The sequence below is a fragment of the Nipponia nippon genome, unplaced genomic scaffold (genome assembly GCF_047370975.1).
Source record: "Nipponia nippon isolate SJK-2023a ecotype South Korea unplaced genomic scaffold, ASM4737097v1 scaffold_1, whole genome shotgun sequence".
Lineage (NCBI taxonomy): Eukaryota > Metazoa > Chordata > Aves > Pelecaniformes > Threskiornithidae > Nipponia > Nipponia nippon.
Window position 1 is genome coordinate 119,553,950 of NW_028262290.1, and position 211,990 is coordinate 119,765,939.

General features: G+C 39.2%; 7 protein-coding genes and 2 long non-coding RNA genes across 19 annotated transcripts; 4 read left to right on the top strand and 5 right to left on the bottom strand.

Moving 5' to 3' along the window:
- Positions 1 to 16,649: 16,649 nt before the first annotated feature.
- Positions 16,650 to 46,759, top strand: NPHP3 (nephrocystin 3). Its single transcript, XM_009464523.2, has 27 exons — positions 16,650 to 17,362; positions 17,753 to 17,878; positions 19,128 to 19,278; positions 20,834 to 20,986; positions 22,339 to 22,472; positions 22,724 to 22,884; positions 24,790 to 24,937; positions 25,530 to 25,604; positions 26,205 to 26,384; positions 27,799 to 27,902; positions 28,593 to 28,707; positions 29,569 to 29,712; positions 30,262 to 30,359; positions 30,843 to 30,945; positions 31,555 to 31,637; positions 32,678 to 32,816; positions 33,623 to 33,787; positions 34,277 to 34,374; positions 35,240 to 35,362; positions 35,711 to 35,900; positions 36,043 to 36,284; positions 36,704 to 36,779; positions 37,947 to 38,074; positions 40,269 to 40,509; positions 42,468 to 42,593; positions 43,495 to 43,610; positions 43,814 to 46,759. Exons 1-27 carry the CDS (start codon positions 17,009 to 17,011, stop codon positions 43,992 to 43,994), a joined length of 3,954 nt encoding a protein of 1,317 aa, XP_009462798.2. The 5' UTR covers positions 16,650 to 17,008; the 3' UTR covers positions 43,995 to 46,759.
- On the bottom strand, positions 46,291 to 58,202 carry UBA5 (ubiquitin like modifier activating enzyme 5). Of its 3 annotated transcripts, XM_087769746.1 has the most exons (12): positions 57,794 to 58,202; positions 56,593 to 56,638; positions 56,411 to 56,500; positions 55,126 to 55,235; positions 54,628 to 54,714; positions 53,883 to 53,967; positions 52,872 to 52,976; positions 52,566 to 52,693; positions 51,212 to 51,347; positions 50,633 to 50,708; positions 49,122 to 49,228; positions 46,291 to 48,543 (listed from the first exon to the last, which is right to left on the bottom strand). In XM_087769746.1, exons 1-12 carry the CDS (start codon positions 57,937 to 57,939, stop codon positions 48,460 to 48,462), a joined length of 1,200 nt encoding a protein of 399 aa, XP_087625872.1. In that variant the 5' UTR covers positions 57,940 to 58,202; the 3' UTR covers positions 46,291 to 48,459. The 3 variants fall into 3 exon arrangements, with proteins under 3 accessions (XP_087625872.1, XP_087625884.1, XP_087625892.1); XM_087769758.1 differs by lacking the exon at positions 56,593 to 56,638 and having other exon boundaries at positions 57,794 to 57,920; XM_087769766.1 differs by lacking the exon at positions 57,794 to 58,202 and having other exon boundaries at positions 56,416 to 56,500; positions 56,593 to 56,636.
- Positions 58,203 to 58,312: 110 nt separating this feature from the next.
- Positions 58,313 to 87,842, top strand: ACAD11 (acyl-CoA dehydrogenase family member 11). 2 transcript variants are annotated; one of them, XM_009464524.2, is made up of 20 exons: positions 58,313 to 58,490; positions 60,503 to 60,602; positions 60,838 to 60,963; positions 62,619 to 62,780; positions 63,240 to 63,404; positions 65,010 to 65,157; positions 65,728 to 65,849; positions 66,918 to 67,024; positions 67,147 to 67,270; positions 68,966 to 69,043; positions 69,440 to 69,578; positions 69,691 to 69,798; positions 71,009 to 71,107; positions 81,412 to 81,478; positions 83,015 to 83,100; positions 83,292 to 83,363; positions 84,244 to 84,398; positions 86,305 to 86,421; positions 86,886 to 86,995; positions 87,499 to 87,842. In XM_009464524.2, the coding sequence occupies exons 1-20, from the start codon at positions 58,354 to 58,356 to the stop codon at positions 87,611 to 87,613; spliced, it is 2,337 nt and encodes a 778-aa protein (XP_009462799.2). In that variant the 5' UTR covers positions 58,313 to 58,353; the 3' UTR covers positions 87,614 to 87,842. The 2 variants fall into 2 exon arrangements, with proteins under 2 accessions (XP_009462799.2, XP_087626003.1); XM_087769877.1 differs by lacking the exons at positions 81,412 to 81,478; positions 83,015 to 83,100.
- Positions 73,117 to 78,125, bottom strand: ACKR4 (atypical chemokine receptor 4). Its single transcript, XM_009464483.2, has 2 exons — positions 78,017 to 78,125; positions 73,117 to 75,141 (listed from the first exon to the last, which is right to left on the bottom strand). Exon 2 carries the CDS (start codon positions 75,132 to 75,134, stop codon positions 74,061 to 74,063), a length of 1,074 nt encoding a protein of 357 aa, XP_009462758.1. The 5' UTR covers positions 75,135 to 75,141; positions 78,017 to 78,125; the 3' UTR covers positions 73,117 to 74,060.
- A 1,358-nt stretch (positions 87,843 to 89,200) lies between the features above and the next one.
- On the bottom strand, positions 89,201 to 146,897 carry DNAJC13 (DnaJ heat shock protein family (Hsp40) member C13). Of its 6 annotated transcripts, XM_087769852.1 has the most exons (58): positions 146,523 to 146,742; positions 139,652 to 139,732; positions 135,221 to 135,296; positions 134,567 to 134,716; positions 134,170 to 134,211; positions 132,860 to 133,060; positions 131,575 to 131,781; positions 131,393 to 131,488; positions 131,147 to 131,238; positions 130,176 to 130,342; positions 129,997 to 130,076; positions 129,751 to 129,920; positions 128,795 to 128,894; positions 128,432 to 128,539; positions 127,714 to 127,869; positions 126,901 to 126,957; positions 125,473 to 125,594; positions 124,193 to 124,268; positions 123,077 to 123,172; positions 122,781 to 122,924; positions 121,580 to 121,594; positions 120,994 to 121,076; positions 119,596 to 119,749; positions 117,286 to 117,389; positions 117,049 to 117,208; positions 115,932 to 115,994; positions 115,495 to 115,596; positions 115,218 to 115,322; positions 114,618 to 114,820; positions 114,052 to 114,136; positions 113,409 to 113,563; positions 112,396 to 112,441; positions 112,022 to 112,176; positions 111,153 to 111,354; positions 110,374 to 110,489; positions 109,430 to 109,508; positions 108,692 to 108,827; positions 106,644 to 106,828; positions 105,999 to 106,073; positions 105,677 to 105,796; positions 104,625 to 104,804; positions 103,550 to 103,717; positions 102,810 to 102,923; positions 102,353 to 102,469; positions 101,611 to 101,788; positions 100,419 to 100,510; positions 99,949 to 100,048; positions 99,404 to 99,478; positions 99,131 to 99,243; positions 98,550 to 98,719; positions 98,128 to 98,170; positions 97,045 to 97,218; positions 95,823 to 96,002; positions 95,423 to 95,563; positions 94,800 to 94,943; positions 93,875 to 93,974; positions 90,236 to 90,304; positions 89,201 to 89,326 (listed from the first exon to the last, which is right to left on the bottom strand). In XM_087769852.1, exons 2-57 carry the CDS (start codon positions 139,717 to 139,719, stop codon positions 90,270 to 90,272), a joined length of 6,675 nt encoding a protein of 2,224 aa, XP_087625978.1. In that variant the 5' UTR covers positions 139,720 to 139,732; positions 146,523 to 146,742; the 3' UTR covers positions 89,201 to 89,326; positions 90,236 to 90,269. The 6 variants fall into 6 exon arrangements, 5 of the variants coding, with proteins under 5 accessions (XP_087625978.1, XP_087625970.1, XP_087625943.1 ...); XM_087769844.1 differs by lacking the exon at positions 89,201 to 89,326 and having other exon boundaries at positions 89,346 to 90,304; XM_087769817.1 differs by lacking the exons at positions 89,201 to 89,326; positions 90,236 to 90,304 and adding an exon at positions 90,420 to 90,558 and having other exon boundaries at positions 146,523 to 146,739.
- Positions 146,645 to 150,466, top strand: LOC148057589 (uncharacterized). Of its 3 annotated transcripts, none has more exons than XR_015707423.1 (4): positions 146,645 to 146,758; positions 147,229 to 147,387; positions 150,095 to 150,145; positions 150,243 to 150,466. It is a non-coding gene; the product is annotated as an uncharacterized LOC148057589 (long non-coding RNA). The 3 variants fall into 3 exon arrangements; XR_015707417.1 differs by lacking the exon at positions 146,645 to 146,758 and adding an exon at positions 146,780 to 146,905; XR_015707416.1 differs by lacking the exon at positions 146,645 to 146,758 and adding an exon at positions 146,833 to 146,954.
- Positions 150,467 to 158,060: 7,594 nt separating this feature from the next.
- Positions 158,061 to 169,970, top strand: LOC148057590 (uncharacterized). The gene is made up of 4 exons (XR_015708712.1): positions 158,061 to 158,266; positions 168,456 to 168,519; positions 168,635 to 168,921; positions 169,884 to 169,970. It is a non-coding gene; the product is annotated as an uncharacterized LOC148057590 (long non-coding RNA).
- Positions 166,993 to 186,672, bottom strand: ACP3 (acid phosphatase 3). Its single transcript, XM_009464486.2, has 11 exons — positions 186,559 to 186,672; positions 180,498 to 180,593; positions 179,110 to 179,196; positions 178,022 to 178,174; positions 175,349 to 175,447; positions 173,724 to 173,828; positions 172,586 to 172,718; positions 171,086 to 171,168; positions 169,157 to 169,263; positions 168,402 to 168,571; positions 166,993 to 167,466 (listed from the first exon to the last, which is right to left on the bottom strand). Exons 1-11 carry the CDS (start codon positions 186,670 to 186,672, stop codon positions 167,348 to 167,350), a joined length of 1,266 nt encoding a protein of 421 aa, XP_009462761.1. The 3' UTR covers positions 166,993 to 167,347.
- An 8,104-nt stretch (positions 186,673 to 194,776) lies between these two features.
- Positions 194,777 to 211,591, bottom strand: LOC104012134 (prostatic acid phosphatase-like). Its single transcript, XM_009464487.2, has 11 exons — positions 211,478 to 211,591; positions 210,064 to 210,159; positions 207,430 to 207,516; positions 206,633 to 206,785; positions 204,532 to 204,630; positions 203,315 to 203,410; positions 200,727 to 200,859; positions 199,387 to 199,469; positions 198,400 to 198,506; positions 197,758 to 197,927; positions 194,777 to 194,874 (listed from the first exon to the last, which is right to left on the bottom strand). Exons 1-10 carry the CDS (start codon positions 211,589 to 211,591, stop codon positions 197,771 to 197,773), a joined length of 1,125 nt encoding a protein of 374 aa, XP_009462762.1. The 3' UTR covers positions 194,777 to 194,874; positions 197,758 to 197,770.
- Positions 211,592 to 211,990: the final 399 nt, after the last annotated feature.

A 211,990-nucleotide genomic window follows, 5' to 3' on the forward strand; every position in this document is an offset into this window, starting at 1 on the left:
CAGTTCTCAAAAAGGATAAAATCAGCAGAGGAAAAATGCAACTGTCAAAACTCTAATATGGTTAACCAGAGATATAAATTAGAATCTATGGAAGTACTTGACAATATTCCTTTAAGTAATACTAGAAAGGTTTGAAAATCACACTGTCCTTGACTGTGGTCAAACACAATTAATCTTAAATTTGAAAAGAAGAAAAAGAAGATGTCCAAATATATGATATAAACTTTTTTTATTGCTGGCACTTGGTTCTGTATCATTAATTTTTAAAGTCAATGCAAATCAGGGAACTTCATTTTTATCTACTTCATCAACAAAGAAAAGCTCTCAGTATTCAAGCAATTTTAGGACTTTGAGCTATTCTTCTTAACCAATGTAGTAACACAGTTATTTGGTGTCAATTAGCCTATGCAGTTAAGGTAAGCTGTTTCTTCAGTAGTGGACATTGTTGCAAACTGGGGCAGAGTGGGGCTGCTGACATGGTCTTCCCTGGGTTGAAACGATGGTCTATATGCTTACTTGACTGCAAGTCCTTGGCACTCTAGAAAACAGTGGGACAGGTATACGCGTAAGAAACTCACTCCTTAGACACCCACACTTGAACCCTTTGGAAGTAGAAAGAGTTTTAAAGAAACTCTTCATGGTCTGGTTCATCTGCCCCTTAAAGAACCAGCAGTATGACAGTTTCTTGTTGTTGCCAGTGCCTTCAAAGAACTTTTTTTTTTAAGCTCTGTTCATCTTTGGGTACCCATTCTAGGGCTGATATAACTTGTAGCTCTTTTACTCATTGCAATTCATTATTTCTCATATGATCAGTGACTGTTCATAGGTCCTATCGCAGGTGGATTTGATTCAAAACTCAGAAATGTCTGGAGAAATTCATAACCAGCTGCTACCCAAATTATCAAATAGCCTTTCCATACTACCTAGAAATCATAGAAACTCCAAATTCCAATTCACTGGAAACTTTGGGAAAAAACGGGAGTTGATACGGATCCAAAACCAGAAGTTCAAATAATATATCTCTATTCAATTAATATATCTTTGTTAATACAGGATGGGAAACAGAGTAATTGAACTATTTTGTTGTCATTGTGAAATTACTATTACTACAAAACAAGCCAGCAGATTGTTTTTCTGATTCACTGGACAACTAAATTAATTGCCATTCCTTGACATAAAGCAAAACAAAAAAGCATTTGAAAGATTTTCCCTCAGTAGAATTAAGGTATGTAATCATATATTACCTTTACAGGACTCTGTGGTCAGCGTACATAAAAGTAAATGAGCTACTCAATAAGACAGGAGCGTGCGTCTATCATTTCATAACTTTTTCACTCAGAAATCAGATGAGTGTTTTGTAAAACCAAGATCACTCACTCATTCACTCTTTTTTTCCCACACTACTGTTCCTCTTCTTGGCATCATCTATCAAACACTTTGGCTAAACCCCCAACTTAAACTGAGACATAGCTGGATTTAAGTCAGTGGAATAATGACATTTTATATCAGCTAGAAATACCTTTATAGAAATCAGTCTGGTACTATGAGGTAGCAGTGTTCACCTTCAGAAGAAGCAAAATAAATCATATGAAATATACAGCTGTTATGTTATCTAATGACAATATCTATTTATAGCTACTTGGCATAGTAACAAAGCTGATAAATTTCATTTTGCATTGTAGAAGTAGCTGCATTATTCAAAATGCATTTCATAGCCTGTCGGCCCTCAGAAATTTCTTTGTTTTCCTGTCTTTTGATCAGTATCGGACAAAAGAAAGACAGAACGAATCCAGCTACGCTGGATGGAATCAGCATAACTGAGAAGTTGAAGGCTTGGCCACTTAAGTGCAGAGCTTGGTTCTGATGAAAATGTGCAATGTAACAAATTGTTCTTCAATCAGTTCTGCCCCTTATGCTTGCTTTTGTGGTCTGTCAGTTACACTTTTCTGGCTTTCTGAAACTGCATGCTCATCTATGTCCTCCTTTATCTCGTTTATTTTATACTTTTCTCCTTTCATGCCATTCTGTCCTCTCCCTTCATTTAGTGGTTTCTAACTTCCATGCCCATGCCACCCCCCAACCCCCTCCCCTCTTTTTCAAGATCCAGTGTCCATGCAGAGAACAATGAAACATTCCAAGATCTGAAAAGAATTTACAATCATGTAACCTGACACTGAGATTAAAAAAAAATTCTCATAGTTATTACAGAGCAGTCCTTGAATCTAGCCCAAAATTTGTGGTTGAAAGAAATTAAGTGATTAAAAGAAATCTAATGCTGATTGAAAAATTTCGAGTGATGCAGAATTTGCCATCCTAGGAAATGCAGTTCTGATGTATTTACATTCCTGCTTGCAGGAATAGGGTCCAAGTTTATCGTTAGTCACTCTAAAAGAGATTTATAAGCAAACATGCTCAAGGTGATAAAAAAGAAAGATATACTCACAAGTCTGGGCTTTTCTAAACACAAAAAACCCCTGATGTATGAAACTTCCAAAAGCTCCTTTTGGAAGGCTTAAAATGACTGGTGCAGTCTCCTTTGCAGAACCTCCCTTTTTTTCTGAGCTTATTCAGGGAGATATTAAAACTCCAGAAGAGGTTTTGGGGTTCAAACCAAACCTTGTACTATCAAGTTAAAGAAGCTGCATTAACACAGGATTACACTTTCTTTAGAAAACTTATGATGTGAACTATGTAATTGAAATAATCCTACTTTTTCTTTTTGAAGATTTTTATAGGAGAGAATTTACTTCTGTTTTCAAAGAAAAGCAGTTCTCTTTGTTTACATCTTTTATTATATTCAGTGATATTTCTAGTGGTTCTTGGTATTTTTGCAAAAAGTTCTAGAGTTCTTCACAAGTACCTTTTATTTTTTTAATCTGCTTTGTTATGAAACACACATTTGTTTGCAAAGTGAGTACATAGCCTAGTGGAACATTTAGCAGTCACTTCTTTAAGACTCAACTTCTCCTTTCGGGTATAATCTATACAGCTCTATGAATAGTGGGTTTAGAAATGTGATGCAGTACAACATTTTTCCACAAACATCAGGTTGTTTGAGTCAAAATATGACTAAGCAAAATGGACATTCAGCTATGCTTTTTATCTTAATTCAAGTATTTTAACACAGTTTTTCTTCAAAGAAGAGGATAAACAGAAGTATTTTCTAAGTAAGTTCCTAAAGAATTTTGAAATGTGATGAAAATGGTGCCATGTGTGATACTATACTTATTTTCATCCCTCCCCCAGAATATGTAGGAGACATATTTACAGCCAGATTGTGCCTTTCCTCTGCAAAAGTGGAAACATAAACAGTAGAAAGTCCTTTCGGGTCACAGGCACATTCCAAGGTGAGATGTCATTTCTGGTACTGTTTCGGTTCGGTTCTCTCCTCACAGATTTCAGGCTAATTGGGATCCACAGGAATTACTCCTGCATGAAGAAGACAGGAAGGCCTAAAGAGTGAAGGCTGTGGATTGCCAGCACTGCTAACTGTACCATCTTTGCAGAAAAGACATGGATGGGTGATTCTTACCTATATGTGTACACAGACGCTTCAGTATTGTTTGTACTAGATGCAAATGGAGAAAAACAAGAGCCGTTGAAATTACATCCAAAGGGGATGTATTTTATCTCAGGACCAAAAGCCCAGAAGAGCAGCTCAAATCCAAATATTACATAATCTCATAATCCTTTGTAACTTTCTTATCCAGTATATTCCGTTACCCAGTAAAGGCATGTGTCAGCAAACATCTCTTAGCTGCATTTAAAATTTCACCATTTTCCTAAAATCTTCCAAATTTATTCCATGTTTCAATTTCAAATCTGTTTAATATGTATTATTTTAAAATCCTTAGCTAAAGCATTATAGCAAAGTAAAGCAAGAGTGACTGAAGAGAAAGAAGAAAACCAAGTAGCACACACAAAAAAATTATTTCTTTCATCAAAAGCAAACACAGTATTTACAACATACAAGTGAAGTTTTAAAAGGTAAGGTTCTGCAGTCTGAGTAGCATAAATTATCATGTAGATTTTTAAGATACAAAAATGAAGAATAGAATAGTCTGCTCAGTGGTGGTGTTATGAGTCTAGGAAAGAATCATGTATTATGAAAAATAATTTTTCAGGGCACTTAATATCTTTCCCCTTTGGTTTCTCCTTTACACTTTTCATTAATTTCCTACTCTCTTCTGCCAATACTACTGCTTACTATTCAGCTTCACAAGCCAGCTTGAGTGATTTAAGGGAAGAGCGTAAGACTAATATTTCTCATTTTCTACCTTTCCTAACAAACACAAGGATTCTTTAAAATAAAGAAATATGGGCACAGATTAGATACAGGTGTTTAGGCCCCATTTTCAAACACTGGCTCAAATAGAGTTTAAGACCAATTCAACATTGTTCTAAGAAATCTGATGAAAAAGTAAGTTAGACTTCTAAGTCACCTAAAAGCTTTTTTAATATTTTACCTGGTGTTTAATTAAAATATCACAACCCAAGTAGAAAGCAAGGCTTTGCTTCATTATCCTATGGCCTGGAGTGCATCTCTGAATGAACCAGGTCCAAGTTGTAATAGGAAAATGTGTTTTTGAGAGGAGCAAGCACACAGCTGCTTAACCATATGGAAGTGTAGCTGCATGAAGCTCTGTTAATATCCACTTCTCACCTCCTCACTTACATCCAAACGCGTTGCCCTGGAGCAGGCTCCTACTTCCACCTTTGCTCCCCTGCAGCCTCCTGCTCTTACCATCCTTTTGTCCTCCTGTAATACCGCAGCTGTTCTGAGAGCCCTAGCAGGTCACCCAGCCACCTGACCTTGAACACTGACAAGCATCCTGCCAAACATACCGAGTCTTGCACAGCTTATTTTAGATGAACATTAGATGTCTCTGGTAACCAAATACATATGCATCACTTTTACTGGAAAAATCAATCAAACAATCTCACGTTCTTTCCACACAGCTGGAATCCCACCAAGTGATGACACTGGTTTGCAGGGGATATATACTGCTTTTCAGTCACTCGCTATGTGTAGGTTTATACATTAATATGATTTGATCCTCTTTGTTCTAAAGTTTTCTGTAGCAAAAGTTAAAGGGAAGATAGATGGGGCCCAAGGTACAGAATTCTATGCTTTGAAAAACTAGATCATAAATTATGCATATGACAGCTAATGAAGAGCAAACCTATAAAAGGAGTTAAACAGCTAGATTAATATCAGAAGCATGAACATGTCTAAACCAATTATCTTTACCTGATAAACTTACTGATAGGTTTCAAGTTGACAAAGAAATAATTTATGTACCACACACATGGGCCGATTACTTTCTCTATTGAATTTGTCATGGATATGAGTAAATACCCCATTTATTAGCACAGAATTGGAGGCGGGAACTGTTTAGCACAGTCCTGGTTGCTTACTATACCCATTTTTCACCAGTTTGTTTTAAATAACTGACAAAAGAAGACTCCAGTTCTTCTCCCACAGTGACAACAGAAACATGCTATAAGAGAGCAAGATACTCAAACACCTAGCATATGAAAATTTCCCTAAGGTGTGACTAACTAAATAGGTAGCTCCTTGAACCTCATCAAAATTCACATGACGGCACTGAAATAGAAAATCAGAACCCGCTACCAAGCACACAGTCTCTATCCAACCATCATTGAAGAAAATGCATGCTCAGTTCTGTTGCTCATTCCCTGTGGGCTTCAGGCACTGCATCCCATCTGTGCTCTCATCATTTGTCTGCGAGCTGCGTTCTTAGGCTGGTGTTCTGCTTTCACACCCTTCTGAAAGTGCCTGGTGCCTAAGAAGACACTTCAAATGGAACATACAATTGCCTAATCTCAGAAAAACAAACCATGCCATTTAAAGACCATTCTACGTTGCAGGCTGACCAAAGATATGGTGGCCTTTGAAAAGATGAATCCATACACTGCAGCATCCCATCCAGAGTACCAAGTTATTCTGGTTAATACCATGCCCTGAACTGCAACAGGAGGAGGAGAGAGACACAGCCTCATTTCCTTAGCACATCCTGCAAAGAACATGGCTAAGGACCCTGGAATGCAGTTCCCAGAAGGCGTTGCCATGTTGCCAACAGAAGGAATTTGGAGAGATTTGTTTCTGAAACCAAGCACCTGAGTTTGCTGTTTACTAGATATGAATACCCACCTCAGTGCTCCTGATGCATTGAGGAAGCACTATCATGAAACCTCAAAGCAAAGATGCTTCACTTGTGCCCAGTTCATTTGCAAGCTATGCAGGTATTGTGGGGGAAAAGAAAAGCTTATTGCTACCTGAGCTCCTGACACAAGCTGGCCCTTAACCCAGAAACCACAATTAGTTTCTTCCATCATCTGTGTACACCATATAAGCGTAGCAGGAAGAATAGGGGTTGCCCTTACTCTCAATTTCTCTTCCATGTGAATTAATTTTCAAAGAAAACTCTGAATGTTTCAAGTAGCCTTGGGCTTTTCTTTAACAGGTGCATGAGAATGAAGTGACAGGCTTTAGGGAGGATGGGGAAATAAAGTAATATTTTGAATGCTTCCTTTACCGTTAGATATCAGTAGTGTTTATTCTAACGTATCACCTAATCTAAAGTCATGTCAATGGAAAAGCTTCACCAGAGACTGCAACAAATTGTTTACTCAATAAAGGTCATTCAGTTGGTGGTGTTCATCATTTAGCTCCATTGTGAACATAAGCCCAGCTCTGACATTTAACAATTTAAAGCTAGGTAGGGTTACTGTTTCCAAGACTAGTCTCATTGCCAGACAGAATTCTAGTAAAATTGTTTTGAAGATGAAGTGTGAAATGTTTCTTCTGATTTAAAGGCAGTATATTTTTTGACAGGTTTGGGCTATGCATTTCATGGCTTTATTTACCTTGTTTAAGAATAAAGTGACGATTTTCTGTTTATAAATAAGTTGAAAAAGTGTTTTATAGCATATTTTCCCTTTGAAGTCAATATAAAAGGTCTTTAAAAAATGAGTAGAAAAATGCAGAAAAGAGTTTTCCTGCTTTGTTTTTGTTAGAAACTGCTCTGGGGAGTTAGATCTCTCTTCTCAGTGCAGCTTGCTTTCTTTGTGCAGAACAGAAGCTTTATAAAAGGATTTTAGCCCTTATGACTGCAAAGACAGCTTTCTAAAGTACTTGAGATACCAGCAGGTATTAAAGATTGTACCTCACACCAAGCACTTTGCATTGTCTTTTCCCAGTAATCTGTAGCACCTGTGCTCTGCTTCCTACCACAGAGAAGATAATAAGAGAAACTGCAGTCTTCCATTTGCCAGAAGATACTTTCATCTATGTTGACCTCAAGCCAAAAAGATATCTCTTATTTTTTCCCCCTTCCTTTACCATACGTGATGTCTCTTCACACAGCACAGTTTTGTGTTTTTTTTTTAAAAAAAAGGACACAGAAGACTGAATTAGGAGCTAAGGGGATGAAGCACAGACAGCAGTCAGACTTGTGGTGCAGAGCAATACCTAAAGGAATGGAGAGAAATGTCTGGCTGCTGCAATGCCTATACTTGAGTAGCAGGAGTGAAGAGGCCTTGCTAGTAACTATCTGGTTGTCTTACTATTCCTTTGGCATGCACTGAAACATGGTGAAAGGTGGAATGGGATGGGAATGAAGCCTGGGAGGGAGAAAAAATGAGTTTGTGGACAGGTAAGGACAGCACAGCAAACAGCTTTTCAGAAATGAAGTAACGGTTACACAGCATGTACCTTCTTTTGAAGTCTTCAAGACATTTTCAGTAATGTCTACTTGTAATATCTTATGCAGTTGTGAAATGCCTCTGTGTACCACAGAGAAGCTGTGTCTCCAGGTATAGAGCACATACAAATAGAATTGCTGTGTAAAAATGGAGTTGTCATGTTTCCCAGACACAAGTGCTATGGACACACTGCAGCTTGTAGAGCATTCTCTGTAAACCCAGTAGATCTCAAATGGATCAGAGTCACTGTATTTGAACAGATAATCTGTACAACAGATGTATGTTGAGCTGACACTTCCTACAACATTAAACTCAGTGCACAGGCCCAGTGGAGATGGTTAGCATGTGCACAGTGGGCAATCTTCAGCATATCTCGCTATACAACAACCAGTCAGACCTACCTGATAAGAACTCGTAGCCCTTGACACTATGGAGATACTCCCTGGTCCCAGACTTCCAGAAGCTCACAAGATCACAACCACATTTCCTATCCAATAATGAATATGCTCTGTTTCCAGATACATATTCACAACTCATAAACTGAAGCCACTCCAAATGTGGAGACACAAGGTACCAATTAACATACCACAAAAACTCCACAAATGCACATTTCTGCTGTATGCACTACAGACAAGTCTTTTTTCTTTCCTCCCATTCTCTCTGGTCACAGTTCATTGCTACAAAACTTCTGAGGTAAGGTGAGTTGTGGCATCAACCTGGAATGTAATCACAGACCTTTACACCTTCAATCTAAAGTACTCCCAGAAGAGTTACTGTAATGGCATGCCTCACAAGTTTCAGAGAAAAATTAACTAGACCTTTTGCCATATTATAGCCCATTGTTCTAATTTCAGCAATGTCACAACATAGCTCCAGTGTGTTTAAATAACCTGTAACTTAATTTAAGATATATCTGACCACAAAGCCTTTCTTCATTTCAGTCACATTTTTTAAATGACATATGTTTAAAGGAGTATATGCAACTTCACTGTTCTCCAGCCATTCCTATTATGCAACGGTTATCTAATCTCTCTGTGTGCCAGTCAGTTATAGCCTCAGGACATTCAGAATCTGCTGCAGTTATAAAAAGAGAAACATCATTTGGTTTCAATACACGTCTCGTATATAGAATTTAAACACTATAAACAATGAAGTGCTAAAAAAACCTGCTAGCCCAACAGCCCAAGAAATTTTTTAGGAAACTATACAAACTGACTCCACAAATATGCCACATAATGGTTTAGAGATAAAATTCTACATCATGCGGTTGTCAGATTCAGCTCATACATGCAGAATTAATGTAGCACACAAGTAACTACATGCTCTTTCTAATAACATGAACTCCTTGGAAAATACCTAAGATTCTTCATTCATTTCAGCGATTTTCACACTGTCCAGAGTAATTTCTTGAAATGATATCCTGTTCAGCAGGACAAATAATAAAATACAGCAGCATCCCTCAATAGTGAGCACTTCTAGCTACACAATTAAAACTGGAGGAATCAATGGAAAACTAAAGGAACTCAGTATTTAATTTTCAGCTAGATGAAAAGGACCTTCCTCTGGAAGGCAGGAGTTCAGAGCATCTAAGCCCACTCAGACTCCATTCAGAGCTGAAATGGGAGGTTCAAATGTACATGCTAAGAACTTCTGGGTAGCTTTCTAGTCTTTATCTTCTTAAAGCTGGGATTCAACATCCCACATGCCACACCTCTGTTGGCACTTCTGCCACTAGCCTAGTAACACAGGGATTTCTAAACCACCTTCTTCTCACATGATATGAACATAATTTCTTCTGCATTTGATCAAATCAGAAAAAAATCTATGTGACTGTCCTTAAAACTCCTAAGAGCAAAATTGCTTGTGCATGAAAATAAAAGAGTGACACCAACCACAAGAAAAAATGGCAGGAAGGGATTAGACCCTTGGATATCAAAGTAAATACTGACGTGATTACAGATTAGGCACGATTAAGGACATTGTTAATTTGATACCTTAGTGAACTGCAGCCATTGACATCGTTGAATAAAGGTTGCTCTAGAAAGAGACTTAGGTATGGCATCTTCTAATATTGTCACACCAGACTCTTAAGCCTTTTGCCCTGATGGTGCAATCCATGACTTTAAAAGTCTGACTTGTCAAGACACTACAGGGGGAGAGTCACACCTGATCACAGGCAGAATACTGAAGGACAGACATGTAGCTTCCTAAAGGAATGATGAAGAATGGGTGTGTTTCATACCTGATCACTCTTGAGATCTCAGGTGCCTCCCTGAATCAGACATCTAAAATTAAATAAGAGTTCATTTCAACCTCATCTGGGTACAGCTGAGTACATTTGGAGACAGAAGACTTTTTTTAGCGTGCTAGAAGAGAGGAGGAATCCTAATCACTGAACTAGAGAATCATGATCCTTATAGTTCTTTCTCTCTGGCCCCATAAACCATGCACTCTCTGCTGTATGACATTCTAGTTCTCCCCAGACAGTTGCGGAAGGTCTGAGCCCAGCCCTCCCTACAGCCTCTTGGTCATGGCACCCTTCTGGGAAACAAAAGATGCAGGATCTAATTGCTGTAGGCTAAAGAAGCCAGTGAAGCCACTCAGGTATCAACCTTTCAGACTGGGTGGGAGCACCATTTGCACATGTGTTTTTAAAGAAAATTTTGTTCAGATTTAGGATGCCTAATTTGCAAATCCAGATCAGGATAAGCTATTGGGACACTTGGCTCTGCCAAGAAGGCAGATGTTCTGGGTATGAACAATACAACATGAAAGTACTCAGGAAATTTCACTTGGGTCCTATTGAATTTCAGATTCCCACTAACACAGGCAGGTTTTGTTAAGAGCACTCTTAAGTGATCTTAAAAATTATTAGGTGCAATCTTCAGCGTATTTTGTCTATATTCATCCCTTGTTATGCACCATTGTAATTTTGTGGCTCTAGGCTGAAGCAATAAAGAGCACGGCAACAGCAATTGCTTGTCATTAATATTTCTCAGTTTTGCTGTTTATTTGGACATTTTCCTCCCTTTCACCCCACTTTCCTGGTGAACAAGATCAGTTGTTCCTCAACATCATGACCACACACAATATTAATCCAATTGGCCTGGGATTAAATGACCATGAGGCTGCAAAATCTGAGATGTCCTTCTCAGTTCAGTGATGATTCAGTGATGATAAAATGGATGTTCAAGAGCTCTATTTTTGCTAGGATTACAACTCATTGTGGAATTTTCAGTTAAAACCCAATTCAGACTTATGACAAACGAAGGTCACTTCAAAGCCTCTTGTGAACTTTTAATGGAAAAATGTCACCAAGTGACTTGCCATAAAGATTAAAGAAGTTCATCTTGTCTGACATCCTGAAGCCATGAAGGTGAAAAGTTTGGTTCTGATTATGAACTGCATTGTTCTGAATCCATTTCCTATAGCTTATGTCAAAACATTTAATGACTCCTTGCATTACAAGTTACAAACATATATATGGTTAAAGTAATAGATAGGTGTGAAGCAGAAGATTCCTTTCCAGTGGTTTCAGACTATTATTTCCGTTCTAAATAACGGACTGTAAGAACCTTCCTATATAAGGGCATCTAAGTCCTTCATCAAAAATCAAAACACCTACTAGTTATTTAAGATTACGAAGCAAAGCCCTATTCTTACTGAAATCAATACAAAACTATCTATGAATTTAATGGAAACAGTATATGGCTCTCAAAACTAGTTACTACTGTGCTTTTCAAATAACGTTATCTATGACTGATAGGCAAACGACTACATTAAAACTTCAGCTTTTATTTATTTGTCTCCTCTGTATTTTGTCTTGAAACATCTTCCAAACCTGTCTCAATTCTTTAAGAAGCTTGATTATGGCTAGAAGCACATACCTTCTGAACTAACACTTTCTTAACTCTGTGTGAGTAAGTTCTCTCCTTTTTTCACACCTCCTCACACAACCCCATTTGCCTGAAGTCTTGCTGTCCTCTAGTGGTGAAGGGCTATGACATGTACAGTTATGGGAGCATTTAAAAGTACATGTCCTCTGCTTCACTGTGATTTTCATCATCTCTGCTCCAGGTAATTTTCAGGTCTCTCAGCAAATGGATTCGTGCAAGAAGCTGATGATCTCAACTTGACAGACTGTAATAAAGTTACTGAGTGAAGCATAGTAAGTGCAATAGCTATTTGAACTTAGAACTATGCCCCAAGGTCGAATTTGTTAGGCAGTTTACAATTAACCACCTGTATGTTGTATTATTTTTAGCTTGAAAAGAAAAAACAGATGCGTTAGAGACTCCCATAAACATGCCTATAAAAACAAATTATCTTAAGAGTTTAGATGGGGTTTTCAACACATTTCTTCAGACTTCAATTGTACAGTCTTACTTCTAAAACTTAGGACAAAGTCTTGCTTATGAATGTAAACTTCTAACTTGTTGACCTAATGATGAACTGTAATCAGTTTCTGAGTTACCCTGTCTCCTATACGCACTAACAAGACCTTAAATTACAAAACCCAGGTATGCAATTTCATGTTGGGTCACAGAAAGACTGTGTATGGTGTCAGTCAGCCATAACGATGGATAAAGCCTCAGCCATGCTGTCACATAAAAAAGGGAAGAAGACCTCTACTTCCCCACCAACTAGCAGACATTCCGTCAGCTGCATACAGCTCCAGAACCCTACACACCAGTCATAGCGGCTGGTGAATCATGGAACTGCCACTTCGCATGAAGGTCTCAGAGGAGGACAGAAGCAGATGCCTTTCATGCAGATGAATGAAATGCAGTTATCGCAGCAGGGCAAAGACAACAAAGTAATTCTCATGCTCAGAGCTAAGATCTAGCAGTTTCAGGATTTCTGGAAAAAACAGAGTGACAGATCCAAAACAGATCATCTCATTTGAAACATTCACCCTGACTTCATTGTGTTTTACATCAGGCCTCATGTTATACAAAAGTAAGAAGCCAAGTAAGTAGATCAGTCATTTAGCTTATTCAGGCTTGCACTTACTGCACAGGGTAGAGTACTGGTGAAAGCCAACCAGTTAACAAAGAACAGCCCAATAGCAAGCAATCTTTTAGAGCAAGGTCTTTATCGTCACTAAAAAGAGGGAAGTAGAATCATATAAAATCCAGGACAGAACTAATCTTTTAAAAATTACCATACTACATCTTTTTACTCCATGTCCTCAATAGAACTCTCTTAACCATGTTCCATCAGACACAGGTATTTTTGAATAATGAATGAGATAATGAAAAATTATCAACTTGATTCAGTGCAGGCACAAACAATTTAATAATGATTTATGAAGGGCTTCTAACCCACTTTGCTTATGCCTGTGGTATATAGCCTTAAAAATCACTCCAGCATCTGAGTTAACAAAAAGGATGTTGTGTAGGAGTTTGCTTAGCTGCCTTTCATTTAAAGCATCTACTTTCAGGTCATTATAACATTCACTCTAATCATAACAACTCTTATTTTTAATGGGGAGTCAATCTGTGGCAACCTATCATCTTCAAATCTTTCTCAGCTTCCTCTTATCTTGCCATACCCTGTCCTTGTACACTAAATTTTACAGGAATACATAGATAATAACATATCAGATATATTATTTTGTAAAATGAACATCTGCTAACTTGGAGATGAACCTAATAATGCATGTAAAAAACGAACCTTCTTTCAGAAGGCCAGTTCCTGCAGCTGTACTTTTCTCTATGGGACAGGTCCTCAGGTCCATAGATTTTGTTTGTTAACAGTCACCAACAACTCCTAAAATGAAATAAAGAGTAAGAAACTTCAACAATAAAACATGTAGTAATATAGTGGATATATCAAAGACAAAAGCAATACCCCTACAGATGCTACACAAATGTTTTTAAACTGTAGCGCAGCAGATTTTATGTAACAACAAATAAAGTATTTAGAATGTTTGCAGAAAATTGCCAAAACCAGCACAACCATAAAGCACAGAAGTCCATGGGCTTTTAAGTAACACATACACCAAAAAAAATAATAGTCTCAGTAGGAGGAAAACATTTGCAGAGTAGTTGTTCCATTGTGGATCAGGAGGGTAGATTGCATGCTGACCCCAAAGGGGTAGTTAGAAGAGTAAATTTGTCAGAGGACCAGCCGATGTACTGTATTCCCCATGATGTGGATTCAGGGATGGAAAGCAGTCTGGTTCTGTAACAGTTGAAGTCATGAAGGAGCTTTACAAAGTACAGGTCCTCATCTGACAAATACATCTGTACTGTATCTGGCTGAGACAGAGCTAATTTTCTTCATAGCAGCCCATAAGGTGCTGTGTTCTAGATTTGTGACTAAAACAGTGTTGATAACACACCAATGTTTTAGCTATTGCAGAGCGGTGCTTGCACAGTGTCAAGGCCCTCTCTGCTTCTCACTCTGCCCACCAACAAGTAGGCTGGGGGTGGGCAAAAGTTTGGGAGGAGGCACAGCCAGGACAGTTGATCCAAACTGAGAAAAGGCATATTCTGTGACATATAACGTGATGCTGAGCAATAAAACTCGGGGGTAGTCTTTCCAAAGTAGCTGTTCCTTAGAGACTGGCTGGGCATGGGTCTGCTGGTAGGAGATGGTGAGTGACGGCCTCTGCATCACTTGTTTTTTTTTTTTTTTCCCTTTTCTCTCTTTCCTTCACTTAATTAAACTGTCTTTATTTTGACCCACAAGCTTTTCTCACTTTTCCTCTTCCAATTCTCTTCCCCATCCTGCTGGGCTGGGGTAGTGAGTGAACAACTGGTGGGTGCTTAGTTGCTAGCCAGGGTTAACCCACCACATCTCACACATCTTAATAACCTTTCTAAATTAGGTAAATAATAGCAATATTAAACATGAAGCTGCTCAAGTGTCCCAAATGTCTTCACTGACTGGTGAAGAACTTTATGGCACAATTCACCCAGCATCAATGTCCTCAAAGGACTAAGGATTGGGCTGCTCCAGTTGAAGCTTAAAAAAGGTAATATAACATGACAAGGCAATTTTTAAAGAACTTGATATGACATTTTCTCCAGCGATTGATTTTCTGGGCCAATTAATTTTTGAAAGTTAAGACAGCTCATTCTCAGATATTCTGAGACACTGCTGCCAACATCTGTGCAATGAACAGTTGGATTTCTTTCTGAATTGTCCTAATGGGTGATTTAAAGCAATCTTTGTTATTTTACAAATTAGATGTTGAAGCAAGCTATTCTAATCTCTAAACATTAGGAAAATCAATCCATGAAGCAACAGGGAAGCAGTGTAATTTTTCTGTTTAGAAAGGATTGTGTTAATATGGTCTCTACTATCCATAAAAATTCTGTAATGCACCCAGAGGCAGCGTTAGAGAAACAGCATCTTCTTCTTCCAATCTATTTGTTAATGTCAAGTGGATTATTAGAAGGAATGCAGGAGCTCTTACAATACTACACTTTTTAATCTAGGCTTAAAGCTTGGAGATTTTGACTTTCACGAACTCAGAATATGAGAACAATTCAGTTCAAACACCAGCATGAATGTATTTTTAATTATTCCCAGAGCTCAAACAGCAGTGAAGTGGAGAGACAGCCTGATACCAACATGCAAATGAAGAAACCAAGAGCCTTGCTTTGTTACAGCATTAGAGGCTTATTTGCTGAATCACCAAATGCTATGCAGGCTGTGTTATTGTCAATATTAGGGAAGACATAGTAGCACACTTCCCGCAATTGTCGCATATTCTGTATCCATCTTTTTCACTGAAATGGGGTTTACCTGGAATAGATCGCCAACGTAACCATAAATGATATTCAGACAAGAAATTATTTTTTCCTCATGAAAACAAAGGGGTAAAGTTAGGGTAAACAGCACATATTCCCCAAACCCAGAGTTTTTACTTGGGGAAATAAAAAACCACCTTTTCTCTGTTGTACACAAAAGTAATTTTTCCCTCCAATAGATTTTGAAATTCAGGGATGTATCACGGGAAACACATTTCTAAGATTTTTTTTTTCCTTCCTGTTAAGAGGAAATGGTTCCCCCAGTCATGGCTAACAAACCTGGCACACATGTGAGGTAAAATCTGCTTTAAAGTAGAGACATTTTTGTTTTTCATGCCGATGGTAGGGCAGGTTCTGGGATTTGGGAACAAATGGGCATTCTCCTCAGCCTCGGGGATCTGTTCCTCCAAAATCCCCAGGATGGGTGAAGGAACCAGATGGGGTTTTCTGAAGGGGCAGAGAGGGAAATGGCATAAAGATAATTTAAGGGGCGGATAATCTAGGACTGCCTTATTCCTGAAAAGGAAGGTCTTCAAACAGAGCACTGAGAAGTTTCAGACGAGGCCAGGAGGGAGCAGGAGGCGCAGGCACTGAACTCAGGCGTGACCCAGCGCCATTACCCAGCACTTACTTCTTGGCAGACCCACTATCATCTCTTCTCAGTTCTTCTTCTTTGGAGTGTGCTAACTGGTCTCAAAGGTCACTACTTTAGGCTGGTGAGAAGTAATTCCCCCACAGGATCTCTACCACACAAAAGCTTCTGGCACAACCTGCATGCCCCGCTTTGGCCAAGGAGAACCGAGCGTTAAAAACGTGTAGACCAGCCCGGGGTGCGCACAGCCTGCGGGCTTCGGGGCAGGTGATGGACCCTATCAGGCCCTGCTCTCTGTGGAGAAAATGGACGCTTTTCTGGCTGGCACTGCCCAGCCAAGCAGCAGAGCCTGGCGGGGGTGAGGCTTCCCTGGCGCACGCTGAGGTTGTGCCAGGGGGAACGGGAGGCTCTGCCATGCCCTCACGGTAGCTCCTGTTTATAAAAGCAAAAGCCTAAAAAAACTCCGCTTCTCCTCAAAGGAGCAGATTCCCGCCCTGCCGCCGCCGCCGAGCCCCTCCCGCTTACCACCGCCGCGGCTCCGCCTTTCCCCGGCCTTGAGGGGCGGCTTGTGCTCCCCCTCCCGGGCCGCTCCAGCAGCGCTCCCCGGGCCGGAGCCGCCGTGGGACGGGGCGGGAGGGGGAGAGGGAGGGAGGCGGCCCGCGGGGCGGCTTCCTCCCGCCCTCCCTTCCTCGTCCTGCCGCCGCAAGGAGCGGAGCATGGCCCGCGGGCTCGGAGGGCCCTCTGGCTCGGCCGGGCTGGGGGAGCGGTGAGGGGCGCTGGCCGGGGCGAGGAGGGGAGCAGCCGCCTCCGGGAACGCTCCGTCTCGGGCATGTCCCCGCCGTCAGGGTCCGCCGGAGGCACCGGCTCCTCCCCTCGGTGTTAAAGCCTCCCCCGGCAGCGGGCGCGGCTGCGGCGTCCCCCAGCCATGGGGACGGCGTCGTCCCTGGTGAGCCCGGCGGGCGGGGTAGGGGAGGTGATCGAGGACACCTACGGCGGCGGCGGCGGCGAGGCCTGCGAGATCCCGGTGGAGGTGAAGCCCAAGGCCCGGCTGCTCCGCGGCTCCCTGCGGCGCGTCGGGGCCTCGCGGCCCGGCGGCCTCATCGGGGCCAGCTTCAAGTCGACGGCCTCGGTGCAGGAGCTGGAGTGCGTGGCCGAGTACGAGCGCCTGAAGAAGGAGTACGAGATCTTCCGCGTCAGCAAGAACAACGAGGTGGCCTCCATGGTGAAGAAGGAGGCCAAACTGGACAGGGAGAACAAGCGGCTGCGAGCCGAGCTGCAGGTAGCTCCCGCCGCCCTGTTGGACCAGAGGGCTGAGCGGCGAAGCGGGGCCCTCGCGCGTGAGGCTGCGAAGGACTCGTCCCGCTTCCCAGGAAAGCTGTGGCAGGGAGGTGACGGGTGCGATGAGTTTTCCTTCCCGAGGAAGGCATGGTGCTGGGGAAATGACACGCGCCCCAGCGCCGTCCTGGCGAGCTGTTGGGATGCCGTCAAGGCGTGCCTCTGGGGATGGGTACCACACGTGTGTGGCTGCCATCCTTAGAGCAAGGAGAGAGATGTAGGGTGCTGGGATAACGTTGTATTCAGACCTGAATTGCACTAGCTGAAAAGTAATCTAAAACCTTTTACCAGGGATTGCTTTCACTCAGAAAAATTGTATATTAAATGTTTTCAGGCACTTCAGAAAACTTACCAGAAAATTCTTAGAGAGAAGGAAAGTGCGTTAGAAGCTAAATATCAAGCCATGGAGAGAGCTGCTACTTTTGAACATGATCGAGACAAGGTCAAAAGGCAATTCAAGGTATGGCTTGGCTTTTCTTTTCCTGGGCAAATGACCAAAAAAAGATAGATGTCACTTGGTCACATTCCCCCAATGAACTCTTCTCCAATAGCTTTCATGAGGACTTCTCTTTCTTAAGAAAAAAAATTGCGGTATTGTAGCTGTAGCTGCTTATTTCCTTCAAGGTAATCCTGCCAAAACTTCTCTGTAAAACTAAGAGGAAAAAATAGAAAATAACTTCTTAAATATTACAAGAACAATATGCAGTGATGCATCTGAAGACAGAAGTATATTCATATTTGAGAGCGACGAAAACATGGGCTGCAAACTGACGCATGCTGAAGGAATGTATAAACACAGAGTTCCATTATTTCTGAATAAATTCTATATATAGCATTGTAATGTTTAACACTTCTAGCTTACATTAAAGAAAAGTGTGTATTGATGCATCTCTTTTGGCTGCTAAAATATGATAGCCAGTTAAAGACAAAAAGCCTTTGCACTTTCTGGAGGGATGACTTGAAAGGCCAAGCTGATGCTTCTGCTTTTTCCTTGCTGCAGATGATGATACTTCTGCCACCCAAAACAGAGCAATAGGTCCTGGGTTTGCACTGTTTTCATGATTCTTGGTATCTTTAACTGTAACAGGTGTTAATGTTTGGCAGATATATAGAAAAAGAGTATTGGTTTTGACCTTATTTAAGAAAATGAGACTTGAAGATTTTATCTCTTTGTATTTAAATCTAGGTTCATGTTTTCTTCCCCTTATGACAGTAATATTTTACGAACAGGACAGCTGGAGATGCTTGATCACTTTCTGTCTTGGGTAATTTAAATTTCAGCAACAATCAAAATTAAATACAAGATTGTATGTAAATGTGAAAAAATACATGGAAGAATAAAAGGGAACCTTTAAAAAAATTATTACATGTAGTGATTTTAGAAGACAATAAACTTTGAAAGGTGAAGAAAGTTACTTGCTATTTTTAATGAACTTGCCATACTAGTGCAGACTTCTAACTTTCAGAACAGTACAATAACGTTTATAACAGTAAAATGTTAAAAATAGATCATTTTAAACTATGTTTCCCTGCTCATTTACAGGCTCGTGATGGCTTCTTGTTCACATTTTCGTGCCTTTGCCTGCTAAATGAATGCCAGAAACTTGTTTTTCCAATTGAAAGAGGATAAATTAATTCAGGAACTGATATTGATTTTCAGAAGATTTATGGTTTGTATTTCTTGGGTTTTTTTCCTTTCCGGCTCATAGATTTTTAGAGAAACTAAAGAAAATGAGATTCAGGACTTACTGAGGGCCAAACGAGAGCTAGAAGCAAAACTTCAGAGACTCCAGGCCCAAGGAATCCAAGTGTTTGATCCCGAAGAGTCTGATTCTGACGACAATTGTACAGATGTTACAGGTGAGAATTTCATCCTCAGAGTTCTGTGTTGGAATGTGACTGAAGTCTCTAAATAGTAAAGCACAAGACAAAGGTTTATATTCTTTTGAAAAAAACTTTTATTAATCCAGGTTGAAAAGCAACATAAAACAGTTTAAAGGGTAAAAGCAGCTGATGTTACAAACTTGGTTTAGATTGTGGGAACCCCACGTTTCTGGTCTTATGAGCGAATAAATGAAGAAAATAGAGCACTGTCTAGACATAGTGACTTGGAACTTTTTTTAAATTGTTCCATGAACAACTCTGAGTTTTCTAGTCTTTTCTGAGTTTTCTGATTCTATAATGAGAGATCATGTTCCATAAGATCCAAAAAGCACACCTGGAACTAGAGGGAATCTTAGATAGACTTACCGTCTATGGATGGTGAAGTATGTCAGTCTCAGCTGCTGTACTTTTCAGAATAGCAGAGTTAGATATTTAACAAACATGAACTGACCAAGAGAGTAATTTTCTTGAAGACTTTTTTTGAAAGGGAAGCCCTAGCAATCTTAATGGCATAAAAGGCAAAACCTTATATATGCTGTAAGAGGTATTTGGTAACACGGGAGGATTCAGGTAGGTACGTGATCAGTCCTCTGACTTTGGTTCAAAATAGAGCAATAATTTTAGCAGACAGTTAGCACCTTAACACTGTTAAGGATGGCCGCCGTTACTTGTTGCACCATGAAGGGTTAGTGAGGAAAAACTGCATGCAAGTGGTGTTGCTTAACCTTTGTTTGGCTTATTGAGATATATCAGCTGTCACATCTTGGCAGGAGTAGAAATATGCAATCTTTAAAAGAAATATTTCAAAATGCAGTGACTGGCTTTTTGCATAGTAATTATGCATTTGATGAACTTTAGTGGTACAGATAGTCCTGTTTTCTTTTATGTATTTTTTTTTCCTGTCTTCTGTTGTGTTCAATTAATTTTTGAATTCATTCTTGCCTTCTTACCTTTTCCTAAGTCTTTTTCAATTTCCTGATTTTCTCCGTGGAAGATTTATTTAGTGTCTTGAAAGTTGTGTATTGATTGGCAGAAGTGTAATCCAAGCATATTACGAAGAGATACTGTGAAACCTCTTTCACACAGCACAGAGAATATTTTTCAATCCTGGCCTGCAGCCCCTTTATGCTTTTTCGGTGCTGGAACATTCCTGAACAAAAGTTGTTAATTTTGTGATGCACACAAATGACTGCAGCAATACTGTGAACTGTTTTTCTGATTTGTAATGCAAGTCAGCTTTGGAACCCAACAGATGTGAGCAATCCATATAATAACAAATATTAGCAAATAACCTTATCCCATTAGCAGCATGGCTTCTCATTAACTTTGGACAAGTGCCCGTTTAGAACTACAGCACACAAAGGTGTGAGCAACTCTGCTAAAGGAGAAAAAATTATGATCAGTGGCATGTGGCAGTAGGTTTCAGCTGGAGTATTTAAGACTGATAATATACCTTGTTTAGTGACAATGAAGAGGTTTTGTTTTGTTTTGTTTTGTTTTGTTTTGTTTTGTTTTGTTTTCCAATTCTTAGCTACTGGGGCACAATCTGAATACTGGAATGGAGGAGCTTTGGGAAGTGAGCCATCCATGGGTAGTATGATGCAACTTCAGCAGTCTTTCAGAGGGCCTGAATTTGCTCATAGCTCTATAGACGTTGAGGGACCATTTGCAAATATAAACAGAGGTAAGTAATGGCGGTTTGTTTTGCTGGGATTATATATGTCTATGTCATTTTTCCACCCATTCTTAAAGAATTCTCTTCTTTCTTAGCTCCTTTTCTGTCCATTCTTGTGTAATTTGACTACAGGGTTATTTGGAATTCTTTGTAAAAGTAAAAGGAATCTGTAGCTGTACGTGCCAAGCTGTGTTTAATATATTTGGTGACTATGGTATGTGCAGCAGTGATTTTAGCAAACAGCAGTGAATAGTGCTTCAATGTAAGTAAACCAGATACCCTTTTGTTGTTTATGTTGACTAAGATAGTGATCTCTCTTTCAATATCTGCTGGCATTCTTTGTCCATTTTTATTCAAATTCTCTGCTTCTTGAGTATGAATATTACGTTCATATTAGAATAAAGTATATCCCTGCTTTTTTCATTGGATTTGCATGGGGTTTGACTCTGCTTAGGGGCCCATTCATGGAAATCTGATTGCAAGACCAGGATGTATGCAATGTTATGTGAATCAGTGTTAGATATTTTGTTATCAGTAATGGTTACTTTTGAACTTTGTTTCCCAGATGGCCTCTGGTAAATTGTCTACCAGTGCTTTGGTTTCCCTCACTGTTGTCCTGGCCCTGGAACCCCTCCTGCATGTGGTTGACTTTGCTGGCAGTTTCTCCCTTTTTTTCTTCAGTCCTTCAGGCTCTGATTCAGAAGTCTGTGCCTGCAAAGTGGGAGGGGAAGGTCTACTCTGTGATGGCTCCAGCTTCACATGCTAAGCCTTTCATCGTGCCGTGTGGTACTGAAAGGGGAACCTATTCCTAGCTTGAAAGAATGACCAGCCACAAAATCAAGGACCTAAGAAACTTTTAAAATTCATTGCTTCTATAGGGAATTGACGTACAGTACAACAGAAAGCAATAGACTTCATGTCAAGAAAAGGAAGTTCCCATAATGTTTTGCTATCATTTATTTGCATGGTCTAATTGAAATACATGTAGATCTGGAGGAAAAAAACTAATGTTCAATTATGAGTGATTTTATTATTCCTGCATATTTTTACTTATTTTACAACTATCATCTTGATTTTTTGGGTACATTTAATCAATCCTTTTTAAAGGAAATACCATTGTAATGATAATATGAATATATTTAACACTGTTGTTTTGCCACGTTATCAAATTATATGACATTATCAGATGATATGGGTTCTCTAAATTCAAATTTTAAAAATTAAAATAGTTACTGCTATTTTAAATAAAACGTAGTATTCATAATGTTAAGAGGGATGACTTATCTGTTATGCAGTGTAATCAGATGTGAAGATCTCTAGACTTCATTTTGTTGTTTTGTTTTTTTTTTTTTCATTGGCAGATGATTGGGATGCTGCTGTCGCCAGTTTATTACAGGTTACTCCTCTGTTTTCCCACTCTCTGTGGAGTAACACAGTAAGATGTTTTATTATTAGTACTGATGAGACTCGACCAGAAGTGGACATCTTCATTAGAGTGAGTACCTCACAGACTTATGCTAACTTATATGCTGTTTTGTTTCCACTGTGATACTTATTCAGAAATTTGTCTAATATTGCTTGAAAGCTCTAGTAGATGTAGCCTGATTTCAGTGAAGTCAGTGAAAGTATTGTCAAGGACTTCAGGGGAAGAAACTGCACAGAGAAAAGAAACTGAGATGTATCTAGTAGCTTCTTAGTGCTATGCAGATTTAGTAGTAAAGCACCGTTATTCAAATTTGCTTTCAGAACTACTCACCAAAACTTCAAAGAATCTGTGAAACAATGGGGTACTTCTTTCAAGTTGTTCATTTTCCAGCAGAAAATGAAAGGCCTCTTAAGGATGTAAGAAAATGGGAAATTGAAAAAAGTTCGTTAGTCATTTTGCTCCTGCATTTAACTTTGCCAAGGTAAGTATTTTCCAGACTGGTAAAGCAAATGGAAACTGGTAATTTATGCAGAGTGCATAGCTTATTAAAATGTATGGGATGCTTTGCTCAGTACATTTCCTAAGCTAGTATCTTCTAAGTGATACTCCTTCAAACTTTGGATTTGCTAGTGCAGACAGTTAAAAGAATATATCAGCTTTGTATCATTTCCTTTTTCTTGTAGCTACGGATTCTCTTAAAATACAGCATGAAAGATGTCTTCATCATGCAGAAATGTTTTGCTTTCCAAGAGCAGCTCTCTGTCATGTGTATTGCTGGAGTCTTAGGAGTTCAAGATGGCTGGTGTGAACGTCCTCAGTGTTTTTCATTTGCTTATCTAGCCTTACACCTGTCTGTAGTATTTTGATTTTATTCTGTCACATATTATTTTCTATCTTTGGCTATTTTTCAAACTGATTTCATGGCTCTCCTCATGTGGTACCTCATGCTACCTTTCTACAGCTTAATTTGCTGAAGTCATGATGTTTTATGACAAATGGTGATGCAATGTGTTCTGTTTGTTCAGTGAGTAATTTCCTGACCTTCTAGAAGAAGAAATATGACTTACTAAATGGAAAACACTGAACTAGGGATGCTTTTAGAATCGTGTTAGGACTGTTATGCATTAGGGAATTTTGGGCAGGGTTTGGTTTCGATGTTTGGGGGAGGGAGGGGTGTCCTTCTGCTGAAGAAGAGAGAAGAAGGAATTAGAACAGATAATATTAAGGATCACAGAGTACTCATTCCAAAACATCTGTATGAATGCAAAAATCTGAAAATACTGTTATGCATAAAGTTTCATATTAAGGGTAGATTCGGAACTCTAGGGACTTCAAATACTGTTGTATTATTAGAGCTCTTCTATTAACTAGACCTCCTGTTTCTGTAAATAAAGCATCTGTCCGCAGAGAATTAAAGGCTGGTTTAAGACACTAGTAGCTAAGATTTACAACAGTGGAGTGCTTCAGGGAACCGCCAGGTACCACAGACGATGTTGATCTGTTTTCTTGGAGGAATCAGACTAGAGCTGCCATGCTTTTATGCTCTTAGAAAGATAATGTCAGCTACTGAGGGTATATTGACACTCCAAGGGGATACTGTTGCCAAACAACCCAGTTTTATTTATGTGGGTCACACCTGTTAAAGAACGAAATACACAAGAAGAAAACCCACAAAGCAGTATTCCTGCCAACGGTATTCACTTAGAGAGTTTCTCTTAGAAAAACTGTGATGAAAATTGTAGTGCTCATATAAAGAACATAATATTTGAGAGATCCTGTCTGCTATTACCAGCATCCCCAAGTTGTATAGTTTCTTCTGTGGAACAGCAATAGGTTGCTGGGAATGATATCTCTGGATATCATTCACATATATAAATACAAAGTGTTTTTCAGTTTAGAGGGGTGTAATTCTCCTTTTCAACTACTATAAATTAAAAGACTATCCTACATCTGACAAATACTGAAGGACTTTTCCGAAAAAGGTCAAGGAATAGAACAGACCCTTCAAATAAGTGATGGCAGAGCATGTATATGATGCTTGTTTATCATGTGTGAATCTATGTTCTTTCCATGCAAGGCAATTACCTTTCACTCTGTATATTGGTATGACAGGAAGTTCAACCTTTAATTTACAAAGCAATAATTGTAAAAATTAATAAATGGTTTTAATGTTTTTGGTACAAGTACCATAAATTTCTCTCTTAGCTGTTTCTTGCCTCAGAGCTTATCTTAAATTCTCTGCTGAAATATTTGCTTGCCCTTTGTTGTAAATAGATATGACTTTTGAATTAGATTTTGCAGTGAAACCCATCTTCGGAGCTTGTGCTGATTGAACTGTTTGCTACAGCAGTGTAATATAGCACAAGAATGCTGATTTCCAATCTAGTTGTTTGTTGGAGGACTGTGAAGAAGCCTTCTTGAGAAATCCAGAAGAAAAACCCCGGCTAATTTACCACAGAAAGGAAGATGGCAAAGTCAGTTCAGTCTCAGTGCAACAGTTAATTGAGCAAATTTCTTACGTGAACAAAGCAAAGGTATGGCCTTTTAAAGACTGTTGAATTTTAAAAGACTTACTTCCCTGCTATAAACAGCATCGAGTGCTAGTAGTCCCAGATTTTAGGAGTAACTGCATTACACTCATTGCTCTGGATGCTCATTATATGAGCAGATTGATGAAACTGAAATTTATGAATGTTATGAAATATTCATTAGCAGGGGAGGAAAAAAAGCCACTGCATTTTCACTGAAAAAAATTCTCTGTGCTATAGGGATAGAATTTCTCACCTGTGTTTAGCCATTTAAATGACATAGTTATTTATCTAAGGTCCCTCTGTAGCCACTGAAGAGAAAGAAGTGTACCTCTGAAGAGAAAGAAGTGTACCTCCAAAGAGATTCCTCCCACCTGAAAACAGATCAGTTGCCATTTATTTCCCTCTAGAGGGAGAACTGTTGAGAATAGCTGAAACGAGATGCCCAACTTTTAAAAGCTTAGACGAAGTGAATCCTACCTAAGGAAGGCAACAGAATGGAATTTAAATGTGTTCCAGAATGGTTTTGTTGAAAGTCCTAAATACAGTTCCCAGTTGGATTCAGAGCTGCATCATGCTTTGCCATTTACTTTTTCAGATGATTGACCATATTGGAGGTTTGGAGGAAGGAGCATATGAAATCTATAATTGTGTGGAAAAGATAATTAAACAGGTAGAATACATGATGCATTTCAGCTTTTTCTGTTCCTACTCTGATTTATGATCTTAAATGATGTCAGTGTGATTACTGTATGCTACTTAGATGTAATTCAAAGGATCTTTCTGTTTTTTATTGTTAATATCTGGCAAGCAAAGAAATCTGCAGGTGGAAAATAAATCCCAAAACTGAGCAGTGCTTTTATGGACAGAAGCAAAAATAACAGGGGAGAGGGATCTATTCGTCGCCTAAATTGTGTTTTAATTTCTCTTTATCCATATCATAGGATTAAATTCTCTTTTAGTTTCTCTTTATCCATATCATAGGATAAGGAAAGATTGCATAGTCCATTCTGTCCTTATCCTTCCTTGTGGGGGGTTGCTTCCACTATGAGAAGACTAAAACCAATGTCTTGAAACCTGTGCATTCGGAGTTAACTTCGTTTCATCTGATTGCTCATTTATTTATGTTCTCTGCTAGCCTAAAAGGAAATGAGCATATTAAAGTTAGGAGAGCTGCACTCGTATACAGTGGAATTGAGAATAACGCCAAATGTGTCTGCACTGTTAAGAATTATAGTTGCAGTTTTCTCCATGTAATTTTCTTTTTACTTAGGATATATTGGGGTGTGAAATGACAGAACTAGAAGGCAAGGATTTGGGTAATAAAGAAGAGTCCACTGTTCCTGAAGAAGAAGTTTTTGGTGATGTATTGTGGGATGCACATGATGAACAAGAACAGATGGAAGCTTTTCAGCAGGCCTCTAATTCAACATGTGAGCTGGGATTTGAGAAAGTAAGTACATTGGAAATGTATGTGGATGAAGAGGAAGTCATTGCTCGTTTCCATCTCTTGTTAGGCAAGCGATTCTGTACTTCTACAGAAGAAGCTGTGTCTGAGAGCATTCTTGAGGCTGTTACTCCTTAGGCTAGAAGAAGCCATATGTCTTATATAGATGGCATATTTATTTTCTGGGAGAGATGCCAGTTTGTGTCGTTTTGAATGGCATTGATGAAGAAGCGGTTGTTGTTCCTGCACTGGGAGAAAAGCACTGTAGCGGTGTGCCAGAATTAGGGTGTCCTCCTAGACTTTGGTTGTCAACAGAAAAGGCTCTGTCTTTTTTTTTTATTATTTATTTTTATTTGAGGAAATCCGAGCTCTATCTTGACACCTGGAGTTAGGTCTTATGGAGATGACTAATGAAAAGATTTCATCTCATCATGCAGCCATACAAATGTGACAAGAACATAGGAAAGTTAAAAGTAGAGAGCTGCTGAATAGCTCAGTACTAACTCATTACTTGAAATAAAATTTTTAAAACATTTTGAATTGGGGGTATCAGGAACAGTTATATGTAGGGAAGGTACATTGAATGTAGAAAGAAAAAATATTAAAGTGGTCATGGAAAGTGATGCAACAGCTTATTTGGGCAACATTCCTTGATGTTATAATGTACCATAAGCATGCAGTTTCTGTGTTATTGTATTTAAATTGTTAGTAACCTTATTTTACTGGCACAATTTATTCTTTTACTTCACTACTCATATATTGGCAATGGGTTGGAGGATTGTGCCATCTTTACTACATTCTAGAACAGTAAAGTAATAGAACATTAATAGAAAAAATACCTATGTGTATCTTAATGCGCCTCCACTTCTTTTTTGTCAGACAAAATATTTCTCCCAAGTGGATGAAGGGTGGTTTTTGGTTTTGTTTTTGTCATCCTGAACTCTACAACATTCTTGAGCATTCACATGGTGAAAGAAAGCCTTTCTTTTGCGTCCTTAGTGCCTCAAAATATCATTCATGGCAGATGCCAACTTTGAAGGCTTTGTCCTGGCAACCATATCCAATGCAGTGGCGTAGCTGGGGGAAATGGGGGGCAGGGAAGCCTGAACAAACATAGTACCCAATTGCTTTACTGTAGTAACACTAATTCAGTTTATTAGCACTGAAAGTTCCGTTTTAAATAGTTTTCTAAAAAATGGGTATTTATTTTACACTTTCTTTAAAAGACATAATAAATTCTGTGGTTTGAGTGTTTCATTACAAAGTTTATTTCCATTTGTATTATATTCCATTTCAGTAGTTATTCCCTTGCCTTAATAAATCTGTAATTGCATTTTGTATCTAGGTGGCTTACAATACCAACCACTATATTTCTCCCCTACCCAGTGGAATATTTGTAATGATTGTTTCTTTTTTATAGTATTTTGAACGTCTAAATGACCTGGTAGCAGCACCAGCACCAATTCCACCTCTGCTTGTATCAGGAGGACCAGGCTCTGGGAAATCTCTCCTTCTGTCGAAATGGTAGTTTAAACTAATTTTTTTTTTTTTGTATGAATGAAATTTAAGAAAAAAGTTTCCATTACATTTCAAACATCCTATCAGTTTAATTAGTGGTAAAATGGGAGCATTTACAAAGCACTGAAGTTATTAAAGCATCCTGGAAAGATTTGTAATAATTGAGTAGCTAATTCCATCTGGACTGCCTTTAACATCTCCCTGACTCCAACTGCAACACCCTACAGATCTGTCTTTACACGGCATTAATAAGTGGTTTCAGTAGCTCAATAGTGTTGCCCTTCTCTAATATACAAGAGGGGTCCTTAGGAGTCTTTTTAACTGAAATATAGGAAAGATCAGACCTAATAATTTGCCATAGAAATGCATTGTAGGCTATGACAAAATTTGCTGACATGAAAATAAATTGATAGTGTCATTACTTCTTAAAAGGTTAGTGACATGTGGCTATCCAGTGCCAGGAAGGGCACTTGTTAATGGCTATCAGTACTGGGGAGAGCAAAAATGGAATCTGACATAAAAAGTTCAGTTATAGCTCAGGAAATGTCTTTCATATTTTGTAAGATAAACATGGAACACCTCTAGCTCAGACACTCTTACCTCCTTTGGCAAAACTGATAGCTTTTATTTGAGATATATTTGCAAAATTATAGTCTGTTAAGTGCCTTTTTTTTTTTTTTTCACTTTTCTCGTTAGGATTCAATTGCAACAGAAGCATTCACCAAACACTCTAATTCTTTATCACTTTGTTGGGAGGCCCATGTCTACAAGTTCAGAATCTGCATTGATAATTAAACGACTTACTTTAAAGGTATTTATTACATACACTGCATTGCATGATTCTTTGGAAAGTGCCAGTGTGTGTATGTCAGAAGATAAAATTTTCTACAGGTTATTCTACATCAGTTAAGAGTAATAGAAATGTAAGGCCTTATAGAATGGGGGGAATCTGATCCTATACATTGAATGCAGATCAATTAAATAGCATCTCTGGGATATTCATACTGGATTGGCATTAGCAATGATGCTTCCAGTGACCTATATTGATGGCTTATAAAACTGTATAAGCTTCTTCCAAAATTTCCTGCCATCTGGCCAATGAGAGAGGCAGGTGGTACCTCTTCTGTCTATGTGGTTAGAAACCTGAGGCTGTATTCACCAGTTGGCACCATATTGTTCCTAGACTAGCCTCTCTCCTATGTTAATTTATTTTTTAACTGTGTGTTAGATATGTGGGGAATAAGTGAGGAGTATTTTTGTGCCAGGGTCTGAGCTTGCTTTTTCCTTCACAGGGTGGCACTAAGGATCTCACAGGACTAAAACCTTTAGAAAAATGAAATCAGTTGTGCTCTCGTTGCAGTTTTCTCATATAGTTTAGAAGTCTGCCTATTTAACCTGTGCAACTTTTAAGCCCCTTTAAGTATCCAAATTCCTTGTCCATTGTGTAAACTCAGGTGATCTCTCTAGAACTTTTACAATGAGTTCAATAAACGCCAGCTTTCCACATATGCTAGAAGGAAAGAATTCTGTGTGAACTTGACTAGAAAATTTGCCCCAAAATTGTATGTTCGTGTTTGTTTTTTTTTTTCCCTCTGGTGTCTATAGGACCTCTTTCAAGTATCCAAGTTGATTTTTAAGGTAGAATTTGTTATGTATGTTTGTAATTCTGCAGCTTATGCAACACTCTTGGTTAGTGTCACCTCTGACTCTGGATCCAGCTAAACTTCTGGAAGAGTTTCCCCGCTGGCTAGAAAAACTTTCTGCGCGTCATCAAGGCAGCATTATTATAATTATTGATTCGATTGACCAAATACAGGTATGTTTTCAAAATACTTGCCATTTGTCAGTCTAAAAGGAACTTTGACCATTTTAAGAGGTTCAGCTGAATCTACGTTACAGAAATAGTAATGTTTGCTTTTCTCTAAAGAGTACATATAGAAAATAGTTTTGCAAGAAGTGCAGATGAGTTAAAATAATCTTTCATTTCTATAGATAAAATGAGTGTTGGGTTGGTTTTTTTCCTTCTAAATTTATCTTAACACCTTAATTTTTGAGCAGTCTAGTTACGTTATTTATCCAAAGACTCAAGGCTGTGAGCTGATTTATTGGGCATGTAAATAGCCTAGTCTTTATGAGGTGAACATTTGAACAATAGTATTCTATCTGCTTTATTTAATGTACAGTCATGCTGATGCATATCAGTGGATCATTTAGTACTGTTTCAAGAATCAGATCGTGAACAATTTTTAAAGACACTGGAGAATTTAAGACTCCTTTCACTGAGCTGTGCAGTTAATGAAATGTATCAACTTCTGGCATTGTTTTGAACAACCTTTGTATTAAGTAACCAAAATTTGTTTTTAAGCAAGCTGAGAAGCATATGAAGTGGCTGATAGATCCACTGCCGGTCAATGTGAGAGTGATTGTATCAGTGAATGTAGAAACATGTCCACAGGCTTGGAGGTATGTTATATTTCTGAGATGTTTCAAAGTAGCCTGGGTTAGAATTATTGTTTTAAATTCCAGTTATTGTTGAAGAGCAAGCAGACAGATTTGTCAAGACCTGGAGATTTAATAGGATAAGGTTTTGCAACCATTGAGGACAATGAAAGCTTCTGTATTGTAACTGCAATGAGGAGAGGTTTTAGCTGTTGGGAAACCAGATTTTTGTTTTGCTGTGATGGATCTATCCACATGGCTATATGAAAGAGGATATTAAATGCAATCAGATGCACATCAAGAACTGCAATACCATGATGTAGATCCAGGGTAAGGCTAAAAGTGGAAGTTTGACTTGTGATGACTAGAATTTCTTAGTAGCAGGGAATAGCTTCAATTACTGCTTTGATATCAATCTTTAAACGCTCTGGAACTTTGAAGTCTTTTTTTTCCTTTTGTGTGCTATTTAATAAGGTCTGAATATGACTTTGTTCTCTCTTACCAAAGGTTGTGGCCCACTCTTCATCTTGATCCACTGAATTCCAAAGATGTTAAATCTCTCATTAGTGCAGAATGTAACTCTGCAAATGTTAAATTGACTAAAGAGCAGGTATGCCCGTTGCAGTTCTTCTAAAGTACCTTACTCTAGTATAAGTTTTAATGAAAACATGGAAAGATGAAATAAGCCCAGCTGCCAAAAGAAAGTATTATACTTGGCTAACTAAATACTGCTGCTCAAGATAGCATGCAGTTTGGGTGTTTTTACCCCATGGCTCATAACACGGAAACACAGATGGAACAGCATAAATTATTAACACAAAAACAGTGCAGTTGCACATTTTGCTGTAAACATGTTCCTTTATTTTAGAATAATAGAAAGTTTAGTATTGCATAATACTGTAACAATGATTGGCAGAGTGGGGAAAAAAGTATTTTACCTCTTTGCCTTGGAGACCTATTCTGTAAGGTAATCATCATCTTGAGAGATGTAATGGTTAGATCCTAACTCTTTTCATCTTAAATTCAAAAGGAAAATCACTTGTATGCTTCTATAGCTAGAAAAACATGCAGTATTTTGTGCACTAGTTATCATGCCATAGTCTTCAGATGTTACAGGTAGAAGCATATCTAGAACTTTTATTTTCTTCTTAAACAGTGAGCATTTTATTGGTATGGTTAATTTCATCTTGGCTCACAGATTTTGTTTAAAATGTTGTAGGAGAAGAAGCTTGAGAGACATTGTCGTTCTGCCGCAACTTGCAACGCTTTGTATGTCACTCTCTTGGGAAAAACCATTGCTTGGTAAGTTGAGATGATCTTGAAATTACTATGCTCGTCACTAGATTAGAAGACTTCAAGTAGGTTTGCTAGCATTTTGAAATACATTCATTTAACATGGAATGAATCTTGTTAAGAAAAGACAGTGGAGCAGTATACAAAGTTTTCCCCCTTCACTGACTGTGAATGCAATGGGAAGAAAAATTGGAGAGTATACAATTGCCATTTTGATACTAAGTGAATCCAAATAGTTGTCTCTGTTTTCAGCTCTTCTGTTTTTATTTTATTTTTCTGTTGTTCTGCTTTCTGGGTATGGCAGTTGCTTCAATACTTTTTAAAGGTATTTGGAGAATGTTGGTATTGTTTTGTTAAACAGTTTAAGTCAGGTCTGTTGTATTTACTGATGTACCGGAGAGTTTGCCTCTTGGATTTTTAAGGCTAAAAGGAAGTTCAACAACTGTTTGGTTTAACATCCTGTGTATGGTACTTTGCCCTATAATTCCTGCTGTGGAGAAAATTAATCTTTCCTCTTGTGCAAGAGAATACTTAATAAGTGCATTGGCTTATTATTAACCTAGACTTTATCTTGTTGAGAAAGACACATTTTTAGCTTAAAGACTCCCAGAAGATGATACACTGATTGATAATTTACTCTGGGTGACTGATTTTCATTACTTTTTGGTTCTGTTTTATGTTCTAGAATGCTTAATTGCTCCTGAAAACATGCTTTGTAAATGCATTAAATGAAACAGCAGCATGTGGTTTTATCTTTATCCAACCTGATGTTCTTATTCTGTACTCCTGCTGGAGGAAAGAACGCTGCAGTGTAGTTGGTTTTTGGTTTTGGGTTTTTTTTTTAATAAAAATGTTGCAGTTATTTAGAAAAATCAGACAATATGACAGAAGGTGGCTTCAGGAATTCACTTCTTCTGTGTTTAATCTCACCTTTTAAACCCAGTAGGAATTCAGAAGACTTTTGAGATAGAGCTCTTCAGTGGTTTCAATTCATCTTACTTGGCCAAATTTAATATGTTAAATCATGCCCTTTTTGTCCTTCTGCTCAGTGTTGGAAATACAGGAAATATTGACAAAACCCTTCAACAGTGTTTCCAATGTCAAGACACAGTGTCACTGTACAGGCTTGTTCTGAGATCAATTCAAGAATCATTGCAGAGTGATAAAGAGAAAGGTCTTTTGAGAGAGGTAAGCAAAGAATGTGTCACTATGTCTACAGGTAATGCATATTCTTTCCTGTAAAGAGTTCTTGTTAAGTTAAAAGTAAATACAAATTTATGTTTGTTCATATCTATGATTCGGAGATTACTTTATTATTAGTATAGAAGGGACAATTTTATTAATGTATCTATTGCATAACTGTAGAACATGTGACTGCTTTGTGTTAAATTTCAACTAAGTCATTATCTCACAAAACAAACCAGAACTTTTCCACTATGATGTGATGTAGAATCAGCACTTCCTTTGGTACCCTGATCCAATGATTAACTACATTGAGCATTGTAAATGTAATCAAAACATGGTATCTAATGAATACAGGGCGCCACTTATTAGATTTCTTCTCTTCCTACCTTTGCAGAATTTCCCTGTTGTGTGGAACTTTTTTTTGAGTAGGACATGATACTCGATAATTGCTAGAAGTTCTTTAGTGCTGGCAGCATAAGACCTTCAGCATGTTTTACTTAGATGGAAGTTCCTTATGATAATGGAGTTACTTTCTCCCAGTGTTTTAGAGGAAAGTCTAAGGAGCCATTTGTTTGTCCCAGAGTGTCCCATTCGATGCTTTATCTATTAGAATATTAATCCATTAGCACTGTTTTTTGAGGATGGAAGAGGGAAAGGGCTTGTGTAGGCAGGGTTGTTTGTTTTTTTTTTTTTTTCCCTTGATGTATAAAATTATACACAGTGATACACAGTATTTTTCTTGGAATTTCATTGTAACAGCTCTGCAGCAAATACTGCTAACTGTAAAATAATCTTTCTGCTTAATGTAGATACTGTGTGTCATCGGTGTTAGCCACAATGGTGTGAGTGAGTCAGAGCTGATGGAACTTTATCCTGAACTGTCTTCTGCAGTGTTAGCCTCGCTTGTTCACAGCCTGCACAAAATGTGTTTGCTGACATATGGCTGTGGTTTGCTGAAGTTCCAGCACCTCCAGGTAAATTTTGTAATTCTAAACATGTGTAAGTGAAACTCCACCCCCTAAGCCCCTGCTGCTTTTTAGATATGTTCTGTTGTTAACTAGGTAGCTTGTGATATGTTTGTGTTTGCTCATCTATTTTCCTTAACATCTAGTCTGATACTAGAATCGCCTTGAAAACTACTAGAGCTGGGATACCAGTATTGGTCAGTATTGTTCAGCAGTTGAAAACCTGGTATTTCAAACCATCAGAAATTTCTGATTGATTAGTTATTAACTCCATGTGTCCTAGAAAACACTGGTTCCACAAAAAACAAGCAGAATTGAAGGAGAAGGGAATATTATCTGAACAATCAGAGCTTTGGTCTAATATAAGACAATGTTTGTAGTGCTTTTGTCATCGAAAGATTTTCAGTTCTACAACACAAGACAGGTTTCATAAAGAAATCTTGCATGGCGCCCTGTGTATCAGCACTTAATAAACAAAATAAATGCATTCTCTTTCAGGCTTGGGAGATGGCGAGATTAGAGTATATGGAAGAAGGTGAAAATGTTATTTCTGCCTATAGACAAAAACTAGTGGAGTATTTCACCATGCAGCTAAGGTAGGTCAGAATTCCTCAAGATGTGCTTGCTAAATTACAGGCTTTATGCCTGATGGATATTTTTGCTTTTTTCATATAGCTTCTCTGACTCAGTTTAGTAAAGTATTATGGTAAAGTAACTCTGCAAAACCCTAGTTGCCAGTTTAGCAGTTTATTATTGATATTGATATATTTATTATTGAAAAGATTGAGGACTATGGAGGGGAATGAGCATATAATAAAGCTATCATATGAAAAGGTAGGGCACAAATTTATACAGTATCAGTTACTTGGTGGTAACTGACCCCATATGGATTTTTAGCTCCCAGTAAATGCTAGGAAATTTAAGGTTGCTTGGAACTTGAAGAAGAAACAGAAGACTGCTTGCGTTCAGCAAGCAATTAGCACATACACAAGAGGAGGTCCAGTAGACCAGCTGAACAGCTACAAGTTTATATCCAGCTTGAAAATTGATTTGCATTTACAGTCCTGAGTTAGTGTGTCCCAGCTGTGGGCTGGTGCTTTCTGCATCTCAGAGCATGCACTGTTGGGTAGCAGAAAGCCAAGAGGGCCACAGTGTGCCAGGAGAAGGAGGCACAAAGGGACAGTGGGCTGCTGCAGGGCTGCAATTCTGCTAGCAGGCACAGATTAGCCCGTATAGAGGGAGGAACAGCTTCCTGGGGGGTACCTGGGGGTTCCAGCACCCTCTGAGGTGAAATTAAAATGAAGATGTGAGAAAACGGAGTACATAGGTCTTATATTAGTCTGTCTGCTTGTTCAGACATTCAGGTGTGGCAGTTGTATGCTTTCCTAGTTTTCATATCAAATTGACAAGTTCTGTTAGGCCTCTCAGAGTTTTAATTTTGATTTGCTTTTCTTTCAATAGTCGAGACCGAGTGACTTGGAGAAGTGCAGACGAACTTCCCTGGCTCTTCCAACAGCAGGGTGATAAGCAAAAGCTACACAAGTGTCTTTTGAATCTCTTTGTATCCCAGAACCTTTACAAAAGGTACAAAGGTAGCCACTGCTTTGGTGGTTATGAAGATTTCAAAGTAATTTTTTTGTCAATATAAATCAGAAAAATACAGATATAGATTAAAGGAACGTAAATAGTAGAGGCTGAAATGCTAAATGCTGTTGTCATAATTTTTTTTTTTCTATTCTATTATACCTTGGGGGTTGGTAAAAGGATAAACACTGCTATTGAACAGCATTAGTCTCCATGGATTGTCTCTGTAGACACTCTGTAGCATAAAGACAAAATTCATGCATGTGGCCCTTTTCTTCTAAGCTAGCATCAGTCTGAATAGAGAGGTGTCAGAGATAAGATGAGCTTCTTGTTTCCTTGTTAAAACAGGGGACATTTTGCAGAATTGCTGAGTTACTGGCAGCTGGTTGGGAAAGATAAGAGCTCTATGGCAGCTGAGTATTTTGACTCTCTGAAAGAATACGAAAAAAGCTGTGAGGGAGAGGAAAGTATGATCTGCCTGGCTGATCTTTATGAGACCCTGGGACGGTTTCTTAAGGACCTAGGTCTTCTCAGTCAGGTGAGTACATTTAGAGATTGTTGTAACAGCAAGGAGGCAAATTAAGCAGAGCTCAGTGTGTGCTTTCTGTTGCAGTTGTTAAATTATTGTAGCATACAGGATGCTGCCTGCTGCCATCATATTCTGAGCTTCGTTGTTACAGGCTGTAGCTCCTCTGCAGCGGTCTCTGGAGATTCGAGAGACTGCGCTGGATCCAGACCACCCAAGGGTGGCGCAATCACTCCACCAGCTAGCAGGAGTTTATGTTCAGTGGAAGAAGTTTGGAAATGCTGAACAGCTGTATAAACAGGCACTGGAAATCTCTGAAAATGCTTATGGAGCTGAACATCCTCGGGTAGCCCGTGAACTTGATGCACTTGCGACCTTATACCAAAAGCAGAACAAGTAAGATTAACTACACTGATGTTTTCCTTCATGTGGAGGTGGTACAAAAAGTAACAGCTGAGATTTTCTTCCTGAAGCTGGAATGTTTCTTTGGTTCTTTTTTGGAGTTTCATAACTTCCAATGCAACCATGAGCACCCGTTCTCTCTACTTGTTGCAGGCCACCCGGTAGGGGACAACTTTAGTGCTTAGTTTAACTACAAACTTCTAACAAGTTAGAGATAAAGGAGGAGCATTGTCTGGGCCTAAGGTTTTTGAATATTTTTCTTTGACAAAAAGTGTGGGTTTGTTTTGTTTTTTTTTTTTCAAGATTCTTAAATTCTCCTCAAATTTGTACACTCAAGTAACTTAGAAGCTTTCCAGAATACTCAGTGATGCTACATTTGGCATTCTTCTAACACTGTAAATAACTGTTTTCAGATATGAACAAGCTGAGCAACTGAGGAAAAAGTCCTTCAAAATACGCCAAAAAGCAGCAAGGCGGAAAGGCAGTCTGGTAAGGAAATGTTTGATATTTAATAAAAGTGCAGGGTATGTTGTGGCTCTGATAAATAGATGATAAAGTGTGTCCGCAGAGCTGACAAAGCTCCAGTGCTTTTGAGAATTGAAGGCATAAGTAGTGAAGCTGCTTAGCAGCAGCTTTGGTAACTGCCCTTTCAACTCTGCTGGAAGTGGAGATGCATCAGTACAACTGGTATGGAGTTGAGAGAGGTGGAAAAGAAATAAGTGAATATATACGTTTCGGGGGTGTAGAATTACTGCTGATACAATTGGCTGTCAAAGTGGCAATGGAAAAAGTGTTCTGCAGAATAAGGGAGGCATTTATCCTACAAATACTAGTGAACATAGTGCTTACTGCAATGGATAGTCCCAGTAATATTAGGTGCCATACTGAGTTATTCCTTTTTTTTTTTTTTTCTTCTGTGTTTTTCAGCTACAAAGTTCCTCTTGTCATTCTTGAGCTAAGGGTTTGTTTGTCATGCGGTGCCTGTACTATAAGAGTTCAGCTAGTAACTCCAGAGCTCTACTTGTAGCTCTAATGAAAGTAGTGAAAAGCCATAAAATGTTGCTATTTCCACAGTGCTTAAATACAAATTAATTTGGATCATGAAGATTTTGTCCATGTTTGTAATGAGTTCTGCTGCACAAATCTTTTTATGAAGACTGCAAACATCAAGAATAGGTGGAGCGTGTAACAATGGCTGCACTTTTTACTTGTAATTCACTTTGCATGTAAGCATTAGCTTGGCAGCCCATTTTGCAAAGATCTGCATAAAGCCTTGAGTAATACTTTATGTGTATTTGTATATGGCATTTAGGATAGAAGATTAACTTAATTTTAAGTTTTGAGCTTATAAACCTAAGAATTTGATGTGAATTGGTTATTTGAACTGTGGAGTTTAAGCAAATTAGCATGTATGATACAGGGAAAACAGCTGTGCAACAGCACAGTAACTTAAATTTCCTGGAAGCATGTTTGGTGAAATTCACTGTTAGATTGTAAATAAGCAGAATGCCTATGTGCCATTTAGCTTGAAAACAGAACTTAGGTAGGATTATTGTGCTCCTTTGGCACGAAACCAAGTCTTTTGATTTTCTGTCTTCAGTTGTACATTTTAAATGTAATGGTGATTGGCTTACATGACCTTGTGCTTTGCTGTAGTGTGGCTTTGCTCTTCTGCGTCAAAGGGCCCTGCAACTGGAAGAGCTCACATTAGGCAAGGATACACCAGATAATGCTCGAACCCTCAATGAGCTTGGAGTCCTCTATTACCTGCAGAATAATCTTGAGTAAGTTGTATTAATTGTGACACATCCATTGAGTGTTCTCATAGATCTAAATGGAAGCAAAGCATTCAGGACTAGCATTAAATGTAGACACACTCATTATGGTGCCATCCCTGATTCATTCTGCTGGTTTTTGTTTACTGTGAAATTCACTCCTCTTATTTTCTAGAGTTGATGCTGTTAGCTTGTGAGTATTTACCAAGTCAATGCATTTCCTGCATTCAGAATTGATGTTCCACCATTAAATTTAACTAGCTTTCGTTACAAATACCAGTTTTCTCTCGAAATTTATGCCCTCTTTACTCAGCTTCACTATTTTCTGACCCCCCTTTGTAGTGTTTATCCTTGAACAGCAGGATTGTTGTTTTTCTATGAAAAACACTCAAAATGCCAGTATTACAAGAAATCATGAGTTAAATATTCACTGTGCCCTGTAATCCTCAGACTGTTACCCTGCTGGCCTTTTTAAGAGCAAAAGAGGACAGAGCACAACAAAGGTGTTCTGAAATCAGGCAGAGATAAGCAGGGGTGTTGAAGAAGGGCAATAAAAGGTGCAGAGCAGTTCTGATTGCATGGTTAGCCACTCCTCACATCAACTTCTTCAGTCCACGGAGTAGTCTAAAACTGTGTGTTGTGAGGGAATTGTAAAGTCACCTTTAGAAGAAAGTAAGTGCACAGCAAAAAAGCACAGAGTCAATTCTGGATGTATTTTTATATCTGATGTTTATGTCACCCGTAGTTGTTGGATAACTACAGAAGGACATCGTAATTTAAGATCTGCACACAGAATCTCTGTTAAATGCAGGACCTTTACAATGAAGGAATTGTTTTTTAACAGTTGTTGGAAATGTGGGGGTTTTCGTCAGTTTACCCTCATGAAGTCACGCCGAAGTGACTGATTATAGAGGAGAGATATTTATCTAATCTCACACAAGATCATTTTATATTCCACATTATCCATATGTAGTTCCTGTCCAACACAAGCTACTTCTAGAGTAACCGTATCTCCACTATTTCATAGGTGACCAAAGTATAAACTTTGTTCTGGTGAAGGTTTAAGTAATTTTTTTTTAATGGATATCGTGTCTCTGAATCAGCAAGTCCAAGATTGAATTTTTTGATCATGTGATGCAGTTAGAATGAAATCAAGGGCAGAAGGTATGTCACTTTATTAGTTTTTATATGTTATATCACACATCATCCTCTAGCCCTTACATAGAGTGAACACCTTTTGACACTTGTCTAAGAGCTCCAGAATTGAACCTACAGTTCTGTGTATAAATGGTCTTTTTTTTTTTTTTTTTTTCTAATGCAAAATGGATTTTTCCAATTTACTCAGCTGACCTCTTGGGAATAGTGCCATGCAGAATTTGTGTGTATGTCAGGATGACAAACTGCCTGGTTATAATGGGTGCTGCCAGTATTAGGTGGGGATCACCCATTGTTTGTGATAGAATAACTGCTGTAACTCTGTAATGGAACAGTAGTACGCTACTCTAGTGAGACAGAATATGCCCTTTTGATAGGGAAACGCTTGAATGGTGGCATTACACAGAGTCTTTTCTACTTTGTCACTTCTGGACAGATTCTACTAAGACAATCTAGCTCATGACATATATAAAACCCATTCCAGTCTCTCCCCCTTTGGTATGAAAGCTGTCTGCTGAACCCTGTAATATGTTCTATATTTTTGAAAGTTACTTGAAAAATGTGTGGTGTGTTCTGAACCTTTACCTCGCATTCCACTCCTGCTTTATCCGTGGGTGTACATGGCTGCTATGAGGAGTTGCCCAGAAGCCAGTAGAATGTTTGGAATAAGGAAGGATTACTTGCATAACTGAAGATGTAGGTTAAATTAAAGAAATGAGCAGCTGCTGGGGTAGTGTAATGTTTGCAGAAATCTGCTAGACTGGCATTTCAGTCCTTTACAGGGGGACTCCAAGTTTGCACAGGAATATATTAACTAGCTCTGTATCTACATTCTTATGGTCAGCTTGCACGGCAGGACTATGTCTGGGATGTACAGCTCCTCACTGCGTAAATGAACTGCTGATCCTGGCATTTGCTTATTCCAGGGAAAGTCCACTACCAGATGTCAGTATCTGTGCAGTTTCCAAGGCTGAGTTTGTTCTGTTTCAAACAGCCACTTCAGCCTGTTACCAGCTTTAAAATATTGCTGAACGAATGTGTTCTGTAGGACAGCAGAGCTTTTCCTGAAGCGCTCCTTGGAAATGAGAGAGAGAGTCCTGGGACCCAACCACCCAGACTGCGCGCAGTCTTTGAACAATCTGGCGGCCTTGTACAACGAGAAGAAGCACTATGACAAGGCAGAGGAACTCTATGAAAAAGCTTTAGACATCAGGAGGAGAGCACTGGCTCCAGATCATCCCTCCTTGGCTTACACTGTGAAACACCTGGCAGTGCTATACAAAAAGATGGTAAGCACAAGCCTGTTACCTTCTCTCATCACCTAAATTAACTGTAATGCCTTGCATTGTTACAGTCTTCAATCCAAAAGGAGTGGGGCACGGGCATTTTGTCAGCTATTGGTGTTCTACACACATGCGTAAAAGGTGTAGTCAAGCAGCCTCAGTCTGTTTCCAAAAAGCCCAGCAGCTTTTTCAAAACACACTTTGCTTAAAGAAAAGCTATTTATGAATAATGTCTTCAGTGTCCTGCATGCTCAGTATTCACCATGAAGAATTTCTGATATGGTTAAAAGCTAGTGTTTTAGCTGCAGAGAGGGAAGCTCTTCCCTGCTGTATTTGAGTTCTCTACTGTCTGCGATGTGACATCCACATACAAGAGTTTGGTCAGATGTGTCTTAATGGAAAAATCATGTTTTAGGGTGTAGGAATAGTTCTTTTTACACAATGACCTTGAACTTTACAGTCAAATCAAGAGTAACTTGAATGCTCAGGCAGGATATAGTACTTTACAAATAAAGTGTCTGGCTGAGCCATCTCCAGCTTATGTTGATTCAGTGAAAGATGAGAGTTACTCCCCTGCGAAATGCACTACAAGGAATAACATTAACAGTAGTATAAACTTATGCGTTTCATCATTTCAGAATGTTTCATGAACATTTGTGTTTGCAGATGGTTGTTCTAACCATTTGATATCATCAGTGCAAGAGTGATGTAAGGTTTCCAGCTGTTGAACCAAGATCAAATTCAGAGAATGACAATTTTTTTCTTTTATATTTTCACATTTTACCATTCTTCAAAGAGGAAAGAGTCCTTGAAGATAATCCCTTCGATCAAATGCTCCTCTGTTTTTGCTCAATAATTGTTACCTGCTATTATGTGCATGAAATTGTTTTGGGTCATATATTCTCCCCTCACTTCAGCTTCTAATTTTCATGCTGCTAGAAACTGAAAAGCACTCGATATTTGCATCAAAGAGCTCTTTGCTAGTTTGAAGGAGCACAAATTAAAATTCATGGTGCCCCAGTGACGCAGGGAAGACTGGAGGAAGAGAAGGGACAGGAATCAGGTGTAGAAAATGACAATTATTTATAAGTAAGTATTCATTCCAGATGAATTACTGATCATCTTCAAACTGTGGCATGGAGATGCTTTGAAAAAATGAAAAAAATTAATTTGAATTTTGCAATTACAGTGAACCATTATACAATGGACATTTGCAGGATTTAATTTCTAATTGCTATTAAATGTACATTCTAATAGTAGAAGCCTAAGCATACTTCTGAAGTATATCCAGTTAATGTGTGTGCAGATTCAAATTTGGAGGAAAACAGATTTGCTGGAAAAATAGCCTACGGTAAATCTAGTTGGAGTATGAGAGGGGCATTTTAGAAAAACCAGTCAAGAAGCCAAAGCCTCAGTATGGTAAATGGGAAGCAACAAGTACTTGAAATGGCATTGGACCCTGTGGCTGTTCCAAAGAAGATGGTGCAAACACCGCTTCAGTAAGCAGAAAATGGCTCAAAAGTTAAGGCAGCTACATTCCCATTCCCGTATCACCAGTAAAATTTAGGCCCTTTAGGGCAAAAAATAAACTCTGCTCTCATGTATAGCAGGATGAGGAAATAAAAATGGAAAAAAAATTTTGGATAAAAGTACAACTGAAAAGTCTTTTTAACAGCCTTCTCAATGAGACACTTGGGGGAAAAATTAAATTAAAAAAGAAAGAATTAGACATAGCTGAGAAACACATTAACTGGGAGTTGAATATGCTCAGTATTTTGGAAAATTAGGTCCTAATAAATATTCATGATAAACCATCTGTGCAGAATATAACTATGAATTAACTAAAGTTAAGCCCTTGTTCTGGAAACAGTTACATCTTCTCCAAGGCTTTTTGTTTAAAATAGATTTTACTGTTACCATTCTGACACAAGACAACTGAATCATTTTTTCCCCGTTATTTCTAGGGAAAACTTGACAAGGCTGTTCCTCTGTATGAGCTAGCGGTTGAAATTCGACAGAAGTCATTTGGCCCAAAACACCCTAGTGTAGCAACTGCTTTGGTAAATCTGGCTGTCCTTTATTGTCAGATGGTAAGTTTTTCATGTCTTACATGTTTATTATTCCTGTCTTAGTTGTTTGGTTTTTTTTTTATGATTTGTACCTACATGATACCAAAGAAACTTGATCACATTTAAAAGGGAAATTCCTTATAAGACTTGCAGATTCTTAGGTTCCATTTTAAAAATTGAAAGGATATTTGGCAAGGAAGACGCATGCAGGGAACAGATAATTGCTGTGACTGATATTTCATAAGGACACTTGGGCTAATGCTCTTTAGATTAATCAAAATGCCCACATGCTTTATAAGACTAGAGCTAGAGTACAGCATTTTCAGCAATATGGCGGTTATCACAGTATGATGGAACACAGCTGTACCACTGACTTGGCGGGAAACATAATCCTTTGAAATTTATGAAGGGTGCCCCCCCTTGATGAACTGCAACTCTGTATAAGTAAAAATCTGAGAAGGCTGTAGACTTTCTAGTCTACAACTAATATGAGATTCAAAGGAGATGCAATCATCTTACCGAATTGCTTACTTAGCATCAATAGGAGCGAGCTGTAGGTTGTTTTCTTGTTTTCTGTATTTCTGCAATCTGCAGATTCTGATTTTAAACGGGGATTAAAACTGCCCCAGGTAAAATCAAAGCACATTTGGTAACTCAAAACTTTTAGGACTGAGATTTTCAAAACTGCCTAGGAAGTCCAGACCCTAATTATTATATTAGTGGGAATTGCATTTGCAAGTGCAAGCCAATTGCTTTGACAATCTGAATTATCATCCTCATCTGTCAACGGTATCGAGACCTCAAAAGATCTTTTTGGTTAAATATGCATGACTTGGCATCTAGGATGTGTTGATACTGTCTTGGAAAAAGGAATAGCAAATGTAATATACGTCTGTAACAAACACCTTTCTACTACCCAAAGAAAAAGCAGATTGAAGCTTTACCTCTTTATGAACGTGCATTAAAGATTTATGAAGACAGCTTTGGTCACATGCATCCGCGTGTGGGGGAAACTCTGAAAAACTTGGCTGTGCTAAGGTAAGATTATATGCTTTAGCTCTATAAAAGCGAATTACTATAAAAATTACTGGATGAAACAAAACATCCTGGACTTTTGTACTTATTAGGAAAGTAGAGAGCCTTAAGTACACTTTGATAGCATGGTGTGCATTCCAATTTAAATGAATTGAGAGACTTGCTTTATTTGCTTGTTTCAACTTTGTTTTTACTCTTCTTCAAAGCTATGAAGGGGGAGACTTTGAGAAGGCAGCTGAACTTTACAAGAGAGCTATGGAAATAAAAGAAGCAGAGACTTTGTTGATCGGTGGAAAAGCAACTTCTCGACACTCACTGAGCGGAGATACATTCAGCTTAAAAAGTGCATTATCACCAAATATTTTCCTGGAACACGGACAAAGGTGATATAAATCTGCTTAAAGAAAGGGCAGTCTCTATTGCTGTTTTAAAGCGGACATAAAATTATTAAAACAAATCCATTTTTCCTAGGATAACATACTATTTTGGGACTGACACCTGTCTTCATGAATGACAGGGAGACAAATGTTTAAGCTTGAAATCCTCACATGTTAACTTTGCAGACTGCATGGTACGAAGTGAGCTTCTTTCATTATGTAGAGATAAGCCTGTTAGTTACTAGCTCAAGTTATAGCTAATACCAAAAACGTGGATTTGAGACCTCTTAGCCTAAGTGCCAGGATTATAACAAGTTAAGCTGAACCAATTGTATATACTCTATGGGGTAGTTCTTGTTTTTATGTTGTGATAGCCTGGCTTAGAGGATTTGTGTATTTTTGTTTCACCAACCCTTTCTGCCTTTTCAGAAGCTTTTCAAGTTGTTTCTAAAGAGAGAGTAATTTTGAAAAAGTCAAAATACTGTCCCACCCAAAGTTTTACCTGCAGGGTGATTTCAGCTTTAAGCAAACTTACATTCAAGGGACTTGTGCAACAATAATTGGTTTCCTTGGGAGGCGAATATATCTAAATACATCATCATCTACAGTTAAAGCTGTTGTCAGATTCAACTGTGTTCAGTAAAAATACTTCCAGTGAGGAATCGGAAAGTGGATGATTATGACCCGATTCCCTGTTGTTAACCCTTTAGCGATACTTTCACTATTTAATCTCATTGAATCCCTTAAAATACAAGAATGTTTGTATTAGCTGGAAAAACCTAGCGATACAAAATAGTTTGCCATCAGATAAAGAGATGCTACTCAAATCTACCTGCCTGTTGTATTTCTTAATACCCATGTCATCTGGAAGAATCAGTTTGAAGTCTGTTCTCATTCAGTGCATAAATCCATGAATCAATTTAAATACATACTAAAAAAAGACCTTTTATAAAAAAATTGAATGTAACTGCAAAATTAATTGAAACCTCACTGTAATGTTTCAGAGGCAACCGATGTAAAGATTTATTTGATCCAGTCTGAAAAATGCAAATGACCTTTACCTCAAAGGGATACTTACCTTCCACAGTATTTTTTCCCTTTTAGAGTAGGGTTAGTAAAATATAACCCATTTCAGCCGTTGCTCTGCTTAGAAGGAATTTAATATTTTGATAAGGCTGTAACTTGGCAAAAGAAACAGTATATAAAACTGATAGAATAAATATACAACCCAAATTTGATTTTTAAGATTAATATTTAGTTGAAAAAAACCTCAAAAATAGCTCTTGAAGGTATTACAATACAGCAACAAGAGCTGATAGTTTGTAATGGTTCTCTGAATATTTTCCTCTTACTTCAGAAAATGGTTTTTTAACCAAAGCAAGAGTTTTTGCAGTGTATTCCAGCCACCTTGAAAAGTTTTGAAAATTGGAAAGTTCTTTGCAGGATTGTTACCAAGTAAGGAGAGGGGCAAAACGAAAACACCCCACACTCCCCCACCCCCCCAAAAAATCCCCCCAAAAAACCAAAACCAACCTCAACCTGCTCAGCTTGCATGTGTTTCTGTTGCCTACTCTTCTCAGGCCTGGTAATTCCCTCCTCTAAAGCCAGTGTTATGAATTATCAGATGTCTGGTCTAGCTTGTCACCTCTGTTCTGACTTTAACATGTATGATGTATCTTGCTCTCCTAAATAGTTTTCCTTAATGTTGCTAGCTTAAATAAGAAGCTACTTTCTAGACCTTCAGTGTTAGACCAGACTTTCCCCATTTAGTCATTTCCAGTTCTGAACCGTTACTATTCTTCCATTGCGTGACTTCTCTCCAACTTATTCATAGGTTGCAGGGTTGCTTTTGGAAGAAAAATCAGTCCCTAAAAGCAGCAGATCCCAGCCATCCATGCCCCATTAGCAAAGACGGTAAGGAAACAATACGCTTACCTGGTCAACCCAAAGAAAGAAAACTTCCTACAGAAAGTAAAACAGGGTCACGAGTAATAGTGGAGGGTCTTGCAGGCCACGTGCTGGCCATAAGCTTATGCAGCTATAGTCATAGCGCTCTTAAGACAGTTGTTCATGTGTTTGTAGTTGTACCTCATGGACGTTAAAAAAAAAAAAAGTAATTTACATATCATCTGGTGTATGCCAAATAATACTTCTATGTAGGAGAACTCCACCTCAGATCAGAGTGTCACCAGTTTCAGTGGAGATTTAACCATACAGTCAGAATATCAACATCTCAATAACATTTATGGTACACTGTAAAAACTGAAAGCTTCTTTTATAAGATTGCCAAATAAACAAAGCTGGACTAAACCACTGCAATATGCTTTAATTTGTTAGTTCATAACAAAAGAAGTCGTAAATTTTCCATTGTGTTTTATAGTTGGACTAGATTATACTTGTAAATGTCTTCTTAATTAAAAAAAAAAAAATCCTTAAAAGTAAACAGCATCAAAGAAAAGCAGCTTTAAATAATTTTAACCACTGGCACATACAATCACCTTAATGTATTTTCTAATTATTTCAGATTCTTCTTGTATATACAAGTTGAAAGTCTGAAAGTAATACGAGAACCACTTTGCATACTCTGTAAGTGGGCATACAAAAGTGTATTAATTTGCTCATAAAACTGTACACGAAGTAAAATGGTAAACAGTTGCCTCTTGTAAAGCTGTCGATCATGTGATAGCAGTAATGTCAGCCAAATAGTTCAGTCAAGATTAACTGAGCTCTTGTAGAAATGAGTCAACCATTTGCCTCAGGATCTCCAGAGCCAGGTGCGTGCCTCACTTTTATTGTTCCCAACAGAAAGGTAAAGTCACAAAGAAACGCATGTAACACTTAAACTGACGCTTGGATCAAGCTAACGTGGACATAGTGACAGAGATTCAAGTATGTACCTTTTTAATGATCTCATTATTCTCTTTCCCATCCCTCTTTACAGTTCATTTCTAAAATCTGGTTTCTCCAAAACTGAACTCAATCTAAAAAAAACCACTTCCATTTTACAGTACAACGCACCATGCCCAAAACCTCCCTCACTAGCTTCAGAGATTATTTTTATGTATATAATATAATCTAATGTCAGCTGTGGAGGAGACAGATTTTGAAGTTTGTAACTGTTGCTTAGAAATCAAACATTTTTTAACTAAGTATTCATTCAGCTGCCCTAAGAAACAGAAACACCTCCACAATATTACTCTCTTTTTACATGTTGGTTGGATACCGCTACTACCGTTACTAGCTGGTTCCCTGCTAGGTTTTTTGAACAGCCCAGTTGGAAATACTTGTATTGTACTGCAGAGGCTGAAATTTATGTTCTTGTAAGCCAAATCTAAACAGTGATCAAGTTCTGGATCAGACACCCACAGCAGTTAAAATATTCGAAATTGATCCTTCTGGTTCTGCAGGGTACTGGCACTACAGGATGTGTACAGTTACAGGTCAGTTCAACACCTGATAACATAAAAGGTAATACGACCGTGCTAACATTATTTACAAGACAAATACAATAGCTAAGTTACTCCACTGAAGATATTTGCAACACTAAACAAAGTTTAGAGCATCTAATTTTAGAAGCTTTCCTATGCAAACTCAGATTAAGTATATTCCTTAATATAGCCCATATGATGGGGATAGATCAGAATTACAGCTAAACTTCTAATAACCGACAGAATATAATATTTAGATTTTCAAAGAGGTAGACAAAATCTCCTATTCTTTCCAGTGTTGCTGGTAATTCTTACTGATTTTGTCATGAAAAGCATCTGCCAGCTGAAATAGTGGCATGCTAATACCCAGTCTGCTGGTACAATTATCTGCTAACAAAAGACTTTGCCTTGTTGCAGCATACTCAAACCATTATCGCATACAAAACACAGACATATTTAAGAGCAAGGAGTAGTAAAACATTGATAAAACCAGGGAAGTTTAAAAAAAAAAAAATCCATCCCGGAGATATTTAAGGCGGACGAGAAGGCTGAAATGTTCTGTTCACTCAGAAAAACCAACCACAGCATGATCTGTGCCAAGGATTTACAGAGACCAGTGACCAAGAGCAAGTACAAGTGCCTGGAAAATTAGGAGCAGCAATATGAGTGAGGCATGATCATCTGCCCTTGACCTATTCAATCCACTCCAGCAGATTTCATCTTATCCTATACTATGTACTGTTCTTATCACGTGATATTGCATATAACGTGCTATGCCTGCTTTTGTTAGTTTGTCAACCTCCTTTTGTTTTCTACTGAGTATCTGGACACTAGCAATGCTGAGAAATTAAAATTTACAGTAGCACAACTCCCCATCTTAAAGATGTTAATAGACAACAGAATATAAACAAAGTAAGTCTGTTTCCTTCCTGCCCCTGTAACAGTTCCATTTCATCAGAAATGTAAAGTGGGGGTGAAAAAAGTCTGGTCTTCTCAAAATCCAATGTCAATCCAAACTCCCAAAAGTTGTACTTAATGTGTGTTTTGCTACATGTTTCTCATTTTGGCCATAAGTTCTTCTAGGCTTTCTTCAGACTCCACTACTGTTTCCTCAGTTGTCAAATTCTCTTCCTATTAGGGACAGGAAGAAAAAGATGGCAACAAAAATAGCAAACAAAAAACCACACACAAATAAGCTTTATTGCCGATATACCACGCCATTTTCCTAGAACTAAGCACTCAATTCCATGATTAGGCCTTAATGATTATGAGCTTAAACTGTAAACTGTTCTGACTAGGAGTTGGAATGTTCTGGCTGCAGGACATACAGATTCTGTGTTCCCCAGGTATACTAATTGCTCTCTGACTACATACAGCTTTTACAAGATCAATACGGTAAAAATTAATTAGTCACCAAAATATCAACTGAGAAATTCACATTCGTTTTCCTTCCCCCACCCCCCAAATACGTTCATTCCTGTCACCCCAAAACTCCATTCACGCTAGCACCTATACTTAAAGAAATGTACTTCATAGAAACACAAAACTGGACCACAGAAGGCACAAATCGGATGTACTGAGGTACAGTTTCACTGGAATTGTTCAAGATCGAATTTTATTCAAGGTTTAAAGGGTAACCAAACTGGCTAGTATTATAAATTTAATCTACAACATTTATTTCAAAAATTCATAAAGAATAAATATATTACCTTGTTTGGGATAGTGTATGCTACAGTAATTCCCTCAGGAAGATCAGGTACTGGGCCAGATGCAGCCTTCAGCTCATCTTCTGAAGTTTCTGATACTAATTCGATGCCTTTGCATTAAAAGGAATTGAGAACTCCATTAAAAATTAGAAGAAACAGTTCTTTAATCACTATATTATCACAGTAAGAGGAAAACAGCAGCTACTTTTCCAATACAGAAAAAATTAAAAGCAGAAAGCCCTTTGATTTCAACTACTTCATTCCATTATCAATAATCTAAGGAGAGTCTTCATCCTTTATTGGATGTGGGGGGAAACATAGTGACAAAGGATGAGGAAAAGGCTGAGGTACTTAACACCTTCTTTGCCTCAGCCTTTAATAGTTAGACCAGTTGTTCTTGGGGTACCCAGCCCCCTGAGCTGGAAGACAGGGATGGGAAGCAGAATGAAGCCCCCATAATCCAAGGGGAAATGGTTAGTGACCTGCTACACCACTTAGACACACACAGGTCTAAGGGGTCAGATAGGATCCACCCAAGGGTACTGAGGGAGCTGGTGGAAGTGCTCACCAAGCCACTTTCCATCATCTATCAGCAGTCCTGGCTAACCGGGGAGGTCCTAGCTGACTGGAATTTGGCTAATGCAATGCCCATCTACAAGAGGGGCCAGAAGGAGGATCCAGGGACCTACAGGCCTGTCAGCCTGACCTTGGTGCTGGGGAAGGTCATGGAGCAGATCATCCTGAGTGACATCACACGGCACCTACGGGACAACCAGGGGATCAGGCCCAGTCAGCATGGGTTTATGAAAGGCAGGTCCTGCTTGACCAACCTGATCTCCTTCTGTGACAAGGTGACCTGCTTAGCGAATGAGGGAGAGGCTGCAGATGTTGTCCACCTGGACTTCAGTAAAGCCTTTGACACCCTTTCCCACAGCATTCTCCTGGAGAAACTGGCTGCTCATGGCTTGGATGGGTGTACTCTTCGCTGAGTAAAAATCTGGCTGGATGGCTGGGCCCAAAGACTTGTGGTGAATCCGGCTGGTGGCCGGTCACAAGTGGTGTCCCCCAGGGCTCAGTATTGGGGCTTACCATTCCTTAAGACAGTTCCTTCTAATTTAAAGCCCTCAGGGAAATATAAAAATCCATGGGATGCCTCAGCACAGCGGTTATGGAAATGACAAATGCTCTTTAGTTACATATTTAAAAGGAACACACAGTGAATACATCTTCTCACATCTTTCATATATTCAGACCATCTTCTGAGAAAGTTTTTTATTCAAATGGCAGTTACATTTTGAGCCTGAAGCCTGCACATTACACTAAAAATACATCATCAAGTTGTGGTAACATTACTGCCAAAACCTGCGAAAAGCCAGCAGTAATTACCCAGTATAAGTTACAAAAAATAGGAACCATAAGAAGTCTATGTACCCTACAGTGTGTTCACCGAGAAGAAAGACTATAATTCAGTCTCAGTACTGGGAACATCATTTAGTCTCCAGTTGCTTACTTACCCCAGTCATTGTCTTCATGTACTACTTCTTCTTCCTGTTCAATTACTTCTTGTTTTGGTTGTGCAGCTTCTTTTTTCTTTCAGAAAAAAACCACAAAAACATAAAAATATATGTAATAGTCCAATTTTCAACAACAGCAAAGAAGATCAAATCTAATATTCACACTTCTTTGAAAATATGCAGTCACCATTTAGAACTTTGTTAGACATAAAAGGCAGAATACCTGAAAGGTAAAAAAAAAAACAAACAAACCCAACCCCCCCCCCCCCAAAACCCCAAAAAACAACAACACAAAAAACCCCACACAAATATTAACACTCAAAAATATATGACTCCCAGAAAGGTTGAGCAATTACTGTAGAAGAAAATATTATCTAACTGAATGCAAGCCATTCCGCCTACCCCATGCTTTAAGATAACTCCAGAGTACTGTATTTTTAGAAACACGTGCAACCATCTGAAGACAATGCTGCTGAAAATTGGAGTAGCAATCAAAGTTTTCTTTTACTACAGATCTGTAGCTTGCTTTGTTCTTAAGACTTTAAGAAAGGAAAAAAAAAAAAACCAAGACATTTTTACCTTATAATTTTCTTGCTGTTTTCTGCAATTTTGGTCACTACATTGTGGGTTTGGCTTCATAGACATAGTTGGAAAGAAATCCTGCATCGCATTGTAACCAAGATAATAACTCACAGTACCAAAATTTAACAGGTACCTAGAAAGACAAACAGAGAAAGCAGACCCTTATATACAGGTGCAAACCTAAAAATTCAGTTGCTCAAGGAATAATTTTTCCTCCAAGAACTTTTAGAATACACTTTCACACTAGTGAAGTTGTAAAGAGTTACTGTAAGTGTCTTAAAATAAACTGTGGTCACCTGACAACAGCATAACTGCATCAACATAGAACCCGGTCCTCCTGTGGCGTGTGTGAGAACAAGTCAGCTACAGTCTCAGAAAAAAATATATGTTTAGAGTAGTATGTAAGCAGTTTTCTCCTATGCCTTAATCCATTGCTTGAAACACCCAGGTGCCCCGTATTACAATGGGAGTTTTCAACAGCTAATGAGAACCAGTTTAATCATCTTTACTGTAGGGTCAGATTTGCAATGAAAATAGAGATTTAAATTAAGCTGCAATGTTTGCATTCTTCATTAAAGAAAAACACACATTGCTATGCAATTTTATACAATACCTCTCTCTGTACAGCTGAAAATGGAGCTTTATTGTTTGTAGGCACATTTGCCTAATAGTACTCCTATTCTTTTTAACTAGAAGTTTTTGGATAACTGACAAAACCACACTAAGGCTAAAAACAGGCTAAATAAGATCCTATTCTCAAAGATGCTTGTAAAACACAGTGCACGATATTGAAACTGAGTACAAAGTTGTTCAAATATTTTCCTTGCTGATACATGCAGTTCTTTTAGCAGCTGGAGTCATGTGACAGTGCCCTTTGAAAATATTAAAATATGTCAGATATTGCTATATAACTATTTTTAATTCCCCTCAGGTTTTTAGAATAAAAACACTGCAAGAGAAATGATTTATTCTTTGTCCATGTACAAAATTTCAAAGACAAGTCAGCACTGTAGCATTTTTTGCGTATAATTTAATGATGGGAGCATGGGAGCAAGTTTACACGGAGAACTAAGAAAAAACGTGCACGTGTGTATGCAGTAAGAGAAACTCTTAGGAAAGCTCTAAGACTTTTTCTTACCCCCTGAAAAGTTCTATTAAAAACAGCAGCTCCAAAGTAAACACACCAGTGATTCAAGCAGTGTATATTTCAGCCCTGTCCCATGATGCCAATACCTTTAGGAAACAGGCCACAAACATATAAAAAGAACCAGATCCATCATTATGAAATGTTCCTTCAGGTTTCCTTCTCTTATTGTGCTGTACATTGAATAGCAACAACTCAGTCACTTACTTCAGAACATTTTGTACAAGAATTCCTGCCACAACACCCATAGTTGTAGGAAGACTAGCTGCACAAACTCCTTCTCGTTTTAATGTTTTCTCATCAATATTTGCAGCAACTACAAGTGGAGGAGCACACTGAGGGGAAATAAAGAAATTAAGTTTAAAAAAAAGTATTAAAAAACCGCCACAGATTACACAAAATTTTAAGCTACTCCGTCAGCTGTGCCGGGATCACATTCACTAGCCAGCTAATCTTCGCATTCCCAGTCCTGCTTTAAAAGACAAACGAGCAATTCAGCAGAGCACTGCATACCGCAAAACAAGCAGATTCACCGGGTGTGATCAGCTGTATGTGTCCTGACACTGCATTTTCACTCACTCCAGATTCCATCCAGATTTGTCCAAGTTCATTGCAGGCCTTATAAACACAGAAACACATATATCAGCACTGCAGAAGTTTAATGACAAGAAAAAAAACAAAAACAAAAACGTAAATTGAGAGTGATTAAACACATTGATCCTCCTGCTTTAAGACAAAAAGGCTATGATCAGAAAAAGGAACATGAAAAGGTAGAATAGAAACTGTTTATCAGAGTCAAAAGACAAATTAGTGTTGTCCTCATGAAGCCAGCCCTTTGTGCTTCCCTGAGGACCGTAGATTTTTGAACATAGACAAACATTAGCGATCCAGTTACTAGCACACTACAGGATCTAATTGCACAAAGTACTTTCAGAGGCACAGATACAGTGTATCTGTGTACCTTCAGTGCATGCAGCTGATGGATCAAGTTAGCTGAAGGACAACAGAAAACATGCATTTGGCGTACACCCTACATTGGCTGCTACTATAAAGAAAACCAGTTTGATTAGGTACGCAGCCCTAAGACATTTTTAGTACACAAAGCGTCACATGAAGTATACAATTAGCTATACACAGTCTTTAAAAAGTTTATAAGATTTAACATAGCAGGCTTTCATAATACCTTTGTATAAACAGGATAATTTGGAAAGACAGACAGGGCTTACAACCCTTAACTCTTTTACTAACCATTAGCTGCTAGTAATTTAAAAGTTATATTATCCACATTTTATGTGGATAATATTTATAAGTTATATATAAGTTTATTTTTAAGTTATATTTGTACACATAAAATGTGTTTTATAAGAACTGGGTAAAAGCTCAGACTCTGTTTCCTTCAGCCAAGGAGGAAATTTCTTAGAAGATTCTCGATAAGTTCCTGTCTTTTCTCTATTCCCCACAATTCCTCACATTATTTATAGGAGAAAATAGACATCCACGAGCTCATGCGTTCGATGGCCTTACCGTGTTAATTGCCATGCGAGCTTCAAAGTTGTCCACGCAGCTTAGAACAAGATCGACAGGCTTCCCTTCCTCTAATGCACCGTTACTGAAAGAAGTATCAGAAGTTTGCATGAAATTGCTGGCAGAACAAAATACCAACACGGCAATCGACACGCTGCTTTAGAGCACAGAAGCACAAGGGAAGTGTATTTCTAACAAAACTTGTGCAAATGCAGAACAGGATACAACTGGCATCTTAGATCTACAGTAGAAACAGCAGCATGCTGAAGCTGGGATTTAAATATATAGACACTTTACATTAAAAGAAGTTTTATATAGTATACACTCACAATACAAAGTATTGGAGAATTGTATCTTTGTACAACATAACTGCATATGGGAAAAGTTATTTCGGAACTTCTCTGTGAGATCTGCTAATAACTATTTTCTTTCTTCATTCTATAAAGCATACCTGAAACTACTCCAGAGCAGTCAAAATATGATCTGATCTGTTTTCTGTATTGGGAAAAGCCTATAACACCTGCAGCTTTGGTTGGAAAACTAAAGATGCACTAACATAAAATATAACTATGTAACAGGAGAAATAAATGCGAACTCTAGAGAAAAGGTTGAGGCAGAAATGTCTTCATATATACATATTTCCCACTGGTTTTCAACTGGAAGTCATTAAATTGAAAAACCCCCAACAATAAAAATAGGAGGCTGTATTTAGAGCCACACACCAGCAGAAGGTGAGAGATTTTACCTTATTCTATCCATGAAATGTTCAAAGTTGTCCAGTGTTGTGATGTTGTAGTTATGTACTTCAAATTGAACATCAGGGTTAATGTTCCTTACGGAGGAAATAATATAAGTCAATGTTAATAAATACAATGATAACTTGCATTCTACTCCCTAACTTCACAAGTGTTGCTACAGTCTTAAGCTTCCAGTCTGAAATCTGGAATACACCCATATTTGTCAAAAATTCACAGATTAGATGAGAAAAGTCACAACATATCGAAGTGGTATAATTTATACCAGACTTCTGCTCAAAATTAGCTATACTTAAAAAGTAGACTTACATTAAGGTTTTGGCCAGTATAAAAATGTCCTTAAAGTATCAATCATTCCCACAACTATTTTATACTCAAATTTCCAAATTAGATCATGCTACTTTGCAAGTGATTAAGAAGGAAACATCAGTTTTCTAGAGCAGCATCCTGGGTAAATACATTTTGATACCCACTTTTCTAAGTTATACCTCAAAGTATGTTCTGCTGCTTGCACTTTACTTAATCCAGCTTGATGAGGTTGGAAGAAGAGTCTGTTCATGTTTGCCAGTTCCACTTTGTCATAATCAAACAGAAGCAGCTACAATACAAGATTGTATTAACATATGTGAATCTCCAAAGACTCTGCAACCAGAACACTATGGCAAAGCATAAAACCAACAACAAAAAACCCCAACCAAACATCCCCTTACCCCTGCCGTGCCATTCAGTTCACAGACAAAAGTTACCAACATTGTAAGTATGTGAAAGACTGAATTCTAACTGCCATTCACCAGGAACTGATTCGTTAAATCACGAAAACCACTCTTAATAAAAAGCAATCTGTTCATTTGATCTAAACTACGAATATTCAACACATCAGCCACATGAACACTATCGATTCTGTTATCACATTCATACTTGCTGTTATGGCATTAACTAGGAATGTGTAATTTCTTTCACTTGTCTTGGCATGTAGTTCTTCAAAAACAATTCACTTAAAATACCTACATAATACATGGACACGTTGATTATTATAAATTCTGAATCAACTGGCCAATGTCCTTTTCTATGCCCAAGGTGCTGGTCTTCAGGGAATGCTCCTTCAGAGGAGGGGGGAATAAACTTTGCAATAAAAAATTGCATCACCTCTGTATTAAGAAACTTCTTAAAGTTCCAAGAGTAAATGGTCAGGCTTTGCCTGGAAATACAAACATCTAAGCCATTCCCCAAATTCCTACTTTAAAGAAAAATCCTGTTCTGTTAACTCTGGGGGTTCCTGTTACCTATAGACATCAAATTATTTTTAACTGCTGCTAAATTTTTAGCTCTAAGTCTGCCACATGACGAACTAATGTTTGTGATAAAAATATGTTTGACATCTACTGCATTTCAATTTCGTGAATATCAACTTGTTCTCCTAACATAAGACTTAATCTTCTATGCGAGTTACCCCTTTCTTTTTCTTTATTTCGTTTTACTGTTGCAATAATCCAGTATGAAGGTTAGATAGATGGGCTCATGTAAGAGCACAGAGAAGACAAGCATCCAAACAAGAATCATCCACGTGACACAGGATTAACCCCTAAGTAAATCAATTTTACTAGTGTAAGAAAAATACAGACTCTTCATTTGTGATGCTTACGCAAGTGCTGTTCTTGAGCGCTTTCTCATAGTACTTTTTTATTTGGGCAAAATCAACTGAGTGAAATCAAATCTAACCCTTTATGAAGAAGACTGGTCCATAAAGAAGTAGAAGAAGAAAACTCTCATTACCTTACCAATGCCACACCTTGTCAACATTTCAGCAGTCACACTGCCAACACCACCTACACCTACTACTGCAACTGTAAAGGTACGGATTTTCTGTAGAAAGAAAGAAAATACAGATCAGTATATCAAAAGCAGTCCTCACAGGGCAAAAATGCAAGGCTGTTTTAATGCAGATAGAATCCTACCTCATAGTCTTTGACAATTCCCATTCTTTTTAACGCCATCAAGCGACTATGAAGAAAAACAGCAACATTATACAAAAAATGCTCTCTAAATTTCTAATAGCAATTTTGCTTTTCAGATATTTAAAATCACTTTTGCTTTAAAAATAACCCCACCAAGCGTCAAACTCAAGCCTGCTGTTTTCACTGCAGTTGTGATTGCCAGCTAGATACAGTCTAAATGAGATAGTAGATGCTTTCCTATTAGCAACAGAGTACTAACCCTGCAGAAACTCATGTACTTATTCAGCTGGTATGAGTAATGTCAATGAAATCAGGAGGACCCATAGCTATTTTCATAAGTGAATCCCTGATTTACAGAATGAAAGCCTACGCTTTTTTCTGTAATGAACCATATGGCAGCAGGCCAGTGAAAACTTTTTCACTGTTTTCTGATCAATTTGATTAGATTAAATCCAGCATAACGTTTAAAAAAAAAAGTTAGAGAATATCAGGTTGTGAGGATAACTGGTAGAATTTTCAAGTAACACTTTATCCTGCTATTACATTTTTTCATTGAAAGTATCAACAAAAGTACAAGTATCAACTTGTATTAAAGCAATTCATCCTGGGAAAAAAAAAAAAGCACCAGATTTCCCGAAGCGCTGAGCATTAGCAGGGGTCCCAGATGCTCAAGACTTCTCTAAACCAAACTCAAAATAGGTAAGTTAGAGGAATGAGAATAAGATCTCATGTAATACCAACACCTGTCCCATTTATTAGCAACTTAGCTGAAAAACTCACAGTTCCCTCTCTTTCTCCCTGTACTGTAAAGCAAGGTAATACACAGTAACCCCAACGTACACCCCTGCCAAGCCAGTCAGGTGGGACATTTGAGAACATCTCTCCCCTGCTCCCCACAGAGCACCTGCCTTCAGCATGGCCCTGACAGCCTCCTCAGCACACCCAGCCCCATCCCTTAGACCCCCTGCCTCCCCAAGCCCACCTCCACATGCCTTTTCCCCTTTACCCAGACCCACAGTTCCAACCCACGGCCTGAGACCCCACAGCCCTCCCTCTTCCCCGTCCTCTACACCCTCACTCAGCCTCTGGGCCTCCTCCCCATGGCTCAGGCCTGGCCCTCTCCCCATAACCCACCCCCCGTAGGCGCAGCTCCCCCACCCCAAAAGGCGCCTCGCCCCCCCCCCCCCCCCCCCGGCCGCACCTGTAGGGGTTGGAGTCCGTCACCTCCGGGCTCATGGTCTCGATGCGGGCCCGCGGCGCCCGCCTCCCGCCCTTCTCCCGGGCCAGCTCCTCCTCCAGCTCCCGCACACGCCGCTCCAGCTGCTCCAGCCGGCTCGGCTCCGCCATGGCAGCGCCGGCGACACCGCAGCGACACGTCTCCCCGGCTGAGGGAGCTTCCGGGAGCGGCAGCGAGCGCCGTCCCCTGCGAGCGCCGAAGCCTCAAGAAGCGTTCCCATCCGGAGGGGGTGTCCTGCCGCCCGACAGCGGGCAGCGAGCGGGCTCTGGCGGTGGCTGGGCGCAGGTGTCAGCCGGGGCGGTAACTCCCTCCCGGGAGCCGCTTTCTTCCAGGAGAAGCCAATCCGGCTCCGAGAGCCCCGCTGGCCTGGTGCCGGGGACCGCTTTCCTTGACGGACCAAGCCGCCTCCGGTTGCCGCGGCGACGCCGGGCGGGGCGGGGCACCTCCGCCAGTCACGTAGCGGCGCTGTGGGAGAGTGCGGGGCGTACGCCGCCGGCGCAGCGCGGGGCGGGGGACGGGGGGGGATGGTGGCGGAGCCGGGCACCGGTGAAGTGCGGCGGCAGCACCGCTTCGACCAGGGGAGTTTGGAGCGGTACCTGTGCAGCCACCTGCCCGGCTTCCCTCGGCAGCCCGCGGGGGCTCTGGCTGTCAGGCAGTACAGGTAACGGGTGGGCCGCGCTCCTGCCCCGAGACCGCCTGTGAGGGGCAAGCGGCGGCCTCCGTGGCTGCTGGCATGGGCCCTCGCCCCTGGGGCGCCCTGAGGCGCGGAGCCAGAGCGTCGGCCCGCAGTGTGCCTCTGCGGGGCGAGCAGGGGGGCCGCGGCTTTGCCGGCTGCCCGGGCAGGAAAGGCGGGCAGAGTTGGGGCCCTTCGCCCTGGTGATGGCGGACAGCAGCCATCGAGGTCACAGCTCCTCCCTCGCACGGCTGGAGAAGTCAAAGTTCGTATTGGCAGCAAAGGTGACCTTTGTCACGGGCAGACCCAGTGGCTGCAGTTGGCCGTCTGCAGGCAGGAGAGGTGTTGGGTTGGGCTTCCCGCTGTCCTCAGAAAACACACGTATTTGGCCCTCCGTGGTGCGCTCTGTTGGAGTACATGCACAACTGTTTTATTGCCTGCTCATAAATCTCGATTTATCTGATTGCTCTTTAATTGCACAGCGAATAATAATGTTCAGAAGCACATACATGGCTTAAGAAATCAATTTTAAAAGCCTTAGGCTATTGTTAGGTAAGCAATCCATGAGAACAGCCTAACACTGTGCTGAGATTCCCAATAACGCCCTGAGAGCAAAGCATTGCGCCAGTGCGGTGCTACACCCAGGCTCCAAAGCTGCTGTTCCACAAAACATCTAGTTCACTTGCATTCAGCAAATTAGTGGCATGACTGTGTGACTTCAAATTGGGAGCTAACTATTAGAAGTCAAGTTATTCTAAAAATACATATTAATTCCTTTGTAAACATGACCTTGACTGCTTTATCTGCAGCTGTCACCAAGAAACAGTAAACAATTTTTTGTTGTCTTCTGATGCAAATATAAAATGCTCATTGAATCCTCAGCTGTACTCTAATCCTCATATGTACTTCAACTGAGGAGACTTTAGGAGGGGCCTCAGGAGTGTAGCTAATAGTAAAATCTGCTAAAATACTGTCAGTATATATGCTTTTACTACTTTGTTTGTCTTGCGGTTGCACTTCAAGGCTTCAACTGATCTAAATGTCTGTTGTGCCAGACAGAGTATTCATCTGTGCAGTATACTTGTTAAACTATATTACAGACTATGCCCTAAGTGCCTCAGGGAGAATGGAAATGTTGTGGGGAGCATGAGGGCAAAAGTTCACTTGATTTTGATTTTCCAATAGTTATCTAATCTTTTATTAGACTAGGTCAGAATGTGTCTTAAAAATGATCCAGAATGAGGAGAGGAAGGCATGTAGATTAGCACAGAGCCTTGAGGAAAATAAGGATCAATGAGCTTGATTGGGATATGATGGACAAGGTGTTATGAAGGGTTTAACTAGGTTGTCCTTCTCTTTTACACATGAATGTGATTAAAATATCTAATTTCTATGATTCTTTGTCACTGCAACATTCATTCTTTAAAATTTTACAGTTACTATAGGCAGTCCCTTAAGCATAGCATATGTATGTGATGATTAGGCTAGCATACAGCAGGGCTTGGTAGTAGAATCATCAAATATTTGGAAAGCTCTCTCTGTGCTTACGTTGTTGAAAATACAGCTCACCAAAGGAAAAATACAGTTATGGGCTAGTGTGAATTCTGCTCTGTTTAGTTTCCTCCAAACCGGAAAGCTTTGAAGTTAGTATCTACTGCATACCTTGAAAACATTAATGGTGTCTCTTTAGGGAAGAGAGGTAAGCGCTATCTCCATTTCATAGGAGAACAAATTAAGTATCTGTGACCTCTCCACAGTGGAAGAAGACATCTTTCTTATAGGTAGGAAAAGAACCTCTGACTTCCAATTTTGTAGGCTATCACTTGCATTCTTGTAAGACTATATTTGAAAAAGAACCCCAACTCTTGAGAAGAACCCTTTCCTCTGTCTTGCCATTTTGTTCAGGCCAAGTCACAGTGCATTTTGCATCATTTCTGTTAAAAGTTTGCAAATTTGTAAGTACTTGAATGCGTAAGTAATTATAATCTTTCTCTTTGTAGCTCAGGCCAGTCAAATCCAACCTTTTATCTTCAGAAGGGTGGGCAGGCTTATGTGCTCAGGAAGAAGCCACATGGCCCTCTTTTACCTAGAGCTCACAAGGTAAGTAACACTCTTCATCAAGCGCCAAACACTTTGTATTGCAGGTGGCTAAGTCCTATACATGATGGTGCGGCACATTGTTGAATGTGTCCAGAAACACAGTGAATTGCTGGGTCATTTCCAATTTTCTGTGCTATACACATAACTAAACATTTAAGAGGATACATTATCATTCACTGTATTCATTTATCATTGGGACCTTTTCGTTGAACCTAAATTTCTGTGTCTTCTTCAGGTCGATAGAGAATATCGTGTGCAGAAAGCCTTATTTTCAGCTGGATTTCCAGTTCCCGAGCCCCTGTTGTATTGCAGTGACGTTTCTATCATTGGAACAGAATTTTATGTAATGCAGCATGTGCAGGTTTGTCCTTCAATGTGGTAGATTTTTTTTCTTCTCCCTACTACAAGCTGCTTTTAAATTGTCTAAAACCTTTCTGTTAGAGCTTTATCTGGCATTTACTAAGTTTTGTGATATAAACATAAATAATTGTCTGATATTTTTAAGAAATACTAGCTGTCAGAGGTTCTCACTGCTTTCAGCTTCTCCAGAACTTATTTCCCATTTTGTTGAAATTTTCAGCTCAGCATTTAACCTCTCGTTCTTGTTTTGAGCTCTCAGAAGGATGTCTTGAAATGAGGCAATATTGCTTCTGTGAAAAGCATACACAAGTCGGAGGGAGAACAATCAGGCTATAAAGTTATACTGAATCTTTGGACATCCTGGGACCCGTTTAGTACTGAAGATAGGAATCTACATACAATCACCTTTTCTTGAAAACCAAGCAGGATTCCAGCTCAAGCACTAGTTTCAGAAAGAACATGGCATAGCTCCGTCTGTGGTCCATCACTGTGGGCATGCTGTAGCTGAGCTGATACTGTTTCTGTTAGATTTGGGTGATTCTGAGTGTAATTCTGCTGTATCATGTCTTTTTTTTTTTTTTGTCCCTGTGGGAGGAGGATTTGAATTCAGACCTCTTCCCTTTCATTGCATCTTACTCTATCATCAGGTTCACTGAGAAATTAGAAATGTAAGAGTCGTGGGCCGATTCCTGGAGATTAAGTTAACCTTCCTACAAAAACCGTGAATCAAGAGTAATAAAATGTAAAAGCTCTGAAGAATTTGAAACAATTTTCTTACATTAAAGATGGAGAATTTTTCTGGTTTTGACTAGAACAAAGCGATTCCTTAATAAGAAATCTTGCTACGGATATATTTACATTTCTAAGGATGTAAATTTACAGTTTATCCATTCTAAGATGGACAGCAGTGCACTGTTTTTAACAACTACGTTGTGTATTTAGAAAACGATCGTACACTTATTGTGTTGAATGAACTGTTACACAATATAAAATCTGATTTCTGGATCTGTTATGCAGAATCTTTCAGCAAAAAAGTTCTATTGCTGCTTTAGCTGTGTAAATATATTGAAGCCATCATGCAAACCAGTGAAACTGAGGAACTTAGAGGAGAGTCTTTTTTCTCTTCTAGCAGGGTCAAAATTAAAGGAGAAAATGGAAAAACACACCCATTTTCTAAATGTATTAAACTGCTTTTAAGGAGAATGCAAGTGAATTTCTTTGGATTGTTTGTGTCTTTGTATGTACAACCCACCCATTCCCCTCCTCTCCCTGCCTGTTCCCCTCCCCTCGCCCTGACCCCAAGGTCTTCATTGATGTTTTTTCTGGAAGTTAGCTGTTAGAGACAATACAGTAACATTTTTTCCCTGGTACTTTCAAGCTTGAGGATATCTGGATTGAGTGTTCTAATTCAGACTTTCGTCTACTGAATGTATCTGTTATTTTAATTGCCTTCCAATAGATATCCTGTATGATCTGAGATTACTGTGAATCCCTTCACCTGTCTTGGGCAAGGAATAAAATAAATGAGGAAGGAATTTTTGATTGCATAGGGCATGCTGGTTCACTGCATTTGTTTTTGCTCCTGAAATGTATAGCTTCACTTCTCTTTGTCTGATGCATACGTCCCACCAAATATCTGATTTACGATGTTTCTAGGGTCGCATCTTCCGAGACCTCTCACTGCCTGAAGTGGGCCCAGCAGAGCGTTCTGCATTGTATATTGCGATGATAGAAACTTTGGCCCTGTTGCACTCCTTTGATTTACAGTCATTGGGTCTCCAAGGATATGGTAGAGGACCAGGATACTGCAGAAGACAGGTAAAGATCTTCAAAGAATTCTCTTGTTTTGTCAGGTCTTTGAAGATTTATTTGATTTGCAGGCTAAATTGTTAATTATTAATGACTTGTAAAAGTAACCATCATATTTTAGCTATTAACCCACCTTCACTTGGTTCAATTATTTGTGCTCAGTATAAAGTTACTACTACATTCAGATCAATTCTGTAATGCTATACTCAGGGAATTATATTCATTCACTTTTGGAATAATATCAGACTTGGGCTATGTAAATAGGATTGAAATAGAAAATAGAGGTAGTCTTCATTGCATCTTTTGATCTCACAGTTCACATTTGCAGATGCAAAGGTACTGGGTTTTACTGAGTGTACTGGTAACATGGTAATAGTCAAAGCCCAGAAGCATGTGCTTCAGAATTTTGTGCTCCTGAAAAACTTGTGAATCAGTTGGAAAATCTGTGAAATGTTTGTATTTCTTTAGGTATCAACTTGGAAAAAACAGTATGATGCAGCTGCTCATACAGATATTCCTGCCATGAACAAGCTGGCTGAGTGGTTAGGAAACAACTTGCCACCCGATGATAATGAAGAAGTCCTAATTCATGGGGACTTCAGAATAGATAACATCATCTTCCACCCAACAGAGGTATTCGAAACATGTTTGTATATGTTTAGTAGTTCTTGGTCCTCCATTTGTTTGTACTCCTGCCATGTAATGGGACACTTACGTGGGTGTTTTAGTGCATGATACATCTTTGAAAGGAACAGTAGAGAACTTAACTCTTCTCTATACTCTGTGTATGGTGTTTAGGTACCTAATACAGTCCTTGGTTTTCATTGCAGGAGCTAGTTACTCAATTTATTCACTAACTCTAGTCCCTACTTCAAAGTCCAGGAACAAAACATTTTATATGCATAAATCCTGTTGAATTCAGTGCAACTTAAGGACACACTGAAGGCTCACTTCATTAAACTACATAAGCATCTGATCCAAAGCCCATTGAAATTTGTGGTATGGCTTCAATTAACAACAATGGCTTTTGGAACACGACCTGAATGCATGATATGTGATACTAGTGGAAGCAAAGAAAAATCTGCCAAAGCTGCTTAGTTATGGAGCACACATAGATCACAGAGACCCTGAAAGTTCCTCATTCATCTTTAGGGAAAAGGAAGAGATTTTTTTCTAGTTTGCGGAAATAAATGTGTTACCTATCTATCGGCACAATTGCGTTTTTATTATTTTTTTCCATGCTATTTGCTGTGTTGTGACCAGAAGATATGCCTGGGATTTGTGACGAAGACTCTGCAATGCCTGCTTCACAACAAAGCAGCAGATCTCATATTCCCATTGTTGTGCATAGATCAGTTGATAGACACTGTTTGTAGGCTTAAATGTGCTGATTGACTCCCTGAGCAGAGAATCTGGCAGTCTCAGGGACTCTCCCAGCTGTTCCTGATGCAGTTGAAAGAATTGACCAAGCTGTCCATACATTATCTTAAATAATCTGTAGAAACTGGCGGTGTATATGCAGGAATGACCATGTAGGAAAGTCTTTTGCACATAGTTCAAGTAGCCATGGATCGTGAGTAGGCTGGAGGGGTCATTAAGGCTGACAGGCCAGCTGCATTATAAGAATTCATCAGAACGACAGTTTGGGGAGTCTCAGCCCATCCAGCTGAAGACACCGTTGCAAGGATGCTTGCAGCAGAGGTTCGTGTCAGTATCTGGGCGTTGATTGACTGTCCTGTTTAAGAAATTCAGTTCCCCATGTAAGTGTTAATCGCTGCATGATATTGTGATAAATTAGGTTTTTTAGTCCGTGGTCTGTCCATGAGTATCTGTGCAAAAGGATTGTGCTACAGTATCTGTGCAACAGGACTGGAAACAAAAAAAAAACCCCAACTGTCAATACTACTGTTCTTTAGGATATTTTAATTCAATCATATTTTGACTAGGAGTGTTTAGAAGTTTCTGACAGGAAGAACACTACTCAAAAATGTAGAATTTAAAACAGATTTTCATTGGAAAAATGCCTGGGTTTCTGCCACTATGTGAATGTTAATTTTCTGCAGATCCTTACATATTGCTGAAAGGAACTGGTTTTGCTGTAGACAGGTACAGTGCATGTTTTTAATTTTAAACACATAGTAACCAAATAAAGCTGTTGGCTATTAAGTGGGTTGTGCATTTGTGGATGGAGAGAATTTATCTTCTAGCATTCACTTGAGGTTTTTATTTTTATTTAAGGCTCGTGTTTTGGCAGTGCTGGACTGGGAACTTTCAACTGTTGGTCATCCTTTAGCAGATTTAGCATATGCCACTCTATTCTACTTTTGGCCTATACCTATGAAGGACTTAGGTCAAGGAACTGTCTTGGGTTTCAAAGACACCATAGGTATGAAACTGTAATCTTTTTGTTGAAATGAGTTCTAAGGTTTATTTCTATTTAATATGTTACATTTATAAACAATAAGAAAAGGTTAAATTAATAAGCACGTCATTTTGCACTTGAAGTTTTCCCTGGTTTTCTTCATTGTAGGAAACATGGTGATAGGGAGGTTTAAGGTAGTCCTGTTTTAATAAGCTGTGGCTTAGCCACAGTATGCTGCTTCTGTAAAAGTTTATTTTGAACCTTTCTTAGAGATAATGGAAGAAACTAAAATTTAAATGTCAATTTGTCATTTATTTAAAAAAAAAAAAGGAAAAAAAAAATGCTGCAATTAATTTCCTGACTGCAGTGGAGGCACAGAGCAGTAGGAAGTGTTATGCTTATCTGGAATTCTGACAGCTCCTATTTCCTTTTGGCTTTCCATATCACACTTAGGTCATGAGAAATGATAAAACATGTTTTTTACTATGTAAATGGAATATAAAGCTGAAGAGCTGTACAAATGTTTGAAGAATGAAGTGGAAAAAATAATAGAAAATGTTGACTATTCTAAAATATTGTGTTGTTTTTTTGTAGAAACTCCTTCATTTGAAGAACTGGTTTCCATTTACTGCTGCTGCCGGGGTATTAGCACTACTTTATCCAACTTTAATTTTTTTCTTGCTTTGTCATATTTTAAAATGGCAGCAATAGCCCAGGTAATACACTCACATTTGTTGAAATGTCACATATTTTTATTATGAGTATTTGTAGTTTGGTAATACTTGTTCAAAATATGAATCATATTTAAAAAATAACTGTAACCATTGTATGTCAGTTTGTTCCTTTAGAAGGCATATCTTAGATGCTTATGACTGATAACTCTCTAGGATAGATTTCTTGCTACATAAAGTACATTGTGTTAGGTATAGCTAACTTCTTAGGAAAGTAGGCTAAAAAAAGAAAATGTGGATATGTGGATTTTTTTCTTGATGTTCTTATTGTATGCAGGCCATTTTTTCATTACCTTTTTGGACTTTCTGGTTAATTTAAATCCTGCACTATAGAGAAACAAAGATCTTTCTAAGTTTTTGCAGCTCTCATGAAAGTAGATAGCAGGATAGATAAGTAAGATCCTGTTGGTGCCACCTATGGATGAAAAAGGGTGTGTTGTGAACTCAGCCTATTATGAGCATAGGAAGCCAATCTTGAGATGTGATTATAGGAGAAAATAAGTTTCATTGATGCGTTATTAACAGAAGTAACTGTTTAATTAAATATTCAGCCATTGTAAGGCATAATTGTATTTTTATGAGTTGCGGCATGAGATCAGCATACCAAATGTGGGATAAGCTACTTGGTATTAATTTAGAATAAGAGTATATATGTGGGTAGTTAACGTAGTTGTGGATAATAATCATATGTGTATACTGTTGTCGGTTGGCTTAAGGGACAGGCTGGGCTTGCTTGCAGTATCATGTGCAGACGTAGTCTTTTTTCTTATTCTTTTTTTTTTCTCCCTCTACTAATTTTTGTGATTTTCATTTAGTTTAGTTTAGCTGGACTATGTTGTTCTTCTCTTGTGCGCCAAGCACCTCCATTATATCAGAAATGGACCAAAACCAGTATTAACATATCCCAGTAAAATCTGTCTGGGTGTTATTTTTTTCCTATTAAGAATATGTGCATTGAAGTGTTACTTTCATAGTTGAAGAAATCACCAATCTAAAAAAAGAGACAATTTTAAGTGCATAATTATACCATATATGCCTTTCTTTTGGTTTTAGGGTGTATATGCTAGGTATCTCATTGGAAATGCTTCCGCAGAGAATAGTCATGAATTTGCTAAGATTGTGAAGCCTTTGGCAGAGAGAGGGTTAGAGCTCTCAAAAAGGTAAGAGTGGTCTAAACTACTGGTCAAAGGCAAGGCAAAACTTTTACATCCTCACTTACTTACATGCCTGTATAAGGCAGCTTATATTATTACTTGTTATTGCATTCAGTGTTCTTCTTTAGGTCATCTTTCAGCAGCACACATCACAGCATTTCTGGAGAGTTGTTTCATCAAAGTAGAAAAGGCCAAGAAATTCTGCTGAAGGTCAAGCAGTTCATGAAGCAGCACGTATATCCAGCTGAGAAGGTAAAAGCTTTTAGTAAACCTATTTATAAATGAGCATTTTATGAGTAGAGTTATAAAAATGTAAAGCTGTGTATAGAAGTCATGCCCTTCTATATTTTTTATCTTTTTTTAAAACAGCCTTATTTTCATGCAGTAATATTTGTGACATTGCAAAATATTAAGAGAAATCATTACAGTCTGCATTAATTGTTTTTCAGAATTAAAATGTTGTATGCATTGTTAATGAAAGCTATGAGTTTCTTTTTAAACTTTATAAAGTTTAAGAAGTACTCTTTTTAAAAAGAGATACTTTTTAAAGGTATTTGCCAAAATACTAACAAAACTCTAGAACTCTTACGTACTAAACACAAAGATGCTTAGTTAAAAAATGGGAACTGCTGTTTTTAACCATACAAAGTTGAATGTTTCTGTTTCTTGCCTTATTTTTTAATGTATGGCTTTTATGACAAAAAACATGATTCCATAATGTGTCAACGTAGCCTCATTCCTGAGTATATCTAATACCAGTGAAGGTTTGAAATCAGAGAGTGAAATATCCATGGAAGTCCCTAATTAGTGGAAGGGAAAATAAGATGAAGCATTTTACTTCTTAGCCTAGGGAGATTAGAGATTTTCCACTTAGAAAGTCGGTTGAACTTTTAACCTTATGAAAGCACAAATGACTTTTGTAGCAGAATTGGGTTTTTCAGCTTTTTTTTTTTTTCCTTCTTTGCAGTCAGGCAGAAGTGCAGGGGACATATTAATTTAAAAGATTAAGGCATCTGCCTATCACAATGAGAGGCTGAGAGCAGAAAGTCCTGATATGCAAAGTTTCTTAAAAGTCTGTCTGTAACTAGTCGTGGATTGTCCTAGGAAGCCTTGCAATAATTAATGTACTTGCTTTAAAAACAAATGAACCACAAATAGCCGTGCAAGTTTTGTGGATGAGTAGCATTGTGCTTGTAAGTTATTTCTGATAACAGGGATTGTGAATCAGGACTTGTAAATTCTACTTCGGAATTTGTATAATTGTGTGCTTTTCAGAAGAGGGCACTACTTTTATTCATTCTAAAACTAGTTCTGGGCCAGCTTTGAAGTGCTGAGCCTCACTAAAACATACTTGTGAAAATACTAGGATTACTGAATACACAGTTTTAGTACTAGTCGCTGGTGCTCGGAATGACTGTTTACATAATCTGTTAAGGAATTACTTTGACAGGGAAAAAATGTGTTCTTTATGTTTTTTCTCAGTTAAAAAAAAAAGATTAACTGGCTTACGTATCTGAAGTTTGTGATGGGAAACCTGACTCTTAAGTGTCAGTACATCTGGCTTTTATTTGTTGTTTTACTTTGGGCTTATGCCTCTTGTGCATATTGTTGGTAACGGTTACTTGTATCAGCAAAAAACACTGACTTTCCACCATCATCATCACATATTTTAAACCACTCCAAACCATTTTCCTATATGAAATAAGGTACTGATTGGGGTCATCTCCATGACACATTTAAAGTCTTGCATAATGAATAGATTGCAGTTTGATTTTGCATTATGTTTTTAATTTTATAATGCAACCAACTATATAATAAAAACCTGTGTTGAATTTTTTTTTTATTGGTTTCTTGGGGTGTAGGGCTGGAAAAGACAGCATAATATTACTTGTGTATGTTACATGTGCTCTTAATTTAAACATGCTTCTTTTTAATTTTTTCTCTAAGGAAATAATAAAATACTATGCTGGACACGGAAATACTGAGGAAAAATGGAAGAAACCACCACTGCTTGAGAGACTGAAGGTATGGGATAATAAATATTCTTGAGCACTCTAGCAGTAAAAGAAACAGGCACTGACATGGAGCATAAGAAAGTGTGGTGTATGCTGCTGGAGAAGTTACTCTGCATGGAAAGAAACAGTGCGAGGAACAGTGTGAGGAAAGGAAGAAAGCAGTGTACAAAAGGAGGTGAGAGATACGAATGAGAGAGAAGAAAAACAAAAGTAAGTTCTGTGAGGGGTATGTCTGAACTTTAGGTCAAAGACTGTACCTGTTGAAAATAGCTATTGAGAAAAGGCATCAGATATATCAGACAGTATGTTAGGCAGAAAGGAAGAAAATGGGAAGCAAGCCAGAATTTAATTTTTTTTTTTTTTAAGATGGATTGCTAATGTTTTTCTCTGTTGATGCTTTCAACAGGAAATGGCCAAAGCAGAAGGTCTGTGGAACCTTTTTCTCCCAGATGTCAGTGGTCTCAGCCAGCTTGACTATGCGCTAATAGCTGAAGAGACGGGGAAATGCTTCTTTGCTCCTGAGGTTTTCAACTGTCATGCACCAGGTTAGCAACCCTGTCCCATAACTACAGCACTGAGAGCATTGAAAAGTTGGGCATCTTACACCTTACAAGTTGTGTGTCTCAAGAAGTAAACATGACTGCTGATTTCTTACAGACACTGGAAACATAGAGGTCCTGCACATGTATGGGACTGAAGAGCAAAAGAAAGAATGGCTGGAGCCTCTCCTAGAAGGGAAGATTAGTTCTTGCTTCTGCATGACAGGTAAATTTTTCTCCAGAAGAAAGTCAGAGACAATTGGCAGAAATTTCACATGGCATATGCAAAAAGTACAAAACTACAAGTTGTTCTGTGTTAATGAATTAATACAGAAATTTCCACTGTATCTGTGAATGTGTTTCAATATGAAATTATATATGAGGTGTGAGTGTAAAGTGAAGCATCTTTGCTGCCCTTCCCTGATGGTTACCATTTTTCATGGTTACAATACTTAGTATTTTCTTTCCATATATTTTTAATTTATTTTTAGTACTAGTAAAATAACTTTTATTGTACCAAACAGATTTACAATAGAACTTACCCTTTTTTGTAATGTCCTTTGGGGTTCTCTAGAAACATACATGTAGGTACAAGTATGATTATTGTGATTAAAGTTGTGTAGTTTTGCAGTATGTCATAGGTAGAGGTTTTAAGACATAACCTGAAGATAAGTTGCAAAACATACGATGCACTTGCTTTATGTCTGTAGCCCAGCATTATGTTCATTTTTGCTCTTGAAAGCTTGTAGCATTCAGCACCTGTGGAAGGCCTGGCTGTTGATTTAGGAAGGTAACTTTTGAAAATGTGATGTCAAAATCTTGATGTTTCTGTGTCAGCAGGAGTTGAGAGAACTCAGTCTTGCAGAGCTGGACCCTTACTTTGCAAATTCTGTTTCACTGTGTTCACCAAGAGGAAAAAGATGCTTTTGCTTTAAAGAAGATGGTCTATAAAAGAAGTTCAGGGTGAAAGGAGAGAGGAAGAATCTTTCCTGTTCCAAACAATAATTGATGACATTTTGCTGGCAACTGCTTTGTGTGACCTATTTGATAAACAATCACAAAAGTAGTTTAAATCTCTTTATTTTCACTTGAGAAGACCCTAGGGGAAAAAGGGCTGAGGAGAGATATGACTGTTATCTCTAAGTACATTGGAAGGGGGAAGGATTTAAAAACATCAGGGAAGGAAGAAGGCTGTTGACTATAAAGAGTAGTCTGAGCCCAAGAAGAACTAAGTTTAAACGGGCTATGAATAACAGGTTGCTAGAAAATAGAAAGCCTTTGACCACCAGCAGAGCAAGGTTCTGAAAACAGCTTTTCTACTGGGAGCAAAACAGTGTTACTGTCAATACAGGGTATCTAGAGCCCTATATTTGTGGTGGTAGTACTACCTGTATATTTAATCCAGTGGCTTGTTTTGGTTTTTTTCTTTAACGCAGAACCTGATGTCGCTTCAAGTGATGCCACCAATATGCAATGCAGCATTGAGCGAGATGGAAACAGTTATGTGATCAATGGCAAGAAGTGGTGGAGCAGTGGTAAGCATGGAAGCCCTAAATAAGAATGGCTAAGTCTAAAATTCTTTCCAAGAACTGATAAAACAAAAATATTTGTGCTCCATTTCTGAGATCGAGAATTATCTCTTCTTGGGTAAAGGCAATAGAATGTAAAACAATGGAAAGAGCTGAATTGAGCTTTTGTTCTATGAAGAAAAGTCCAAGACTTGATCCAATTTGGGATTTTGGGCCCTTTTTGGAACCTCTGAATTTCGTTCACAGAATGAATGCAAGTATTGTTCTTTAAACGTTACTTCTTTCCATCAGGTAACTTACACATTTATGGCCGTAGCCTTTAAACTTTGTTTTTATGAAGCTGTCTTTTGCAGCTTGAGTGTGAGGTTTGAGTATATTGTGTAGTTACAGTAAAATTTGGCTGCTTTTTAAACTAGCCTGTGATGCTGTCGGACTGACTCTTACAGGTTTTTTTTTTTATACTGTACTTCCCAGAAAAATGAATGGACTAGACTGTAAGTGGTAAATGTCCTTGATAATATAGTGCCATTACTTTTTTACTGAAAGATGTATGATAACAACTGGAAAATCATCATTCCCTGGGAGTTTGGAAGCCAACTATATAAACTGGGTTGCAAACTGGAGTGAAACTGGAATGTTTCATTTATGTACCTTTGAGCGTGGCAGCGACATACTCATACATGCTTGTGCAATACCTAGACTCACCAGAAGATAGGGCGCACTCTCTTCTCTAGTACTGCAAAACTGGTGGCAAAAAGAGGCATGGTATCTTGTCTCTAGGCCTGAGAGTGTCGCTTAACTGCTGGCTACTGCCTTTGCTCTGGGTCAGTGTCTCCCAACTGTGCATTGCAGTTCCTAAGGAAGGAATGGGAGAGTTTGTAGGAGGTCATACACACAAAATATTATTCATAAAATTAGTTACGTGAATTATAAAAAGGAGAGTAAACATAAGAGAGTAAGCATGGTTTGGTTTGTCTAATTTCTAATAAAAATAATGAGGACAGTGAGATTTGCATGAAGACAGATGCACAAAAGGTGCTGAAATTTCAGCAAGTTTGAGAAACACATACATGCAGCTCTGCCTTACTCAGGAGTCTCCTTTTCTGCCTGGTTGTTTTTTTGGGAGGGTTTTTTTGGTTTGGTTTGGTTTTTGGTTTGGGTTTGTTCCCCCCCTGTTTTTACTCTGAGTTGTTGATTAGGTCCTTGGATGTTTGGGAATTCCAGAAGCCTGACAGCCTGGTCAGAATGTCACTCTGGGTGCAACCACTCTGTATTTGTGAAGATAAATTATAAATCACGCACGCAAGGAGTCGGTTGCTTCGTGGAAGAACTGGAATTTCTTACCATGCTCTGCATGGGTGCTTTGTGCATCTACAGTAAATCCAGTATGGCTTAAACTTGTCAGATTTATGGTGTATGCATAGACCATCTGTCAAGCACTGCTGACTTATCCGTTCACGCCCTAGTATTTCTCATACTAGGCAGAAATTTTGTAAGCTTTTGTCATCCAAACAGAGAGAAGAGGCTTGTGTCTTGTTTATGCTACTGTTGTTTCTTGTCTGTCATTTTTGAGCTTTTTCTTCCAGTCCATAATCGTGTAACTAGGGACAGTGTCTGAAAATGAGAGATTCTTGTTGGCTTTCATAAGCCATAGATCAGGCATTTTGTCAGAGCCCATGGGATGTTTGAAGGCAGGGATAGTATGCTGTAATACCACTTTTTTCATTCTGAAAGCTAATATGTCAATATATTTGAAATGCTTCCAGAGAGTTGCGGAAAACTGCTGTTTTCCTGGAATCCTCGCCAGCACTGTGGCAGGGGGCCAGCTTCGGTACCTCTCTGTGGACAAACTGTAAATCCCACCAGCCGTGAGCTCCATATGGAGTCAGAACCTCTCTCATTCATCAAGCAAGGCCTCTAGCCTTCGCTGGTTGCTAAAAGCCTATTGATGAGAGATGTCAATACCTACTAAAACAAAACAAACATGAAGATATGAATAAATGACAGCCAGTGCATATTTTTTATTCTTTGATTTTATTGTATGTTCATATATTTTAGCAGATACAGTTACTGTTTGATTCATTTTACAAATTCTGACTAGAAATTCCAGGCCTTGTATCTGAAGATTAACTTAACTTTTTCTTACATGTCTGCTAATGCTTTGACTGCACTACTTTGGCATTTACATTTGACGTGACATTTACAGAGATCTAGAATGTGCCTCCCATAGGGCACTGGGCTTGTTGAAGTTTAGGGTGAGCAGAAAAGGAGAGGTGAAAGGTCATTTTTGGTAGTTACAGAGAATGAGTTACTGTTTTTTGTGGAGGGTGGTGTTGTTGCTATATGTATGTGGAAATGCATGGAGCATGGCTTCCCCCCGCCCTCCCTCAATTCTCAGCCATGAAGTGATACCTCATTTCAAGCTGCAACCATATCTATGGAATGATAGCTGAGGAACAAAATGGAACTGACTTATCAGGCATATGTTCTAAAGTTTTACAAAATAGTTGGAGAAACACAAGATTATTAACTTTTGGTACAAAAGTTCCCGTATTCCTGTTCTATTGCTGATGGCTTCTTTTTCTGTTTTAATTATATGTTTAGACATGTACAGATTGTTCATTACACAGCTATTTAAGTGCATAGTACTGTGACCCTTTGAAATTTAAATGTTGGGGGTCTTTTAGGTGTTCAGATTTTGCTGAGGCTTTTTTTGTTTTGTTTTGTTTTGAATAAATATCTCTAGTTGTTTCTAGGAATTTCAGTATTTAGTTCTTGCCCGATGCTTAATTTTGATCAACATGTTCCACTTTGAACTGCACTGTAGTGTCTTGGCTAGTCTGCAGGTTCAGAAATTAATCTGAAAGTTGACTTGCAGACAAACAGCTGCTGAAACAATACCCCCAGAATTAGTAAATAATTCCCTTGGTTATATAAGATAGTGAAAGTAATGGAGAGTCTATATAGTGAAACTAATTGTTTCTTCAGTATGGTCTTCATAATTCACAGAAATTTCTTCAGGTCTTCCATTCTGTTGTTGTCTTCTCCAGTATCCATACTTTTTTGCAATTTTCATAATATGCATTTTAAAAGAGGCACCGAGAAAGGCATAGAGAAGAGGGTTCAGGCAGGTGTGAAACAAAGCTATGCTCTTGGTGACCTGGAGTGCGACGTCTATGGTTTTACTTGCATCACAGTCAGTAATCAACATGTAGATGGTATCTATGGCTCGCCAGAACTTAACAATGTTGTAAGGTAGCTGGGTAATAATGAAAGTAGCCACTACTGCCAGCAGAACCATGAAAGGTCTAGATTTTTTAGCATTTGCAGATCTAAAGATTGCTCGAGCAGTAGCTGAATAGCAGATCAGCATTACTAGGAAAGGAAGCAGAAATTCCAGGATAATTTCCAGGATTTCAATGATTGCTTTTAAGAGTGTTTCCATGTTCATTGGAAATACGGGAAGGCATTCATTGCTGTCATTGTGTTTCTTGACTTGATTAAATATCATTTCAGGGATACTGAGAAAAATGGCCAACAGCCAGACACAGATGCAGGTAACACTGCAGCGTTTACCAAATCTTCTATGACCCTGGGATTCAGAAGTGGCCCTGTATCTATCCACACTGATACAGGCCAGGAACAGCATACTAGAGCTGAAATTCATGGTGTACAGAGAAGAAGTGAGCTTGCACATTGAGTTGCCAAGTTCCCATCCCTGCACTGCACTTGCAGCCCAAAAAGGGAGTGTAAAGAGCAAGAGCAAATCAGCAATGGCTAGATGCATGATGTACACATCTGTCTTAGTCTTCGGTTTCTTGCAATAGGCATAAATTGCGACCACTAATGAATTTCCAGCGACTCCAACAGTGAAAGTCAATGCATAGAACACAGGAAGGAATAATTTCCTGAAATTTCTCACATCACTTTTTTCACAGAGAAGCTCATACGTATTGTAATCTATAACAGAGTTGAGATCATCATCCTCGTCCTCAGTCCAGTAGTCAGTTGAGTTATTCATATCCCAGTCCATGGCAAAGCTACAAGACACAAAAAAAGGGGGGAGAAGGGAATACCAAAGAAACAATACTGGTTTTAAATTTTAAAATTTCTGTTGAAACCTAAACCCCTTGCTCAGGGTTGCTTATACATTTCAGGTTTAAAGAAGTTGGATATTGAGAATACATTTGTAAATAATCAAAGTAGAGATAGACAGTGATGGAGGCAGAACAGACCGTCTCAAATTCTCAGAAGAAATGGGGTAACTGACTACATCCGTGTATGCAATGCAAAGTAAAAGGAATTCAATTGAAATGCTTTCATTAACCTCGGTGTTTGAGATTGCAAGATGCTTGGAGTGGACCTCACTGGTTTCCACATTTCAGTTGAGGAACCATCCTTGCTTAAACTGCTCTGACTCAGTTATGTTTGACAATATTCCATTGCAAAATAAATTTGTCTGTACCTTTATAGGGCTGAAATTACACCTTCCTCTCTACAGCCTCTGCAAAGCAAAGGAGTACCAGTTGAAGGCTGTAAATGCTATTACAATAGAGTGGGTAAGAAATGCTAACAGATTAAAGCTGAGAGGCAAGCAGTAGTATTCTGTGCCTACTGTCATAAATTTTGGCAAGTTTGGGATATGAGTATAATATAGGGAGAGCGTGCTTGTTTGTTTCTCGGGCACACATACGCACGCCCGTTCCATGAAGCACGGCAGTGGAGTCAGTTGCTGAGCAGCAGTGGAACAGGCTCAGTTTAGTCTCCATCCCACACAGCGAGCCGTGCCTCCGTGGAATTTCTTACAGAATCAGATTGCTGTGGGTACACTGCATCTTACAGCTGGAAACTTCTCAGGATGTTATGACAGGAAGGAATCTTATCACATACAATTCTGCCCACAAGTACCCAAACAGCTCAGAACCTCAGCTGTTTTCTCAAGAACTACCTCATGACAGATTTACCCCATAAACACTAAGGCTATATTTTCACTGCCAGCTTAGGGTTCAAGTTTCAGTGTTCCTCTCTTCAGACTGTATCTTAAGCGAGTCATGTCCTACAGTATTTTCTTCTTTTTCTGTAATTATGTTCTGATTTGCTGAAATTCTTTCTGTCGTAAACTACCGTCCTGCAGTGCCCTGTTTTCTTGAAATAAATGGGATTAAGATTTCTTAACAGCAGTAGCAAAAGGTAATTGAGAATGAAAAACACATCCCCCTTTCTCATCATCTGCAGTGTTTCAGAGTTTGAGGCCAATGTTACTGAAAGCAAATTCTTATCTGATATTCTGCCTCAGAGCTTTTTCAAGCTTGAAAAAACTCCAAATACCTTTTCTGGGTTTTAGACAAGGGTTTAAATGAAGGGTTGCCAAACCTTTATTATAAACAGTATCTCTTAAATTTTTTTTTTTATGTATCCTATTGACCAGGAAAAATAAGTTACTGATTGATCTCATATTCAGGGATGCAGACCAATTAAATAGAAAGAAATGAGTAATTTCTGGTTTTGCTTGATTATTTTTTTAATGTGGATCTGCTATCTAAATTTTTTAAAAAGTGTGTTAGTTAGAAATTAACTATTTGGTTTGGCTTCATCCATAATGACTTTGTTGGATTACTTTGTTAACATTTCAAAACACTTCCCATTAAACTTTAAACAATGATTACTCTTATTTTAAGTCTTGTAATCTGTCATTTACTGTTGCCTAAATGAGGTGTGCGGAATGGAAAAATACAGTAATTCTATTTATTAGTTTGGCAAGGGATGTTTATTCTATGCCTAACAAGCTGTGTTAGCAGTATTTTTCAGCAGGGGTAATCTTTTGCAGCTTTATAGTACTTTGAGGAGAGGTTCAGACATCAGCAGCAAATGTAGCATTTTTTTTTTTTAATAGAAAAGAAACTGCTGCAGGGAGAGTTTAATCCACTTAGCCAAGGTTAGAAGAAAATTAAAAGTTAAACTGAAAAGATTTGGTTGTGGTCTAAAACACTTATTACAGAACCCATCTGGGAATGCTTATTCAAATTGGATCACTGGCAAACTTGCTTGGAAGCAAAAAAATAAACATTTCCATGCAAACTTCAAGAAGTCTGCTTATCACACAGCAGTTTGGCTGCGACAAGGAGCATGCTCTGCTGTCTGATATGCTTTTGGCTGACCTGAGTTCTTGACGGAAACGAAGTTATCTGAAATGCAACAGTTGATATTTCTCCCTTAAAACCATGGTTATGTTTTGGCTAACGTGCCCGTTCATATTTGTCATTCCTGTTAATGTTGTTTCTCCGGTGCACGTATACATGCCCATTACATAAAGCAGAGCAGTCCCACGGGAGTCAGGTGCTGATGAGCAGTGGAACGGGCTTAGTTTAGTCTCCGTCCCACGCAGCGAGCCGCCTTATGCCCACGTGGAATTTCTTACAGAATCAAATTGCCGCGGGTACGCTGCCTTTTACAGCCGGAGACTTCTCAGGATGTTATGACAGAAAGGAATCTTATCACATAAAATACTGCTCACAAGTACCCAAACAGCTCAGAACCTCAGCTGTTTATTCAAATACTGTTTTCTAGGAGGTATATTAATAGATATATTAATAGACAGCTTTGCCTGTTTTCTTGCAGAATTATACCAGCTTCCCATTTAGATACAAGTTATGGGATTGTATGAATGAAGTTAATATCCCTGTGTTGAACGAAGTTAATATCTCCAGTTTAAACAGACAGATTTTTTTCTTTAATGAATTAAGTGGTATTCTGTTCTTCTACTGCACAAATCTAATTTTAAGACTGGAAATGAGCATGTGCCTTAGTGAAATTATATCTCTCTGTACAGAAAGCCAGCTTAACTAAGAGTAAATCCTAGCCCTTATCTATGTAGATAATTATATACAGAGCAGTAAATATTAAAACAAAACTAACCTTCTTTTGTCAGCAGACTAGTAGCAGGTACTGCAGTTGAGATGTGCTTCAGTGAAATGATCTGAATTGGTCTGACACACTGCATTTTGTCTTCGCACCACACCCTCATCTGGAAGTCAGTTGCACTTTCATTTTAACTTGCCAGTTTAAAAAAAAAAATAAATAAAAATCCTACTTCCCTAGAAACTCTTCTTATTTTGAAGACGTACATTTCCTATGTTCCTCCCTGTTCCAACCAGAATGTGAGTGTTCTTTGGAAGGTCAAGACTCTCTTACTATTTCACTGTGTTGTTGGTTGTTTTACTCCTGAAAGTCCAAATGTTGTTTTGTTTTTGTTTTATATATAATTAAAAGGCTTTTATGAAATCACACATTTGAAATTTGAGAAGGAAAGAAAGAGGAGGTATTCTGTCTGGGGCAGAGTTACCTGTACGGCGTCACTACGTTCTTTCCTCAGGACACTACTGTGCTTGTGATGGCTGCCTCTGTAAGGTTTTAAGCGATCCTTATATCCCCCCTTTAAGTAACTTTTTAGGGGATACAATAGAAAGATGAGTTTGCTCTTTGTAAGATGGGGGAGGTTGCTCTTTCAGTATGTGATATTGAACAAAACCAGGAAGATAATAGGGAAAAGATGTGAAAGCAAGTAGTAAATTCTCAACCAAAGTGTAAGCAGATAGTCCTGCACCCTATGGGAGAGTTCTCAGGGACTTGAATGTTACCAGTCAGACTCGTAATCTATATGTTTGATGTTATTTCTACAGAAACTGCAAGCCAGGCAGGTGCTGTAGAAGAAAAATAAAAAGATGCTATTCCATCCATGGACACTAAAAAATAGATAACTAGATTGCAAGAATTAAGTGCTATTGGCTTCTGAAACCAGGTTATATGGCAGCTTCTTTAAGTAAAGGTTGTACTGTCCATGTCTGTGCCACATTTAGTACTCTCCACCAGAAAGAACCTGTATAAGTTGATGGTGTGAAGATCAGTAATTTTAAGCATGTTACACCCCTGATAGCAAAGATTAGGCTTCTGATAGGATGGTGATCAACCCTCTAAGAACATTTTACAATATCACTGTCTTCGCCTATGTGAGTGCCATGAAGAGTTAAAAAATATAGTACATTAGTTAAACTTACAGTGTTTCCCTATGTAGCGGCATTGTGGTTTAAAAGTTTTGGATGGGTTGTGCAGGCATATATATGAAAAAGCTTGTGAAAAAGCTTATTGATATGGAAATATGCTTAAAACTGACCTTCTAAGTTCTTTACTATTTCTATTTTTTCAATTGTGAGTTTCTTGCAAAACTACTTCTAACTCCTGCTAAAATGACAGGCAGCTCTGACTCTTTCCCCCATTCACCAGCAGCTTCTTTGAATTCTGTAAGTAATGTAAAAATGTCGTTTACAAATGAGAGATTTATTCCATCCCAGCAATCTGTATTTCTTCCAAAGCACTGGAGTCTTTCAGAGTCCTGCATTAGACCGGAACTTCTTTCTGGTGTTTATGGGTCAAAGTTGCATAAAATTTGTTTTGGGTATTCAGAACTTCAGACTCTAAGGAGTGGAAAGGCCAGGAATCTGCCTTCCTTTGCTGTGTTCAGATGAGAAACTGCACATGGAACAGAGGTATTCGTTTGCCTTCCAGAAACTTGTACTTACGACTTAGAGCGTCTAACCAGATGTCTAGCTCTCAGCGAACTCCTCACTTAAGTTCAACATGAAAGCGTCTTCTGATTTTTTTCATACAACATTGTGAAATTTGCCTTTTTTTGAAGCAGGGATGTGACTTGAGGGTGTTTACAAAACGGTTTTTGAAGAGATTCCAGAAAGTCAAAATATCTTTTGTTGTAAACCTCACTTCAAGATAAGTGTGGTCTAGAAAACACCACTTGTGCAATTCTTTACCTTCTGTGGAAAAGGAGAAGAGTCAAATACCCCTTAAGAGTGTAGCATTTCTCTTTGCAGAATAGTACATTGCAAAGCATATGTGTTATTTTGGGGTCGGTCACCCGCTTGCTGCAGTTGCCCAAATGAGCCAACTGTTTGAGGTGTACTTTTTTTTTTTTTTTTTTTAACCAAGCTGATTCATTCCCTCCCACCCCAGCTTTTCACTCAGGTATTTTAGCTCCTTAGCATTGTAGAGCTCATGGGCCACAAGCATAACCCCACTTTGAAAACAATGGATGAATAGCATATTGCAAAAGTGGAAAGTAACCAGCCAGCAGTCTGGCCCTTGAAACAGGCAGTGTTGATCAGAATGAGATAAATCTCTCCCCCACTTTCCGGCCATCACAGGGGCTGTTCTGAGGAGGAAGCAGCTCAGCTCAAAGCCAGGTGGTTGTATTGTCTAGACCAGAGGCTCCCAAACCTTGTGGTAACAGCTGCCAGGGAAGTTAAGAAGTCATCTTTGTTTCTGACCTCCAAACAAACCGAGTTGGTCCAGATCAAATCTTGAATTAAATCTCTGCGAAGCTTGTCATCTGCATTGAGGTAGCAATAAAAAATTTACTGATTGTTACATACATCAGGTATAATCCTGCCTCCATTTCCCTAGCTTCGTTGTCTGTCTGAGACTTTGAAAGGAATGAGAGCACGCTTTGGTACTGAGAAACCTTTAAAGAAAAAGATAGTGAGGATTAAGGCTCTTAGAAATAAGATGCCATTTTAATTAATGGTAGAATCTTCTGTAGGACTTGTACGTTAAAATGCCAGCTTTATGCTACAATGACTTGTATCAAATAATGTTATCAATGGCTTGAAATGCTAGCAGATCGTTTTTGGGTAACGATTTCCACTCTGATCTTTCTTTAAAGTGCAAACTAAAATAATTTGCAGGAAGGGGCAAAAAAACCTTCATTCCAGGGAAGTTACGCTGGAGTAGTAGCGAAGTCACCATGTTAACCCTTTGATATCCTGATTTGCGTAATTTGATTATAACGTGGCTGGCATTTCGTTCCCACATAGATCCTCCAGTCTTTACAGTTTTAAGAAGCTTTACTTTTGAAATGGCAGCATCTCACCTTGAGGGGTGCTTTTGTATATCACACTTATTTGCTCAGCTGTAGTGGAGACAGAAGTAATTAGATGCCATTTCAAGTACTTTCTTGTTCTCTCTTCACAGAAATAGATAATGGAGCTGGATCCTGGAGGGTTTGGATGTTTGGCTTTTCATTGTTTTCCTCCCCACAAGTCAACTCCCTTTTACATGTTAAGCAATAAGATGTATTTTGCTTCAGTCTGATTACTCAGAGTATAAACACAGAAGTAGACTGCATGCTTTCGCTCCCGTATCACGAAAGGAAGGGAGTAAGATTTATTCGTATGAAACTTCATCTAATTCTACACTGAGATTTTTATATTGAGAACTATTTTTGTGTTTGTGACTTTTTTAAGGTGCTGGGAACCCAAATTGCAAAGTTGCAATTGTAATGGGCAAAACCAAAACCTCCTCAGCATCCAGGTAAGGATTCCTGGGAGATTCAGAGAGTTACCTAAAACTTGTTTTCCTGGAGGAGTCACTGCTTGCAAAAAAATTTTGTTAAGTGAAATACCTTTAATTGCCTTGATCAGTTGGATGTGCTTGTGAATGACAGGGGAGTTTTAAACCTGTGCATGTGTCTGTTTAGAGAAAAATGTTGCTGACCAAGCTCCTGTTTTGCTGTCAGCCGCTGATGACTGAAGCCTCCCAACCTTTTTAGTGTCACCAGCTTGCATCCGTGTGTTTCCCCCGCTCCGTTGTACTTGCTCTAGTGTTCCTGCAGCTGTGTGATGAATTGGATCAGGACATTTTTTGGGCTTCACTAACTTTATCTTGGTCACATTGGTTTTCATCGGCATCCGTTGTTCAACCAACAACCATCTCTGGCTTACAATTTATTTCATAAGTATAGCATATAAAACGATTAACAAGAGTAAGAATTGCTTGCTTAAGTGGTAATAAAAACAAAGCTTTTCAGAGCTTCCCTGAACAGAATGAGTACAAGTGGCACGTCACAGACCTGAAGTTATCTACTAAGTTTCTCACAAAGTTTTCTGTAGGGATAGAAAGTTAAGTTTGAAACACGGGATGTTTGTTTTGTGAAGTTGTGTGAGCACAACATCGCACATCTTTAATCAGACCTACTCATTCCATTCCTATATGTGTAAATATAATAATTCCCTCTTCTTGTTTAAAATAACTATGTTGTTCAGCTCTTATTACCAAACTAAAATTGCCTTTTACAAAAACTTATGCGAGTGATGAATAAAATGTTTTGTGACCGATTCTATTAAAATCACAGAGCTTAAGATACAAAAGAATTGGAACATTTATATCTCTAAGTTGGATTTTAGCCCAGATTCCACTGATTATCTTAAGTTTTTAGATTTGGCTCGGTTCCACTGAGAAGTAAACAGTAACTTGCTTCCAGCATACGGGATGGTTTGTGCAACGGCTGCACAGACGGTGGCATCTGTTGAGCTCTTCAAAGCCGAACAGAAGTTCATGGAGGGGATTATGTGGTACCGCACACGCTAGAACTGGAGACTGAATTCAGGGGCCTGCGATGTCACCTCCGGTTCTCCATGACTACTAACTGACCTTAAATATTCTGAAGGAATTCAAACATGGGGACTCTTTTCCTAAACTATGGGCATGCCAAGATGATAATGATGATAAACATGTTTTGAGAACAAAAGAGAAATGCGGGGGCGGGGGGGTGGGAACAGCCTGGCTGATACAGAAGTACTTGGACAGATGTGACAGAAGTAGTGGTTTTTCGGTCGTGGTGTATTAGATGCCAGTAGCACATTTTTACTTGTTGACTGGTGATTCAAGGAGTGTTGAAGCATGCACGCCGCACCGCATGCAGGCAGGAGGGCTGTAATCGGTGTAGGTAAATCTCAACATTGGCTTCATGCGAGTGCTAAATTAAGGATAGAAAATAAAAGAAGTGGAGGGAGGGGACAGAAGGAAGGCTCAAAGTTAATCGTAACTTGTGCATTTTGTCTTGATCAGGTACGAGCAGCACAGTATGATCATTGTTCCCATGGACGCTCCAGGGCTGAAGCTGATAAGACCCCTCTCAGTGTTTGGCTACCTGGGTAGATGATAATATTTATAAGCTATATGTGTATTAATTTTTAGCGATCTCAGAAGTTGCAGTAATACTATGAATACTGCATATGAAATAAATCAGTAAAATGCATATATAGAAGAAGGGTGAGGAATTGAAGGCCTGTATTTTTATCCTCCTTCGTTTTACCCGGCTGTTGTGTTTTCTCTATCCCTGTAGATGAGATCCATGGAGGACACTTTGAGATACACTTCAATGATGTGCGAGTACCTGTCTCCAATATAATACTGGGTGAGTTTTCGGTATTAATTCCTTTTTAATACATACAGCAATGAACCAAGTTTTATGGTTTATTTTATGGTGGTTTATTTTATGAATCACCATAAGTTATTGTAAACAGTTATGGTCAGTTGAGCCAGGCTGTCAAACACATGTCAAACACATGTCAAACACACTCCTTTAGCAGTCTACCTGCTGCTTGAATGTAACTTGTTCAGAGCAGAAAGGTGATTGAAGGAAGCAGGGCAGCTGTAGCTGTCATGCAAAAATCACTGCCCTGAAGCAGAGCAAAGCAGACACTGTCAGTCAGTGGCATTCTTTCCCCAAAACCAGTTCTCACAGACTTTACAGATCAAAAAGAGCGTTCTGCTGTAGTCCGTGGCCGTCCAAGCCTGTGGACTTAGCAGAACTGGAAAAAAAAAAAAGAAAGAATGAGCAGGCCAGCACTGCTATCTTCTGCATGGAGAACTTTGCTCTGCTTCTCTCACTTCTAAGAAATCAGGGTTTACAGTATTTCCTCTCTGCTATTTTTATTTCCCTGAAAGAGCTTTCTCTCTTGAGTAGCCCTAGGACCTGGAAACCTCAAACTCTTCCCCCAGATTCTCATACCAAATCTCATAGATGTATTTTTCAATGTAAGAAAGATAAAGAACATTTAAATCAAGTAAATCAAACCCTCTCAGAAACCATCTTAGAATGTACTTTGCGCTGTATTATTAACAGTATGTCAATATAGATCTAGTTGGAGTAAACCAGAAAAAGTTCTGCAAAATAAACTTTTAAGAAGCTTGCTTCTAGCTCTGGTGCTATGAGGCCACTTCTGCTCAGAGCCATGGATCATTTCAAGCGGGAATCAAGGAGCCTACATGTGCCTGTTTTTCTCTCCAACCAGGTGAGGGCAGGGGGTTCGAGATTGCTCAAGGTCGGCTTGGGCCAGGCCGTATTCATCACTGCATGAGGTCCCTTGGCGCAGCTGAAACCGCTTTACAGATAATGTGCCAGCGTGCCGCACAGAGAGAGACTTTTGGGAAGAAACTGTATCACCACGTAAGCATCTTCCCTCTTTGTCTCAATTCGCGTGCTCCAGACATCACCCTTTGTTTTGCCCACACAGAACTTTGTGATTCTGATAACGGGCACTGCAGTAGATGTGCCCTAACCTTGAATTCCTATTCATAATGCTTCAGGTGGGAAAGGAAACAATCCCCTTGCAAGGCTCCCATTTTTCACTGTAACCTATGGGATTTTTTTCCCCTTGCAATGAATTGGATATCCTTTGCTGGATTTGAATACAGATTTTGTCACCGTGGTTTTTTCTCTGCTTTCACTGATCAGTTTGGACAGGTATTTTTTTTTCAGGCATACAGCTGAGCTTTCTGTAGTTGCAATCTGAATTCACTATTTTTGTGTATCGAATTCGTCACCCAGGCATCTCTGTTCGTGATTACCGGAGACACTCAAGGGTCTAAATTTGACTAAAAATTTTACTTCTCTGATCGATTATTTGTACTTACTTATGAAAGTACAGACCAAACCAAGGCCATAGTGGGATTTTTGGTCTTGTCTTGCTCTGGAATTGAAATACTGTTTCATAAGAGAGCTTGCTAGAATAATGAAAAGATGACAGTCTGCTTTTTATAGAAACTATCAGCATTTAGTAGTTGGCCTATCACATTTCAAGCGTTCCTCAGCCTTATCCAACAGATAGGATGACTTTATTGGAAAAAACAAGTAAAGGCAACGGAAAGAGGAAACTTGAGTTAGTGTCTGGCACAGGTTATAGAAAGTTGTTTGTACAGATCCAGGGGGAATAATCTTACATATCCATTTTCCAGTCATGTCATTGCCAAACGTCCATTCACGACCATAACCTGGAATTAATAAAAAGAGTTGAGTGAGGCGCACTCTATTTCCGAGACGCTCGTTATAGTGAAACCGATGTTTGATGACGCCACAGGCAAGACCTGGAGGCCAGCTATATGGCCAGCATAGGTTCTTCACAGCTCCGGGATAGCAAAGGAAGAGGTGAGGCTGTTGGCTGCCTTGGGTAACAGGCTGACTGGCACCACCGCCCACATGGCAGTTAGTTACAACCCTGGGAGCTCTTGGCGGAAGAGCGTGTCTGAACACCTCCGCCCGGGTTCAGACCGCCTTTGCTGGCGCCAGCTAAGCCGAGCCCCCCAGACTTTGCACTGAAGCGAGTGCTGCACATTTGCTCGTGCCTCCCGCGGCTCCCAAGGCTACAACAGCCACGCTCCCGGCAGGAGCGTGTGCCCGAGGCTGGCTCAGGCTCCCAACAGCTTTTGCACTGACAAACAAAGCGTGAACATTTTTTTCTACTGTGGTGTGTTGGCTGCCAAGAGGAGCAGGGAAGGGCTGCCAAGAGAGGAACTTCATTTGGATCAAGGGAGGCAGTAATTTGTCATCAATATGTGGACAGATGCAGCAGGCACCACCCTGCAGCTGTTTGCCTGGGTGTGTAACACACCGCCACCAGTAGTGTAAGCAAAACAGAACCGATTCTTCTTTCACCCCCCAATTTTTGTATACTGGGGCGTGTTACAGAGAGAGATGGCTGTGAATCCTGGTAGCGGGGTGAAGGAAAGCAGGGAGTAAAAAGCAGGCTTTGAAGGGCTTCAGGAAAATGGCTAGCAGGCAGTGGGGCTGACCAGGAAATGAGTGTGCCAGAATCAGGAATTTTTCCCCTTTATCCTCTTTCCTGCCAGGAAAAGAACTGTTCTATCTAATCTTCAGTATTTCTGTCAGCCAAGTGTTTTCTTTGTTATTTCCCTCAGGTGACATGCATCAAACTAGCTTTAATTTGCATAAGGGTGTCACTAAATGACTGAAGATGCAGATGCTGAGAGACGGGGCGCCTTCCTTCGGGCAGGTTGGCCCTGACACACCAGGAGGCATTAACTGACTTTCTGCTTGTTGGCTTTGGTTTCCGCAGGAAGTCGTTGCCCACTGGATCGCTGAATGCCGCCTTAGCATCGAACAGGCTCGACTGCTTACGCTAAAAACAGCCAGCAAGATCGATACGTTGGGCAATAGAAAAGCAAGGAAAGAGGTACATTTTTCTTCGCCAGTCTTAGGCTAGGACTTAGGGATGCAACACCTGTGTGATCAACTGGTTGAAATACAAGCTAAAACATGTTGCTAAAAGTTATCCTTCTAATCATAGAGCATAACTATGTGTTGAAAATTGATGGCCTTAAGCTGTGCTTTTGATTGTCATGAGATTGGGAAGTGTTCTCAGTTAAAAACTTTGAGATCAACCTGATAAAGTGTTTAAAAATTAAAGAAGTTCAAGTATTGCTCATTTGCCTCCACACGATGAGATAGTTTTGGGTGACCGTCTCTCCTGGAAACAGTTTCACCTTACCCAGGGAACAGGAACAGCAGAGCCCTCATCCAATCTAAAGAGGAAGGAATGTACTGAGAGATACCAATCTTCGCTAGAACCGTTAGATAAACATCTTCAGTTGCTTATGAAACTATTCCTGGTAATGGTGAGGTCTTTTCTAACTCCAGGTAGCCATGACCAAAGTGGTTGTCCCTCGAGCTGTGCTTAAAGTGATTGACTGTGCTATCCAAGTGTGTGGCGGAGCTGGAGTTTCCCAGGATTTTCCTTTGGCTTCTATGTGAGTAAGGGAGACTCGTCTGTAGATTCAAAGCATTCCTTTTAAAATAATTTTGTAACAGCCAGTACATGCCGTTTCACCTCAGATAGCCTGAAATAACGGTCCATATGCCTTTAAGCTATAAAAGTTAAAACAAGTGCTTTTATAATTCAATTCCAATGAAACTGCATTGCTTTACCCTTACCAAAAAATAAAAAGAAAAAAAAAGCTGGCACTGGACCTAAAATAGTTCTTATCAGCAGCACAGAGGATCTCTTTCTAAAGCTCATTCTTATCCCTTATGACCTTGGGGGAGACACAACCCTTCTGCATTTCCAGCCCACGCATCTCAATCCTGCCAGGACGATTTTGCTGCGGTATCTCCTGTGTGATAGCTCTTTTCAAAGCGACTATTGTTAAAAGGATGGCTACAGCACAGACAGTGCTGGGAATCCTGCCGTCAGACCGGCTCGCTGCTGCGGCAGGATTAGAAATCTACCCCTAATTCAGCTCTTCCGACACAGGTTTGCTTATGTACGGACCTTGCGCCTGGCAGATGGGCCCGATGAAGTTCATCTCTCAACAATTGCAAGGTGGGAACTGCTTGATCAGTCGAAGAAGCTAACGGCAAAAATCTAAGCGTCAGCATAAAGCCATTGCAAATGGATGGAAGATTTAGAGAAGGTTTTGTTCTGTGCAATAGTGTTAAGGTAAAATTGGATGAATACAAAAACTTGATTCTAGCTTGAAGCAATACATATTCTTTCACTCTTTACTTGTAATTATTACAAATTTGCAGAATGCCACATAAATACCAGAACTTGTCTGGGTTCTTTATAACACTAAATAAAATCTATTTTCTAAGAGGCTTAAAGTGCTTTATTTGCTCTGAGCCAAAGCCCTCTTCATTCTTTTGTTGTAGGCAAAGCAGTTTTGACTCAGGAGTTTCACCCAATTATAGTGTATTGCAAGCTAGGATAAACTTTTAATTATTGATTCAATGACAATTAAACACTTGGGGTAATGCCTTTCTTTTCCCTTTCCAAAGCTCAGCCTCAGTCCAGCCCTCTCCTCCCCAGTTCCTGCTCTCAGCTGCCCTCCTCTTCACTAAGGCTACGCTTCGTCCTTCCCCCGCCTCCCCTCAAGTGAGGCTGGGGTCAGTACCTAGCAGTTTATCTGCTACTCCTTGCTCCTTACTCCTCGGTTTCTCCTCACACATCTCCTCCCATTTTTCCGTATAGGTGCCCCTTTTCTCTTCCCTCGCGTCTTTCCTTTTGTGTCTCCTTTTGTGCATCCTCCTCTCTCCTGGCCCCAGCTGCTCCCACCCTTTCTTAAGTACGTCTAAGCATGGGTGGCACCTTCCCCTCCGAGGAGCAGCGACTGGCACAGGGCAGTTCATGGCCGCCTCTGCTGCCCAAACAGGCCCTGCCATTTAAGCCCAATACACCTTCCTGAAGTTCTCAAAGGTCAGAGGTCCCCAGCTCTGCTTCTTTACCAGCCCTCTTCGACTCAAGTGACTTCCAAGAGAACTTGTTCGTACAGTAACAGAGCCAGGGAGACCACAGCAGACTGCGCCCTGGGTAGTTCTACTTCCTATAAAGGTAGGCCAGGTGCTTTTCAACTTTACAGGTGTATTGGGGGGGCTGAGATGAAGTTAATTTTCCCCACAGCAGCCCTCGTAGCGCTGTGCTTTGTACGGAGAGCGGGAAGGGTGTTGAGGACACACCAGTGGTTTGGCAGCTGCTGCTGAGCAGCGCTCGCACAGTATCAAGGCTGGCTCTTGGGAGGGGACATAGCCAGGACCGCATATTCCATACCATATGACAGCTGCTCAGTAATAAAAGCTAGGAGAAAGGAGGAGGAGGAGGGGGAGGCAGTTGTTGTTTTTGCAGCATTGGTCCTCCGGAGCATCCACTGTGCTTGCTGGGGCCCTGCTTCCCGGGGGGGGGGGCTGGACATCGCTGCTGCTGGGGAGTAGAGAATGAAAATCTTTTCTTTTTCCTTTTGCTTTTCCCCACTCAGCCTTTGCTTCTGCTTTCATTAAACTGCCCTTATCTCAACACGCCAGCCTTTTGTTTTATTTCCTCTCCCCTGGCCAGCTGAGGAGGAGGAATGATAGAGCAGCTTGGCATTCAGCCAGGGTGAACCCACCACAACAGGGCTGATCAACAATTAACTTAAGGATACAAGTGTGTACTTTTCACATGAACGAACCAACCTCCCCAGCACAGGGTTGGAGCTTGGAGAGAAGAGGCCCTGTTTGGCTCCGTCTTCAGGATGAGACCTGAGAGATGTTCAGCAAAGGCTGCTGAAGGCAGTCAGGGCGGTACAGTACCTAGAACTGGAAGCTTTCTGCAATAAAATTTCGTAGCTCATGTCAATTCATTATACCTAAGAACAAGCTTATCATCTCTTTGGAGAAAGCAGTAATCATTGTTTATATTTCCCTCCATCTTAGTTTCCTTTTGCTTCCTGCCAAGAATGTTTCGTAGGAAGTTGAGAACGTCAGCAAGTCGGTGGCTGAAGTGCATTTCAAATACAAAACGGCCTGCACTGCGCCGCTACCTGTGGCTTAGGAGTCCTGCTCCAGGCTGTCAAAACCTGCACGCCGTGTTTTTCCAGGGGAGAACGCCCAGGAACCCGACTTAGCCACACTCAAATTAACATCTCTGACCGCCCTTGTTTCCCACACCTTCAAAGAACAGCTACATAAGAACACCATCTTTATCTCATTAACAAGGCTCTTAATTCCCTTTATTTTAAAATTTTATGTACATATGAATGATCTGTATAATGTACACTCAATATAGAAAGATTTTATATACTGGATAATGTATAGAACATTTCACAATTACACTGATTTCTTACATGACATGTCAACTTTAAGGTTTTTTTGCTGAAGCTTTGTCAATTTGGTCAAGCCAGTTATACATACAAATGTCTAATGCTGTTTGATCTCAGGAAGAAGATAATGTTAATGATTAAGGACATCAGTGAACTGGTGCAGGGACAAACCCTTTGCGAGTCGTGTTCAATGGGAGTGATCACATCGGACTGGGAAAAGAAGGGATGCCCTTTTGGGGGGGGGGTCGGTGAGGTCAAAGTGATTTTAGCCCAATTCTTCTAGACTGTAGCTCAACTCCAGTCATGCTAATCCATAAAATATAAAAACTAGGAAAGTTTGATTCACAGTCTTGTAAACAAATATAAAGGAACAAAATGTGCTTACGTACAACAAGAAAAAAAAAAATTCTTGTGTACCCATTTCAGCTGATCCACAGAGTGCTTTCTTGTGTTACAGTGTGATAGTTAGAATCACTGACTTTTTCCCTAAAAAAAAAAAAAAAGCAGTCATAGAAAAAGGAATAACACTGTCATTAAACACCTGGAAAGGCAGTAAGTTCACTTCAATGTGCTGGAGGAAAGCGCTGTTCCTCGTCACTGGCCAGTCTGCCTTTCTGTCTCTTTCACAAGAATTTCCAGTCCTTAGCTGACATCTCCCACTTCGTTGTCTACCGGGGGTGGTACGTTGGGCATTACAGATGATGTCGTCCCTGCAGTAAGGTAACCAGCAACTCCAGGGCCTTTCAGGAAGGAAACAGAATATTGGCCATGAGTTTTGATTCTAAAGAGAAATTGAACAGCGTTATTCCCTCTGGTAACGCTCAAATGCATCATCCAAGTCAACCAGACACCTTAAACAAGAACATTTAGATTCTTTGGAATCTAGGAACACTAGGAATTAAGGCACCTTAGTCCACCGAGTAGCTTGTGGAGACCATTCTTGGATTTGCTCAGCATTTTTTATTCTGCTGTGCCAAACCGGTTACAAAAGAACCCCAGCGACCAGCATTATCCATCTCGCCTTCCACCGCAGAAATGGCAGTGAAGAGCGGGCAGCCTTCCTTTGCTACGGAAAGGACCTGCTGCAGAAGTGAAGTGAGTTCAGGCACACGTTCCACTGCTAGGCTCCACGTTTGCGCTTTCAGCGTCACAAAGGTTTTCCCAGCCACATATTTAAAGGAAACTCAATGGGCTGCCCCGTCAACAAGCAGAACTGCCTTATGCTTGTCTAGGCAGCTCTTCGTGCCTTCAGTTAGAAAAAGGAACAGCATTCTAGGGACATGCAAGCTCTGTATCTGAGCTAGATTTATTAGCGGTAAGGAGTTACCTACATCGATTACTATAGGGGCGGTCAGTTCTGCACTGCAGGCAAAACCCCTCTCCCTCAAAACTTGGAGTTGAAAATTTAGTGCTATAGAAGCTTTCAACAAATGCAATAAAAGCCGAAGTTGCCACATGAGGTGTTTCAACAGCAACTCTTATCAGATTAATGACTGCAGAAAACTGCCAACCCGCAACGTGTTCCTGCATCAATAGAGTGATCAGCTTGGTGTTAGACCTTCGGCCTACGCCGCTGATCTTCAGCCTGGTAAGTTCTGTTGGGTCCTTTCCTCCCCTTAAGTCATCCTCACCGAGTTCTCCTACATTTGCTATCCCTTCATGCCCCACCCTCCCTTCTCACACTACAGCCTGGAGCCAAAACACCAGAGCATGGTTTGCCTCCTTGCAAACAGTCCTACGCTACTGCTGCGAGCAAGGGAGCAAAGCAAGCAGTGCCTTTGGTAAACACAGCTGCCTGGCTTCAGAAGGGGACTTCTCTTTGCCAGCCCATCGGTGGCATCTGCCAAGACCCAGACCCGCTTTCTTACATGTCCCAGTGCAAAAACTCCACTAGTTCTCTTGTCCCTCAAACTTCTCCGTTACGGAGGATTCCTAACATACTTCAGAAGTTTAGTTCATCTGTAGTACCAGCAAGTACCAGCCACTGCAGTTGTTAGTTTTCTGCTGCCCGTAGAAGGCAAGTTTATCGGTGTTTTGCAGTTTGGAACCACACATTTGTTACAGTTCTACGACATGCATCTGTTACTCGGAATGCAGCAAGTGCAGCGTGCGTTTTGCAAGATAGTATCTACCTGCTTTAGAGAGCTACACAGAAGTTAGCAAGCTGCCTGGCAGAGCAGATCTAAAGCCCACTTCTCAGGTGAAGGGGACTGCTGCCAGTTAGAAGGGAAGGAGAAGAGACACCTGAGGGAAGAGAAACAAGCAAGGGAAGTTTCAAGGGAAGTGCAAATAGCAAAGCAATTTGAAGCAAGACATAAGGCAGAATACAAGATAAGGCAGGTTACAAATAAAGCTTTAGTTTGGTTTCCATCTACACTTTGCATTTGTACAGCATCTTCATTCTACGTTTGCAAGCACTTAAACATTAGGCAATTTAAATGCAGCACGGGCCTTAAGGCAATTGGATAGCAATGTTGCCCCCAGTCTCAAGCCTGACAATGTCTGGTATAGTTTCAGTTCTCAGCCAGTAATCAGCCAGCATTTACATCATATTTCTAATTTATACTATTTACGAAATACCAAGGAAATTCAGTACCAACCGAATCAAGTGGTCAAGTGCTCTTTGTCAAAGTAGCATTAAATGGTGCAATAAACAGAAAACTCCTGTTCAAAGCTAAAGCACCAAGTCTCTCCTGTGTGGAAAAATGCATCAAGTGTTGCAATATACCTACTCTCAAAATATTAAGCGTCTGCTTCTAAAATGTCTAGTTCCTGACTTGAAAGGCTCCTGCTTCATTTTCTCAAAATACACACTAGTATCTTGCAAGAAAAACTTTTCTGTCTATATGGCTATCTGATTTATACCTCATTAATTCAGTTAGGCTCAAAAGCTTTACCAAGATTTCTATATTGGGTCAGATGAGACAGTTCCACATGGCACGCGGAAATGTTCCTATTAACCTGTCACAACGGGCTTTAAAACCTTACCCGGGAGGCTAAACTTTTAAGACCACATCATTGTTCAGCTGATGGCTATTGAGGAGTCAGAAGTTTACATCACGTGTTGCTTTAGCCGAAGTTTGCTACAAGGTCATTACATAAAATTTTCAGATCTAGCAAGTAATCTGCGATAGTGAAGTTTTGGCCTGTGATACAGCAGAATGTAATCGTTAAAGATGTGTCTATCAAGCGCTGCACGCCAGTGAGGGAAGAACCAGAATGCGATTTGCTATGGCGCAACTCTCCTAGGATTACGTCCACACCCTGCCATTACCAGCAAGGGAGCTCACATCAGTTGCTATCCTTTGCGTACGCAGCGCACAGCACGCACGGCTCGAATGCACTTCGACACTGCTAGTGGGACTGAGGAGGCACCCCTGGGGTGCCATTTCAGCCTTGGGGGCAGCAGCAGGGGCCTCACCCAGGGTGTGCCGCAGGAGGGTTCAAGTATAAGCCGCAAGCTCCAAGTACCGGCAGGAGGCCGTTCCCACCGGAGAGGGGCCCCACCAGTGCACGGAGTCTGACTGGAACACGGCCCCACGCTCCGAGCTGTTAGCATTCAAACTGCTCCAATACTACAACTACACGCCTAACACTAAAGCAGCATAATTCACACGACAATTAATACAGACGAAGTCTAAGTGATTTTGAACAAAGTTTACTCCTCCTCCAACCTTGGAAAACAACTTTTTCTAGAACTAAAGTAGACTGATCCTGAGAAAGCACGGAAAGTTACTGTCATTCATTAGTTCCGATTACATCTCTGCTTTATCACTACAGTACTTGCAAGACTTGCCAGTGTCCACATTCCATTGCTCTGATATTTTAGAAGTAGGTACAACAAAGACTACCCAGAAAAATACATTCTCAACCACACACAAAAAAGTTTGGCTTTTAATAAGTGTTTTAAAAACTTACTGTATTTTTACAGCACTGAATGTTCAGGCCACACGATGGCACTAGATCCTGAGGATAAACACTATCTCCAGAGTCAAGTCTGACAATTAAGTAACAGTTCAGTAAGATTCAGAACATAAATAGGAAAGGGCTGCTCACCTGTGAGGTATCCTGCTGTTTGTGTCTCAGAAATGAACAAGTCATGTTTCTGATCCTTGAAGGCACTCCATACAGAAGAACGAGACAGAATTTCATTTACCTGCAGTATTGGAAGAGATTAAACACAGTGAGCAGGTGACATTTGTCATGTTCTAGGGGAACAAACTCTTTTTCTAGAACCAAACCGTTCTGAAGGGATTACCAAGTAGCATGACAGTAGTTTAGGCTGCGATACAGAATCACGCATTTCCAAGGAGCCTGTCACAACTTGCTTCTCCGTTTGAATTGTGCAGCTGAACACGTAATGCGGAAGGCTCAACGAAAAGTCATTTAGCAGCTTGACTTTCTCCCTCATTCCCTCGTTAGGTGACACGGAAAAGCAACCCTGCAAGCAGCCACTTGCCATGCACCTAGAGCTGAGGCAGAACAGGACTTTTCCTGTACTACAGCAAGATCGGGCCGACTTGGAGGAAAGACCGTTTCCCTCCCTTTGAAAGGGTTTTCAACACAAGGGTAAGAGAAAGGCACCGAGAACTAGCACAGTTACTGGGACAAATTATACCAACTTGAATATACATCCATAACACCACTACAGTTGTCTACAACAGTATTTATCCAAGAAACAAAAAAGCAGTTACATTTGTAACAGAAGTTCTGAAGAGCTGGCAGTAGAAGCCTATGAGCTTATAGAATATTTCTGCACTTGGGATTTGTCTTTTTCATTAGTGCTCTTCACACGTGTTGAACCAATGACTTCTCCACAAGAAAAAGATGGAGACGTTCCAACCCATAACGATCTTGTAGTTACATTATGTCTACGTTTTGGTGGAGTGACGCACATGACAGCCATCAGATTAAACAAAGTATGTTCAGAGTTTGATCTTCCAAGTGTACAAAGCCCAGTTAAGGACTTGTCCGTACCTACCTGTTCTCCGTACTGCAGGCTGCGAGACATGGATTTCAGAGTTTTAACAATCTGAGCTTTTGTTGCAGAAGGGCTTTCCAAGTTCTCAAGACCAACACCTTCAAGCAGCTTTAGAAGGTAAGGGACCAAATCTGCTTTCAAAGCCTGCAAACATACCCAAATGAGTTGTCTTAACAGGGACTAGGAAGTTCCACACAGATGTTTTACATTACTAGCATTAGTGTGAACCAAAAGAACCAACAGCTATTACCAAGTATGTTTAGCTAGTCAATTTTTCCTGAGCCATATAAATACAAGAGAAAGCAAAGATACTATCCAGCAGTTCTGCTCTGTCTAGGTGTAAACTCAGTTGAATTAGCTGGCATTCCTATGCTATGCTTTCTCAGCAGACACAAGCCAACAGTATCCTATGCATTAAGCTTCAATGCTTGGGTAGCATCCTTGAACACATCTGCATTTTGGACTGACTTCTGACTTCTCCAACATGAAAAGCACATTAGTTAGATGGCTTCCAGGAAGCCTCCTGGACACTGAAGTTGAATGGTACCTCTGCTCTTATAAGCAGATTAGATAGCCAAATATAAAAATATCACATTTTTACAGACTGAGAATATACTACTTACTTGGGCTACTAAGTCATTTTGTTCCTTCTGAAACATTCGATTAAGTGCTTCACAGGCTACACCAATTATATCCGATCTCTTTTTCATTCCGTTCATGAGAGGGCTAACAGTCTCTAGTGATGCCATTGCCCGAACACAAAGCTATAGAGAGACAGAAACATCCAGAGTACTTTATTTTATGCTAAGCTTGACCATTGTGGCAGATACAGTCAGCCAAGACCATAAATTTCTCAGTGTCTTGAATCTATCAATTCCTCATTAATTAGCTATAAGTCCCTGCTCATCATCTGGTACACAGTATTTATAGTCAGAATAATGCCCTTCTAGGAATGCTACTAAACAACATAAATAACTCCAGTTATGCTTTTTTCTCCCCTTGAGCACTTAAATGATTCAGTACCTCGTTGTCAGACAATATGTGCATGACACGAATGGCACATTTAGGAATGGCATTGTTCTTGTGATTCATAGCTTGGATTATCTTGTGAAGATGACCAAGCGGAGGAACTTGATCAGCTAGCTGAGGCTGGGCACTGAACAGGCACACAGTTGCTGTGGTAATGGTTTCTAAAGTTTCCCCCTGCAGAAAACCAAAAACCAACAGAAAATATAACTCAGTAAAGCGTTATGTATCGCCATAATAGTAACATTTCTCACTTGCTCTGCATTATAGGTTTTTTTTTTTTTTCCTTAATGCTTTTATCATGTCACTTTGCTTTGAAATTGTTAAAACCAGAAGTTTAGAAGAACGTGATCAGCTCCAACAGCAGCAGACATTCACTAGTTTCATGAACACAGATCAGACAGAAGTTTCTCAGCTCTGTTTCCAGTATCTAGAGAAGCCAGCGTCTGGCTGCAGCCTCTATGTGCACAGCAGCACACGTGCTAACTTGCTCGGTGGAAGCACGACAGCACGGATGTTTAGGCTGACCACCTGAATGCCTTAACGGGTTCTGCAGTCTGCGCAGCAGCACTCACCACGCTTGCTGTATTCTGCATGCCTGTACAAACTGCTATCACATCTTTATTACAAAGATGTCCGTTTTATTAAATGTGCAAGTTAATTGCCCCCCCTGCAAGTCTAACCCAGAATCCGTCTGAACACTGTTTAAAACTCAGTTATTAGTAATATCATTAAGTTACTGACTTGAACATTGTTCTCAAACCGTAACACATTAGTTCTACTGTGTTACACTAACTGTTAGGTGGCAGCCTTGCCTAAGTCATGTAATTTACACCAGAGTGGGAAGTTAGTGTTGCAGAAGGACACTAGAAGTGTCAAGAGCTGAAAATTTTTAGGCAGTGTAGAACAACTGCCATTTTCTTAGCTTGGTCAGTCATCGAATAATTAAAAGACACTTAATTTGTTAAGCTTCATCTCTACCACAAAATAAGCCTCTAAGACTTACTTCTGTGGCTTTAGGGACTTTAAAAGCACTGACTCATGTTCAGAAGTTGCCTAAACACATCTACATGCTTTTACGGAGCGTCAGAAAGCAGACAAAAAAAATCACTCATGTTGGGAAGAAAGTGTGAGAACAGAAGTTAATCAGATACTAAAAGACTAGTAGCTTAAAACTGCTAAACAAATTCAAAGAGCAGAGTCAGAAAAATCATCTTACATGGGGGTTATTTTTCTCCAGCAGCTCCGTAAACTTTTCCAACAGTGCAATGAGAAATTCTCTTGGTTTCCGTAAAACCCAGGCCGGCTGGGCAATAAAAATCCTTAGGAAGACTCCCCCCACTGAAAGTTCACCTTCTGCCTCACCATACACCACAGCAAAGTCTTCAGGCAGCTGTTGAATTGTAAAGTAGAAGGAGTTATTGGCAAGTGTATTTGAGAGAGCTGTCGTTGCTTCTCTAACATCATGACTCTTAAGTGGTAAGGGTCACTGAACTAACTGTATTCTCCAAAACAGAGCTGTGCAAGATCAACAAACACTTCATCTTGAAGAAACATGAAGTGAGAGTAGGAAGAACAGTGCAGGCAGTACTACTACAGCGGACTTCTCTTTCAAAGAACACAAGTTACCGAGTCTACAACTACACTAGTGGTAAACACTAGTTCAAGAGAAGTACCAGCAACACGGCTGATAAAACAGCCCTTTCCTTTCTTTCTTGCACACTTCAGGGGAAGGTTTCTCACCATTAACCTAGGGAAGTTTCCAGTTTACACCTGCGTCAAAATAGCCATCCTGCACGTGTTCAGAAGTTGTTCTGATGTTGAACTAGACCACTGTTGGGAGGAAGTCATGCCTGGCCTTTCACAGATACTGGGAAATACTACAGACTGAAACATCTCACCAATTGACCTGATGTGATAGAATGGCTCAGGACAATCATTTTTGAGACTCAGTGGCTTACTAACATCCCTGAATATTTACCAAGACGAAGTTTACTACAGCTATATAATGAGTGGCAGGACTTTTTCCAGCAAATCAGTATTCTCCTTTGTTGCTGACTTTTGATAAGTTTTAGAATGACCTGAACTATCAGAAAATTCAGAGTATTACTGGCAAAACCACTGCCAATAAAGTGTCTGAACGAAAGCATCAGTTCAATATTAAAATAGTTAAGTTAGCACAGCAGTGAGTTCCTATTGGTACTTTAAGAGGAAAGCCTGTCAGAGTTACATACATGCATATATTATCAGCTGGCTTATAGTCTCCCTGGACACACCCAAAGCAGAAACAGCATACTTTTACCTTCCAGTTAGTGTCAGGGTTGTCCCTCTGCAGTTTAAAGTGCCTTTAAAAAGAAAGCAAGTTTTAACAAGCAGTAAAAGAAGCAGTCATCTTCCCTACTTGACAGCTCAGTCTCCCTCCATTATCGTGAAGTAGTTCCAGTTTCCAAATCCTGTTTTCTCCTCATTTTAACCCCCTCCCAAATCTTATAGCAGCGAGCAAATACCTGGATTGTGCACAAACCGCACTTGCATCACTGAGTTACAGGTGAAATATACAAACAGTGGACAAGTTTCTTTTCACTGAAGTCTGGCTTGCAAGGATTCTACTTTTTACAGGCAGAGCTCTGTCTGACACGTCTTCTATAGCAACTTCTTCTGGTTTACTGCCACTAAAAGTGTGTCTCAATTAAGAAAATACTTAGTCAGTAGGTCTCCACATACTCAAGCATCATTTCTCGAACTGTTGTTGATACTTTCTCCCTGGAGTTGTCATTCCAAATTAACTCAGGATTTTCATGAGTTCCCTCAAAGATATGAACAGCAGCTTCAGGGTTGTCCCTCATGGCATCCATGAAGACTCCAGGTAAAAATTTCATTAGTGTAATTCTAACCTAGAAAGGATGAACAGAATTGACATTTAGTATACCATAAGTCAAACTGACAGAAAAATAGAGAACTCCAATAAGTCCAGTTACTTGTAGCGCTATAATGCCAGTTGCTAGAACCTAACAGCACAAAATAAAACAGTGCTATCATTTTAAACAGCGGTAGCCAACGACAGGTCTGAAATCTAGGTATCTAATGTTAAAGCCATTACAAAAGGAAACCAAACTGCTTATAGCAGTTACAATAAGTACAACTGCTTCTAGAAGCCTGCTCACAGATTGAGTTAACTACTTTGAAAAAGCCAGATCGCTCTTCACATGAATGTTTTGGTCACAGAAGGTTTTTTTGTTCCATCTTCAGAGAGAGGCTGGTAACATCAAGGTAAGTGTTCCAACAAGAGCTGTTAAGATGCCTACCTTTGGACCCACCAGCTTATCTGCAGTCATTTTGGCAAAAAGCTCTGCTGTTTGGGCTCGGACCTGTGGATGAGTTGAGTTGCAAAACATGTCTAGTAAGTAGATTAAAGCACCTGTACAGAGAGATAGGAAAACATTCAAATTTTTTTCGTGTCATGAGTAGTATGAATTCACCAATTCCACACTGATTATTCTAAAGAGAAGAGTAAGATCTGGCCACTGTATTTAAAGTCCAGTGTTGCAAAAACATTTGCTTTCAATGTAGTACTGTACCTTTTGCCATGGCCTCTTTAATTATTTTTGTGCTAGATGTCAAAGCATACAAAGTCTCAAGGACAAGCTGTCGACCTGTCAAAATAAAAAGTATTACGAGCTTTGTGCCATATAGACTAGTAACTAATCAAAGATGAACCAAACCGATCTTAACAGAAAGCTGCATGAAAACTGAATAAAGCTTATGACAATTGCAAGCTTCAGGATTTCTGGCTAAACTCAGTTAGTTAAGGAATGTCAAATCAATCATACATTCTAGTACGGCATAACTTCTTAATTAGATGTCAATTACCTAAATTCCCTAAAAGGATTAGTCTATGACATACTATGCTATTCAAACACAATGCAAATACCTGCAGTTCATATGTTTCAGCTCGCACATTTAAGACGACAAACAGGTTAAATAGAACATTTTTTTTAAACCATCCCCACTGAAATGCTGTTTTAACCTAAAACTCAGTAGTAAGTTCAGCCAGCTTCATTCTAATTAACTTCTGAGTTGGAAACCCTTTGCCTTGCAAGACTAAGAATTATATGGTACATACTTGAAGGTAAGGAATGCAGGAGTGCCAGTAAGTTAGCAAGAACCACTGCCTCAGCAATGTTGTTAACACAGTCTTGGTTACTTGTTACTATGTTCACTACCTGTAAAAAAAAAAAAAAAAAACAGAAACAACACTTGATTATATTCTAGCTGTTTAGACATTGTCCAGAAGATGTAGTGTATGATCAAGTCAGGCACCTCACTGGCCAATATAGCTAATATTTACAATGTTTACTCCTGCCACCAAATTGTCTTGTCTCCTCAGGGAAGAAGGGAGCAAAGACACAGACAAGAAGCTATCACTTGTTCCTCCAAGGAGGAACTGACGCCTTGGAACCCCAATCCTGATACTTTTTAGGTGCTACTCTAACAGTTACACAATCAGGTTTGCTGATGCCGATTATGTGGAGCATCTGGACAGAGGAGTTTAAGGGTTTTTTGTTTGGTTTGTTGGTTTGGCTTTTTTTTTACCTCCAGAGCCAACTGCTGCACCTGGCCAGCTCCATGAACACGCAGAAGGGAGAATATCAACTTAAAGTGACCTATGCATTCACACTCAGAACCTGCAAGAGACCAAATAAATTACTGTCTTCATGTTAGCCAAAGCATTCACTGAAGGCCATCCTAAGCCCACATTTCACTATACGAAGAAGTGTTAGAGACCACAGGTCTGTATACAGTCTGCCACAGTAGTTATAACAGCTCCTACAGGATAGCACCTGCTGCAGAATTAGAAAATTATGAGTCCTGTCTATTAAGCTAGTTTCCACAAAGTCTCAGGTCAACAGTATTTCAAAAGGAGAGGATACTTACTCCCTGTAAGGCAGGTAGCTGAGCTAGTTCTTGGACTACATAGTTACTTGCATTCTTACAAGACAACTAAGCAAGTTCAATTATTTTATTTATCATTGGCTATCAGTACTTCTTGTCTTCAAATACACTTGCCCTTTCTGATTCTCCCAGCTTAGAGTAGGGTTGCTATGTGCAGCAGTAACAGCTGCCCTCAGGATTATAATTGCCAAATACAGATAATCCAGTCTGAGAACAATCTAACTACCTATTACGAGAAGCCACGATAGTAACATAAGTTGCTTTTAGAACTAACACATAATACAGTAGGAAAACATCCTAATCATGTCGCAGGCTTTTCCAGTCTGTACATTGATATCTGCTCATAAATCTTTGCTGGTATTAGCTACTCACTCTCAAGAGTATCTTCTCCTCCTGCTTTAGTAAGGCCCTGCCATGTTTTTAGGTGTTTCATAATATGCAGTACTTGGCTCAGGGGGGTTCTTTTTTGCTCTTTTGATGCAAGGAAGTTTAAAAATCAGCTACAATGCTTTGAAGGATTACAAAAAGTTTCATCCAAGAGGTTTAAGTCTTCCTGGCAACAGCGGGCTAGAATTAGAGCTAAAACCCAATGTTTCAGAGAAGAAAATAGATAAGGCCTGGATTTCACATAAAACTTTAATACATCTACTGACAATGTTCTCCGGGGCGGGGGGGGAGAAAAAGCAAGCCTATGTGGCTTATTAACAATGCTAAAGTCTGTTAGCCAGCAAAACAAGCTTCCTTCTCACTGGAAGATAAAGAATACAGAGGTCCACGTATTTTAAGGTTGTCCACAAGAAAGCCTATCAGGGAAGTTCATTTTTAAGCCTACCTGGGTTGTGTTTTATCACGTTTCTCAGAGCCTCCAGGGCCATTTCAACTCTCCGTAACCGATCTCCATGTTGATTGGACTCTACTTTCCCAGTCTGTGTTATTGCCATTAGCGTATGAAGGTACTGTGCTTGTGAGCCTATGTAATCCAAGAGGCTTGCAGCAAATGCTTTAGGAAGCTTTAAATTAGAGATGAGAGCATTTTTAACTGCGTGATGCAACAGTATTCACACTAGAAGAAAGTGTATCCAAATAATTTTTCCTACATTTCATATATCCCTTTCTTCCAGACAGGCAGACAGGAAACACTTTTCTACTCTGATCACCATAACATCTGGAGCACATTAACCCTATTTGTACCTAAACATACCCTTAGAAAGCTGCCACTACTTCAACAGCATTCTTAAGGTTTATGTTTGTCCACATATATAGGCAGACAGCAAAGCCACTAGGCAGAATCACTACCTCCTGGAATTACTGAATAAACCTGAGTCTCTACAAGCTTGCACTGCAGACAAAAGGCATTAAGCCATCCAAAGCAGCACTTCTTATGACAAACTCATTGTTCTTGTTAATTTATTTTACTCCAATAGAGAGATATCCCATAACATGCTGATCACGTTGAAGGGAATTTCCGTAAGATTCCGTATTTTCTCCATTCTGTTTGTATTAAAAGATAGATAAAGAGGAAGAAGTAACATTCCAAATATAGTTTCAACAGGAAGGTTTTAGCTACATCTCACCTCTAGTTGGAAGGTAGGGACCTCATTGTAGACTCTAACAAAAATCTCTCCCACAATAAGTTCCTTTGCATGGTCACTGAAGACAAAGTCAGACCCATAGCTCTTGTCACAATCCCCCTTTAAGCAGAGATAAACAGCACAAGCTCAGTTAGAAACTAATTTTGTAGAAAGTGTAAAGCTATAACCCGATAATGAAATAAACAATACTTGATCAGAAAACTTAAAGCTTTAGCAAAAGTCAGAAGCTCAAGACAGATTGAAACATTACAAGAAATAAGAGTTTGCTTGTGTAGGTTTTTGGTTTTCTTTTTAAGACTACTGAATGAAGAAACTGACTTAGGAGTAGACAACAATGGATGCTTGTATTAATTATACCACCATATCACAAGCAGCTGTACCAAAACATGAAACAGTTAAAAAAAAATAGTAGCAGGATTTAAAGTAAAGAGTATCTTACTCTCTTAATCATGCTTTCTTGTTGAGATTCCAAAAACTCAAGTAATTCGGCTCTTGTCCCATTGTTCCAGATCAAGTAGGGGTTCTCTGTGTTACTGTTAAGCATCTTCAGAGTCTAAGAAATAAGGAATTACACAATGTACATGTTTACAACTTCGTTCTCGATCATTACGCACAGTAATCAGTGTGTTTCATGACATAAGTTAATCCAATCTCATTAACAACCAGACTAATTTCATAAGCAGGTTTGAAGTGTCATGTTTTCCATACACTGGAAAAACAGTATGTTTAAGTTATTTGGTACAGTACAACCTATATTTTAATTTTTCTTTACTCTGCTTCGAGCCACACTTATTTCAGATTCTCCTGTTTTTGACAGCGAGCAACTATCTGCATCATCTCTTTGTAGATGACTTCCTTGGCCCCATTAAAGGATAAACTACTCTCTTTACTCTCCATTATCATGATATCCTTAAGCCTTCAACAATTACCTCAACTTCTTTGCTCCCATATTTGTTTTGCAAATATTATTCTATAGGGTACTGTTCCTGTCCATAGTGTTTGAGGCTGAAACAGTTTCTTTTCCTTGCAGTTACTCCAATTGCAAAGAAAAGAAAAGAAAAAAAAACAACCATAGTGCTGTTCTCTGTATCAGGTTGATCTAAGAGTTCAGTGTTTTAGAAGTGACCAGGTACTCCTTCCATAAATCAATAGAGAAAGTTTTGGCCAACAGATGCCTACCTCAGTAGGACTGACCACAGCAAGTTTCCTTGCAATATAGGGTGTCAACATTCCAGCCAAGCTTTTCCTGATCGTTGGGTTTTCAGGTGTAGCTTGTTCTTCAGAGAGATACCCTCCGAGGCGACTCAAGGCCAGGAGACTGAGCTTAGCAAGGCTATTTGCTACCTCCTGAAAAATACAAAGACAGTTATAAAAAAGCTAGAGCTTACTGAAGAAATATTAGAATAGCTAGAAAGAGTTGTTCAACACTTCTGCACCAGAATGAACAGAACTGGTATTCCCTATTTATCTGCATCACTAATTATGCACTGATGTCTAATAAAACACTAAGTGCTGCAGAAGAGCACAATATGATCACTGTGTTGTGGGCTTAATAAATGCAGTTAGACACGAACACTGATAAGTAGGAAAAACTGGGGCATCAAGATAAGCTAAAAACTACAGAAGCTGTTTAGTGTAATAGCTTCTGACCAGACAACAGTTCCTGCTAGCACAGTCAAGTATCAGCATAATAAGCCTTTTATGACAGTGATACAAGAGTTAATAACTACAATAGACTGTTCAAAGCTCATCTCATCCAGTAGCTGAGGAAGAAATGCCATACTTAGTGGGTCACTGTTTAAGGAAATGGAAGTGTGAACCCTCTTACGTAGCTGTGGGGCAAAGGGACAATATGGTCCTAAAGCAGACACTTCGGGTAAGTTCATGGTATCAGTAGACAGCCCCTTCAGTGGAGCCTCAAGAAAAAAGGACTTTTTCCTTCTGATAGCACAAATTTACTTCTTTACTCTTCACTGTAGATAAAAATCTCTTGCATTAAGTCTATTAGGAAATACAGGTTTTGGCAGCTTATACACTTGGACTCAAAACATGAACTCTAAGAAAAAAAAAAACAAAACCCAAACAACAGTATTTACACTACTACACAAAAATCCCCTTCCAAAACTGCTCTGTTAACATTATTGTTCATGTAATTCAATGATTCTAACTAGTATTTGAATACGCTTATTTTCTTAATAAGAGATGGCAAGCAACAATCGTTAGTGTCTGAAACCATGCACCTTGTTAACATTACCTGGTGATTTGAATCTTCACTCTTCTGAATACCACTCTCTTCTAGTGTATAGTCATAGTTGAAGAGGTAACCCAGTAAGTACCAGAGAACGCCAGCTTGGAACAAGTGCGTTTGTAGCCAGTAATCTAAGGCAAAGGAGCTAACACACTCCACTCCCAAAGAAGCTACTCGTGGTATGTTCTGAGGAAGGAAAAAGAGTTTGCCTTAGTACTGGTGACTAAAGAAAGCCAACTGGCTTCCTTACCAAACAAAGGCTTAAAGCCACAACTTGCTAATTCTAGAGTACTATCTAAGCAGCACAAAGATGAAAACTGAAGTAGACAGAACATCTGCAGTTGAAGTGTCTCGTGGCCAAGAACATGGCTAATTAGTCAGCATCCTTCAAAGGAAGAGTACTTGATAGTTATTTCATATGATTAGAAAGAAGCATTGATGAACTGGTGGAAAACACAATTCAAGAAGGTGGCAGAGATGCCCAGGTGAGCTTTTTATGGCAATACATGTGTTTTGCAGGGACTAAAGAACAGACAAGCACCTATAGTCAATTACTATAATCTGGTTTTATAGTCTTCTGTTTTCTATAGTCTTCTGTTTTCACATACCCCATATGAAAAGTTCGAGACAAGCTTTCCTTTCTTAATTCAGACAAAATTCAGCATTTATATAACATGAGATAAGTTCTAAAGAGCTGAATGGCAACAGAAGTTCTTGAATACTGTTCCCAGAGTTTATGCTGATTTAGGAGTCTATCTGCTTACATAAGATCTAGCTCTAGTACTTTTATCTGCTGATTTAGTACAATAAACCAGTAAGTCAGTTAAAAGGCAAAAATAGCTGAATCTTTACAGTGATTGCACTTTAAGTCCACTACATGGATTCAAATACAAGTGTTGAGAACAAGGCAGTAGAGTTCTGTATCCCATAATGATTAGCTGGGATCTTACAGAAGGGTTTGATCAGTCTCTGCAATTGTGCTCTCTCTCAAAAACAGAACGTTCCCCTAAACATTTAGCAGTTAAATACCCATTTAGGCAAAGGAAGGGAGCTCTTACCTTGCCATAATATAGTAGTCTACAGAGGTCCTTAATGATGTTAGGCATTTCTGTGATCTTCTCTCTGCATTCCTCAAACTGAGCTGCTACACTGTAACACTTACTAACATATCCACATACCTACAAAAAAGCAGTATTTTATTGGTTCCAAGTAGAGGGGAAATGCATGTTTACAATCCTTTTTTTAATATAATACTATATCAATATCTTATATATACAGACTTATATTTATTATGATATTTATATATATATAAAAATATTTTATATGTATGTATAGTCTTCTAAGAAGCTGTTACAATCAGTTAAAGTTGCTGCAACTTACCTGTACAGACATATCATCTGGTTTACTAGAACGAGTCAAGACTGCTACACAACGATTAAATGCTTCTTGCAATACCTGTGAGGATTGGATGACACATATGTTCAGTCACAACAAAAACTGACAAAAGCTGGCAGAAATTAAAAAAGGGTTTATCAGCTAATGTTTTGTGGCTGAAGGGAAACATTTGACAAAACCTGCCACTTGCTCAATTGGTTTGTAGGGGCAAAATTCCTTGCAAGTGCTGGTACTCGCATTTGGTGCTTTAAAGTTGATAGCATTCTCACAGCTGAGCTAATGTACACAATGAAAAGCCCTTCTGCTCAACTGACTCGTTCATGTTTATCTGTTCTTTCACATACAGAATGCAGCTCTTAATAGAGTTTTGTAAAGAAGTATAGCAACATCATATGTAGTTTGCTTATCCACAGTTCAACAGACAAGCCTAGGTCCAGAAAGGGGGCATACTCTGCAAGAGGCTTTTCCTACTGCATCCAGAAAAGAGCAGTAAGAACGGACAAGTGTCTCAATAAGACCAAAAGTGACTCTCAGTTGCATCTGATGTCCTATGCATTGAGGATCCAGGACTTTTAGCTGTGGAAAAGTTAGACTAAAAAAAAAAATTTCAATACATTTCTTTCCATTTACCTCAATTCCATTTTCTCTTCTCAATTCTTCGGCGTTTAATGCTGAACAATTGACAGTATGGAAAGCAAGTTCTGTAGCAGCGGGCAACAGAGGAGATTCTTTGGAAAACAAGAGGTCATCTGATGTTTCAATGGTAATAGTCTTTATCAGCATAGGATAGCCCGCATACTTGTAAGGTTTCAACTCTGGAAGAGAAAGAGAGTCAAAGTTTACATATATGCAGAGTCTAAGCAATTTAAACCACCGCATAATTATCAGTGGAAGATATATCAGATATGTAAGGACTAGGAGTCAAAGAAAGCCAACACTTGGGAAAACTGGAGCAAGACTGAGCAGTCCACACAATCTGACTCCTTGTCACATAAGACTGCTCACGCTAGAAGCTGACAGAGCTTCATGGAAAGAACTCATTTAAGATTAAAAAGACTTATGTCCAGCTCAGCAAGCCCCCAAGCTCAGAGCCTTCCAAATGATGCTTGTCTGTCTCCAGAGAAACACAAGTATAGCTTCATCTGTCTGTCTTAGGCCAGGACTCTCTAACAATAAGCCTGTAAGGACCTTTCCCAGTTTGACGTGGCAATCGTATGCTTTACATAATTATATTTTTCATTCCTTCAGGGTTCAGCAGTGCTGAAGAACAATTTCATCTTGCAGTATAGAGCTGATTGTGAGCCAACCTATATAAAAGTCTACATTAATGTTGTCACTGCCTCCACACAACTGACAGAGCTACGATTGCATATGAGGTTCTTAGTTTACCATTATAATGTAACACTGTTGACTTTGCAAGACTTGGGCATGCCAGAAGCTGCCAACCAGGGACTGCAGCTAGAGCCAAGGGTTAGGGTACTCTAGCTATGCCTCTTTCCCAGCTGGGCTGTGAAAGAACTAGTGAACTAGTGTTGCAGTACACTCACCAGAGGACTAACACTAGTCGGAACTTACACAAGATTACACTCATGTGGCTATTAAAAAACAGACAAACAGTCTCATTTATACAGGCTAGGGGAGGAGTGGCTGGAGAGCTGCCTGGCCGAAAAGGACCTGGGGGTGTTGGTTGACAGCTGCCTGAACATGAGCCAGCAGTGTGCCCAGGTGGCCAAGAAGGCCAATGGCATCCTGGCCTGTATCAGGAATAGTGTGGCCAGCAGGACCAGGGAGGTGATCGTGCCCCTGTACTCGACACTGGCAAGGCCGCACCTCGAGTACTGTGTTCAGTTTTGGGCCCCTCACTACAAGAAGGACATTGAGGTGCTGGAGCATGTCCAAAGAAGGGCAACGAAGCTGGTGAAGGGTCTAGAGAACAAGTCTTAGGAGGAGCAGCTGAGGGAACTGGGGTTGTTTAGCCTGGAGAAAAGGAGGCTGAGGGGAGACCTCATTGCTCTCTACAGCTACCTGAAAGGAGGTTGTAGCAAGGTGGGGGTCGGTCTCTTCTCCCTAGTAACAAGTGATAGGACAAGAGGAAACAGCCTCAAGCTGCGCCAGGGGAAGTTTAGGTTGGATATTAGAAAAAACTTCTTCACCGAAAGGGTGGTCAGGCATTGGAACAGGCTGCCCAGGGAAGTGGTCGAGTCTCCATCCCTGGAGGTATTTAAAAGCCGGGTAGACGTGGTGCTTGAGGACATGGTTTAGTGGTGGACTTGGAAGTGATAGGTTAACGGTTGGACTCGATGATCTTAAGGGTCTCTTCCAACCTTAATGATTCTATACCCAGAATTTGTCATCTGGGTGACCGAGTACTATTGAGGACTCTTCTATGTAGCCAGAATTGTAAGTCTAAGTTATATATGGAGGAAGATTCAAACTGATTAGTATTGGTGCAGAGAATTTCAAAAAGCTACTCATGCTTTTTTGAATTAAGTTTTACTGCAGATGAATTTATTTCATGGAAGAAAGTCCTGTTTTGAAGCCCTTTACCACAGCTACATAATGCTGCGGCAAGCCAGAAACCAGATCAACAGAACAGACCCAAGAACAGAGATTAAAACTGACTGCGATAGCCACTAAAGAAATGAACATAAAACATTCTTCTGGGACAGCATGCTTACCTTCCTTATGCCTGTTGAAGAGAATGCTTTGAGTTTTCAAGATCAAAATTATGTTTTCTGGATCTGGCCCATCTGTCACCTTGGCAGACTTTGTGCATAGAAACTCATAAGCTTTATTAACTTTTTCAAACATATCCTGCAAATAAAGAAGAATAGTCTTAAGAGTTGCTGGGAACCCCCTAAATTACAAGTCTGCAGCATCAGTTTAGATGCAGGTAAAATAAAGCGTTCCAGGTTATTAGCCACAACGCTAGTTTTGTTGCCTTATTACACTTCAGAAAATACACCAAACAACCTTAAGAACACTGGTTCACAGATCAGTTTTCTTTTGTCTCCTAAACTCTGCCATAGGCAAGAGACTAAAACTAAGTCAATTCCACTATGACTAAAGTAGTAAGTACAGTTTAATTGATTGTAAGAATGGGCAGAGGATGCAGTCTGTCTTTGAAAGGAAGCAATTAGCCTATTCAGGTCCTGTGTAACTCTTTTAAACTAGATGCTTTCTGAGATGTGGGTCTGACCTGATTACATCAGTTCACTGTAGAAATCCTAATATTCCTTGATTGACATCAGTTAAATTACTCATCTGTAGTATTAATCTGTATTCTGGTATTCATCTAGGGCATAGCTTTTAAAAGGGAGAAAGAAAATATAAGGGGGCATTTCAGAGTTCTTAATACACATAAGAGTTGAATTTGTACCCACTTTAATAACACCATAAATTTGTGTTATACATACCCTGCCTTCTGGATTCTTGTCTGGGTGATATTTTTGTGCCAGCCTGAAATAAGCTTTCCTGATCTTGCCTTCATCATGTCTATGAGAAAACAAGTCCCATTACATTGAGTAATATAAAAAAAAAAAAAAAAAAAACCAGAAAACTAAGACTGTATTCTGACAACAGTACTAATAGTAACTGCAATTAAGTGAAAACTACAAAGCTCTCATTTCAATTTGAAAATCTGCTTCATCAGCTGACACTGAATGGGGGTAATCATGTGGCCACAGAATAGAAAGAAATTTTAGAAATAGAACGTATTTTAGTATATCTTGTACTGAATATACTAACCAGAAGGTGCTCGAAGTCCCTGAATCTTCTAAATGAAGAGTCTAAATGAGCTATAAGTGGTCAAAGTTAATAGTTCATGATTTGTAGTAACTGCACTGTTCTTGAAGGATAAATACAAAGTGCTGTCAGTTCTTTTCTAGAGGCCTGAAGTCAGAAATCAGTGGCAAGATAGGAGGTAAAATATCCCAAGGATACTATCACCAAGAAAAAGGACAATACTTGGCAGGGGGAAGAAGGATGATTAGAGAAACCAAGTTCCATTTTGAACATATTCAAGTTCTGCCATATTCTTTGCTCACTATGGTTGAGTCTAATGCTTGTCCTGTAAAACAGCCTGGTGAATGCTTTGAAGCAGAGCTCAAAGAATTTTTTCCCCAGTTCCAGTTTATCTGAACACTTCAAAATTATTCTCTCAAGCACTGGAGTTGGATTTTCAAGCTTTGTTTCTTTTTAGATAAAGTAATCTTCCACCGTGAAAGAAGTGGGTGCTAGACATAACTGAACTGGTACCACTAACTGGTTGCAAGTACCAAGATAAGAAATTTCAGTTTGTTCAGTGTATGGAGTTTATGTAAATGTAGTTATACAACTTTAAATACTGAAAACAACTTACTGGCCTTGCCCTTTGGGAAGGTTAAGGACTTCATAAGCATCATCTATTGACATGGTAGGTGGCTTCTTTTCTACCTCCTTCTTCCAAGCTTCTAGTGTATCTTTCAACAGTTTAACCTAAATGATTACAATTTATTAGTGTTTCATTTATGCTGACACCAGTACACATCATCTTTTTTTAATAAAGTGCTGCTTTATTAATGAATCCTTATACCCTAAGTTCAAAGACCTAATCCTTTTCCTTAAGATTAAAATGTCTATGTAAGAGTCACATTAGAAGAGGGAGAATCACTTAAAGGATATGCAGTTCACATCTCGATACTACAAAAACTGCAACAAAGCCACATGAATAAGTAAAGCTGCTTAGAAAGATCTAGACCATAGACTTGTACCAAAAAGATCTCACCAATTCAGTTAATGTTAGCTCCATTTCTTGTCCAGCATGGACAAACAAGAATCCAAAAGTGATAATTCCCTGCCCCCCCCAAATCACTTGAGGTTCATTGAAACACTCACTGAAGTTTCTTGGATGCTTTATTTTGCTTTTTTAGTAGTCACCACAAGGAGGATATACTTAACACATGGTTGCTATATAGCATGAAGACTGTTCTGCTTCAAGACAGAAGTGTTCAACATATTTGCTTATGAACTGAAAATTAGGCTCAATCAGTTACTTGCAACAAATCTAGCATTTGATGTCCTTAATTTTTGTTACAAATACCACTTCTAAGGCTCTGAAAGATCAAGAACTAAATGAATCCCCAAATACTTCTTACTTACTGGATCTTTAATTGGCCAGTCTGGAAATCTGAGTGTATCACAGAGATGCTTGAGGTAATAAATATTACAGAACAGCTCATTTTCCAGTTGTGGATAGTTGATAACTGGGATAGGACAGTATTGGTAGAGTGCTCTTGTATTGCTTTGAAGACGAGGGGTGAAGTCAGCAAGATGAGCAGCAATCTTCTCTATCATAAGACGCCTAAAAGTTACAAAGTTTGGTTTAATGCTTGCCAAGCAGTCCTCAATCCTCAGTGACTGTACAAGTGTATTCAATGATTTCTTCTGAGAAGATTTTCCTTAGTAGTTTCCCACATTTCACAGGGGATTCAGACTAGGATTCAGGCCTATTCTGTTATAAAGCTATTTCAATGACATGAAAATTAGCTTATTAAAAACAATGTAGAGTGACATTTTTGCCCTCCCTCAACATCTCTTTACTTGTTGGGAGACCCTAAAAATGTTTTTAAGGTATGTATATGTATATGTAATGTATTAGAGGTCTCTCCCCTAGACACGTGCTGGTAATAAATTAGTAAAGTAAGTATAAAGCAGTCCACATAAATAGTGATGTCTCCACTCATGAAAGGAACTCAATCAAGTACAATAAAAGGCAGATGTAAAGCATGCTGTCAGATATTCAGGGAAATATTCCCCTTCCCACTACCAATTCCACTCCCCGCTCCTGTTATTTTTGATAGAAGCAAAGGGTAATGCAGGACATTGCCCTTGCAGAAGGCAAACAGAAGGAAGTAACGAAACCATGGAATCCAGGTATTTACAGCATTCTTTAGAAATGTCAAAGACAACACCTCTTCAGCATGAGATGTAGTTCAGATTTATTTGTCCCTCTGACAGAAAACAGTTACCTCATTTCATTGCTCCAAATTGCTTCAGGAGTGTCAAATTCTCCAAGGAATATCTCAGAAAATTTTTCTGGTTCATAGTTTTCTAAATAACACACCATTGCTTCAGGAAGAATATGTCCAAGTATGCTTCTTTGAACTATATCTTGACCTTTTGTCTGCAGAAGAGATCGCATTGGCATTTCAAAGGTAATCTGATTTCAGTCTTGCTAACAAACTTGAGATCTAAAAAACCCTCCCCCTTTTCCCTTAAAGTTCTTAAATTCTAACTCTTGAGAGCTTAGAAAAAGAACAAGCAGCAAGTATTGTTAAAATAACTACAGGTGGTCCGCAAAACTATTTGGAAACAGAGGTAGTTACTTTCGCAATCTACTCACTTCTTCAGATTTGAAAGCTTGTTTTGTATGTGTGTATTTCAAAAACCTAGAAGAGAAACAGCAGTTATTTTCTGTTTAATTGATACTTAAGGCACCCTTGAAAGATAAGCAGACCAGCATAGTCCAGCTGGAAAGTGTCATATATTTACTTTGAGATAAAAGAGTAACAGCAACAATTGAATGAATCTCTGTACAAAGTCCATCAAATCCTTGGGAACTCTACCAAGTTCAGCACCCCCATGTTATAGATGTTGCCTTATGTTCATCATTTCAGTTTGAAAGTCTTGTTCCTGAAAGCTTGTTTTCTCCACACACAAAAAAAACCACCACAATGAAGCTCACTGAGGTACAGACAACCTTTCCCTACAAACCTCTCCCTCCACCATTAGATCACCATTGCAGGGATGAAACACGATGACCTTACACTAACTGCTGACAGTCCTGTTACGCTAGAGTCATCGTGTAAACACGCAATCATTCCTCAATGCATTTCGCTATAGAAGAGACTTTACTGGAATTGTACAATAGCTTTTTATGAACTATTGAATTCAGAGGAAGAGCACTGGAATGAACTTCAATAGCCACCTGCACATGCAGTGCATCTGGGTCAGGCAGTACAGACTGATTTACCTGTTTTAGGCTTCAATACTAAACCAGGCTATTAGATTTTTCCACCACTTTTGATAGCTGTTTACTATCAAAAACTATATTAGCATATCAGTAGGCTATATTACTACTCTTCAGTGCCTGTAACGATTTGTCCTTCTACAATAAGCTATGCCTAGTTGTACTGTTAGAACTATATGATTAGACATGCTCTCGTTCCCTCCCTGGCAGTCATAAGCCATTCATTTTAGTGACTGACTAGACCACGTGGAGGCAATTCTTCTAGAAGGCATTTGCTTGCAATCCCACGTTGGTTCTAGCAAGCCACACTCCCTGGAGCATTTAGAACACCAGTCCTTCTGAGCATGACTGGTCAAGAGAGATTTTTAGCTATTCTTTTTCCTCACCTTGCAATAGGAAGTACATTGGAACCCGTGTACATCATGATAAAGAAGAAAACTCCACTCAGATAAAAACGAGGTAACTGAGGGTTATCTTGCATGACATGAAACAGCAATATAGCGACTTTTTCCACAAGGATAGGATCAAAAGTCAGTAATAGCTGAAATCAAAAACAAGCATTTACATTAGCTGCTTGAGCAGTGCAAGTTACCTAGACAAAATTGAAGTTTTCACTAATTCAGTACTGGGACAAGCCAGGAAACTTAGAAGAATTTCAGTTACAGAATACTTCAGCCTAAAAATAACAAGTTCAAATCACAGAATGTTTAAAATTGGAAGGGACCTCTGGAGGTCATCTTGTTGAAGCCCCCTGCTCAAAAGCAGGGTCACCTAGAGCTGGCTGCCAAGGACAACGTCCAGATGGCTTTTCAGTATCTCTAAGGGTGGAAGATTAATTAATGAGATATTGGCTGAAACAACATGAAATTTGTAACACCCGGTGAAATAAACAACTGCTTGTCCAGAGATCTGCAGGATGTTACAGATGTCATTTGATGTGTTTGTCCCACTTAAAGCATTCACAGGGGGAAGATGATAGAGTAAGTCAGACTTTTACTCATTTAGATACATTTTTGAAGAGTTGCTTACCTGAGTGATATGAGGAAGGCAGGTACTATCTGACAACAGCCTTTTCACTCTAGGCAGAGGTCTTACAATAGCATTGTCTTGATCCCTAAAAAAAAAAAAAAGTGGCACAGCAGTAAGCACACATGTGCCTTTGTGCCTTCCTCTTCAAAAATGAACAACTTTATTAAGCTATAAGTATCAGGCTATTGAGATCATAATATTCAGTGTTATTTTTAACTTCAAAGTTTGTTGTTAGACTTGATAAGTGTAGTTTAATATCATGCATTAAAGCAGCTTTGTTTTTAACTTAAACAAGAGCCTGCCTGCAAGACTAAGACTACGTTGCTGTGCATCAGAAACGCATGTAGCTTGTGCGTTCATTCTTGCAGTCCCTTTCACAACATTAGTATTGTCTCATTTACAAACTCTCTATTTGTCTGCAGAATTAATTACTACTATGTCAAAGGCTCTTTAATGCAGTTCATTAATGTACTACTTGGTTTCTAAGAAAAGCTTTAAGATAGAATTTATGAATTTATGCACCTGCCACAGAAAGTTAAGCACTTCTGCTGAAAATTAGTGTTTACCTGCTGGGAAAGTATCCACACATTGTGATGAGCATGTTGAGTACAAGTGTGGCAAGGTCAGTCTCATTCAACACAGGCTGGCCACTGGCAAGCAAGCACCACTTCAGCTGAGGGATGACCTGTAACGGTCGCCAGCCATCCATACCTTGAGCCCAGCAACGTGTTTTTGAAGTCAGCTTTCCACTGTTCCACAGTTCCTGCATCTATTGCATGATTAGAAATGAATTTAGTTGATTCAGCATTCAGAGCTACCTTTGCTCCTAAACATTCACACTCAAGACAAGCTTTTAACTGCTGTATGACAGACTACTACAGTCGCATGAAATTCCAACGTATTTATAACTCTCAGGAAACATGAAGTAAAAATTGATGGGTTAATTGCAACATAACTGGGGCATGGAGGGGTAGGCAGCCTTACCAAAAAGGCTGTGGTTCTTGGCACAACATCAAGTCTCTTATCTAGCTTTAATCCTGATTTAAAGAGTTACTTTGAGAATATAGTTTAGCATTGTTCAGTTTTCCCTCTCACTGTTTGAAACACACCCAGTCACCAGAATGGAAATAATTTGTCAAGTTTGAGAGTTTGAAGCCAACAGGTACCTCTTGAAAGCTGTAAGGACCACTCCTTTCTTTGTCAGCATTGCCAAAGTACCATTCTTTCTCGCTCTCCCTCTTCATATCAGGTGCTGCCTCAATCACATTGCTCTAGAAGTTGATAAGAATAGCTTTAGCTTCAGTGCAAATATCACATTTCTACAGGAAATGTGGAAAGGACATTGTGTTTGGTTTTTGGTTTTGTTTGTTTGTTTGTTTTTTATTTAGGAATTGTCCTTTTAGCAAAGCAATGTATGAGTAGTAAGAAACAAAGGCCACATACCTGCAGAGGGACTGTAGCTCTGCTTGTGTGAAGATGTGCCAGAGTAAGCAGATCTACAAGGATTCTAATGCCATTTGAATCCATAAGGTCCTTCACATTTTTCTGTTAACGAATGAACTGAGTTAACGCAAGCATTTTCTAGATAAGAGCTGTTACATGTACTGAACAGTTTTATTCAAGTAAGAAGCGCCATGAGAAAAGTCAAATCATTCTCTAGTGACTAGAATGGTACAAACACCACAATATCCACACATTTCCTTCAGCTTTTCCACCAGTAAATAGCAACTGCCACATCCCAGAAAGCTGTATGAAATGTTGTTTTAAGACTTCCTCAAGACCTGAATTTTTGCTTAAGTTAACCCTGAAAGACTAGTTCAGACCATTTTATACAGCTGAAAGACCGATAAACTACTGTTAAGGGTACATAGCCACCTTACCTTATTAAGGATCAGCTTGTTGAGAAACAGTATCAATCTGTCCCGCTCAAGCTTATCAGTGCACTATTGCAGCAGGAGAGAACAAATTAGTATTTGATAGTGCATATTAAAAGTTACCTTTGAAAGTTAATACAGTTGCACCTGCAAAGACTCATTTACCTTTTTCATGCCCAGGATAACACTGCTGACTATTAAGTGTCCAGTTTCATGCACAGCTAACAATTGTAGCCTTCTGCCACTGAGGAGGAAAGGCCTTGTCCTCCATTCCCTTTGTTGCTCTGGGTCTGACACTCCAACCCACTTTTCTGCTAAATCCATTGTTTTAAAGGGACAGTGTTTGGATTCCCCAGTGAGCCGGTTAACGCAAATACAAGGGAAAAAGAGAATGCTTTCAGCCAGCAGACAGAATGGGTCTTTGATGTTACATCTCTGGTGAGACTATCAAGACTCAGGGCAAAATAACAAGAGACTGCATTGGTTCAGTTTCCTTTACAACAGCCAGATCTAAAACGCACACTGATGATAGCAAAGAACCTCTTCTTCAGACTGCATGGAAATGTATTTTTGCAAGCTGCATCAGTTGTCAGACATAACAGAGGCTTAACAGAAAGTGGTTACCACTAACCCATCTAAAAATCTAATCCATCACACGTGCCCATCTAAGGCTACCATTAGGTATCATTATCATTAGGTCTGGGGCTGTTGCTACTACTCTTGAAATCAATATATTGAAATCATGTGACATGGAACAAGGTTGTCCTCTTAAAAAGCTTCACGCTTGTGCATTTTTCAAAAGCAAGCACAAAATTAACATCACACAAAGTTCCTTCACACTATTTCTGTACAGCCTGAAAACCTGCTAAGGCCAACAAAATGCAGATATAAAGAGACTAGTTTGAAATACCTTTATGATCAGCAGGTTTTTTTCTGAAACTTCAACTGAATCAAGGGGAAATACTAGGAACACTTGGTGACAGCATGGAAAAAAGTATTCATGCTGCAGCTTCACGTTCTGTAAAACCAAAACTTGGGTTTCACGGCAACTTGAAGGATCTGAACATATGTTGGACTAGCTGTACGTTAACTACTATATCAAGTAATTTTAAATAATTCTTACCCTTTCTAACATCCCAACAATGTACTTAGTATCAGAAAACGGTCCTATTTCTTCATGACATCTTCCATAAACAATGGCCAATGCTTGCAGACATAAGCATTTCATATTCACTTTTGGAGTAAGCAAGAAGCGATGGTAGAGTTCATTGAAGAATTCATATCTAAAAAGAGATGAGATTTTAGTGAAGAAAACAAACTGAGACCTTGGGAATGAGATAGGATTTTAATAGTGTCTCACGATTTTTTGATTGCTCCACTCTCTTCAGTTTCATCTTCTTCCAGTAGCAATCTCAGATAATAATCCCCTATTTTTATTTCTTCAGAAAGGCACTCGTATTTTACCTGTAACACAGAACAAGTTACTTAACAGTAAATATTGTTTCTCCTTTATTAAGTTTTTGCTTGCATAACATTACTGTATTTGCTTGCATCCATAAACTCAACAACATTAGCAACCCTTCCTACAGTCTGAGGAATATTGAAATCTGCAAGTTTGCTGTAAAAGAAAAACACAGCTACAAAATATATGCCATAAGCTATTGTTGCCCCCCAGAACAAAAGAAGCGTCTCATCTTACTGAAATACCAGCTTCCAGCCTTTAAGTTACTTGTTTCTAGTATAAGCTGGCTTTATTAACTAAACTTGGATAATATATGATGTATTCAGTGACTCAAGCTTTAATAAGTAGTTATTCTATTGCAAGGTGTTTCACCCAATGTTACTACAAGTATGAAACATAAGCACAACTTAATTACTAGTTATACTTGCTATTTTGCTGGGTAATAAAAGCCTAGAGGCATCGGTATACACACCAAGAAGCTGAAGTCAAATTGCACAAATGAGAGCCACCATTAACTTCAGAGCAACTACATTAAATTTAACCATGTGCCTCAATGCTCAGTGGTTTTGAGCGTTTCGCAAGCACCTCATTTAGAGGTACCTCTAACATACCACAAAAGCCGCTCTCCGCAGCCTTTTTTTCTTATCTATAGTTTGCAGGCCACTGTCATGAGACCACATAAAGTTATCTCCAGATTTGACCACAGCACAAGATACAAAGATGTCCCACTAACTAGTACACTTCCAGAGCAGTCTCAAGCCACCGCCACCATCCCCCTTGGCAAAGTGACAGGTTCGACAGCTGACAGAGAAGCCTTTGTCACCGCTACGTAGTTAGTTCAAATACTTACAGCATAGCCTGATAAAGTACTCATTTAAAATATTCAAAAGCAAATCTCTGACACAGCAGCTGTTCAAAGATCATGTTACAGAAGCCCCCCCAAGCCAGTCCCAGAGTAGCCCAGGCTGTAACTGCAAGAATGCTAGTGAATACATTCTAGTAGCATAAACCACACAGGAGCACAAAGTGCAGGTGGGAAGCCTGTATTACTAAGTTTCAAATCTGTACTTTTGATTCTGCCCCAGTTAGCACCTCTAAAGCACAGAGATAGAGTTGGGATAGCAGATACTGTGGCACCTAGAAGTCCTGCGCCTGACCCATACCTGAAGGAAACTTTGAAAGCTAAATGGCAGTGCAAAAAAAACCAACCCAAACTTAGCTATTTACTGCATCAAGGTAAGAAGTAATCTGTAGCTGTGAGATAGGGATAAGTTGCATACATAGTTCTTTCTCCTAAAGCATCAGCCTGATGTCTTGCAATTCTTTCCAATTTGCCAGCGTAGTCAACTGAGAATTCCTCAAAAGCAGCAGTTTACTCTTGTTTCACTAGTAGTCCTCTGCTCAAATTTCAACTAGAAAGCTGTACTGTGACAAGGATGGCATTGGGAATATCTAAGAATATCATACAGTTGAATTCAAGTGTGGCCTTACTTTGCTTTAGCGTTACACAGTAATTAAAACTGTGTGAAACCATAACAATACTGGAGATAAGAGTACAGAAAGTGTTTATTAGCACATTACTTGAAAACATCTTGCAAGTTGTTTTGGGAAAGCCAATTAGGACCATACCAATTGCTTTGCAGAAGCCTGAAGGGCTCTTTTGACATTAGGTACTGCTGTTCCTAGAATGTGAAAACAGTATCCTTGATCCGTAAGTTACAGAGCAGCATGGTTTTAGCCACATAACCTATTCATGGTTCGGCAACCCAGTGTTTAACAGCCCTAGGATCACTGAGACACAAAGGAAATAAAGACAAGGAACTTGCGATCAGGAAGAAGCGGCTTGTGAAACCACCCAAAACAAGTCTCATAGGGCTCATTCAAGAACAAGTATGACTTATCTTGACAACAATGTAACACCAACTCTTCTCTTTTCCTCTTAATGCAGGAAGACGACAAGGGTTCTGACCAATGTTTCACCTCTACAGTGTCATCTCCCAGGCTGAAGAGGTTTCAGTTTTGTAGAGTGACACCGGACAATAGGACCTGTTCACACCCTCAAGCCTTAGCAGTATAGCCCCAAAAGAATTCTAGCTTGCAGTCAGGGATTGCGAACGCAAGATTCACTCGTGTAGTTAGAGACAGAAAAGTGACATTTTAAGTAGACATATTTTACATATGCAATTTCTCCTACAGTAGGTCATTTACCTCAAACTCCTGATGGTTCCATGAGATAACATTAGCACTACCAAGTTCTCTGTCAATATTAAATGCTCTCATCTCAGACTCAAGAGTATCTCTCAGTTCTTCCCGTGTTTTGAAGTTCCAAATCAAGTTTGATCTAGCATGATCCTGAAGAAATCTAAAAAAGAAGTTACATAGTTTGAACCCCTCAAAACATTATCTGAAAGTCAGACAAGACTCAGCTAGCAAGCTAGAGAAGATTAGCATTAGTGGACCTTAATTACAAGGCACTGAGTAGTGGTCTCTAGTTTGTTACAGTAATTATGGTTGTTCACTTGTATGGCATTTTCCTAGTCATGGAGGTCAGCCTAGACTAAAGCATGCCTGTTGTCATCCCTTTTGGCTCAATTGGTTATCTGCATATAGTTTATGACCAGGAGAAGTGCAAGCTATTCATTGTATCTGCCAGCAAGGACTGCAAGTGAACAATAACCCAGGGCAGCAGACATGCACATACCAAATGTATGTTTTAAACAACCAACCAAAAAAAAAAAATAGTTCATGCAGGAAAATAGAAGTTGATGTCTCAAGTGTCACAAGACAGTCCGTGGACATTCTTCAGTGGCAGTTACAAAACAGCCTTTGGATCCAGAATGGCTGAGAGCAGCACTTTAATACTCAAAGTTTAGGAGCATGCAAATCTTCCTTTCATGCAACACTTGTGCAGAACGGACTATATTTGACCTTTAGAAACATTAAGCACTGAATCAAACAGTTAGGTTTAGGGAATTTCCCCCAAGCTTGCTTTCACAGTTTGTTGAAGAGTCAAGCTTTATTAGTCCATTTAACGTAACACCCCTAGCCAAAGTAAAGTGATAATATCTTTTTTCAGACGGAGGCCCCTCCCTTGTAAACTTTGATAGTTGTAAGAACTCACAGGTAAGCAAGCTGCATTTAGGACCTGTGGCTCTATTTGAAATCCAGTATCCATGTGTTTTCTCTTTGCCTGCCTTAAGCTCATTTTTATTCAAATTCAAGTTAAAACATCTTGAGTAGCTTACAGGTTGACGCACCAACACACTACAATGATTTTCAGTACTACTTTGCTTAGCCTTCAACATCACGCAGATCTGCACCTGCAGTTTGTTACTCGCTCTTCTTTTTGATTTGAGGGAAAAAAGGATGTAGTTTGATAACATCTGAGAAGCTTTCCAAATTCCCCCCTTTCTTAAAGACAAGCTAAATCCTTAAAGTATATCTTAGGATTTCATTTTTCACAAGTTCCTGTTACAAAGCACTTGCACTGTTTCAAGGCAGGCAGAAATTGGAATCAAGCCACACCAACTCAGAAGATATTAACAAAAATATCCAGCCAGGTAATAATTTGTATCTGAGACCACCATACTCATCTCAGTATTTTACCTGTAATAGAAGAGATCCCAGTTTGCTTCTATTTTTATTCTTTGGCGTCGTTTCCTTAATATCACTGGCTTTTGAATAATGTTCTGCAAAAGAGCCAAATTTAGGAAGTTAGTACAGATACTCCCCATTTTTCCCTTTTAAAATAAAAAGATGGGTTTTTTTACTCCTTCAAAAGCCACACTAAGTTAAGCCTCATTAATAAGGTCTCCTTTTCTAGCAAGTAGTAGCAACAGACTTTCACAAGTGTTATTTACACCAAGTTAAATCACACCAGAGAAACTTTCAGCTGTTTAACAAGTCAGTCATTTAGAAACAAGTTATCCCTGAGAAAAGCTTAGTTCCCATCACCATAAGCACTCATCAGCTCCAAAGCTGATGGAGGGGGAAACCCACAAGAATGCTTTGCTCTTGAAAGGAAATATCTAGAGCAAGTCACAGAAATAAGTCACAAACCTGACTTGGCCACTGAAAGGTTCCCTAGTTTGATCAAGCACAAAATCAATGTTATGCTCTACACAAGGTACCACATGCAAGCAGAAGCCTGAGCAACATAATCCACACAAGCGGCAGAGATATACAGACTCACCATATTGTTTCTGTCCTGATTGTGATGGAAAGTTGGAAGAAAAAGAAAAGGTACATTTAACAAGCTACAGCCACTGAAGTAATTCAAAGTGGTAATACCAAACTTGCTACTACCTTTTCCAAGCTACACTTGTATACATTTACTGTGAAATTAAACAGCTCAGAAATCCAGGTAGAAAAATGATTGTTTAAACTCAGTATCTAGACAAGATGCTTAAAGTGCAATTTGCCCTTCCACCACCTTTTTCCACATTTCTCTATTAATACTTTGTTTTGAACCTAGTTCACCATTATTCCAGAAATATTACCTGTCCAAATTCTGCACCACAGTCTACACCAAACTTGAGCTAGATTTTACCAAGTTAAGGTTTTCCTGAATTAAAGCTTATTATTACATCACATCAAGTATAAAGACAGGCATTTTCAATACTCTGCATTGCATTGCTCTCTTCATCCTTCCTTGCATATATAATAGTTTGTTTCATTTCCAGAATGCATAAAAACAAGCTTAGTCAGGAGACTGAAGAAAGTTAAGGGAAATGCCTCATAATTCAAAGAGTTTGTCACACAGAACATGATAATAAAATTAAAGAGGAGACTGACAGTTAGAACTCAAGCAGTGTTTGAGCTATCCTCTTATATCAGATCAAAACCGTAACTTATCGCTTCAGTCTTAACCATGATTTTACGTATAGTCTTATGTTGCAATTTAAGCACCGAGATACCTGTATTCAAGGTAATACTAAGCTTCTTCAAGCAAGTTCCATAACTAAAATACTACTAGCATAAAGTACATCATTTTGGATGCAAAGAATATTCATAGTTTCTTCCAAATGTAGTTTAAAAACTAGTTTTGCCATATTTCAAGGAATTTCCTATTCTTCTGTATAATTATCTTGGAAGAAATGCACATAAGCTGCAGTTCAGTTTGATAAGGTTGGCTAAAGCAAGAACAAGCTAAAGCTTAATACATATGCTGAAGGAATCCAATTGCCTGCTTTACATTCTCCCTGGAATCCATTTCTAACCCAAGATGAAGAGCAGCAAAAGGCAGAGAGTTTGCTAAAAGGAAGCAGAACTAGGAAGTTTGTCACATTCCTACACTTCTATTACTGTCAAACTTCCCTCTGATTTCATGGAGTTGTAGGTGTTCCTCTCCACACTTAGTCAAGCTCCTGTAACAGAGTTTCAAATAGTTTTACCTCTTTTTGAGCTATGCCCATTCTATCTCTCCAGTGCATCAAGACTAGATCCACTTTTTCTTTGGCAAATTTTTCAACTTCCTTCGCAGCTTTTCCAGCCAGCCTCTGCCACTCCGGCACTTTATTAAACTTGCCATACTGATCCTGCAGAATAAATCCTATTAGTTATTTGCAGTTGCAGGTCTATCAACACGTTTGATGCAAGTCGATGCAACAGTCAAGTGTCTGGATTAGAAAAGTCACTAAGACTGTACATCTATATAAACGGAAGAGGTAAGACAGCTACATTTACTTACAGTTGCAATTTTTAAGTTATCTCTAACATGCATCCTATCGGCATCTTTTTCAGGAACAGGATCAGCACTGTCAAGGTATGCCAGCAAACCTGGTGGCTAAGAACATTTAAAACAAGTATAAACACACGTGTGGCTAATGGAACAGAAACCATCACATTAGGTAACAAGATCATTTCTTTAAATTAGAGATTTCAAAACAGAGTTTATATTCTGCTCTAAAGCAAGTATGTAAAGCTACAGTAGCTTTTTGGTTTCGTTAGTGAAATGCCACCATCCTCAACAGAACCATTCAATAGAGGCACATAATTAGCTTCAGTACAGCAGAGCTCTTGCCTACATCCCATTTCCTAAAGGAGCACTTAACGAAGCTAAGGACTGCAGGAAGAAAAGAGTTAATCCTACTGCAATATTGAGGGGGATGAATACTGTAACACTAAAATCCATCTATATCCTCTGATATGGATTGAACATTGCATGTGACATTAGAGATGAGATAGTATCATTTGACTAAGCCTTCCAGAAGATAGTGACCAAGATCAAGACAGTTTGCTCTGCCAAAAATGAAGGAACTGCTATTTTGAATTTAAAAGTTGGTATTTTTCCAGATTTAGTAAGTCCATATAACACCATTCTTTGAACTAGTTTCACTGAAGTAACTTAAGCAAGAACCTTTCAGGAGGCTGTAAGGGTGAAAGAACATAGGAAGTATCAGCTAATATATAAATTTAGCTATGTTATAAGCAAAGTTGGACAGGCATGAAAGCATAGACAGAACCGTTGCCTTAATTTCTTACTGGCACTAAGCATTAGAGACTGTTTACTATGTCTCCCACATTTTTGGCCTTTTAATAAGGAAAAAAAAAAAGCCAGACAGCTTATTTTTAAGTTGTGTGTCATACACCATTTTTAAAAATGGCAGGAAAGTAACAGAATACTTTAAGAATCTGAGATGTTTTGTACTAGCCATCAATATCCTTCAAACAGCAGATGCCAGTATAGACTTCCCCCTTGGAGGGGAAAGGGAATGTGTTTACTATATAGACTATCCCACGTTTTCTAATACTACAGGCTTTCAGATTTTATTCTTTCCCTACTCCTTATTCCATTTTTACTCACCAAAATACGTTTCAACAAGTTCATAGCAGTTTTGTTCTCAGCTGTCCAGAGGCCAACCAAATGTCTACTTAACTGCCTGAAAAAGCCATTGAAATTAACAAACTGCAAGTTAGTATTTTAAACAGATTTTTAGACCACTACACTGACACCTTGAGCATGCTCGTGAAATGAAGATGAGCAAGAGCTTCATGCTCTTGGGCAAGTAAGAGCACAAAGCATTATATTATTCCAGTTCAAGTATATGCTTAGCATGCTTTAAAGTGTTGCCTTTAAGAAGTTCCAGTGAAGTTAGCGGAACAGTAGCAGCACATGCTTTTTGATCTAGACCTCAAAAGAACACTTGAGCAATAGAGCAGAAACTAAAACATCTAATGACCAAGTGTAAGTTTATCCAGTCAATCTTAAGTTACAGTTAGAGTCTAGAAGCTATCAAGAACTGTTAACTGCTCTACTTGAAGCTCTTACTACCAGTTATTGGCTAGGAAAGTCTTTTTGGGAGCCTGCCTTCTATGCCAACTGACTCTTTCTGCCAAGATTTGTCACTAGGGTTCCACTGCATTGAATTGAAGCATTGCTTACAAGCAAGTCGTAATAGTAGTTCCAAACAGAACTAGTATCACAGAAGGTTTCATACTAGGTCTCTCCTGAATGACAGAGTGGCAACAAGATCCACTTGTCACTACATTGCTTAGTAATTCTAAGTCCTTCAGGAACATGCAGTTAAAGCTTCTATAATCTTGTATTTCGGTGGAAATAATTGAATTATCACTCATCCTCCTCAGCATTCCCTCAAGGCCCAGTCTCAGAGACCACAAGTTCTACTAACTGCTAAACTCATGAAATGATTTCTGTATGAGGAGACTTCTCTCTCAGGTGGGATGGGTGACCCTAACTGCATGCAAGATGTCTGAGGCGTGTGCACACCAGGATTTATACAGTTGTATAATAAAGCTGAACCTTTTTACACATTCCAGACATTCTACTTGCCTTTTCTTTTCCTGAATGTTTCCAGAAAAAAAAAAAAATCAAAATCAAGACTTGAGCCTTTAATGAGTAACCAAGCCAAGTCTCATTTTGGAGAAAAAAAAATAAAAAAATCAAAGGTTTATTAAGTGGCTGCAGTCTCAGCTGAAGCTTGCTCTAAACACACACCAGCTGCCAAATAAAATATTCTCCTAAGGAACTGCAAGTTTTCTTCCCTGACCTCGCAATGTTTCTAATGTTAGCTAGGCCATTACTTAGACTTTTTAAACATAATATATGAAGTGAGACTGACATACCTATTTGTAAGCATCCTCTGATCTGTGCTTATTGTAAACATAGCAGTGTGCAAGTGACGAGGTAAGGCACCTTCACTGAGGGCAAGATCTTGCATTTTGGTAGCAATCTCTTTGTCTCCTTCCTTTGGAAACAGGGCAAGATGATTACTAAAGAAAGAATCTTAGTTAAGCTGCTTTTATCTTAGTCTACAGTTCCAAGGCCTTCTTAACCATCAATTGTGGCAACTAATATCCAAAACCCAGAAGCTATAGTATGACAGGCTTTAAGTGCAAGTTCTCAACAGTAACTGATCGAAGTTGTGGTAAAGCCATGGACCAGATAATTGGTAGTTGTATCTACGAGGACAGTAACTGAACAGGGTAGGATGCATGTCTCCCATCATAGATCGGGAGGTTGGTAGTACATTTACAAGTACCACTTCCACCTTGCAACTGTAAGTTAGGGTTAAACAAAGAATGACAGCAACAAGTAACTGCTTGTTGCTTGACTATGGTCAACAGTAACCGTTTAATAATAACTGGTGCTGTTCAGTTTAGAGGGCCACATGGATAAGACTGTCACTCAATTGAGATACATTGGTTGCAATGAACAAAGAAAAAGCTTTCACTGCATTTTTACTTGCCCATGTCCCACTATAGTTCAAATGACAGAAGTGGTAATAAACAGCATAGCAACTTTTAGCTAACATTATCAGGTATATCAATGGAAATTTGCAGACTTATAATACCTCTATTTCAAGTGTTCATTCACTTCCATTCCAAGAAAGTACTAGATGCATTTCAGATGTATAAGCCATTGTGATACAATGAGGCACTAACTTTAGCCCTGAATTTCAACACAGGAAGTGTCGAGAGTCAGTTAGCAAGGTCACCCTGCAACAATCATGAGCAGCCCTGGAGAAGTATGGACTTGGCCCATACATCATGTGGCATGGAAACTAACAAAGCCAAATCATTCTTTTTTGAAGCAGAAAGAACAAGAACAGAGGCTGACATCACTAGTCTGCTCCAGGACACTACGGCCTGCTAATCCCAGTCCTTCTCCATCTGGCAATGCATCCCAAGAAATATGGCCTCTCCTCCTTGAGAGGCCCTCTTTAACATGCAGAAGCCTGGCGGCTCTGAGATGTGTGACTGAGCTACAAACAACACTAACAGCCAAACCTTGACCGCAGTATGAAAACATGCAAGGCACTACCTAATGTCCCAACTCACATGCCTGCCAAACCCCCAAGTGTAAGATAAAGCAAGTTGCTATATTAAACCACTCACAATTAAGCAGGTGTTTTGTTCCTCACCTTCCCCCTTCCCCTCCCACCCCCCCAAGAAAAGCTAATATAACAAACTTCTATTGGCAAGCAACTGCACTTCTGAAATAGACAATACATATTTAGTATGCTATCCCAGGTAACATTGATAAAATCTCACCTCTATTATTGCCTTCATTACCAAACCTGCTCCTTTCACAATTGCCATAGAAGGGTGCTAAAATAGAACATTGACAAAATAATTATCCAAGTGCAAGATTTGAAGATTAGATCATCTGTGATTTAGTTTCCTTAACTCATCTATGTGGCTATTCTACCTCCAGTTCTGGGCAAAAGTTAATCTTTCAGTTTTGCAAAAGCTAGCCCCAGGAAGAGTTCCTATCCTATACCTTTAACCAAGAATTTCTCATGCAACTATCAGATGGACTTCTTGGCACTGAACAGCAGTATATACTAGAGAAGCTGGAATAATGCTGGGGAAACTGACACAAGCTGACACCAACCAAGAAGCAGAAGAGCACACTGTTTTTACAGAAAGAAAGCACTGACATTTTAGCTAAAAATCCTAGAATTCTTGTAGGTTTACTACTGAAGAGGATGTTACTCTTGTTTTGTGACTCAACTCATTTACTCAGAGAGAAACAAAAGGTGGCAGATTCTCCAAGAAAGAAAGGTCTGTGCATCTGCTGAATCTAGCTTAACATTTAACTGGTATTTTAAAGTGCTTCTAGAAACAAGTCTTAGGCAGTCTATTCTACAATGATTTGGCATATCATTCACTATAGAATAACCACCTCAATCTAGTATCTGAAGGTAAAGTAATACATCACTAAAAAACTCAAAGTAGAACAGGTTTAAGCACATTAACCAGCTGAACAGTAGACAAATTTGTCTTTCAGAAGAACAAGAAAAAGTTTATGTTCACTGACTACTTAAGGCTTCTGATAATAATAAAAGAAATATGAAATCTTACCTGAAAGAGCTTAAATAGCGTTCTTCCATTAGATGCCACCATTTCCAACAACATGTCAAACTGCTGCCCTTCAGTAGTCTCACTATATGGAGCACATAGGGCAAATGTCAGGAAGTCCAGAAGCGAACTAATTACGAGGGCGCCTGTCCCATGATCCTGAAATTAGGAAGACAGGTATGTAATACAGATACAGTGTTTCTGCCCCGCCCGAGAGTACTCATGTAAGTTTTATTCAGTACTCATGATGCTGCAGGTGCTCTTCCCTGCCATACCATGAAATAGTCTGCAAACAAAAATTAAAAGTTTAAAATATGCCATTACTCTGAGTATGGCAATACTCTGGTAAAGTATTGGCTCCTAGAGCATATCAGACACTCATGACCTCGTATACTGGTGTGCTACAAATCACTTTTTCTATTTTTAATCCCATAAGTACCAGTTTACACTATCCTTTTAGTAAAAAGGAACACCCAGTTTCCATATTAAACATGCAAACCTTTGTTGCATGACAAGCTGTGCAGTATAGACAACTACATTCTAACCTGTCAAGATCCAAACCTATTTAGAACAAGCTTCAGTGCCAGACATAGCTGTATTTTCTGCACTTCAAGTGCAGGTACAAATATATTCAGAGATATATTCAAGTATGACAGAAGTGTTTCCATAGCAATTAGGAAAGGCACTTAAAGAAGCTATCTGTTTTCAAAATTTGACTTACCACATGGGAATTGAATTTCTCTAATAGATTTTCTAGAAACTTCTTTGAAGAAAGAAGAGAAGCTTTGTTCAACTGCTCCTGCCTCAAGTCGTAATCATCATGCATGGGCTATAAAAAAAAAAAATGCACTAAGCAGTCACATTTCAACCCCCAGTTCTTAACAGCTGTAGTCCAAAAGCCACACTCTGAACCCATAAAAAGCACATCCTACTTCAAGTTCCAGTTCAGCAGGAAATTACTGTACCACAAGTTATTTCATGTTTGAGCACAATGCAAGCTGAAGGGCAGTTCCTATTTCCACATCTTTCAGTAGACTGAATTTCACACATTCCAAAGTGAAAGAACCTGCCATTTAATACTTACACACATAAGAGCACAAAGCATGTCAATAGAGGCATGGGTTACTCCATCATTGTTCCTTTTGAGGGCTTTCACAACCTTCACTCCTAATCGTTCTCGAAATCTTTTGAAACGAAAGCAAAATCATCAAGATTAGAGAAGAAACAGAAGTTTTGGTTTTAAGATAGAAGTCCAATCAGGGACCAAAAGTGGCCTACCTCCAGTGCATTTGGCAAGCCAGTACCTTGACATTTACATAAATTTGAGATTCCTTGGTAGGAAAACATTAATATTGACTTCACTTAACAAAACGCCAAGAGGATGTTCAAAACAAAGACATATTTCCATAGCTAGAGGATAGTGATAGTACAGGACACTACTCACAGAGAAACAGAACTTTATAAAGGTCTCAGACTAAGTGCGTATGTTACTCTCCACATCATTCAGTTGCCCTATAGTCCACAGTCAGAAATATTCCACAGACTTTTTCATTTTCACAAGAACATCAGGCAGTTTTTCTGCTTCCTTATGTTATCCAATTAAGACACAAACTCCAAGCAGCCTGTACTTACTGTAGGAGTACAACTCCCTAACATCAAGTTCTATTTTGTGTTGAACTGAAGATAGCAATGGCATCAACATACTTTAAGAATGAAGAACTGCCTACTTCAAGGACAGATGAAGGTGCTTTTTAGAAGTTTTTCACTAGGAAAAACATTAAACCATATTTTACTCAAGGCAGAGAGTATTTAGTAAAGGAAGAATTGGCTTTACATACTAATGATCATTTGGGATTCCCAGTTTACATTAAAGCCTAACAGCCGCCTCATACTACGGGAAGCAATTGTGTACAGAGTCTTCCAGTCTTTTTCAGAAGTGAGGCTTAACTCCAATTCTCAGTTTTAAAGATAAGACATCATCAAAAGCTCAAGAACCATTGTCACCTACTACTTCCAAGCTTGAAGAAACTTCTCACTTACTTTGGAAGCTGAGTAAAGGCAAGGAAGCCCGCTTTTGAAGCCACTAGTCGTCTTACTGCTTGGAATTGGCTTTCAAGCTCTGCATTAGATGCTGCAATATCTCCCTCTTGCGAGAGCAACGCTGTTATGGCATTATTAATGAGTTTCTCCTTGTTTTCCGAGAACAGACCCTGGTTAAGAAACAACAATTAATATCTTTATGCATTAACAACATCTTAAGAGGATGGGCAGAGGATTTATGCTTACATCTTGTGTAACTGCATGTAGTACCCCACTGTAGGAAATGTTAGCATTGAACCTGAACACAGCATCTGCAAAGTTACCATCTGGAAGAAGACATAACAAAAATTAAGTGCACGGTATCTGGCTAAATATCTGGATGCTTTAAAGAGCACTCTAAAACCATGTAATAAGCATTAGCTTACTTGGAGGAGCAGCCAAAAACCTCAGATGAAGGCTCTCTACTTCTTCATCTACAGGCATACTGAGTAATCCCCAACGCTGGCCTTTGTGTGTAGAAGTCATTTTCACACAGACATCTCTATTACCAGAAGCTCTCACTCCATCCAACAAGCTAGCCAGGAGAGAATCTCTGGGTTGGGAGAAAGACATATGAATACAATTTAGATCAGAAAAGTGATGCCAAAGAACAAAGTTATAAAAAAATGGGGGTGGGGGTGGAATCAAGCACAGAATGAAAGGCAGCACCAGTGTTAGTAACAGTCCCAAGCATTGCTAACAGCTATACCTCTGGAAGAAGCCACTAAGTTTCAAGTGTTCCTTTATTCACTGTAAGAACAAAGCTGTCTTACACCCAGTATTGCCAGCTGCAGCCTTTCACTAAAAGGATCAACTCTAGATTATCTGTTAATGAGTTACACATCTTGTGAGCCAATTCATCCCTGTGCTTTCCGCAAAACCTAACTTAGCAGTATTAGACTGCATTACAACTGCAAGTGCACCCAGGGACTACTCTGTTGGTTGTTTTAAATAGAATCAACTAAGACCATTTCAAGCAGACAGCTCAAAGGGTTTACAGCCTTCACATTTCTATATCACTTAAATTGTGCTCTCTTTCCTTCTCTCAGATATAGTGCTTAACCAAGTACAACATACAGAACAACACTCCTTATGAGAAACAGGCTGTATCTAACTGTCCAACACCTTTACATGTTCTTCAGAAAACTTCTGGACAGATTTGCTTAAAGTTGGGATGAAGGTAGAGGGAAGAGATTTATATCCTGTAACAAATATTGATTTGTAAATGGTAGGCCGCTAGAATAGCAAGGCTTCGAGTTAACAGTTGCAAGGGTCGGAGTTTACGGAAGCTGAGCAACTAGAAGCACTATAGTGGCAACTTCCATTTGCATTTACAACTCACAGGAGCTCCAGTTACCTTTCTGTTGAAGAGTATTTCCGAATTTGTCCTTTGATAAATTCAATGGTAAAAAGCTGGGGGTTTTCACAGTCACATACTATTGCAAATATCTAAAAATAAGAGATAAGGATCATATTCATGAAGCAGTATTATTTATCTGCTCTACAAATTGAGGCCATCTTAAGTATACTATGAAATTCCTACTATTTTCATCTTTTAGAGCTTCTATTTGAAAAAGTGGTACTGAGAAAAGTTGCCTCTTACCTCGCCTAAAGGTTTCAAAGTTGCAATGTTATAGGTAGCTGGATCCCGCTCAACTAAGCAAGCTTCTGTAAGAGCCAGTACTCTTTTCACAGGTTCCTTAAAAAAAAAAAAAAAAGGCATGTTAGGAAATAGAATTCTTAGTACTTAATAAGAACCAAGTAAGTTCAGTTTGATACCCTTACCAGGTGTCTCGGTGTTATTTTCTGAACAACAAACTCTGCTAAAGATGTTACAGATTCGTCATTGCTGTATTTTCCAAAGCGAAGATTCAAGTATTGTTCAAAGTCTAGGGATTCTTTCCTTATCCGCAGAGAGATACCTATGAAGTTGCCAGCATGCTCTATTGCACTTTTGATAATTTCCTCCCTCTGCTCAGATGCAAACAGGTGCTGCAAGTTTTGACAAGGAAAAAACACAGGTGAAAAATATGGCATAGCTCAAGAAATCACAGTTCCATAAGTAATCTTCCACTATATACCTAACAGTAGAGAATCTTCCCAGCAGCTAGGCTTGCCTTTGCTAAGTGCATAGTATAAAGAGAAGAGGTTTTTATTACTCAAGAGATGCACTATGAAGTTTATATTTCCCTTAAAAAAAAAAAATCTATAGCAGCTACTCCTAAAGGATACCCTGCTATACATTAGCATGCCATTAAAGGTCTGCATGACCTGCCGGTCCACCCTTGGCAACAGCCTGGCAGGACTGAGGAGCCAGAGAACCACAGTGGTAGCCTCAGCTGCTATCTGTAAGGGCTGCTATCCAGCCTTGCTAGGCAAGGTTAGGGAAGCTCTAGAGAATCAATTAAATATTGCCAGTTTTATGCCAGAGAAAAGCATGCTGCAGTACAAAAGATGTGGAAACCCTGATCTAGAGGGCAGAGTCCTATTTTGTTAGTAGTGACTGAGGTAGCTATATTTACATTAGTAACCATGAATTAATTCTTAAAGATCCATTTCAGCTGCTTGCAATATAGTACACAATACAGAAACTCTTTCAAGATTTTGAAACCAACGTTACGCTGCAGTATTTCCCAAAGCTGCTGAATATCAGATCACAGGCCTAAAAAGGAAGCATGACCGCTGATCGACCTATTTCTGAATAGAATCCCTCCATCAGTTAGGCAGATTAGTAATACTGCCTGTCACTTCTGTAACTGAGAAATGTCAAGAAACTCCATGTCCACATTGCATTCCTATTCAACTATCCAAATACAAATAACTGGATATTTTATGCTCTGTAGTTTTTAAACATGCAATAAGCAAAACCCCCACACATTGCTCTCAAATGTTTTAACTAATTTCCTGTAGAAAATAGGTTTTAAAGCCTGTCCACAAGCCTTGAGGCTCCACAGCTGGGTCTCAAACATGCATATACTTGTATGCTCAAAGTATGTTGAAGCTTCATTATAACACATGCAGCAATAAACATCCTAAGCACCATACCTAGATGCTTTGTTTTAGTACTCACCAATCTACTAAATCCTCCGTAGAGGATACAGAAGCCTCCCTGATAGCCAGCAATATCAACAAAGCCTTCAATGTTTCTGTAGTCATAGGAGCACAGGACTTTATTTGTTGCAGGATCAATTTGGTCAACACCTCCAGGAGTCACCTCCAGAATCACAGGTTTCCTCGTATCACTCCAGTGATGTTTATAGCAGTTATACCTCTGCAGAGAGAGCTACTTTTAGACATCTACGCACACACACTCCTTTACCACACAGCAATAGTTCTTTTCTAATCTAGTAAACAGTGTGGGTGTAAAGTTCAAAAAAATTGTATCATTTCCCTTAATGCCCTCATGTATGTTAAGAACACTATGAATCAAATGAAAGTAGCTGTCTACTGACAAGGAAGTCACAGCTTAAACAATGCAAACCCAAAAGAGCCACCCCAAAAGGGTGTAAGTTTCTCTTGCTGCAGAAGGTGGCCTACTCACAGGCTACATGCACCATGGTTAGACAAAGAAATAGCTATTGCACCAGGTGCTGTTATTCAGCTAATCAAGACTAAATTAAGGTAAAACTTACCACTATAGTGCAAATTTTTCACCTCCTGCAGTCATATTCCATTACAAATACAGACTTACTGAAATAGGCAAAAGTTAGAGGTCTGTTCTAAACTATAGTAAGACAAAGGGGAGCCCCATATTCCAGCAGTGTTACTATGCTCATCACTGAAGATTTATTCCATGCAATGCTTTAAATTAAAGTGCTATCTTCTGTGACCAGAAGACATAAAACCAAAGTCCACCTCTGTATATTGCCTTGCTTATTACCATAGTACCAAGACTTATTAAATGTCAATCTTGTCTTTAATCTGACCTACAGAAATCCTCCTAGGAAACATCCTGAACAGTTGATGTGGGAATATTGTTATGTGGAAAACTATTTAGAGTTAGAAAGTAAAATGCTGGAAGTAGTAAACATTGAATAATGAATGAAAGCTTATGTTTTTCTTATTCCTTCTCTCCAAATAAGAACTCCATGTGGCAAAGCCCTTTATTTCAGCAGTACCATTCAGAGGCTTTAAGTGTACCACCATGAGGCTCAGGCCAAGTGAAGAGAACTCAAATATTTTACTGTTGAAAAGGTTCCCATTGCTTTTGAACAAACTCTTAATTTTCTCTTCTCAAAGCAAGACTTCAGATCCAAATTTACAAAAGCTATTTTAGGCAGTGCATATAGCACAAGCATAACATACATGAACACAGTAGAAGTTTAAGTCTCTAGATCATTTCATTAAACTGTACATGATCCAGACAAGCCAAACACTTACCCGTCCTGTGATTTTTCCTTCTGAGAAGTCTGTCCTGAATCTCTGTTTTTAAAAAAGTTAACCATGAATGAATGCAAATGATAGCCAATCTATCCAGAAAGTCTACATTTAAGCTGACCCTGTTTTAAGGGACTTCAGCTAAGCCTTCTTGAAGGCTCACCATTCCACCACAGTTTAATGTATTCAGTATTTGTAGCTTTAATTGCTATTTAGGAAACATGCACTAGTTGCCGCAACTGACACTAGACCAAGTACATTAATAGAACAGCATAAAAGACAACTCGCTTTCCTACTTTTTACATAAGGAAAGAAAGCATAGTAAGCTACCAGAAATGGTATTGATAACCAAGTACTTACTGCATGCTCGAAGAGCGGGGCGGGGGGGGAGGAATCTTACCAGTGCCTCTGTAAGGAGTTCTGTTCTGTGCTCTGTGGAAAACTTAAGAGTTTCGGACTTTTTTCCACTCCCCTTGCGAAAAGTGAGACTAAATTCTGTTCCTTGTCCTTTTCCAACAGGAGAAATACTACAGATATCTCCATAAGGCCACTAGACAATTGAAAGTAATTAGGTTATACTGTTAGTAACTTTAAAACTCCTCCACTTAAAAACCCTTAGTACCTATAATAACTGAGTGAGTTGCTGTAATGAGACTACAGCTAGCATGCTACGTGACAGCTTTACCTTGAGCTTCCTATTTGATACTCTGCAAAGTAAGCAAGCGTCCTGACTCCCTTCAGGGACATAGCCTTACAGTGATCAAACTTATCCCAGTTCATTCAGAACAGCACACCCGAACACAAACTACTACTTACTGGCCAACAAAGACTAATTGGCTAACAGTACCGAAACTACTGGATATTTTTAGAGTTAGTGAAGGCAACACCAGTTTTCTGCTATGTGTGCTTTTGTAGCAGCTGCCATACCTTCTGGTTTTACTGAGATCTTGTCAGACTAGATAGTTTCTGAAGATTGAACACCATTATTCACTCTGGATAGCGAACGTAAGTCAGAAATCAACTCAAAATAGCTCTGTTAAAAAATGATAGTTACCTGATTTGTAACTTCTAGTGTGTTGGGATTGTATGTGGTGATGGCATGAGTTCCAACTGAAAAGACTCGTTTATACCTAGAATACAGAAGACTGTTAGTTTCTCCAGACCTCACAGAAAAACCCTGTTGAACAGCAAAAATTATGTTAAGAAGCTATGTACAACTCAGTGTTAGGACATGGATATGGAATTTTCTTTAAGCTGTTAGTTTGCAGTTCACCCTTACAATATGTTAAGCTCCTCTGTTCTACATATCCATAAAGGGGGCATGCAAGTTAAATACTACTCAATATAGTTCCTTATACATATCTTTTCCTACATTATTGGCTAAGTCAGGAACAAAGACTCTTGGAACTTGCACTGGAAAGTACTATCAGACCAGAATAAATTCTAAAAAGGCTACACAGATAAGAAAAAAGATATTTCTGCAATACTCTAAAGCACCTGTCTGCAGCTCTCTCAGACAACAGTTGTAATGTGAAATAATCCAATTTACACACCTGGTCACAATACTGTAACAAGTCAAAGCATTACTATGGCCAAGCCTAATTTTCTTCACCTTGAGGAAAACTAAAGACTATTAAACTCAGAAAGACTCAGATCACTGAAGCTACAGTTCAATACGCAGCTTGTCATTGTGCATCGATAGCACAGATATGTTAACTGCCATAGTGCTTAAAGAACCGCTGTAGCAAGGTAGCTGCTTGCATTTCAGGCATATCAGAAACAAGCAGTAGTGAGCTAAAGCTACGAAAAATTTAGATGCATCAAGTGCAAAATGGAAGCCTTACCATGGTTTCATTTCCTAGACAAACTTCATAGCATATCCCGAACCAACTCCTTATATAGAAACTATTTACAGATTTCTGAATCAGAAAGTTTTGCAACATAACTAACCAGAGTTTGAAACAGTAGATTATTACTAATCCCTTACTACTTGTACAAACTTCTTATTCTAGTGTACTTCTATCTGGAAGCACATCCTGCCCAGAAAGTCAAACCAGACCTGAACCAGAGTAGTTCTAGTAACTATTCTCCGACCAAAGAAACAGGATCTGAACATGGATGCCTTTCTCAAACCAAATAAAACCACTGTGGGTAGCTGTCCATATTAAAACTGATTCAGTGTAGCAATTCAAGTTTCAGTTCTGGGTAAACTGTGGGTTTGCTCGGGAAAGAGGAGGATAGGGTCAATCAGATGGCCGACTAACTAATCTGGATCCGTGCCATACTAGACGCTGCATCAAGCAGTGGGTCTTTTCTTCCCTCTTTCTCTGCATTCTTGTGCTGCAGTTCCTTCTTCTCTCTCACTTCCCAGGTCTGCAACACAAGCCATCATTTCTGTGTAAGGTCAAACTTTGCATGGGCTTCAGATACATTAAGAGCTGCTCCCTCATGTTATTTGACCTGTCCTCCCTGGTCTCATAATAGCAAGGCCAAGAGTATCCGACACAGTCAATCTCACAAACCTCATTCCCAACCATTTTCCATTATTATTCAAACAAACTGGTACAAGTTCAAGCCATTACTGGCCCAAAGGAGTTTATCTAGGAATTAAAGCAAGTGTTTATTTTCTTCAATGCTTAGAAAAATCTGTAATATTGAAGCAGCCTGCCACCTTAAAGATGCTTAATCTATTTGAAAAACCTATTTGTTTTTCCACGGAGTTGAATTTTCCTTATTTAAAGATGCAGGTCAAGAGAAGTCGTAGTAATGAAACAGAACATCTGAAGTTACTCTAGCTGCTAATAATCCCATTATATTCAGTCTGTCTAAGAACATTCCAGTTCTTGGATCATAAGAAAACCAACTTTTGAGCAAACCAACTGTTCCCTCTCCTCTTGTTGCACAATTTCGGTAGGTGTTCTGTCTTGCATTGATTTACAAATAGGGCTTGTTTATGCTGTTCTAAAGAACTTATTACTTGTGATAAGTTTAAGCACTTTATTACTTCTTTAAGGTTCTGTTTACTCAACATATTAAAGAGCTTCACAGTGCTTTGTGGCAGAATCAGGATCTGCAATGATCACACATAATTGAAAAAAATCAGCTTCCAAACATTATAGCCCCTTCCTTTTCTCCCCTCACACTCAAGCCAGCATTTCAAGATCTAGGAAGCATATTTATTATCCAGCATTCTTAATACGTGATGTGACAAGGAACACAAGACAGAACAGCAGATTTATCGAGTTACCACTTCCTTCATCTTCTCGCCCTAGGCAAATTCAGAAGACCTAAGTCTTGTTGCACGAACAGAGGACTCAGAAGTGAGTTCTTACACATGGCCTAAACATACTCTTGTCCAGAACCTCACGTTTAAATATGTAGAAAAATATTTATACCTCCAGGCCTTGAAGACTTGACCATTAATTATCTCTCAAACTACTCTGCAGCACAGTCTAATACCAGGCTGTTGAGAAGAAGAATTTGAAGCAAATGTCCTCTTCCCAGTAAAAAGGCTATTGCCTATTCACTAGTTTCTTTGAAGCACTATAGAAGTCAGAAGTTACACTCTTTTTAGTCAGGATGAACCTGGTAGATTATTTTTATACCACCACACTCAAGAGAAAGACAGTGTTCATTAATTTTACAGAATTACAGATCGACACTGGAGCATCATCATCTGTACTAGTAGAAAATACTTCAACTTCCATGCACACAGCCCATATTCAGGAAAGTGACAAATCATATGATTAGTCAAAGTGATTCAGGCTCATTTAGCACTACACATTAAGTTACTGCTTTTTTTTTTAGGTTATCCATAGATTATACTGAGAATGTATTACTATGAACTGAGTGGACTTAATATTCAAATACAAGCTAAAAGCCATATAAGCTTCTGCTGCAACACAACAAGAGGCAACTACTGACTAAATACTCCTTTCCCCTTCATTATGTGAGAAGTACAGTGCCACTGAGTTTTTAAACTAAGCCTCTGTTTTAGACTTTAGACTGAGTTTGAAGTTCTGTAAGACTTCATAGTTTATCAGATCGCTACCAAAGTTCAACATCATATTACTCTTAACTTCAACAGCTTGCATCATGTAAGATTACAGACTTTAACGAAAGGCATTGGGCAGGAGAAGCAATCCGAGTTCTATGTATTTAATTTCCACCAAGTGGCTCAAATCATATGCACGCTAAATTTGCACACATGCCACAGGAACTTCAGAGGAAGAGACCAGATACTTTCTGTTGGGCAACAGAAAGATTAAGAGGGACAAACTGTTCTAATGTTCTACCCCAACATAGTATTTTATTATTACTAAAGGAAATAGTTTATTCATGAATACCCACATAAATCCAAATGCATTAATCTTAACTCAGGTAAGACCCAATTTATACAAGTATTGGCTAGGATTCTAATGACATAAAACTAAATATTAAACTATATTTCAAGTCAATCAAGAATCTGTCTTTGTAGAGGAAAGATTTTTGCCCTCAGACAGCTGCTCAGTCTACTGTGGACTCTTGAACTACCCAGGGCTTGAATTTTTGCTTACAAAAAGGCAGGGAGCTCTGATTAGAAGAGAAGCAATCTCATGGTTCTTCTAAACACAACTGAGAAAGATCTGTGGCTGTGGCTGCCACTCCTTGCAATCCCATCCTCCTTTCCTTCCCAGCATTCCCAATCTTTGGGTAGGAAGAATTCATGAAGTATCTATCAGCAGACAGCCAAAAAAAAAAAAGCCAGTTTCAACTTACTGGTCAGATTCATACATCACCTCTCAGTATAATCATTAGAATAAAGCAGTACTTATGCTCCTGAGGCGCAGACAACATACCCTCTTTGTTCTGTTGATGTTTAAGTAGCAAGGAAAAATCCCAGTTCCACAGCATTACTATGCATGTGAGAAGGAACAATGGGTAAGGATACCAAAGAAAGTCCTATGAAGCTTTAAAAGGTATGCATAACAGCTGACTTCAAACACAGTATAACAGATACCAGTTATGCTAGTTTAATGGATAGGTTTTTTAGAAGTTCCCTAGCTTTTGCAGACAGAAGCACCACTGAAAATTCATTTTTAGATCCAAGAGCCCCCATTAGGGATGAAGTTTATTTCTAGTAACAGAAGTCTTCAAATAATCTCAGTTAGTAGTTTAACAGCTAATCTATTACACAACATGTTAAGTATATGCGTGGACTAGTGACCCTCATCTATCAGAGTATATAAGACATTACTCCTCCAAGAACCCTTTCTGAGAAGAAGCGTTTCCACTTTAAAATTAGTGCTTTATATAGTAAGTTCAAGAGACTCAGAAGCTGAGTAAGCCAGGTGGTCCATTTCAGAGCTACACTGAAGTGTGGGAACATGTGCAGAGGAAGGCTAAAACACAATGTTTAAAATCCAAATTGATTCTAGTGAAGATGCATTCAGTTCAGAGAAAAAAAAACCCAAACTTTAAAAAAACCAAACTTTAAACTACTTACTTTCCCCTCCATGAATGTTTTGTTGTGTAGAAACAAGCAAGATCTCTATTTTCTCTAATTATATTCATTCTGTGCCAAGACCTGAAAACAAAAGAGACACCCTGTTAGTACTCATGACTTTCATTTAAAACCAAAGTTCACTAATCATCAATATGCTTCAAGACAAAAAGACTTTAGTTTTAAACACTCAAGTCACTGCTTTGTCAATTCCACGCAAAAAAATATTAGGAATGCTAATGTTTATCAAACAATGCATGGACTAAGTTGCACATGGAGTTGAACATGAATTATTAGTTTCCCCACTGATTTTGTTACACTAGTTACTCTTTAACAGTACCAGGTTATAGTAATTTATGCCCCATTATTTGTCATGTTATTGCAATCACACTACTTTTCCTGCATCTCTGCACATTCAGATTCAAGTGTATTTTATGTCATCTCCAGAACACCTAACTCCTGAAAATTGTGTAATATCAAAATGATTTGAGTACCCTGCGTCCATAACTCCAGTTAAGCCAGACTCCTATTGTGATTTTTAAATAAACAGCAAGGAGAAACCTGGATAGACGGAACAGCTTATTTTCCAGCCTGAAATGGAATTTGAAGTTGAGAAACTTACTTATTAGCCAAGCATTGTGATTAAAGAGCTAAGTACCCTTTCTGTGCTGTAAAAGTTTAAGCAATCCCACCACTAACATCTTGACATGCTTATTCACACATGAATACCTATTCCCAAAACACGTTCAGGAATTTATTGAAACTTGCCCACAACTGCTTGACCGGATCATTGCTTTAGGAGCTGCTCAGTTCTAAGCAATGCTTCTGAACGCTAAACACTATCTTCCACGATTAAAACGGACGTATGTAGAGTACTTGGGAATTTAACTTCCCTTTTGCTGCACTTTGCTGTTATTACATCTACAAGGCACTTAAGTGGATGTACCCTGATTTACGTTGCAAGAGTGAAGTTGTCACTCTCAGTTTACTGCTACAGCAAGAGTTTTATTTTCGAATGTGTCAAAACAGGCTTCTTTGCTCTTGATTACAGACTGGTACTCTCTCAGATTTACAACATTAATGTGGTGGCCTCCCCAAAACATCACACACTTAAGAAGCTAACCTGCAAGAATTCATATTCATAGCTGAAGCAATGCTAAAGTAATCCAATCCCAGCCAGTACCCCACTAAAGTTAGACTACAACCCCAGTTATCTTTTTTACATTCAGCCAACTCTCCTTGATTTGGCAAAGGAAGATTTCTCATTTTGAGATGGATTACCTGTAATATTAGCTCATTGCTAATTTCTACCCTCTACAACTTCAGGCTATTTTCTTTCTGAGCAAAGACTGCAACAGTTATGTAGTCATGAACATGAAGAATGGATAGCCTGACTGAAACGAACTTGAGAATTCCTTCCCTCAGGTGAAGAGCCAGCACAATCATCACTACCTACTGAAGAGAACTTGTGGTACTGTCTGCCTCTGGAAAAAGACAAAAGCGGTATTTACATATTTCAGTGACTCAATCTTTGAGTCAAGCTTTCAGAGTTAATATCCCATTGACTTGTGGCAAGTTAAATTCCCTAAATCCAGTTTTTTGAAGCAAAGTTTCATGAGGAATAAGATATTCACCAGCATTATTCCTGAAGTTCTCCATTTTGCCCAGTTTAAGAACTACGTTGTATTATTATTGCCATGGATAAGCATCAAAACAGTACACCATTTGTCCAAACTACACAGATCTTCCTGTATAGCAGCACATTTTAGATCCGATAATTCTGCGTTTTGAAGTTACCTTTCAGAACAAAGTGCCAGATGTTCAATCTTCATACCTCCCTTTTTAAGCTGTTTTCTTGACATTGACTAATGTATTAGTAAAAATAAAATAAAAGCCTTATAACAAGACTAGCTCCACTAAGTATGGGATTATAAGATCTACTTATTTGTAATTCCAGTTTCACCAACACCGGACAACTCTGACCAGCTCTATTAAGTCTCACAGACCTGAACATGACGTGCTCTAGAGTATTTAAGGCAAGATGTTCTCACACTTGCCAACATCTAGTCTTAATAACACGGAACTGAGAAACACTCATTTATGAACTACCAGTGGCTTCCATTAGTTTTAACACCAGCATCTAACTAGATTCAGGATACTGACACATGAATTATTGTACATGCAGTGGAAGTGACAAATTCACTAGACTGCTTTTTTGCTTAGATTAAAACAATTAAAATCATTAAGCTTTGATGCTTTACTCACTGTGCTTCTGGACAGTGATTGTAACCATCTCTCCCACTGAGAAGACTAGCACAGAGGCAATATATGCCAAAATCTATTAAGTTAGTTCTTGTACACGTTTTCTTGTAGTTTAACAGAGAACAAGGCTAACAATAGCCTAGTGTTCTGAGCTGCTATGCTGAAGTCCAGCAATCATTTTTCAGTTGTCTTTGGTGCCACAGTAAGAGCAAGATGAAAAAAAAATAGTTCACGTCAAAGACAGACATTTTAGAACAAACAAAAAAGTTCTCTTCCTTCACTCATTCTTGTAGAACCAGTGTAACATCACTCTTACTATACTATCTACAATGTGATATGTTGTAATTCTAGTACCTGCGACAGTATAATCGTTGACTTGGCAGAGCACATCAGGGTTTATTGTTAATCAAGTTTAGCCAAATTGCCAGTGTAAGCCTAAGCAGCCTACTTAGTCATATCATATTAATTTCCCCAAATAAGAGAACATTCTTGTCACCTTTATCTCTTCCTCCTGTATTCAAGATACCTTTAAAAAGTTGACTGACTTGACACAAAAAATGGAGTTAAATTTTTATTTCACTCATAAAAGCTTCCAGGACAATAAGGCCCCAATTTTAATGATCATCTTAGTGTCTTGGGGTACCTGATAATAGAAAATCACAGCTTCAAAGGTTATTTTGAACATATTGTGGTACAGCTATTAGATATCCCATACTCATGGCTCTCAGAGGTTTAATACTAGAGAAACACCTAGTTCGGTTGTTTTATTTCTACTGGAGCAGAGGCAAGAAGTACATTGAAAGTAGCAGTTTATAAACACGTTTCATCTGGTTGAGAGAGCGAGCATGCTGAATGCAAAGCATGATCAAATAACCTGAGGTTCCTGCAGGCAAAACATTGTCCATGACTTGCAACTTCTTTTGGGAGCCTAACTAAAGCACTCCCCCAATATCTGGATATTTTAGTTAACTTTTTCACAAGACAGAAGTTCAGCAATATCTTCCTATTTCTTTCTTGTAGTACTGTAAGTAGCAATGAAATAGCTTTTGGGGGAAGAGTCGAAACCACATTTTTTATGTACTGCATGTAGCAGAAATAGCAACCCCTAAAATTAAAGGGCCTGAACTGCTGCCAGGACTCCCCCCGCTTCAGAGTTCAAGCTAGATGAATAGGTATATTACACAAGCTGTGTTCAACTTGCATACACTTTCCACTTTTCCAGGATTTCATTTTCTTCAGATGAAATTACCATCTGGGAAAACAGAATCTATTTCAGGAAACAGAAACAGTTCAGTCTCTAACACTTGAAGAGTTAGAAACAAAGCTGTGACCTTGCAGGCATCAAAGCAATAGGCATAGCTGTAATTACACATAAGTATCGCTCAGTTTAAATAAAGTTAGAATTTTGGACATGGGTTCAAAGTTTAGTGCAGAATTCAGATTGACTTTTTTCCTGATCATATAATTCCTCTACTATTACAAAGCTTCCATATCTTTAAGTGAAGGTTTAACCTATACTAAGGTAGCACTTCAGAGCCCCAAACAGGATTATTATTCTATTCCACTGGGGGGGAGAAGTAAGAGAAATGATGATAAGAAACTGAGAATTCTTTTTAAAAATTTATTCCAGCAAGGCTAAAATACAAGGTAAAGTTCCTGGAAAGTCTATACTACACAGGGACAGATACTCACATCAAGCTCAAGTGTGACTTCCCTGAGAGAGAGAATACATACCAAGAGGATAAAAACAGAGACCAATTGGAAAGAAATTAGAGCAAGGCACTGAAAAAAACCCAAGGTTCTGTTAATCTGTGGTTCTACATATCTACATTTTAGCTTAAAGGTCTGAAGCCTGATTTCCAGTCATCTAGTCATGTGTAGCTTTAAAGGAATTATTTAAATAAATGAGTTTTTCTGCACTGAAATGTTTTAGCTGTCTAGGTTTCAACTGCCTCTTTCACTGCTGTGTGCACTAACTGGCAGAGTTTTGCCTTCAGACAGATTCTTTTTAATCAAACACTACACTTTTTCCTCTTCCCTAAACTCCACTCTGCTCTGAAAGTACTACAGCCTAATTAGCTGTGGAAACCGAGATTTCTTCATCTGTTGTGCAGGAACTCACAGCCCTTTTTATAAAGGGGAGAAAGACGAGACCCAGTAGATCCTTAAAAGAGGATTAGTCCAGCCTGCCTCACTGACAGCAGCATCATCACCTTCAGGATGCAAACAGGCTGAGAATTTCAACCTTACGACTACCAGAAATGATGGTGACAACATTAGTGCCCATCCTCCAGCTGACTGCTCCCATTCCCTCACTGAGGACCAGTGCTGAGGATAACCAGAATCTTCCACATTTGTTTTTTTCTCTTCCATCTACATTAGCATTCTGCTCTATCAATGAACCAATGTGATGAACCAGCTAGAAGGTGAGTATCAGAACAAAAGGGTTTACTCACTAATGGGGGGAAGAAAAAAAAAAAAGGCATTCCTTTCAGTTGTAGTTTAACCATCTTGTCATATTTCTTCCAAATATTGTTCTATTTTAAGTTTTATTACTGAGGTCGGATAATTGTTAAGTTTTTAGGGTTTTGGCATGAGAATAGTTTTTTGGAAGTAAATTGAGAGGTTAAATAGTTGAAGGTTAACACTTCAAGATACAGTTGAATGCCAGGTGAAGAATTATTTTATTCAGTCAGTAAGCTTCATTTACTGAGTTTCAAACACAAGTTAAAAGAAAAGTCACCTGCTCAGTCTGAAACACAGATCTGGCCCTTAAGACCAATCCCCAGCATATTGCTTAAAATCTGGAAATACACAGTGATTCAGTCCCTCAGGACAAATACATGTTTGGAAACTATGAAAAATACCACATGACACCCAGAGGAGCGAGCAATACATATGAAATAGATCTTTTTAGAAATTTATTCCAGCAAGGCTAAAATACAAGGTAAAGTTCCTGGAAAGTCTATACTACACAGGGATAGATACTCAGCTCTGAGTCTCGAAACACTTAGAAATTTGTTGCAAGTGGAAAAAACTGTCAGTAATAATGGAAAGGAGTCAGTAATTTCTGGTTAAGTGTTCTGGCATCGACCACCTATAGCAGGCAGGAATTAGACCAAGATGCGTATCTATAAACTGAAGCAGGCTAGAGGCAAGCACAGTTTTTACATCTATAATACTGCTCCTGTTATTTTGAACTAAGCCATGGCAGACTGTTTGAACAGCATCTTCTTAACTCAATCCAAAGATGAAACTTGAATCACTAGCAGTCCCTTTGACAGCCTTCCTCCTTTTCTATGTATCTCACCACATGCAAGTAGCCTAGGTAGACAATCTTCTAATTATCAAGAAGAAAAAGGCTTTGACTTCAAAGAACTTAAGTTGTAAAACAAAGAATATTTTCTGAAATACAGAATTATTTAATCAGTGCTAAGTAAAAGGAAACAAAGCAGCTATCTACTCAACTTCATCTTCTCAGACTCTGCCATATAACTTATTTGTGAAAGAGCACAAAAGAAAAAAGGGAAAATACATTTCAGATTACATTCACTTCAATAGCAGCCACAGAGCAAAGAATAAGTGCATTAGTAGGAAGACTCCAAATAAACTTATATGCCTATGTTTCCCCCCAAGCAGCATGCTCAAACATTCCCTCGGCTTGAGGGCACTAAGCTGAAAACAGAAAAAGCCCTCCCCCTGACAACTGAAGCACTAAGACAACATTTTTACAGCCCAGAGCTTGGTCCTCAGTAGAGACAGCTATCAAGGTGCAAGCTCCACAGGCGAATCTATCCCAAAGACTGTTGGCAGCTCATCGCAGACAAAAAACCATTTAGTATGCCTACTTGTTTTGACTTTCAGAAAACAAAAAGCAAATGAAAAGCATCCATGGGAGAAATCAAAAAAACTCCTGGAAAAATAAGCACATTAAGAGTAGATTTTCTGGAAGATACATTTAGTTCTGCTCATGCTCTTCAGGCATGCTATTACCACTCATAAAAGAAATAAACTCTCATCTCTGTGAGAGCAAGTCTCCTCCTGATCTCTCCCACTCTTCATAAATTATTTCCCAAAGCATCTCATGATGGGTATATTTTGATCTGCGTCCAGGAGAAGAAAAACAACGCATCTTTCCTTAATGGACACACTAGTACTCATCTAGGAAAGAGGGCAGTTTCTGCCTCCCGGCTACAAAATCTGCGCCAGGTGCAGAGCAGTGAAGCACCAGGCAGGCTGAGGCTAACGAAAAAGCCCAGCCTCTCCTCTGCTGGGAGATACAGGAAGAAAATGGCTTGAGAGCGGCTTGCAACAGAACAGGTAGCACACCTGGGACTCAGGGCCGCGCAGGCCGGCTGCTCACCGCCCCCGGCCGCCCCCCACGGCTGGGGCAAGGAGGGGGGGGCTGTGCCGGCGGAGCCATCTGCCCCCAGGCGGCAGAGAGCGCTGCCTCCGGCCCTGCCCCCGCTCCCTCACAACCCCAGCGGCCGGGCGCACCCCCCACCCGCTCGGCCTCCAGCGGCACCTCGGCGCCTAACGGCCCCGCCCGGGGCTGTGGAAGGAGGCGGGAGCCGCCGCCGCCTCCTCATCTCCCCCCGCCGCTGGGATTTACCTCGCCGGGAAGCAGCCCGGACCTGCCGCCACCAGCACTGCGCTTCCCGCCGCTGCCGGCGACAAGGGCGAAGGGCCACCGAGCGGAGCCCTCACCCTCCACGCGGCCAGGCGGCAGCCGCTGCACCTCTCCCAACTCCCTCAGAGTCTGGCGCTGGAGGCCGCCATCTTAGCTCCAGCAGCAAGACCGCCCTCTCGACGCAGTCGCCGTCAAGCCCGGGGCCGTCACGGGACACGGTCAGCTGATATACTCCTTCCGCGACGGCCCGGCCCGGCCCGGCCCGCGGAGCCGCCTCGCCCACCTTCCTCCCGCCCCTTGCCCCCTCCCCTGCCCTGCCCTGCCGGGAACCGGAGCGGGGAAGTGGAGGGGAATGGTGGGGAAGGGTAGGGTATGGTGGCTCCGTGCGCATGCGCAAAGCGGCCGGGGTGCAAGGTTCCCCCGCCCCGTCACCTCAGGCCTTGGGGCGGGATCGAGGGCGGCGGGAGGAGAGGGAGAGGGAGAGGGAGAGGGAGAGGGAGAGGGAGAGGGAGAGGGTGAGGGTGAGGGTGAGGGTGAGGGTGAGGGGAGAGGAGAGGTTGGGGCTGTGGCGGCAGCGGGGCTGCGTGAGGCGGGTTGCGGGGGTTGCCCAGGGCCGTGGGTGGCTCTGCTCGTCTTTTCGTTCTCTCTTGTATTTTAACAGAGTTTTTAGTCTGTTGCTCTACACTAGATCACCTAGTTGGGGGCCAAGTTTCCTAAGTGCCCGGCTCCTGGAGTCTTGTGATGGTGTCACTTTGGGGATGTGGAGAGCCACAGCACTGCCAGTTTTCCGTTCCTTCCCGGTACTGCATTTTTGAGGCCTGGTGCTGGTTTCATGCTCATCACAGAAGTATGTAGCAAACGAGAGAGGTGCTTTAATTACACACAAAGTGTTAACTTGCCTGTGGTCTCCTTTTTGGGAATATACGTCACCAAGCCACGAAAAATCAAAAAACAAAGTACACTTTTTAATTATGCATATTATTTGTGTGATTGTAAAAATAATGTTAAATCCCATATTAATGTTGCTGAACCGCTGATTTACGTGGTTGGCTAACCACCCTCAAAAGTTGTTACGGGACTCAAGCTCTCTGTCAACTTCACATATTCTGTACCAGTTGCCAAAGATGTTGTAAACTACAGCAGCATTACAACAGCTTGCCATGATCTCCTTGAAATGCCCACAGATTGACGTAAATATTTTGAAATATGACTCACATTAGAACAAGTGAGCTTACCATGCCTTTCCTTTAAAATAGTGTTCTTAAAGACTGCAAATGAGAGAACTGAGGAACACATTGTGACTGAAACTAATTATCTTGGAGAAAAAATAAGATTAAAATCACAGGCAGTATATTGCTATTTTTTAATATCCTTTTCATTGTCATATAAACTATCCTTCATGTCTTATATTTTACAGAAGATATTTAAATACTAAGAAGTCAATCTTTTGATAACTCTAGTCCTCTGATCTGGGGCACTGTGGTAAAATAACGCTGATGGGAAAATAACATTACTCTGGGGAAGCTGATAAATTACTTTTAGTCACAGAACTTTGAGGGGGGAAAAAAAGATTTAATGTTTTATTAACATACTAGGAATTGCAGAAGTCTAATTCCAGAGGGAGATGATACGATTCAGAAGAGTTTCTTTGGCTGAGTGCATGGAAGAATTTTTGGAGGGGCTTGGAGGGATTTTTTTCTGTTCTTGTTGATTAGTTGGAGGATTTTTTTGTTCAGGGCGTTATATTTTGTCTTAGTACTTTTTTTGTGTTGTTAATATAGGTAAGTGAAATACAGCAAGTAAAGCAACAGCTTGTTAGGTGTTTATTACTTGAGACCAAAGAATGACATTTGCATAATGAAATGGGTGTAACAAACTAAGAATCAATATTTTCATAGCCAGATTTTAATCAGAGAACATAGATTATGTGTCATCATGTTTATTCAGCTCAAGCTAGTATTTCTGTAATAAACTATGTGTTTACCTGTCTGTTTTCCTTTATACACTACCTCTATTTTTGGGCATGCTTTCATGTAAGTAGTGATGTTAACTTTGGTTATAATGCACAAGAATGATAAAAGGAAAGGAGGATACAGATTAAGAGTGAGAAAATATGACAGAAAGTGGAATAATCATTTTGAAATTATTATTCACAGAAAAAGCAAACAAGAAAGGCGTATTTAGCAGTTCAGACAGGAAGTTATGGAAATGATATTGTACAACATGGTAAAATATCTTTCAGAAATTAAAGTAGATCAGGATTTCATAACTGTTTAATTGTAAAGCATGTGCAAAATTATAATTGTGTGCAGACAACAGCATTCTAGTTTTCTTGGTCATTTTTTTCTTGTGAGGTGATACTACTGGATATTTTTAGAGATAACAGCTTTGTTTTTCTGCTTACCTAAAGGTTTGTGGAAAGCCTGGAATACAGATATTGTATTTTAACACCATCTTCCAATTTTAAAGTTTACAATTTTATTATTAAAAGCTATTAAAAAGAAAGTTAACAAAATCCTCACTCTACTAATGTCAATGGCAGTTTTATTATTAGCTGTGACATGGGTAGTGTTTCACCCTTAGTTTTCCCAGTCACTTACAGAGTCAGGAGCCATATTAGAGCCATTCTCATTATTAAAATAAGAATAGCAAAGCATGGTTTTGCTGCCTTCCTGAAAGATAAAATGTTAAGTTGCTTCAATACACTTTGGAGAAGCAAACCCATCTTCATTACTTCTAGGTCTTTCATCTGAAGAAGTACTGCAAATGTCAATCTGACCTTGTCAGTTTAAATACTGTCATTTGCAAAAGAGTTCAGACCACCTCTAATCTACAGAACAAGGTCTTTCCTTACCATCCAGTTACTGAAATCCAGAAGGAATAAAGAGTTCCAGTCCACCACTAAATAATTAACACTCCACTGGACTATTTCTGTGATCAGCACCTGATCTGAAAGACTGTGGTTTAGGATGGCTGAACTCTTCAAGCCCACTACAGTGCAGATAGAGTAGAGAGCCAATGCTAGGATTCTCTGCAGCAACAGTAATTACAATGGTTGTAAATACAGCCTATAATAGCAGAGCTCCTATTACTTTTAAAACAAATATATTGTGGTTTATAGCAATTACAAAGAACAAGTTTCTACCCAGCCTGCACACAGCAAACAAAGGGCAAATTAACTCCCTTTCCCACTACTGTCTCAAACGATGAGGCAGAATTTTGTGTCAGCTTTCTGGAGGAAGGAGACATTCCTTCACCTTTCCTTGTCTTACAAGAAAATAAGTTGCTAGTAGAATTGGGAATAATTACTTCACCTTCTTATTCACAACATACTTACAGTGTAGGAGGGTGCAGGACTATCCACTCTGAGACTGACTACTGTTTTTCTGCCATAAAGTGATGGGGATCTATCCAGTCTTCTTAAAGATTTTATCCAAGTTGTACGCCACACCTTAGTATAAATTTAGGATAATTAATAGGGGAATATGCTTTATAATTGTATTTTTTTGGTCACCAGATAACAATAACAATAATATTTTGATGCCTAATTATAGGACTTGACTGATAGAGGATAAGAGAAAGATTTTGAAAGCGACAAGGGGGAGGTAAGTGTACAAGTCCCACCTGAAAGGAAGAAAGTTCAAGTTACCTTTGAAAACCTCTCTTGTGAATCTTGTCACTTTTACTCCTAATTTGTTGCAGATGCCAAAATACAGGTTACACGGAGGGCCTTCTGGGAATCAGACCCACGTTACTGGATCAGTCTTTGTTCTACTCTTTGTTATCCCAAAGGTGCATTAAGACTATGCTGACAGTTTGCCAGCAGTTTAAAGCTCACATCAATTTTTATGTATCTTGACATACTTTGTCTAAAAATAAATGCAGATAATATTGATAATTTATCTTCTCTGTGAGATTAATTAAAAGGTAACTTCTGGATGCTCCCCGTTAATAATTCTGTATTTCCTGATAGGCTCGTTAAGTCATAACTTGTTTGTTATCTCAGCTAATAGCTTGACAATAACTGCAGCCTAAGCTAATTAGCTTCATGATACTGTTACTGAATTTTGTTGAATTATTAATAAGGAGCATCTTCAATACAGTGATTCATGCTAAACTGTGTTCATATTCATACCATTCCTTTTGGCTACAATAAGCCCTTCTCTTCTGTTTGGATAATCCTTTCATTTTGGCATCAACATACGTGCAGTAAATACTGACGTATTAACTTTTGATCTCTTCATCCACCCATAGCCCTGTATAACTTGGTCTTTTTGGTGTGTCTTTTGAAGATTATCTACAGATTATCTTTTAACTCTTTTACCTTCCAAAGGATAGGTTTCAGTATGAGTTGCAATCCAGTCTTAGTAGTTTATGTGGGTATATCTGATGTAAGTACAGTGAATGTGATAGATTTACTTAATACCTCAGATGTCATTCATAGTACAATGTCTTTTCATGGACCTTAATAGCAATGGACGATGGCATAACAACTGTTGACAGAATTACGTTGTTTAAAAATGTGTAGTTATATTTTTTCAAAGGAAAAAGTGAAGGAGAAATGCATTGTTTATGGCATGTAAAAGAAAATAGCAACTGTTTCATAGAGAAAGTCCGTAACTACCTTCTCTTTTGACTGCATTTAGCCAGGTTGCCTACATCTGAAAAAACTCCATTCACACATGTTCTGTGGAAACCTTGATAAAATATGACAATGAAAATTTCCACATACTTACTTCATCCTGAGGATGCTTCATCTTAGCATTGCAAGCCCACTTAAGGTAGACTGCTCTTGGGAATATCTGGCTCTTGGGGACGATTTTGTGATAGAAGGTACTGAACATGTCCCAGTCTTTTTGTCTTCCCACTCTTGACATACAGCCCATGCAGTGGAATGGCCTAAAACACAGAGAGGCATTGAAGGAGGAGTAGACTGTGAGAAAAGCAGGGGGCCTACTGGAAGAAGAAATTAGAGCATAAGAAAGGAAGACCAGAATTGGAGAGCAGGTGCTAGCTGAGGCCAACGTGGTAGGAGTGGGTTTTGCATATGGGAATCATAGGATGGATAAAGATCTTGGCACAGCTGAGAGGGGAGAAGGGGAGTGACCAGTTAGCTTCAACAGGCTATACCTGAGATCTGGGGAGATAGGAAGAGCTGTGAGGCCACAATTTTGGAAAAATTGAAAAAAATAGGCTATGAACAGAAGAAGCACTTATGTAGGGAGAAGAGGACTTTTTCTCAAGAAGACTGGTACAGGCAACCCACAGAAGAGGGAAAGTAAAAGGAGAAGAGTAAGGAGACAAACACCTAGATCTGGCATAGGGGAACACTGTTAGTGATACAAGTAGCTGAGAGGAAAGACTGGGAATGGCTAGGGAAGGAGACAGGGACTGAGCTGAAGAATGCTGTGAGGAATAGGAGCTCAGTCAACATAGGATGCTAGGAAGATACAAATGTAGAAGCAAGGAGATGGAGAAAGGGTTTAGCAGAGCAACAAGCTGAAAAAGACAGGGCAAGGGAAGTGGTACCCAGAATAGTCTGCTAAAATAGAACCCACGGTTTCACCAGGGTGACTCCAGCTGAAAAACCTAATGCCCAAATGTATTTAACATCCTCTCTAGTGGATGTCAACTTAATTCTGTTGCTAGTTGCTGTTAGTTCTCTTGTCAGACATCTGTGTTGCAGATCTGGATGTGGTACATGATATAATCCCACATCATAATTATGTGCATTTTTTAATAAACCTAGAGAATTACACATCTATACCCATAAACAGCTATGCAATATTGACACTATAAAACCAAAAGACTTAGAGTTATAAAATTCCAGAAGAGTAGGATTGCCCTTGCAAATAGTTGCATGCTTACTTAGCATTTGTTTTTTCCATGGGAACTTTGCCTTATTCACTTCACAAGATGAAAGGACCCATTGAATCAACATGTATGCGATACCGTGTTCTATCCACATCGCTCGGTTTGCTGGCCCGAGATTTACGTAGTGTACGCTATACGAACTCTATTATTCAAGCTCCAGATTTATTCATTTCCATATTGACATTTCTGTGACATTCTTCGTTATGCTATCTGAGTGCTCCAGGAACATGAATTAATTTATTTTCACAACATCCGCCTGCTTCTAATATTTGACTGGTTGAAAGTACGTTACTGTTTCTTTTTCTGTATATTCTTGTGTATAATTTCCGAGTACCCTAGCACAAGCTTTAAAAATCATGTATCTCTTACCAAAAACACTCCCCCTGTAAAGAAGCAAAATTGCTGTTTGATTCTCTCCCTGTCTCTTTTTATGGACAGTAGAACCAAAACAGATGATAGTGTACATTGCAGGCTTATTCAATGTATTGATCTATGTGACACCATGTCATTCCATGTTTTGCATGCTTTACATAGTTGAGAACATGCTCCTGCCTTATGAAAGTCAAACACTTAAGACTTTGAATTGTAAATTTCTTTGTCATTTTATCTGTTAAAGGTTGATTCTTGTGGAAAGGACTAAGTTAAATTTAAACACTGGCTGCAGAATAGGAATGCTACTAATTTGAGAAACTGGAGATTGACAGAGTGTCCAAGATTTATGTTCAGCAATTAAGGTAACAAAAAAAGAAAAGACTACTTCCAAAAAAGTGACTTTGAACACTGTTCAAAATTTTTCAGGAGCAGAGTGAATTAGCAGGACAGTAGGAAAATTCAGTTAGAGGGATTTTTTGGTAGAACTACTCAGGGAATCACAGTGATATCCCTTGAATCTATCTGTAGGTGCAGTGCCTTCCAGGTATTTAAATTTGGGCATCCAAACCAAAAGGACCTCTGAAAACCAAGCAACAGGTTCTCTGCTTAGGTGTGGCAGTTTTCATCAGCGAGAATTATGAGGGAGTCACTTATATATGCTTGATTCCCCACTGCACCCTGTACAGCATATAGAGGAAAAGTAAGTACTAATCCGCTGATTCCCCAGCCTGGGGTTAAATCCCAGAATTAGAAATAAGAGTGAGATTGTAATGCCCAACAAATATAATTGTGAACAAAGCAACAAATAGGAATTATTAACTTTGCCTGCAGTGCCTCAGAGAATCAGAAAATTCTTACTGTCTTCAAAGAGTAAGAATGTTCTTGAGAATATCCAGCATTTCCTCCATGAAAAATTGTTCATGAAGCACAGAGAAGGACAGAGGAGATTATGATGATGTAACTTGCAGGCCGAGCCATTGAAATTATAGCCTTGTGAGAAAGAATGTGAATCAGAAGCATTCTTTAATTTTTCCTTTTTTTAAAAAAAACCCTCCTATAGTCTAGTAGTGTGCTCTTTACCATTTAGAATGACTGGTAGCTGGGAAATGCAGACTAACCATGTGTGAATGATACAGCTGCAAGGTGGTTTTGTGAAAACAAGAGAACATTTTATGGCCTGGTAATGTTCCCCAGCTCTAATCCATCTATGAACAGATCACTACCAATAACAGCAGCAGCAATGAAAAGACTTCTGGCTAAAAAATCTAAGTTGCATAACATGTGGAAGTTGAACTGCTTTATAACAATTCAATCTCAAGCGTTATCTGTGTACCTGATAAAGACCCCCACCCCCAACAATAGCTTAATCCCCTATATGCAGGATCCGCAAACAGAACACATCTTCATAGTGGATTTTACCAAAGTATATTTAGTTTCATTAAATTTCAGTCAAACAACTGAATGCAATTACCTGTTTACTGGCAGACAGACAGTCCATGTTAGTTCAGATCTGCTTTGCTGAGCTGTGTTCAACTTCTCAAAGCATTTGACTGTTTCATTATGAGATTTCACCAGACACCCCTGGCTCCAGCACCATGGCACAGAAAATGGGATGCACAATACCTGCTGCTCTCCACATTTTGGCTGCTGCTACTTAAAAGCTACCCCTGCTCTCTACAGAAACTGTTTGCAAGTATTTTGAAGGTTAGTATAGCTTCATGTATATATGGTTTGTAGTATACGCATCTTATCTAGGCTGCTCTCTCCTCCCATCCCTTTTTTAGCATGGAAAACTGAAAATTAACTGTAGTGGCTTTGCTTTCACCTCACTTCAGTCAGAATGCCTAAAAATCATCAGCGATGCTATTTTAGACTATATTACCATGTGTAGCTTTACATCTTGGTGTAACTTCCCACCACGAAGGATGGCACACAAGGCCACCCTGTCCCTGCACGGCAGAGCTGGCATGTCACACACTGATGGCGCAAGGTACATCTGATTTAATTGCCATTTAAACCTGAAACTCCTGATGGAGCCAGAAAAGGCCTTGATCCTGGAGATGTGTCGAGCTAGCTGTGCCTCCTCCTCAATGCAGACAGATCTCAGATCTGAAAGGTCATGCACAATTACCCTGGAGTCCTTGACTCTGAATCTCCAGATAACTCCCAACCTCATGTAGGTCCTCCTTTTCCCCCTGACAACTTTCAGAACTTGATTTCAGTGAAGTACAAGATTTGTCCTTCAGAAGCACTGGCTAAAATGAGAGCCGGGACTTAACATGGAAAAAATCCCAACATTCACTCGTACAAATTAAGTAGCAGAAAGCAAACTGCTAGGAAAAAAATACTAAGCATGCCTCACTACGCAGGTTATCTGAACATTTCCAGACTCTATTTTTATTCAGTCCATGGTTTGGGACCTCTCTAATTCGGGCAAAATCTCCCTTTTTGTGATAATGGAGCATGTAGCAACTGGCATGGGGAATCAATTTGTATTGTGATTCTACTGTATATTACAATCATTACATCATGCTTGTGTTGTGATTTCAGCATGATGCTGTATCACTCTGCTAAATCAAAATCCAATATAATGTCACATATCTTCAAATAAGTAAATCTGGTATTAAAATTTTAGATGCTCCTGCCATCTCAGACCTTTTGGATAGACCAGAGCCTGTAGGTCAGGACAGGGAGCCGCCGAGTGTCCTTGGTACTACAGGGCCAGCAAGCTCCAGCTGGCCCACAAGTCACCAACCTCCTTGTCCCTGTAGCACCAAAGAGACCTGGGGCAAGCAGGATCCAGACAAACAGAGGCGAGTGGCTGCTGCCCTTTGAGTAGCGCACTGAGGAGGCTCTTTGCTGAGCCGTGGACCAGATCATTCAGCTTGGCAGGAAAAGGCAGCAGATTAAGAAATGGGTCACCTGGGACATTGTCTTTAGCACATGATTCATTGCTGGTGCTCATGCAAATGATGACACAATGGAGCCTGTGGAGCAAAATCACAGGGTTGAATCCACAGAGGTGGGCTCACTGGTATTCCCTGTAGACATATGTTCTCACCCTCATTGTGCACAGGCAAGAGGTCTGGTCATTTATGCGATTAATGTATTAAGCTCACTATGCAACACTGATGATCACTAGTGGTGGTCTGAACAAGGGTGGGGAATATCACTGGGCAACACACCCCGTCCTTGGAAGAAGGCGTAGAGGAGATGGGCACAGGTGATGTGTTTATCAAGCTCATGTTATGAGCTATTTACAGTGATAATCAGATTACATCCGTGTTAACAACAGAAGGAGAGTGTAGCATTATACTGCAATAATGCTAAACTCCTGCATTGCAAACCACAGACATAGAGAAGCTAAGAGTTTGTTTTTCCCGTGTTATTGAATGACATCTACACTGTAAGAATGCCAGACACAGTGAGTCAGAAAAAGAGCATCAGTCAGCATAATTTTCAGGCTCTTTCCCTTTTTCTGTAATAAGCAGAAGCAGGACTTTGGACATTTCTGTTTTCTTTTGGGTTGGTAGATTTTTTTTCTTCGGTCTTTACAGTTTCACCTTCATTTTCCTCATGCTGCTGCTGGTTTCAGTTTTCTCATTATGACTGAATCATCGAGTCCCTTACCAACTTCTCGGTATTGCAGAGATACCAGCATTTCAGCTTTCAGAAGTCTTGCTTCTGATGACAAAAAAGTATTTCACCTTTAATATCCTTAAAATTGTCTGTAATCAGATCACTGGGTTATTTGGCCGAATTAATGGAAACAGAAGTATATGAATCTGAGAAAGCACAACAAGCAAGGCAGAAATGCACACAGTAAGTTAACACCACTTCTAGCATCCATTTCAGGCGGTATATTATCCATATTATCTTCCCACTCCTTTTGCTTTGCTTTGACACAGATCGTGACCATCAAATACTATATAAGGCACATGCTGTTGTTTTTAAGCATAAGCATATGGATACTTATGTAATCTTATTTAGTGCTAGTTTGTAATGATACTATTAATGCTTGGGTTTTTGGCCAAATTTCCCTGAACTTCTGCTGTCCCATTTTTAGTGTAAGGCAGAGAGGCATGTAAGAAAAGGAGCTTGAATGTATCCCTATTTACACGTCTTTATTTCTGGAAAATATTTAATTATTATCATATTATACTAATAAAACAGGTTTGGATTATATGAATTAATTAGTTATTTGATAAATTACTTAACAGTGAACTGAAATTAGCTAGTATGCTTGTTTAATTACTTGGCCAGGAATTAAATGCTATCCGCTTGAGAGGAGGGTAGACTAAGATGTTTAAAAATGCTTGAACTGTCCCCCAATTGAGATGGTGTTGTAGCAGCCGTGAAAAGGAACATGTTCTCTATCATACAAGTGCAGGATTCTTTTGTTTCTGCTCTTCGTCCAAATTCCATGTCAACAATTCATTGTTCATTATTTCTCTTCCACTATTGGAGTGTCAAGAATAAAATTCATGAATGTATAAACCAATTTCATAATTGTGCGAGCTTTTTACTGATACTTTTTCTGCACAATCTGCAGAATAAGTGGTTTGTTACCAAAAAAGGCACTGAGCACGTTCAAACTGAATCTTTTATGAAGAGGTAATTATTTACGTAACACCAGATATGCTGATTTAATTACTTGCAGTGTGAATCTTATGATCTGAAGTGACCTGACCCTTACAAGAAAACTTTTCCATGCACAAGTAAGGCTGAAGTCAAGAAAGGTACAGAACATACTCTATACAGAAATAACCTAAAACTGAATTGTTAGTTTATTGCATTTGAATAAACTCAGCATTTTGGTAGTTGTTAAGAGAAACACAAGTATTTTATTTGTTTATTTTCTGCTCTTCTCTTATGTAAAAGTGACTAGCAATTATGTCTTTGAATATAAGTTGGTTTTCTCTCTGACCAGTGCTTAGAGATCTGGTGCACTCCATTTTTTAGGAACACTAATATAGTTTTTGACAGAAGCACGGAGTGATGACTCAGCACTTGGCAGTAAAAGACAAACTGTTCAGTCGTGGCCCTAAATTTACTTTAGTTCAGCCATTAAACAGGGGCACAGCATGGACTTTGCTGATTAAAAGCAAAACTAAAATAATGAAGCTGGGTTTGAGAATGTTCCAACTTGTAACAAGCTCATCACATGGGATTCAGTTTCGTTTTACTTTCAGCTCCTCATAGATATTGGCTTCAGGCATCCCAATGCAGAATATTACTGTTTCATTGTGGGTTTTTTTTTTCCCTAGGAGGGATTTATTTCCTTCTCTCAAGTTCCGAGAGAGACTTAACACCTCTGCCCAAAATTTGACATGTTTGCATCTTACCAGTTCTTTGTTTCACTGCTCACGCCTTTACCATCTAGGAGGACCTACCTCTGCAAGCCTTCGCTTATTCAAGTACCCTCAGCGTGAGCAATCAGAGTCGATGGAACTATGCATGTGTGATGAGTAATAACACAGGTGAGGATTTCCAGGAGGTGGCTGCAAGCATATTGCATATCTTCACATTCCCTTGGCTATTTTTGTCTCATATGTACTCTTGTGCGTCCCTTCTTCATGTGTTGTCTGAATGTACTTCAAGCAGCATGTAGTACAAAAGGCAACACAAAGTTAGTAATCAGTTTCTGATCATTAACTTCAGCTACCTCAAGAAATGCCTTTTTTAATGTGATTACTACTATGAAAAACAGTTTAAATTTGTTGCAACAGTTAACTTGCTTTCAGTATATCATAATCTTCCATAGTTACACTAGTACAAGATCTTGAAGGAAAACTTGGAGGTGGGAATTCCCTTTCCATGAGGCATTTCTCAAATTACTACAGTCTTCTCCATTAATAGCTTGGGTTTTTTTAGAATGTTTATGTTCTAGATTTTCCCAAAATTAGAAAACTACAAAGTTTCAAGCTTGCTAGGCCTGAAAAATCTGTTTCTAGAACAAGTATGTCTTTCGCTGGCTTCTGATGGAAACTTGCATCTGTGTGTAACAACAGCATTTCACTTCAGATGACAAAATGTTGAAAAATCCCCAGCTGAAATTCCCAGTGTCAGACTGAGTGGCCAGATATGATGGGATGGATTCATCATTGTAATCAACAAGAAGTGAGAAAATGCTGGTGGAAAGTCTGTGGTCAGCATGGAAATTTAATATAGCAAAGCTAAGCCTGTCATCAACAGCTAGACTGATCAGAGACATTTCTCCTTGTGTTCTTCCATTTGTGGGTTCTGTTGCATTATCTGACCACAGGAATTAAGCACAGATTAAGATGAACACAGACTAACAGAAGGTCAGAAAAATGTAATCATCCTCTGAAGTTTAGCCATTGAATATGACTGAATAGGAGTTTTTGTCTGTGAAAAAAATTACTGATTAATCCCTGAGCCAAGCGTGTGGTGAAGCCTTATATTTTTTGAGGCAGTAAGATCTGTTCATTTGGCACTAATCTACCTATCAACTTCCTGCGTGTGTTATCTAGACAAAAATTGTTAATAATCTCTTTTCTACTCCTTTAAAAAAGAAGTTAGTTCTGGAAGGGCAGAACTGGCCTTTTAACATCCAAGATGAATTTGGCTCCAGATTCTGAAGCATCGAAGTGGGCTAAATCCCATTTGAAACAAGCTTGCTTAGGATTTATGTGGAAAGCTGCAGAGAGCTTGTATAGGCAGTAGGTGGCAGACTGCTCCCAGTAATCAGTAGGAAGTTGTGACAAGTTTTTCTTAATGCCCACGGGGCTGTAGGTAAAGGTGGTGTAAAGAGAGATGTAAAGGTGGAGAGACTCCTAGGGTTCAAACCGACTACCTGCTTTTATAAAGCGTGCCAGGGATACTTCGGTCAGGACTTGCCAGGAGGGGGGATGTTGCTTCTACGCACCCTGCGTTATCAGTTCCTGAAGCAACTGTGGTGGCTTACCCTGCCCTGCAGCAGTTGGGTGACCTTGATCTTGCTTTGGAGGATTTGCCCCTGTTGACAGTAAGCTAGTGCTCTCATGGCTTTGCCACCTCTACAGAACAATATGCCTGTAGTTTGCTCACTACTCAGAAATTCCTCTTAACTCCAGATACCTCAAGGAGTTTGTTAACCAAAATAGAGTTTAACACATGGATTATTATGTCTGAAGATGTCTACAGATAAACCAAGGCCTCCACTGCTCTCTGCCTACATGTGACATGAATGATGTGACTAAAGTATTATCCAAACTGCAGACCATCCCATTAAAATAGTTTCTGTACAGTACCAAAAAAGCTGGGATCCAGTCTTTTGACAAAGCTTTTTTTCATGCTTGCCCTTCCCTAAATGATGCTAACCTGGAACAAATCTACTTTTTTTCAATTTAGCAGATTTTTTTCAAACTTAAATTCACCTTGAGGGGTTTCCACAGTGTCCTGCTGCTAATAATTAATGCACTTAGGGAAATACCTTGTTGTCCCTTAGCTTTTGTCTCTTATGTTTCATTGCAGGGGAAGCTTGCGATGCTTCCACAAACTGTCTCTCTTATCATGTTTGGTTTTCGTGCCATTATTTGGCTGCTGGCCAAAGGCTATATCTAGTATATACTGAGACATTTCATTACCCAGCTAGGACTAGGCTGTTGTATCAAAGTAGTGGACTGTCCAAAGACTGCTGAAAACCACACAACCCAATGGTTGGTAAACACTTGGGGGAGCTGCCCATCCACTACATGAAAAGATTGGATCTGATTTATGGAATGATATGCTTCACATTCACCAGATTATCTAGAACTAGTTTTGTCACCAGACAAGATTTAAAAGCTAAAGAATCTATAAACATAGATTTTCTGTAATGGGAAAAGCATTATAAAACTACAAAATAATCAAACATTGTGGAAATTATATTTTTATTAAGATTATACTATTTTTAAAATTATATCTCCTCAGCTGCTTCTGTGTTTAAGGTGCCTTCTGAGGATGATCCTTTAGGCTCTGTTAATGGTTACTGGGACATCGCATGGGTATGCAGAAACTTAGTTCTTTTCTTGTTGCTTTCCTTCTCAAGCTATTTAACATTTCTACTGCATGCTTTGGTTAGGCTAAGCTTATGTCATTAGTCTTCAAGATGCTTTCTCCTGCTTGTATCTTCCTTAAAACATGATGGAATAACTTTACAAATTATACATCATGAACATATAGATTGTCTGAGTTCCCTTCCGTTTGCAGTGTTAGCTTGCTATCAGTTTTGCATCAATTGCTTAACATATAAATGAAAGATTGATTTGAGAATGGGGTATCCAGCTGTGCATGGTTCCACTCCTTCCTCCCTCATACACACTTATTCAGACTTAGGGGAAATCTTGAGTGGTCCTGTCACGGTAACATTTACTAGGGCCCATGCACATGTAAGCACATAGTGGAAAACAAAAACATCTCTGAGAAGAATAATAGCTTCAGAACCATCCCAATAATTTCCTGACGGGAGAGCTAATTTTCAAAAGTGTTAGATTTTATTATTAAAAACCTCCTGAAATCATACTATTCTATGACCATTCCTGTAGTATTTCCAATTGTCTTAGGATTTGCTTTGAACAGATAAGAGTCTGTAACATCCTTCTGTCTCAGCAACGCAGTTCTTTTAGAGTTTATCATTGTTATTTCAGGATGTTTGGTTTCTTTCTTCAACAGTCAAGACCTATCATCATCAAAGCCTCATATAAGTCTTTGTGTTTTCTCTGATAACAAACATACTTAAGACGACATTCTAAAACTACATCCTAAAACAGAAAGATACGTCATTATAAAATGACACATTCAAGAAGAGTCAGAGTGCATTTGCACTCTCCAAAGCGGCAGTTACTTCAATTGAAATAAAGAAGAAAGTGTGTTTAAAGTGCTTAGTCTGCTTTTGATAATGCAAGCTATGGTTAGGAAAATCTCCTAGCATTTGTTCGGAGATGTCTGAAGCATCAGGTAAATAATTATTAAGTAATTGTACTCTTGCCTGCAATTCTGCAGAAAATAAGATTCTTCTTGAGGCTCAAGAGAGACAATCATTAATGACAACAGCACTTCATGGTGGAGAATGGTCTTTACAGAGAATTGGTATTCAAATCATAGTGAAACATCAACAAGACAACCAGACCAACAAAGACAGCTGCAACTCAGCTAATGGCTTTTTTACAATATTGATATTGCTGAATGTGTGGTCAGAAAGGGAGAGAGAGAAATCAATAGAGACTATGCTTTGGTACATATACTAAGGTTGAGTGTGTTAGTTAGAATGAAGAATTAAGGGGGTTAAAGACCCATTTGGTTCACATCTATGACCAAGTAGTTTTGGTGGTTAAAACATGTAAGAGTAAGCAATAGCACCTTGTACTGCTTGCTACAGTTTAATGTATTTATCCTTCACCTCCATCCTACCAGTAGTTCAGAGGTGAGCCATACAAGAGAAGACAACTCAATAACTGTGCTGGAGATAGGCTACCCACGACATAGTGCGGCTTAATATATCCTGTGTTTGCCAACTCTTATCTTTCCAAACGAAGTGAAGTGAAGTGAAGTGAAGTGAAGTGAAGCGAAGTGAAGTGAAGTGAAAATTAGGCCTTCATTTGTCAGGAGATTTTCATGTGCTTATTTGAATGGTCTTAACTTACAGACTAAGGTGTTTTTTGATGTACATCTTCCTTTACCAAGAAAAGAGGAGTCTCTGTTTCTTGTGCATAAATGGATTGATAAAGCTCTCTTCCACCAGGATACTCCAGAGGATACACAAGATTCTCATGAAGCACTGCTTATATCAATGCAAATGTTCTTGTCTTTTTACAAATGTAACATGCTATGTTTGAATTGTTCTTTTAACTCTTCTGCCCTGGAGGAGGTGGACTGTACTGTAAAAGTACTTCTGTATTAATTTCACAAGTGAAGAAACTGTTGTACAACAAACAGTAATTTACTAATCACATCCATTTTAATCTTAAATGCATGCGGTTCAAAACTTCGGAACAGGAAGTAGGCTTCGGATCTGCTTCAGCTCTTGCTGCTTCCTGAACAGCAGCCAGGAGAAGGTCTGGGAGTGCCTTAGAATGGAAAGAATGGAGAAGCTCCGCTTCCGAGAAGTACTGGATATGTCCTCAGTCAGCTCAATAGTTGTGGGTATTACAGAATTTTGCTAGTCTTCCTGTAATTCTTGATCCAAATGCTGCCAAGGCTAGTATTTTAGAAAATGGAGGACATGTGCTTACCTATTTGGGCCTTAAGTTACAGGTTTTTGAGTCTGTACATTCTTTTAATTCTCATCTTCCTAAAGAAAAGGCTTTATGATCATCCTGCATCTTACAACCTTTCTTTCTGTAGTTTATAGGGTAGATGAGCTAGCAGAATTGCTATGTCCTTTGAAGTTAAGGACTCCCTATAGGAAGAGGGCAAGAGCTTTAGCTGCCATAACCAGAGCACAGAGAAATTACCTTTTTTTGACATGGACATGACTCCGGCTAAATATAGAGAAAGAGAGACGGAGCCAGGACCATTTTCTTTTGCCACTATCTATTTTGAATTGATAAATAGTATCTTTCTTCTCTCTACATATTTTTTTAACAGATCACTGGAACCTCAGTCTGCAGGATGGATGAATTTGGCAATGTACTATCAGTCTCAGGAGAGGAAGTAGTGTCATTATTCTACTTTAAGAGAAATTACAGAAATTAGCACAACTAGGCTTTGGACCTGTCTTTTTTAACTGTCTTTCCAACTGTACCTGATCTCCTAGACATGGTCTTGCAGGCCATGATTTGCTATTATTTCAGTAGCACCTCATGTTTATTTATTTGAGCGTTAATACTTGGCAACTTCTGATGAAGAAGCATTATTGTCTAAATCAATAAAGCTAGCCCTTTATAGGTAAATGTCCACCTTTCATCCCCATCTTTCTTTATAAGAAATGCTTTAAGGAGTACAGTAGCTTCAGCCATTTCATGCCAAGAATATAATCCTATGCAATATTGCTGACGTCACCTCAATATGGATTCGCAAGGGCCAAGGTTATATGCCTAAGAATAAGCCAGCCTCTACCCTCATCATCAGTCTCAAATTCCATCACTGTAAATCTTTATTCTTCTTTTTACAGTAGAATTTTTTAGCATTTTTTGTTTGTGGAGAAAAATTTAGGAACATAACCTTTGTCTTTTGGGGTTTAATCCAAACTAAAGATTTTTTGGACTGAACAAATTTTTTTTTTTGATGCAGTGTATTTGTTATTCTGTTTTCTGTATCTTACTGCACCTAGAAAATGTATTTAAGTGAGAAGAAGAAATAATATCATTTGAATCAAATGTCCCTACATTACAGGTATGAATGAACATGAGTGCTCCAGACTGAGACGGTGTTACTCTGGAAGTCAGATAACTATGCTGTGCTGACACAGTGTGTGCAATATTCAGGACTGTGAATAAAAAAGTTCCAGAATGAAATCAATTCAGTAAGAGGAGGTTGTTGCTGACTGAGCTGAAAAGTGCTGTGTATGCACTGCTGTCTACCCTATGCACCAGAAAACCCTGCTGCAGAGCTGCTAGTTGCAACCGTAATTATCGTGGAGGCAGATGATGTCGTTGACGTTAGCGTTATTCATGTCAAAGCATCAGTGCTTTAAAAATCTATTCTTACAGAAGGAGCAAACCTGAACATTCATGTTTGTTTGGAAACTCTAGGCATACTGAAAGCTCCATGATTTTTCACTCAAATACAATTGCAAATGTTGAATTGTTTCTTTAATGTACTTTATTCCAGTGCTACAGGTTGCTTGGAGACAAGATATTTTCTAATCACAGTCTACAGTTAATACGAAGCAAATTGTAAATATGGCTGAAAAATTAAAAAAGCCACAAGCTTCTCTGACACTTACAACCTTTTATGCCACTGAAGAAATTGTACTTGATTTAATCACAGCAAGACAAAGCGTCTTTACCATAAGTGAGCTTCAGAGCCTACATTACTAATGTATCACATCTTTATTTTACCTTCATTAATTCTGAAGTTACATCATCTCAACCTATCCACTACATTCAGTGTAACTTGTGTTCACTGCATCCTTTCTAAAAGTGCATGGACGTTTTCAAGTATGAGTATCTGTTAACAAAAATGTGTCGCTACAATAAAATTACTTCATGACAGTTCCTGCCGCAGCTAGAATAGCCTCTTCTGAAATTCTCTGTAACAGCTTAGGCTTGAGTAGCATAAACCACAAAAGATGTCTCAGACACTTCACATTTTACTTTCTGTCTGAATGTGCTTCTTTTTGTAAGAAGCAATCTTGGAAAAAACATGCCCCATTCTACTTCTTGTGGAGTGCAACCGACTGACTTTCTAATATCTCAAAAACAGTTCTTACTGCACATTATCAGTCAACGATACATTTTCACTTGTCAAGCATCTGACTGCTTCTAGTAGAAGAAATACTCAGTCTATCCTTAAGTGAGTACCAGCAGCACTGTGGCCATGGTAATACAGAGCTCAGCACCAGGTATTCACTGAGCATATATATATTCAGGAGCCAGAATCTGTTTTGCAGGTCGTTCTGAGCTTTTCCCCACTGTCAGTACACTGCTAATAGTAACCAAGTCAGCTCAGGCTTGTTTCCTAGAGCTGCTGTAACACTTTCGACTGCAATATAGACATTCCTTGAAGTTTTTGCACCGAGGATTAGAACCACTAGTTACAATCTGAAGCTTGTACATCCAAAACATCTGATTTGAGGATAGCCTTTCATCTTTTTGATAGCTTTGCCCCGAATTGTTATACAATAAAACATCCTTACGATGTAAGAATCAAATCCATCACCTGATTATGATAATTCCTAAAATAGATAAAATGGAAATGTCAGGGATACTAGTAAACGCTTTTTACTGAGTGGGAAATACTGCTTCAGAAGGTGGACACCTCAGTAGCTGAAGTTACTACAAGAAAATGCAATGATGTTTGGAAAGTGCTATATACCCACAAGCCTTTGCTATTCTGCTTGATTTCTGCTATTTAATATCAATACATCTAACTACATCACATTTTAAATGTGTCCGTAGTGGCAATATTGAGTGCTGATCTCTAGATCAGTGGTGGCTGACCCAAGCTCCTGGGCTCCAAGTTGCAACGCACGGATGTGAGTCAAAGTCAGTCCAGAAGCAGTGTATTCACATTGATTCGATGCTATGCCTGAGCTAAGCAGCTCCATCTCTCAGCTTTCTCTAGACTTCTGCACCTCAACAGGACTGATTAGCTTGAGCACGTGGTTGCTCATTATATCTGTTGGGCTGATCTTGCTGTTGGCACCTGTCTGTATAGTTGTCTTTATTTTTAAGAAGGCTTCTCCATGGTAATGTAATTCACAGTAGCCTCTGCAGGACTACAGGATAAAAAAGTCTTGATTCAGCCCTTGAAACATGTGATGATAAACAGTATTTTGTACAGCAATATTACTGCTTATGATACAAGTTTATGACACTCGAGAGTGATTATGGAAACACATTCCCTGCCCTTAGGAGCTTACAATCTAAACAAAATATAGTGCACAGAAGAGATCAATATACAAAAAGCAGAATCATTGTTTTCTTACTTTCAGTGCATGTCTTGCTAATATAAGGGATTTTGAACAGAGTTAAAGGAGTGATTATAAATTAAAATGAAAGGTGATGAACAGAGTGATAGCTTGAGGAATTACTGTAAGAGTGACTCAAAGAAATAAGATTATAGAAGGGGCCTGAAGCAGGACACAGAACAGATGCATCATAGAAAAGATGCAGGGCAAAGGATCATTCATGACTGGGAGCTCAGAAAAATAGGAAAGCATGTAGCAACAGAAAATAGATTTAAATGTATTTATTTAGCCATATTACTGAAGTTGTGGACACTGACCAAGATTCTGTTGCACTAAGCTTCTTGCCTGATGCCTGGATATGTGACAGCTCCCCCCAGTTTCTACTAATTTCAGTGAAAGCTACAGTAGTGTAACTCCTTTGAAAAGCAGGCTGCAGGCTTTTCTTAGCTGAAGGCCAAGGTAAAAACATTGCATGAATAAATGCAGAAACAGTATGCCCAGGTGCTGGTATGAATCTTTTTCACACAGTAATTGTAGCTTCTTGCTCACTGAAAACATTTTCCTGTGCATCAACAAAATAGCCATTTATAAGAAGTACAGAAAATATTACAGACTGTGATTTTCAAGAAAGACTCATTGAGCAGGGTAAGAGAGCAGCAGAGGGCTAAATGGTAATACGCAATATAAAAAGAAAGCGTAAGCAATAGCATCCCTTCACCCCACTGTTTGACTTAAGAGTGATTAATAGTAGTGGAAAACCTAAAGATAGAAATTGGAGTAATTCCATCTTCCTACAAAAGTAAATTCTTAACAATGATGTATTTCTACAGTATTTCTCACTGCAGATGTTTAGTCTTTTAGGAACTAGGCCACAGGTACCTCAGCTCTTCAAGTTTATTGAATATGCTTCGGAGATTAATTTGGCTAGAGCAAACTGATGGATATAAGCAACTTAAAAGATTGCTTGATGTCTACTTGCTCTCTCTTTCACTTCTTTACCTCCCCTTTAAATGTCTTGGTAATTGTTTCTGTGCCTGCAGCGTCCATAATGATAAAGGAGGTAGAGCAGTACAAGGTCAAAAATGAACAACAAGGCAACAGCAACATCAAATCCGATAAAAATATCTGTGAAAGAAGAACAATAAAGGAAAAGGGAGTTAATGAAAGACATAAATGTATATCATTTTGGATACAGAGATAACAATCTAATTACAAATATGTACAATGGAAATATAGTTACATTTTGTTCATATTTCTGGCAAGATCACATGGCCTGCACTTACTGACATATGCAACATAAGTATAAAAATGTATACTTCAACCCTGGAAATGCACAGATAACTTCCTGTGCAGGGGTAAATCTTACTCCTAGGTTTTCACAGGGCAAGAGGGACCATGTGTAGTTAATGCAAATGAGGAGTTTCATCAGGGATCAGCAAAACACTGAATATATGCAAGAAGGGGGAAATACCAGGGCTGTTGGAAAGTGGCATGTGTTGCCTTGCCCTTCACTTCCCTCCTGGAAATATTCAGGCAGGAAGAGGTTATCAGCTGTCAGCTGTTAGTAGTCCGAGGCAAATAGCTGCTATATCTGCGTGGATCAGCTGCACTCTGTACACACAGTGGAGGTTAAGGTACCCTCAATACATAGTACATGTGCCAGAAATACAGATGCGTCAGTCTTACTGTGCCTGTGTAAGCCATTTTTGCTTTGCATCTACAGAAGGGCTGATGCATCCAACGTACACAGGACTCCTTGCATAGCACCCACACCCATATTTCTGTTGGATGTTTTCAAGAAGCGGAGCTCTAGTTTTGTCCGTGGCCTTTAGGTAGCTCCTTATGTGAGTATGCTAATAGTAGCACTGCCTTCACACTGCTGGGCAAGTCTTCTAATATTTTCAGAGAAATGTAATTTCTGTTGGCTTTCCCTGTCCATAGTAAAGCTGGTCCACACTTGTTAAAGGGAGATCTATTGTGTGAAATGTGCAAAGTTTGGAGCCATTGATACAAACTCTGTCTCCATGTCTTATGTAGAAAATACAGAGCTGTTACACAACCTTTCATTTTGTCTTTCTTCCCACATTCTTTTGACCAATTTTCTGTAATCACAGGAGAAACTAGTTCAGCAAACTTCTCAAGTGGACACGAAGAGGTGCATCCGGGCAGAGTGAGGAGGTAAGGATCCTTTGAAGTGTCGTTCCGATAATACATTTCAATGCTATATTGCCTGATTAACAACATTGAAAAGATTTTTTAAAAAAGGTTCTTAAATACAATGTTTCCTATTTAGAGACAGAATGTTGGGAAATGGCTCTAACATCCTACTCTAGAACCTGTTCTTCAAGAATGGAAGCTTTGTGAAAGACATCTGCAAAGCCCCCTTTGCCAAAGCTGGTTACATTACTGCACAGATCATCAGTCAGCTCAAAAGGCCCTTCTGAAGGCTCCTTGAATGGCAACAGCACCAGGCTCTTCTAAGCCAACTGGTTTACCTTGGGATTTATGGGATGTCTTGGAAATGTTGTTGCTGTCATTTGAAGAAGCAGGAAAATTTATTTTACCATTTACTTCCAGCTGGTAAGGCCTGTTTTCCTCTTCTTCCTGTCTTTCAAAGCACACACATACATGCACATCCAGCAAACATAATTTTTCCTGGTTTTAGTATACCTTTGTGCCTGTGGACTGCTCAGTGAAGTATCAGTTTAAAACGAATTTGTATCTCCTCACAATGTTGGAGAGGAAAATTATTTTGGGGAAGGGGGAACCAAATTCCAAACACTCCTTGTTCTTGCATAGATAGGAAGATACTTGCCCACTGCTTTCTTGGTAGAGTTCAAAAAACTGGCAAGCAGCGTATGGTGGCAGTTTTCCATTGAAAATATTGAGAGCAATCTGGAGGGCCCCAATTGTGGTGTCATGCTATTGGGAAAAAAAAAAAAAAATCCATCCTTGAAAGTCAGTTAAGTCAACTACTGTTTATCCAGAGTAATAGGACAAGAGCAGAAAGGGAGTGGAAATCAAGATAAAACAAAACCTGTGTAAATTCGACCATAAAAACATATTCAGTATATTCACCATTGGGAAAAACATGTTAACAGATTACTACAGAGAGCAGGGGGCATTTCCAAAGAGTTACTGCAGTATGTGTCTTACATCATCTGGCAATATCTTGGAGACAGAGATACTGGGGGAAAGCAAGACGTGGTCTGCGAAATCAACCTAGTTTTTCAATGCATTTTGCTACTCCTCCCTTCAGGAGTGTTTTCGATTCCAAGGTCGGATTAAGGCAGTATAAAGTAGTATATCCTATGGCATTTCAAGCAAAAATGCAAGTACTTTTTTTTAGGTAGTATACCAGACAAATAGTTGCATACAAAGACTGTTCTCCTTGCCTCCACATACACTCCAGAACTTTTAAAATTGTTGTTCTTTCTGTTTGGACTTATACAATAAAATCTCAGTTTGGCTTCTATTTTGGTAGAATCAGTTACCCACCCACCTGCAGTCTCTTCCTCTCCCCACTATCCCTTCTCTTGCAGGGTATCCCAGGAGGAGGAGCTGAAGAAAGGAAGTCCAAACACCGTGACGCCTAAATTTTGCAAGCATCTTTATATACGTATTTGCTAGGCTTATTTATATTAGTCTAACAGCTATGTGTTAATTATTATTCAGGATCTGGAACTTTTTAGACTCATCAGTTTCAAAAATAGGGGTGTACTTGGCCCCAAGGCATTAAAGCAGCAGTGAAAATTCTAGATGCACTTCTTCTTCTTCCTTTTCTAAAAGAATGTAGTAGGGCTAGAGAACACGTAGAAAAGGCAGCAAGAAAGACTTAAGCTATTGAGCGGTTTCTATATGAGGAAAGATTCAATAGGATAGGACTCTGTCTTGGAAAAGGAAAGATGGAAGAGGTGTGAAAGAAAATAGTAAATTCATGAGTGACCCTGGAAAAATGAATAAAGAATGACTATTCCCTGCTTGTCACAATAGAAATGCTAGGAAGGAGCTAAATCAGTATTAAGTTTCAAAAAAAATAAGGAAGTACTTTTTTCTTTTAACACACAAGTCATTGCCACAGGAGTTGCAGAGGCCAAAAGTATAAATGCATTAAAAAAGTGATTAGATAAATTGACAGAAGAAAGTCTGTCAAGAGCTATTAAACACACAGACACAGATTCTGTCTCAGGAAGTCCCTAAGCCACAGATTGCTGGAAGGTTGTATCAGGGGAAGCATCTCTCTGTGCTGGCATTATTCTCACATTTTTCCCTGCCATTGGCCGTTGTTAGAGACAGGGTAATGAATGTGCTAAGTGGATCTTGATCTGACCTAAATGGCCCTCTTCATCCTCTAAAATAAAAAAAAAAAAATCCACAACTGTATCATTCCTTTCTAAGCAGAGGAAGGGTTTGGAGGAGCAGCTGAAGTTCTGCTATGTGCCAGCATCTCTGGGTTAGGAGCACTTAAGGAAAGATGCAACTTGGAAAAACTGTACCATTAAGTTGCAGAAAAAATGGATGATAAAATACATAGGTTTTTTTACCAAGTACAGTTCGACTGAAACTGAGGTGAGATCCATGCTCCTGCTGTGTTCTTGTACTGACTGGTGTTCAGCTTCTTAGCTGAAATGAACTGTATTAGAGTAGTCTTTCATTTAACTTACAGGGATGCTCTGATTACTCTCTTTAAGGGTCTTTCACTGGTAAAATCATAGCAAGATTTATGAAAGCTGACAATACTCACTGCAGAGTAGACCTCCATTTTTCTTTGTTTTGGAGAACTTGCAGCTTGTTTAAAACTATTTAAAATAACATTCACAAGGACACCTTAAAAAGATGGGAACAAGGAAGAGGAAAATGAAGATATAACATTTGCATAGAAACCAAAAAGGCAAAAGATTTTGAGTATGAAATAGAAGACATCTACTCAGGCCTCATACTCATTTTTTAGCTTACTACAAATTCATAAATAGAGAGAAGATATTACAGAGGTGAAATATATAATTAATTATCCAGGTCAAGTGAAGTGACAGGATTTACAGAAAATCATCTAGAACTCTCCTGAGAAGTGAGGCTAATGATACTTCCAGTTTTGTTATGCTGAAACCTCCCCTTCCTCATTTTTTGTCTGTTTGGAGTATTGCAATAATGACAGCTGTGCTAGCCTTTTCCTCTCTAGATGCTGAAGAAATATTTTTAACTGTTTACTTCCAACAAGTCACACAGTATCAATTCTTCATTTTTCCAAAGCTCTTTTGAACTCCTTCTCCAGACCAGAGATATTCTAAAGCCAATGGGATAAGGGCAGCAGAAATTCCCCGTACCACAATTTATAACATTCTAGGGAAAGAGGGCATAACTGGTATGCTCGTGAACTATAGAAAAAAAGTCCTGACCACATGATATGGCTAGCTACCAGCCAGTGGGCTTTAATGCAGGTCTGAGCCTGTAATTACTATATGGCTTGATCCAATGATGTATATGCCTAGATGATGAGGCTGCTAATAATTTTTTACCTAGGTCTAGACTGCAGGGTAGGTGCATTACAAAGCATAGCCCTAAATGGTCCAGCCTGCAGATATTGAAGCTCTCTTGTTTGGGTTTCCTGCTTATGGACACTTGAGGATCATATGATAAATGCCTGGGTTGTGTCCTGAAGTAGTGTCAGAATGTGCATAGCCTATGCACCCTGATTTTGGAGCTAAGTAGTAGTCCCAGTTCTTGCAGTATAGACATAACTTGAATCTCTCGTCATCTGTTCTGATCAGACTGTTTTGATTTTGCTTTATATCAGACTCTCAGAGAGCTACCAGTGTGTTGCCAAGGTTTTGGCACAACATATAACCAGTACATCAAAGGGAAAAACAAAGATTGGGAAACAATTAGAATAAAAGTTGGAGAAACAGACCTTAAACTTAATCTAACCTACTATCAGACAAGTGATGATCGTACCCATGAGGGCTTGGTTTTTTCCCTTGGATTTCTATAATCTTTCTTAAAATCCTAATGCCTTAAAAACTATGGGGTAACTACAGACATTAATGTTTACACCTTGTTTCAATATCTCATCCATGCAAATGCCAGTGTTCAGCACATATTTTCATGCTTAATATGGCATCCAGTGTCCATAGTTACAAATCAAGGTTCTGTATCAATAATCTTGCATGAGAAAGGTGACAGAATGTTGCATGTTATCGTAAACATTGTCTCCTCCTTTCTGAGAGCTATGCATTTTTTGATTTACCTCCTTGTAGTCGTGATTTCTCTTCTGTTTTATAAATCCCAAATAGTGATAATAAGGACAATTCTGACAGTTTTTCCATCTTGTCCATTACATCTTTGGTGGCCCATACAGAGAGGGTATAATTGTGAATAGCCTAGTGATAAAGGAAAACAAAATAATGTTTTTTTCTTCTACTGGTTTCCATCATCCTATTGGCCAGCCTCACACTACTACCTTTAGACTCTCTGAGGCTGTGCTGCAATTCTTTGCCCTGAAATACCCTTTGTGGGAATGGGGATCAACCTGAAGTGGGTGAATGGGAAGAGGGGAAACACCTGTGTGAAGGGGATCCCTTGTAGGTATAATGTGTTCTTGCTAGAGAGATATATGGTTTTGGTTTTGCCAGTGTGAAAGATTGCAGACTTATATCTTATCCTCTTCCTTTCCTCTGGGTCTTCAGGGGATATAACCTAGCTCCAACTTTTCCTGCCTTTTCCATACAGTTGTCCAGATACCAGTTCCATCACTTGCCATTTACAGACAAGTGTCACTCTCCAGTCATATAAGAGTGACAGTGTCTTATAGTGTTTAAGTGCCTCAGTGTGTGGAGGATATGTTCAATGCCTTCATGTGCTGCTGCTAATGACTGGGGCCAAATGGAATCATCCCATGCTTGGGGCCAGTCTGATTTTATTCACTGGTAGCAGTCATCAACTCCTAATTTTCTAACTGATAGATCTTACCTCTCATTTTCAATGTCTAAATATTTTGAATTTTACCTGTTGATAGGTTAAAGCAAATAATTTCATTTTCCCATTAAAAATCATAAATATGCCCTAGGCAGCATGGTTAAACAATTCTATAGCAGCAAATTGGGAAGGAAAATGAGGGAGTAACGGGAATAGATTTCAGTACCAGTGCTTCAGGATAAAACATCAAATGGAAACAACAGTTTCCCAAGCTGTAAACCATGTTTTGGGGTGGTTTTTTTACCAATGCACTAAATTAGAACTTAGATTCAAATTAAACAATTAAAAAAAAAAAAAACCAAATCCAGGAGAAAGGGCAACTAATTCCTATGAAACCACATTGCCATGGTTTAATTGAAATCCAACTTAGGAGTTATATTCTTTCCCAACTTCTATTGCCTTATTATTACCTCACAGTGTAGAGTATCGTATGTATTCCAGAGCTGGAAATTGTCCAGTTTTTTAAGATTATTTAGTTCAAGTCCTGTGTTAACTGCCATTGCTTGTAAAAAATCCTGGGGGGAAAAAAAGTGAAGAGTATACCACAAATACTCGATACATATGAAACATGTATGCATACAGTTTTTTCAGTTTTTTCAGCACCCAACCTGGCAACACAGTAGTGTTTAATTTTACACAGGTGAAACCCTTGTAATGGAAGATTTTGGTTGCAGATTTCATTTTGTAACCATTTCAAGGTACCGATCTCTATTTCAGACACTGCTTTTTCTCAGCCCTGCTATGGAAAAGTCTGGTGCTCTCTCTGCTGCACTCTTCTCTCCCTCTTCTGACTGCTCCAGGAGGCTACCTCAGTCACCTCAAGCCTTCAGATATAAGGAAGAGGAAGGCACTAAGAGAAAAGGAACATGAGGAAAAAGATGAGGAGAAAATAGAAAATTAAAAAGAGAGCTGAAGCAAATATTCAGGATGAGGCAAAAAGAAATTGAAAAGGAAATTAGGTTTTCCTTCTGCCATTGAAGGGGAGCTGAATATCTAAGTAATAGTTCCACAGCAATTCCTATAGGGATTCTTGCTATGCACTACCACAGAAAAATAAAGGGACTCCTTAATATCCCCTATTCCCATGTTACCTGTTTCATACTAGTAGCTGAGAGAGAGGATAGCTATGAAGTCATAATTCACCTCCTATTGCAGGTGAGTGAGGCTGACCAGAGCAGCTGAGCTAGCAGAAAGCTAGAAATAATAAACAAAAAAAGGAAAATGTTGTGTTTAGCCCAAGCAGTAAGCCTGAAGCAACTTTAAGAGAATGTGTACAGGTGCAGTCAGGGTATGAGGAACATGAGACCCCTGCTTTATTTGTGCAGTAGTGCTATTACAAAGTGCGTTGTAGGCAAACAAGAGAGCAGCAGTAACCACTGTCTAGAGCAATTATTATCCATAAGAACATGGTTGCTTGAGGCAGGTGCACCATCCATGTACCTACATCCTGCTGCAACACTGGAATGGGAAATTTTGAATCTCTGGCTGTGAAGATTTGTGTCAGGACCAAAACAGAATCAGGTCTTACGATGGATCCAAAATGCATCTCAGAGAAATTTACACAAGTCAGTGTTCACCTGGTTGGGCTTGCTTTAGTTCTCTGTTGTAGTGTCAACTTCAGAAAGTCACAGCAGGAAGGCATAAAGCTTCCCAAGTTTCAGACTTATCAGACTTTTTAGAATTGGTTTTGTACTACCCTGTAAAACTGGAAATTGCTGCATCCAGAAATTTCTTCTCCCCTCAGATCATGGAACTTTAATTATATGCAGCTCTAAATAGTCTCAGAAAATTAATGTTAAATTCACATTTTGAAAGATTAATATAGAAAAGTATGAGAAATGCATAAGCATATCAAACATACTTTTTGATCGTATTGGCCTAAATTTCTGATTTTAAGAGAGTCCTCAGGATTATTTTTTTTTTGCATTTATTTATTTTTGCATTTTAGCAAAAGGAAACAATGCAATTCCATAACTTCTACATCTTAGTTACTTCCCTTCTTCTTAGATTTTGTTTGCTTTTTTTTTTGCCTTACCATGTATGGTTGTATTCTACTTTGAAATTCACTAGATGTTTGTGTTTCATTCTGAAGTTCCTCAGAATGGGGACAGTCAGGCAGAGGAAAATGCAGCATCTGAAACAAGAGAAGTAAAACTTAGTTCTAGAATTAATCAACACACCTCTAGTTCTTCTATTGCTGAGACTGCTGATGTAATATTTGTTAGATAGATTAATGGCTGTGCTACAGCAATGGTTTGTTTGAGTACCTTTTTCATGAATTCAGTTAACATAAGGAATGGATTGTGGTAACTTGACTTTTCAGTGGCTACTTGTGGCTATGATAGCTTGATTTCCCTCAGTTTAACTGTTTTTGACAAAAAGCAATTATGCATGTCTGTCAGGGGATTGCTTTGAGAAATGGATCAGGGTCCATGATCAGGAATTTTAAAAAAAATACCATTTCCCTCTTAATTTCTGAATCCCCCTAGATGCAGCTTGACTCCACCTGGTACTGGATTCTGAATTGCTTCTGCATCTACATATCCTGCTCTCATCTCTCTGGAGGTAAGCGACGTATTATGGTAAACATTTTAAGTACCACTCAATGGACAGAACTCGAAACAAGAGTGACAAATAAATTGTGCTCCTGAAATGCCAAAAAACTATGAGCCTAATGGCTCTGTTCTTGTTTAGGGGTGTGGCTCATTTTTCATAACTCCAAATGTATGCATTATGAGGTCACCTGACAGGATATATTTGATCTGAACCATGTGTAAATACATATGTGTCCATCAAACTCTGTGCTCTGGCAAATATGCTTTATGCCAATTGTGGAAGGACAGATGATACCTGGTCCAGCATAAAGTATCAGTAAAAAGTTATGATGAGCAAAATAAGCTTGTGCTGGTGCAGCACTTTATGTCACATCACTAGAGCATTTTTGACCCAGCACTGATATTGTCCTGTGAGAAGGTCTGCTCTGTCTTGGGGTGAACATTAGCAGACTGCACTTCCAGTGCTTCTCTTTTCTCTTTGATTTATCAACGTGAAGCTTGCAGCAGCCACCAACTGACACTAGCACACTTTCATTTGGACAGATTTCCAAGGGTGCATTTTTTCTGTAACAGCAGCACACTGGAGGGTGAAGGCTCAAAGCTGCAATATGAAACTGGAGAATGTTGTTTAATTACATAATAACAAATGTTTCTCTTGCTGCATGGCTTAATTATCGCCCTCTAGGTGTTATCAATTAAGTCACTCTCTTTGGCCTCATTAAGCAATACTCAGTACTGTTGCCTGTCAGGTCATGGTAGATCTCAGTGGCTGAAAAATAAACTGTGATTAGGTATTTTTTACAGGACTGTACTTGGCCTCGATTTCCCACTTTGTGTTGCTTAGGGCTTGAAAATACCCTCAAACATCTGCTTGGTTTAGCAAGGGAACAATGTTTTTTCCAGGTGGTTTGCATATTTAACAGGAATTTTGAGTTGCCGCAGAGGTGTGTTTCAGTGAAACATCAATACCCACTCCTGAAGCAGCTGCAGAAGTGATGAGGTACTAAAGATTCCTGCAAATGAGCTTGCCTTCTCCAAACAGGTCATTGCAGTGCACTGTGATTCCTCTAAGGGCTTTGAGGTTTTATTTGGCCAAAGCTATGACCACTTTGATGCTTTTTTGATCTTCTGGTGAAAGAACTTGCCCTAGTGTCCCACATTTAAATAACAGTGACAGCATTCTTTTCTGTTGAGGGACAGAGTCAAGTTTCAAGCAGAATCACATTGTGCTTAGTCCGGTTTGTGGGCACCCTTTCTCTCTATACCTGCTTTCAAGCATGGCCTCCAAGAATGGAGGAATGCCAATGGGAGGCAGGTGCGGCCACCCCCTAATGACAGAGTCCATCCTCTGATGTTGGTGACTGGACAGGCAGTTATTTAATAAGGTTTTTGTATACATTTCCTTAAAGTCAACTTCTGTCCTCAAAGGCAGAAGAAAATTAGCCTTTCTGTCATTACACTCAATAACTTTTTGTCCTTGTTCAACACACTGTTCCTTACACAGTCCTTGTCACAGGAGCCAGTGAAATTAAAATCTAAACCTGAGTCAGCCAGAGAGAGCTACATATGGTAGAACATCTACAAGACCTATTATGCTCTTATTATGAACTGCAGGGCAAGTGCTAGGGTTTCATTAAATGTTCGTATAGCACTGAGCATAAAAGGGCCCTTGTCTGTAATTAGGGTGCCTAAGTGCTACCAGAATAGGAAAGTAATAATTGAGAGGTCATTATAGTGGCTGGTGGAAATTCTGTTCCTTGAATAAACTATGGAACAAACTGTCCAAGGAGGGGAGGTCTGTCTAGCTGATGGTTGCTTAGAAAAGCACTTGTTCTCTGTAAAGGTTTAGGGCCACTTCCCTATAATACTGTCCAAAACTCTCCTTGCCAGGGGAAATGTTAGAGCTCTACCTTGAAGAAAATGGTAGTGTGGACGACAATTCAGGTATTCTGCAACTACAGAAGGAAGATTTTCATGCAGCTATTACTGTTGACCTATGACATGCTTGTCAGCCAGTAGCTGCAGTTGATGTTTTCTATTAGATAGAACTCAAAAAGAATAGAAAATATTTTTTAGCTTTTTTCCCTCTTTTTTCTCTTTTTTGCTCCTGGGAAAGTTTAGGGCGTTATAGGAAGTGTCCAGCCAGTACTCACCCGGTCTGTTGATTTTTGCAAAATATGAACTGGAATGGGTTGCCAGAGAAGCTCAGGGTTCCAAATTTGGTGGCCAGTTGGTGGAAAGAGGCCAGCAAGGTATGTCTGGGCACTCATAATGGTGCGATCATAATCTGTACTTTGGATGTAAAACTGAAGATAGAATAGCAAAGAGTTAAAAATAAAATGGAAACAATAAAAATAATAAGGAAATTTTACCCAACTCATCAATCCTGGTTTCTCATTTTCACTTTTATGCTTTTGCATAGAATTAAAAGAGTGAAACCATAACTCAGCTTTCTAGGGCCCTGCTTCATTTGCATAAATCGAATTGCCAAAGCATCTTTCAATTTAGAATCTAGCCCTCAGACTGAACTACGCATGATTTAAAAGAAGGTAGCTTACCATCTTCTGAGATTCAGAGGAACATTAATACATGTAGATGTGGTGCTTAGGGACATGGTTTAGTGGTGGACTGGGCAGTGTTAGCTTTACAGTTGAACTCGATCTTAAAGGTCTTTTCCCACCTAAATGATTCTATGATTCTATGGTCCATCTGCTATACCTCAGGAATGAAGGAACTTAAAATCATAAATCTCTCTTGGAAGCATGGCAAAGCTGTAGTCTTTTATACCTTCCCATCAATGCATCCCTCCTCTACTGACCAAAATGGTAGTGGTATCTTCCCCACGATGGATCTGTACTGTATGACAAGCACATCCAAACGGCTGTTAGACCTCTCTTTTACAGGATGAAGTGTGTGACCATAGCCCATCACATGGCTGGATATGCATTCACCTTTCAACAGGGTAGAACTATCTATGGGTAGAACTATCAACTAGGGTCATTATCTATAAATTCCCAATTAATTCAGTGGTGTGGAGCTGTTCAGTCCTGGAAAACTGGGCGGTGAAAGACCCTAAATGGAAGACCCTAATCTATGTTTTTACCTTGACCTTTCAAAACCAGTCTTCTATTACCTCAATTTTTCCATTAATGAAATGAATATGATGATGTGCTTTTATCTAGCACAAGTCCCTAGTTCTGCTGTACTAGAGAAAAATCCTCCAGACAGTTCTGCTGTATACCTCTTTCCGGTTGTATGTGCTGTTCAAAAAGTTGGAATATCTTTCCCTTGTGTACTGTCCAAGTTCAAATAGCTGCTGCATTCCAATCTGTAAGGCAAGCATACAGATGACTATTAGATTAAGGTGACTGGAGAATCTTAATGTAGAAGTTTCTTTTCTATTTCCTTTTTTGTTTTCAGCAATCAGTTTTTAACTGATCATTAACCATTTGTATAATGTACTGTATATGTTGTAGGTGATCTAGAATTTTTCACAGAAATACTCATTTCTAGCGATGAAAAAATGATACGCTCCTGGAGTTATTCATGATCAACATTGTAAAGAGTATGTCAGTTAGTGACAGCTGAGAAAGGATGATTGATAACCTAGTGTTTATTATTGTCATTGCTTGGCTATTTGATCAACCTGATAAATTTGTGGCTTGCATTTCATTCCTTAAGTAACATTCTTCCATCTTTGCCTTGGTGCACCTGCAGTTGTCTTAGATTGCACGCTGTCTTTTCTGTTATTCATTTCCAAACCCGTGAGCTGAACTTTTTAACTTTTAGCTGTCAGAGAAGTACATTCTTACTACTGTTGCTAAAAAGATAATAAAATAGCAAAAAGTTCTCAAAAAAATATGTGTCAAAGCAGAAACTTTTTTCTTCTTACAACATAAGCTATGTACTTGGGGATAGTAATGTGTTGTCTGAGTGTCTGAATTTTACAGATCCTCCAATCCCCACTTCAAACACTAAATGCTGAACTGTCTCTGATTCATGCTTCTGCATCATGATGAAGTATTATTAGGAATTGCGTTGGCCTCTCTTTGCTCCAGAATTTCATGTCAAATACAGTTAAAGAGCTAAGGCTTGATGTTGAGATGCCAGAGCAAGAAGTAAGTTCAGTGCATCCTAGTGAAACTCTAGGCTGAAAGCAGCCTTATTAGAAGACGCATTGTCGCCAGAAGCAGCCTTCTCCTGCAAGACTTCCCGTGTTTTTTGAGTAGGTGGTTGCCAGTCAAATGATGAGGTGTGGGCTCATCACTTGACCTGGTGGGCAAGTGTCATCCCTTTACCCTGTCACAGGGCCCAGTGCTTAATGATCATTAGAACTTCATCAATGTTAAAAGTATAGACAACGTTTAAACTTACCATTAATTTGAATGCAGACACATTATCGGGAAGTTGTTGCTTTTAGGAAGGTAGTTACAAAGCTATGATGAACAAGATTTCAATTTAACAGTAGTTGGATGAATAATGTTGCAAAAATGTTTATGAATTACGGGGTATTGCTAATACCAACCATTGGTACTTGGGATTTTCTAATGTTTCTGAGGCACACATAAAAAAATCTGCCTACTTCCTATTTTAGTAGCATTATAAGTGCTTCTAAGAAAGTCAACATACCTTGGTAAGCTGTCCATATCCCTGGGGCCATTCACTTTCTTTGTGTAGATCAGTTGGAAAGCTTGTAACTGGTGTTCGGTCACCATGTCGGAAAACCTAACAAAATTACCAGTAAAAAATCAAGTTAATTACTGTTAACATTCCTTTCTTACCTAGCTAGAAGTCAAGCATACGTTATACTTTCAGTGCCATTTTTCAAATTAAAATATTGGAGAGTCTGCAGAAACCTAGTCAAGTACGATTGGAGTACATTCTTTACACACAAGAACAGGTATAATTATATAGGAATTTAGTGGGCATGAGCCTGATGATGATTCTTCCGCCTAGAACATAAAATTAATCACGCAAGACGTTAATGCTGAGATTACATCCATAGCTAGGCACCTAGACAAGAAATTTGACTGAATTTTGGACACTCAGCACCTCTGAATACTAAACCAGTTACTGATGTGCTTGTATGAGGATTTAATTACTTTGGCATAGACACTTGAAACTTTTGGTAACTGCTTTTTTCACAGCAGGGTCTTTAAAAGTAATTCCATGTACACATGGATCTTATGTTTGTTTTCTCAATCATCCTAAAATATAAAGATGAAAAAGTATAAACAATTACACTGTTAGCTTACTTAATATTTATTAATATTTTTACATACATGTATGAAAATATTTCTGAAAGTCTGTAGGATTTTTTTTTTCTGTTATATTCAGTGAGAGCAAAGAGTTTGGTCACTTTCCTATCCTGGACACTCCAGCATGGTGAATATTAATGTGATATGTTCAATCATATGATTTTACATCAGAAACCTTAAATGAGCCTTTTTGTATTTTTATTCCAGATACAAAGAAAGTGCCAACCCTAGATTAAATAGTTCTGGAAAACTCTGAATTACCCTCCCTAAGTATGTCATATGTAGGCTTAGAAAAATGAAGTCCACAAAAGTTTCATGTGAAAGGAAATGCTGGAATACAAATTCACAGGGCTCCAGACAGTCTTCCAGGATGCTGATCCAAACTGTTGCAAAAGTTACCTTTCCTTGTATCAATGCTCACATAACCAGCCTCATTCTTGACTTTGCAGAATAAAATGACAATGTGGTAGCATGATATATTTGTTCATAAAGTGACATTTATGCCATAACACTTCACTGGTATACAGCTTGATTATAATTAATACTCTCCATTGCCTCATTAAGCCACATCATTCTTGCCCAAACATCAGAGAGGTTTGTTTACACTAGTTAGTTTGCCACTCCCACTGGGAGGTCTTTTATGTTTGTATTTTTCAAAGTAAACACAAGCAGTGTGGCTTAATGTTTTAATTACAACACACAGCCTTTTCGTCAGCCTTCTGTACTAATGTGTACAGACCTATGCTAGAACAGGTGCTTCAGAGATGGAAAATACTATACTTTAAAGGCAAATATAATTGGATTTCTCCCTCTGCTTGTTTTCTACAATAGACAGCAAGGTTTGCTAGAGTAGATGTTACCATTAGAACCATGTGGAAAACTGCTTATTATTTTTTTGCTTTGCTAGTTGAATTTCACTGAAGATGTGGCCAACCTGAAATGAATATTTTTCAGCAAATCAAGGAGTTTTTTTCGCCATCATCAACAACATGTTGATTAATATGAAATGGCACAGTTTCAAGAAAAAAAAACACCCTTTTTTCTGAGGTCAAGTACAGCAAAATAGTCCATAAAATCTTTCTTAAATGTTTTATTTTTGCTTCTCTACGCAATTTTTAATTCTGTACATGTCTTTTCTTACTAATCTGGAATTTCAGTTGGTTCTTGGTAATAATTTCTCAGTGCACCTCTAGTGAACAGGAGAATAGGTAAAAAGCTACATTGTCTGGTGGTTGATTCAGTTGCATGGAAGAAAAATGAGTGAGGAGGACTTTTGTGTCACTGCTTATTTCCTTGGTGTTTTGACATGCTGACATATATAGGTGTCAGGTAGGATTCATTAGCTTTTCTGGACAAGCTGATGCATCTGTAAAGAATGAAGGTTAAATTCCCAATTACAATGTAGCTGCATACTTTCTTGTTAAATTATCCAGCTTCACAGAAAAGCATTTTCATGAGTAACTGACAGTTGCTCAAATTGACTGACATGATTAAATGACTGTTTTGTAGGCAATGTGTAGCAATGGATCAACATTTGGCCAATAAATATGCCCTTCTTATTAGTGAAAAAATACTGAAAATGCATTAGATTTTTAAATACTGGTTTATGATGCTTTATACTTAATGTGCAACATAACCCTCGGTGTGTATTTCACTGTCAGAACAGTCAACCCCTAAAAACTTTCAATAAGCCAGAACAGAGTAGCATTTTACCTGAACAGAGGTGAGAGGGCAAAGAGATAAAGATCAAAAGATATTCAAATGTGTGTGGGAGCAGGAGATGTAAAGAAAAATGCTTTCTCACTTTGTAACCTTAAGAAATGGAAGCAGTGGAGGGTGTTCTCTTCTAAAAAGCAGCACAGCTGCTTTTTACAAAAATAGAAAAAAGTTCAGTTCCTTGTTTGTATTTCTGCATCTTCATTGCACAGTGACATATAAATATGATACTAACACTAAGTTGGAAGTTACAAGAAAGAAACAAATACTTCTAAGAGCAGAAACCTGGTTTTAGGAACTGAAGGACTAAGCTTCTCAGCCAACTGATTTTTGTTTGTGCTCAAACCTCCTTCTTGCTTGCTACTTCTGAAAATGCCCTTGCTTCAGTTGCAGTTGGAAGTGAAGCAATAAACTTATGAACAACAACTTAACCTAAAAGGCTAACTTGTTCACTCATAGTCAGCTACATTTTAGGAGACTTTTTTTTTTTTAATGTAATATTTTAAGAAGAGCTTGTATATTTGGAAGTTTATCTTTTTCATTAGACCACCTGATACTGTTAGGGAAAGAAAATTTATCCCTACAAAGCTTGCCTTGCTCATCAATTTGTATTTCTCAACACTCATCATTTGGATTTTGTTAAAAAGGAGTTGATCCTTCAAATTAATTTAAAAATGTGTGCTGCAGCATTTGTTACTCCTGGCCTACAGATTGCTTTCCTGATCGTTCAGAAGACATAGAACATGACAGGATGGGAGAAGAGGAACAAGGAAGCATCATAAAAGGGGAAAAGACACTAGAAATCAAGAAGGAAGGGACAGAAAGGAAGATGTACACAAAAAGAGCAAAGCACACCTGTTTGGTATATTCATTTCAGCACTTCTATCTGAAGTGCTTCACCTCAGTCAGTTCTCAAAAGCAATAGATGGATAGTTACCAAATACCCTCCCCTTCAAATCTAGTACAGCTTGAACCTGATTTGGTGTCTGGGTTCTCATATTCACTCTTTGTAACTCTGAGAGGGTGATCACTTCAGATCAAAATGACCACATGACTCAGACTTTGGCCAGCATTTGGTTCCATTGTTGTCAGGTGAAAAATCATATTGGAGAAAAACTGGTGCAGAGGAGAGGGTGATCTGAGAATATGGCATGTGTAGTATATGTAACATCTTCATTCAGAAATGCCATGAATTACAGTGAATTATCTGTCTCTGAGTAATAGTGAGCCTCTTACAGATGTTTTTATTGACAGACTCAACTTCAAACAAAAAGATTTCTTGTTTTGCAGCCAGCAATAGGAATGAAGAAACAAGAGAGAAATAGAACCAGTCATGCTGCCAGTTCAGGGAAACCATAGATGCAGAAATACTGTGCATGTTTAGTCAGGGTTTCAAATGGCTTGGCTTGATTAGACAAAAAGATAATATGCTCAGTCAACACTTCCTATCCTGAATTACAACAAGAAAAACATGATGAAATCACAGTACCTCAGAAACCCCAGTTTTTTGTATATATGACAGGTGACATGAGTGCCTGTGTGGAGGCAGAAGTTACAGGTCAGAACTTGTTTATACAGAGAAAATAAATCAGTATTTCATTTCTGCTTGGGTAGCCAATGGTCCTAAGTATTTCCTGTTCTCTTTTATGTCTAGTTTAAATGTAGCGCACAAGAATTATGGTGAAGGCTAATGTTTACATGTGAGAAAGAAAATTAAATTAGCATTTTGAGAAATTGGCTTGAAATAGAGCTTTTCAGCCAAAAGGACTTTTGGCCAGTAATCAAAATGCACAGAATCAGCACAAAGATGGAAATCATGAGGAGAGAGAAAGACACCTTCCCAGAGCATAGCACAATTCTAGAAGTGAGCAAAAGGGAACATTTGTCTGTTTTTTCTCCTCTGCAGATGTATTTTATATTGTGCAATTCTGCTAGGAAAGTTTAAAAAAGTTATTATGACACATTTTCACAATGCAGTAATACTCTCAGGTGAAAACATAGCAACTTACAGAGTACAGCTGGAAAATGGCTATTGAATTACCTCAGAAAGATGCCTTTTAGACTTACCTTGACAGTAGCCATACCCTCATTATATCCTATGATATCAATGAAATGTTCTGGGGCCAATTCCTATCCTATTTATTCATGTTAGCAATTCTGTTCCCATGAAAATTCAATCAGTGAGTTCAGAAGGCAAAATTCAATCAAACACACAGTAACCATGCCTTGAGAAAAGAGATGCATGTTGATAATAAGATTAAACCTATTGTAACTTTTTAGGCAGATTGGTCAGTCTGAGGAAAAGTATCAGGGATAAAAGGAAGACAGTTTAAATGAAATTTACCCATTATTTTAATATTAATTGTGATAAGCTACCCTATAAATAAATGGAGTGCTATCTTTTTTTTTTTTTGGTAGGTGGGGAAGGTGGCTGCATAGCTGTGGTAAGCAGCTGATTTTGGATAGGAAGTCTCTATCTCCATAATCGGGAACATTGCCTGTAACTCTTTCTGCAAAGCCATTGCTTGTTAGAACATAATAACAGCTGCAATTCAACAAAAGTCTCCTTCCCTTCAAAGAGTTAATTCTCCAAGGCTTGCTGACTGCCTGATTTCATCTGTGTGTCCAGTTCTCCCTCTTATCGTTGAAACAACATTTAGAGCATATTGCTATACACAGAACATTACTGGAATTAGCGTTGAGTCCTTGCAGTGTGTAGAGCAATAAGCCTCAGCAGCAGTAGGAACTGGTTTTTCCTGTGCGTTCTGGCCTCTCTCCAGTTGGCGCATCTACAAGGCAGCCAGTAGACAACTAGGTATGAAATACTTTATCTAGAGCTGGATGATATGTTTTGGATACAGTACTTCTGTCTGTTATTTGTATATGCACATAATGTCTCAAATAGAGAAAGGCGGAAGAAGATCTTAAAATTCCTATTTATAAATGTGAATTCCAGTCCCCACAACTTTGTATTGAAAATCTCCCTTCAGACTAACTATTCTTTATCAGTATACCTCTTATTAAAAAAAGAAATTAGAATGAAAAGGGCTATGATGCAACCTTCGCAATCCAAACTATTTCATTGAATTAATCTCTCTTTTACCTGAGGTATTGGGGAAAGTGACATTGAAGTAGTGTCTAGTTACTTTAAAATAAGAAATGGCCCAGCAAAAAACCTATTACAGTCTGTTTTCAACCTAACTGCAGTAAATGCAACATGTGTCTCAAATCTCTACATGAAAATGCCCTTTTCTGTTTCTCAGTATACTGCTGTGCCAATTCAGTTATTCTGAAATGGAAAACACTTTTTGTTTTGTGGTAACTTTTGCAACATCATAAGCTGCAGCTTCCAAGCACAGCGAAGGTAGGCCATAATCTCCAGCGCTCAGACTGTGCATCAGAGCATCAGCTAAATTAAACAAGAACAGGTAAACTTAGACCTCAGATCTCTTAACTCCTGTGCACTGTGCATCTACCAGAAAGCTAAGTTGTTCAGTTATCTTGAAATAATAACTAGGGATTAGGAGATGAAAATTCTTATAACGAGGCATTTTTATCTTCCTTAAGTAAAATCTTTAAACTCAGTACGCAAAAGGGCAGCAGTAGTTATTTCTAGGTCTAAAAAGAGGCAAAGAAACTGCACACCTTGTTTCATTCGACAGCCATATCAAATTCCCTGTATTCCCCACAACAAAATAGAAAACAAATCTACTTACTACAACCACAAACTTCAGTTCTCTTTCTGCAGTAGTCTGTTGAAGCAGAATGAGGATAATATGAAAAGAAAAATACAGGATCCTAGATGGGTTGGAAAGCCGTATCACTCCCATCCTGGCAGAGGATGAAAAAAGGCTTTGTAGCTCCAGCAGCTGCTCAGGCTGAACAGCCCAGACGTCAGGCTGTACTTTCAAAAAGGGTGGAACTGCTGCCGGTGAATTTCAAATCCAAGAGGAATGTTGTGTGACTACGCAACAAATTGCATTGCCCTTTGTTTTGAAATTACTGTTTACATTCTATTTAATCAAATCATAATTCAGCTCCTTTTTCTCTGTGATACTTTCCTCTTTTGGAGTGTAAGGATGAGGTTAAAATACGAAGGAGTTGCTAAGCATTCCTAATGTTTCAACCTACCTGTTCTGTTTCTACTTCTCAGGGCTCAGAATTTTTCTAGACTATAGCATGGCCACAAGGATGAACTCAGAACCAAGAGCCAGGCAATACTGTTTCTCTTTTCTCTTCGCTGCTCCTCTTTTCAGCTTCCCTCCCGTCCTTTTTTCTTTCCTCTTCTACATTCTCACTGTGAAATCAGAATAATTATTTCAAACAACACTTCATGTAGGTTAAAATTACCAGTCTCTCAGGTAAAATAATTGAATAAATCTTGGAACAAGTATGTTCTTTAAGCTCCTTGCTGGGCAGTTATTTGCTCGTCAATTTGTGTGTGTTGCTTTTCTTTTCCCTTGGAGTATATCTATATCTCCCCTTTTGTAACTGCTTATGTCAAGTTCTTTTTTGGCCTCAATTCTCTAAGAGATTTCTTGTGAACCAGCCCTGGAGCTCACATTTTTATTGTTACTGATTAAGAACACTCTTTCTTACAGTAGCTCACTGGCTTTGAGAAGATTGCTCAGCCTGCCTCTGCTGATTTCCTCTCTATAAAATAAGAATAACGATACTTCAAGACTTGATTTCATAAAGATTTTCTGCATAAATGATTTACAGTTTGCAGAGACCTATAAATACAGTTCTCTAAATGTTAAAACTTAAGATCCTCTGTGTATTGTACAAGTCATCCCCTTCCTGTCATACCCAAACCTGTCTCAGGGTCTTCTGTTGAGCTCTCTGCAACAGTATTCTCTACAACAGGTATTTTACCATTTACCAGAAATCCCGTCTCTAGGGCCCTAAACCCCACTAAGCCTCATGTGCTCTCTTCTCTGAGAGCATTGTGTGAATGACCTTATGTATCCATTGCGTCTGATGGATGGGAGTGGAAGGGGGGAGGACCACAGCTCCCAGACTTCCCCATCTCTCTTGTCAGTCTGTGCCCAGTTTTCAGCACTTACTTGAACTTCTTTCTTCCTCCACTGTTATGTCCCCACCCTCCTTTTCGTCTCTCCTGGTGTGGTTGTGACTATGCAGAAGGTGTAAGAAAGTAATCCATACTTCATAAATATATAATACTTTGTCTTTCTGAAAACAAATGTAAGCTGATCATCTTCCTCTATTATTTGAGGGTGCAGGTCATAAAATATACTTTCTTTAGAATATTTTAATATGCCTCAAAAATCAAGAATGGATGTCCTGCTTTTTTAATCTATATAGTTTTTTAGATAGGTGCTTCCAAAGCTTTTTGGATCAAGGAATCCTTGTCATCTGTCAGAATTTTTTCTCGTCCTTCCTAAGCCCTTACCATGAAATTCATAACTGATTAGTTTTTATAAGATTTACTGGTTTATTGTGTTTCTTTGATGAGTGACTATGACTAATGAAGTCTCATTATTATGGAACCCTTATAGTAACTTCACTTTAAACATGAACTCAATTTTTTTGTGATGACAGATGGCATCATTCAGGAATGTTTGAAAATATGTAACAACTGCATTTTATAGAAAATCTTTGCTAACAGCTCTTATAAAATGATATTTCAACCCAAGACCAAGCATATGATAAATAGTTCTGCTTTCTGTGGCTTCACTCTTCCCTTTGGCATGTATGTTTTGCTAGTGAGATTATTTTATGCCCGAAAGAATGGGCACCACAACATCTTAAATAAACCTCTACCCATTCTAAAATGGAAGAATACGCTCATTCGTGTGCCATAGTGGTTAAGAGAGGGTCCTGTAGGTAATCTGTAAGGATGTTGGTAGCGTGTATTTCATTTGGAAATTTCCTTGCTTGTCTTGGATTGTCTCCACTTCTGCTGTGCATTTGGCCTCTGTAAGTTTGTCATATTCTGCAACAATTCAATCCTTACCGTTTTCAGGAAAAGTTGCTTCAAAATAAAAAAAATCATTCCTAAATCAATCTAGATACAGTTGTCCAAGCATTATAATGCAAGTGGACCTAAACAATTTGAATCCTGTTTATGTTAATTTGGCTCATTAGCATGTATTTTAATTATTAAATTGTAGCATTAAGTAGAATTTAGCTTGAACACAATTATCTGTTTTAAGTGCATGTATCTATCTTGAAGGCTTGCTGAAGCATAGCTAGATTGGCTTTGAAGTGGACTGGTTGCAAAAGAACCCATGCTTTAATGTACACAAGGGTTACCTTAGGGAACTGCTGCTGGTAGAGCACAACCTACACACTGAAACGGCAGAAGTCATTGCAGTCAGGGCAGGCAGGTATGAAACTGCTGCTGCTCACATGAAACTCATGGCTGCTCACATGGGGAAACCGCTCAGGTTCTGTCACTGACTGAATTTGCAAATCAGCACTTAACCTAGTTTGGATTTGTCTGCAATCATTTTTTTCAAGCTTTTTTAAGTTGAAAAAGGGAAAGAAAAGAAAAAGTTTCATTTCAGTAAACAAAGTGACACATTTTCCAAGCACTATTTCGAAGCACTTATAACAAAAGCAAAAGACTGTCTTATAGTCCTGTATTGGGGTGATTTTACCCAATTGTGGGGAGTGGGAAGGGACAAAGGAAGAATTAATTTACTTAGGCTGGTGACAGGACATGAACCTGTATCTTGCACTACAGGAGAAAATGCCCTAAGCACAAAGTCACTATTCTAAGGCAGGTGGGGGGACGAAAGTGTCTACTCAGTGTCTTCTAATAATTTCTTAGTTTGTCCCAAATTTGTAACATCACCTGGTTACAGGGCACTCAGAGAATTTCTTTCTGGTCTTATGATTAAGATGCTTGCCTGAGACATAGGAAGCCTAATTTGCATACCAGGAAATATGTAAACAAAGTGAAGAGCAGTGAGAAAGAGGCAGAAAACACTATTCATCTTCACTTTCCCCTCTGAAACTCTGCAGCCTGGTGGTGATTTTATTTTCTGGAACATGTAGAGGTAGATCTTTTTGGTAAAGGAGGGATTTGAACTTGTGTCTGTCACATTTCAGATGAGTACCCTAAGCACTAAGTAAAAAGAAGGAATACCTACTTGTAACACTACCGTGAAACATGTCAAAATTAGTGAATGAATTTGATCCACATTTGTGAATTATAGAATCATAGAATTGTTTAGGTTGGAAAAGACCTTCAAAATCATCAAGTCCAACCTAGCACTAGGTCAAGTCCACCACTAAACCATGTCCCTAAGCACCATATCTACACATCTTTTAAATACCACCAGGGATGGGGACTCAATCACTTCCCTGGGCAGCCTGTTCCAATGCTTGACAACCCTTTTGGTGAAGAAATGTTTCCTAATATCCAACCTAAACCTGCCCTGGAGCAAGTTCCTTCTGTCCTATCACTTGTTACTTGGGAGCAGAGACCGACACCCACCTCACTACAACCTCCTTTCAGGTAGCTGTAGAGAGCGATGAGGTCTCCCCTCAGCCTCCTTTTCTCCAGGCTAAACAACCCCAGCTCCCTCACCTGCTCCTCCTAAGACCTGTGCTCTAGACCCTTCACCAGCTTTGTTGCCCTTCTTTGGACACGCTCCAGCACCTCGATGTCCTTCTTGTAGTGAGGGGCCCAAAACTGAACACAGTACTCGAGGTGCGGCCTCACCAGTGCTGAGTACAGGGGGACGATCACTTCTCTAGTCCTGCTGGCCAAACTGTTCCTGATACAAGCCAGGATGCTATTGGCCACCTTGGCCACCTGGGCACACTGCTGGCTCATGTTCAGGCAGCTGTCGACCAACACCCCCAGGTCCTTTTCCTCTGGGCAGCTCTCCAGCCACTCCTCCCCAAGCCTGTAGCGTTGCATGGGGTTGTTGTGACCCAAGTGCAGGACCCGGCACTGAGCCTTGTTGAACCTCATACAGTTGGCCCTGGCCCATCGATCCAGCCTGTCCAGGTCCCTCTGTAGGGCCTTCCTACTCTCCAGCAGATCAACACTCCCACCCAACTTGGTGTCATCTGCAGACTTACTGGGGGTGCACTTGTCCAGATCCCCTTGTCCAGATCATTGATAATGATATTAAACAGAACTGGCTCCAATACTGAGCCCTGGGGAACACCACTGGTGACTGGCCGCCAACTGGATTTAACTCCATTCACCACAACTCTTTGGGCCCGGCCATCCAGCCGGTTTTTTACCCAGCAAAGAGTATGCCCATCCAAGCCTTGAGCAGCCAGTTTCTCCAGGAGAATGCCGTAGGAAAGGGTGTCAAAGGCTTTACTGAAGTCCAGGTAGACAACATCCACAGCCTTTCCTTCATTCACTAAGTGGGTCACCTTGTCACAGAAGGAGACCAGGTCAGCCAAGCAGGACCTGTCTTTCATAAACCCATGCTGACTCGACCTGATCCCCTCATTGTCCTGTACGTGCCACATGATGGCACTCAAGGTTATCTGCTCTATACCCTTCCCCAGCACCAAGGTCAGACTGACACGCCTGTAGGTCCCCAAATCCTCCTTCCAGCCCTTCTTGTAGATGGCCATCACATTTGCTAACCTCCAGTTAGCTGGGACCTCCCTGGTTAGCCAGGACTGCTGATAAATGATTGAAATGTGGTATTTGGTTTTTTTCTTTCTTTTTTGGTAGTCACTCAGCTCAGTAGATAACCCAAAGAGAACAGGGGATGGTGAAAAGAATGAGCATTCTGAAGTTCAGGCAGTCCAGTGCCACATTTCCCAGCCAGCACAGAATTACTATTGCTTTTCTCTTGTTCATTCCCTAGCTTGCTGACATTGTTTCAGTGTACGACAGGAAAAACAGTGAACATCATGAGCTACATCTCACCTATACTACAGCATCTATGACTATTCAGGTTATTGTATTATAGCAAGTCTACTTTAAAATATGACTGGACTGTCTATGCATTATTTGTGAAAGAAGGGAGGGAGTTGCATTTTCATGTGATCCTGCTTTTGCAACATGATATTATAAAAATAAAAAAATCTTTTCCATTGCATTCTAAATAATTCCAAAGCTGAACTGTATTTTTTTGTTCATTTCTTCTTTAAGAGGAACTGAAATGAAACTGTTTATGGTTTCATACCTGCAAAAGACTATGGGACAGATTTTTCAAATGGAGTCAGCTGGTGCAGTTGTAGAAAAACATATTTAGAGTGTTTTATTATTTGTTCACTGACATCCCCAATTTATATTCATACAACAAGATCTGGACTTGATGTTTCAGACTTAATGAACACTGATGCTTATTTTTCCTTGGAGTAAGCAAGGTATAAAGGAAGTCTTCCTTTCTGTGTTTCTACAGTGATAGTCCTAAGAACAAAAAACATTATAAAGAATGTGTGTGATGGGGTTTCTGTTGGGGAATAAAATAATCTGGAAATTTATTTATTCTGAGGGGAATAAAATAATCTGGAAATGTCTTAATTTGGAAATTAAATTTGAAATTTAATTTTGCTCAACAGAAATCAGAATGTTCAAGGTACATTCCCTGGAGCATGTGGCAGGTCCGATGATGTGATGGAAAAGTGGGACCTTCTGTTGGTGTTCTATGAGCAGCGGCCTCAGCTAGGATGCACTTCCATAGCTGAACTGAAGTGCTGAGGCCAGGGTCCAGCTCCATGATCCCCCATACCAGACAAATCTGTGGGACAGAAGAAGGGTCTTCATGAAGTTCTGAAAAATTTTGGGAGATGGATTTGGGTGAGGAAGGAGGGGAGAAACTGGGAACTGGAGGCTAAAGAGAATCATGAAGAATGTCTCAGAGAATTATGAAGAATGTCTCAGCTCTGTATTGCGTTTTCTATGTGAGCCTTCTCCAATCTACGAAACCAGCAGAAAAGTTACCCTTGCCTTTGATGGGAGAAGAATGAGACCACCTTGACAGCTCTTGAACTTCTACTTTTAAATATCTGTGAAACAAAACATTAAAAGCAACTCAAGCAACACAAATTGGCACAAGTTCAGAAAAGGAGAAATAAGAACAGGTTCAGAATAGAAGAGAGGATGCCTGGAAATTTGTTTTAGGCAGCCAAGGCTACAATCTTTTTAGTAGTCTAATACCGATAATGATGGAGTCTTAAATTTTGCTCTCTATTTGCTTTCTTTCCGCAATTTTTTTTTAATTGCTTCTTGTTAAGGGAGGTGTCGTGATTTGCTGTGTGGTTTTGAGATGAATCATTTAAATAGCTTGGGCTAACTCTCCTATGAAGGCTGCCAGACCCAGGAAGGCTTTCTGCTGGTGTCCATTATGGATGTTAAAGTAATACAGAAAAAACAAGCTGCTGCTTCTTTGCAATAAGAAGCAGCTAGAACTGGTTGTCTCATGCTGTTGGAAAACATTTTTACTCTTGTTTGGATGCTGTGGTAAAAATGGGTTACATTTTTTAACTAGAGGGAATAAATTATTTTTATTTATGTGTTTGAACTTCTTTGCTGTGAAATCTAACTACAGCTCTTCTTGATGAAATGTGTTTCCTATGCTGGCTTAGGAAGCACAGGAATTGTTGCTTGGGCCCTGATGAGAAGAGAATGAGCTTTTACAGTGAGAATTCTGAAACTTAGATTCTTGCTATAGGGGAAAGGGATCTTTTAATTCTTTTGATTCTTTTGTAGCTTATGGAGTAGCAGTTATCTGCTTATGCTGTAGTTCTAAAAAGGAATATACATTTCATAGGCTTAGCATCCATTTCAAAAGCCTGGTCCAAGGAAAGGAAGCTAGAATGTCAAAATTTTCTGCATCTCATGGTTCTCTTTGAAATGACCTGCAGGCAACAAGGCTGTTAGCAAAGGTCCTATCCACTGTGAGAAAACAAAAAAATAAGAGAGCCTAGGTCTTCAAGCAAAGAAGTGTCCACTACTTTCAGAAGTTAGTTGCATCTGATTGTTCTGATCCAGCTTTTGTAGTAATAACACAAACTGTTTTCGCAACAGCAATATTAGAAAATGTGACTCGTGAAGGATTGCCCAGCACGTTCTGCATGTTTTAACTAGCATGTAGCTCCGGATTTTTTTATTTTGTGTTGCCAGTAGCATCTTTTTGTTGCTAATGTCAAGAACAGCATGGACTTACTTCCCTGTATGATCAGATCCGAGTATATAATCAAGGTAACATAACAAAAGGAAGGTGTTTGAAAAGCTGTTTGAAACCACAAATGATTTTTCCTTCAAAATTAACACTTGGTCTTTCTGTCTTTTTTGAAAGAGAGAGAACGGCTCAATGTCTGAAAGCCTTGTTGGGTCAGCCAATTGCCTGCCAGGTCTTCATGGTAGCCAGCCTGGCTGATTGTAGGCTTCTCTTAGGTCTAGATCCATGGTCCGTTCTTCCCATAAGTCGCACCTTCCTTCTGTATGGAGGTGGGATATTTGTGCATGTATAAGAGAGAAAAGAAAAAGACAGACTTCTCTTAGGCAAGTAAACAACCATTATCCTCATTTTTGTAGCTTCTGGGATCTGTTTGTGTAAAATGCTTCATTAGGTCTTGAATAAAATAAAGTATAAGGACACTGGAATGACTCCTCCTTTTGGGGGCTCCTTTTGAAGCACTGCTTCTCTCACCAATTCTGGTAGTTCTTGTCTCATTCTTCAAAAGAGAGCAACACTCCTTCAGAGGTGTTTTCCAATTTTGCTGTAAATTAAGGCTATAGCCCTTCAAAACACTATAGCTACAATTATATTCTTGAATTAGTTCTGCCAAAGTCCCTTTGGAATGAATAGATATTGAAAAATTACTCCGGTTTCATATTGCACTTGATTTTTGAGTGGTTTTACCACTTGATAAAATAAAGAGAATGTTCATGAAAGACAAGTCACTGCTTTCTATAATTTTGGTTTGTTGTACTGAGGAATGTTTTCTTTTGATAGAGATCAGGAGACTGTTGGTCATGCTGATGGAAGTTAATGAGAAATGTTAGACTGTAGCCACATCACAGTGTGGGAGGAGTTGTTTCATAAAGCTAATCACACTGAAGATCATGGAGGGAACACCTAAAGGTAAGACAAAAAGAGAGACTCGTTCTTAGCATATGGCCTCATTCTCTGAAAACATGCCAAAGCTGTTAATAGTACCTCAACAAGTCAGTAGCTCAGACTAAGTGCAGAAGAGTAAACAAATTTGCTCCTATTTTGATGGAATTAGGAAAAGTCTGTTGAAATGGTGAGCCAATCCACACTGAAACCTTCCTGAGCAGCCAAAAGAGCACAGAGAAATGTTTTATCTCCTTCCCAAATACGCTGAGCTCACTTCACTTCCTATGTTCCGCACTGTGGTCATCATCATGTGGAGGAACTTGGCTCTGATTAATACCACCTTCAAATACTGCTACTGTCGTGTGTGACCTGTAATAGCAATATTTGCCTAACCCCTGTATTCCCTGTACTGAGGACATAAATCATCTCCATGAAACTTCAATTAAGCATTTTCTGGAAACAGCTCTATGTTTGGGAAATGGTGTCTCCATGTAGAATAGCTATGTAAGGTAAATTTTTGAGCTCAGTCACACTCCTGGGTTTCATTCAAAAAAAATCACATTTATGGGCTTCTATTAATGAAATGCTCTGATGCACGTATAATCAAAGTATTAACATATGCCTCAGCAAAGGACAATATTTGAGGTGATTTTTGACAAAGCTGAAAACAGCTGAAATCAGTGATGTTGCAGCTGTATATATTAGGTATAAATGTGTATATATTAGGTGTAAATGTGACCTGTAAACTCTTTGCATCACTCTTCAGCTAGGTTTAGCGTCCTGGTGTTAAAGATCAGCTGTTCCTGCGTTCACTGAGAATTGGTAATGCACAGTGGTTTAGCAGAGTGCAGTCCCTCTGTCAGCCTGCCGCGCTGTGCAGGCTGTGGGGCAGTGTGCCTTGGCATTTTCCCAAGTGCCACTCATGTACAGCAGACAGTTTAAAACTGCCTGCAGGATGAGTTATGAGCCCCAAAATTAGGATCTAGCCCCAACAGTTACTGAGATGGAACCATTCTGAACCAGGATAAAATAGGGGAAAGTGTCAAATTTTGATATGACAATATGGCAAATATTTTGATTGGAGCATCAGTTTTGGTTGTAATCTCTTTTGTAGTCCATATGTGTTTTCAGCACTCAGGATTACTAATGAAGGCAGTTGTGCGCGGTGATGCTGGACTTGGTGTAAAATGCCTGAACACCATGCAACTTCTACTTGAGCAAAATTTGAGAATTGAAACAATGTACAGCATTTGTGTTGAACGTAAAGGCTAAATATTTGTGTCTTTATTAATGCCAAATTTTGATTATACAATAGACAATTTTTTTGTTTATTTACTTGGTCAGTTACAGTTATTTACTTGTTCAGTTTATTTACAGTTACAGTTATTTACTTGGTCAGTTACAGTTACTTGGTTTATTTGCTTCGTCAGTTACACGGTTTGCTTTGTGAAGGAGGGGAACTAATTTCCACAGAACTTAGATTACTAAGCACCATAGTATAAGCATGAAGTATTTATCACTATCTTCCATGACTGTATTAGTTGCTTGGCCAAAAAAAAAATCATCAGAACCAACCTTCCCCTGACAAATTACCTTTGGCAATTAAATGTGGTAATTTCCTGATATGTTTCCTGAGAAGTTGTAAGCAATGAATATAGTGAAGAAATGTATTTAGTGAATCATTAGTTGCCAATTATTCAGTCATTCTGGCTAAACTATCTCCAGTCTGTTCATGGATTCAAGATATTTAACAGGAAATTATCTGCAACCAGGTGAGTTGGCTTGTCTGCATTCTTCTAATCTCTGACATTTCAAATTCTTCTTGAGATCCGTGATTCAGAAAGCCATATGGGATTTTTTAATGTTAGGTACAACATTAATGGTTTTACATTACATTAATGGTGTTTTACATTACATTAATGGTTTTAAACTAAAAGAGGGTAGATTCAGACTAGATATAAGGAAAAAATTTTTTACGATGAGGGTGGTGAAACACTGGAACGGGTTGCCCAGAGAGGTGGTAGATGCCCCATCCTTGGAAACATTCAAGGCCAGGCTGGATGGGGCTCTGAGCAACCTGATCAAGTTGTAGATGTCCCTGCCAATTGCAGGGGGGATGGACTAGATGACCTTTAAAGGTCCCTTCCATCCCAAAGCATTCTATGATTCTATGATTTGATCATCAAAAAAGTGAGGACACTTTTGAATCCTGGGGCCTGTTTGCTTTTAATCTCCCTTAAAGAATATAGACCTAGATACAAGAGAGACAATGTAATTCTCTGCCATCCCGTTCCCTCTTTCTGCAAACATAAATATCATCAGTGGTCAAAACGGAAAGTTAGACATCCTAATATGGAGATACAGACAACCTACTAGGGAATGTGTTAGTATGCCAATGCGTCTCTCTATATGTTTGACATTCTTGTAAGTACCAGTCTACTGTACTATTCAATATTCATCTGTTTTCTGAATGTCTCCTAAAATGTCTCTGAATGTCTCCTAAAATCAAGGGAATGCATAATGTTGTTAATCAGCTCGAACAAATACTCTACAGTTAGAGAAGATAAGGTGAATTGTTATAATTCAGTGCATTTGTATCTGCTTCCTCGGTAACTGAAGGTCTTTTTGACTGTACTAAAACCAAAAAAACCCCATGAAAAATAGTACCCTAAAGTCTAATCAGCCTTGGTTCTATTTCACGAAAAAGTTGGGCTGGAATAGATAAATGTATCAATGCAGTAGAAATTATGGCCATGGGTACAATCTGTCTTACTGAATCTGATTATTTTTCATTTCAGATCAGACCCTTTTGAAAATTATTTTTACTTCAAATGAGCTCTTGGCAGAAGACGTAATCCTGACTTTACTTTTGGATACATGTGCCCAAAGCACTTCACTTACCTCTTTTTATGTCCTACATCCTACATTCTCTTGTCCAATGGTGTACTAGGACTGGGGAGACCAATTGAGTAAATCTCTCCAGTGGACAGCGAAATTTGCAGCCAGGGAGAGTGAGGGGGTGAGGATCTCTCAAAGAATTATTCCGATAGTACATTTCTATGGTGTATTGCCTGTTTCAAAATACAGAAGTGTCAAAATAAAGTTAGGTATGCAGAACCACGCAGCCTTTCCATGTTGTAGTGATTGTACTTTGGGACAAACTTTTAGCCAGCTTATTTGTCTGGCTATTAATACGTATCATTAGTACTCTGAAGTGATCTTTTTAAACAATAGATGGCCAGCACCAATTTGCATGTAGTTTGTCTTCTTGGTAGAAAGTCAAGGAGTTAAACAGATAAAAAGGGTAGGGTAAAACCTCTTGTAACTGTAATAAAGCAACGTATAGAGGGTTTTCAGACTGTGGTGCTGTGATTGTGCTACTGTCAGTAACTGCTAAATTGAGTCCAATTATAATAATTAAAATCAATCTGTAATCTTTTCCTGTGTAGTGAACCTTGTGTATCCAGTTTAATTAGTCTGGGCTATCAGAAAATTGCTTTTTAGAAAAAGAATATGTTAACAGTACAGCTTGCAGATACTTGCCCATTTTTTTCCTGGTAAAGTTCAAAAAACTGACAGGCACTGTAGGGAGGCAATTTCCCATTGAAGACATTGAGTGCCATCTGTAAGGCAACAATGGTGGCTGCATGCTGTAAATACAAGAAACCTTTAATTAAAGGCATATTGAAAATGATTGCATGTACCTATTATTTAACAATGATGTCCAGCACATTATCTATCTACTACCTACTTAAGATTACTTGTGTGGCCTCATTAATACTTGCTGTCGGCCCTCTGCAATGTTGAGCAAATACTGTTCTTTTATGACTGTACAAACTGAAATGCTGCATGTATAAAGTATACAAATATGTAAGTATTTAAGAAGTCTTAGTCACTTGCAGCTCTTATCGAACTGTTAAAACATCTTTTAAAAAGAACTAGTGACTTTGCATGTTAAGTAAATAATATTTGAGATCAGCTCAGTAAGCTCTTTGGCTGATATATACTTGTTAGGTCATAATCTAACTGCAGTTTAGAAATAGGAGCATTTTACCAAGAGCAATCAAAAAATTTCCTTCTCCAATGACAGTGTTTGCACATTCTAAGCAAAAGTATAAAGTCACAATTGAGTAACTGTCTTCATAAGAACTTCTAAAATAACTAACTTTAACTTTTTCTTTTTTTTTTTTTTTCTTTTACATCTAAAAAAGGTGCAGGAAGCAGGAGGTTTGTTTCTAAACTATCTTTGTGATAGAGGTTCAATAAGACATGAGGCATGGTTTTTCCAGTTCTCTGCTCAATCAAAGCAATATTACAACGAAACAAGCGATGACATCAGGTGGAAAATTGAATGCTGCAGGTTTCAAAGTAGTATCTGTTCATTAAAGAATGAAAATAATCCAATTATATTTAAGGTTAATCAAATAAAAATGCTTATAGCTGTATTTCATGAAGGAAATAATGTTTCATGGCTTTCACTGCATTTAATAATTCCAGAAAAGGAGCATAAAAGAAACAGAAAGGACTCACCGCAGAATACATAACCATTTTTTGCTGGTGTGAAGGCTTTCTAGCATCTGAGATATGCTTTAGAATAGTTTTTAATAGAATACCTGAAAGAAAATGGGGAAGCAATGGCAATGAAAGGGATGCTTGTGTTAACATCTGTATCTCTTGTTACTGTTTTAACACAATCTGTCTTTAAATGCACCAGATTTATTTGATTGACTTTATAAGTAATTTGTGCAGAGTGCCCTGGTTAATTCTGATACTGTCTTTTATATGGACAGTGGGACTATTTTGCTTCTGTGTAAAAAGTTTTGGGGATCCCTAATAGCCTCAACAGCCTGAAACAGTGCATTCACAGCTGCTTTGTGCCAGCAGAACAGTGCAAGAAGAGCATGGTAATGCCTACTACCCTCTTTTGTGTGTAACTCCATTGACTTCCTGATTTCCAGAGAAAAAGAAAGAGCACATCCTTTGGACTCTGGGCCTTCTTAAATTACGTGGTTGTCTGTATTTTGTTAGTGTTAACTGCTGAAAAGTTGTAAGACAGCCTATATGAATTAAATCAATGGCTGTGCTAGTATGTTAGCATAAAGTTGGAATCTCAACAAATTAAAATCCTAAAATGAGAACTATACACTCTAGCAGAATTAGACACATGTATTATCTTCAGCTACTGGCACAATTTTTAATAGCAATTGTTAGTAAAGCAAGAGCAGAAGTTTTAACTTTGTGCTTAGTTTTGTAAGTTGGAGCTCCAAAAAGGCAAACAAATTAATCCATGCTTATATGTGATTTGTCCTTGTAGCTCACAGAGCCTGACTGCACAGTGTCCATATAAAACAAAAACAACGCCCAAAGGGTGACAGTGGATGAATGGAGGAGAATAAGTGATTAAAAAGGTATACATTATTTTTAAATTTCAGCTACTATTTGCTGAGTTTAGAAGCAGTTTAATTATCTCATTTTAGTACTCTCAGTAACAGAATGTGAAGACTGTTAGGCAACAAAGTTACCATCCTAGAGATTATTACAAATAATATTTTGTTAAACAAGTTAAGCACTGTGGCTTACATTAAATTCAGACTTGATTCAGTTCAGCAAGAATCTGTATATTACTTTGGATTTCTTATACAGTGTAACCAAAACGGTACCACCTTTATAATGTTGGATTAGGATATTAGTGATTCATATCCTCACCATCTCTCTTCCCATTAATCACAGTCTTTCAGTGCTGACCACCAATATCCACATCATGGCATCTTTCATAGTTCTACTATGGAATCAGTAGCAATGTTTATTATATACCATTTCTTCTTTCCCTTTCTACTCTTGGTTTTAAATGGGGTAAGAATTTGGCTTACCTCCCTGCAAACGCGATTTTTGTATTTGTTTGTGGAACCCAAATTCCGCCTGCAACAACAATTCTGAGAACTTTATCAGCTTGGTCCTGACACCATGAGTAGCCCAAACAGGTAAAGTGTAATTGTTAATATCCTACAGTGAAGAAAGAGAACATGGTGATTTTCTTACTGATTCCTACTGCTAAATGTTGTTTGTTCTGGCACAAAATACTTGTCAAAACAAATTCTGAATGTCTCACTCAAGTAACATTTTCTCTTTATAATAAAATAATGACTGTAGTTTGCATTTAGACAGCTGTAGAATTCTTATCTTAAGCATCACACTGCTTAAAACAAATTTGAAGGGCAGTGTTCAACAAGAAAAGGAAATGTAATACTAAAAATTATTATGCAAAAAGCAACTGGCATTATTTATGCTAATTGCTAATGCAGTTTTCAGGTGCAAAAAAATCACTTCATGACTCTTTTTCAGCCATCTACTGAGATATATCTGAGATCATTACTGAAACAAATCCTATATAGATGTCAGGATTTTAAGGGCTGGCAGCTCTGAGATATAAGTGAGATCCAGAGATCAAGCAGGAATATATATAGCTGTAATTTGGATGTATGGGAGTATGAGGTATATGTATAGGGATTAGACATATAGATGGAATTCATACCTATGTATACCAGGTCTATTGGATACTGACGCTGTCCTGAAGATAAAGTGGAATGGATTTCCTTAGGGACGCAGCCCAAGATATATTAATGGTCACAACTGTGAGAAGGAAAGATATGCCCAACACTCCTGGTTTGCACTACCCTGAATTCCTGTTTAAAGAAGGTTGGTGTCTTTCCTTTAGTTCAATGTAACCTCTGTGAATGTGAGCCATTGGACTGAGCTCACCAGAGGCAGTGTTCTTGTAACAAGTTCTAAGGAAAATGCCAACTACATAAAGGATTTGTTTAAACAAGTGAAACAATAGAACGTGTTAGGTTAAACCAGCTCAGGTCACAACGTATCACTTTCTCTTTTAACAAATGTGATTTGTGTCTTGAGGAAAGAATTGGCTAGTTGCATGCTATTTAAGACAGCGCTGTAGACAAGCAAGTACCTCAGTCTCCAGGTTACCTGGAGTGTAAGACGACACTTAGCCAATAATAACAAATACACAGAGAGATGCATGCTACTGTAGTTTCATGAATTGTGTTTAAAAAGCTATGTAAGAAATCTCTCTTTGTATGCTTGAAAGGGTGAGAATGGCTTTTATGGCAGATCTCTTAATTGATACCCCCAGAGTCGTCACTGAGTAGTATGAAAGACCAAAGCTTATAAAATCTAACACTAGAAGGAAAAACCCAACTAATTGGTTTGGTCTTTCAGCATTTAGCTAGATCCCTGATGGGAGCTGTCAATTTTGCACATTTCTCTGGTGACACAGGTTTCTCAGTATGATACAACAATTGAAATAAAATTTGTGATCCTGAGCTGTCCTGCATTTGGAAAATATGGAAGGGTGACCTCACTGAAATTACAGTGAGGTGTCCCAACATGTTAACATTTCATTTAACTTAAGGCCCTGGCTAACATTCCATTCAAGACTGCTTTGGCCAAAGTTGGACCTTTGAGAAACTGCAGGACAGACGTAAATTCATTAGCATCACACCCAAGTATTACATGTTGCTTGTGAAATCCACCTTTAAATTGCCTCAGTTTTCTAGGGGATATCTCAGTACTGATGACCAATTTATCATTAATATTTGAGTTTAAAAATAATTATGCATTAAAGCATTTGTAGCGAATGCTGCCTGCAACAATACATTTTTAACACAAGACTGCAATTTTCACTTGCTTCAGCTAAGTCTAGACTTTGAAGTGACATGAAGTGGGGCTTGTTGCTAAATTAAGGACACTCAGGATTTTTTCAAATCCCAGTCAAAGGTACCAGACTGTGGGACCCAGATACCCATGACACTTGGGCACCACAGTTCCCCTTTTGTTATAAAATCCTTACTTCTTTGTGATGTGCCTTGTTCCTTTGCTAAGAACAGGTTGCCAAATTTGGACGAATGGCCATTTGGGTCATTTCAGTGGCTGCGTAATTCCTGAAAATACTCTGACCACTACTGTCCACATGCAAATTATGACTTTTCTTGCTTATACAATTTGCATAAAATCTTTGTGGAAGGATGCTTATGTTTCTTTGCCAACAACAAATTTTATTCCTGTGTATCTCTGTGATGGGGTTTGGAGGAGTAACAAGACAGTTTTATCCAAAGATGTGCTTTTGCCTAATTCTCCATATGCAGTCACTGACAGAATATTGGATTTGGTAGTCCATTGGTTTGTGTTTCTTATAGTGGTGGATGACCCACAGCGGCCTCACACAGTCATAGCATCTTTACAGGATGTTCAGTTGCTAGCTTGATGTTAGGTGAGGGTTTCTGGGGAAGAAATGAAAATAGTCAGTGGTTCAAAAAAATTTGGAAGTGCAGACCTACCCTGTTTTGATGTTTTACAAACAATAGAAATAAGGGCTAAAACCAGTTTTGACAAAGTGTAAGTATTTCTATTGGACCTTGGGAATTTTCTTTGTATTATTTACCTCATATTGTAAAGTGTCAGAAAGTTTCCAAATTCTTTCAGTGTTCAGCTTCTTCAATGGGTATCCTGTATGAGTGGCTAAAAACTTCAGAAATGGCTGGAATACAAAAAAGCAAACTTGTAGCAGAGAGGGCCTTTTTACATCATTTCTACACACTGCCATACTAGTACATAGTAATTTTTAGAAACAAAATAGTCTTTGCACTTTGCACTTAAGCAATGAACCATTGCCTAGTGGTAAGAGAATTCAGCTTATTCATCTAGACGAGGTTGGTGGTCTGAGTTCAGATTTGAAGTATGGTGGTGGTTTATGCTTGGTGGGTTCAGAAGGGGTGAGAATAGAGGGGACACAGCTATAGGAGGAAGTCTGGCATAAATCCAAAAAGTGCTTAAACGAAGTGTGATAAACAGAATTATTCTGATGTTGCTACTGAGCAGAAGGGAGGTATGATGTAAATTTGGTAAAACTGGGAATTATGATTCACTTGCATATAATACCCAGATGCAGAGCCAGAGACAGATGGCTGAGGTCAGTGGTTAATGATTATAGAAAAGCAGGTGAGTTTGATAGTGTCATTTTGAATAAACGTGTGAAGAAGAAGGTTGCAGCAGAACAGACAAGTGATTACATACTCATGGCAAAGATTTTGATGGTGGAGGAAAAAAGTGAAGGATACCTTACAGAGGCAAGAACGAACATAAGTGAGCACCCGAATGAAGACTTTGGGTGTGAGACATGAACAGGTATTTGAGGAAAGCACTCAGGCTGTTATAGAAAATCTGGGGACTTGAGCTGTGAGCATTTTGTGGTGGAACAGAAATCTGATCAGAGAGTTATGTAGACAAGAGATGTCAGAGGAGGTGCTTTACATGGAAGTAAACAGAGAGAGGTTTTGGAGTGATTTGAGAGGTATTGGTACTGATTTGGTCTGAGTTTTTGTTATGTCTGCTCTCCTAGAAGGTAGGCGGACTGTTTTTTTGCAAGGTAGTCAATAATTTATCTTTTCTATGACTTGCAGTTTTCAGTTGATGGGAACAGCCCAGTCCAGCTGGACCTATAATGTTGTAATTGTTTTTTGTGTACGTTGTCTACACCCACTGTGAAGATTAGAAATCAGGAAGGAGCACATTGACTGCCATTTTTTAAACCTACCTGTTAGATAATGTTGACAGAAGTGGTACATTTTAATGAGATTTCCAGAACTGAAAATACTTTACCCTGTACTGCTTGAGTTGCCTTTGGAAATCCCTTGTTGCAAAGGTTTCTCTCAGAAGCTCATTGTATTTTGGGCAGTGTGAGAAAGGTAAGAATAGCAACTGAAAAGAAAATTGCAAAATGTTAGTTAGGCAAGATGCTGCTTGTTCTGCAATTCAATATACCCTTGCAGGATTGTTGTTCTGATTGGCTGCACTAGTTAGGACAAGCTGAAAAATAATTTGGGAATGTAGTTTTCAAGGATATTCATCTTCAGGACTGTAAGAGTCATACTGATGACTACTTACAAAATAATCTTTAAATGTTCAGAGGAGTAATAGCTGCAGTAGTTCAAAGTTAAAGGATTCATTTACCCAAGATTATATTTGTCCCTTGACAGACGACTAACACAAGCCATCACAAACTGCTTTGTGCTTGGCTTCCCCAGGGATGATTTTACTCATTGTGTTCAGTCTTTCTTTAAACACACCGTCACCTTTTTGCAACAAATTACCAAGCAGCAGCTGGACTGCAATAGGAGTCTTTGTGCATGCTCAGCTGTATTAAGTGGACTTACCACAGCTTCATTTAGTTCAGCTAAATCGTAGAAACTTGTGAAGTTTCTATAACTCAGTTTTGTCTTTCATTAATTCAAGACATCTGAAGGTTAAAGGTTACATATGACTGGGATAACTTAAGAATTTGCTAATTCATTTATCTAAGCTAAACTGAGCTTATTCTTGTTTGAAGTTTTTTTGTGTTAAATTTTAAACAGAAGTTAAAAAAAAAAATATATAATCTATCTATTCCAGAAGGTAGGGAAGTATTTCTGAACTATAACCATAGGTTCATTAACAGGCATGACTTTACCAATAAATGATGGACACTTGTTTTGGGTGGTAGGATACATGTGGTCTCAAGCTTAGTCTGTTTATGAAGTAAAGATGAATAGGTTTAAAACACAAATAGTTGAAAAAAGTATGAAAAATGTGTATGTGTTCATGACTTTATGATTTGTTTGAATAAACTTACTTGCTCCCCTAGATATGAATGAGGTGCAGCACCTGCTTGCTGAGTTTGCTAGTGGTGTTGATACTGGCCAGGTGTTCTTGACTGTTTGCTGGGGTACCACCACCTGTGACAGTGTCAGAAGCAGCCCCTGACTCTACACCAGTCTGTGTGCATGAACAGGAAGACATGTCTCCATATCCTCCATCTTCACGCTTTCATCACCCCAAGGTGAGAACCATTGCTCCATGTCCCTATTTAACTTGATTCTCCTATCATCACAAACCGTGTTAACTAGACTTGTCAGCCCACACAATTTATTTTTCATCACATGTGCAAACCTCCTTTCCCAGACTAGGACTCATACTGTACACTCCTGATCTTTCCTAGCTTTTTACCATAGGTTTTCCACAAATGGGAAACTCCAGCTCCACTCAGCTGCCCAGTTTTCCCCTCTAGGACAAGTATATGCAGTCTACAGAGCTGCTATCCACACAATTCCTTGCAGTTCCAAGGTGAGGAGTTGAGGAAGGGAGATGAATAAATACATTGCCCTATGAACTCATGCTCTTAAAGCTTGGAGTCCTCCTTCCTTTTCCCTTTTACTTTTTCCACCAACCCTCAAAATGCATGCACTGACCTTCAAAGTGCCTGAAAAACAATCCTGTGACTCAGTTCTCACTGTCATGAAAATCCCAGAATAATTCTTTTGTCTTTTCTGTTGGTTGTGGACTAAGAAATGTTGAAACACTAGTGAGAAGAGGTATGCTTCCTCTTCTCACACAAAGTCATGTTTGTGATAAGTTTAGGATTAATCTACTTCTATAGCGGTTTACTCACATGACAGTATAATTCTTTTTCTCTGTACCTAGGACTTCTGTTTTTCTTCCTTTTTTGTTAACTCCAGGTCTCTGGAGTTCCACAGGAATGAAGTCCATTCCTGTGGAAACTCTTGAAAATATTTCTACTCAGCTTATTAGGCCTTTCTGCACAATGCTTGTAACATAATGTATTTTTCATTGCCTTTACCATGCCCTTTATCCTGCCCCTTCATCTCATAGCCTATGTATTTTACTAATGATTAAGGGAAAGCAAATACCCCTAGTTTATACTCACATTATCATCTGACAGTGGTACCGTGTGAACGGGAATTGGCTGCCAAAGGATTCTAGGATTCCAAACCTGGCCCTGTGTTGGTGGGTACAGCCCAGCAAGACTTGCCTGAGCACTCATAAGCGTGTGATCACAGTCAGTGCTTTGAACATAAATCTGAAGCAAGAAAAAAAAAGGAAAAAGTTTTGGAAGGTCATTTCTCCTGTTAGTTTTTTTTTTTTTTCTCTTGGTAGGAAAGAAGGAGACTGGCACTGTGCTGGGGAAGATGGCATTAAAGTAGCGTGGGATGAAGAAGGACCATGAGAAAGAAGGGGGAGGGAGAAACTGTGAAGCTGGAATAGGTCCTTAGATTAAAATTTTAGTGGACAAGGGAGTGGCAACATGGTAGCAGTTCCCTTAGGAGTCCTAGTGAAAAGCATAAGACTGACTCCATTTGACCATGTAGGCTTTGGGACATCGTGTATGCACTGTGTATGCACAGCTGGACCCTAAATGAAAACTAAGCTGTATCTGCACCCTATATGGAAGTGTAGAATTGGAGATATCTGACATAGGTACTCTGCTATACAACAGTGACGCATCTGAACCTGATATACAGCCTAAAAAACCTTTTACACTGTTTTCAATTAACCATCAGCCTGAATAAAAGTTGAGCCACGGGTTCAGGGATACTTTGAAATTACATTGAATTCAATGGGTATGAAGTTATTTCCAACCATACCAGGTTCAGACTCTCATGCGTTCAGGAAGTCCCATTAACATCCATGAAAAACATTCTCCCTCCCAGATCCAGTACTTGCCTCACATTGTTTGTATACAACACTCAGGAAATAAGAGTATCTCCTCCGCATGTACTGGCCAAGCTCATACTGTTGCTGTATGCCAAGCTGTAGAAGTAACAGAATAGTGTAAGAGGGTCAAGAAGTGTGCTATGCACCCATTCCTACAACCAAAAACTGAGATAATATTACATATTATTTTGATAAAGACCTTTTTCCTTTCTAAAGTGAAGGAGGAAAGAAGACAGCAGAAAAAAAAAAAAACCAACAGTAAAGTTGCTGCGTTTACAGTATTGGATAATATTAGATATGTCTTCCTGACGGGTGCAGTTTTGCATTTTGCTCTACATAAAGCTATGTGTATGTTTATCCAAGCTACTAAGACTGGCTGAGGGGCAGGGTGACTTAAAGCAGGCATAGAGATGTCCCAACACTGTCTGTTTAGCTTCCGCTCTGTTGCTGGCTCACAGCCGATGAACTGGGAGTGCAGACAGAGCAACCACCTGCCCATGAAGACACGTCCAGGATATGAATCCCATAGAATATCAGCAGCGATTCCATAAGGAAGCTACAATTTTAGCTTGAGCAAGATCTTATTTTTCAGGAAGACTTGGACAGAAGACTTCAAGTAAAAGTCCTCCAAGCGTTCAGTATTTTGCTGCAATGGTTAATTATTATCGACAGTCTGAAACATTTGATTCTTGGTTCTTGCCTGACTATGTCCCCAGCTTTTAGCCACTGGATCTGGTTACGTTTTTGAATGACACATTCTTTACCATCACAGATCTTATAATCAATAAGATGGAATCAAGTCACTTAATCTCTGTGTTAAACTAAATAGATGACAATTCTCTACTCTCACAGCAAAATGGGTTTTCCAGCCTCAGCATTTTAGTAGCTCTTTGCTGAACATTTTCTAACTTAGCAACATAACTTTGTCAACACATGACATGAGAATCACATGCAATGTCCCTGTAATGGTTTCAATGTTGTCATCTTTTCACTTGTACCTGGTGTTTCCTGGCCTAAATTGAAATATATTCAACTTTGCTCATATAATCATTACTCTGCACTGGGATCTCAAGTATGGTGATTACCTATTGCTTCCTAAAGTCCTTTTCTAAGTCACAGGATCATAGGATAATTCAGGCTGACAGGGACCTCAGGAAATCTTCAGTCCAACCTCCTGTTCAAAGCAGAGTCAGCTATGAGGTCAGACCAAGTTACTCAGGCCTTTATCCAGAGTGCCAGACGTGGCCCACAGTGTGTGCATGTGATCACCTCTTTCTGTTACCAGAATTGTGCATCCAGTTTCCTAGGGTATATGCTTGGCCTAGGCTTCTGCCTCAAGTTGCCTAATATGTGTGTTGTTAAATCTTGACACCTGGGTCTTGAAGCTTTCCATGCCCTGGACCAAGCTGGCATGCAGTGCTGAACTCGCATAGCGTCTATGTGGAATGATTGAGCCACAGCCGTGTTAAGGCATAGGAAGCTGGTCTGTTACTCCTGTTTCTTCAAGGGAGGTGACGTGAGAGGAACCAGGCCTCACCTTGCATTGGAGATCAGTTTGGCCTCCTAGGAACCGCGAGGAAGAGGAACCCCTCTGGCAGTTTGTTCTATTCTGATTTTGGTGGAGACCTGGCAAGTGACTAGTTCCCCCAGGAGAGAGAAACATGTGCATTGTGCTGGACCCACTGGGCATAAGGTGTGTAAGCAAACTTACTCTATAGCAGCCTGAGAGAGACACACACCTCACAGTCTGCCTACGCATGTACAGTAGCCATTTATCCGGGACATCCAGACTTTTGGCACATCTAAACTACTTCAGTGAGGCTGCCTGGTTCCCAGTATCCTGGGCAAATAACTAGTGGATTTTTCCATCCAAACAACATACCTTGGGGAAAAGGGAACGAAGCACAGACATCGTGGGTCATGCTGGTGGGAGTGGAGCAGAAGTAGAGTTAAAACCACCTAGTGCCCACACATTCCCTTACAGCCTGATAGTACAGAAGCTCACCCTTGGCTCCATTCACATTAGGAGGCAGCTAATACAAATGATGGTCAATGCAGAGACACAATTTCTGCAATTGGACTCTGCAGTTGCCTTAGCTGCTGCTAGTTACTTACCATCAGTTGATAATTCTGTGTGAGCTCAGCTCTGCTCTATTCCAACAATACCTGCACTAAAATAGCTGAGCCGTAAATCGACTTTCCCTGGCATAGCATGAGAGAAGTTTCTGCTAGTACTGATCTTAGTAGTTCATGAGCTAGGAAGCACTTCTACGTAGCAGAGATTGAGGGTGGTCTGTGAGCACTTACACCACCTTATGCTACTGATGGTTAAAGCTCCATGTTTGGTCTCAGATGAACTGTGGTGGTCACCAGTGCCTGGCTTCTCCCAGAAGATCCCAGTCTGCAATCAAACAGCTCAACATATGCTGCTGTTGGAGCAGAACAGGCTGACTCGGTGCCATTTAAAATCAGTGACTGCTCACAGTTGTAGCTTCCTGGTAAGTTCTTTGGCTGTCCTTCCAGTGATCTGTGTCTAGTAACTTAATATGGGCTTTCTCCAAGTGAAAACAAAGTTCCAAAACCCAAATATCAACAGACCACATCTCAATATTTCAGTATATTGGCCCAGGGAAGCAAACGCACCTTGGTAAGCTGTCCATATCCCTGCTGCCTTGCAACTTCTTTGTGCTTGTCGGTTGGAAAAAACTCCTGTGGAGTATGATCACCATGGCGAAATACCTGATAAAACAGATGGAATTCCCTTCGCGTTACTGGGATTTTTGTGACAGATATAATTAGTGCAGTCACAAGGAAAATGCAATGACAGCGAGTACTGTATCTGACATGCTAAATATATTCATGGTGCTTTTCTTGAGTCTAGATACCTACAATACCTGTTTGATTTATTTAGACAAATGTAAGTCTTCTTTTTTTCCTGGCACTTGAAAAGTAATTAGCTCAAATAAATTTTTGCAAGTTATAAAAACTATAAAATATCTTAATATATTTTAAAGATGTTTTATATATTTTAGGAGGTATAGACCACAACATTAAATAAACAGAAAAGAAACAGAAGCATATAAGTAATTTTCGAGAAATATTACAACATTAATATTGTGGTAGCACTAACTGGGAATTCAGAAGGAAAAAACCTGAACTAGTGCTCTAGATACAGTTTCTCTGGCTGACAGCTGTGAAGTGTTCTTTCTTGGAAGAAATTAGCCTTAAAAAGCCACATGTTGACTTTTTCATCACAAGAGGTGATGCAAATGTCATCTAATATCTAAATATAGACATTGAACCTGTCTTGGAATTTCACTTCAGATAAAAGATACATCTATAAAGATACATCAAGATTTTTCATTCCTGCAATGAATTCTTTCTTTGTCCAGCATAATTCCTGTAGATATGTCATACAATTTTAAAATTTTACCACCAGATTTTTTTTATTTCTTAATCCAAATAGGGAGAAATAAAATTGAAAATGGCAGCACAAAAAGCATATAAGTGATTTACAAGCATGTGCGATGTTCCGAACAAGATTCAGGCTTCCTGCAAACAAACGGTATGTCATAATCATTGCAAATAGCATTAGTTTCACAGCACTGGTTCTATGTTGCTTATTCAAGGCCATTGTACACTTGTTTGGGTTTCACATAATGAAATTTGTTTTGCATGTTAATCCACTGAAACCACTGGAAAAGTGGAAACTCTTCCATGGTAAAGAGGGTTTTTGCACAGTTGATACTTAGTTATGAAATCCTCTTTTACAATGTAAAAAAGAATTCTATGTGATTCCTCTCTTAGGGCTATAAAAAAAGCATTCTTTGTCAATCCAAAAAGTTAAGGTCATCTAGGACTGCACAAAGGAGACAAAATTATAAAATCCTATTTAAATTTGAGGATTCTTTTGTGCAATGAAATAGTGAATTTTGAATATGCAGGAATCACTTAAATATTCAAAAAGTGCCCCTCCCCCCCCTACCCTAGAGTATCAGAAGAGCAGTAAGTGTCAGGTTTTGAAGAAAATCCATTTGCCCATGAACTATCTACTTACTATGGACACAAACTTCAGTTTTCTTTTAGCTGTCGTTTGGTGAAGAAAGATGCAGAAAAGGCAGAACATGAAACACAGACTCCAGATCCCACACACCAGCTGCCTTGCTCTCATCCTGAGGGTAGCTTTCAGCTATTTTGCACACCAAGGTCCCCGGCTGGATGTGGTGATACAGTAGATATGTGGCTGAGAGGGGAGGAGTCAGTTGTGCTCAGTGAAGTCTGAAAGTGGGCTGTGAGCTTGCCTCCTCCTCCTTTTTTTCTCTTCTTGGGTTAGTGCTTTTCAGGGGATGAAATGAAAAGTAGATTTGCACTTGTCCTCACTTTCTGTGTCCCATGTATAACATGAAGTGGAATCTCTGAGGCCTCGAATTCCTGCCCCTGGCACTTGCAAGGCAGGTGAACAGAAAGAACTAGAAGTTGCCTGCTATTATTTAGGCTAGGATTTAGTATGGGTCAGTCAGCCTTCTCAAAACTGAAAATGAAAAAATAGGGAAGTTCTCAGAATTGCAAG

What these genes read in the sequence shown, in the direction of transcription:
- NPHP3 (XM_009464523.2), top strand. Translation starts at nt 17,009, where the DNA reads ATGGGGACGGCGTCGTCCCTGGTGAGCCCGGCGGGCGGGGTAGGGGAG. An exon ending in TTGGGAAAAACCATTGCTTG is followed by an intron (nt 31,638 to 32,677) that starts GTAAGTTGAGAT and finishes CCTTCTGCTCAG; the next exon opens with TGTTGGAAATACAGGAAATA. An exon ending in ACCTAGGTCTTCTCAGTCAG is followed by an intron (nt 35,901 to 36,042) that starts GTGAGTACATTT and finishes TCGTTGTTACAG; the next exon opens with GCTGTAGCTCCTCTGCAGCG.
- UBA5 (XM_087769746.1), bottom strand. Translation starts at nt 57,939, where the DNA reads ATGGCGGAGCCGAGCCGGCTGGAGCAGCTGGAGCGGCGTGTGCGGGAG. An exon ending in GCAGCAGAACATACTTTGAG is followed by an intron (nt 54,715 to 55,125) that starts GTATAACTTAGA and finishes TTCCTCCGTAAG; the next exon opens with GAACATTAACCCTGATGTTC. An exon ending in CTCGCATGGCAATTAACACG is followed by an intron (nt 52,977 to 53,882) that starts GTAAGGCCATCG and finishes TGTGTTTATAAG; the next exon opens with GCCTGCAATGAACTTGGACA.
- ACAD11 (XM_009464524.2), top strand. Translation starts at nt 58,354, where the DNA reads ATGGTGGCGGAGCCGGGCACCGGTGAAGTGCGGCGGCAGCACCGCTTC. An exon ending in CAGGATACTGCAGAAGACAG is followed by an intron (nt 62,781 to 63,239) that starts GTAAAGATCTTC and finishes GTATTTCTTTAG; the next exon opens with GTATCAACTTGGAAAAAACA. An exon ending in AAAACCTCCTCAGCATCCAG is followed by an intron (nt 81,479 to 83,014) that starts GTAAGGATTCCT and finishes TGTCTTGATCAG; the next exon opens with GTACGAGCAGCACAGTATGA.
- ACKR4 (XM_009464483.2), bottom strand. Translation starts at nt 75,134, where the DNA reads ATGGACTGGGATATGAATAACTCAACTGACTACTGGACTGAGGACGAG.
- DNAJC13 (XM_087769817.1), bottom strand. Translation starts at nt 139,719, where the DNA reads ATGAATATAATTAGAGAAAATAGAGATCTTGCTTGTTTCTACACAACA. An exon ending in TAATGAAGGCAATAATAGAG is followed by an intron (nt 125,595 to 126,900) that starts GTGAGATTTTAT and finishes CTGTTTCCAAAG; the next exon opens with GAAGGAGACAAAGAGATTGC. An exon ending in ACATATTGTCTGACAACGAG is followed by an intron (nt 95,564 to 95,822) that starts GTACTGAATCAT and finishes GTCTCTCTATAG; the next exon opens with CTTTGTGTTCGGGCAATGGC.
- ACP3 (XM_009464486.2), bottom strand. Translation starts at nt 186,672, where the DNA reads ATGGGAGTGATACGGCTTTCCAACCCATCTAGGATCCTGTATTTTTCT. An exon ending in GCACATACAACCGGAAAGAG is followed by an intron (nt 178,175 to 179,109) that starts GTATACAGCAGA and finishes TTCTATCTTCAG; the next exon opens with TTTTACATCCAAAGTACAGA. An exon ending in CTCTACCAAGAAAGCAGTGG is followed by an intron (nt 168,572 to 169,156) that starts GCAAGTATCTTC and finishes GTTGTTAATCAG; the next exon opens with GCAATATAGCATTGAAATGT.
- LOC104012134 (XM_009464487.2), bottom strand. Translation starts at nt 211,591, where the DNA reads ATGAGAGCAAGGCAGCTGGTGTGTGGGATCTGGAGTCTGTGTTTCATG. An exon ending in TACCACTGTCAGATGATAAT is followed by an intron (nt 204,631 to 206,632) that starts GTGAGTATAAAC and finishes TTTTCTTTTCAG; the next exon opens with TTGCTATTCTTACCTTTCTC. An exon ending in CTTTACCAGGAAAAAAATGG is followed by an intron (nt 197,928 to 198,399) that starts GCAAGTATCTGC and finishes ATTTTGAAACAG; the next exon opens with GCAATACACCATAGAAATGT.